This window comes from Bos taurus, chromosome 21 (genome assembly GCF_002263795.3).
Source record: "Bos taurus isolate L1 Dominette 01449 registration number 42190680 breed Hereford chromosome 21, ARS-UCD2.0, whole genome shotgun sequence".
Classification (NCBI taxonomy): Eukaryota; Metazoa; Chordata; class Mammalia; order Artiodactyla; family Bovidae; genus Bos; species Bos taurus.
Window position 1 is genome coordinate 68,223,135 of NC_037348.1, and position 247,413 is coordinate 68,470,547.

General features: G+C 51.4%; 5 protein-coding genes and 1 non-coding gene across 41 annotated transcripts; 2 read left to right on the plus strand and 4 right to left on the minus strand.

The window, feature by feature from the left end:
* Positions 1-20,514: 20,514 nt before the first annotated feature.
* On the plus strand, positions 20,515-87,297 carry KLC1 (kinesin light chain 1). Of its 16 annotated transcripts, XM_059879009.1 has the most exons (19): positions 20,515-20,800; positions 31,347-31,582; positions 38,327-38,463; positions 42,459-42,720; positions 44,983-45,213; positions 48,262-48,340; positions 48,682-48,907; positions 52,441-52,528; positions 53,135-53,236; positions 55,677-55,850; positions 55,990-56,089; positions 63,257-63,306; positions 63,392-63,459; positions 65,485-65,593; positions 71,204-71,365; positions 77,649-77,779; positions 81,527-81,593; positions 86,729-86,801; positions 87,013-87,297. In XM_059879009.1, exons 3-19 carry the CDS (start codon positions 38,363-38,365, stop codon positions 87,039-87,041), a joined length of 2,052 nt encoding a protein of 683 aa, XP_059734992.1. In that variant the 5' UTR covers positions 20,515-20,800; positions 31,347-31,582; positions 38,327-38,362; the 3' UTR covers positions 87,042-87,297.
* Positions 84,966-94,833, minus strand: XRCC3 (X-ray repair cross complementing 3). Of its 7 annotated transcripts, none has more exons than NM_001078117.1 (9): positions 94,744-94,754; positions 92,424-92,498; positions 92,032-92,189; positions 90,405-90,542; positions 90,025-90,237; positions 87,897-88,051; positions 86,120-86,332; positions 86,001-86,047; positions 84,966-85,918 (listed from the first exon to the last, which is right to left on the minus strand). In NM_001078117.1, the coding sequence occupies exons 3-9, from the start codon at positions 92,084-92,086 to the stop codon at positions 85,714-85,716; spliced, it is 1,026 nt and encodes a 341-aa protein (NP_001071585.1). In that variant the 5' UTR covers positions 92,087-92,189; positions 92,424-92,498; positions 94,744-94,754; the 3' UTR covers positions 84,966-85,713. The 7 variants fall into 7 exon arrangements, with proteins under 7 accessions (NP_001071585.1, XP_024837733.1, XP_024837732.1 ...); XM_024981965.2 differs by adding an exon at positions 93,719-93,781 and having other exon boundaries at positions 84,973-85,918; positions 92,032-92,498; positions 94,744-94,833; XM_024981964.2 differs by having other exon boundaries at positions 84,973-85,918; positions 92,424-93,781; positions 94,744-94,833.
* A 280-nt stretch (positions 94,834-95,113) lies between these two features.
* Positions 95,114-105,551, plus strand: ZFYVE21 (zinc finger FYVE-type containing 21). 6 transcript variants are annotated; one of them, NM_001079587.1, is made up of 8 exons: positions 95,141-95,318; positions 102,406-102,456; positions 102,580-102,748; positions 103,101-103,176; positions 103,258-103,361; positions 103,696-103,743; positions 104,756-104,898; positions 104,992-105,551. In NM_001079587.1, exons 1-8 carry the CDS (start codon positions 95,181-95,183, stop codon positions 105,025-105,027), a joined length of 765 nt encoding a protein of 254 aa, NP_001073055.1. In that variant the 5' UTR covers positions 95,141-95,180; the 3' UTR covers positions 105,028-105,551. The 6 variants fall into 6 exon arrangements, with proteins under 6 accessions (XP_024837486.1, NP_001073055.1, XP_024837487.1 ...); XM_024981719.2 differs by lacking the exon at positions 95,141-95,318 and adding an exon at positions 95,495-95,923; XM_059879020.1 differs by lacking the exon at positions 95,141-95,318 and adding an exon at positions 95,938-96,487.
* Positions 105,552-105,780: 229 nt separating this feature from the next.
* Positions 105,781-188,550, minus strand: PPP1R13B (protein phosphatase 1 regulatory subunit 13B). Of its 8 annotated transcripts, none has more exons than XM_059879381.1 (18): positions 188,491-188,550; positions 146,861-147,008; positions 141,914-142,033; positions 137,475-137,551; positions 125,848-125,949; positions 123,488-123,662; positions 122,201-122,397; positions 119,416-119,556; positions 116,011-116,191; positions 114,364-114,468; positions 112,479-112,648; positions 111,623-112,124; positions 109,872-110,623; positions 109,208-109,345; positions 108,999-109,132; positions 108,250-108,416; positions 107,163-107,362; positions 105,781-106,713 (listed from the first exon to the last, which is right to left on the minus strand). In XM_059879381.1, exons 1-18 carry the CDS (start codon positions 188,533-188,535, stop codon positions 106,672-106,674), a joined length of 3,396 nt encoding a protein of 1,131 aa, XP_059735364.1. In that variant the 5' UTR covers positions 188,536-188,550; the 3' UTR covers positions 105,781-106,671. The 8 variants fall into 8 exon arrangements, with proteins under 8 accessions (XP_059735364.1, XP_024837959.1, XP_059735365.1 ...); XM_024982191.2 differs by lacking the exon at positions 188,491-188,550 and adding an exon at positions 180,973-181,259; XM_059879382.1 differs by lacking the exon at positions 188,491-188,550 and adding an exon at positions 170,428-175,493.
* A 32,624-nt stretch (positions 188,551-221,174) lies between these two features.
* MIR2284K (microRNA mir-2284k) lies at positions 221,175-221,248 on the minus strand. Its single transcript, NR_030979.1, has one exon. It is a non-coding gene; the product is annotated as a microRNA mir-2284k (primary transcript).
* A 6,173-nt stretch (positions 221,249-227,421) lies between these two features.
* Positions 227,422-243,073, minus strand: ATP5MJ (ATP synthase membrane subunit j). Of its 3 annotated transcripts, XM_059879185.1 has the most exons (5): positions 239,265-239,355; positions 238,672-238,722; positions 238,548-238,571; positions 237,644-237,852; positions 227,422-227,929 (listed from the first exon to the last, which is right to left on the minus strand). In XM_059879185.1, the coding sequence occupies exons 4-5, from the start codon at positions 237,829-237,831 to the stop codon at positions 227,497-227,499; spliced, it is 621 nt and encodes a 206-aa protein (XP_059735168.1). In that variant the 5' UTR covers positions 237,832-237,852; positions 238,548-238,571; positions 238,672-238,722; positions 239,265-239,355; the 3' UTR covers positions 227,422-227,496. The 3 variants fall into 3 exon arrangements, with proteins under 3 accessions (XP_059735168.1, XP_059735169.1, NP_001106786.1); XM_059879186.1 differs by lacking the exons at positions 227,422-227,929; positions 238,672-238,722 and adding an exon at positions 242,569-243,073 and having other exon boundaries at positions 237,710-237,852; positions 239,265-239,388; NM_001113315.1 differs by lacking the exons at positions 227,422-227,929; positions 238,672-238,722 and adding an exon at positions 243,003-243,066 and having other exon boundaries at positions 237,710-237,852; positions 239,265-239,388.
* Between the last annotated feature and the right edge of the window lie 4,340 nt (positions 243,074-247,413).

Below are 247,413 nucleotides of genomic sequence, written 5' to 3' on the forward strand. Positions count from 1 at the left end.
CTGGCTGCGGTGTCACCGTGGCCTCCCCCTACCAGTGGGCCCTGGCGATTGGCCATCCCGGGTCCAAGCCCTGAAGACACGCAGCTGTCCAGGGAGTTGCACAGACCCCAGGGGCCCAAAGGGTTGCCTCGGAGTTTTTTCCGTTTACCCCGGTGAGGCAGAGCCTGTTCCCCAAGTTTTCCAGAGCAGATTGCTATGGGTCATGTCCCTCTCTTTCAATCCTTGTGAAAGCAATATTGTTTGAAGTAGGGTTATGTGGTTATAAAATGATGAGGCTCCCTCTGTGCTGAGTCCTGGAGCCGTGGTGGTGGGCGGGGAGACTGTCCTCAAGGACAGACAAGACATCTGGATTTTACCAAAAGGCAGAGGTTTTTGTTCCAAAATGAGGTGTGACAGTGGTTGACAGGCTAGTTTTCTTCTGTAGCTTACTAACTGCCACCCAAGATGATCTCCGAGGAGAAATTCTGGAGACCAGGGGAAGCACCCCCACCCCCACTCCAGGCTGCTAAGGGCCCTGCAGGTGGACGTGGGAATGCCGAGGTGCCGGGCAAGGCTGCGCAGTCCATCAGCTCCGTGGGCTGTTAACCCAGTGTCCACAGAGGCCCCCGCGGAGTGGAGCGCGTGCACCAAGCAGCCTGAAACACCAGGCCTCCCAAGAGTAACCCCGTCGCACTCACCACGCCACCGCGCAGCACAGCCCATCGCCAGCCCGGTGACACCACCGGTCTGCAGAGAGACAGCAGCAGGGTTGGGGGCCAGGCAGGGCCCTGGTTCCACGTGAGCGAGCCTGGAGGCGTGAACTGTTCTTCGGCTTTTTTTTTTTTTCATTCTCTGGCTTTTAATTCTTGCTCCCATCCAGTCAGACTCACTGACTGGCTTTCAGGTTATTTAAGTCTTAAATCGGAAAGATTGAAGACAGAAGGAGAAGAGGGCGATTGAAGACAGAAGGAGAAGAGGGCAACAGAGGATGAGATGGTTGGATGGCATCACCGATTCAACGGACAGGAACTTGGGCAAACTCTAGGGGATGGTGAGGGACAGGAAGCCTGGCGTGCTGCACTCCATGACGTTGAAAGAGTCAGACACGATTTGCCAACTGAACATCATCTCCCAGCAACTTCCAGTGGTATGGTTTCTAATTCCTTTGGCTCGACAATTTTTAGAGATTTTTGAGGGTGTCTTTTCACAGTAACCAGTTGCTGCTGCTGCTGCTGCTAAGTCACTTCAGTCATGTCCAACTCTGTGCGACCCCAGAGACGGCAGCCCACCAGGCTCCCCCGTCCCTGGGATTCTCCAGGCAAGAACACTGGAGTGGGTTGCCATTTCCTTCTCCAATGCATGAAAGTGAAAAGTGAAAGTGAAGCCGCTCAGTCGTGTCTGACTCTTAGCGACCCCGTGGACTGCAGCCTACCAGGCTCCTCCATCCATGGGATTTTCCAGGCAAGAGTACTGGAGTGGGGTGCCATTGCCTTCTCCGAGTAACCAGTTGCAAACAGTTAAAAGATCCCTCTTGTTATGCGTTACCATCTCTGTGAAGACTGAGGGAGAGCTTGAAAATGGTCACCTGTGGGCTGGTGAGTGGCCATGCAGACACGGGTGTATCCTGAGACACACTGAGATGCTGAGGTCCCGGCAGTTAGCCTGGACCTCCGGACAGCTGATTTATGGACTCACTGAGCAAATGCACTCTGGGCTTCACCTGGAGGCCTGGTGACGCACTCCCTGTGTTTGTCTTGTCCAAGAACGTCTTCCCTCCGCAGCTCTTCCTGCACGGGTCATAATCTGCCTCCTCAGGGCAGGCCTCCTGAGGTTCCAAGGGTCAGAACCTTAGGTAAGCTCTGGGCAAGGGTCAGGGGCAAGTAACAGGTAGGAGCCAGAGGTCTTCAGGAACGGGCCCCTTGGGCCTCCACACTGGAGAAAGCCCGACTGCCAGAGCCACTGTATCCCCAGGCTGGGGCCTCAGGGTGGCGGGGCGACGCAGGGCCGGGCAGAGACTGAGGCTCTGGTCCCGCCTGAGCCCCTGGGGGCTGGGGCCAGGAGATGCTGCTGCCCCCATGGTTCCCAGGATGTTTCAAGAGTGACTTTGTCACAGTGAGAGAAAAGCGCGTGCACTTCACCAGAGAAGCCTGCATCCCCAGCAGAGAGCCCACACACCGAAGCTGAGACCCACTGTCGCCAAATAAATAGTGGCTTCAGGGTGAGCCAAAGCATGTTCTGTATTCAGACAAAAAGCGTGCATGCTTCTTAGACTTTGTAATTAAAAATTGTGAAAGGCAAGTTTGCTTTGAGAAACATCTGAAGCAGCAGCGCCCACAGTGGCCGTGCCCTGGGCTGGGGGGTGGGGAGGGGACCACGGATGTCTCGACACCCCTGTGACAGGAGGCCAGCGGGGGGCGCGGTGCAGAGCACCCCCAGTCCTGGAGCCCAGAGTCCCGAGTGGGTCTCCAGGTGTTTGCACTTGACATAAATTACATGGCAGTTGGACGGTGGGGCCTCGAGAAGCGTCTTAGCAACATGGGTCTTAAGCGTGGTTGAAATGCAGTAACTGCATGTTGTCTTTTTGTAATAATTTAATGCCAAGTGGCTACTTGACTAATGGTGTACACTGTATTGCTAGGTTCTCAAATGCTGAGGGAATTAACAAGAAATGTCAGTGCTGCTTTCCTCTTTCTTCAGTTCTTAAACATTTAAAATTAAATGACTGTGTTAAATGTTACTTTAGGTCACAAATAAATGCAAATAAAATTTTTATTGAAGTCCAGTTGATTTCTAATGCTGTGTTAGTTTCAGGTATACAGCAAAGTGATTCGGTTATACATATATATATGCATACCTGTATTCTTTTATTATTTTCCAATATAGTCAGATCAGATCAGATCAGTCGCTCAGTCATGTCCGACTCGTTGCGACCCCATGAATTGCAACATACCAGGCCTCCCTGTCCATCACCAACTCCCGGAGTTCACTCAGACTCACGTCCATCAAGTCGGTGATGCCATCCAGCCATCTCATCCTCTGTCGTCCCCTTCTCCTCTTGCCCCCAATCCCTCCCAGCATCAGAGTCTTTTCCAATGAGTCAAGTCTTCGCATGAGGTGGCCAAAGTACTGGAGTTTCAGCTTCAGCATCATTCCTTCCAAAGAAATCCCAGGGCTGATCTCCTTCAGAATGGACTGGCTGGATCTCCTTGCAGTCCAAGGGACTCTCAAGAGTCTTCTCCAACACCACAGTTCAAAAGCATCAATTCTTCGGCACTCAGCCTTCTTCACAGTCCAACTCTCACATCCATACATGACCACAGGAAAAACCATAGCCTTGACTAGACGAACCTTTGTTGGCAAAGTAATGTCTCTGCTTTTGAATATGCTGTCTAGGTTGGTCATAACTTTCCTTCCAAGGAGTAAGCGTCTTAATCCTTGTTTATCAAGTAAATTTTAATTACGTTTATTTACATGTGGTGCTAGTGGTAAAGACTCCAGCTGCAATGCAGGAGGCCCCAGGTTCAATCCCTGGGTTGGGAAAATCCCCTGGAGGAGGAAATGGCAACCCACTCCAGTATTCTTGCCTGGAGAATCCCATGGACAGAGAAGCCTAAGGGCTACAGTTCAGGGGGTCACAAAGAGTCAGACATGACTGAGCACACACACAAATTTGGCTCTAAATTTGTATGCTCAGTTTAAAAAAATTAGGTTGTTTTAAGATGATTCTGTCAGCCACATTTAAATATTTTGATAGACTTTTAAATAATTACAGAATAAAAGTTATCTCAGTGATATATTTTATTCTGCTCTTCCCAGAAAACATCTCTGATAAGATTGAATGCTTCTGTTCTGATTTAAAAAGTAAAATAAAATTGTCTCTCCCCCTCTGTGTGTGGGCGCTGTTTGTTCAGTTCAGTTTAGTCACTTAGTCGTGTCCAACTCTTTGCGACCCCATGGACGGCAGCACACCAGGCCTCCCTGTCCATCACCAACTACTCCCGGAGCTTGCTCAAACTCGTGTCCATCAAGTTGGTGATGCCATCCAACCATCTCAACCTCTGTCTTCCCTTTCTCCTCCTGCCTTCAGTCTTTCCGAGCATCAGGGTCTTTTCCAGTGAGTCAGTTCTTTGCATCCGATGGCCAAAGTATTGGAGTTTCAGCTTCAGCATCAGTCCTTCCAATGAATATTGAGGACTGATTCCCTTTAGGATGGACTGGTTTGATCTCCTTGCAGTCCAAGGGACTCTCAAGAGTCTTCTCCAGCACCACAGTTCAAAAGCATCAGTTCTTCGGTGCTCAGCCTTCTTTATGGCCCAGCTCATCTGTACCTGACCACTGGATAAACCATAGCCTTGACTAGACAGACTTTTGTTGGTAAAGTAATGTCTCTGCTTTTTAATACGCTATCTAGGTTGGTCATCGGGTGCTGTTTATAGACTTTGGTTTTTTAATTGCTCATATTTGCTGCCCGCCAACCCTGGGCTGGAAGAAGCACAAGCTGGAATCAAGATTGCCGGGAGAAATATCAATAACCTCAGATATGCAGATGACACCACCCTTATGGCAGAAAGTGAAGAGGAATTAAAAAGCCTCTTGATGAAAGTGAAAGAGGAGAGTGAAAAAGTTGGCTTAAAGCTCAACATTCAGAAAACGAAGATCATGGCATCTGGTCCCATCACTTCATGGCAAATAGATGGGGAAACAGTGGAAACAGTATCAGACTTTGTTTTTTGGGGGCTCCAAAATCACTGCAGATGGTGATTGCAGCCATGAAATTAAAAGACACTTATCCTTGGAAGGAAAGTTATGACCAACCTAGACAGCATATTCAAAAGCAGAGACATTACTTTGCCAACCAAAGGTCCGTCTAGTCAAGGCTATGGTTTTTTCAGTGGTCATGTATGGATGTGAGAGTTGGACTATGAAGAAAGCTGAGCACCAAACAATTGATGCTTTTGAACTGTGGTGTTGGAGAACTCTCTTGAGAGTCACTTGGACTGCAAGGAGATCCAGCCAGTCCATTCTAAAGGAGATCAGTTCTGAGTGTTCATTGGAAGGACTGATGCTAAAGCTGAAACTCCAATACTTTGGCCACCTCATGCAAAGAGTTGACTCATTGGAAAAGACCCTGATGCTGGGAGGAATTGGGGGCAGGAGGAAAAGGGAACGACAGAGGATGAGATGGCTGGATGGCATCACCAACTCGACGGACATGAGTTTGAGTGAACTCCGGGAGTTGGTGATAGACAGGGAGGCCTGGTGTGCTGAGATTCATGGGGTCACAAAGAGTCGGACACGACTGAGCGACTGAACTGAACTGAACCCCACAAAGGAACCAGGATGATCGTCAGAAGTGCAGGGTACTCGACCCATCTGGCGAGGGTCGCTGACAGTGCACCTGAGTGAACCGTCTTCCCGTGATAACCCTCACCCACATACTGGACCGGCGGCCTCCGGAGGGCCTGCGGAGCGGCTGTGTGCCGGCCTGCACTGAGGAGCCTTCCGGGGAGACCAGCCCAGCCTCAGCCTCCTTGGCTGCAGTGACTCACCTGGCAGAGCCCCCGGGCATGTTGCAAGTGTGTTGGGGGGACAGTGCCTGGCACTGACCAGGCTGCTCACAAATGCAGAAGTTAGCGCCTAATAATGTCCGAAGGCCCAGTTCCTGAGCACCTCCTGCTTCCACGGGCGAGGGGGACAGGAAGCTGAGCCCCAGCACCAGCAGGAGTTTCAGCAGGAGGTAGGTGCCTGTAGGTAGCTGTCACGTACGGGGGTCTTCCAGGGTCGCCCCTCCTTGAATGAGCCCGCGCTTTGATCCCTGCCATCCCTCCCCTGAGGAGACCCACCTCCGTGACCGCTCTCGTTGGAAGCCTGACCGCTCTGCAGAGCGCTCCCCTCCCCTGGAGTGGACGAGCCTCATCTCAGAGCTCCGGCCACAGCTGCGGGCACTGGCTTGTGACAGCGTGGCCCATCTGCTGGGAAAAGCAGAAGGCAAACGACTTTTCAAAAGAAAGGAGCCTCCCAGTGTGTGCTGGGGCCTCCCCAGGCCTAGCCATAGTGGTCAGGTGCCAAGTGCAGCCCTGGCTGGGGGGCATCCCCTCACAGGACATCTGCCGAGCCACCTGCACAGACACAGCTCCCCCACCACGGCGGGGGCTCCCGTCAGCCAGAGCCCCGCTGCATCTGGGCCCAAAATCCAGAATCTGAGACATGGGCCCAGAGGCCACCAGGGGATGTGACTCCCCGTCCAGGGCAGGCGGCCTTCTTCCTTGTCGTGCCCAACCCCTGCCTGGCTTCCCATGCTGCCTGGCGCAGGGTCGGCCTCGGACACACAGATGTGCTAACGAGAGCAGTGTAGCCCCGGACCCCTTGACTGAGTAATGATAATAGCTGGTGTTACTTCCTGCCGGGCATGGCTCTTGGAGCTTCATTCAGATGGCTGCCTGGCATCCTCGGAGCAGCCCTCGGAGGGCCTCAGCGGCCCCTCAGGGCACAGGGTCCGGGCAGGCCCCTGCACCCAGGGTGCTCTGGAATCAGACCTGTTCTGATTGGCCAGCCAGGTCCCGGGCCTGGCCCCCGGCAGGGAGGATGGACACTGAGAGCCCAGGTTGGAGGCGTCCTGTTCAGTGCCTGGTGCACAGGGCTGCTCGGGGAGGGGGCCGTCCGTGAACAGAGCTGGCAGGAACCCTCGAGGGGCAGACACACATGCAGTAAGGTCAACAGATGCTCAGCGCTGGGAAAATAAGCAGGTACAGGTTTGGGAGGGAGCGGATGGCAAAGATGCCTGACCCAGATCTGGGCAGAAGTGACAGGTCCTGGGGCTGCAGGGGGCCCGGCAGAGCCAAGAGCAGCAGGTTGGCCAGCGTGGTGGGGCAACGGAAACCATGGGGGACAACGGTTTGGGGAGGTAGGCCAGGGCCTGGCAGGCCACCACACTGACCCTGGCCTTTCCCTTGAGTGTGGGGGGCAGCCACGGAGGGCTCTGAGCAAGGGAGGCCATGGCCTGATCACTGTGCTGATGGCCAGGGCTGAGACCCCGCTAAGCTCCCGCCAGGACTCGGGGTGGCAAGGAAGGTGGCGTGAAGTAGCCTGTCCAGTCCAGGAGCCACTACCTTTCGTGGCCTTTTGTGTTTGTGTTAGTTGCTCAGTCGTGTCCGACTCTGTGACCCCGTGGACTGTAGCCCACCGGGCTCCTCTGTCCGTGGAATTCTCCAGGCCAGAACACTGGAGTGGATTGCCATGTCCTTCTCCAGGGGATCTCCCTGACCCAGGGAGGGAACCCGCAGGCAGATTCTTTACCATTTGAGCCACAGGGAAGGCCTTTGATCTTATCCAAAAGGCGGAGAAGCGAGAAGCGTGGCTCTTTACATTTCAGTAAATATAAAGTGAAGTTAAAACTCAGTCCCTCAGTTGACCTTGTTCAGTCGCTCAGTCATGTCTGACTGCGAACTCCTGGACTGCAGCACACCAGGCTTCCCTGCCTTTCACTGCCTCCCAAAACTTGCTCAAACTCATGTCTGTTGAATCGGTGATCCAACCACGACCCAACCACCACATCCTCCGTCACCCCCTTCCCCTCCTTTCTTCAGTCTTTCCCAGCATCAGTCTTTGCCGGTGAGTCAGTTCTTCGCATCAGGGGCCAAAATACTGGAGCTTCAGGTAGTGCTCGGTTGCCCAGCCCTTGTCGGATGACCAACAGCCATGTGTGGCTCATGACTACTGTGTCGAGCATCACAGATTTGAAACATTTCCGTCATCATAGGAAGCCCTTAGTGCCAGGCCAGGAGGTGCGGTGAGCAGTGTTCTTCCTTCTCTGGTCCCGGGGGCTGGCGGTCAGAATGTGTGAGTGTGCACTCAGCAGTACGTGGGGTAGGAAGAGCTGAGAACTGAGGAGGGGATGCAGGAGGCTGTGTCCCTGGGAAGACAGGTGGGCTGCTCAGGGGAGTCAGTACCTGGCCGAGTGGGGCGGGGATCCAGGAGATGCTCCACATCCAGCCAGCCACAGCCACTCAGCTTTTCCCAGGATGTCTGTCTGGCAAGAAGCGCTGCAGCTGAGGCCACAGGGCCACGAGCATTGGAGATGTGGCCGGGCTGAGCTGAGCTGTGCTCTGAGCCTGCGCTGCACCCCAGACTCCAGACTTAGTGTGAGAAAAGGAACGCAAACCATCTCAAAGCTTTTTATCTGTCCAATAGATTATGTGCTGAAATGGTACTTAGATATATCGGGTTCAGTAAGATATATTTTTTGTTGTTAAGTCACTCAGTCGTGTCTGACTCTTTGTGACCCCGTGGACTGCAGCACACCAGGCTTCCCTGTCCTTCTTTATCTCCTGGAGTTTGCTCAGACTTACGGACTTAGGTCTGTTGACTCGGTCATGCCATCCAGCCATCTCATCCTCTGTCGTCCCCTTCTCCTCCTGCCCTCAATCTTTCCCAGCATCAGGGTCTTTTCCAATGAGCTGGCTCTTTGCATCAGGTGGCCAAAGTATTGGAGCTTCAGCTGCAGCATCAGTCCTTCCAGTTAGTATTCAGGGTTGATTTCCTTCAGGATTGACTGGTTTGATCTCCTTGCAGTCCAAGGGGCTATATCAAACAGCCTTAAAGGAAATTCTGGGACTTCCCTGGAGTTCCAGGGGCTAAGACTGTGCTTCCACTGCAGGGGGCCTGGGTTCGATCCCTGGTCAGAGAACTAAGATCCTACATGCTGCAATGAAGGTTGAAGATCCTGTGTGCAGCCAAATAAATTAATTAAAATTTAGAAAACAAGGAAATTCTGACAGAGGCTGTAACAGGGATAGACCTTGAGGACAGTGTATAAATTAACATACGCCAGACAGAAAAGGACACGTTCTGTGTGATTCCACTGACGTGAGGTGCGTGCAGTCTTCAAACTCCCAGAGACAGGAAGTAGAGCAGTGACTTCCAGGGGCTGCAGGAGGCGAGGTTATTGTTCAGTGGGTATAGAATTTCAACCCAGGAAGATGAAAAAGTTCCATGGCAATGGTCATACAATAATGTGAATGTACTTCATGTTCCTGAACTGTACACCTACGGTAGCTAACAGAAAATATTTTAGTATGTCTATTTTGCAAGGAGATCAAATCAGTCAATCCTGAAGGAAATCAACCCTGAATATTCATTAGAACCACTGATGCTGAAGCTGAAGCTCCAATGCTTTGGCCACTTGATGTGAAGAGCCGACTCATTGGAAAAAGACACTGATGCTGGGAAAGACTGAAGGCAAAAGGAGAAGGGGGCGACAAAGGATGAGATGGTTAAATAGCATCACCGACTCAATGGAGGTGAGTTTGAGCAAACTCCGGAGATAGTAGAAGACAGAGGCACCTGGCGTGCTGCAGCCCACGGAGTGTCGAAGAGTCAGACACAGCCGAGTCACTGAACAGCAACAACATGTTTTGCCCCAATTAAAAACAATAGTTTTTTTTCTGATAAAATTTGCTGAAGAAAGAACAATAATATATCTATCTGAGTAAGGTTAGTTTCCCCTGCTTCTTTTCACCTTTTTTTTTTTTTTTTACTGTTGCTACCAGACAATTTTAAAAAACAGTGTGGCTTGCTTGAGTTCCCTGGTTCTGTGAAGAGCCTGGCTGTCCCGGTGGCCCCCAAAAGGTGCATCCACATCCCAACCCTTCCTACCTGGGATGGACCTGATTTGGAAGCAGAGGCTTTGCAGAGGTCATTAAGATAAGGATATCAGGAAGAGATCATCCTGGATTTAAGGGTGTCTTTAGAAAGGGGAAGAAGAGCTTTCTTGGTGGCTCAGAGGTTAAAGCATCTGCCTGCAACGTGGGAGACCTGGGTTTGACCCCTGGACCAGGAAGATCCCCTGGAGAAGGAAATGGCAGCCCACTCCAGTATTCTTGCCTGGAGAATCACATGGATGGAGGAGCCTGGTAGGCTGCAGTCTACGGGGTCGCAAAGAGTCGGACACGACTGAGTGACTTAACGTAACTTAGAAAGGGGAGGGAGAGGAAACCAAGACGCACAGGGAAGGCTGTGAACAGACAGGCTCAGAAGCTGCAGTGATGCAGCGTCTTCAAGCAGGGGCCTCGGGAGCCGCCAGAAGCCGGGGAGAGGCCTGTGACAGAATGCTGAGGGAGGCAGCTGCCCCCGCACCTCAGTCCCGACCTCTGACCTCCAGAGAGCACATTTCTGTGTTTAAAGGCCCCCCGTTTGTGGCCTTTTGTTCTGGCCACCACAGAAAACACTCTGATGGGCTTATGGCAGACTTATGGTGAGTAAGGAGATGAGCAGGAGAACACACTGCATTTTAGATGAGATTCGGTCGATTTACAACCCTGAAAAAGGACAGGGAGATTTATGTCTGATGGATCAGCAGCTTCTAGAATGAATCAATAAATGAAAATTTCCAGAGGCCCTACTAAAAGCCTCTTCCTGAATCTAATCTTCAGAGGCAAAAACGTGGGCAGAGGCTTCAGTCTTTCTCGCTGCAGCAGCCACGTGGGCACTCGACTTGGGGTCCCGGGGCTAGACCTCAGCTGAGGCCTTACGGCCAGTTTCCGCTTTCGAGCCTCAGCTTCTCCATCTGTGAAGTGGGATCGTGCTTCCTGCCCTGGCTGGCTCTTGGGCAATGGGTGTGCCAGAACACGGGATGCGGTGGTCTGTGGCTTCTGAGCTTCTCTGCAGATGAGGTCACGGTGCTGGATGAAGTGAGAGGCCTTGGGTTCGGCTTAGAGGGGCCGGCACAGCCCAGCCCAGGTGAGCTCACCTCGGCTCTTCGGAAGGCCAGTGTGTTCCTTTGCAGCTCTTGCTGTGACGTGTCCCTTCGCACAGTTCCCTGTTCAGCGCCTGTCCCTCCCCTGCTCTGTCCTGCAGAGCTGCGTTGGGGAGGGTGCGGCGGGCACAGACAGAGGCCTGTCCCAGGACTGACAGTCCTCCCTGGGCGCAGCGGCTGGGTCTGCTGGCTCCAGTGTTTCTGCTGGCCTGGCCTTCCCCTCTGCACTCGGGCCAGCGTGGCGGCCATCCTGTGGAGGGGTGGGCGGTGCCGCTCCTCTAGGTCCACTCTGACTGGCCTCTGCCCCCCATGCCCCATGCCCTTCGTCCTGGGCATTTCTCAGGTCACGTGGTCCCAGCTGGGCCAACCTGCAGGTGACTCGAGTGGGACAGGATAACGGGCCCTCTTCTCCCAAAGGTGACAGTGAATCCACCTGGTCAAGTGAGAACCAAGAAACCCACGCAGAGAGAAAACCTTCGTCAACGGTGCCCGCAGTCGCACTTCATACAGTCAGGCGTGTCTGGCAGCCGGGTGTTTGGGGATGGAAGGACGGAAGCCAGTCTGGAGGCAGGGACATGGGGCCTGAGGGTTCAACAAACCTGACTGGCTGAGCCAGAGCAGAGGTCTGCTTGGAGGTCTGCTTGGTGGTTCCCCACCGCACCACACCCCTAGAGGGAAACGCCTGCGTGAGCTCAGAGAGCCCCCTGCACAGAGGACCTGCCCCCAGCCTCCATTCTGTCCCCTGTCCGGCGGCAGCAGGCTCCCATCGTCTCACTCTGCCTGCAATGCAGGAGACCTGGGTTCGATTGCTGGGTCAGGAAGATCCCCTGCAGGAGGGCATGGCAGCCCACTCCAGTATTCTTGCCTGGAGAATCCCATGGACAGAAGAGCCTGGTGGGATACAGTCCATGGGGTCGCAAAGAATCAGACACGACTGACACTTTCCCTTTCAAGTCGAGGTGTTCTCCCAGAGGTTGGTACCAGGGATCTGGGGACTTGGGAGGTGGCATCCTGCTGAAGCCCTGGGCTAGGCGTTACGGATGGATGAGGGGTGAGGGGCTCTCTCGCTGCCACTGGTCAGCGGTGCCCAGGGATCAGGGTGAAACACGGCACTGGCACTCTTGAGACCTCTCCCACCCATGGGCTCCTCCCGAGTTTCGCAGGGGCAGGTGGGCAGCCTGATTATTTCCACTTCACAGGCGCAGCCGGGTCCGGATCTCTGGACTCCAGCAGGAATCTCCTGATCACGGAGGCGGGTGGGCAGCTCAGGACTGCACGTGGCGCCTCCTCTTTCTCTCCCTCCCGCCCTCTGCTGTTAAGGCCCTGTGTCCACCAGGAGGACCTCACCTCAGCTGTGCACAGGGAGGGGCCTCGTAGGCAGTGCTGAGGGCCCTCAGGGTGGCAGGGGCTCCCAAAGGGCTGTGAGCACCGGAGGAACGCGGTCCATCTGGGGAATGAACCACCCCCAAACTCATCGGCACAACACAGTGCTCTGTGCTCACGGCCAGCCTGGTCAAGGGTCGGGGCTGGGCACGCACACCTAGGGTGGCTTGTCCACGCTCCTGAACGTCTCAGGGGCTGGGGCACACCAGGGCTGGGGGCCTGCACCGTCCGGAGGCCTCTGCACTCAAACGTCTGAAGGTGATGCTGGCTGTCAGCTGACCGTCTATGCAGGCTGCTCTGTGCGGTCTCACCTGGGGAGCACTCAGGCCTCCCAGCTGCATGGTGGCCAGGTGCTGAGAGTGAGCTTCCCAAGAGAGCCAGGCGGAGGCAGGATCAGCCCGTGAGAGCTGGCTTCTCAGAGTCACACGGCGTCACTTCCACTGTAGCGCAGTTCAGTTCAGTCACTCAGTCGTGTCCGACTCTTTGCGACCCCATGAACTGCAGCACGCCAGGCCTCCCTGTCCATCACCAACTCCCGGAGTTCATCCAAACCCACATCCATCGAGTTGGTGATGCCATCCAACCATCTCATCCTGTGTCGTCCCTTTTTCCTCCTGCCCCCAATCCCTCCCAGCATCAGAGTCTTTTCCTGTGAGTCAACTCTTCGTATCAGGTGGCCAAAGTACTGGAGTTTCAGCTTTAGCATCATTCCTTCCAAAGAAATCCCAGGGCTGATCTCCTTCAGAATGGACTGGTTGGATCTTGAGTCCAAGGGACTCTCAAGAGTCTTCTCCAACACCACAGTTCAAAAGCATCGATTCTTCAGCGCTCAGCCTTCTTCACAGTCCAACTCTCACATCCATACATGACCACTGGAAAAACCATAGCCTTGACTAGACGGACCTTTATTGGCAAAGTGATGTCTCTGCTTTGTAATATGCTGTCTAGGTTGGTCATAACTTTACTTCCAAGGAGTAAGCGTCTTTTAATATCATGGCTGTAATCACCATCTGCAGTGATTTTGGAGCCCAGAATAATAAAGTTAGCCACTGTTTCCACTGTTTCCCCATCTATTTGCCATGAAGTGATGGGACCAGATACCATGATCTTAGTTTTCTGAATGTTGAGCTTTAAGCCAACTTTTTCACTCTCCTCTTTCAGTTTCATCAAGAGGCTCTTTAGTTCTTCTTCACTTTGTGCCATAAGGGTGGTGTCATCTGCATATCTGAGGTTATTGATATTTCTCCCGGCAATCTTTTTCCAGCTTGTGCTTCCTCCAGCCCAGCGTTTCTCGTGATGTACTCCTGCATATAAGTTAAATAAGCAGGGTGACAATATACAGCCTTGACGTACTCTTTTTCCTATTTGGAACCAGTCTGTTGTTCCATGTCCGGTTCTAACTGTTGCTTCCTGACCTGAATACAGGTTTCTCAAGAGGCAGGTCAGGTGGTCTGGTATTTCCATCTCTTTCAGAATTTTCCAGTTTATTGTGATCCACACAGTCAAAGGCTTATTGCCAAACTCAGACTGAAATTGAAGAAAGTGGAGAAAACCACTAGACCATTCAGGTATGACCTAAATCAAATCCCTTATAATTATACAGTGGATGTGAGAAATAGATTTAAGGGACTAGATCTGATAGACAGAGTGCCTGATGAACTATGGATGGAGGTTCATGACATTGTACAGGAGACAGGAATCAAGGCCATCCCCAAGAAAAAGAAATGCGAAAAAGCAAAATGGCTGTCTGAGGAGGCCTTACAAATAGCTGTGAAAAGAAGGGAAGCGAAAAGCAAAGCAGCAAAGGAAAGATACACCCATTTGAATGCAGAGTTCCAAAGAATAGCAAGGAGAGATAAAGCCTTCCTCAGTGATCAGTGCAAAGACATAGAGGAAAACAACAGAATGGGGAAGACTAGAGATCTCTTCAAGAAAATTAGAGATACCAAGGGAACATTTCACGCAAAGATGGGGACAATAAAGGACAGAAATGGTAGGGACCTAACAGAAGCAGAAGATATTAAGAAAAGGTGGCAAGAATACACAGAAGAACTGAACAAAAAAACCAAGATCTTCACTGTAGCCCAGGATTCAAAGGGAGGGGACAGAGACACTATCTTCATTGGGAGGAAGGTCAAAGCCACTCGGTAAGAAGAATGTGGTGGTAGCGGCGGTGGGGTGCGGGTGGGGAGGGACTGAGGCTGCCGTCTTTGGGAACTGTAAGCTGGGCCCACAGCGGGGCCGGTCCTAAGACCACCCAGCTGCCACCCATCTTTTCCCCTGGGATGATGGCTCGTGCCCTCCTCACTCTGCACCACACCACACCTCCAGTTCCTGCAGCTTTGGAGCACATGTCCCAGTGTTTATAATCACTTAAAAAATATTTACTTATTTTTGGCTGCACAGGGTCTTAGTTGCAGTCCTGGGGATCTTTCAGTTGTGGCCTGTGGACTCCTGGTTGTAGCAGGATCTTGTTCCCTGACCATCAAACCCCAGTCCCCTGCACTGGGAGTCCGGAATCTTAGCCATTGAACCACCAGGGAAGTCCTTAATCATTGGTTTTTAACAGCAGAATCCGTGGCCTACAGGATGTCTCATGAAGGGATTTTGCACCTGGGGGCTGGCTGTCCCTGAGGAACTATGGCCCTGCCCGCAGGAGGCCTGAGGCCTCCCAGCAGCCATCTCTGCTTAGCCAGCATCACCCCATGTAATCCAGGTGTGGCGCCCCTGGGGATTCCTGCTGGGAGGTACGACTGCCCTCTGTTCCAAGCCATCTTTTCAAGGGTGCTAGACTAGCAGATTGCCACCTGTGGAATGCTCATACCCTGGGGTGTAAAATGGCCAGTCACAAAGGAAGAGGGTCTGGAAGTTTCTTACAAAAGTAAACACGCCCCTTGCTCTATAGCCCAGCAGTTCCAGTCCTAGGTATTCACCCGAGAAAGGAAAATGTATGTCCTCCATTTCTTTCCAACTGTGATGTTGGAGAAGACTCTTGAGAGTCCCTTGGAGTGCAAGGAGACCAAACCAGTCCATCCTAAAGGAATCAACCCTGAATATTCATTGGAAGGACTGGTGCTGAAGCTGAAGCTCCAATACTTTGCTCATGTGATGCAAAGAGCTGACTCACTGGAAAAAACCCCGATGCTGGGAAAGATTGAAGGCAGGAGGAGAAGGGGACGACAGAGGACGAGATGGTTGGATGGCAGCACCGACTCAATGGACATGAGTTTGAACAAGCTCTGGGAGATAGTGGAGGCCAGAGGAGCCTGGGGTTGCGAAGACTTGGACACGACTGGACAACAACATGTTCCCCAAAGACTTGCAGGAGAAAGGTTAGATCAGAGTCATTCACAGTAAACAAAGTGGAAGCGGCCCAAGTCCTGTCAACAGGAGGAAGGCACCCACAGGGGTGCACACTACTGGTTGCAGGAAAGGTGCCAGGCACACAGGCGGACACCCTGTGGTTCCCTTTCACGCAGAACGCTTGAGCACCCACAGCTCATCACAGTGAAACCAAAGGACACAGCAAAGCACAGTGTGGTGGGGCGATTGCCTGGGAAGTCCCGTGAGGGCATTCTGTGCTGTAATGGGAGGTTTCCGTTTTCTGATGGGGCTTTCAGTGGCGCCGCTGTGAGCATGTATCAGAACGCACCAAATGGTCTCCTTAAGACGTGCACGGGCACCTCCCTGGAGGTCCAGTGGCCAAGACTCCCCGCTCCCAGTGCCGGGGGCGAGGGTTTGAACCCTGGTCAGGGAACTAGGTCCCGTGTGCCTCAGGGAAGACCCCGCGTGCTGCAACTAAGACTGGGCACGCCAGAATACACAAAGAAAGTAAAATTTAAACAAAGGTGTGTGCATCCTACGTTGTGTAGGTTTTTCCTAAAAAAGGAAGAAATCGTGAACTGCACTCAGCATTCAGGAATGCTGGGGGTCCAGGGCCCTCCTGCGGGCTCGGACTTCTCCAGCAGAACCCAGGCTTCACATCAGAAAAAACAACAATGACAACGACGAAAACGAGAGGGCGGAGCTTCTCCCTGCAGCACCCCTTCCCTCCGAGCCCCCGCCCCACCCGGGTCCCTTCCCACCCGGTGCGCGCCGCTGTTTTCCCATTTGTCTGAGCCAGCCGTTCCCGAAGCTCAGTGAAGGCCGGCAGCGCCGGTTCTTTAAAGGAAAAGCCCCTGGAAATCTGATAAATGCCATTTTCAGAACCGAAGCCCGAGAGGGTGTGGCCTGCCGCGGTTAGCGAGGCCGGCCGCTCAGGGGTCGGCTCGGTGGGTCTGGATGCCAGGCTGCCCCTCCGCGCGGGTGCGCCGGCCGGGAGAAGGCCCGAGAATGCCCAGGCTGCTCCGGCCGGGCTGGCGGGCGGTGCCCAGGCTAGGGGCGCGCGCGGTGGGGCCGGCGAGGAATTGGGGGGTCCTGGCCGCACAGCCTGTATTTACCCTCCCCGCTCCCTGTCCCTCCGCGGGAGCAACGCCCGTGTGGCCTGGGCCGGGGTCGCCACCAAGTACCGCTTCCCGGCCCCTCCCGGGCAGGCCAACTTAACCCCTTCCTCCCTCCCTCCCTTCCTCCTTCTCAGGCCCTCACGGGAGTGGTGCCGCTGCCTCCTACCCCCACCTCTGAAGACCCCGCAGGATAAAAGGGAAACCCCTGATCCCGGTCTCCCCCAAAGGGCTGCCTCTGGACACAGACAACCACAGACATTTCAATAAAAAGATGGATGCTTTAAAACTATGGTAAAGGCAAGCCCCACTGTCCACTGGAGACAGAAGGCTGTGTGGTTTGTTGGGTACCATGCTTTTCTTCCTGCAGTTCCTCCACGGAGGCGATCCCAGTTGCCATGTGAATGCCTCTCTTGCAGGGGTCCCCTGATCCCTTGCTCACCTGGTCCACCCTCCTCGCCTAGCGTCCTGTCTCAGCTGCTGCAGGCCCTGGGCTCCCCAGTGCAGGGGCGTTCTCCCGTTGCCCAACCTTGCATCAGTGGTTCTCAATAAATCCTGGCTCTAGTAGTCGTGTATGGATGTGGGAGTTGAACCATACAGAAAGCTGAGGGCCGAAGAACTGATGCTTTTGAACTGTGGTATTGGAGAACACTCTTGAGAGTCCCTTGGACTGCAAGGAGATCCAACCAGTCAATCCTAAAGGAAATCAGTCCTGAATATTTATCGGAAGGACTGATGCTGAAGCTGAAGCTCCAATACTTTGGCCACCTGATTGAAAAGCTGACTCACTGGGAAAGACCCTGATGCTGGGAAAGACTGAAGGTAAGAGAACAGGATGACAGAGGATGAGATGGTTGGATGGCATCACTGATTCAATGGACATGAGTTTGAGTAAGCTTCGGGAGTTGGTAATCGACAGGGAGGTCTGGCGTGCTGCAGTCCATGGGGTCGCAAAGAGTTGGACACGACTGAGCGACTGAACTGAACAAAACCCTCCCAGCCTGTCTGTGATGCCTCAGTGATTCCAAATAGCAAGAGTTTAGCTTTTAGCGTGTTCCCCCCCCCGACCCCACTCTTCATTGACCAGGGACCTCAGTCACTGCTCCATCTGGGCCCTGGGGGCTGTACAGCAGGCGCAGCCGTATGGTCCAACTCCCAGCCTCTGTCTCGACCTACAGGCTGCCTGTTATGTCTCAGGTGTTAGAAGAGGGGCGTGGAAGGTGGAAAGGAGACAGAAACAGATGAGGGCAGAGGGCAGGGCAGGAGGATGGAGAGACAGAGACGGGCAGAGAGAATAAGGAGGCGGCCACGGCTGCCTTTCCAGAAAAGAAGATCACTTACCCAGGAGTGAGGAACCCCTAGTCCTGCCTACAGGGTGGGGTGCCCGCTGGCCCCCAGGCACAGCTCCACCCCTCCAGGACCCAGGCTGGTCCGGCAGGCTGTTGACTACAGGGATGTGCAAGCTTGTTGCCTGTCTCCAGGTTTATGGGAAGGACAGATGAAGGCTTCGCTGCCCCTGCAGAGGCTTCCCCACCACAAAGGCGTCAACTCCTGGCTCTGTGGGTGCCTGCACACGGAGACCCAGGGCCTGCCATTTGTTCCTAAAGCTGAATTAATGCCTCTTGCCTGGGAGGCAGCAAGCAGACCTCGGAACATGCAGGGCCTCAGCTGCAACATCTGTAAAATGGAGACAGCGGGACTTCTCTTGGGAGTCACTGTGAGAGTCAGAGGACTGAAGGAGATGGGATGCCCAGGATCCTCAGGGAGAACAGACAGATGGACAGACGCTTGCTTGCTGGTCTCAGTGGGAGACCCTGAGTGAGGATGGGCGCCCCGCCCCGCTGCCCGGAGGAGGGTGCCTCGCCGTGCTTCCAGGAGGGTCCCCAGGTATGGTGGGTGATTGCTTTTTTTTCCTCATCACTTCAGATTCATCCCCGCCTGAGGACCCTGGCCTGGAGTGGCCCCTGTGTCCCCAGCACTTTTGCAGTTGGCCCCTTCCTATTGTTTAGATCTCAGCCCACTTGCCTGCCTCAGAGTTCACTGCCTCTGCCAGTGGTAATCGTGTGTGCCTGAGTACTGAGTCACTCAGTCGTGTCTGACTCTTGCAACCACATGGGCTGTATAGCCCACCAGGCTCCCCTTGGTTGTGAGATTTCCCAGGCAAGAATACCGAATGGGTTGCCATTTCCTTCTCCAGGGGATCTTCCCGACTCAGGGATCGAACCCGCGTCTCCTGCTTGGCAGGCGGATTCTTCACCACTGAGCCACCAGGGCATCATTGAGCACTGCACAAGCAAGAGCAGGTATCTTCTGTGTCCTGTTTATCAATGCGTGTTGGCTCTTATGTTGACCACTGGCAGTTCAACAGGTATTTGTTGAGAGAATAAAAGAACTAGATAACAGGGCCTGAACAGCTTGGCAGCAGTGGGGATGCAGAGGGATATACTTGAGCAATCGTAAAGACATCCACTCTTGGCCACCTGTCAGAAAAGGGCATGAGCATCCCAGGTCCCTCACTTGCTTCCGTGATGCGTGAGTGGAAGGAACAGTCACTGAGCCTAGAGTCACAGACAGAGGAGGAAGCCTTGCTCAGCCTGCTCCTCCTTCTCTGCAGCACTTTGGTCACAGCTGCCCTCCATGCCCAGTCTAAGGCGGTTGTTGAGGAAGTCACATCCAAGCTGCAGTGTGGCTGATCCAGTAAGGGAATGTGGAGGGGTTGTTTGATTAACTGCTGGTCTCTCTCTGCCCAGTAATTGCTGTGTCACCTTGGGAGCATCCCCTCTTTCAGCTCAATTTCGCATTTATAAATGAAAGCAAAGGAGCTGGACCTTCCTGTGAAAATCCAGCAGCATTTACTTCCTCCTGGGTGACTCAGTAATTGCAGGGTTAAAATGGCTGCTGGTGCTGGGGTGGTAACATCTGAAAAGCTCAGCAGTTCAAAAGCAAGTGTGTGTGTGTGTGTGGGGGGGGGGTTGGGGGCCGTGGTGTGGGGATGGCACAGAAAGCCCTCCTGGTTAATCATGCCACTTGGGACCTCTGCAGGCACGGGGGTGGGGTAGGGAGGATGGGGTTCTCCCAGGCTGGTGGCAGGCAAGGAAAGCTGAGCCTTGCCCACTGAATCAGCACGTCCTCAGGTCTGGCTGCTGAGTCAGGCCCGCAGAGCCGCGATGCAGCAGAATGGGGCCCAGCAGCGCAGTCTGACCTGGAAGTACTGCCCTTCGGGCTGGGCTGGAGGTCGTGGCATCGCGCGGCCAGGGGTGTGCCCTGGCGATGGCTACCGGGTGGGGTCCGACAGCAGAGGTGGCATCTTTGCTTTTGCCAGGAAGTAGGGGTTAAGTAAGCAGCCCACCCGGCTCATGAGCCTGGGGTGCGGTTCCTGGCGAGGACCTGGAGGCCGCGGGGAGAGCCTGGACAGTGCCTTTGAGCTTGGCCCTCTAAGACCCGATGGCTCAGGGGCGAGGGAATGAGACCTTGGGCAGGGCATGGGGGCTTCGGAGCTAGGTCTCCACCGAAGACTGGATTTTCCTGGCCAGCGGCCTCCTGGCTTATCCCAGCGTCTCTGGACCCTTTCCTGTGGTGGGGCTGGCGAAAGCTCCCCCAGCTCACCCCGCCTCGAGGGTTCTGGAAAGATTTAAATGAGCACATAAAGCATGGGAATAAACATTATTCCTGCTACGTGAGAGCGTGAGCCGGCCGCGCCCGGGAGGGAAAGGCCCAGGCGTGGTGCTGACCGGCCGTGCTCGGCCAGCGCCTTCCTCGGGACCCCTTCTGCCCCGTGCCCCTGCGGGGCCGCCCCAGGAGGGCCCCCTCCCCGCCCCCCGGGCTGCCCACGGCGGCGGGCCGGGGATCGCATCTCCATCCCCGAAGTGCGCTGCGCCCGCCCCGCCCCGGGCTCCCGGGCCGCCCCGCCCCCCGGCGGCGGGGCAGGTGACGTCACGGCGGCGCGCGGCATGATGGGGCGGGAGCGCCGAGCCGGGGGAGGGACGCGGAGACGCCATTTTCGGCGGCGCGAGCGGCGGATCCGGAGCCGGCCGGCCGCGGAGCTGCAGCTGCGAGGAGCAGCCGCGGGAGACAGCGTGCGCAGGCGGCCGAGGATGCTGCGGGGTGGCCGCGCCAGCGCCCCTCGCTCGTGACCGCGGCGCCGCGCCTGAGGCGGCTGAGGCGGCGGCCCCCGGCGGCCCCGGCTCCGCGCACGCGCCCTCCCGGTGCTGACAGCGCGAGCGCGCGGCCCCGTGGGAGCAGCACGGTGAGTCGGCGGCCGGCCCGGGTTCCCCGGCCGCGCCCATGTCCCCCCTGCCGGCCGCGGTCCTCGGGCAGGCGCGTCCGCTTTCCCCCCGGTCCCGGCCGCCCCCCAGGGCTGCTGCTGCTGCTGCTCCCGCCGCGGCCCCTGCGGGTCTGGGCGCCCTCCGCCCGCCCACCTCGCCCCGGCCCCGCCCGGCAGCATCTCGGGCCCGGCCCTGCATCCCCGGCCCGGCCCCGCCGCGGGGACAGCTGGAGTCCCGGGAGCCGCCCCGGGAGGGGGCCGGGGCGCGCAGGGAGGGGGCGGCTGGCTTTGTCCGAGCCCGTCCCCTTCCTTCCGGCCTCCGCCCTCTCCCGAGGCACCGCCCTGGGTGGACGCGCCTGTCACGCTCCCGGGGGGGCGGCCGGCGGCTCGGAAGCGTGCGGGGACCCTCCGGAGAGGCCGGCTGGACCCTGCCCGCCCACGATCCCTTTCTTCCGGTGGCAGACCCTCAATGCCTCATCCACAGCGTTAGCCTTGGCTGGAGTTGCCCCTAGTTAACCTGCAGCATCCCTGCCCTGGAGTACGTGCTCTGGTCACATTTGCTGCACCTCTTTCTCTAAAAAATGAAAAGATTTGTAGAGCCAGGCAGTTTTGTATTAAAGATTATGTGTTGTTGCTGCCTTTTTTTTCCCTTAAGCAGCATATTCAGAATTTGCATATTAATCGTTTGATAAGGAGTTCTTGGAAAAATATGTTTTTCTAAAAGTGTGAGAGCAGAACATTTGTGATCCACCATTTAAATTGCTATGAGAAGGGGCAGTTGGTTCTTTGATTCTTTGCATGAGTTAAACTTTGTAGAGCATGACTAAGGCATTGATGAGAATACTTAGCTCAGTATACATACATTGTAATAATTCAGTGAATAGTTGATTAGAAATTGGAACAGCGTCCTTATATCTCATAATCTTATTTAGGATGACCCTCTTTCACGGACGGGCAGCAAGACTTGTTAAAGTGGGGAATTTGATCCACTGTTCTGTTTCCTAGGTACTCGAAGAGTACAGACATGCTAACTGCTAAAAATTCCAGATTGTGTGGGATTGTTTGTGGGGGGAGGACCCTTTCTTAGAGCCAGTTTCTCCGAGTCATCCAAGGATGCGGCCTCATGTTGCAGACGCGTCTGGCCACCCTGTGCTGTCCTGACGTGACAGTGGGTGGTCACCTCGCTGTCCTGGTTCGGGCACCTAGCTTGGCAGTGTCTTCTACGAGTACTGTCGACAGTGCGTAGTGAAGAAAGAGGTGCACGGGCATCACCAGCGAGGAGGAGGGAGGAGGTTGAGGAGAGGCACATGATGCCTTAAACATCATAGTGAGTAAAAGCTCAACTGCAGTGACTTAAAGTTTACATTTTTTGAAAAAATTATACCTTCTCAAGCATGTTTCGTAATGTTGAAAAATAAGTCAATGCATAGCTTCCCAGCTATAAACTATCTCAGACTAGAATTCTATAAAAAGAAAACTAGAAATAGAAAAATGAGAAGTTAAATAAATTGTAGGATTCATATCACCTGGAATGTAAGTGAAGTATGGTAAGAAAGCAGAATTTTATTAACAAATGATCAGTACAAAAATGCTGGGAAGTTTAGATGTCAGCTTTGTGGCCTGGGATAAACAGGATTAGTTTATTAAGATGTGAAGGCGCGGTCTTACACGTCCACTGAGAACCGGCTGAGTGGCACGTGCTCTGCCGAGGAGTCGCTGTTCTCAGGGGCAGCTCGAAGTCTGGACCATAGATGACCGTAAACGCGTGCTGAGTGCTCTGCGTGAGTGACTCTGGCTGTGAGACTTGAACAGTGGGGCGGGCCTGGGATTGGCGATGCTGCAGGTCGGGAAGGGGCGCGGTGGAGGGCGAGAGCAGCAAACGCAGCGTGTCCAGAGCGCCGGGGCTCCCGAGGACACAGCCTCGGGCAAGAGAAGCCGGGAGCCGGGAGCAGAGTTGGAGAGGGACTGACGGGGAGGGTGGACTCGGGGAGGCTGGGGCTCTCGAAGCGTTGTAGAAGCGCTGCAGCCTGTCTTTTCCCCTCATCTTCCCGTCTTGCCCTCATTCGGGTGCGTCCAGGCGCGTCCGGAGTCTGCTTTCCTGGGCATCAGCGTGTCCTCAGTTCCTCACGCGTTCCTTGGTACTTGTCACTATGTGCAGCACTACCTCATTTTACTTGTTATTTTTTTCTTTATTTTCTTTTGCCATACCGCTTGGCTTTGGGGATCTTAGTTCCTTGACCACGGATTGAACTGGGTCCTTGGCAGTGAGAGCATGGAGTCCTGACCACTGGACTGCCAGGAAATTCCCTACTTAATTAATTTCTTATTTAGTTTATTGTCTGTCTCCTCCGCTTACATTCAGTCTCCACGAGGGCACTGGTGTGTTCAGTGTCGGTCCTTGGCATGTAATGTGAAGGAATGCGTCGAGGATCACTTCCTTGTCTTTCACTTGGGTGACTCACTGGCAGGTGACGCCCACCACAGTGGGAAGAATGGGAGGAGGAGATGGTGAGCGTGAGTTTGGGTCGATTAAATCCACAGTGCTTATCGGTGGCCGAGCGGGTTGGTGGCCAGTTGGAGATCAGGTCTGGAACTCAAGACAAAGAGGCTGGAGATAAGGATTTGGGAGCATCTGACATTTGGTAGTGATTGCGGAGTACCCGAGGGTAGCGAAGCCCAGGGACACGAGGAGGAGGAGGGCAATATCCCATTGGCTAAGAGGCAAAGGAAGATTTGGACGGAAAAGTATTGGATTTGGTTCTGGAGGGCTGTTACTGACCTCTTAGAGTTTTCCTGAGACTATACTGCTTTCCAAGGCAGGAAGGCTATTTGAGAGATGATGTGCATTTTTTCTCCCAAGGTGTTCTTGTGCCATTCTGTCCTGTAGCTTGCTGGCTAATATACTCTTAGATCAAAAATGAACTATGATTTTGTATTTTATTTAGATTTAAGAATATTTTTAAAATTAATTTTTATTTTTGAGTGCTCCGGGTTCTCGTTGCTGTGCCTGGGCTTTCTTTGGCTGTCACGAGTCGGGGCTGCTCCTCGTTGCTGTGCCCGGGCTTTCTCTGGCTGTCACGAGTCGGGGCGCCTCCTCGTTGCTGTGCCCGGGCTTCTGATTCAGCGGCTTCTGTTGTTGCAGAGCTTCGGCTCTTTGGGTGCACGGGCTTAGTTGCCCCTAGGCATGTGGGATCCTCTCGGAACACGGATCGAACCTGTGTCCCCTGCATTGGCAGGCTGATTCTTAACCACTGGATCACCAGGGACGTCCTCTGATTTTACTTTTAACTGATTTTTGCAGGCAGACAAGAGCTTTTAAATATGCTTGTCGTGTTGTGTTGTTGGTAACTTAATAAAGCAGATGTAAGTGACTATCAAAAGAACAAACAGTTAAGCTAAGTGCATATATGAAGTAGAAGTTATTTCCTTGGTTCTAAAATATTTCAGCTAGCTCAACCTTGGATTGTCCCTTTGATGGCATGTTGTGGAAATTTATGCTCCGCCTCTGAAGTCACTATACTGCTACTGATGAGACCGGTGGAGGTGAATGTGTCGCTGCGCCAGGCGAGCACGGGGCAGGCGTCACCTCCGTCCTGTTGCTGGGGAGATTGAGAATTAGAGACATCTGATAAGGTTGCATCAACCAGAGGTGCCTAGCTGTGAAGTCGGGCTCCTAACTTTCTTTTTCTTGCATGTTTGAAGTTTTGAACCGTGGATCACAGCAGTACTAAGCACAGCCTTCCAGTTGCCTTCCCTGGGAAGCACCTGCCCCGTTTCTTCCATTTCAGAAGCCCAGTGGTGCCGAGGGGTCACGGTCACTCTTTGGAGTTGCTGTCTAAGGTGCTTCGGGCCACCACGCTGCTGTATTTGTGTTCTTCACAGAGGCTCATGCAGGCCGCATCGTCAGTGAGAGCTGATTGAGTCTTCATTCTTACGGTGATTATGGTGTTGTGTTTTCTCTTAAATTCACTTATTCTGTTTAAAAATGACTTGTGTTATTGGCCAAATGGGAAGACTATGTTGATTTCTATATTTTTCAGATTGTGATTTTAAAAAAACCCAATTTACCATTGTAATCATTTTTAAATAAGTTCAGTAGTCTTAAATATCGTCCAGTAAGCGTCTAGGGCTTTTCATCTTTTAAAACTAAAACTCTATATCCATTAAATAACTCCCTATTTCCCCCATCCCCTTAGCTCATGGCAACCACCATTCTCCTTCCTGTTTCTATAGCTTTATTTATCTTAGATACGTCATACAGCTGGAGTCATGCAGTTTTTGTCTTTTTGTGACTGGGTTGTTTCACTTGGCATAATGTCTTTAAGATTCTTCTATAGTTTCTATCCTTTTTAACTAAAACATAAAGTTCTAAAGCTTTTTTGTGTGTGAAATTTATATTAGTTCTCTATTTACCATATAATAAATTACTGCAAATTTCGTAGCTTAAAACGATAACCGTTGTTGTCTCAGAGTCTCTGGGTGAGGGGTCCGGGCGTGGCTTCTGCTCCGAGCTTGCGCTGCTGCAGCCCTGTGCCGGGCTTTGGCTCTCTCCCGGAGCTCAGGGGCTCTCGAAACCCTTTTGGTTGTGGCACAGTTCAGTCGTCGTGTTTGTAGGACTGGCGTCCTGGTTTTCTGCCGACTGGCTGTCTCTTGCTGAGGGCTTGGCTCTCCTAGCTCCTGGAGGTGGCCTGTACTCCCCTGCCAGCAACACTGATTTTCTTCTATAACTCCAGATTAGTTGTGTCTATTCTAAAATATCATCCACATGAGACTAAACAGTATGTACATTTTGCATCCAGCTTCTTTGGCAGCACAGCCATTTAAAGTTGAGCACTTGGAATGGCGTGTGTCAGGGGTTTGTCCCTTTCTGTTCCTGAGTAGTGTCCCTGTGTACAGACCTCCCGCGGCCTCGCCGGTTTCCTCCTGATCTGCGTCTGGGGCAGGGAGCACTCACTCTTGTAAGGACTGTGGATGTACATTTTCTATTTTTTTGGCCAGGTCATGTGGGGTCTTAGTTCCCTGAGACCCATGTCCTGCCGTGGAAGCTCTTAACCACTGGACTGCCAGGGAAGTCCCACATTTTCGTTTCTTTTGCATAAATATCGAGGAGTGGAATCGCTTATAGGATAGATGTAGGATTGACCTTGAAGATACTGCCAGCTCTCCAAAGCGGTTGTGCGTTTTACAGTCCTCTCCAGCTTTTGGTGTTGTCTGCCTCATCGTAGCAGCTGCTGGCTGGTGGCATCTTGTGCTGGGCTTAGGGCGCCTTTCCCAGATGACTAATGCTGGTGAGCGCTTGTTAACGTACTTGCCGTTTATATTTCTGCTGTTGTGAAGTGTCTGTTCAATTCTTTTGCCCATTTAAAAACAATTAAAAAAAAAATTGATTGTAGGAGTTCTCTAGGTATTTGGATTTGTGTCTTTTGCCACATGTTGCAAATATTTTTTCCAAATCTGGGGCTTAACTGTTTTTTCCTTGTGCCTTTAAAGAGTCTGCCTGCCACGCAGGAGACCCTGGATGGGTTGAACCCTGGTTCGATTCCTGGGTTGGGAAGATCCCCTACTCACTTCCGTGTTCTGGCCTGGAGAATCCCATGGACGGTACAGTCAGTGGGGTCGCAAAGAGTCGGACACGACTGAGCGACTGTCACTTTTTAATAATCAATAGTTTTAAATTTTGATGAAATCCACATTCTCAGGTTTTTTTCCTTCATGGTTCCTGCTTTCTGTTGTCTTTGTTTGAAAAGCATTAAAAATGTGTGCTCTTTAGGGAAAACTTAGGATACAGAAAGATGTAAAGGTGTAAGTGAGTTGTCTATTTCTCTTTTCCCATTTTCTTTCTCTCAAGAGAATTCAAAGATTTTTAAAAATTCTTTTTTTTAGTTAAGAAAGAAAATTATTCCATATGTGTGTTATTGATTAGCACTTAAGTACATAAACTTTTAGTCTTGCGGTATTATGCTAATAAGATGACATTTTTCATTTTGAAATAAAGATGCTTTTTTAAACCACAGAATGAATACTCTGTATTTATACTCCCTTGGCCCGTCACCAGTAACACCTTCTTATGTATTCTCTTAGTCACACTGTCTGGTAAAGTGGTTTTTCCTTTCCATTTGCTCAACCAAGGACTTGTAACAGAGACATCTGCATCATTTGAGTTCACTCATCCTTGTTTTAGGGAAACACGTGTTCTCCTATATTTTCATGTAGTACCTTTCCCTATAGTTTCTCATGCTTAAAATTTGCATCTAGGGAGAGGGGCCTGTGGTCCCACGTCACATTGAACAGCCTCGGTGCGCTCTCGGCCCTGGCCTGGAGCCCTGCGCGGGGAGGGGGAGGCGCGACACCCGCTGGTGAGGGACCCGGCGGCCTTGTGAAACCCTTTCTGCAGGTGGTGTGGTTGGTTATCAGAGTTACAGGGTCTCTGTACACAGAGGTGGCCGACTGCGCAACAGAACCCCACTCAGTCAGGTTCTGAGCAGGGCTATGGGGATAAGTACCCAGAGCTGTGATTCTACAGGGGCATTTATGGTAGACTCACCCAGGAGGAAAATACATGCTTTTGTAAGCTAGTGGCTTATAGCTTCTGGATGTAAACACGTTCAAATGAGATGCTGTAATTGTGGAGACTTTAATTTTAAAGCATTTCACTTTATAGGTTTTTCTGATTTTTAAGCCAGCAGGATTGATTCATTCAGTTCATCCTTGTGATTCAAGTTTAGCGGAGGAAATAAAAGGATTAGATAAAGTTAGATCAGAGGAGATGCTGTGGTTCTAGTAGAAAATGATGGAGTCAGTCAAGTCTCCATTCGGGAACACTTCAGACTCTGGACCCGTACCTGGCAGTTACCTGTGTCTTTCCCTGGCCCAGAGTTTGCTCATAGAGTACCTCCTCCCATGAGGAGATGACGGTGTTTCTTCATGGGTGAGGGGTAGGCCGCGTAGAGCTGGATGAAATATGTTATCATTATAATGTGGTGTTATATTTAGGAAACAAACTCACGATTGTAATACAGACCACGAAAGGGCATGACATTTGCATTTTTAGCCATAAATGTCATGGTGTGAAAAAGATTGAGACTCTGCAGGAGGGGTTTTTGAATTTTGCTTCAATGTGAACCTTAACTTTATTACATAAACTGAGAGTGACGCACCTCCTGCGTATCCTCCCTGCCCCCCCAGAGCAAAGCCAGCCATCCTGTGGAAAGTCTCGAATTGCTGTTCACTTTTTAAGTACGTTGTATTCTCCCTTTGACTCCACACTGTATAATTTTCATTTTGAAATTTCAGAACCAAAAAGTTTACGTACATTTTTACTTCTAACATTACTATTGATTACTTTGCTTTTCTAATAGCAGTAAGTAATGAATTGTGTACTAGAAATTTTAAAATACCTTGAAAAGGGCTTTAGATTTTTGTTGTTTATCAAAAGGGGGCAGAGGATAAAAAGATTGAGAATTGACGCTTTCTGCGACTCCCTGACAAAGCTAAAATAGATTAGGTAGGTCTCAGAGTGGGGTTTTGTGTTTTTGTTTTCTGTGCTTTGTATCATTTAATTAAAAAAAAATTCTGGTTGTCCTCCTCGCCCTCCAGCCTTTGGCCGTGACTCATCTACTTTCCAGCACCATGGACGTTTCATGTAATGGAGTCACGCAGCGTGAGGCCTGTGGCTGCTCCCTGCAGTTAGCACGGGTCGGCTGTGCTGTAACATGTATCCGTGTTTTGTTCCTTTTTATTGCCGAATAATATTCCAAAGGGTTATACCACACTTTGTTTATCCATTTGTTAGTTGAAGAACATTTGGGTCATTTCCACATTTTTACTGTTAGGATTAATGGCGAAATTTTTGTTTACAAGTTCTACATTGTCCAGAGTTTTATTCTTTGGACCATTCTGTGTAAGTTTTTACATACACATGTTTTCAGTTTTCTTGGGTGTATACCCAGGAGTGGAATTGATGGGTCATTCGTGTATTTAATTTTTAAATTTTATTGCTCTCTCGTGTTGCCTTAGTCTCTGCCGTGCACAGAGTGAAGCAACTGCGTGCATGGATGTATCTGCTCTTTGTCTGTATCTGACCTTCCCGGTTAGGCCACCACGGAGCTCTGCGGCAGGTTCTCATTAGTTATCTACTTTATATGTAGTGTCGAGAGTGTGTATGTGTCAATCCCAATCTCCCAGTTCATCTCCCCCGCTCTCCCCCTTTGGCATCCATACATTTGTTTTCTATCTCTCTGTATCTATTTCTGTTTTGCACATAAGTCATTTAATTTTTTAAGTTTTGACACTTGTATCATTTTACCCACAAAACACTGTAATCTTGGGTTCCAGGATACTGAATGTCTTAGTCGTTGTTATAACAGTTTGTTATAACTTTGTTATAACAGTTCAGGCTGTTATAACAAAATGTAATGAACTGGGTGGCTTATAAACAACAGGAATTTGTTTCTCATAATTCTGAGGACTGGCAGGTCCAAGGTCCTGGTGATTGGAGGTTAAGCACCTGGTGAGGGTCCATCTAGTCAAGGCTGTGGTCATGTATGGATGTGAGAGCTGGACTGTGAAGAAGACTGAGCACCGAAGAATCGATGCTTTTGAACTGTGGTGTTGGAGAAGACTCTTGAGAGTCCCTTGGACTGCAAGGAGATCCAACCAGTCCATTCTGAAGGAGATCAGCCCTGGGATTTCTTTGGAAGGAATGATGCTAAAGCTGAAACTCCAGTACTTTGGCCACCTCATGCAAAGAGTTGACTCATTGGAAAAGACTCTGATGCTGGGAGGGATTGGGGGCAAGAGGAGAAGGGGACGACAGAGGATGAGATGGCTGGATGGCATCACTGACTCGATGGACGTTGAGTCTGAGTGAACTCCGGGAGTTGGTGATGGACAGGGAGGCCTGGCGTGCTGTGGTTCAATGGGGTCACGAAGAGTCGGACACGACTGAGCGACGGAAAGCGACGGAAATGAACTGAACTGAGGGCCTGCTTTCAGAGGCCTGTTTCAGAGGAGCCTCCCCAGGGTCACTGGGGAGGGGTGAGGGGCGCCTCTAGGGTCTCTTCTGTGAGAGCGCTAGTCGTACTCGCGAGGGCTCTGCTCCACCCGCAGGGCCTCCTGAAGGCTGCCCGTCCGTGCCATCGTGGTCGGGGCTGGGTGTCAACGTAGAATTTGGGGGAGCATAAACGTTCTGATCATGGGACTGAACTTCCCCGAATACCACTTAGGTTGTTTCTTCAGACCCATTAGAGGCTCACCCCTGCTTCTGCTCGCTCCCCCACCCCGCCTCCTGTTCCTCAGGGCTTGTGTAGAGAGATGGGCCATGGATCTGGCTGGCTGCCGGTTTCTCACTGGGTCAGCTCTTGGAAAGACATCTTAAGTATGGTTTTCTGCTGTCAGTCTTTGCAAGGCAAAGACTTCCATGTTTCTCCTCCATCTTATTTTTATTTCTCTATGCTATCTTCTGCTGTGTTTATAGGAAGTCCATTTTGCACCCGAGAACTGTCAGAATAATTCACCTTTGTTGGCTGTCATTCACTCTGCATACAGACTTGTTGCTTCCCCTCGCCCCATTTCTTTTTTTAAAAGTTAAGATATCAGTTCATTGGAGAAGGAAATGGCAACCCACTCCAGTAATCTTGTCTGGAAAACACCATGGACAGAGGAGCCTGGCAGGCTACAGTCCGTGGGATCACAAGAGTCAGACACGACTTAGCGACTAAACCATCCACCACTACAAAGTGAATATATGCCTAAAGATAATATGTGAAAAGGATATTTGCCATATACTAGCTAGTTTTTTGGTGGGAGGGTGGGAGTCAAGGAAGACTTGGGGTTATTTTTTCATCAACTTCCATTTTATACTTATTTATAATGGTCATTATTTTTACTAATGCTGTAAAACTATGAAAATGAATAAAATACTAAAAGTTTCATATAAAAAAATTTTAAAAAGATATCAGTTCATAATAACATAAAATTAACCATTTTAAAGGGTATAATTCATGAATTTTTTAAAAAGTATATTCTCTATATACTTGGGTAAATGCTACCACCGCTAACCTAATTCTTCACATTCCTTTTGGAGTGCTTGGGTGTTTTTGTTTTATTTTTTAATTTTCTTTACCTTGAGCTTTTTAACTCCTTAGTGGAATTTCATGTCATAAAACCTTAGGAGGTACGGTGACCAAGGTGGTGCTCTTTCTATCTCTGGTCTTTGCTTTGTTTTTATTCATTTTTGAGAGGGGGGAGTTTGTGGTGAAAGTTGTCAGACTGTTGAAAATTGTATTGCCTGTTAATTGGTAGGGTATTTGATTGTGTGTGTATAATCTCATTGTCTGTGGTTCAGAGGAGTAGAGAGTGAATACATGATCAGGTGGTAGAGAGGAAACAGGATTGTCACATGAAAATGATCATCTGGTATGACAGAGCCTCCAGTCTGTGTGATCTAGGGTGGTCTTTAAAGAGTGGCTTTAGACTTTTGGGTCTTATGAAATATGCAGTGTGTTCACTGTTTCTGTTCTTGTCTCAGTGTTAGGTTGGCCTGTTTTTACTGTGGCAGAAGTGTCAAACCCTTTCTGTGTGAGGTCTTAAGAAGTTCCATTGCCTGCGGCTCCAGACTGTCCGGTCAGGCGTCACTGCTTCCTGAGTGGTGAGCGCAGCAGCACAGCAGCCTGGCGCTGGAGCGAAGGCGCATCTGAGCGGAGTGAGCAGGCTTGGATTCGGCTCCTGTCCGGATAGTGTGAGCTTAAGTCCATCTCCTCCGTGGTGAGTAGGAATTAGTGTCGGCCGACTCAACTACCTGCTGGCTGTGTACTGTTTTTGTTCTTTTAAAACAACACACAGATGAAAATGCTCGAAAACGAAGTTGCTTGATGTCAGTTCTTAATACACGTATTGCATATTTACTTTTTGGTTTTATTTTTCTCAAAGCTATACATGTACTTTTTTGTATACTTTGCATATTGATTTTAAAAAATAACTGTTTTACTTTAGAGTAGTTCTGGGTTCACAGGAAAGCAGCCGCGATGGTGCAGAGCCCTCCTGAGGTTGCAGGGGCCCCAGTGGGCCTGTGCCCTGCGCTCCCGGCGCTGACCTGCTGGTCTTCTGCCTTTGTGCCAACTGAGGAATCAGCAGTGGCACATAATTGCTCACCAAACTCCACGTTTTATTTGGGTTTTCCTAGTTTTCTTCTTTTTCTGTCCCAGAACCCCATCCAGGGCATCATATCACATTGAATTTAGCTATCGTTTTTCCTGGTCTTTGACAGGCTGCCTTAGTGCTGTCTGACTCTGCAGCACTATGGACTGGAGCCCTCCAAGCTCCTCTGTCCATGGGACTCTCCAGGCGGGAGTACTGGAGTGGGTTGCCATAGCCTCCTGCAGGGGACCTTCCTGACCCAGGGATCAAACCTGTGTCTCCTCTGTCTCCTGTGTTGGCATGTGGGTTCTTTACCACTAGCGCCACTTAGGAAGCCTTTTGAGCAGTACTGGTCAGTATTTTATAGAATACCCCTCAATTTGTATTTGTCTGGTGTATTTCTCATAGTTAGATTGCATTTATGGGTTTGAGGGGAAGACCACTGGGCCCAGGAGTGGTTTCTAAACCATTCTGTCAAACAAACCAAGATTCCCTGGACTAATGGCTGATTCTAAGGCTAGGGTAGGGAGAATACAAGACGGGCCTAGAACATCTTGTGGTGCCACAGAGTGCTCGAAAAACAAAATGATGGGCGTGTCAGGGGGCACAGAAGCAATGGAGAGCATTCCCATGGCCAGAGCTGGAACAGTTCGAGCAACACAATAGTGTGGTATCTTTAATGATTAGTATTCTTAGGGATAGCCTGTGTAAAATGCTCTTTCCTAGTGGCATAGCGCTAAAGAATCTGCCTGCAGTGCAGGCAGCTGGGTTGGGAAGGTCCCCCGGAGAAGGAAGTGGCAGCCCACTCCAGCGTTGTTGCCTGGAGGATCACACAGACAGAGGGCGCTACAGTCCATGGGGCCAAAAAGAGCCAGACGCGACTCAGCCGCCAAACAGTAACGAAGCGTAAAGCCAGCTCCCACGGTCGACGCTGGCGCCAGCGATAGATGGGTGAGGAAAGAGGCCCTCTCCCAGACAGGAGCGGCTCTCAAAGCTCAACACGGCCTCTGGAAGAGTCCTTAATGCTCCTGCCCACCCCTGGGCTGCACTGAGGGACTTGCTGGTGTGTGGGGAGGCGACCTGCAGTGGGGGGCCCGCACCCAGGGCCTCAGCAAGATGCTGAGACCGACATGGCTCAGGCGGGGCCCGGACTCCTGTGAGAGGCGACGAGAATGGTACGGTCTGCTTTCAGACAGTCTGAAAGTGTTGTCACATAGGGTTTTTGTCACTCTGTCCAGAAGTAACTGTTGTCATTTGTTCTGAGTGAAATGACGGCTTTTCTATGATGACCACCATTTCTAAGTAACATGCTGATATTGCTGTCTGATGGTTTCCAGTTTTGACTTCCCTCTGTAGATGTTTAGAGCTTGCCTGTTTTCTTGCCCCTCCTGACTACACAGGTGCGTCCTTTGCGTTGCCACAACCTCCCCATAGAATTGGACTTTCCCTTGCTTAGGTCAGTCTTTACCGTTTGTATCTTTATCACTGTGGATGTGCCATAGCTGAGTCATGCAATAAACTGCTGACTCTTCCCTCTCCAATCTCTTGTTTTGTTCGGAGTTGATACTTGTTTTTATCTCCTTCAGCAGTTCAGTTCAGTCGCTCAGTCGTGTCCGACTCTTTGCGACCCCATGAATCGCAGCACGCCAGGCCTGCCTGTCCATTACCAACTCCCGGAGTTCACCCAAACTCACGTCCAACGAGTTGATGATGCCATCCAGCCATCTCATCCTCTGTCATCCCCTTCTCCTCCTGCCCCCAATCCTTCCCAGCATCAGAGTCTTTTCCAATGAGTCAATTCTTTGCAGGAGGTGGCCAAAGTATTGGATTTCAGCTTTAGCATCAGTCCTTCCAATGAACACCCAGGACTGATCTCCTTCAGAATGGACTGGTTGGATCTCCTTACAGTCCAAGGGACTCTCAAGAGTCTTCTCCAACACCACAGTTCAAAAGCATCAATTCTTCGGTGCTCAGCTTTCTTCACAGTCCGACTCTCACATCCATACATGACCACTGAAAAAACCATAGCCTTGACTAGATGGACCTTTGTTGGCAAAGTAATATCTCTGCTTTTTTGTATGTTATCTAGATTGGTCATAACTTTCCTTTCAAGGAGTAAGCATCTTTTAATTTCATGGCTGTAATCACCATCTGCAGTGATTTTGGAGCCCCCAAAAATAAAGTCTGACACTGTTTCCACTGTTTCCCCATCTATTTGCCATGAAGTGATGGGACCAGATGCCATGATCTTCATTTTCTGAATGTTGAGCTTTAAGCCAACTTTTTCACTCTCCTCATTTACTTTCATCAAGAGGCTTTTTAGTTCTTCACTTTGTGCCATAAGGGTGGTGTCATCTGCATATCTGAGGTTATTGATATTTCTCCCGGCAATCTTGATTCCACCTTGTGTTTGTCCAGCGTTTCTCATGATGTACTCTGCATATAAGTTAAATAAGCAGGGTGACAATATACAGCCTTGACGTACTCTTTTTCCTATTTGGAACCAGTCTGTTGTTCCACGTCCAGTTCTAACTGTTGCTTCCTGACCTGCATACAGGTTTCTCAAGAGGCAGGTCAGGCGCCCTGGAGTCTTGAGTGCGGGTCCGTGTGTTGGGTGCAGGGATGTCTACCTGGTGCTCGCGCCTTCCCCGTGCGGAGCCCCCTCCTGTGCCGGAGCCCCCTCCCCGTGGGGAGCCCCCTCCCCGTGCAGAGCCCCGGTGTCCTCCTCTGCGCCATGTCGTCTGCTTTCTTGGCTTACCTTTGTTTTGGTTGAGTACGTCTTCAGTAGCCTGAGGAAGGCTGCATTGGGAGGTGACAATTTTTGAGACCTGTGACTGAAAATGTCATTCTTCTCACCGTTGACTGAGAGTCTGGCTGGCTGTAGAGTTCTAAATTGGAAGTAATTTCCTTTCAGAAGGTCGAAGGCATTTGTTTATTGCCTTTTGCTCCCAGGGTTGTTCTCGAGAAGTCTGAAGTCGCTCTGATTGTTTTGACTCTCTGCACGGCCTCTCCCTGCCCTGGTGTGTAGAATATTCCTTTGTCACCTCGATGTTTTCTTGAAAAAATAGTCCTTCGGTAAAGTCTGACTCCTAAGCCTAGAACAGTGTCTGGCGTAGAATTGGGGGCTCAATAAATGTTTATTGAGTGAAGGGCTGTTACTGTCTTTGGGTCGTTTGGCGGCGAGGGCCGGGCTGCCTGGTCTGGAGGCCTGGTGGAGGTTGGGGGGCTCCTCCAGCTTCTCTCTGGTGTGGCCGAGCTCAGTTCTCACATTCCCCTGCCAGGCTTCATTGGACCTGGTGGTCTTTCTCAGTTTAGAGCCCCAAGCTAATATTGTACCGGATTGTCCGCTCTAAATTGTCCCATTCCCGTCGTCCCTAGCAGGAGTTGGTTGTAACTCTGAAGAGTTCTCTTTTTACCCCTGGTGTGTTAGAGAAAGTAAAAACCACTCTTGTCATAAAGGACAAGTGATGTTAAAGAACAGGTTGAAAGGAAGAATGAGTTGCAGCATGAGGTGTGAGCTGTTTGCTGTTTTGCGTATCAGCTCTCGGATCACTTCAAAGCAGAGGTGAGGGAGCAGAGTGTGCACCTTAGCAGTCTTGTGCTCACAGCGTCTCTGTGTTAGTTACCGTTGCTGGTCCTCCCTTTCAGTCACTGTCGAGGCCCAGATCCTCGCCCTGCCCGAGTCACGTGAAGCACGTATGCCGCACACAGAAGGGAGGCGGTTGCTTGTCCATCTCGTTTCGAGCTTGAGTGTGCAGGGCTCAGTCCCTTCCTTCTTAGTGAAGGGCTCGTGTTTTGGTTTCCTGTGTTTCCCAGGGGCAGGGCAGCCTTTCAAAAGGAGAACCTGTGTTTTTGAAGTGGCATTTTAAAAAGAAGTAAGAATTATTTTTAGGTTACAGAATGCTCCAGGCAGGATTTAATTGTGGGTCTGAATGTGGAGATAAGCTAGATTCGTATTACTTCTCAATTCTGACCATAGTGTGGTCAGATGAGTAAATGATTGCAATAAATCCTTGGACATGAGACTGGTAGTGTGTGTGTGTGATTTACTGAAGTACAGTTGGTTTACAGATACACACACACACACTCTTCTCCACTGTGGTTTCTCATAGGACATTGAATGTAGCTCCCTGTGCTGTACGGTAGGGCCTTGTTTATCCATTCTGTGTATAATAGCTTGTATCTGCTAATCCTGAACTCCATTCCATGCCTCCTCAGCCCCCTGACAACCAGAAGTCTGTCCTGTACAGCTGTTGCGACTCCTGTATATTAAAAATGCCTATCAAAGCTGTTATACTGGAGCTTCCCTGGTGGTCTAGTGGTTAAGATTATGCTTTGCAATGCAGGGGGCCCAGGTTCGATCCTTGGTTGGGGAACTAAGTATTCCCTAACTCATGCCATGGGGCACCTAAGCCTGCAAACCACAACTCGAGAGTCAGTGTGCCACAAGGAAAGAGCTGCTGTGCCACAGCTAAGACCCGATGCAGCCAAACAAATAATATTAAAAAAAAACTGTTATATACACTATTGGATAAAAATTACAAAGACTGAATCAGTGTTTAAAGTAATGGAAACAAAAATAGTTCTAAAGTCAAATAAAACTTACGCTTTAGGATTATTTTTGTCTTCATTATTTTACTTAGCGACTGTTATCATTTGCAGTCAGAGTAGAGAATTTATTGGGGACTTGAATCCTGAGAGTTGGAAGTTAGTAATAATAGCTTTGCCTGTTGAACTGTGGATTTAAGAGATTTGATACGAAGAAGGACTTCTTGTGTTTTAGGAACTCAATTCAGATGTTAGATTTCTCAGGTTCTGCCTTGGATCATGCAGTTAAGTATCTAGTCCGTTGCCTTCCCAGAGGAATAACGGGGCTTGAAAGAGCTCTCTTTTTGGAAATAAAAGCACAGTAAACAATTTCACAGTGAGAGACTTTATTTTTTTGGGCTCCAAAATCACTGCAGATGGTGACTGCAGCCGTGAAATTAAAAGATGCTTGCTCCTTGGAAGAAAAGTTATGACCAACCTAGACAGCATTTTAAAAAGCAAAGACATTACTTTGCCAGCAAGGTCCAGCTAGTCAAAGGTATGGCTTTTCTAGTAGTCATGTGTGGATGTGAGAGTTGGACTATAAAGAAAGCTGGGCGCCAAAGAATTGATGCTTTTGAACTGTGGTGTTGGAGAAGACCCTTTGAGAGTCTCTTGGACTGCAAGGAGATCCAACCAGTCCATCCTAAAGGAAATCAGTCCTGAATATTCATTGGAAGAACTGATGCTGAAGCTGAAACTCCAATACTTTGGCCAGCTGATGCAAAGAACTGACTCACTGGAAAAGACCCGGATGCTGGGGAAGATTGAAGGCGGGAGAAGAAGGGGACAACAGAGGATGAGATGGCTGAATGGCATCACCGACTCAGTGGACATGAGTTTGAGCAAGCTTCTGGAGTTGATGATGTACAGGGAAGCCTGGCGTGCTGCAGTCCATGGGGTCGCAGAGTTGGACACGACTGAGTGACTGAACTGAAACAATTTCATGTGGTTAATTAGAGTAGCCTGAGGCCAGATGTTGTGTGTGTCACTGAGGGGAAGGAGAGGGGAGTATTTCTGAGCCCTTAACCTCGGTCCCAGGTCAAGTGTGTATCCGTGCCACTGGACATCGAAGTGAGATTGAGGCTCCAGTTCACAAGGCAGGTGAGCGAAAGGCAGGGTGTCTGATTGGACTTGGATGCGCCGCCCCTGAAGCGGCTTCCCTGGGTACCTGTGAGCTGTGCCGGGCCTGTGCCAGCCGAGTCCTCCTCCTGTGTAGTCTCCTCAGGGCACACTCCTCAGCAGGGCTGGAGGAGGGCTGACGAGCCCGGGTGTCTGAGGTCACCTGGAGGCCAGTGCTTTTTTCCTTTTAGACGTCACTGTGGCCTCTGCCTTAAATCTTTGAGCTCTTCACTGTGATGGTCTGCAAAATAGTGTTTCCCCAGAAAGGTGGTTTCCAGATCAGACTTCAGTGGCAGATTTTTATTTTTTGGCTGCGTCGTGTGTCTTGCAGGACCTTCATTCCCTGACCAGGCACCGGGCCCAGGCAGTAACAGCAAAGAGCTCTGACCACCTGGCCGCCAGGGGACCCCTCAGAGTGCCTTGGTTACACAGACTCTTACCAGTCTTTTCTTCTAGTTTTCTGCTATTTTATTCATAGAACGCTCTTTACCTTCACCTGTATGTGCATAGATCTTTGCCTAAATTTTATTCTGGTTTCTTGTGGGTTTTTTTTTTTTAAACCTTGAATTCTTTATTCAGTATGGAATTTATTTTAGTGTACAGTGAGGGTGGGAATGCTTCTTCTTTCCCCCTAAGTAGACAGTTGTCTCATGCTTTTTTTAGATACCCTACCTTTGGTTATAATGGCCTAGCTTGCAGATGAGAGAGACACTGAGCAGACTGAATCTAGGTGCCACTGTGTGCTCTCCTGTGATGAAGCAGCAGCAGTTGTGTCCGTGTGATGGTGATCCCAGTGGGAGGTAAGGAGGCTGTTGGGATAAAGGCGTGTGCCTGAGGAGTAGCGTGAGGTATGAGCTGGGGAGATGGACAGTTTGGAGAGTCTTGTTCTTGTAACACAGTATTTGAAACGTTATTTTGTGGATGAGGTAGTGAAGGTATTTTGTGTTTATTGTAGAGGGCAGAGGTTGGCTCAGTGGGTAGAAGTTACAAGGGGAGCTGGTATCAACGTAGCAGAAGGAGTCACTTCCTAACTGAACTCTGGAGCAGCCTACCACGGACTGTCCAGCAAAGTGCTGAGCTGTAGTCCTGTGTCTGCAGGCCTGGAGGGGTCATTTGTCAGGGGCGTTCCTGACACCTCCGCTCCCGGGAGGGGTATGCTGAGTCCTGTGTGGGTGCTCTGTGGCCACTGTTCTCAGTGCCTCGCCTGCACCCCCTCCATGCACCGGGGCCTGCAGGGGCCTGCACCCGCTCCATGCACCAGAGCCTGCAGGGGCGGTCTGCCACCCATAGCGCCCAGGAGGGTTGGGCCTTGCCGTGCTGTGGGGAAGGCTCATGGCAGAGCCAGGCCTCCGGCTACCCGCTGCACCGTGAGAACTGTGGGCCCAGGAACATTGGGATTCTATGCTTAATTTTCTTTTAAGAGTTTTTAAAAAACCTGCCTTAAGTGACTGTTTTTGGGGGGTGGGCTGTGTGCGTGCGCGCATGCGTGCATCCACATAACGTTTGTACTCGTTATTCTTGTGTGTGGTAAAACTGTTACAGGAGTGTGTGAGCACGCAGTGCCCTGTGGCTGGTGGTGTTACATATTCCTTAAAGAATTAAAGTTGGGTTTCTTTAAATGGATTTACTTACTTGAGGCATCTCCTTAATTAAAGTGGCCGTTCTTTTCATCTTGTCTCGCTTTTGTTCCTGTAGTAAAGTCTGCCTTGTGTGGTTTTCCTACTTTTATGTAAACACTCTGTTCCCCTTTCTCTTTTTCGTGAACAAGACGGTCCCCCCTTCCCTTTTCAGCTACTGCTACGACCTGAAGAGGTGTGACACTGCCCATCCTTAGAGCCCGACAGGGTTTGGTCTGTACAGACACGACCGAGCAGTTGCTGGCGCGGTGCGTGGCTGTCTGGGGAGAGGCGGGGCACCTGAGGCGGTCGTGGGCTGGAAAGTGAGTGCAGCGTGTCTGTGTGCCCCCAGTGTCCCCCCCGCCCACCCCTGCTCCTGCCGTTAGAGTGCAGGGGTCTCCGAGCCTCCCTCCCGAATCCTGGAACGCCTGTCTGTATTCCCGCCTCCACACTGCTCCCTGGGAATGAGGACTTTGCTTTCACTGTTGTGCCTGAGTCCAGTCCCTGCTTGGTGACTGAAAGTGAAAGTGAAGTCTCAGTCGTGTCCGACTCTGTGACCCCATGGACTGTAGCCTGCCAGGCTCCTCTGTCCATGGGATTTTCCAGGCAATAGTACTGGAGTGGATTGCCATTTCCTTCTCCAGGGGATCTTCCCAACCCAGGGATTGAACCTGGGTCTCCCGCATTGTAGATAGACGCTTTACTGTCTGAGCCACCAGGGAACTGAGATCCTGCCAAAAAGCCTGTTCCCTGTGCCCGGCGTCTGTCAGTCCATCCATTCACTGGATGGTCTGTGGGCACAGGAGCTGTCCTGGGTAGTGTGCATCCGGCGGGCCACAGGGTCGAGTCCTCCTGCCTTATAGATGGAGCTCACACCCACGGGGGTATAAGATACGAGAGAACAGAGGTTCTGGCGTCGCAGGTGCTCTGCGGGAGGTCACCCTGACACGATGATTCCGACTTCCATCCCTGTCACTCTCCTGAACAGGCTTTCCTGATGGTCACTGTTTATGGCCTTAAAACAAATGAATTGTGGGGTTTAAAGGCAGACACTGAAAGCTAAGAGATGATAGTAGAAAGAGCCGTTGCTTCGTTTCAGCTGTCGTCACCACTTTGCTGACGTCGTGTTATGCCGTGCCCTTCTTGTTTAATTGTTTACCTTCTCGGCTGTGCTGGGTCTTGGTTGCTGCCAGTTGCCAGGGACCAGCCCCGGCTGATCCAGGGTATTCGAAGGGGAGACAGCGTCGGCGACTATTTATGTATGTATTCATCAAAGATATAAAGAATAATAGAATGAGGATAGCTCAGTAGGAAAATTCAGTGGAGAAAAGAAGCTGAGTAGCTTGGTTTACGCGGAAAATCAATATAACCCGTGACACCAGGTTAGCTCTGACCACAGAGGCCGCAGGCGCCCTCTCGAATAGCGGAAGGTGCCCCACCTTAGACACCTCTAGTGGGTCTTAGAAGCCCAGGCAAATAAATGGTCGCAGAGGATATCTGCGCTCCAGATGGACACTCAGCTGGAAATTGAGGGGAAGAATGACATGGGGAGACCAAGCGTTGGTGAGCAAGGCCCGTAGCTTTATTTTCAACAGGGGCTTATATACCCTAAGTTACACATAGAGGATAATAGGGGATGCAAAGTCAGCAGTCTTTGATCCTTATCAAAAACCAGGATTTCTTTCCTGCAAATTTATCATATACAAATGGTTTAGGTGATTTACATCATTTTCTGGCCAGAAGGCTTATTGACATTTTATGACTCTTGACAACGACTTATCAACAAAGACTTATTTTCTCAGAGTAATTATTTTAAGGTTTGGCGCCATCTTCCGAAGATAAAATTGCATTCCTATAGGGCGGATGTGTAATGGGTTTACAACAAAGGAAAGAATTTATTACCTTAAGGGTCTAAAGTTACTAACACCAAGGCCACTACTTATTTTTTCTACATACCAACTATATTAATTAATACACATTCAAGGATACAATACAGGGAATGTGAAAACTTGGCAGAAAGCATTGGTTCATCAATGAAATCTTTTACTAGTTTTATTCTGACAGTTTCTAACTCTCTGAGAGGCTCTAAGCTATTTGAACATCTTAAGCTTCCCGTGCCTCTCGAGGCTGGGAGACTGTAAACAATCGTATGCATAGCTGTAGGAGTCCGGGTAAACTTGTCAGGCAAGTTAGAGAGCTATCTGAGGGGTTTGGATTTAAACACTCCTAATTGCCCAGGAACTTTATTAATTGGAGCTGTAAGTTAACTCTTTGTCAGAGAGAGCGAGATGGTGGTAGGGGACAGCCCCCAGTAAAGTCAGAGGTGAGAGCACAAAGCAATAAAGTAGGCAGACTCTGGTTTTTTGGGGGGTAGATGCTCGAGAATATCCAGGGGGACTCCTGAGGCTCGATCCTGCCTTTGCATATGCCGAGCCTCCTTCCTCATGACCTTTGTCACGAGTGGAATGTCTCTCGCCGGCTCCCGGCAGCCAGTGGGTTTTCTCTGGTCGCAGTGTGGGAGCTGTTCCTGCTGCGGCTCCCAGCTCTAGAGCGAGCGCTCAGTCGTGGCTCACGGGCTCAGTTCTGCAGCCTGCGGACGCCGTGTCCCCCACGTTGGCAGGCAGATGCTTCTCCACTAGACCACCAGAGACGTCCCCCCGGAGTCTTCCCAGCACTGGTCATGCCCCGTGTCACCAGGCTGCAGTCAGGCGCAGTCCTCTTGCCGCTCTGATTGCTCTGCATTCCTTTGCTGGTTTCTCTTTTTCTAGCTGTGACTCTTTCTCAAGGTTTTATCTGGCAAATATGTGATGGAATTTACTGACCCTTCTGCATTTCATTAAGGAGAAAACAGCTGGTAAACACTCAGAGGGAAGTTTGCTCACTGAGGCCGTGTGTCTTGGAAATGCCATGCGGATGTTCTGCTGCTTTTGATGCTTGTCGTTACTCTCATTCCTGTAAAAAAATTCAGACAGAAGCCAGAAAAGTAATTAATTTGGTCTGCGAAGGAGAAACAGAAACAGTGTAGTGTAGTATTTCAAGGGAACAAGTCATAATGTACTTACTTATTATTCACCTGTAAAAATGCTGATTTAAAAGTCTTCATGTGTGTACTTTACTAGAGGTGTAACGTAAATTAAGCCTGTAATGCGATGTCTGACTCTTTTCTTTTTGTGTTCTAGAATGTATGACAACATGTCCACAATGGTGTACATGAAGGAAGACAAGTTGGAGAAGCTCACGCAGGATGAAATTATTTCCAAGACAAAGCAAGTAATCCAGGGGCTGGAAGCTCTGAAGAATGAGCATAATTCCATTTTGCAGAGTTTACTGGAGACACTAAAGTGTTTGAAGAAAGATGACGAAAGTAATCTGGTGGAGGAGAAATCAAACATGATCCGAAAGTCACTGGAGATGTTGGAGCTTGGCCTGAGTGAGGCTCAGGTATGGCCTCATGACGTGACCATGAACTTGCCAATCTGGGAAAATGGAGACTTTGTTTGAAATCGAGGTTTAAACTAGAGGGTAGATACTTATAGAATAATCGAAATCAGCTTATATGTGGGTTATGTATGCTATGAAAATGATGATTGATTTGGGCATCCGATCAGATCAGATCAGATCAGATCAGTCGCTCAGTCATGTCCGACTCTTTGCGACCCCATGAATCGCAGCACGCCAGGCCTCCCTGTCCATCACCAACTCCCGGAGTTCACTCAGACTCAACGTCCATCGAGTCAGTGATGCCATCCAGCCATCTCATCCTCTGTCGTCCCCTTCTCCTCTTGCCCCCAATCCCTCCCAGCATCAGAGTCTTTTCCAATGAGTCAACTCTTTGCATGAGGTGGCCAAAGTACTGGAGTTTCAGCTTTAGCATCATTCCTTCCAAAGAACACCCAGGGCTGATCTCCTTCAGTATGGACTGGTTGGATCTCCTTGCAGTCCAAGGGACTCTCAAGAGTCTTCTCCAACACCACAGTTCAAAAGCATCGATTCTTCGGCGCTCAGCCTTCTTCACTGTCTAACTCTCACATCCATACATGACCATGCCTCAGTTTTAAAAAATAATGTGAAAACAGAGGTAACCCTTTGTGTCAGTTAGGGTTTGATTCGGTGCACAAGAAGCAAAAGCAGCGGCTCAAATGTCAGAGTCGGATGTAGACCACATAACCGTGTGGGCTGTCCCAGATGGCCCTGCTTCCCTTTCCAGGAGCGGGCGGAGATGCCCCTCAGCGACACGGGGGGACATGCAGACGGGCTGCACTCACTTCCAGCCCGCGACTGCCTCAGGTGCCCCGCCTCTCCCCAGAAAGCCATGCCCCACGCCAGCAACTGCTCGGTCGTGTCTGTACAGACCAGACCCCGTCCTAGCCCAGGCTCTAGAGCTGCATGGTTGTTGGGTCCCTGCCCCTGCTGCCCTGCACCCCGGCCCGCCTGTCTCGTGGAACAAGACAGTCCAGCTGCAGCCCCATGACCCAGTCCTGTGACTGTGAAGGGTGCAGGAAGGTCGTGCCTCCCTCTGCTTCCTTGAACTGTGCCTGGCACTCTGCTTACATTTCATTGATTCCACGGGCACATCTAGTTGTGAGGGACGCTGGAGGATGGAGCCTTTCCCCTTAAAGTTCCAGGTTCTTATGCCTAAGGAAGAAGGATGAAAGAGTGTTGGCCAGCAGCTCACTGTGAGTGTGAACCTCCTTTGTCAGGCTGGCAGATACTGGAGTTAAAAGGAAGAGGAGGAAAGAGCCCCCTATCCTAGACTTTGAGGTTTTAGACCTGGGAGGGTAATAAGAAGGCAGGGTAGGTGCACGGACTGCAGAGGACAGACTGACCGAAGCCAGCCTTCCTCCGCAGCCCGTGTCCTCCCAGGAGCTTGTCTCTGCCCCAGGCAGGCCCTTCCCTGAGGCCCATCAGTGCACCCCCGGCAGAGCCCAGTGGGCACCTCCGCCTGCGAGTGCATCAGGGCGTCACGGCTCTCACTGTTGGCCACAGAGCCTCCCTGCCTTCCCCTGCAGTGGCGAGGGCGACTTGCCCCGTAACCAGCCCGCTCTGCACATGTGTGTGTGTGTGTACGTGGCGTTTGCTCACGGCAGAGAGTCTCTGAGAAATTCTCTTGGCACCACCTAGATAGAAAATGAAAACACGGCTTCAGTAGAACAGTAGCCGCCTGTCCACTGCTAGTCCGTTAGAGGTGCTTTCAGGTAGAAAAAAACTAATTTTTTTATACATGTTCTGAGCATGTCAATATTCTTTTTTTTTTTTTCAAGAGAGAAGGAAGAGGCGTTTAATTTAGCTGTTGTCTCAGTCAGATCTGGCTGCTAGAACAGAATGCCGTCAGGTCAGGGCTTCAGCAGTGGGCATTTGTTTTCCACAGTTCTGGAGGCTGCAAGTTCGAGGTCAGGGTATCAGCATGGTTGGCTTCTGGTGGGAGCCCTCTTGGTTTCCCGAGGGATGCCTCCTTGCTGTATCTTCAGCAGGCTGGGGAGTGGGGTGGGCAGAGAGAGATGAGCGTGTAACATTCTTGATCATGCCCTGCATGTGGCTGGTGACTGAGGGTGGAAATAGTAAACAGCAGACTGCTTGTACGTTCTCCGGAGCACGCGTCTGCGAGGGTGAGCTGGAGCTGCAGCCCCAGGGCGCTTGCGGAGGCGGGAGGTAGCGTTTGTTAGGCTGAGCGCTGCGGTGCCATCAGCGTCTCTGTCGGTCCAGGTCATGATGGCGCTGTCAAACCACCTGAACGCCGTGGAGTCGGAGAAGCAGAAGCTGCGTGCGCAGGTGCGGCGTCTGTGCCAGGAGAACCAGTGGCTGCGGGATGAGCTGGCCAACACTCAGCAGAAGCTGCAGAAGAGCGAGCAGTCTGTGGCTCAGCTGGAGGAAGAGAAGAAGCATCTGGAATTCATGAATCAGCTGAAAAAGTACGATGACGACATCTCCCCTTCGGTGAGTGGTCCCGCAGGAGCACAGGGTTGGCGGTTGCGCCCTCCCGCGCCGCGGTTCTTTCCCCTCCAGAGCCTGCGTGTGACACGACCCGGGGCTAAGGGTCCTGAGGCTGAGTCCCTGGGAGAGTCGTACACGTTCTCTTTGGAGTACTTTTCTCGTACGTGTTTATTTTGAACAATCGTCAGAAAATGTAAAAGTGCTTGGTAAATACAAAATAAATGCAGAGAGGAGCCATGGCCTTCGGTGAGGGCTGTCCCGGCCTGAGATCTGCTGGGCGCCCCTGGCGCTTGCTGTTGGCTCCCCGCCCAGCCCGCCACTGGACGCGCCATCAACAGTGCCTGTCCAGCCCCCTGTCGTCCGGGCTCGGGATGCCTCTGTGGTTTGTGGGGGATCTTGGCTTTGTCTTTGACACGCCCCCAGTGCCCGTCCAGCCCCCACTGTCCGGGCTCGGGATGCCTCTCTGGTTTGTGGGGGATCTTGGCTTTGTCTTTGAGACGCCCCCACGCCCAGGACACCGCTTGGTCCTTCCGCTCACTCGCTCGTGCGACTGCCTTGGCCTGTCTTGGCGTTCCTGGAGTGTGAGGGTTCCCCAGGGTCTTGGTCCTTTTCTCCTTCTCTTGGTGCTCTCTGGATTTTCATCCCAGTCTCTGTTACTATTGTTTCTGATACAGTTAACTTTTTAGAAGAGTAACCTTTTTTATTTTGGAATGATTTTAGATTCACAGAAAAGTTGCAATGGTCCTGTGAAGAGAATCCCCATATACCCTTCACTCACTTTCCCTGGGTCGGGAAGGTCCCCTGGAGAGGAGATGGCAGCACTCCAGTGTTCTTGCCTGGAGAAACCCACGCACGGAGGAGCCTGGTGGGCTGCGGTCCACGGGCCACAGAGTCGGACGCGCCTGAGCATCTCCACTCTGAGTCTCCTCATGCTGCGCCTGGTATCTCCGCAGCACGTGTCTGAGCTGACTCAGGCCATGTCTGTCTCCAGAGAGCGACAGGCTGCACGGCTCAGACAGCAGATACTTGTTTCTCCTGCTTCTGGAAGCTGGAACTCCGAGACTGAGCAGGGTGACAGCTTTGTTGGAGCCTTGGCGAGGGCCTTCCTCCTGGTGTGTCGTCACATGGCCTCCTGGTTGCTTGTCTCCTCCTGTTGCTGTCACGGCACCGATGTCATCACGGGGCCCCCACCCTCAGGCCTGCCTCTGATCCGTGTTACCCCCAGATATCATCACATTGAGCTTTAGGGCTTCAGCATATCAATTGGGGGGCAGGGACAGACGTTCAGTGCGTAGCAGTGCGTGTGCCCGAAGTGAGAGCATGCCGTTGCCGATCACTGTGGACAGAACTACAGCCTTTGTTTGAGTTCCCCAGTGCTTCATTACGTCCCTTTTCCTCTCTAGGGTCCAGTCCAGGATTTCACACCGTGTTTGGAGATAAGATTTGTTTAACGTCTGTGTAGTTCTAGGCGTGATTACTACGTGATCTGTATACCGTTGAGAGTTGTGCGTTTGTGTCTCCAGTCTGAGCCCGCGTCCCATCTGTTAGAATAGTTTGTGCGTTGCACGAGCAGACCTGCACTTATTCTGTGTCTTAGCTTGGGCTGCGTGCAAAATACCGTGGGCTAGGTGGCTTAAACCACAGACCACGAGTTTGGTCATAGGTCTGGAAGCGGGGAGTCCAAGATGAGGGTGCCCCAGGGCTGGTTGCTGGGTAAGACTCTTCCCCGCTTTCAGACAGCTGCCCTCTGACTGTGCCCTCACACCGTGCGATGGACGCACGGGGCAGGGGAGCTCGCCTGGTGTTTCAGGGCCCAGCACCAGGGCCTCAGCCTCGTGGTGTTTCTAACCGGTTCCCTCCCAGAACCCCGTCTACATGCCGTCACATGGGGTTGCGGCTTCCCCATGATTTGGGCCATGGTTAGTCCAAAGCGCCCTGTTGCATTAGACTTGCTGTACTTCTCTCTTGCATCTCTAAGTCAGGAGCAGCTGATGTTTTGATTTTAAAGACACTCCTGGAGGCTGCTGTGCAAATAAGAATAGTTGATTCACCTGGAAAATGAGGTGACACTGAGCAGCGGAAAGCTGCTGTCTCAGATTCAGAGACATTTAAAACTTTCTAATACTTTCTAATTTGGAAACGTGTCTGGCTTGGAGAAGAGATGCGGTGAGCCAGCCCCGCCTCCCCTTTCAGGGCACGCCCGTGGTACCTTCTCTCCCCATCCCTGCTCCTCCTTGCGCTGCTGGTGCATCTCCCTGGCCTGAGGGCTCTCCTGTTGGGGCCAGGGCCACACCTGGGAGGCTGAGCAGGGTGCCACGCCTCGTCTCCTCTGCAGCCCAGAGTCCACTTTGCTCATGATCTCTGCAGAGTCCTTGGTGGCGTTTCCCACTCGTCCCAGGATCCCGCTCAGGAATGTTGGAAACGTGGTGTGTACCCCTCAGGGTGTCCCCTCCAGAGGAGCCTGGTGTCCTCCTGTGCCAGGGTGATGCCGAGTTCTTACCTGGTTGAACTGCTGTCCGTTCATCCCATCGTCTGATCACTGTCTCTACCTGAGGGTTCCTCTCTGGGCGACCCAGTCACAGGCTGTCACACTGCCCTTAGGGGTCCTGTGTGGTGCTGGGTGGGACCCAGTCACGGGCTGTCACACCGCCCTTAGGGGTCCTGTGTGGTGCTGGGTGTGGAGGGGTTGTCCATCCCACCAGTTCCGCAGTCTTCAGAGATTGGCCATTTTAATCACTTGCTTCCAAGTAAGATAAGAAAGCGCTCCCTGCTCTTTGCACTTCCTGGGGCCCGGTTGGCGACTCAGGCATAGAGGTGCCTTCGTGGTCTGTTTGTGGCTCCAGCCTACACAGGTACTTTGAGTTCAGGCCAGCAGACTTCCCATTGCTCTTTCCTAAACCGATAGATAAAGCAAATTGTGGCTAATCCTTGATTTGATCTGGAAAGAGAACTGTCTTTTTTATTTTTAATTAAAATGAAATTTATGTTAAAGATATCCAGTGCAGCTTTTATAATATTCGTGAAACTAACTGTCCAGGGTTGGTTTCATAGGAGGACAAAGACGCTGATTCCACCAAGGAACCTTTGGATGACCTCTTCCCAAATGATGACGATGACCCCGGTCAAGGAAGTGAGTTGGGAGTGGGGGCCGGTGGGCGGGAGGTGGCCTCTCCTCTTGGGGGTAATTGCTGTTATTAGTGGGCGCTTGCAGCCTGCCTTGCAAGAGCGCGAACATGCACACAGACTGCCTCACAGGTCGCGTGTTCAGCCGGCCCCTAGTAAAGGGGAGTGGGCCGCCATTTCCCCCGGGGTCTGGGTTCTCAGTGTGTGGAGGAGGGGGGTCCTCCTGGGGCCGCGGCAGCCTCGCTTTGCAGTGGGGGTGTGCAGCACCCCCGCCCGACAGGCTGCGAAGGAGGCTCTGGTTGGTGTCCCGTGCGGCCTCCCCGCGTCTGAACTGGCCTCTCTCCGCAGTCCAGCAGCAGCACAGCAGCGCAGCGGCAGCCGCGCAGCAGGGCGGCTACGAGATCCCCGCGCGGCTGCGCACCCTGCACAACCTGGTGATCCAGTACGCCTCGCAGGGCCGCTACGAGGTGGCCGTGCCCCTCTGCAAGCAGGCCCTGGAGGACCTGGAGAAGACCTCGGGCCACGACCACCCTGACGTGGCCACCATGCTCAACATCCTGGCCCTGGTGTACAGGCTAGTAGTCTCGTTTTTTCCTCTTCACTCCACCCAGACAGCGTTTCCAATGAACTTGCCCCGAGAATGTGTTTCTATAACCTGCTCTGAGCTGCTTCTCCAGCCTTACCATCCATTTGTCTTCAAAACAGTCAGGGGTTCAGTTCAGAACACAGAGCTGCTCCCTGGCAGGAACGTCACCCTGTAGAGCGGATGCTGCCTGGGACGCCTGGGCCAGCCTTCTTCCCTCAGGCCACTCTAGACTGCTGGTTATTTTTCCCCACAGTACTTGGTGTACCAGGCTGCCTTGGCCCAGAATAGCCCCCGACGACTCCTGCCTGTCCCCCGACCTCTCTTATCCCCGTCAGCCTTCCTGACTCCAGGGCTCTGTGCGCCCTGTCCCCCGACCTCTCTTATCCCCGTCAGCCTTCCTGACTCCAGGGCTCTGTGTGCCCTGTCCCCCCACCTCTCTGATCCCCGTCAGCCCTCTTTCCTGACTCCAGGGCTCTGTGTGCCCTGTCCCCCCACCTCTCCGATCCCCGTCAGCCCTCCTTCCTGACTCCAGGGCTCTGCACGCCCGTCCCCTGTTGGCCCCGTGACCCTCGGCCCCACCTCTCTCATAGCTCCTGCTCTGTGCTTGGCATCCTCATTTGAATTTTGTCATCTCTTCTCCTGGAATCCTGATTCCTTGACGTTAAGGACCAGGTTGTCTCGTTTCTGCCTTGAGTTACGTCCTTGAGCATGTTTCCTAACTCGGAAGCCCTTGGTGAACTCACTGAATGGAGTTCAGTCGTTTGCCTGTGGCCCCGGGCAGTGGTCCACCAGAGCCCTTTGCTGAGCTGAGCTGAAACGGAGCAGGTCGGGTGAGTTGCCCCTGTGGAGGGGGCAGTTACTCCCAGGGCAGGACTGGTTTGCGGTGGCTGCTCCAGCGTGGTGGATTTCAGGGAGCGGCACCTTGTTTCTTCATTAGTTTGATTGTTTACAGGTCAGCAGACATTTTTGAGACCCAAGTGTATGTAAAACTTCAGGCTGGTTCCTGTGAGACTGTACAGATGAATACGTAACACCTGTTCTCAAGGAGAAAGCAGGATACTGAATTGGAAGTCAGGAGAATTCAGTTTGTATCTCTGCTAAGTGGCCACTAGACTGAAGGCGTTGTCCGGAGCCCTTAGCTTTTCTGAGCCTCAGAAGGGTTGCAAGGGTTATGAAAGGTGATGTTACCTGGCAGTGTGAAATAGATAGCATCACCTAAGTGTTTCTAAAGGAGCTTAGAATCTTGTTTAGAGAATAGGCTGGTTACGTTCATGTAATTATAGAAGCAAGGAGACTGTCATCAATAGAATAGTGCAGGCGTCGGGGTTCCATGGCAGCCCAGGGTTTAGTTCTCGGTGCTTCCACTGCCAGGGCCCAAGTTCAGTCCCTGGTCGGGGAACCAAGATCTTGCAAGCCTTGCAGCATGGCCAATAAATAATAAAGTAAAACAACACAGAAGTGCTGATGCGGAGCTGCCTTCTAGTTGGGAGGATTACGGAGGCCTAGTGGAGGGGTGCGAGTGCTTTCTGGGGCCTTGCAGGGTGTGCTGGGGACTTACTCCTGCGTCCCACGGGGCAGAGCAGCGGGAGTGTGGTGGGAGTAGGCCATGGGGCTGCAGGGGAGTGCTTGAACGTGCCTGTGCCCAGCGGCTGGGTCTCAGAAGAGAGTTGTGGGAGAGGGGAGGACAGAGCGGGGTGGGGGCCGGGCCACAGGATCTGCTAGGGTTGGAGCTGGGCACTGAGTGGGGTGCAGACAGGAGCCGGAGGGTCTGTGAAGGGGAGTGAACCATCGAGAGCGAGGGAGTGTTTCCAGCTAATCCTAGATATTTTTATTGTGCGTGAGTTAGGTGAAAACCGCATGTAGAACGTGACTGGGACTGTGGTACGTAGAAGGCGTGGTCACGTAGACGCGCTAGGAATTTGATGGCCTCTCCTCTTTCTCCTTGGTCCTGTAGCGTGAGGGTTCACTCATGTCAGCAGCATGTTTGAAACCAGCAGCTGTGTCTGTGTTCACACTGTATTCAGTGCTGAGTCCCAGAGCTGAGCCATGACTCAGTATTTCAGCTTTCTTCTATTAAGGGACATTTAATTTTAAGCTCTTTGGGGGACGGGTATTAATATTATACTGATGAACATGTTTTGGGCAAAAGATTTTGAATTTTTTTCAGTGTCAATTCCTGAGTGGTAAGAGTCTTCACCTTACACGCTTCTTGATACAGATTGCCCAGCTGCTGAGGAAGGTGGTGCCAGCTCACAGTCCCCAACCCTCGCCAGCCTGGGGCGGGGCTGGTTATCGCCTGCTCTTTATTACGGAGACATACAGCTTTGTGTGTTAATCTGTGTTCTGTGATTCTGCATTTTTAGTTGTTTGGGCCTTCTGTGATCCCGCCCACTTCTGTATTGGGATTTATTTTAATGCTGGCAAGGTGTGCATTGGTTTTCATTTGAGTTTGAATGTTTGGATGGGCTTGTGGAATGCGTGCTGAGCCCCGCCCCCTGAATTTCTGACTCAGCGGGTCTGGGGAAGGGCCGGGTTTGTGACTGGTTCCGGCTGTGGTTTGCCGCGCTTGCTCTTGGCGTGACGCCCTTGAGGCTGAGTGACAGTCCCTGGCGTTTTGTGACGGGTCTGTCTTAGAGCAGCGCTCAGTGTGCCTGCTTGGTCTGAGCCATCGCACTCTCGGCACTGGGGGCTGGCTGTGGCTGTATTTAACTGGGTCTGTGTCATACCTGCTGACTTTCACAGAACGTTTGAGTCAGTTTAATATAAGATGTTAATAATATAACATAGTATAAGATGATAATGTAAGTTTAATATAATAGAAAACCTTTACTCCAGGGAGTCAGTGCCCTTTGAGGACCAGCAGCCTCAGCCCTCTCTCCGGGCGGTGCGGGCGGAGCCTTGCTGGGTGGCTGTCCTCGAGCGCTGGAGCGGTGTGCGCGCTCCGTGTCACACAGTGTCACACAGTGCGCGACTGCTTTGCAGCCCTTCGGTCGGTCGGTAGCACTTAAACGCAGGGGGCTGGGCTGGGCCCCAGCTGCTTCCGTCTCCCCACTGTCAGCAGGCCCCTCCGCCCCACCCTGAGCTGCTGCTTTGGCAAATCATTAGCCTCTTAGAGCGGCTCTGTGAGTTACGTCCTTCCTTTGCAGTGGGCTGGTTGAGGCGGCCACGTGGCGCGCCAGGCCGTGCGGCCGGCAGCTGGGTCCGCTCTGCGCCCGCCCTGTCTGCACGGCCACACTTGCCTGTGCGGGGCAGCGGGCACGTGCAGACCCCTCCGCACGCGGGGCGCTATTGTCCCAGCGGTCTAGCTTAGCAGGCCCGACTCCCAGCTCTCCTTGCCAACGTGTCTGTTGAGGAAGTCTTTTCTCTCCTACTGTTAGGGATGTTTTTAATAGTTTTAATAGCTAACTTTTAATTTTTTTTAGTAATTAAAACTTAATTTTTATTTCCTTAGTTCCAGAATTACATTTTAAAAGGTGTAGTGAGCTGTGTGTAAACATATAATTGTGTGTTTTTTAATTTAGAGACCAAAATAAATATAAAGACGCAGCTAACCTACTGAACGATGCCTTGGCCATCCGCGAGAAAACTCTGGGCAAAGATCATCCTGCGGTTTGTATACTGGTTCTTCATCCTTTTTCAAGTTTTACTGTCCCTAATACGTTTTTTTTTACCCAACTCATTTCACTGTTAAACTCAACAGGGAAGATTTAAGAGCTGCCCTCTCACTGGACGGCGCAGGTAGGACTTGCTCGCTCGGAAGCAGTGATGCGCCCTAGGGTGGGGGCTCACACTGAGCGGATCTCAGCGTGCACTCATGTTGTTGATCACCCCCCTCAAATGGATCACGTATGGTGTTTTTGATCCTGGATCAAATTGCATGTCCTTCTGTAAATTTTTTCCTAAAGATTTTGTATTGCCTTTTTATTAAAATCTGGTCACATTTGCATATAGATCTATTTTGGTTGGTTTTGTGGCTTCCAAGTGAAATTCAAAAAAAAAATAATCAAGATCATGTTGATGCTGATTTGTTAATGGTCTGGTGTTACTTTTGGCCCACTGTGGACAGTGATGTTGCTCTCTCACCTCTGAGTGGAGTCACGGTCCTTCATCGGCTGGAGAGCACTTCCGCCACGCACTGGGGGTCGTGTGTGTGTGACGTTTGACGTCCCCTCTGCCGTGGCATTTACCGTTCTTCCTGGTTCCCTCTGTTGGTAGGTGGCAGCAACTCTGAACAACCTCGCAGTGCTTTACGGCAAAAGAGGGAAGTACAAAGAAGCCGAGCCGCTGTGTAAGAGAGCTCTGGAGATCAGAGAGAAGGTGCGCCCAGGATGGTCCTTGTTCCCGAAACGCCGCACTTTATGCTTTTAAATAATTCACTCTACGTTTTGAGATAGGACCGTGGCGATACATCCTCACTGGCCAAGCACCTAAAATGCGCCCTTCAGTCCAGGCTGCAGACTGAGGCGCGGCCGGCGGGCCTGCCTGGGGGTCTGGGGCAGTCAGGGTGCAGAGGGTGGAGCCTTGAGTTCTAGGCTCTCCCAGCCTGAGGCCTAGAGTGGCCTGGAAGTGACTCGGCTGAAGAAGGAATTTCTGAGGCCTGTGAGTGCCAGGCATGGGGCATTTCATTTGCAGTGGGGCATGTGCCTGTCAAGAAGAAAAACATGAAAATTAAATGGTCACCAAATATGCTTATAAAACTTACTGCGATAGCTTTTCTTTTGAGAACCAGAAAATAATTCAGAGCATAGACTGAGTCACTGTCGTGGACGTTTAGTGTTGGTTAGTACAGTGCATAGTGATTAGGTGTTTTTAAAATGGGTCTTGTTCATTTCCACAGTACTCCATATAACTGTGTATTCAAATGTTGCAGACACTGGGCAGGTCCACGTCATCACGTTTTAATTTGTTTGTGTCATTGTTATCAAATGTTATATTATCGAATGTTATTTATCATTGATATTGAGAGATTAATCATTTAATTTTGAGTCATAATGGCAAGTACTTGGGAAAGGGAAAATGAAAAGAAGCTCATTATCAGGTTATACAGGTAAAGTTTCGTCTATGCTGTCATTTGCGTGATGGTTATAAAGAAATAAAGTTTTTATTTTATTTTTTATTTATCCACTCAGGTTTTGAGTGGGCTGGGGTTAAAATCAGGGAGAACCACACATGTATCCTGTTGTGGATTGTGAAGTCTAGATGATGGTCTGTAGGTTTTTTCGTGTTTATTTGCTCTCATTCACTCACTCATCTGGCAAACATTTATTGAGGACTTGGGAACCCTCACTTGGTTAGAGTTGATGATTTTGAATTAGCCACAGTCCCTTCCCTGGGAGCACGGTCCACCAGGCAGACGTTGGCTTCTGGCCGAGAGCTCAGGGAGAGTGTAGAGCAGCAGCTCCTTCAGGTCCAGGGCTGGGGCTGTGCTGACGTGGCCTCCCGCCGTCAGTTGGTCTGGAGCCGAGTCTTAGGGCTTCCCAGCCAGGGAGAAGAGGGCAGTGCAGAGGGAGGGAGAGGCCGAAGGCCTGTTCAGGTCCTGAGGAGGAGGTTCACTGTTTATTCATCCACCTGTGTGCCAGCACCTTTCTGCTGCTGCTGCTGCTAAGTCGCTTCAGTCGTGTCCGACTCTGTGCGACCCCATAGACGGAAGCCCACCAGGCTCCCCCGTCCCTAGGATTCTCCAGGCAAGAACACTGGAGTGGGTTGCCATTTCCTTCTCCAATGCATGAAAGTGAAAAGTGAAAGGGAAGTCGCTCAGTCGTGTCCGACTCTTAGCCAACCCCATGGACTGCAGCCTACCAGGCTCCTCCGTCCATGGGATTTTCCAGGTAAGAGTACTGGAGTGGGGTGCCTTTGCTTTTTCCGAGCACCTTTCTAGGTGCTGAGATAACATTACACCTAGACACGGAGACAAAGCACTCTGAGGCTTGCATTTTAATAGAGGAGAGTCAGGTGATAAAGAACTAAATTGATAAATAAGGTGGTTTTGAGTAGTGATACTAGCAAAGAAAGAAAAAAACCCAAGTGATGTACTTGTGAGTTAACTGGGTGGGGACGGACTCACGGGTCCCTTAAATTGGATATAAGCAGGTCCCTTCTGAGGGAACCTGAGACCTGCACGGTGAGTTGTTGGTGGGAGTGGGGAGCTGGGTGGGGCTGGGAGAAGAGTATTGGATGTCTGGGACAGCATGTTTGAGTTTGAAGAGCCTTGCAGTGAAGTTTGAAGTGTGAGGGACCTGGTTTGTGATCACAGAATCTGGTTTTAAAGAGAAGATGTGTAGGATGTTAGCTGAGGAGCTGGAAGTTCCCTTTGAGGCTGTTCTTCACAGGAATGAGTGTAATGCCGTTAGAGTCAGAAAGGGCTGGGTATGAGTCTGGGCATGTTTAGAGCTTGGCAGTCAGATGTAGATAGCCTTTATAACCAGATGTAGGTAGCCTTCATAAAACGCAGTTTCTTCATCTTCAGAGTGTCCATAGTATTACCTACCCTGTAGGATTATTGTAAGGATTCAAGACGCCAGAGCTTGGGAAGGAAATCAGCACAGTTTCCTCCCTCCCCCAAGAAGAAGACTCAACTAATGCTGGTTAAGTTATTTTTGTGCTGCATGTGTGGATGTTTAAGTATCACAGGCCTGGAAGCAAGGCACAGTCCTCTTGATGTTTAGGAAGAGCCTTCTCGTGGTAGGGTAGGGAGTGGGTTGGATGGTACCCTGTGAAAAAAATAACAAGTGTTTCTAATGCTGTTTTTTATTCCTAGGTTTTGGGAAAGGATCACCCAGATGTTGCCAAGCAGTTAAATAACTTGGCCCTACTATGCCAGAACCAGGGCAAGTATGAAGAAGTGGAATATTATTATCAGAGAGCCCTCGAGATCTACCAGACAAAACTGGGACCTGATGACCCCAATGTGGCCAAAACAAAAAATAACCTGGTATGTTGACAGGTCAGCCCTGTAGATAGTCAGATTCCTTGCTTCCTGAAGCCTCAGCGCTGTTTCATAGTTGAACCTGCAGATAAGAATGTGCTTCCCTGACGTGTGAAGAGTAGTAAGTGCTTTGTTTTATTTTAAGGCTTCCTGCTACCTGAAGCAAGGAAAGTTCAAGCAGGCAGAGACCCTGTACAAAGAGATCCTCACTCGCGCACACGAAAGGGAGTTCGGTTCTGTGGACGGTAAGAGATGCACTTTTGTTTCTAAGCAGGTTAGCTGTAGGATGTGTTAAACATAGGGATTTCCAGTTTAAAACTTGGTAATACCGAGGTCATCACAGCGTGATGGCCCACCTGCCTCGTGTTTCCAGGTTGCCCTCACCCAGAGTCTGCACTTGCTTTAGGCACAGCCTGGATGCAGTAACTCCAGAGAGCCTTCCTGGAGTCCTTAGCTGCTTTCTTGAATTGTTCAGTGGTCCAGTGGCTCTCAAAGTGCCGGCAGGCACGCAGCAGCTTCAGCACCACCTGGGACCTGTCAGGTTCTGCAGCCATCCCAGTCCTGCTGGGTTGTCTCATGGCCGTAAGGAGCTGAGGCCTGCCTCCTTTATAGTCCTTAAAGTATTGTAGGTGCTTAATACACAGTTTTGGAATAAACATTTTGTCAGACTTTTAACTGCTCAGTAAAACAGTATCTGATGACGTGAGGCATCTTCCCCCTTCGGTGGCCGTGACGAGAGGGGTTGACAATGTGGACAGTTGTTACCAGTGTGTTGGAAACCTTAGGATTCCTGGGGAAAAGAGGTTGTGGTTAATAAAATACTTCCTTTTATGGAGAATTTCTGGAAAGCATTTTTGAAAACCTTTTGAGAAGTGTATTAGTTTTTCTCTGTCAGCAAGTGGAGCAGTAAGTCTGTTTTACTGTCAGAAGATGGTAATGCCTCAGGCTTGTCATTCTGGAAATGGACTCTGTCTGCCCTGGCCCCTACCGGATCACAGCTCACCTCCCTGGACCTCACAGTCCACAGGGAGCTTCCGTGTCCTCTCACTGCAGAAGCCTTGCTGGGTGTCGGTTGTTGCAGGTCATCAGCTTAGTGCTGCTTCAAAAAAGTTCTCAGGGAAGTGATTTGCTAACTTTCCTTGTCATTTGCTGACTTCTCTCTACTAAAAATAGTAGCATGGAGTCCAGTTAATTGGGTTCTAGTTAGAAGTGGTTTCCTGTACTTGGATTTATCTTCCACACAAACGTTAGAACGTGGGACAGAAAGGTGCAGGTGTGCCCTGACTGGCTGTTGGGGCATGGCTCTCAGGCCACAGGCCTCTTTGCTGTGGTGCAGCATTGAAATGCATGACCTGGCGTGTTGTCCGGAAATCCATTTCTCCTGACTGAGGTGGATTCTTGTCGAACAGTAGGATTAGATCAGTACATACAGCTGAGACGTCAGTAAACAGCAGTGTCGGTTCCCTTCAGTTTCTCAGTCATGTCTGACTGTTTGCGACCCCATGAACTGCAGCACGCCAGGCCTCCCTGTCCATCACCATCTCCCGAACTTGTTCAGATTCATGGCCATTGAGTTGGTGATGCCATCCAACCATTTCATCCTCTGTCATCTCCTCCTCCTTTTTCCTTCAGTATTTCCTAGCATCAGGGTCTTTTCCAATGAGTCAGTTCTTTGCATCAGGTGGCCAAAGTATTGGAGCTTCGGCTTCAGCATCAGTCCTTCCAATGAATATTCAGGACTGATCTCCTTTAGGATGGACGGGTTGGATCTCCTTGCAGTCCAAGGGACTCTCAAGAGTGTTCTCCAACACCACAGTTCAAAAACATCAGTTCTTTGGCGCTCAGCTTCCTTTATGGTCCATGTCTCACGTCCGTACATGACTACTGGAAAACCATAGCTTTGACTAGATGGAACTTTATCGGCAAAGTAATATCTCTGCTTTTTAATATGCTGTCTAGATTGGTCATAGCTTTTCTTCCAAGGAGCAGGTGTCTTAATTTCATGGCTGCAGTCACCATCCACAGTGATTTTGGAGACTAGGAAAATAAAGTCTGTTACTGTTTCCATTGTTTCCCAGTCTGTTTGCCATGAAGTGTTGGGACTAGATTGCATGATCTTAGTTTTTTGAATGTTGAGTTTTTTCCTCTCCTCTTTCACTTTCATCAAGAGGCTCTTTAGTTCCTCTTCGCTTTCTGCCATAAGGGTGGTGTCATCTGTATATCTGAGGTTATTGATATTTCTCCTGGGAATCTTGATTCCAGCTTGTGTTTCATTCAGCCAGGCATTTCACATGATGTACTTGGCATATAAGTTAAATAAGCAGAGTGACAATATGCAGCCTTGATGTACTTACCTTTCCCAGTTTGGAACCAGTCCATTGTTCCATGTCTGGTTCTAACTGTTACTTCTTGACCTGCATACAGATTTCTCAGGAGGCAGGTCAGGTGGTCTGGTCTTCCCATCTCTTTCAGAATTTTCCACAATTTGTTGTGATCCACACAAAGGCTTTAGCATAGTCAGTAAAGCAGAAATATATGTTTTTCTGGATCTCTTGCTTTTTCGATGATCCAGTGGATGTTGGCAATTTGATCTCTGGTTCCTCTGCCTTTTCTAAATCCAATTTGAATATTTGGAAGTTCACGGTTCATGTACTGTTGAAGCCTGGCTTGGAGAATATTGAGCATTACTTTGCTAGTGTGTGAGATGAGTGCAATTGTGCGGTAGTTTGAACTTTCTTTGGCATTGGCCTTCTTTGGGTTTGGAATGAAACTGACCTTTTCCAGTCCTGTGGCCACTGCTGAGTTTTCCAAATTTGCTGGCATATTGAGTGCAGCACTTTGGTCTCCTTGTGATGATAACAGCATCATCTTTTAGGATTTGAAATAGCTCAGCTGGAATTCCATCACCTCCACTTGCTTTGTTTGTGGTGGTGCTTCCTAAGGCCCACTTGACTTCGCATTCCAGGATGTCTGGCTCTCGGTGAGTGGTCACATCATCATGGTTATCTGGGTCATTAAGACTTTTTTTGTACAGTTCTTCTATGTATTCTTGCCACTTCTTAGTAGCTTCTGTTAAGTCCATACCATTTCTAGCCTTTATTGTGCCCATCTTTGCATGAAATGTTTCCTTGGTGTCTCTGATTTTCTTGAAGAGATCTCTAGTCTTTCCCATCCTGCTATTTTCCTCTATTTCTTTGCTTATTCACTGAGGGAAGGCTTTCTTACTCTCCTTGCTATTCTTTGGAACTCTGCATTCAAATGGGTGTGTCTTTCCTTTTCTCCTTTGCCTTTCGCTTCTCTTCTTTTCTCAGCTATTTGTAAGACCTCCTCAGACAGCCATTTTGCCTTTTTGCATTTCTTCTTCTTGGGATGGTTTTGATCACCACCTTCTGTACAGTGTTATAAAGCTCCATCCATAGTTCTTTAGGCACTCTGTCTTATCAGATCTAATCCCTTGAATCTCTCTGTCACTTCCACTGTATAATCGTAAGGAATTTGATTTAGGTCATACATGAATGACCTAGTGGTTTTCCCTACTTTCTTCAGTTGAAGTCTGAATTTGGCAATAAGGAGTTCGTGATCTGAGCCACAGTCAGCTCCCGGTCTTGTTTTTGCCAACCATATAGAGCTTCTCCATCTTCGCTGCAAAGAATATAATCAATCTGATTTCAGGATTGACTATCTGGTGATGTCCATGTGTAAAGTTGTCTCTTGTGTTGTTGGAAGAGGGTTTTTGCCAGAACCAGTGCGTTCTCTTGGCACAGCTGTTAGCTTTTGCCCTGCTTCGTTTTGTATTCCAAGGCCAAACTTGACTGTTACTCCAGGTATCTCTTGACTTCCTACTTTTGCATTTCAGTCCCCTGTGATGAAAAGGACATCTTTTTTTGGTGTTAGTTCTAGAAGGTCTTGTAGGTCTTCATTGAATCGTTCAACTTCAAGTTTGGCATTAGTGGTTGGGGCATAGACTTGGATTACTGTGATACTGAATGGTTTTGCCTTGGAAACTAACAGAGATCATTCTGTTGTTTTTGAGACTGCACCCAGGTACTGCATTTTGGACTCCTTTGTTGACTGTGAGGGCTACTCTATTTCTTCTAAGGGATTCTTGGCCACAGTAGTAGATATAATGGTCATCTGAATTAAATTTACCCATCCCGGTCGATTTTAGTTTACTGAATCCTAAATTATCGATATTCACTCTCGCCATCCTGTTTGACGACTTCCAATTTACCTTGATTCATAGACCTAACATGCCAGGTTCCTATGCAGTATTGTTCTTTACAGCATCGGACTTTATTTCCATCACCAGTCACATCCACTCTGGGCGTTGTTTTCACTTTGGCGCCATCTCTTCATTCTTTCTGGAGTTATTTCTCCACTGATCTCCAGTAGTTTATTGGGCACCTACCGACGTGGGGAATTCATCTTTCAGTGTCATATCTTTTTGCCTTTTTACACTGTTCGTGGGGTTCTTAAGGCAAGAATACTACAGTGTGAGTAAGTTTTAAATACTGTTTAGTCTTTTTTTTTTTAAAAAAGATTGAGATTTAAAATATTTTTTCAGATTTTTAAACAGTTTTTGTGCCAGCACCCCTAACTGAATAATCCATCTGTTCCCACCACTAAGTCTTAAGGTCTTATTGGTCACATTCTAAATTCTTTATCAAGTCGGTGGTTTCATTGCTGTTGCTAATGGTGGGGGTGGTTTTTGTGTTGAACTGTTTCTTTCCACTGATGCAGATACTGATTCTGTGTCAGTTACACATCTTCTTGGCTGTTGTGGCTTGAAGTGAGGCAGGCGTGGGAGGGGTGAAGGTAGAACATGTGATGTGTAGAGGGCTCTCTCATTAATCTTCCTTTTCAGAATTTCCTTGGCTAGTCTCACTTTCTTTTTTTTTGCTTTATTTTTTAAATTGAAGTATAGATTTAAAATGTTAATTACTGCTTTACAACAAAATGATTCGGTTACGAATACATGTACATTCTTCTTAAAGTGTCCTTTGTGCTGTGGTTTATCACGGGACACTTACTGTCTGCGTGCTGCTCGGCAGGGCCCTGTGGTTTGCCCGTCCTCCACGTGATCGTTGAGCCTGCTGACCCGGCCTCCCTCTCCACTTCCCCCAGCCCGTCAGCAGCTCCCAGTCTGTTCTGTCCCTGAGTCTTGTTTCTGTGTCATAGGTAGGTTCCTTTGTGTCGTAATTTAGGTTCTGCATGTACGTGGTATCTTGTATTATTTGTCATTCTCTTTCGGACTTCACTTAGTATGATCCGCTCTAGTTGCATCCATGTTGCTGCAAATGGCATTATTTCACTCTATTTTTTTAATGACTGAGTAGTATTCCATTGTATATATGTTATCCGTCCATTTGTCAATGGATATTTGGTTTGTTTCCAGGTCTTGGCTACTGTAAAGGTGCTGCTCTAGACATAGGGATGCCTGTGTCTTTTTGTAGTAGCGTCTTCTCCGGGTGTGTGCCGCGGAATGGACCGGCAGGGTCATGTGGTGGCTCTATTTTCTGAGAAACCTCCAGGCTGTTTTCTGTAGCGGCTGCACCAACTTATATTCACACCAGTGGGGTAGGAGGGTTCCTTTTTCTCCTCACCCTCTCCAACACTTACTGTTTGTAAACTTTAATTATGGCCGTCCTGACAGGTGTGAGGTGGTGCCTCATTATAGCTCTGATTTGCACATCTCTGGTAATTAGTGATGTTGAGCATCGTCTCATGTGCCTGTTGCTGATCTGATCTGTATGTTGTCTTTGGAGAAACGTCTATTTAGGTCTTCTGACCATTTTTTGATTGGGTTGTTTGTTCTTTTTTGTGTTGCTGAATTGTGAGAGCTATTTGTATATTTTGGAGATTAATCCCTTATCAGTTGTATGCTTTGCAAATATTTTCTTCTGTTCTGTAGATTGTCTTTTAATTTTGTTTATGGTTTCCTTTGCTGTGTAAGCATTCACTCTTAAAACCAGTATTTAAAACTAGTTTTACTCTTCTCCTATGGCATACCAAATAATCATCATAATAATTAATAACCATATACAGTAGTCTTTCAATGAAAAAAGAAAACAGTTGAAATTTGTAATGTTACTTTTCTTAGCAGTTCTGTGAAGTGGGTCACACCTTACTCCATTTTAGGAGCGAGGACCCTGCAGCTCAGTGCTTTGCCCAGATCGGGAAGTTATGGGTGGTTGGATTGGGTGGGGACACAGGTCTTGTTCTCCGGAGCCTGAAATACGTCCTCATTGCGGGAAACCTCAAAAATAAGTGCAGAGATGTGAACAGGAGAGTCTCTGTCATTTCATTACCCAGATACGTCTTTCAGTGTTTTTAGTGTCTTTCCTTCCTTTTTTTCTTATTGATTTGTATAGTTGAAACGACACTTTACATATAATCACATCTACTGATTATTTTCCTTTATGCTAATAGCTTAAGCATTTTTCATGTCATAACCTTCACTTGTAATACAGCTTGCCTGCCGTGTTGTGGTACATTAGTTGTTTGAAAGTTTTGGGTGAACAGTTATGTGTGAGCATTCTCAAAAGTTAAGAAAAGTTTAAAGGAATGTTGATTTATAGTTTTTTCACTTTTTCTCTCAACATCTTACTACTTGGACTTTGTTTAATGTTGGGTTCCTCAAATTCTAAATGGTCCCAAGTGTTATGTGAAGATTCTGGCATTGAAAGTTTTCTTACAGGGTTTTTACCCAAGCTCCACTGGGGGACTGGGCTGCAAAGAAACAAGCCTTCTCTCTGCTGAAGACTGCGCCTTGGGAACCCGAGCAGAGGGGCTGTAAGCCCCGGATGCACTAGGCCAGGCTTGCTGCAGACACTCAGCTTGGCTTGTGTCCAGGGAAGTCGAGTAGCATCTGCGGCTCGCTAGGAGCACAGTTTTGGCCCTGCTGGGAAAGAGGCTAGAAAACAAAGCAGGCGCCGTCAGCTGGGCCACAGCAGGCAGTGCTGCTCTCACGCCTCACAGTCAGGTGCTGGAGGACTGAAGTCATTTCTTTTTTACCTGTGAAGCCCCAGCTCTCAGAAAATAGTAGGCGTTCAGTGAATGCTTGGAGAAACAAGTCAGTGAACAACAACGAAAAGTTTCCTTATAAAGACTCGCGCATTTGTCCGTGTTTTTGACAGTCACCTCCCTGTCTGGGTAGGCACCTTTGATTCTGCGTCTTCTGTTCACTGATTGGCGCGTACATGGTCATTTCCTCCTCGTTTCTTCGGTCTGGTTCTGCGTCAGAGTCCTTAGTCTCCAGTGTGAAGCCTAGTCTGTCCTAGTTGTGAAAAGTAATATCTCAGAAGGATCACATGGAAAACAAACAGAAGCCTTGCAAACGCTGGCACTGGACAACTTCTGCACAGTGGGCTCTGCTACGCCTCAGTTCATGGCATGTTATTTTTTCTTCATAGATGAAAATAAACCCATTTGGATGCATGCTGAGGAGAGAGAAGAATGCAAAGTAAGAACACATTATTTTGTGAAGTTTTCTAAACTGAATATATTGCTTGATAATTATCTACTTGAAATTCTTTGTTGCAATTCAGGGAAAGCAGAAGGATGGGACGTCCTTTGGAGAGTATGGTGGCTGGTACAAGGCCTGCAAAGTCGACAGGTGCGTCTGCTTGCCTGGGAGACAGGCCCTTAGCCGTGGGAGGCGCTGGCGCTTCAGGGGCAGCCCGTAAACCACCTCGTGTGTGTAAAGTTTCTCAGGGTGGTGTGGCTGCACAGGCCCTTATTTTCCCCAGATTCCAGTAAAACTCCATAACTTTGTAAGTGAGATAATTTATACAAAACCCACCTCAATATGATCCCATGGGCAAAAACATGGGCCCTGTTCATTAATGCTGTGTCTTAAGGCTAGCTCCCAGGTTGCAGGAGGAGAGATGGCTACGTGGAGACATAGCCTCTAAGGCCATAGGGCAGACTCGCAGGAACAGGCCTGCAGCCCGCGAAGCCCGCACTTTGCAGCTGTGTCCAGGCACACACCCCATCTCCTGCAGCCTCAGGGCCTCCAGTCTGCAGAGGGCAACGTGGCTCCTCTGCCAGCAGCCCTCCAGCCCGGCCCAGTGCTGCTTCCTCCTTTTACTGGAGCGCTTCTTGTCTGTGGTCTTTTCCTGTTTGAACTTGCACTTATCTTCTAAGACTCGCTTTACTGGTCTCCTATTCAGTCCAGTTCAGTTCAGTTCAGTCGCTCAGTCGTGTCCGACTCTTTGCGACCCCATGAATCACAGCACACCAGGCCTCCCTGTCCATCACCAACTCCCAGAGTTCACTCAGACTCACGTCCATCGAGTCGGTGATGCCATCCAGCCATCTCATCCTCTGTCATCCCCTTCTCCTCCTGCCCCCAATCCCTCCCAGCATCAGAGTCTTTTCCAGTGAGTCAACTCTTCGCATGAGGTGGCCAAAGTACTGGAGTTTCAGCTTTAGCATCATTCCTTCCAAAGAAATCCCAGGGCTGATCTCCTTCAGAATGGACTGGTTGGATCTCCTTGCAGTCCAGGGGACTCTCAAGAGTCTTCTCCAACACCACAGTTCAAAAGCTTCAATTCTTCAGCGCTCAGCCGTCTTCACAGCCCAACTGTCACATCCATACATGACCACAGGAAAAACCACAGCCTTGACTGGATGGTCTCTCATTACTATTTCAGGAGACTCTACTGCTCTGAACCCTGGTTTGGAATAAATGTCCCTCCTCTTACTCCCCATAGCACTTACCGTAATTTCTGAATTTCACATGCTTTCTCCCAGTACTGTGTAAACTGTCTCAAAACATGGAGTATAGCTGCTGTATTATTTATTTAAAACCATTTATTGTATCTTTTTTGCTGATTGGGTCTTAGTTGCAGCACACATGGAATCTTTTTTGTCCTGCAGTGTCTTTTTTTGGGGCACACAGATTCTCTAGTTGTGGCCCTCTGACCTAGTTGCAGTGCAGCATGTGGGATCTAGTTCCCTGACCAAGAATTGAACCCAGACCCCGTGCATTGGGAGTGCAGAGTCCTAGCCACAGATTGGACCACCAGAGAGTTCCCAGCTTACTTCTACAGCTCCTGTCATCAATAAGAGGAAAGCCTCCTGGAGTATATCTGTAGTAACATGAGCTGGATTTATTTCTCATTGTCAGCCAGACTGCTCTGTCAGCAGCACAGAAGCACACCATCTGTGTCCACACTGTGTGGTCCTCTTTTGCACACACAGCCGTCATTCTCTGCGTCGGGTCCCACTGGTGATGGTTTTGGTTCCACTCTGCTTCCCCTCCTTGAAGGGGAACGGAGAGGGTGGACGGCAGCACTTGAGCGCGTGTCCTCTGCGCTGCCTGGCACAGTCAGCTCTGCTTCCGGGGGAAGCTGATGGCCACCAGACACACCCAGCACAGACCTTCCTGCTGAGACGCCCAGTAGGCGGTGTGAGCGGAGACAGCACAGGGGTTTGTCCCACCAGCCGCAGGGCTCAGTGCCGTAGGCAGGGGATGCATGAGCTAGAAGAGCCTTTTAGGATTTTACAGCTAAAAAGTACTGTAGAAATTAAACTGTAGCAGACTTAAGTATGTTTGTCCTTTGGATTAGGTGCTGTTGAAGGTGGCTGCTCTGAAACTTTCATTGAGTCGGTTTGTGAATTATATGCTTTCTTACAGTCCAACTGTCACAACTACTTTAAAAAACCTTGGGGCGCTTTACAGACGTCAAGGCAAATTTGAAGCTGCAGAAACACTGGAAGAAGCAGCCATGAGGTCTCGTAAACAGGTCAGTCAGCGGCCTTCTGCTTGTGGGTTTGAGTTTGATTCTGTTTCATGAGACTTGTTGAAACACTGATTTAGAGAGAGAAAACATTTACTGATTTAGTTTGTACAAATAAAATCGGGTTGCTCAAATGCCGTGAATATGACACCACAGGCACAGGCTGCAGAAGCAGAAGCCAGTCAGAACCCCCAGAGTCAGAAACGCCTGTGCCTTCGGGGATGCTGTCAAGAAAACAGAAGGGCACCCACAGAGTGGGCGGACTGGTTTGCAGACCACGTCTCTGACGCCCTCTAACATCCAGAATGTATAAGAAGAAAAGGAGCAGCTCATGAAAAAATGAACACAGGCCCTAAATCGACGTTTCTCTGAAGGTGCTGCACAACTGCCAGCAGCTCGTGGAAGGACGCCGCAGGCGGTTAGTCACCCGGGGACGCAAGTGCACGCTCGGCGAGGCGCCCCTGCACGCCCTCTGGGCTGGCTGGAAGGAGAAACACAGCAGAAATAGCAAGTGTTGAGGAGGAGGCTGTGCACGGCTGGTGGCGGCGTGGACGGCCCAGCTGCCGGAGAGGGCAGTTGGGAGGGTGTTTCAGGAGCGAGGCCTGGAGCTCCTGCCTAGCCCTGCGCGCCCGCTGCTGGCGCCTGCCTGAGAGAGGGCAGCCAGGTGCTGGGCAGATGCCGCTGGTCCCCTTCCTCCACGCCGGGTTCTATGCAGCTGCTCTGAGCCCTTGTCCCCAGGAGGCACAGTCGGGTTCCTGCGAGTCTGGTCGCACTCAGTCACCAGGTCAGCACACAGCCTGTCCCCGCTGGGCTTCTGTTCAGACACCCTCTTTAGTGTATGTTGTTGACTCATTAATGCTGACGTCATGGCCAGCAGCACTGACTCCCGCCCGACGGGAGCTCAGTGTCTCCATGAGGCACGTCCAGAGGACACTTGAGCACCACTCAAGGGTCCACCGACCAAAATGCAGATGACACGGTTCTGAGTAACTGAGAGTGGGGGCAGGACCGTTTGCAGTATGAGATGAAGCAGGAACGCAGTGTTGCTTTGCTCCGTCTGAGTGCAGATGTGCGTGTCAACTGACTTGAGTTTTCCTCCACCCCGTGTGTGTCAGTGAATCCCCACGCAAGCACTGAGAGTGTTGATTTGGGATGAGTTTTCCCCCACCCCGTGTGTGTCAGTGAATCCCCACGCAGGCACTGAGAGTGTGGATTTGGGATGAGTTTTCCTCCACCCCGTGTGTGTCCGTGAATCCCCACGCAGGAACTGAGAGTGTTGATTTGGGATGAGTTTTCCCCCACCCCGTGTGTGTCAGTGAATCCCCACGCAGGCACTGAGAGTGTGGATTTGGGGTGACAGATCCACTTTGGCCAGCAGGTAAATTGGCAGGTATGGGCCCCGTGAGTGATGAGGAAATGTGTCCATGGCAGTGTTGGTTTCAGTAGGTTGAACGTCCAGACAGCTGCGCGTTCGTCGATAGGTGAGTGGATACACCATGTGGTCCATCCATGCGATGGAATGTTATCTGGAAATGAAAAGGACTGCTGAAGCGCTTTGCTTCACCGTCTGAGGTGTGTTAGTTAGGCTGAAACACGGTTTGTTAAAGCACATACAAGCGCTGCTTTTGTGCCCTTTAATTACCAGTTTTCAGAGTTAAGAGGTTAATACGTTACTATATATGTGTACGTGTATAAAGATGGCAGGTTTTGTTTTCTGTTTTTAGGACTGGAGGGGCTGATGTGGTTTTTTTCCCCAGAATGGTGTATGTGTAGGCTATCATGCAGTTGTTGGTTTATGGCGACTTTTGGGCTGGGGTAAAAGTTACCCGTCGAGATTCTGTGCAGAGGGATTAGAGGAGGCCCAGCAGAGGGCCTGTCCATGGTCTTCTCCCTGCCTGTGCCCCTGCAGGCGCCCCTTCCTGTCGCCCTCCCTGGGTCTCCGACTGAGGGGCTGCTGTTCCGGGGAGGGGGACTCTGAGCACGCGTCCTGGGTGTGTGCAGCGTGGGGTCCTGGCTCTCGGCCTGTGACGCCCCGCATCGTTGGGCCTTGCTGTGAACCAGCACTGCACAGTGTTACCAGCCAGCAGCGTCTCGAGCCCGGAGCTGAGCTGCAGACATTTGAGAAGGGGCTGCCAGTGCTTTGCTGAGGACGGCCTCTCCTGACGGAGGGCCAGGTCCGCTTCACTGTGGCAGAGACAGCAGCCTGCGTCCTGTCTGGGGTTGTGCCCCTCGAGGAGGAAACTGTGAGGGTCATCGAAGGGACTGTGTTTGCGTGCCGTCTGGGTGGAGGTCCATCCAGAGCGTCAGGCGGGCTGTGCCTGGTCATCGGGTGGCTCTGGAGCGCACGTGGGACCCTCGCTGCCCGGCGCTGGCGCGGGAGCTGCACTCAGGTGTGCGTGGGTGACCCCGAGGGTGAGGCGCCTGGCCTCTGCTTCCCGTCTCTCTCAGCAGCAGCAGAGTTTGCCCTGAAAATGCCTTTCATAAGCCAGGGGCTAATTGTACTGAGAACAGTGTAACCTGTGAGTCTTCACCGTGTACTTATTTTGGAGGTGCGGAACACCAAGCACTTGGTGTTAAAGTGTTAGAACCTGGGCGTTTCCCCAGCGTCTCTGATGAAACTTCCCAGACATTGTCCCGTGTGCTCGCCAGCTAGACTGAGTTGTGAGCGTCTCCCATGCGTCCTCAGTCCTTCTGCTCGGAGGCCTTCCACAGTTGTGTACCTCACTGCACTCCTTCTGAATACCTCAGCACGCACCTCATCACCTGAAGCTCAGTATTCATTCATAGTGTTTTAAAATTTGAGGTAAAAATCTATATATGGTGAAATGTGCAAGTCTGCATGTTAAGAATCACTGTTCTCACTTACCCTCCAACGTTTAAGAGCTTTTTTCCCCTGCTGTATGTTTAGTTATCTCAGAAATCCACAATAGACACTCAAAACTAGAGTCAGAAGGTCAGAGTCCCAGGATGTGTGGAGGACAGAGAAGGCCGGTGCAGCAATTCAGCAAGAGGAAGATCGCCTTCCCCCACACAGGTCTCTGAGGCTGGTGACCGTCTTCCCAGTGAACACACAGACAAAACCCATGGCACAGTGCTGGTAGGAGGAGGGGAGGTTGACAGAGACCAAGCCCTGAGCATTTGGAGTGGGAGCACTGACTCCAAGACCCTAGACCACCAGAGAACTAACCCTGGGGAGGATCAGGTAGTGAGACTCACACAAAGGAGAGGCCACTTGAACGCGTGACCTGGCATCGCCCGTCCACCAGTAGCGCCCTGTGCGGGACGCCTCATCTAAACAGCAGACAGGATTACCACGCCACTCGGCCTTGCCCAGCAGAGGAAAAACAAACAAACAACTCAGCACAAATCTCACCCTGTACGAAGCTTACACAAACCACGGGACCCACCATAGGAGGGCAGAAACAAAAGGGAAGAAAGAGTTCAGCCTTGAAGCCTGGGAAAAGGAGACGTCAAACACAGTGAGTTAAAAAAAAGTATGTAAAGGCAGAGGAGTACGACACGAAGGAACAAACTGGAGACACAGAGATCCAAATAAATGAAGAGGAAACAAGCAGGCTCCCTGAGAAAGAATTCAGAATAATGATAGTAAAGATAATCAAAAACCTTGAAGACAAAATGGAGGAAAATGCGAGAATCAGTTAACAAAGACCTCAAAGAATTAAAGAATAAATACACAGAAACAGACCACACAATTACTGAAATTAAAAATATTCTAGAAGGAATCAACAGTAGAATATCTGAAGCAGAAGAACAAATGAGTGAGCTGAAAGATAAAACGGTGGAAATAACTTCTGAAGAGCAGAATAAAGTAAAAAGAGTGAGAAGAACTGAGGATAGTTTCAGAGACCTCTGGGACAATACCCGAGCCACTAACATTTGAATTATAGGGGTCCCAGAAGAAGACGAGAAAAAAAAGGGTACAAGAAAATTTTTAAAAGAGATTATAGTTGAAAATTTCCCCAGCATGGAAAAGGAAATAGTCAATCAAGTCGTAAGAGGTGCAGAGAGTCCCATGTAGGATAAACCCAAGGAGAAACATACTAAGACACATACTAATCAAACTAACAAAGACTAAATTAAAAAAAAAAAAAACTGCAAGGGAAAAGCACCAAGTAACACATAAGGAAAACCCCACACATTTAACAGCTGATCTTTCAGCAGAAACTGTAGGCCAGAAGGGAATGGCAGGGTATATTTAACATACTGAAAGGGGAATATCTACAACCAAAATTACTGTACCTGGCAAGGATCTCATTCAAGATTGATGGAGAAATAAAAAGCTTTTCAGACGAGCAAAAGTTAAGAGAATTTAGTACCACCAAACCAGTTTTACAATAAATGTTAAAGGGACTTATACAGTCAAGAAATATAAGAGAAGAAAAAGATCTACAAAATCAACCGCAAACAATTAAGAAAATGGCAATAGGAATATATATATCAATAATTACTATAAATGTAAATTGATTAAATGCTCCAACCAAAAGACACAAAATGGCTGAATGGTTACAGAAACAAGACTCATATATACGCTGTCGACAAGAAACCCATTCTAGACGTTACGACACATAGAGACTGAAAGTGAGAGGCTGGAAAAATACACTCCATGCAAATGGGAAGCAAAGGAAGGCTGGAGTAGCAATCCTCGTATCAGACAAAGTGGCCTTAAAATAAAGAAGATGACGAGATAAGGAAGGATACTACGTAATGATCAAGGGATGCATCCAAGAGGAAGACGTAGCAGTTGTAAGTATCTGTGCACCAACATGGGTGCACTGTGCATAAGCCAAACACTGACAGACAGACAAGGAGAAGGTGACAGCAACACAGTCATAGTAGGGGACTCCAACAGCCCACTCACACCAGTGGGCAGGTCACCCAAACCAAATTAATGAGGAAACAGATCTTAAATGATACATGAGGTGAGATGGGTCTCATTGACACCTTTTGGACATTCCATCCAAATGCAGAAGAATATACCTTCTTCTCACATCCTCATGGAACATTCTCCAGGATAGACCACATCTTGGGTCACAAATTGAACCTCAGTAAATTAAAGAAAATTGTCATAGAAAGGAATGCATCTGAGTCGGTTTTAATGATGTGGATGAACCTAGAACCTATTATACAGAGTGAGGTAAGCAGAAAGAGAAAGATAAATACTGTATTCTAACTCATATACATGGAATCTAGAAAAATGGTACTGAAGAATTTATTTACAGGGCAGCAGTGGAGAAACAGAAAATAGACTTAGGAACCTGGGGAGAGGGGAGGAAGAGGGTGAGAGGCATGGAGCCAGTAACAGGGAAACTTACATCACTGTGTGTAAAATAGAGGCCTCGTGTAAAATAGCCTCGGGAGTCTGCTCTGTGGCTCGGGAAACTCAAACAGGGCTCTGAATCAACCTAGGGAGGTGGGATGGGGCGGGAGACTGGAGGGGAGGTACGTATACCTTTGGCTGATGCATGTTGAGGTTGACAGAAAACGAATTCTGTAAAGCAGTTATCCTTCAATAAAAAATTTTAAAAAGAGAAAGAAACCCATAGTAAAACTTCACCGCTAATGGATCAAACCCTTGTCCCCCTGCCTGGCTCGCAGGGTCTTGACAATGTTCACAAACAGAGAGTAGCCGAAGTGCTGAATGACCCTGAGAACACGGAGAAGCGGCGGAGCCGGGAGAGCCTGAGCGTGGACGTGGTCAAGTACGAGAGCGGCCCTGACGGAGGGGAGGAAGTGAGTATGAGCGTAGAGTGGAACGGGGTAAGTACAGTGCACAGCGCGCCCGCCCAGCCCTGCCCGGAGGCCGCGGCCCGGCGCCCCGGCGCACCTGAGGGCAGCCTCCTTTCCTCAAACTAAGTACCAATTAAGCCTTTTGTAAGTTCCAATCTTCTGCTAATACTGCAATCTGTTACTTGTTTGAAGAGATTGTCTTCTCTTTAGGAATCTGTGAGAGCGGTTGGCTTTCTTCTGAGCACGTAATGCTGATTGAGTGTCCTGGTTGCTTAAAGCATACTCCATCATCTGGTTTGGTTTTAATGTTAGGGTTAGTGCGGCAGAGAACTAACTCGCTTTTTTAACTTAACCCATTTTCATTGCTAACTTCAGTGCTCCTAATTTCACTGACGAGGCTGCCGTAGATTTTGTTAGAATTAATCAATCCTTCAAAGGAAGATGATGATCCAAGTAGAACTTGTCTGTAGAAGAGAACAGGACAGGGCCTCCCACAGGGCGCTGGTGGTGAAGAAGCCACCTGTCTCTGCAGGAGACGTAAGACATGCAGGTTCCGTCCCTGGGTTGGAAGATCCCCTGGAGGAGGGCCTGCCAGGGGCCTTTGGGTTGCAAGCTTGTGCCTGCATCGGATACTTGTCACCTCCCTGGCAGACTCTGCCTCTGTGGAGCGTCTTCCCATTGCTGTTCTCCAGGGTTGCCAGAGAGCACGTGGCCTTCTGCACGTTTCCCAGTGAGCTGTTGAAACACATTGAGCTGGTGTCTTTGAAATTTCACTTTTATGGGAGAGGGTTGAATGCAAGTTTACTTTTAATATAGTCAGGTGTACTGTTCATTTTTGTTTTTGGAAGTCATATAATGCAGTTTGATGCGGGTTTCCCAGGTTGCTCAGTGGTAAGAATCTACCTGCAATGCGGGAAACCTGGGTTCTATTCCTGGGTCGAGAAGAGTCCCTGGAGAAGGGAATGGCAACCCACTCCAGTATTAGTATTCTTGCTTGGCAAATTCCATGGACAGAGGAGCCTGGTGGGCTGTAGTCCATGGAGTTGCAAAGAGTTGGACTAAATAACAATAATAAAAAATACAATCTGACTAGTTATAACTGCAGATGTTTTGCCAAATAGTTGAGGGTCTTTCTTACAGTCTCCTTTTGAATCTATTCTTCGGGATTTTCTCTGGCTGTAGCAGTTGGGCAAGGGTCAGCATTCTAGGTTGACGTTTTACACAGAACATTACTGGCCAGACTTTCAGGGAGAGTGCCTTTTACTGTCTTTATCTGGCAGCTTCCTGGCTTTGGTTCTTCCTGTGCCAAGACAACCAATCAGCATGTGCTTTGACCACGCGCCCGTTGGGCAGTTGTCCGGGGCGAGCCGGCGGCGGCGCAGCCCTGCGGGTGTCCACGTCCAGCCCGCACTGTGTACTGTGCTCTCCCCGTGGCCGTGCTGGCTGCTGTCCGCGTGCTTTGTGTAGAGGGCCCGCCCTCCGCTAGTCCTCAGAAGCCAGGGGCAGGGTTTGATCCTTCAGAGTGAAGTTCTGGGGGGAGCTTTCTCTTGAGACAGTATTTCTAGGTCAATGTTTGAGTGACATCATGGGATAATAAAACCATTGACACTTCAGGGCTCTCTTAGAGTCTTCAAGACTGAGAGCCAGGGTGAGGAGAGCTGCTCTCATCCCTGTGGAGGGGGAGCCGTGGAGCCGTGGGTGCAGAGGCTGGAGGCTCCCACCTCCCCCAGTGCCTGCCTGCTCCCGCTTTGGTCTCCTGTTGCCTCTCGCTGGGACAGGCTGTCACTCAGGACGTGCGCACGGCGGGCACTGGCTACCTGTTTACTTAACTCCTGGACACCAGCATCTCTGTGTCTTTGACAAAATCCATTCCAAGGCACTTGGCGTGGCAGTGGGTTCATTGGCTGAAAAGAATCTAGGTTTTCGGTCATCCATTGCAGCACCTGAAATCACCTTGGGCAGCATAAGGACCACCTCCCCCCGAATGGGGTCTTCTGTGAAGCAGCGAGTAAGCAGAGAGCCCCTGGGGTTCACCGGGGAGGGACAGCGAGAGCCCACTGAGACCACCCCACTCCCGCGGGCCTTGCTCTCAGACTGGCTTCCCCTGGAAGCGCTGAGGTTCGGGGACCATGCTGCTTTCCCAGCAGTTGACTTGTTCTGTTTTCACTGCATATGTTTTAAGAAGAGGCAGAAAAGCCTTACGCACCCTTAGGTGTTCTTTAAATTCAGCTTTGCTGAATCAGAGGAGCCTGTTGTAAGCGCCCCTGGGTGTGGGCTCACACACGCTATCCCCACCTTCCCTGCCCAGGTGTGACGTTAAGTCCCTGACGCCATCTTGGCGTGAGTGCAGGCTTCCCTGGGGCTCCAAGGCAAACAGATGAAGAATTGTTGCTGTTTGCAGCCACTTTCCTGTGGGCATTAAGATTTTCTTAGTGTTATGCAGTCAGGATAAAAGAAATAAATTGAGAGTTGAGGCAGGCGCTTAGGGTGGACCTGTCTGTAACTTAACATTTCAGATCACAGGTTCTGCGAGCCTGCCGCCCTGTTCTTCACTATCATAAGGACTTGGTACACACTCACAATGAGAAAATGCTATTTAGGTTTTATTTTATATTGGGGTTCTATGTTAGATTTTAATTTTTTAAAAAAGGATTTCATGGGTAAAAGAATTTGTCCCCTGATAAATAAAGTAATGTGAGCCAAGTGGACAAAAACACAAAAGGGTTTCAGTGCTCCTTAAAAAGTTTGGAAGGTGGAGGGAAAGCGCTGAGTAGCCCTCACTTGGGCTTTCACAGGACCCCAGGCCCAGGCCTTCTCAGCACTCAGAAATAACCCTGACCATGAAGGGCAGTCGGAGACGACAGGTGGGTTATGATCACGACCCTGGCAGATGCTGCACGGCTGGGTCAGCACCCAGCTGAATCATATGCTATTAAAACACGAGAGCAGTAAGCCTGCTGGGCGTATTCTAATAATTCAGGTGAAGTTTCAGAATCAGATTCTCAACATGGTAGATAATTTGTTTAGAGAGGTACAGTTCTGTTCTTTTTTACTGTACCATGAAGACCGTAATTGAAGTACCTGAAAGTGTAACTCCATCAAGCGTTGTTTTTAGGTAGACTCTTCAGGTCTAACAGTCACTCTCAGGATAAGTCTCCATGGTCCTGCCTCTGAAGACAGACGCTGTGTGCACAGTAGCCCTTTCTGGGTGACACTGGCCTCGTGGGTCTCTTCGGACCACGTGTGTCAGTCCTGGACCTGGGTCCCCGCGGGCCGTGCGGAGCCGCAGGGCTGCTCTGTGACGAAGGAGTTGGATTGGCAGTGGTCCCCCCAGGCTTCCAGGAGATGCCGCACGCCTGCTGTTCTGGGTGGAGCATCAGCCTGGAGCGCCGGGGTCCTTGTGAAGGAGCCCCGCTTCTCGTCAGCATTCTTGTCAGGCTGCCCCCCATGTTAATGATTCTGAAAGCTTCTCACCCAGTAAGCTCTTCCCAGGATTACTGGGAATGACATATAGTGTTAATTACAAAGAGTTTAATATTTATTTTCAAAAAAAATGACATTAGGAAGACAACGAGAACATAGCAAAGGAAAAGAATTTAAAAGTACCAGTCCCCTGAGTCCGAGGCCAGTGCGCACTGCCGTGCCGCCCTGCACCCCTCCCTTGCGCTCTCAGTGTCTGTTCGGAAGCCCGCCCTTTGGTGCAGGGATTCTTCCGCGGCAGGATAGAGGTCTAGACTGTTTTCCAAGTTGAATGCAGGGCCACTTCCCACCCCTGAAGTGTGTGCTGAGTAGAAACGCACCCAGTCTGGGTGGGTTGGTGCTGTCCTGATGCTTCTCTGAGGGGAGGGTCCCAGGGGGTGGTCCCAGGGGCTGAGAGCAAGGAGGGCGGCACCGGTCCCCAGGTCTGCTCCACCCCCCGCCCCGCCCCGCCCCGCCTGCCCTGTGGGGGGCGGGGAGAGAGTGCATGTGTGCGTGTGTGGGAGAGAGAATTCTGGAACCCGAGTGAAGTGGCTCTCCCGTACTCTGAGTGTCTAGGACAGGAATATTATAAATGACACTCTATAGTGTAGCACTGAATTTTGAAGTGAACGGAACTTGAACGGAAGTTAAACTGTTTTCAGAGTTATATTAACATTTTAATAACGTTCTTTTTCTGAAGAGCAGCAGGAACTTGTGTTTTCTTGTCCTCCCAGCACTGATGGGGAGTTGGTAACAAGTTTTATTTTTCCATTTTAAAGATGAGAAAGACGAAGCTCGGGCTGGTTAAATGACTTGCTCAGCATCGCATGGTGAGTCAGCGCGGGTGGGCGGGGCGCAGGTCCCTGCGGGCGGGCTCCCCGCCAGCCAGGACCAGGATGCTCGCTGCCGCAGAGATCCGCTTCCATAGTTACTTTTACTTTGGATTATCAACTGCATGTTTAAAATGTGCTATAAACTTTGAAAGCCAGTGTTTCTTAAAATGTCTGAAATATCAGTGTATTTTAGAGGAAGTCCTGTCTGAGTTCAGGGGTCCCTGTGTAGCTCAGGGCTGCAGGATCTCTGGGTCAAGGCTGGCATGAGTGCACTCCTCGCCCACCGTGGGGTCTTCCTGTGGCCACTGTGCTTTTCGTTTCGGAATCTCCTTATGCACAGTAATTCCAAAGACATTTCACGGTTGTGTATTGAGGAGATTTCTGCCACGGTGCCAGTCCATGTTCTAAACTGTTGGATTTTATTCTGACAACGATTCGGCGTGATGAGTAGATGAAGTAAAGGTGGCGTACAGAAGGCCCAGGGCCTGTTTTATCTGGGGCTGGCGGGAGCAGGCAGCAGGCAATCCCAAAGACCCAAGCGGCTGAAACGCTGCCACGGAGCTGTGACCTAGAAATACTGTGGGCCGGGCGGCGCTGCGAGGGCGCCCTCCGCCCGCTCACCGGGCTCTCTCTCCGTTTCTGTCTGACAGGCCTAGCCGCCCTGTGCGACACCCGCTGTCTCCTGCATGACGGGCTCCTCCTCTCTCTCCAGTGCTGACCGCTGTCTAGCATCCCTAGGATTCTCTCTCTGACTGGCCACTCCTTCTGGTGCTGCTGTCCTGTCGGGGGTTCCTTATCTCTGTATACATGTAGCTTTGCCAGATATGTACTTAGTAATACAGACTGTATTAATACACCGTCTGCTGTGTGATACACGAGTTAGACGACCAAGCGCTACTTGCCGTCGTCCCCTTTGTGAGAGGTAGTTGGTAGTCCCCCATGTCCCTGCCGTGGCATGACGGTGCCCGTGACCCTCCTAGGCTCTCAGAGTAGGGCATGTGCTCTCCAGGGTGCCCGGCGGTCCTGGCGGGACCACCCTGGGCCCTGGGCGCTCCCCGTTGGATCGTGCTCAAGTAGAATCTGCTGTGTAGTCTCTGTGTGGAATTTTGGCAATTCTGCTTTTCTCTACTAATCTTTAAGTGTTCAGTGATTTGTGTATTTGTGTCTTTCTAACTTCTAATAAACTCACTCCAACTGACCTGTGTCTTGGTGTCTGTCTGCCTCATAGAACTTCTCACGCTTTCCATGGAATGCGGCCTTGCCAGAGCTTCTAGAGGGGGAGGGATGGGTCTCCTGTTCATCTAACCAGGTGGCTCCTTCTAAGAATAAAAGTTGCTCTGTACACGTTTTCCTCTTGAGTATTTGATTTTCATGTCCAGATTCTGCCGCGTGTTTCAGTTATTAATGTCTGAATCGAGAATGGGGAAGCTGGGTGCACTTTCTTGTTTCCTGCGAAAGTCTAAGGGTTTTTACTTATTGTATAGAATGAATGTTTTGTTTACTTTTCCCACCACTTTTATAATCAGCATGTAATAAAACAGTCCTCTAAACCCGAGTGAAGCAGCAGTGTGTCTGTCGCCGCAGGCAGAGCTGTCGAAAGGCCGCTGCCTGCGTCAGACCAGCTGCCCCGGGTCCTGCACCGCGAGTGGACCAGGGCCTCCATGTCACTAAACCTGGGGTTTGATTTTGGTGATACTTCTGGAAGCTGCCTTAATTTCCTTGAGACTTTCTGTGTATCTTTTCTTTTAAAACAGTAATGTAATTTTTCTTTTGGGGATTTTATTATTTTTGTTTGAATAAGCTTTTTCATGTTCAAAGGTTTTCATTTTCTTTTGGTTACCTTTAATGAAATTTAAAATGGGAAGACTTTGAAGTTTATTTGAAGCGTATTTACATACATGGTAAATTGGTAATTTCCGTAGGGATCATAAGCAGCAAGTCACAGGCCGGCAGGTCACCCTGATGTGGATTCCTGGGAGGAGAACCCCTTGCAGTTTCACATTTGTTCACGTCTCTTTCAGGATGGCACTGGATCTTTAAAACGCAGTGGCTCCTTTAGCAAACTCCGGGCTTCAATTAGACGCAGCAGTGAGAAGCTGGTTAGGAAGCTGAAGGGAGGAAGTGCCCGAGACAGTGAGCCGAGGAACCCCGGGTAACTATCTCCAGCCCCGCCCCGCCCCGCCCCCCGCGCCCTCCTCCCCCGCCGGCTCCCGCGCACCCACACTCCAGCCGCGCCCCACGTGGTGGCCATGCAGGGTTCAGTAGTCGCAGTCTAATTATTTGCCAGGACAAGTTGAGAAATAATTGTGAAATTTCCTGTTTAGAGGCTAAAAGAGCTGAAGGCTTTAAAAGAAATTTATGAAATTCTTTAGTTTTGTTACATGTTCAAAGAAAGCCTTAGCAATGAAAAATAAGAATTTAATATTAAAATACTGAGCATACTAACTTCTTTTCTCTTATCATGCACTATTCATTTTTAAGCTAGTTTTAATCTTTTGAAATCAACTGCCAGCTATGAGTATATTAAATCCCATCATACAGGTATTACTGTAGGAAGAAAATGGTTTGACAAGACTTTTTGTTAAAATGAATTTCTTTTGGAGATTTAAAAAACCTTCGCTTTTGCCATGTGTTTAGAAAAGGGTCTCAGTGATGAATCTTTTAGGGTCTTTTGAACAAAAGCTTTTGTCAGAGGAACTTGGTTCTAAGATACTCCTTGTCTTCTATGAGGATCATCAGGGAAGGGCTCTTTGTCCTCCTCTCGTGAGTGTCGACAGGTCGCCTGGTTTCTGGGTTACTTTCGTGGGGATGGCTTCCTCCTCCTGGATGCGTTTCTTCCAGAAGCACTGGGCTGTGGTGTTAGCTGGTCCGTGAAGCTCAGCCTCCCCAACACGGTACCTACTTTTTAAACGTTGATTCTTAGTATACTCAGTTTTAAAGCATTTCATGCTGAGTGCTGTAGTAATTCTGACCCGTTACTCCTTTGGGTGATGTGTGAGAATGTAAAGCTGGGTCCCTTTGCTATCGGGCATGTCCCGTCTTGCTCCTCTGTCCTCGGGGAGGGTCCGGGTCCCGAGACCCCTGGTGTCCCCCAGCCCCGCCCCCGGGCCCGAGCTCCACTGGTGGGGAGGGGGCCCGCCTCAGCTCTGCGCTCCCCCCCGCAGTTTGGCTGGTGGGGGACGTGCTTCCCAGTGGCTTTGGAGGCCAGAGGGACAGTTGGATTTCTGTATGCTGCCATCGCCCTGCTTCTCAGAAGCGTCCGCAGCTGCGTCCGCACAGGGAGCCGTGGGAGTCCCCCCGCCGTCCACTGTGAAGCCGCTGCAGGGTTTGGACGCAGGGCTTGTCGTGCCGATGGTGTCCTGCCTGGAGAAGACAAGTGCGGTTAGGGAAGGAGGTCCTGAGGGGCCCCCGTTGGACTTCCAGAGCTAACACGGCGGGGTGCTGCCTGCCCCTCTGATGTTTGGAAGATTGAACCTCTTGTTCCCAAGCTGGGAGGGCTGAGCCACTTGCTGGGCACCTGCCGAGTTTCCGCTCCTTCCGCAGCCGGTTCTGAGGTGTGCAGGGACCACACAGCACGCATTCGGTGTCTACAGGCCGCCCCCAGGGTGGTCACATGTTGGCGGGCCTGAGGGTCTGGGCGTCTTACGGCCTGTCGGCAGTGCAGAGCCCAGTCCCGAGTCCCGGGCTATGGCGGAGCTCATGGTTTATATCTGGTGCGGCTTGTTCCTGGCGCTTAGGGCCAAACAAACCCGAGCTGAGGCCTGATGAGGATGAAGCCCACGTCGGGACAGACTGACAGTGTTCATACATAGTATACTTGGGGTGGCATCTTACAGAACTTTTTGAAAAGTAAGTAATTTAGAAGGTTTAGTCCATCAAATGCATAAGACAAACTAATCTTTCCAGATAAAAGTAACACTCTTAGTTCACTGGGCAGGTGGCTCTCCAATCCGAGGGGGCCTCAGAATCTCCTGGGCCGGGGCCTGTCCCTGCATTTCTGATGGGCGGGGGGCACACGAGGGGGTCTTGCCCTTCCAGCAGTTTCCTGGGTCGTGCCAGTGCTGCTGGTTGGGCCACATTTGACAGGCACCGAGCTGGGGGTTGTAGGAGGGGGTCTGTGGCCTGCGGTGGGCACAGTCCAGGAGCCCCTGAACGCCTGGCAGTGCAGACCCTGAGGGTTTAAGTCAGGGTGAGGATGCGATTCAGAGGAGGTGTTGACAGGCATCAAGTTACTCTTTCATCTCATCTTGTAAAGAGAAGTTTGAGCACAAAGGTGGTGTATCTTTTCTTAGAAAACGTTAGCTGGCCAGTTACATCGGAGAATCGTGAAGCATGCCCAGATGTCCGTGCTTTGCTCCTGAGAGGTTCTGGACAGAGGAAAAGCCATGCAGGACTCCGGGTTCCTGGGGATGTTTCTGTCCTGTCCTGGGGGGGAGTTTGGGGAGCGAATTTTACTTGGGGATAAGTCAGTTAAGGCTTTGTTTTTGGTGCAGTTTGTTCGGTGAGACCCAGGATGTGCCTGCTGTGTGCCTGGCACTCTGCCTGCGGCACTGGTGGCCACTCGGCCAGTTCCTGGGCCTCTGGTGCCTGCCTGCACGGGTGTGCGTGTGCATGTCTGGTTGCACTCAGCCTTTACGCCTGTGCTTCAGCCTCACGGCCATGTGCTCAGCACAGCGGTCACTGTTGACGTCAACAGCTCAGAAGCAGAATCACTGATCCTGTCAAAACACTTAGAAGTCACCCTTCCTGTTGGTCCTTCTAGCTTTTAAAGCTAGGGTGACTTCTGCTTGAGGTCATCATAGCGGCAGTAAGCAATGCAGTATTTATCCATAATTTTAGATGGTAGGTGATTTGAGGCATATATTAAGTATTTTAAAGGTGTCAAATCAAAGATAAAAGTAAATATATGTACAAAGCTCTATGTTTTGTGTAAATCCAAACCCATGAAATTTGTTTGAAATTTTGGTTTCTAGGCAGAGAAACCCTAGCCTCAGAGTTTTACTAATAAAAGGTTACTTGTTTTTCCTTAGATTTAATATGGAAAAATCTCTGAGGTGCGTAGTACGTTCAGGCATGTGATCTCTGCAGTGAGCTCCGCGGGGCCCGCTTTGGCACAGTCGCTCAGGTCCGCGTTTGTGGGCCCGCGGGTGGCCCTGGCCGGGCCTCTTGGCTCCCAGAGGAGCTGGGCTTCAGAAAGGGAGGCTCTGAGGATGTTGAGGTTTAACCGAGACAGGCTTTTTGCCGAGGAAGACGCAGAGAAACTGCAGTTTTTATCTAACGGGTGCGGAATACCGAATATCTGGGGCATCCATGTTGGGACCTGGGCGAGCTGCAGACCTGCCCAGGTCAGGGACGGCCCAGGCCCCTCGGTGACAGGCCTGGAGGGGTGGGGTCCAGGCCCCCACGGTGACAGGCCTGCCCAGGTCAGGGACGGCCCGGGCCCCGCGGTGACAGGCCTGCCCAGGTCAGGGACGGCCCAGGCCCCTCGGTGACAGGCCTGGAGGGGTGGGGCCCAGGCCCCCACGGTGACAGGCCTGCCCAGGTCAGGGACGGCCCGGGCCCCGCGGTGGCAGGCCTGCCCAGGTCAGGGACGGCCCAGGCCCCTCGGTGACAGGCCTGGAGGGGCGGGGCCCAGGCCCCCACGGTGACAGGCCTGCCCAGGTCAGGGACGGCCCGGGCCCCGCGGTGGCAGGCCTGCCCAGGTCAGGGACGGCCCAGGCCCCTCGGTGACAGGCCTGGAGGGGCGGGGCCCAGGCCCCCACGGTGACAGGCCTGCCCAGGTCAGGGACGGCCCAGGCCCCGCGGTGGCAGGCCTGGAGGGGCAGCTTGGCTGCGCTCCCCACTCCTAGTGACTCACGTGCTGACACTTTGTCCTTGCATGTCCGCCGGGCCGGTACAGCATGAAGCGAGCCAGTTCTCTGAATGTCCTTAACGTGGGTGGCAAGGCGGCCGAAGACCATTTCCAAGCACGGAGCCCCACCCCGCTTTAGCATCCTCCGCCTTCTGGACCGTGCTGGCGGGGCCTTGGCTCCGCACCGCCGCAGTCCCAGCACAGCTGTCAGCGTTTAGCCTTCCCGATCCCAGACAAGTAGACAACACGATGATGTTCTCAGTCGGCACGGACCGAACTATCGAATGGTGGGAGCGCTCACTTTGGGAACGTTCTTAGCGTATAAATGGTCTTCAAAATGTTGATTGACAATTAAAAGCTAAATGATAAAGTAATGACAAAACTTGACCAGTTGTTGATGTGTATTATTAATTTATGATTTTAGTCTCCAGCAGGGCCGGAGTGTGTAACTAATGTGACGTGGCTAAGCTGCTCAGTGTTCTGAATTACCTGGAACTTCAGTGAGATGAACACAGTCACTCTCACCTGTCCAAGTCTCACGTGAACCAGCCATCTTTCCATTTGAGACTGTTGGCACCCCGTCTCCATCAGACGTGGCCTCTTTGTCTCCCGTGTGGGGCCCAGCCCCTGGCCCTTCTGTGACCTGGGGCGGGCAGCTGTCCCTGGACCAGGCATCCTGGGCACTGCACCCGGCTCCCAGTTGCCTCAGTCCCCCTGGTGACTGTGATGTCCTTAGGCGGTGGAGGGCCAGCTGGTGTGCTGACCCCCACTCCCCCCAGCACCTGGGGTGACGGTCCACAGGCCTCTGGTCGGGGGTGCCGACCCCCGCTCCCCCCAGCACCTGGGGTGACGGTCCACAGGCCTCTGGTCGGGGGTGCCGACCCCTGCTCCCCCCAGCACCTGGGGTGGCTGTGTACAGGCCTCTGGTCGGGGGTGCTGATCCCCGCTCCCCCCAGCACCCGGGGTGGCTATGTACAGGCCTCTGGTCAGGAGTGCCGACCCCCACTCCCTCTGGTCAGGGCCTGGAGGTTGCGTTCCTGGTGAGGACGTGAAGGAAAGCCCCTTTGTTTTTACAAGGTCGGGAGTCGATACAGTCCTCTCGCCTGATTCTTGCTTCTTGCACACGCATGTCTGAGCGGCAGGACTCCTGTGACCTGAGTCGGCGCCAAGACCGCGGAAGCCGGTGTCCATGAGGCGCTGCGGGGAGTGACCTCTCCCCTCTCTCTCATGCAGAAACGAAAGCGTTGTCTGGCAGGCTCAAGGGCTCCGAGTGCCAGGCCCCCAGGGGAGGCAGAGCTAAGTTAAGCCCCGAGGCTAACGCGCAGAGACCCTCAGAGCTTGGCCAGGGCCCTCCCCCTTCAGGGGCCGCCTCCTTTCCTGAGTTCCGTTGAGTTCTGCAGCCCTCATGCCCACGAGCTGCCGCAGCCGACAGTGAGGCCACTGCCCACCGACTCTGCCTAGCTCTGAAACCTGCTTTCAGCTGTGCCGTATTAAGGCTATTCACAGAGATGGGAACCTTAAACACGTCCTTGGAGAAAGGGAATGGGTGACTGGTGGCTGTGGGCAGGCCCTGCCCCGCTTTGCAGCCCCTTCGCAGCCCCTGTCGCTCCTGGGCCCTGTGCACACTGAGATGCGTGTTTTCCTTTTCAAAGCTCTTCTTCGGAGGGTTAAGTAACACAGGGTAGTTCTGACGGAAGCATTTTCAGATCAGCCCTGAGATTGCTCAGGGGAATCATGACGCGCCAGCTGGTTCGCTGAGGGCGACTCCAGGTGGTGCCCGCTGAGCTCGGGGCACGTGCACGCTGAGGTGGGTCTGGGGGTGGGCGTCCGGGTGCTGACAGATTCCAGGGGTAGTTCATTCTCCTGTTGATGAGGGGGGAGACGTCCCGGCAGAGGCTCGCCAGCCACCTTCCCTCACAAGCTGCTCTGGGTCGGGTGGTGTGCCTCCCGGGGCTCTCTTCAGGGACCGCTGGCTGCATGTGTCCTCCACCCCAGCAGGGAAGGGGGCGGCAGCAGCCCCCTGGGGTCTTCTCATGGCGAGGCGGGGCTTTAAACCTGGGAGTTTCTCTAATCGAGGAACGGGCCACCCCTGCACAGGGCCTGCTTGTGAGTGCCGCTGCGTCCCCGGAGGCTGGGGCTTCTGACCCCTCCCTGCGCTGCAGCCGCTCAGGGGTCGGGGTGTTCTTTCTGAGTGCTCCCTAGAGGTGCTGGAAAGGAGCGGGAGAGCAGGGCCGTGTCCCCTGCCACGTGGGCACTGCAGCCCTTTCGGGTGCCTGTCGCCTCACAGCCCAGCGGGGGCCGCGGCGCCGCCCCAGCTCCTGCCTCCACTGCGTCCACACTTTCTCCCAGAGCCACCCAGGTTGCCTTAGTGACCGTGGTCTCTGGGAAAACAAAGGGCGTTCAGAAAGAGTGAGCCTGGAGCTGAGGACAGAACGCTCCCAGCTGGTGGAGACAGACCTCCTCTGCAGGGCCCTGGGGTGACCCTGGCCTGGCGTGGAGCCCGCTGGCCCCTTTCCTGAGGGTGTGGTGGCCTCTGCAAGGCCGCGTGGAGACAGTGTTTGGGTGAGCGGGCGGGCTGCTAAGAGCCGGCCTGTTCAGTGGGGGCCGCTCTGTTCTGGTCTCTGAGGGAAGCCCGGTATAGTTCTCAGAGGGCAGCGGGGGCCCGCCCGCCTGCCGTCTTTTCCTGGTGAGGGGACCCTTGGGGGCCAGGACGCATTTCTACATTGTTTCTGACAAGTCAGACTCGCCCCAGCCAGAGGACCCAGGCTGTGGAGGATCTGAGCATCCGCAGGAATGTGAGGGCAGGCGTGTGTCAGGGCGAAGGTCGGGGGATCCAGGCCTTCTAGCCTCCTGCCCCTCCCCCGGGGGCTGCAGGGATTCGGCTGGTTATTTTCTGAAACTTAAAAGTATTCCTCTGTCTGTCGGGTCAGAAGACTGCTAGGGACAGCACGTCCCCAGTCGTCCCCACAGGGCAGCAGCCTCCCAAGGACTCGTGTACAGCGTGCAGCTCTCGCCTCGTTTATACGGGTTCCTGGGAAGGCCTGCTACGTCTGTGTGGGGCCAGCCTCTGATGGGTTTCTGTTTGCGCTTGTGTGTGAGCGATATAGTGGTCCTGGGGTTTCTGGAAGCTAAAGCGGCGCTCAGCGCCAGCCCGGGTGAGGTTCAGGTCAGCGCAGTCGCTGGGCAGACACGCCCTCCGTGGGATCCCAGACACAGACGCGCGGGCTGGTTTCACTGTTCTCACGGGTGTGGAGCCACCCCTCGGGGTTGCGGGCCTGCGAGGGCCGTCTGGCTATCCCTGGGTTGTGGGCGGCTGAGGGCTGGGGACAGGCGGGCGCCCTGGGACGCCCGTCAGCTGGGCGGGTGGATGTGGTCCCCGGGGCGCGTGTGGGCGTACATGCAGGTCCGCACCTCTGCGGCGTGGAGCGGCCGTCCGTGTTCTTTTCTCACTGTGGCTGTGACTTGCCTAGGAAATCATTTGCAACTGTTCATAGTTAATTACAAAAATAAACTTTTATTTTCTGTTGTAAAGTCCCTGTACTTTGCAGAAAGGCTCTTCTGTAAAACTCCAACCCTGAAAGAAGCTTTTCCTATTTAACACTAGCCACTCGGTCTTTTAGGGTCACAGGCTACTTTGAAAACGTGCTGAAAGCTGGAAATGGATCATCCTGTCCTAGAAAAACACACAACAGACAGCGTGCTGATGGCCGGGGCTGGCCGTGAGCCTGCAGGGCGGGCCGTGTCGGGGCGGGGTCGGCCTGCACCCTGCCAGCAGAGCAGCCGTGAGAGGGCGGGTGGGGGAGTCCCAGCAGAGCCGGTACTGCGGGAGGACCAGGGGCGCAGGCCCTTCACCCGGCGTGTGCGTCCACAGCTGCTGGGCAGAGGCGTGGCAACGGTGGGCGACGGTGACTCAGCCCTTCCGGAACTGGGCCAGCGTGTCCTCAGTGACTGCAGGGCCTCGTGCTTCCACACCGGATGGCCGTGGCTGGGCTAAGCAGAGGGCCCGTGTTCCATGCAGAAGCGCCGGCCGTGGGCGGGGGGAGCTGGGTCTGGGCAGGAGTTCCTGCCGGAGTGGACCCCCCGTCCCCAAGGCCAGGACTGAGGTCCCAGCCACTGCAGCACACTGGACCGGCTGCCCTCGTAGACATGGGTCCAGAGGGGTTTCCGCAGACGGGCCTAGCTGGCTCCTGCAGCAGGGGCAGCTCCCCACCCCAAGGGGGGCCTGGACCCTGCAGTCAGCTGCACGCAGTCCCAGGCATCCCCCGCACGCCCTCGGCGGCGATCGTGTAGGAGCAGGATGAGGCCGGCAGGTGGGGGGCGAAGACTACCCTGAGGGTGCGGCCAGGCGGGGTGAGAGGCGCCTCCTCAGGGCGCTGCCGGTCGGCCAGCAGCCTCACGAGTAGCTGGTTGGCCCAGGTTATCCCCAGGGCTGGGGACATCCTGAGACGGGAAACAGCATGTGTCACGTGGAACCAGCGCCTCCCACCCCCGCGGGGACCCCCGTCCTCAGGGCGCCACTCACCCTGGTGGCCCGGCCACCAAGTCCTGCTCCTCCACGGCCTCTGTCACCTGGAGGGTGCAGAGCGGTCAGTGATGCGACCCTGCTGGCCCGGCCCCGCGGGGGGCTGGGGGGAGGCCCACCTGGTTGACGCACAGCACGGGGCTCCGGAAGGCGCAGCTCAGCCGTCGCAGCTCAGCCCCCAGTGCCAGCAGACGCTGGGCCCTGAGGGCCAGGGCCGCCCCGTCGAACTCGCAGCGGAAGGGGGCTGCCACGGAGTCGATGACCACCAGGCGGGCCATGCCCCGTGCCAGCAGCACCGGCACCTTCTCCCTCACGCATTGCAGCAGGGTGTCCTGGGGGCCGGGAGGCCCGTCAGCACCTGCTCAGAGCCCCCCGTCCGCCCTGCCCTGCTGCTCTCCCCTCCCGGGGCCGTCACAGGCCAGGCCTGCCTCCCACCCACGGCCCCGAGCCAGGCACTGCTGCCTGCATCCAGCGGCACCACCAAGGCTGACCTGTCGCCACCCCGGCTGCCCACACCCAGCCAGGGGGCATGGCGCAGGGCCTGACCATCCTGCATCCAGCGTGCAGACCCCCGGGCTGGGCCCGGCGACGTGCCAGGACGCCCTGCGGGGCCCTTAGCACTGTGTCAGAAGCAGCCGTCCTCAGAGGCCAGCCCTGCTAGGACTCCCGGGAGCTGCCATGCCCGCATCCCCGCCCTGAGCGAGGTCCGCTCTGTGCTTCACCCGCAGGGCGCCGCCGGCAGAGCCCTTCTCTGTGGACAACGACAGCAGCAGCAGCGGCCTGGAAGACGCCAGCCTGAGCGTGAGTCCCGTCACCTGGGGCGGGGCGCGGGGTCGGGACTCCCCAGAGCAGCCGGGCGCGGAGACCCTGTCCCCCAGGAGGCGGAGGGGGCTGGGCCCAAGGCCGCTTGTGCAGGGGTGTCGACCCGGGCGGGCACAGGGCGGGGGCTCTCAGGTGCAGCCCTGTGGGCAGGGGCCCTGACCCTGGCCCTGACCCACCGCCCCCTCTGCAGTGAGGCGGCCGCAGAGGAGTCCGGCCTGAGCTGCTGTGCGCGCCCCGAGGGCCCGGTGACGCCGTGAAGGTCACGAGGCTGGAGGGCCTGGGGCAGCGCCCGCAGCGCTGACCGACACCCCTGTCCCAGCGCCCTGACCCCCCGTACGCCTCACACTGCGGGGCCCAGGACAGCCCGCGTGCCCGCGACCTGCCCGGCCCCGGTTGCTGCTCTGTCACTGCCCTGGGCTATGTGTGATCATGTACTTTACTGTAAATTTCTAAAAATTAAACTTTATATGTCTTACCCTTTACTTGACATGCTTTCTATAGCAACCCTTAAGCGGGGGAGGGCCCAGGTCGGGGCACACAGCTCTGCTCCCCACTGCCCGGCTCCCTTCTGAGCCCTCCGCCTCGTTACTCAGCTGCAGACGACGGCCCCAGCTAGCCGCCCGCCCCCTCCCCGGGCATGGCTTCCAGACGTGGTGGCGCCCTGGCAGCCCAGCCCGGCGGCCAGCAGTCTGAGGAGGCTTGTCTGGCTGGGGACCCGGGGCTGCAAGGGGGCCTTCCCCTCCTTCAGAGGTGTAGAACCCCACTCGACTCCGGCCAGGGCAGCAGGACCCATTCTGCGGGCAGTGGGCATCTCTGCGGCCAGGTGAATGGGAGCTGGCGGCACTTGCCGGGTGGGGACACGGGGGCTTGCCCGGGGCAGGAGGCGGTGTGTCTCCTCAGGGCCAGGGTTGGCAGAAACGCACAGGACGGCCAGTTCATCCCAAGTCCAGGCACCGAGTGACGCTGGCCTGAGTGGGACCCATGGTCCCCAGGCTGTGACCCCCTGCAGGCGGGCCTGACCGTGGTTCTGGGCTTCGTGTGCACGGCCCAGCCGACGTCCTCTCAGACACTCACCACGTCGGCTGCATGCTCGATGAAAATCTGGTGGCCGAACCTGATCTTGGAGATCACGTGCCCCGGGACGTCTGCCCGCAGGCGCTGCTGCTGGGCGATGAGCTGCTGCAGGCGGCGGCTGGGGAAGGCGTCCTCTGTGCACACGTACACCGCCCCTGGGAGGCCGTGGCGCGTCAGCGGCTGGCACACGGCCCCCTTCCCGCACCGCCCCGTGGCCTTCCCTCTGACCCAGGGCGGGGCTCGCCGGCGCCTGCCTCCCACCTTGCCAACAGGACGTCACCCTGGGGGCCTGCCCTTGGGCCGTCTCAGGTGGGAGTGGGTGGCGTTCTCAGGGGCCTGTGCTTTTGGAAACACCTCTTTCTGCGGACACGGGGGGCCTCTCCCAGGCCCTGTGGATCAGAGGTTCCCAGATCCCACTGTCAGGCTCCTCCCACAGTTCTAGGCTACGTGGAGGGAACGGTCTTTGCTGCGCCTGGAAAAGCCAGTCAACAAAACACCGGCGATACATCGCTGGGGCCTGAAGCCCCTCCAGAAGATCCAGCCCGAGTCCCGCAGCTGGAAGGAACCAGGGCCACGGGTGCTCCACAGAGGTCCCAGGATAGTTCAGTGGGAGACAGCAGTCTTTTTAAGAAATGGCAGTCGGACAGACATGCCCATGTACAAAAGGACGAAATCAGACTTGTGCCTCACACCACATAAGAAAACCGAATCACAGTGGGCCAGCTACGAGAGCCCAAAGCACAGCACCCTTAAGGGAAAACGCAGGCGTAAATCTCAGACCTCGGGTCAGGCAGTGGACCCTTATCCACGACGTGAAAAGCGCAGGTGAGAAAGACCAGGGAAGCTGGACACCGTCAAAGTGAGGGCAGCTTCAAAAGTCCATCGAGAAAATGAAGAGACAACTTCGAGAAAGAATACTGCGAGCTGTGTATCTGATGAGAGCCTAGTGTCCAGATGACACAAAGATCACTTAGGTCAGTTCCGTCACAGAAAGACAGATCACCCGAGGGTTCAAACGGGCAGAAGACGGAAGAGACGCTGCTCCAAAGACGCGCAGCTGAGCGGCAGCTCATGCTGGGCGCTCGGCACCACTGCTCTGGGGCCGCAGTGACGACGCTCCCACGTTGGGTCAGAGGGCCAAGGGCCAGCTCAGACACGGGGGCCGGGGGCTGCCTGCAGCCTTCCTGGGAAGGGAGACGGTGCAGCGGCTGCGGAGAACAGTCTTTGGCACCACGGAGCTACCACGAGACCCAGCATCACTCCTGGGCGTCCACCCGGAGCCACGTGCCAACAGAAGGCGTGAAGAAGCCACGTGACCGTCGCCGGATGGGAGGGCGGTGACTAAGTCGGGGTTCCCTGGTGCCGCGGTGGGTCAGAGCCCACCTGCCAACGCCGGGGACACGGGTGCAAGCCCTGGTCCAGGAAGACCCCACGTGCCCTGTGCTCTGGAGCCCCTGAGCTGCTGCTGCCGCCACGCCTGAGAACCACAGCTGAGGAAGCCCTGGGCCACAAGGGCTGAGCCCAGATGCCATGTGCCCAAAGCTGTGTGCTCACCACCCGCGCTCCGGCAAGATGCCGCCGCGGCCAGAGGCCCCCGTGCCGCAATGAAGACAGGCCCCTGGTCGCCGCAACTCGACAGAGTCTGCCCATCTGTGAGCGTGTGACCCGCTGTGACCTGGTCCTGCTCCCACAGAACTTCAGACGTGGGGGATGCGGAGCCAGGAGAACCGCCCTGAGTGGTCAGGGCTGCCCATGTGCCCTGCGCCCCAGATCGTCCTCGGCAGGCGGTCTGTGCGCCCCCCACGTGGCTGAGCCCCTGGTGCCTGTGTGGCGCCTGCACAGGTCCAGAGGGGCGTACCATGCCTTTCAAAATTAGGGCTTTCGGATCTGATTCGGGGAAGCTGCCTTCTCAGCAAGACGTCCAACGGACCCACGTTTAATGTGGTCACGGCGGCCACATGCCAGGCCCCTGCAGGGGACGCCCATTTACATGCAGCCCAGGCCAGTCTGTCCCTGTGGGCAGGCCCCGGGCTCTGCGCTCAGCTGGCAGGGGGTCCATCTGGGTGTGAAGAGATGGGAAACGGCCCCCCGGGGCCCGCAGGTCCGGACCCCCACCCCCGGCACTCACCGGCCCCAAGGCCTCCGTGGCGCGGCGGCAGCTGCACAGCCAGGCAGAGCTGCAGCGCCAGCTGGGTCTTCCCAGCCGAGCTGCGTCCAGCCAGCTCCGTGATGCCGTCCAGGGGCAGCCCGCCACGGAGCAGTGCGTCCAGGACGGGGCAACCCAGGCTCAGGCGCTGGTGCTGCTCAGGGAACGGCCCCTCCTGCCGGAGCAGGTGCAGCGCTGGGGGCGGCGGAGGGGGAAACAGGTGAGCCCAGGCCCCCCACGCCAGGGCCACAGCCCCGCGGGCACCCCGCCCAGGCCCCAGCCCCGCGGGCACCCCGCCCAGGGCCCCAGCCCCGCAGGCACCCCGCCCAGGCCCCCCACACCCCATGCCGGGGCCCCAGCACCTGTGCACACTCCGTGTCCCCGCAGGAGTGAGGCAGACGCTCTCAGCAGGAGCTGCACGTCGGGGCTGGAGAGGTGGGTCCGTCTCTGCAGATCTGGTCCAGAAAGATGCAGGACCTCCTTCACTGACCTCAGTTTGGCTGAAATCACAGAACCGGTCACAGGACGCGGTCAGATGCGGTGCCCGTGGCAACAGTGATGCAGGGACAGCAGGTGACTGCCAGCTCTGGGGACCCAGCGGGCAGTGGTTGGCCCAGCTGCTCCCTGAAGCTGCACAGACCCCTGGACGACAGGTCAGGGAGGAAGGGGCCTGTCCCCAGGGTGGGGAGCAGCGGCCCCCAGACACATCTGAGACAGGCCTGCATGTGCATCGCCAGGGAGGGGCCGCAGGAGGGGACTCAGACGAACGTCCACTGCGCCCGCCTGTGGACGGCCAGGGAGTAAAGAGGGAGAGTCAGCTCGCTGGTGGCACTGTCAGGGGGTTACGGGGTGAGGCCCGAGGGTGGGTGTTTGGGAGGAAAGGGAGTAATTCTGAGCTTAGATCAGTGTATTATTTTTAAACTAGTAGGAAAAAAAAAAGGCTAACAATCCATCCAATCGGTTCAGAGAAAGGCAAAAAAGAGCGCACACACACAGGACAAATGCAACAGCATCAGGGCGCAGAGCCGGCCTTCTTGAGCGTCCTCGAGTGCACATGCTGCTCTGCTCGCTGTGGATCAGAGCGAAAGACGGGGCCTCCGGAGTGAGGAGCAGCCCAGCCCTGTCCACCGTCCACCAGTGCAGAGCGCCTGACCCCACAGCATCCTCACAAGCACAGGGGGCAGAGATGGAGGGCATGCGACGGGGGGAGGGAGGGGGGATGGAGGGGGTGCGGGGACAGGATGGGGGGATGGAGGGCATGCCAGGACAGGGCGGGGGGATGGAGGGGGTGGGAGGATGGGATGGAGGCGGGGGTGCGGGGGCCAGCCGGGCAGTGGAGGAGTTGGTACAGCCTGCGGACGGATGTGCCCAGACGCCAGCAGACTGGGTGGGCCGGCCTGACGGACGCCCTTCGAGGTGTGGGAATGACTGGAAGGCACAGGAAACGCGCCCATGAGAAGGGAGACAAGCACTAACTTTGGGGAAAACCAAAGATGGTCAGGAAACAGTTGTGAGCCGAGGTTCTGTGACAGCCGTGATGTCCCGGTGACAACTCTGATGACTGATGTGGCCCAGGCTGCGTTCCCACTGGGGGGTGGGTGGACCAAGTCGGGGCAGAGGGGGTGCAAGGAAGCCAGCTCTCGCCCCGAAATGGAGGCCTGTGAGGAGCCGGAAGTCAGACCCAGCAAACACGGCAGCAGAAGCACAGCCCATCGCTGAGCGGCTCACAAGGACAGAGTCCCGTCTCACTGCGGACGCCGTACGTGCTGCTTCAGCGGAAATGACCTAAAAGAGCCTTTCACACAGCCTTTTTAGTTTAGTGTGAAACACACACCCACGCAGGCCAGCCTCGGGGCGCCGTCCGGGGCCAGGAGGCAGAGGGCTCCCAACGCTCAGACAGGCCACCCTGTAACTGCTCTCCATAACGTGCGCTCAAGTGCACGGCCACACATTCTCACGATCACGTCACAGAAACATCGGCAAACACACCTTTCTTAACTGCAGCGACGATTCTGGGATTCAGGTCCAGCCGATCCAAATCCATGTCTTCAGCAGGGACAACCAGAGACGGACGACTGCCCTGCGACACGACGTGCCGGCCGCCCCCTCGAGCGGCCCGGGAGGCGAGTGCAGCAGAGTCACCGAGCCTGGGGGCAGTGGCCGACTGTGGGGCCCAGGGCTTGGAGGCCCCCCAGTCCCAGGGACAGCGCTGAGATCAGCCCCAGGCTCTTCTCGCCAGGAACTCAGAAGCCTGGGCTCAGCCCACCCTGGCGTGTGTTTCAGGAATCCCCGAGCACCGCGCCCCCATGGTCAGCCTGCTTCATCCACTTTGGGAAGGTGAGAAGCGGGCTTGTGTCCCAGCCCTGGCCCCTCTGACCCACCTCTCTGGGGCGCGGGTGCCGGGCCCAGGCTGCACTCCGTGGCGTATGCTCCCCTGAGCACGTTTCCGTGGGGATCTGGAGAGAGTGGGAAGGCGAGTGGTGGATCCTGTGGGCGCCCAGGAGGTCGGAACCACCGTGACCACTGAGCCACTCCAACAAAGGACAGCGGACACCTTGCCCACCTGGCCTGCAGCTTGCCCTGGCCCCTGGCCCAGAGCAGCATGGGGGGCGGGGTGGCAGTGGGGCGGCCATGCCAGGCTGTGGCCACTCGGCTGAGGCTGGGCCCAGCAGCCAGCAGCAGCAGCAGGAAGGCCCGTGCCCCGGGGCTCCTGACACCGAGGGGGGCAGCATAGTGCGGACTCGGCCTTCCGCACGGACACCGCTGACCCTCGGTATGCAGTATGGGGTTGTCCCCGAAGCCTCGAGAGACAGGCCGCCCGCCCCCTCATCCAGTCTGGTCAGGAGCGAGGGCCTGGCTACCCAGCACCCATCAGCTGTCTTGGGGTGGCCCCAGGCCCTTAGAGGCAGTTCTGGGAGCAGGAAGTCCGGATTCTGAATGACCGTGGGAGGGAAGCCTGTGCGGGGACTCGGCCGGGAAGTGCCTGGATGTAAAACCCCATCCTGAGAGCAACTGGACACACACAGGAGAGCCAGCGGTGACCAACCATGGGGCCTCGAGCCCAAGTAGAGCACCTGCTGCTACCTGACACAGGCCCGGGAGCCCCACCGAGAGCCCCAGGAGGGGCCGGGGCGAAGCCACCAGGGACAAGTGTGTGCCCCGCAGCACCCAGCATGGGCACGGGCGGGCCTGGGCAGCCCCCGGGAGCATTGCGTGCAGGGGTCTCAGGGAAGAACAATTAACAGCAGGTGCTGCTGCTGAGCGAGCGTGAAGGCATGTGAACCCCTGGGCCAAACAGGAGACTCCTCCCCAGGTGGAATCACTCTCCTGTGTCTCTGGGGCTCTCAGGTGGCCCAAGGACTTCTGTGCCCCCAAACAGGCTGGTATGGGCCCACCCCCACTCTGGGGACAACAGTCAGGTTCCTGGCGGCTTTAATTGATTCACACTGAGGACTCAATGGGAGGAGGGAAGATCTTTCTGAACTGACGCACTAAGCGCCTCTCCCTCGGCCCAGCACCGGAGGGGGTTGGGTGCGGTGGGGGAACCCTGGGGGAGGCAGCTGGCCGAATCCCCACAAACTGAAACTGTTACTCCTCTGATTTCAGGCAAAGGATCAATACACACAGCTCCAGGCTGTTGCTCTAAAATCATGAAAGGTTGAGGGCTGACATTTACCAAACAATCCAACTGTGTGACAGGTACGAACATCACACCAGAAGTATTACAACCCTTGTATTGCTGGCAAGAAAACAGAAGCACAGAACGGTTAAGCAACAAGCTTCAGGTCACACAGTCAGCAAGTGGGTGGCCTGGTATGCAGGTCCAGGCCTGGGCTCTAAGCCCCTGACCCCGCGTTTGCACTGCCCATCTGTTAACAACTCCAAAGGAACTGTTTGGACCGCAGAACTCGGTCATCCAGAGGCTGACCCGCCTGAGGGTGTCCAGCTCCCTCAAGACGTTTCCTTTCTTTTCCTGCTCTCCTCCCAGAAAGGGCGCCAATGAGTACGCCTTCATCCCAGGGCTACTGTAGGGAGCTGTCACCGGACCCCGTGGGCGGCCACACAGGTCCTCCCCTGCCTAGGCCAGCACTGTGGTTTCTCCAGAGCCGGCCAGCCTGGACTTCTGGCCCCGCTCCCTCCGCAGGACCCTGTTGCTCCTCTGGGGACCTCTCCTCTTTTCAGCCCCTGCGGCTTTGAGCACTCATCCCCAGTCCCCCGGGCCTGCGTGTCCAGCAGGCCCCGGCCTGGGCCGTCCTGACAGACCAGGGGACGCTGCAGCCGCGCCCTGCCACCCACGCACACCTGCGCTTCCCACCTGGCACGCTCTGAGCCCGACCCCACCCTCCGCGCCCCACCCCGCGGCCCCGGCGCGGACGCACAGCCTGAGCAGGCTCTGCAGCTGCGCGGGCTCACCGCCCCGGGACCGAGGCCCTCCGTCCCAGCCCTGCCCGGCATCCGCCCGGCCCTCTCCCACCCCCGGGACTCGCGGGGGCCCTGGCTCCGCGGTCCCGCCTGCCCGTCCGCGGCTGCGCACCGCCGATCGGGGCTCTGGGGAGGCGCCGGCCGGCCCCCGCCGCGAATCCCAGCAGCAGGGCCGCGCGGGCGCCCAGCCGGGCCCTGCCCGCGCCCCAGCGGTCTCTACGCCCAAAGCCACCCGGGACTCCGGCCGCTCGGGACCGCAGTGGCCACCGGCGTCCTCACCTCGCCCGCGCTCCTCACGCTCCTTCGCGCCGCCCCACCCCTGCCTCCTCCTCCAATGAGCGCAGGGCGTCCCGCGCCGGATGCGCCAATCAGAAGAGAAGCGGAGCCCACGTCGCCGACTGACTGGCCAATCCGAAGTCTCAGTCGCCCCGACGGGGTGGGGCGTGCTTGGGAGGGTCCTCGCTGACCATTGGTGGCCGGCCGCAGGGGGGCGGGGGAGGCGATCTTGCGTCGATTGGAGCACGCGGCGGCGGGGCGGATCCCTGGCGCCGATTGGTCCGCGCTCTGGGCCTGGCGTGGCGACTGGACGCGAACGCTGTCAGCCATGCTGGCGGGGCGGGGCGGGGCTCCCGTGGGGCTCGGGCCGGGCGGCGGGCGGCGGGCGGCGGGCGGCGGGCGGCGGGCGGCGGGCGGCGGGCGAGCGCTCAGGCGGCGTCATGTCCTCCGAGGTGGCCGCGCGCCGCGACGCCAAGAAGCTGGTGCGCTCCCCCAGCGGCCTGCGCATGGTGCCTGAGCACCGCGCCTACGGCAGCCCCTTCGGCCTGGAGGAGCCGCCGTGGGTCCCGGACAAGGAGGTAGGTCGCGGCCGCCCGCCAGTCCCGGGACCCCGGCCGCTACCCCGGCCCTCCTGGCGTCCGCGCCGGCTCCCCGGGCCCGCCCGACCTCCCCGGGCGGGGCGCCCCGCCCTCGGCTCCCCGCGCCCCCGGCCCCGGCGGAGCTCCCTGGCGGATCCCCGGCTCCACCCCCGCCCGGGCGCTCCGCCTGGCCCTTTTCGCGGGTGCGCGGCCCCCCCACCCCGACATCCCTCCGTGATTCCGCCCGGGCCCTGCCCCCTGCGCCGTCGTCTGTGGACCGGCCGCCTCCCGCGGTCGAGCTGCTGGGCTGGAACTTTTCTGACAGTTGGCTCCCCCTCCCCGCGCGGGGACGTGGGGAGGGCAGCGTTTCTCTGCGATCGGCCCTCGGGCAGGGCCCTCGCCGTGGCCTGCGGTGCTGGGGGGTGCTGGGTGTGAGCGAGCGTCGCCAGGCGGGGCGTCTGCAGGGCGTCCTGCCTGGGGAGTCGCACCTGCTCCCGGCGGGGCGGGGCGGCACCTCTGTGCCCTTGTGTGCTGCGCTCAGGAGTTTGGACCGGATCCCGTAAGCCAGTGGCTCTCAGCTGTGCGAAGGCTGGCGGAGAAGCCTGGTGCGTTCCTGTCAATCTCGAGCGTCTAAGAGACGGGAAAAGACCACGCTTTGGAAACAAACTTTAAGTTACAGCCCCTCGTGTTCTAGCTGACCGCTTTTCCTCCCTGCCCCAGGAATCGCGGTGGCAAGTTTTCCGCTGGGAAGGGTGGGGAGGTACGGGAGGAATGCGATCGGGTGTTTTCCAGGCACCGGAGAGCTCAGAAGCTAGGGAGGGGCGGTTGGCCCGCTGGGAGGGGAGGGTTCATTCCCTCCGCCCCCTGGTCAGCGAGCCCAGCCCGCGGTGCTCCAAGAGGGCAGGGCGCTGGCGGGGGCCGCGGGGGTCACTGGGCTGGGCTGGCCCCGTCGGCCCCTCCTCTCGGGCCTCTTGTCGCCCCAGTTGTGCTCTTCCGTTTCTGCGTTTCTCCTCCGGGTGCTTGCGGTCTCTGAACTCGCGGAATGTACTTTTCCTCACACGGTGCCCTTGGTTAGTGCCGTTGAAAGGTGGTTAAAGAAAGAAAAAGGGAACATCACAGCTCTCATTCTCTAAGCCAGCACGTGTCCGGGAGCTCGTTTAACTGAATCGGTGAGGGAACCTGGCAGGTGTCATTACGGCTCAGAGGGAAGTCACAGCAGCACCGCCTGGCCTGGGAGGCAGGTGAAGGGGCTGAGGTCCAGCCGATCGAATCGTCTCCATCGTGGGGGGCGGAGCCAGGACGGGCCAGTCGCGGGGCCCACAGCACCTCCACCCCCTCAGCCCAGGCCAGCGTGTCAGCCTTTTCTGGTGTTGTCCCCAGGGCCATTTTAGACATTTCTTCCCCCGACTGATCCCCGTGAAATGCTCAGAGCAAGGACCGTGTGTGAGTGGAAGCCGCCTGGATGCCCTGCACTTTGGCTCTTCAGTTCGCTCTGGGGCCCCTCTGTCCGTCTTCGGGGCCCTTTGTTCTTTCCTGAAACGACCCCCTTGCTGCCTCGGGTGTCCTCTCTGAGCAGTGGGGCATGGGGGCCCGGACTGGGGTCTGCGGGCTCCCGGGAAAGGTGGAGGAGTCAGGCAGAGGTGCTGTCCCCCTCGGCGCTCCCTCCCCAGTGGAAGTTTCTCGTGCTTTCCAGAAACACACCCCAGTTTGCCGTCTCAGCAGCCAAAGAAGGCGGAGGGAGCTCTGAGGAGGGGAGGAGGCCTCCCAGTGGCCGTGACCCGAGTTTGAGGAAGTGCGTGTGGACATGTACCGGGCAGGGGGCGTTTGCAGTGACCGAGGGGAGTGTACTGGAGGAGAGCTGGCTGGGGTGGGGCAGCTCGGGCTGGGAGAGTCGGATGGAGGCTGGCTTCTATCTGACCTGGGGTGGCTTGGGGGAGGTGGGGGTTCCCCTGCTGCCCTCCCGGTTCAGCAGTGCCCAGCTCACCCTGTGCTTCTGGGGCCTTGATCCCAGTGTGTGTGTGGTTTGGAACAGGCAGGGAGAGGGTGTAGGGAGAGCATGGAGGGGACATGCTGTCCCCGCTTCACCCGCCTCCACTCGGCTGCGTGGGGACGAGTGTCTGGTCATGTATGGAACCGTCCGGCACCCATCGTTCCTTGGGGTCTGTCGACTGTTGACTTGGTGCTCGGCCCTGTGCCACCTTGGTACCTCGGGCCCATGGGGACATCCCTTACAGATGCTGGAGAACTTGGGGGTGTGCGTTATCTGTGACTCTTGGCTTCTCAGAGGGGTTCCTGCCCCCAGAAATAACGGACTCGCTTTTCTGTGTGCCTCCAAGAGCTTGTGAGGTTGGGGGGGCAGTGGGGGGACATGGGGGAGTGGCAGGAGGCCTGGGCCTAGCTCGAGCCTCGTGTGACTGTATCCACGTGTCCCCCAGCAAGGAGAGTGGGTGTGCAGCCGTCGGAGACTGCTGTGACCCGCGCGCACGCGCCCTTTCCTGCCGTCTTGGGTGTAACAACGGCGACGGTGGCTCTGTGCTATTGTTTTGATGTCAGTTCAGTTCAGTCGCTCAGTCGTGTCCAACTCTTTGTGACTCTGTGGACTGCAGCATGCCAGGCCTCCCTGTCCATCACCAACTCCCGGAGTTTGCTCAAACTCATGTCCATTGAATCAGTGATGCCATCCAACCATCTCATCCTCTGTCGTCCCCTTCTCTTCTTGCCTTCAATCCCTCCCAGCATCAGGGTCTTTTCAAATGAGTCAGCTCTTCGCATCAGGTGGCCACAGAATTGGAGTTTCAGCTTCAGCATCAGTCCTTCCAATGAATATTCAGGACTGATTTCCTTTAGGATGGACTGGTTGGATCTCCTTGCAGTCCAAGAGACTCTCAAGAGTCTTCTCCAACACCACAGTTCAAAAGCATCAATTCTTTGGTGCTCAGCTTTCTTCACAGTCCAACTCTCACATCCGTACATGACCACTGGAAAAACCATAGCCTTGACTAGACGGACCTTTATTGCCAAAGTAATGTCTCTGTTTTTTAATATGCTGTCTAGATTTGTCATAGCTTTTCTGCCAAGGAGCAAGCATCTTTTAATTTCATGGCTGCAGTCACCATCTGCAGTGATTTTGGAGCCCAGAAAATAAAGTCTGACACTGTTTCCTCATCTATTTGCCATGAAATGATGGGATCAGATGCCATGATCTTCGTTTTCTGAAGGTTGAACTTTAAGCCAACTTTTTCACTCTCCTCTTTCACTTTCATCAAGAGGCTCTTTAGTTCCTCTTCGCTTTCTGCCATTAGGGTGGTGTCGTCTGCATATCTGAGGCTATTGATAATTTCTCCTGGCAATCTGGATTCCAGCTTGTGCTTCATCCAACCTGGCATTTCGCATGATGTACTCTGCATGTAAGTTAAATAAGCAGGATGACAATATACAGCCTTGATGTACTCCTTTCCTGATTTGGAACCAGTCCATTGTTCCGTGTCCGGTTCTAACTGTTGCTTCTTGACCTGCATACCGATTTTTCAGGAGGCAGGTCAGATGGTCTGGAATTCCCATCTCTTTCAGAATTTTCCACAGTTCGTTGTGATCCACACAGTCAAAGGCTTTGGCATAGTCAATAAAGCAGAAATAGGTGTTTTTCTGGAACTCTCTTGCTTTTTCTATGATCCAGTGGATGTTGGCAATTTGATCCCTGGTTCCTCTGCCTTTTCTAAATCCATCGGGAACATCTGGAAGTTCACGTTCACGTGCTGTTGAAGCCTGGCTTGGAGGATTTTGAGCGTTGCTTTGCTAGCGTGTGAGACGAGTGCAGCTGTGCGGTGGTCTGAGCAGATAGTAGTAGTCTTGACATCAGATGCTCTGCAGGGGCAAATGGGGGCCACGGGGTATCAAACAAGAAGCAAAGTTGGACTTGGGTGGGGAGAGATTATGTTTCAGAGGGTCATTGTGGGGTGGTTCCAACCAAGGGATCCACAAGCTGCCCAGGGGCAGACAGCAGGGGCTTCTCCATGGGGGGCGCAGCCCAGGCTTTGGGGAGCAGGGTGGGAGGGGCAGGCAGGGGGCAGCTGGTGTGATCTGAGAGTAGTTCGGGCGCATCACCCCTGAACTGTCTCAGGCTAAGAGGTGGGTCAGAGTTCAAGAGCCTGAAGGAAGGAGAGATTAATGAACGTTGCATCAAGTGAGGTTCATGCGCACGTCGTTTCGGTCAGTGAGGGGACCAGCAGGTCCGTGGGTCCCGCCTGCAGCCCCTGTCTGGCTTGTGGAGGGTGGCTGGGGTTTCTGTGCGTCTCCTCCAGGGCACGTGAGGAGGGCGCTCTTTGCAGGACGCTTTCCGAGAACACTGCCTGAGGGGTCCCTGTCTCTGGCCTCTGGGATCCCAGGTGGATCCCTCATGGTGGGGGGGCCAGGCCCCACAGGCCTGCCCGCTCGCTCAGGAGCTGCCCACGGCTCCCGTGGCCGGTGGGGCGCTCCTTCGGGAGGCGTTGTCCGCGCCCAGGTTCTGCAGGAGAGGCGAGGCCCGTCCTGGGAGGTGGCAGTCCTGGGAGGCGCCCGTCCCTCCTCTCCTCAGCACCCCCCTTAAACCGTGTTGTCAGACTCACCTCGTCCCTGGGGCTGCTGTGGGTCTGCTCCTCAGATTTCCCTGTGAGCTTGTCTTTTTAATATTTCATTGCTTCCCTCAGTTAATTGAGTTAAATCTTTGACATGGATTTATTTTATATTTATAGGAGTTTTTTTACTCTTTAAAAATGGTTGCTTTTCAACAAAGATGTGTTAATATGTGTAACTTTGAAACTTACCTTTATGATTTACTTCTCGAGGAGTCTGAGAAGCTCTTACGTGGGAGCCTGGCGTCTGGGAGGACAGCGTGGGCGGCGGTCCCCTGTCGCTCTAGCCTCAGAGGGAGGGCGGGCGGCTGTCCTAAAGCTCCATCCTTTCTAGTCGCTTCTCTTGAAACATTCCTTTAATCTCTCCAGTCTGTCTTCTGTTGTACTTTGAAGGAGCCACCTGAGCACTCCCAGGGCTCCCAGGGCAGCTGGTCGGCAGAGACCGCTGTCTCCGAGCAGTCCTCCAGGGCCTCTGCGCTGGGCTGCCAAGGGGTGCCCCACAGTTTCCAAAGGCCTCCTTTGTTCCGGCCCGGCTTCCTGTGGACCTTTCTGGTTTCTTCCTTTATCATCCCTTGTCGCCTCACTTAACCCCCGGCATCGTCAGAAGTCTCCTGCATGTGCAGGGTGGGCGCCAGTCAGCTGCTGGCTCTCTGGAGCAGCGAGGGGTCGGGTCAGGGCTGCCTGGCTCTGACCCCTGACCGCCTCCCCCCGCTCCCCCCACCCCGTCCTCTCTTGGGCATCTGTGGAGACCCCTCGCCTTACCACCAGCTCCCTCCCCCGTCTGTGGGGTGAGAGCCCTGGGGGGCAGCACAGGGGCCCTGAAGGTGGCTGGCGGCTCGTTATTGACCTGGGGAAGGGGCAGCCCGGGAGGATCTGGCAGGGGCCGCACACCCGTGCACGTGTATCTGTGTGTGCACACCTGTATGTCTCCTCTGAGATCAGCCCCCGCCCGCCCCAGGGGTGCCATGGGGACAGGCCTGGTGTGTGTGGCCTCAGGGGCAGGCGTCTCCGGGGCCTTTGGCCTCGCGGGGGGCGGGGGGCAGGCTGCTGGTCCCTGGTTTCTGGACTGTCTCCCGGATGGCGGTCTCCTACCCCGGGGCCTCTCCTCTGGGTCCAGTCAGCTGCTCAGGGCACAGTGCCGGGCCCGGGCCTGGGCTGGCGTCTCCTTTCGGTGTAGCTGGTCTCAGACCAGGTATGAACTCTTGACTCTAACGTCTTCATCCGCTACTCTTATTTCTTTATTTAATTTTATTTTCATATCAAATCATTCTCTTCATAATTTTAAAAGCTTCTTTTCTCTTATATAATCCCTAGGAAAATTACCTTGTTTAAAAATCTGTTTTCTGAATAATCTCATTGGTTTATTTAGATTAATACAAAAAGTCTAGCTCACTAATATTTTTCAGGGATTGTATTTTACCTTCTGCTGTGGTCTTAGTTTAGAACTTGGTCTCTCAGTTGCTCAGATGTGAGCCTCCCGGCAAGGGGGGAGCTGGGTCAGCCTCCACGACTGCACCCTCATCCCGCAGACTCTGTGACAGATGTGTGAGGTCACAGAAGAGTGTGGCACACAGAGGCCCTGCCCCAGGTGGAGACCTGAGTGCCAAACACGGAAAGTTCCAGAAGTGACAGGGAGAGGCAGTGGTGGGGCTGGTGGGGGCAGCAGCCCTGGGATCCGCCAGCTCCTGCCCGAGGCGGGCAGACCCTGCGGGTGATTCTGGAGGGCCAGGCCCTGTGTCCCAGGGCGGGAAAGCCGCTGAAAAACAGAGAAAACAAGAAAACATCAGTCATGGATCACTTAAAGCTTAGATGGCTGTTCAGTGCAGTGCCATGGCGGTCTGCGGCAGGGGGCATCTGCAGACTGGCCTTGCCCACCACCCTCCCCTGGAGAAGGGCACTGGCCTCGGCTTTAGGCTGAGTTGGGCCTGCGGGGAGGGGGAGGGTGTCAAGGTCAAGGCCTGTCTTGGGAGCCAGAGCAGAGCCTGCCTGGGTTCTGGCTGCCCCGAGTGAAGCCGGCAGAGGACGCTCAGGGCAGGGCGGAGGGGTTGGCCCTGCTGGCCAGGACTGACAGGGGGCGGGCGGGTTAGGTGACAGTCACACGGTCAGGACGCCTGGCCCCCTGACCGGTGGCGGCATTTCACATCCCCCATCTTTGCAGTGAGCAGCTTTCCCACCGCGGAGGCCGGGCCTCGCCACGTGGGGACAGCGCGTCCCCACGGTCAGCTGACAGGTCTGGGCGCTCCTGTGGTTGTGGCTGGGTGGCGACGTGGCCGTCTCCAGGCTGGGCCCTGGCCGGTGCTGGGAGCACTGTCCCAGGCTCGCCCCCGGAGCCCCGGGCGGCCGGGCCTGGCCCCACCTCTGCCGGCTGACCGCTGCCCCAGCTGCGGTGTCTCCTGGCCGAGCCTGGGTGCTGGCGGCCGGGGGGGCTCCTGGAGGAGCAGGCCGCGCGGCCTGACCCCTGTCCCCTTGTCTCCTAGTGCCCGAGGTGCATGCAGTGTGACACCAAGTTTGACTTTCTCACCAGGAAGGTGAGCTGGGCGGGGCAGGAGGGCGGCCCAGGTGCGGTGTGGGGGCGGGGCCCCTCGAGGCATCGCGGTGGCCGCTGGTGCCTGCGGTCTGCGGGGTGCTCACGCCCGTGCCCGCGTCCCCAGCACCACTGCCGCCGGTGCGGGAAGTGCTTCTGCGACAAGTGCTGCGGCCAGAAGGTGGCGCTGCGGCGCATGTGCTTCGTGGACCCCGTGCGGCAGTGCGCCGGGTGTGCGCCGGTGTCGCGGCGCGAGGCCGACTTCTACGACCGGCAGCTCAAGCTGCTGCTGAGCGGTGAGCGCCGGGCGGGCGGGGTCGGTGGGTGGGACTCCGCCGGGTGTGGTCCCAGCCGCCCCGGGGCTCCGGGCGGGCGGAGCCCCCAGGACCTGGCAGCCCTCTCCCCAACCCCCGGCCCGCAGGCCGTCCTGGCCGGGCTGCTCTAGGGGTCCCCTGGGGGCAGGTCAGCGCCCTGCGATCCGGCCCGGGGGAGCCCCAGGCGACGCTTCTGGCCTCCGGCATTGCACCCCGACCCCGTCACGCCCTTCCCGCCGCCGCCTCGCCCCCTTCTGTCTTCTCTGCGTGTCCCTGGCCTGGAGGGGGCGGCGCGGGGGGGCTACCGCGTGCTCACGTCTGCTCCCCTCCGCAGGAGCCACCTTCCTCGTGACTTTCGAGAACTCCGAGAAGCCGGACACGATGGTCTGCCGTCTTTCCAGCAACCAGAGGTGAGGGCGGGTGCTTCTCCCCTGGCACTGGGCGCCCGGAGCCTCGGAGGGCCGTGGCACGGACGCCTCTGTCTGCCGCAGGTTCCTGCTTCTGGACGGGGACGGGGACGGGGACGGTCACCGCGAGGTGGAGGTGGCGCGCATCGCCGCCGTGCAGATGCTCACGGAGGGCCTCCCTCCCGGAGGTAGGCGCCGCGGGCCGGGGGGCTCCGGGGCTCCGGGGCTCCACTCGCGGGCGTGTGAGGCGGAGAGGAGGTTCCCTGGACGTGCACTCCGCACTCTTCCTTCCCGTCTCTCGGGCTGGCATCACCCGGTTCCCCAGAGCCTGCGGCGGGGCCCCCATCGCCGCCGCCCCCCAGGGTCTGCGGAGACGGCCGTCCTCGGGGAGCTCGACCCTCTCCCCTGAAGTCCCTCCTGGGCCTCGGGTCCGAGCGCGGAGGCTGACCCGAGCCCTCTCTCTGATTTCTGACCGGCCTTGCTGTCCTCTCCTGCCTGCCTGCCTGCCTGCCTGCCGTAAAGACACTCTCTCTCACACCAGCCTCCCCGCCAGCCGGCCCGCCGCCGAAGGTCAGCGTGTCTGCGGGGCGGGGAGGGGGGCTCCCTGTGAGACCTGAGGCGGCCAAACCGTGAAGCCGTCTGTCCCCTGGGCTCGGCTGTTCTCTCCTGAGGGGGAGCCCTGCTCCGGCTTGCGAGCTCCGCGCGGCCGCTTCGGGGGGCGGGTTTCCCCGGGGGGCGGGGCCGGGGGGCGGGGCCGGGGCTGCTGGCGCCGCGCCCCCTTGTGGCGGCTCCGGGAGCGCAGGGACCCCTGCTCTGCCCGGTTTCCTGGAACCATCAGTGCTCAGAACCGTGTTCTGGAGCGGAGGTGCGGGGGGCGGTGGAGGGCAGGGAGGGTCCCCGCGCCTGCGCTGTCCACAGCAGGGTTGCCCACTTTCTGTCGAGGGTCGGGATGAACGTCGGTTCAGCCCTGCCGGCCACAGGCTCTCAAAATGCAACAACAGTCACAGGAATCAGGAAAGACCCCTTCCAGGAGCAGGTGGTGGGCAGAACGCAGTGGGCTGCCCCAGAGCGGGGGTGTGGGTGGCGGGGTGGCGCCCCTTCAGAGAGCCCAGGCCGGGGTAAGCCGGCTGACACAGCTGGGACCGCGGCTTGTGAAAAACGCCTTGCAGGCTTGGCACTTCGGGCTGGGTTCTGAGCTGCAGGGACTGGCGCTAGGCGGTTGTCGCGCAGTCACCCCCCAAAGACAGCCTTCCAGGAGCTCGTGTCCTGCGGTGGCGTGGCTCCTCCGCTTTGACTCTGGTGCTCGGCGGTGGGGTGGGTGTGAGGCCAGCACGACAGGCGGGTGTAGCCTCGTGCAGGGTCTCATCCATGGGGCGCAAATGTTTGACCCGGGCCCCTGTCCACCCTGTGAGCTCAGGGTCGGCCACCAGGCAGCCACCGCCCTGACACAGGCCCCACCGAGAGGCCAGCTGTGAGGCCAGCACCAGAGTCAGGGAGAGGGCGCCCGGGCCACTGCTTTGGGGCAGCTGGCACCCTGGTGCTCAAGGCCACTTGGGGCATCCTTACCTTGTTCCCACTCCAGGAGGCAACGCGAGGGCCATAGGCATGACCCTGCAGTACACGACCCCGGGGGCGGAGGGGCTGACGCAGCTGACGCTGACAGCCGGCGAGGACGCCGACGGCAGCAGGAGGCAGGCGACGGCATGGCTGGCGGCCATGCATAAGGTACCTGCTGCTCCGCGCTCTCCCGCCCCCGCCCCGCCGAGGTGCCTCCGCCCGCCTCAGCCAGGCACACGCCTCTTTCTGGTCACCTTGCAGGCGGCCAAGCTCCTCTACGAGTCTCGGGACCAGTAACGCCACACGGGCTGGACGGTCCGCTTGGGGCAGCAGCACCTGCTCGTGGGCGCACAGGCACGACTAACCCTACAAGTGCTGGAGACGCAGCCAAGCCCTCGGAGCCTGCCTAGTGCGATATGCACACGATCGGTTAACGCTCCAGACCATTCGCGCTTTAGAACTTGTCTGACACTTGATACCTAACTGCGGGGGAGGGGGAGGCTGAGCTACACTACTGCTAATACTCTCTGCCTTGTTTTTATGAGTGCCCATGTTTACTAGAAGGTTCTGGTCCCCTGATGCTCACCGGTCCTTCCACAGCCGTGACCCGGGCAGTGGTCCCCTGGCCTGATGTGTACTGGTGTGCTTCCTGCACTGCCCGCTCGGCGTGCCACTAACCCAAGGCCACAAACCAACCCGGATACTTCACTGGGGAAGGAGCATGCTTTGTATTTTGTACTTTTCACTTACTATTTCACTTTACAATAACTGTACAACAATTTGTATATAAAGCTTACGATTAAAACTTATTTTGAAAGTAAGGGTCAGGCCTTGCCTCTGTGTGTCCAGACAACCCGAGCTTCCCACTCAGCTCAGCTCCGGCTCCAGAACAAAGACTCGAAGCCGCCCGTGGGAGACAGCGTTTATTGCGTGCGTACACGGCCTCAGCACAGGCTGCCCGCGGGTGCGCCTTGCTCGTGAGCACACTGTACAATCGGTGCTCCAAGATCTACACATGTCCATACGTAAATTACACACGAGACTCGTACATGGAAAATAAAGCTCAGGGCCTGGACTTTAATGAGAAAAAAAAAACGTTTCCAACATGGTTTTGATAGTTTCGAGTGGTTTAGTCAAAAAATACTTTTGGTATATAAAAGCCTGTACGTACAGTTCAAATCTCGGGAAAGCGCCTCACTGTAAGTCTGGAACCGGGGCAGAGGGACCGGGGAGTCTGGCCCCATCCACCCGCCCCCTGCCCGGGCCTTCACAGCGCCGGGAGGGGCACGGGCACTGGGGCAGCGGGAGGCCGCAGGAAGGCGGCGCCGTGTTGAACTTCTGACCCGGTGGTGTCACCTGGTCCTAAGGTTCCTTGTGCCTGTGGCCTGTTGGTGACCTAGACCGAGGCCTGGAATGGGAAAGGAGCCCACACCTCAGACACCCCGCTAGACAGACCTCCATACGGGCTCCTTTGGTGATGAGAGAAGAAACGCAGGCGAGGATGGCACCAGGCTTCTGACTTCCGGTGGACAGGAGGGCGGGGCTCCAGCGAGGGGCGCGCCTCACAGCTGGCAGGCTCTCTCGGGGGGCTGGGGCAATACTGGGGTGAGGGGGCCTTGGGGCCCACGTCCATAAGAGCATCGTCTTCATTGGCAACCAATCGGGGGTCAACGACAGGGCTTCTTATTGGCAACAAGGGTGGTGGTTTAGAAAGCTGGGTATTTATTTGGATTTACAGTAATTGGCAAAATTCAGTCTCCTTGGAGGTGAAGGCCTCTCTCTGAGCCGAGGGCAGACCCTCACCCGGGGGCCCTCACACCGCGGAAACGGTCTGCTGCGGGAGCCCCTGAAGCTGCGTCCAGCGTCCACTTCCGGGAGATGGCCAAGTCAGCCTGAGTGCTCCCCGCTGCCGGTGAGCCTGTGCGGTGCTGCAGGGGACGCTTAGGCCAGCGTCCGCTGTCGGGGTTTGATCCGTGGATACAACTGGGAGGCAATGGACAGGGCTTAGGACGAGGGGACAACCGCTGGGCAGGGGCCCTGTGCCAAGGCCAGGCTGACGCTCAGAGGCCACCCCCCTCTGGAGACACCCTACTAACGCCCAGAGGCCCTGTGCCTTTTTCTTTCAGGGCACTCGGGACCGGTGTCCAGTGACTGCAGGACGAGAGCAGCTGCCAGCCCACTGGGCGCGGAGCAGAGAGCAGAGGGAGGCCCAGGGCCTGAGGGGCCATCGGTGCAGAGGGCGCAGCCTGCGGGCCCCGGGAGCAGAACACGCTGTGAGCAGCCCTCATCGAGGGGCTCCAGCCTCCCCACAGGCCTCCCCCAGAGCAGATGCCCCCCGACCCGCCCCACTCCCCGCGGCTTCCAGGAAGCCTGGAGAAAGGCAGTCTTGCCCCCGGGGTCTGAGCAGTAGGAGGGCCCCAGCGCGGCCTTACCCCTAGCAGGTTCCTGGGCACGTAGCCCTCCCGGTCCCCGAGGCGAGCCCACCACCAGTCGGTCTCGACCTCGTCCTTGCGCCGCAGAATGGTGAGCGCATCCCCTTCGCGGAAGGTCAGCTCGTCGCTGTTCTGGGCCTCATAGGCCCACAGGGCATACACCACGCCTTTGTTCATCACGCCCAGCTTCTCCTGCACGCCTGGGACAGGAGAGCCGACAGTCAGGTCTGCAGGGCAGGCTGCTGAGGGCCCACACCAGGCTCGGAGACGCCGCTGGCCTCGGGCATCCCGCTGGGGCTGCAGCGGAGCGCTTAGAGGCTGGGCCGGCTGCGGGCCCCAGAGTAACGCCACCAGTCCCTTCCACGTCCCAGGAAGAGGCCCGCGGCAGAAGCTTCACGTCCAGAAGCAAAGGTGCGTTCATGCTAAGTTGCTTCAGTCGTGTCCGACTCTGCAACCCTAAGTAACTTGGCCCACCAGCCTCCTCTGTCCACGGGATTCTCCAGGCAAGAACACTGGAGTGGGTCACTGTGCTCTTCTCCAGGGAGAAAAAAAGGTGGTGTTTCTTAGGGTGAAACTTAGAACTCACAAGCCCATGACTGAAGACCTGTGTGCCGCTCGGGGGCGGGAAGCACGCTCCACCAGAGCGACAGGCTGCCGCCTCCCGGCACAGGCGTCCCCCGCCCCCCGCACAGCCTGTCCTGGGGGCTGGGCCTGGGGCACTGCCCTGTTGTGCGTCACTGTCCACGGAGTGGGGACTGAGACCACCCGGGACGCCACCCTCGAGGCCTCGCTCCGGGCTGCTGCGTGCCCAGGGCATCCTGGCCGCCCTGTCCCCCTCCTCTGCACAGAGAACATCTGGCAGAGAGGGGAAGACTTTGTTTTGAGCAACTCAACATGGAATCCTGACCATGAGAATGTGACAGGTCTTCAGGGATGAGCCCAAGGGCCGTAGTGACCTCTGTTCCCCGGAGACAGACTGGGCTTCCCCAAGGGTGAACTCAGGGCTTCTCTTGGCCCAGGCAGTGGCATGGTGCGTGCCCACCGCGGCCCAGGAACGGCACCCGAGGGCATGTGCCCACGCCCTTACCGTATAGAAACTGGGAGCACTGGATATAGCCCTCCTCCATCTCCTCGCACTTGTCCGCAGCCGTCTCGATGTCGCTGATGGTGGAGGCGAAGATGGCGGCGCCGCTCTCCACCAGCTGCTTGCAGAGGTGGACGCTGTTGCAAGAGGCGGCGCAGTGCAGGGGCGTCCTGGGGGGCACAGGGCAGCCTCACGTCCTGCCCGCGGCCCAGGTCCCGGGCGGCCTGCAGGGCACGCGCTCACCACCCAGCCAGCTGCTGCGTTGCTGCCTTTGCAGGGACCTGATTCTACGCCCACTTCTACAACGGACACACAGACTGTACACACACACACACTGCCCCCAACACACCACACCCACACCTCAAAAGGCTGGGTGGTGAGCGGACCGAGAAGCAACCTGTAAACTGCCTGTTCGTGGTGTGACGTGAACATGCCCTCACACCGTGGACATGGCCCTCACAGCAGCTGTGATGGTAACGGCTGTACGTTACCACAATATAAAGAAACATGTTCACAGGCGGCGGCACAGACTGCGGCCTGAGGCTCACAGTCAACGGCACGGGTCCCTCCACACAGGCTTTCTGGCCGCTTGAGAACAAATGGTTCCGTGGTCAGCCGTGTGACAGGCATGATCACAGCGGAGCCTTTGGCAAAACCAACGCGAGAACAGAGGTGTGGGGGAGGAGGCGCGGCCCGGGTGCGGCCGTCCTGTCTCTTTTCCTCCTCTGCCCCCACCCACCCCGGGGCCTCACCAGCCGTCGCTGTCGGCAGCGTTCACGTTGACCCCAAAGTCCAGCAGGAACCGCACGATGTGGTGGTGGCCGGCACAGACGGCGTTGTGCAGGGGGGTGATGCCCTCGTCGTTGGGCTTGCTGGGGTCCTCCACCTACGACAGGGGACATGACGCGTGAGCCCCGCCAGGCGCCGCCAGGGCCGCTGCCCCACACAGGCACGCACTCACCTCGTAGATGACCCTTTGCACCAGGTCGAACTCCCCCTCCAGAGACGCGTCCAGGAGCAGCGCCAGCGGGTTGAAGCGGACCCGCAAGCCGTGCCCCGTCCGCTCCGAGTTGGGCTTCTTCAGGTTGGTCCGCTTGCTCTATGGGGAGAAAGTGTGCTTTGGATTTCAAAGGGACCCCACACAAGCAGGCTGGGAGCGGAGCGGAGGAGGCAGGAGGGGTCCTAGAGCCCGAGGCGGAGCTCCACCCGCAGAGCCTCTGCCTGCAGCCCCAGCGAGCAAGAAGGGGGCACTGCAGACCAGCCTGCACCTGGCTCTCAGGGGCGGCTCTGCCTCGGGGGCCCGGCTGTCCCTGCAGGTGTCTGAGGGAGGCAGCGAGGGGAACCTCAGAGCTGAATTGCCCCTGCCCTGCCAAGGGGCTCAGGGCAAGAGGCTCCCACCTCCCTCTGCTACTCCGGCACCGCTCTGCCCCCAGCGCTCTGTTTAGTAGGGTCTCCTCCCCTAGCGGACTGCCCTGATCCCAGCGATGCCCCCCTTCCTCAGGAACCCTTGGGCCCCCGGGGCCAGGCTGGCTCCACTGTCCGGCACCACCCGACCCAGGTGTGTCCCTGACCAGCTCTGGCTGGCTGGCCAGGAAGCCGGTGCCCTGGTCTAGGGTGACACCCACCGTAGAGGCCACAGACAGCGGCAAGGCTGGGGGCGCCTGCTCCTCCCCTGGAGAGGGGGCCTCAGCCCCAGGGCTGGGGGCCTGCTCGGTGGACGGGGCCGTGGCCACGTTGTTGTTGTCATCCTCGGCCGGCTCAGCCGTCTGGTGGGTGTTTGGGGGACAGAGCAGGCCCTCGGGTTCAGGGGAAGGGAGCCGGTTGTCATTGGCGTCAGAGGCGGGGGCGGGCTCGGCGGGGAGTGGGGCGGGGAGCGGGGTGGGGCCAGCCTCGCCCAGGTTCCCGTTGGCAGTGGTGTTCCCATTGTCCACATCAGCCAAGGAGCCTAGGAAGTCCTGCGAGGGGCTGGGCTGGTAGAAGGGGGCACCCTCCATGCCGCCAGCCAGCGTGTTGAAGCGCTGGTACAGCAGCTTCTGGATGTTGGGCCCACCAGGGCCCTCGGGCTCTGTGATGGAGCTGCGCTTCTTCAGGGGCCGCGGCGCGTTGGCCAGCTTCCTGCGCAGGGCCTCCAGGTCGGCGTCGCTCTGGTAGCGCAGCGGCGAGTGCACGATGGGCGTCAGCTTGGTGGGGCTGAGCGGCCGCGGCAGGCTCTCCACGGCCCCGTCCCCGGGCGGCGCGGGGCTCTCGGGCTCTGGCTCCTTCTCGGCGCTCTCCCCAGGAGGCGGGGGCTGCGTGGCACCTGGGGCCAGCGAGCCGTGCAGGAAGGGCAGCGGGGACGGGGACGTGGAGCCAGACGGCAGAACCGGCTTCCCGTACACTGGGGAGACAAGCCCAGCGCTCAGCACCTGCCAGAGGCCGCAGGAAAGCCACGGGAACCGCGAACTCCTCCCTGGGGAGGGGGACTCTCTACTTGATTGTGTGTACGGAATCAGGGCTTTTTCAGATGCAAAAAAGAAAAAGGCTGCAAAGCCGCCTACCCACAGTAAAGAGGCACTCGCTGTTTGCTAGCCAAGGAGAGCCACGTGACCCTGGGGCTGCGCCACATGGCCAAGACCACAGGCCGCCTCAGGAAGGAAGGGCCCCTGGGGCCCTGGTGCTCCTCGCCCCCAAGGCCAGAGCCTGCCGCAGGTCAGGGCTGGCATTTCCACCTGGGCCCCCCTGGGGAGCCTGGAGATTCTCAAACTAGATTCTGGAACCTGCAGCCCACACGGGAGAACTCTGAGGAGACCCCAGACAGCGCTGAGGCCCAGATCCTGCCGCCCAGGAGGAACCACCATCAGCCTCCACACGCAGGAGCTCCGTTCTCACACCTGCCTCCCCAGGAGACTGGGGTGGACTTCCCTGCACCCAAACCAGGGCTCTATGTCCCTGTGGGCTCTGCGAGAGGACCCCAAAGCAGCAAAACCCTTCCCTCATATCACCCCCAGGGGCCTGGTTCGGCGACTGCTAGGCGGCCAGGGGATCAGGTCCAGGCAGACCCCCACGACACCAGCTCCCAGCTAAGTCCTGCACAAGTCACTACAAAGCAGGAGAAAAAAGGGCAAATTCTGAGATGTCAGCCTTCTATGGCCTGGATTTCCTGAGTAATGTGGGCAGGCGGGCGCTCAGATGGGAAGTCAGGGAGCGGGGGTCTACCGGCAGAACCGCTCTGTGTATGTCATCTTTATCCCCCGCTCACACAGACACCCACAGCCACATGTCACTAGGAATCAAGTCTAACCCTGAACAGCCTATGGCCCGGAACTCAGGGTACAGACCGGCATTTTCTGAAATAGGATTTCCCAGCCCCAGGAGAAGGAGTACACGCCCAGCATACCTGCTTTAACCGACTTATTCACGGTGCTGTGTGCTGCTGGCTGGTAATTCTTAGGTGGTGTGGCTTGCTGGAGGTACATGGAGTATATGGAACTGGAATTCACCGTCTGGGGTCCTTTCCTGGGGGACTGTGGCCTCGACCCTTTATCAGCCAGGAAGGGCCTAATGGCCACAGTCAGCGGGAGTTCAGGTTTGCCGTCTCCGGCTGGAAAGGCAGGCAGCCCTGCCGGCGGGTATGTGGGACTCGGGGGCACAGAAATCCTCTGCTGAATCTGCTGCGAGGAGCCTGGCTGGTGTGGGCCACCCGCAGGGGGCAGCGGGGCGGGCTTCTGCCGACTGGGAAGGCCTGCGCTGGGCCTGGGCAAGCTGCCCTCCTTCCTCCTCTCCAGGGAGTTGGTCGAGCCCGGGCCCACAGGGGCAGGACTTGGGTATGTCCCATAGCTCGGGGGCAGCGGCTTGCTGACACCAGGCAGGGGGGGTGGCACTTTGCCGATCTCCATGCCCTAAATCAAGACGTTAGAGAGGAACAGAGTCAGTTTCTGACAAGCTCAGCATGTTTCCACCCCCCGTCACAGGAGTACAAAGTAGGACTGTCCTCCCTCCAAGGGGCCCGTGAGCAGGTGTGGGCACGCCGCGGGGTCACACAGCAGGGGGACGATCCTGACCACTGGCCTCCCACGCACGCCCAGCCCACGTGCTCAGGGCCGTGAACTCCTTCGGACTTGGGTACGACATGGACACTAACAGGATTAATCTGCCTCACGACACCTCCTACCCCTTAGATGAAGACGAAGGCTGAAGAGGGGTGTGGTCAGCTACGGGCTTGTTTGTGTTCTGGACAAAGACGGATGGCCTACCAGCTTCTCCGGGGCACTCAGGGCTGACAGGGACACGGGCTGGCTAGAGACGGCCCCCTGCTTGAGCGGCCCCTCAGCACTCGCGTCCTTCCAGTCCACGCCGGCCATCTGCGGCGGTCTCACCGAAGAGCTAGAATTCTGTTTTAAGGTCGGCCAGTTTCCATCATTGGCTTGAAAAGAACATAGAATTTAAGTAAAAATTTTCTTGAAATCAGTTGAACCAATGTAAGAATAACCCTCTGCCAGAAGCAAAAAAATCACCTCTGAGACACTACAGTCTGATGGAGCCACGTGGGCAGCTGCCGAGGGCAGCCTCTGCCAAGGGGCCTTGCCAGCACCTACGCGGGCAGCTGCTGAGGGCAGCCTCTGCCGAGGGACTGCGCCAGCACCCACGCGGGCAGCTGCTGAGGGCACCCTCTGCCGAGGGGCCGCGCCAGCACCCACGTGGCTCTCACGTGTGCAGAGACTCATCGACCAAGCACACGGATGCGCCAACCCCGGCGAGGGGCCAGAGGGCTGGAGAAACATTCTCAGCTCCCATTGAAATACAGGTCAAACCCATTACATCCACACCAATGAGCAAAACAAGCGTTGGCACTGGGTTTTCAAACACTGTTTACAAATACAGTTACACACAGCAATAAAAAAGATTTATCTTTTGACTTCGTAATAGGTTTGACTTGTACTGCTTCTGGGATTAGAAGAAAAATTTGACTTTAGTCTGTTAGAAATTTCCATCCTCTGAAAATAATTCATGATCACAGGAGAGCGGTACAGTTCCCAGTGATCGGAGTAGCAGGCCGCAATCTGCTGCGGTGATGAGAAAGCCAGTGAACCCAGGTTCTTAGGAAAGCCACTGAGGAGGCACACTGTTTAACAGCGTTTTCCAAACTGAGAAAGGGTGCAGAAGCATCCCCCGGTGGGAGAGGCCGGCTCTCAGGGAGTGGCAGGGGCTGGACTGGAGGGGAAAAGGGACGCCTGGGGCACTGTCCAGACCCTCCTGCCACCTGCCAGCACAGCGGGGGTGGCTGAGGGGCTGCAGCTCGTACCGCGCCTGGTGAGGGGGAGGCACGGGCTCGCACGGCCTGGAGAGGGCCTGAGGGCGCCGGGCAGCGGCACCTCCGAGGCAGAGTCTGCCTGTGGCTGCAGCCCACTGCCTCCCTGCTCAGCCCAGCCCAGCTACCAGCCCTGGCGAGCTCTCCCAGGCCTCAGGCCAAGCCACCCCTTTGCTCGCTGCAGGTCAGGCCGCTCCCCGTCCACAGGTGTGCACGCTCTTGCGCCCCTGGGCGCTCTCAGGCTGGGCCATGTGGGCCACAGACATGCAGTCTAACAGGATGCGCTGAGGGCAAACCCCGGGCTATGGGGCGACAAGCAGAGCTGACTCGGGAGGGGCGGCTGGCCCACTAAGGTCACAGGAAACGCGGCTGCCAGCCGCTCCCGAGGCGCCAGGCCCACAGGAGAGTCCGTGGACATCAGGCACAGAGGCAGTGGCGAGGGACTAGAACTTCTCTTTCTTCAGCATGAGGCAGGAGGTGCAGAAGAAAGACCCATTTATTCTTGTTAGCAACGGTCAACCATCTCAAAGTGTGATGGGAGATTCCTGCATGAAGTGAAAACTAAAAGCCTCATGATGAACTCAGAAAATCACCTTCATTCTGTAAAAGCAAAACCAGAACAGCCCTTTGGCCGACACCTGCCAGGCCCCTCCTAAGGGGGTCTGGGTTCCGGCCCAGCCTGGACGCCACTCCTGCCCGGGAGGTGGGGACCAGCCCCGTGCAGCGGCCTCTGGTAGGGTCTGAGCAGGGAGCAGCCTTTGTCAGTTTGGAAGAACTGCGGATTTGGCAGCGTTACCAGAGCTCCCCAGAGGGCCTGCCGGCCAACATACGCTTTGCAAACGGGCTCGCGGGGCACTGCGATGGGCCGCGGCCAGGCCCGGCGTCGAGGTGTGACACTGTCCACAAGCGGGTCGCTCTGGGTTGACCACGGCCATCTGTGCGACACGGAACCAGAAGGACAGCCGAGGGCACATTAGTCTTCCAGGAGCCTTCTCACTGAGGCTCTCCACCCGGGCTGTGGGCTGGCATGGGGCCCCCGTGCCCACTCACCCTGCAGCACAGAGGGGGCAGGGCTGCGGCCGAACCCTGGGGACACGGCCTCCCGGCCCCGTGGGGGGCTCCTCCTGGTGGCTCCGGCCAGGCAGACCAGCACACGCCCATGAAGAGGAGGGAACTGCGAGCCACCGGCAGCTCAGGCGGGCTGGCAACGTTTAAGCTGAGCAGGACCTGGCTGTGCTAATTACCTGCCATCGGACCCGATGATCATCTACTCCCACCATCAGGTGGGTCAAATAATAAAAACAGCTTATCGATGAAAGTTGCACGTCAAGTTTCATGCAGATTACGTGTGCCATGTGGCTTCTGAGACACGGCCACGAAGGGACCTGTGCCAGAGCATGTGGCCCAGGAGGGCTGGGGACGCCTCATCCTGCCGGGGTCAGGGCAAGCCCCAGGTCCTCGAGTGGCGTGGCCACTCAGACCAGGTGCCAGGCAAGCGACCAGCAGTGCACAGACAAACCGACCGCCACCCGTGAAGCCCAGCCAGCGGTCCTGCCATCGCGAGTGGCAAGCGGCAGCTGCACCTGCGCTGAGACCCCCGTGACGGGCGGCCCCTGCCATGGCGTCTTACTGCCCGGCATCGGCACCGTATGTGTCAGGGTCACACGTGGCCTCTTGATGTGCTGTCTTCCTCTGAGAAAGGAGTGTGGACTCCCCATGAAGACCAAGGCTGTGCTCGGCTGGGAAGCCAGGGTGCTGCAGGGACCCCATGTCCTCAGGGAGGTTATGCACCACACGGAGCCAGAGACCTGAGTCCGGTCACACCGCCAACTCAGGGTGGTGAGGGCCAAAGGGATGGTTTGTGGACTTTTTGATGGACAGAGCCCGTGCTGGTGGAGAAGGCAGAGCAGCTACAGCAGTGATCCGCAACCTTGGCGGCACCAGGGACCGGTTTGTGGAAGACAATGTTTCCACGGACCAGGAGGCGAGGGATGACTTAGGGATGATTCACGTGCCTTATGCTGACTGTGCACTTGTTTCTAATCTCATGCCACCGCTGACCTGACAGGAAGTCCCGGCCCATGGCCCTGAGGTTGGGGACCCCTGAGCCACAGAGCTCTGCCCCTGGGGAGGCAGCTGGGTCAGGACGAGCAGCCCAGCTGCAGGGAGGCGCCCCTGCTGGCCACCAAGTGCCCTCAAGGGAAAGAAAACCTGTGGTGGGAGAGACCCAGGTCTTAACTAAGCTGTTTTCAGAAACCAGAGTAAGGATGGTGAGTCCAAAAAAGGGCCTGCTCTGGTCTCAGGACTGTCGTTACCGTGGTGGTGCGCAGCTCCCTGAAAGCTGCCCGAGACGGTGACGTGCCTTGGGGGACACTTCACCAGGGCTGGAGTGCGAGGTGGGCCCCTCTGAGACCTCTGCCCCCTGGTTCTCCTCCCTGCCTCCCTGCTCTCCCCAGAAGAGGGCCAGGGCCACTCACCGGATTTGGACCTTCCATGGGCAGCACTCGAGGCGACGGTGAGGGACTGGGGCTTCGCCGGGTCTCCGGGGGCAGGGCAGCTGCCGGTGCTGGGCACCTGGATGTACGGCCCTACCGCCGCCACCCTGCCAGGCGCGCTCAGGGGCGACTGAGGCGACGATGTGCCGTTCACACGGCTCAGCTGCAACATGGAGGAGAGAAAGAGTCAGGAGAACTGTCAGCCTAGTGTGACGGACGGCTCAGACCCGACCCACACGTCAACAGCCACACGTAGGAAGCTCCACCAGCCTGGGAGCCCAGTGCCTAGAAACGGTGAGACCTCCAGAAAGGGCCCTGGCCAAGTCCTGTATGGGTGATGCCTTGATAACACCGACCTGGGTGTGAGCGGTAAAAACTAGGAGCTGAGCGGAGACAGAGCAGCCCCTGGGGACCCCCTCACCTGGGCAGGCAGAGAGGCCCCGTCAAAGCCTGAGCTCTGGGCCTGGCCCCTCCCACTTAGTCACTGTGCTGCCATGGGCAAGTGACTGAGCGTTTCTGAGCCTCTGCAGCCCTGTCTGAAAAGCTGGGGAAAGGGCTGTCCCAAGGACTGAAAGAGACATGCAAGACACAGCAACAGGGTCTGGACGGGCAAGACTCTGAGCAGCTCCCTGAAGGCAGCTCTGCCCATCTCAGCAAGGACACTGGTCCTGTGACACTGCCCCGCCACAAGAGCATGCAGACCAGAGATCTGACAGGGAGACATGGACCCTCAGAGTTCCCCAGACAGGCTGGAAGTGAGACATGCATGCCTTTCCCCCAACTGTTTGCAAAAGTCTGCATGCGTGAGCATGTGTCACTCTGGAGAAACGGTCCATGATTTAAAAAAAAAAAGTAGTATTTATTTTCGTTGCTGCATGTGGGTCTTTACTTGTGGCATGCGGGATCTAGTTCCCTGACCAGGGATCAGACCCGGGCCCCCTGCACTGGGAGTGTGGAGTCCTAACCACTGGACCACCAGGGAAGTCCCAGGGTCCATGATTTTGACAGCTGCTCAAAGGTGCCAAAAACCTTTGGGTTGGAGACACATCTCTGCAGGAGCACCAGCCTCTTCAGGAAGATGCCCTGATGTATCAGGTTCAATAAGCAGTAATGTCTGTATAGCCATTTGGAATGGTTAATTTTACCCATCAACGTGGCGCAGCTGTGATGGTGTTTTTAACATTTAAATCAACAGACTGTGACTAAAGCAGATTGCCCTCCATAATGTGGTTGGGACACCCCATCAGTTGAAGGCCCTAGAGGAAAAGACTGCCTCCTTGGAGGCAGAGGGAGTTTTGTTGCAGACAGCCTCAGACCTAGGCTGCAACACCAGCAACTCCCTGGGTTCTTCAGGCCGTAGGCCAGCTGCGCAGAGCTGGGGTGTGCCAGCCTCCACGCCTGCCTCAACAGCTCCTGACAGTGAGGTGACTGACTGATCGAGCTCCACACAGGGTGCACAGGGGACTGCCCCACCATCACTGAGACCGAAGCGTGATCAGGGGTGGGGCGAGGGCACGCCTCCTCCCCATGGTCTCTGGGCGAGGGCACGCCTCCTCCCCATGGTCTCTGGGAGAAGGGAACCGTTACCTGCAACCAGGGCATTACACAGAGAACCACTGACCTCTAGGCACCCTGGTTAAAAGAAAACAGTGCAGATATGTAGCCAAGAGCCTCTTCAGCTGAGACCACTGCACACGAGGCCCCCGGCACCCGTCCTCCTCTGGGCCGCCTCCCCCACCCCACCCAGGGAGCCCTGGCGCCCAGCCCTCGCCTCCTGAGCTGCCCCGAGGATGCTGGTCCACCACCAGAGCAGCTCACAGTGAGGACGAGGGGCTCCTGGGGCACCATCCCAGCTGCCGGGCCGCCCACTCCCCTTCCACTGCTGAGGGGCGTGGCCGGTCAGCTCTGCACTGAGGCCCTGCTCCCCCGGAGCCCGCAGCACCACTGGGGGAACACAGAGCCAGCCAGACGCCACACACAGCGGTGGCCATCCTCCCATACGTTCCCTGTGATACACACACTCATGAAGTGCTGGGAGCAACAGCAAGACTCGGGGAGCTCTACTGACAACAGGGCTGGAAACGTGAACACGGGCCCTGGGATATAGAGAACCACCAGAAGTTATACAAGGAGTACAGTGCTGATCGGAAATACACCCGTGTTACAGTTAAACAGAAAAAGACTAGGCACAGAACAGTATAAATGATGTAAATGAAAGTGAAAGTGCCTCAGTCGTGTCCAACTCTGCGATTCCATGGACTATACCGTGCATGGAATTCTCCAGGCCGGAATACTGGAGTAGGTAGCCTTTGCCTTCTCCAGGGGGTCTTCCTGACCCAGGGATCGAACCCAGGTTTCCTACATTGCAGGCGGATTCTTTACCAGCTGAGCCACAAGGGAAGCCCAAGAACACTGGAGTGGGTAGCCTATCCCTTCTCCATGGGATCTTCCCAACCCAGGAATTGAACCAGGGTATCCTGCATTGCAGGCGGATTCTTTACCAACTGAGCTATGATGTAATTCCCACAATTCCATTTTCAATTAAAAATTGAATACTTTTCTGTCTATATTAAGCAAAAGACTGGCACCATTAACAAGTATCATCGCTGGAGAATGAGGAGGACAGCAGGATGCTGTCTCAGCTGTTCTGTTTAGGGGGCTTCCCAGGTGGCACCAGCAGTAAAGAACCCGCCTGCTAATGCAAGAGACGTAAGAGACACAGGTTCCTTCCCTGGGTTAGGAAGATTCCCTGGAGGAGGGCACGGCAACCCACTTCGGTATTCTTGCCTGGAGAATCCCACAGACAGATGAGCCTGGTGGGCTATAGTCCATAGGGCTGTAAAGAGTCAGACACGACTGAAGCGACTCAGCACATACTGTTTCAACTTTCTTCCAGTGAGTATTCATTACCTTTGAAAGTCAAAATACTAAATAAATAGTTTTTAAAAGCACTAACCCCTTATACAGCACTTTGCTCAAGAATTTACAAAGCCCTGCCACATGGGTTAGGAACCCTTACAGCAGCCCTCAGCTCACAGTAAGTGCATCAGGCACATAAAGTCAAGGACTCTATGCGCACAGCCTGAACCGTGACTCCAGGGCCCAAAGCTCCCCAGTGGAGGGAGACAGAGCCGCCTGGGGAGGGTGCATGGTGAGCAACAGCAGTCTGGGGTGCAGACAGGCTGGTTGATCCCACACTCCAGGAACAACTGTCTTTGGGAACAAGAACTTACTTCTACTGACATTTTTTATGGTTTACGGCCAGTTCGTGCTCTATCAGCTATGGCAGTGGGGGGCAGCAGGGCGGCCTTACAGCAAAGATGTACACTCTGAGGACGAACCATTTGCAGTGTTTTATCTCACAGAAATATTTTCTTTTGCACATGCCTGAGTTTTCTTCCCGTACAGACGCTCGCGCAGCTCGCTAATCCGCTTGTCCATCATGGCCACCTCCACGTTGCGTTTATTCAAGAGCTCCTTCTGCTGCTGCAGCTTTGAATTCTGTTCCTGGTTGAGCTGGTTACGAATCTGCAGAACAGAAAATACAATGTTTATGATCTGTATTCATTAAAAGGTCAAATTCTCATTGTTGGGGGGTTAAAAAAAGGAAGAAGAAAAAAGCAACATTTGGTTCTTACGTGTATTTACATACAGGCATCATCCCAGGTGCTAAATAGTTTACAGGTACAGCAGGGATGAAGCCGGAACCTAATTCTTATGGAACAATAAGAGAGCAGGTATCCGCAAATGTGTCTTCAGAGTGTACAGAGGACTAGTGGGAAACAAGCCTGTGGCCCTAGGGAGCTGGGGTGGGAGGCCATTCAGTGACCCTGTCCTGGACACGCCAAGGGACCTAGGGAGAGGCGTCTGGTTCTGCCCCACGCAGGAGACCCATGGACGGTCCGAACACCAAACTGAATGTTCTTATATCATTTTTAAAAATTGCTGCACACAAACTCTTAATTGTGGCATGTAGGATCTAGTTTTCTGACCAGGGATTGACCCAGGCCCTCTGCACTGGGAGCTTGGAGTCTCAGCCACTGGACCACCAAGGAAGTCCCTTTTATGATATTTTAATGGGTTAATCAGAACTTTAAAAATATGAAATAGAGAACAGAAAACATCACAGTGCACTGCGCACCGGAGGCTAATGAGCACTGTCGTGTCCAACTCTTTCAGATGCACACAGGTACCAGCACATATAAGAGGAACTAAAAAGCCTCTTGATGAAAGTGAAAGTGGAGAGTGAAAAAGTTGGCTTAAAGCTCAACATTCAGAAAATGAAGATCAGGGCATCTGGTCCCATCACTTCATGGGAAATAGACGGGGAAACAGTGGAAAGTGTCAGACTTTATTTTTCTGGGCTCCAAAATCACTACAGATGGTGACTGCAGCCATGAAATTAAAAGACGCTTACTCCTTGGAAGGAAAGTTATGTTCAACCTAGATAGCATATTCAAAAGCAGAGACATTACTTTGCCAACAAAGGTTCGTCTAGTCAAGGCTATGGTTTTTCCTGTGGTCATGTATGGATGTGAGAGTTGGACTGTGAAGACGGCTGAGCGCTGAAGAATTGATGCTTTTGAACTGTGTGGTGTTGGAGAAGACTCTTGAGAGTCCCTTGGACTGCAAGGAGATCCAACCAGTCCATTCTGAAGGAGATCAGCCCTGGGATTTCTTTGGAAGGCATGATGCTAAAGCTGAAACTCCAGTAGTTTGGCCACCTCATGCGAAGAGTTGACTCATGGAAAAGACTCTGATGCTGGGAGGGATTGGGGGCAGGAGGAGAAGGGGACGAAAGAGGATGAGATGGCTTGATGGCATCACCGACTCGATGGACGTGAGTCTGAGTGAACTCCGGGAGTTGGTGATGGACAGGGAGGCCTGGCGTGCTGCAATTCATGGGGTCGCAAAGAGTCGGACACAACTGAGCGACTGATCTGATCTTACCTGACCAGCACATACACACTGGTACCAGACAGGAGGTAACATGTACTTTTTAAGTTTGACTGCAGTCAAAAAGTTGGAAATGCATATAAATAAATATAATACATTCATCACATTTCACCAAAAGAATTCTTAAAAACTGCACTTTTTAACAATTGCTTAAAACCATAAAAAGTAATAAATTCTTATAACACTTTATTTCATGCCATTTTAATACCGTAATATTTATATTACAGAACTTAATGGCAGCCATGAGCCAGTTTATTCCCTGTGATTAAAAATCCCCATTTCGTAAAGTGATAGAATCCTTTTTCTAGCAAGTGCTAATAGAAGCACAAATCTTGCTTCTGGCTTGACAAACCACCTGCTGCACGCCTCCTGAGGGTTGCTGACGACTGTGTCCTCCCAAGATCCACCCTGGTCCCCAGTGTGACTGCACCAGTCAGGAGGCTGGGGCCTTCATGGTGGGGTTGTAAGAGGAGGGAGAGAAAGCAGAGCAGGTGAGGACACAGCAAGAAGGCGGCCAGGAAGGGACCCTCCCCGTGAGCTGAGTCTACCAGCACTCTGATCTGGGACTTCCAGCCTCCAGAACCGTTAAGACAGACCTGTCTGCAGTTTTAAGGCAGCCCAAGCTGACAAACACAAGGATTTAACAACAGGCATCAATCTTGTCAAAACACAGCTTACACAAAGGCCTTAGGTATCATCTGAAGCTTAGTTCTTTACCAGTTCATTATATTGCCAATTAAATTCATATCAAATTTCTGTACTAAAAGCATGCTCAGTGAGAGAAGTCACTCACAGAGAACTACAACTGCATGACTCCATTCATACGGAATTTCCAGAACAGGCAAATCCATAGAGACTGAAAGTAGAGTCACGGCTGCTTAGGGCTAGAGGGGTAGGGAGTTGTGGGGTGATGGTGAAGAGGCGTGGGATTTCTTTTGCAAGCGGTGAAGATAGTCTAAAATCGACTGTGGTGGTGGATACAGACTCTGTGTAGATACTGAAACCACTTACTTGTAAACTGTAAATTGGTGTATCATAAACTATGAATTATAGCTCAAAGCTGTTCAAAACATTCTTTTGTACTGAATACATTTGGTGCCTACTATTAAAGTAGAATTTATTCATTTTCAATTTCTGAGGTTTACAGCCTGCACCGGAAGGACGCCCAAAAGAAGGACGTTTTAACAGAATCATTCCTCAAACTCAGGGGAGTCACCTGGAGCTCCTGGTACAGTCTTTTCAGCTCCACTGCTGCCGGTCCTGTCAGCTTGCCACTGTAAGGCTGGAACCCGTTCAGTTTTCCCTTCTTTAAATCTTCTAATTGTTGACTGAGTTGATCAACTCTTAAAATTGCAGTCTGTACTTCCTGCTTCTTTTCCTGGAACATGGCACTGAATCTTTCTATTTCAGCAGCTGTAATTTCCCATCAGTAAAGAAAAAAACATAATTAGTGGACTTGTTTTTTCATGGTATTTTGCTTTTTTTTGGGTGACAGTTCTTCATTTCTATACCTTTAACTCAACTCTGGCATTATCCTTGGGGAGAAAACCATAAGGTGCATAATCCAGAACGTATTTCAACAAACATGTGACCACTTGGAAGACAGTCATTTGCACTAATTATTTAATGTTTTAATTTTGAAGAAATTACTTATTTCATTGGCTGTGCTGGGTCTTAACTGTGGCATGTGGGATCCAGTTCCTTGACTAGGGCTTGAACCCAGGCTGCCTGCATTGGGAGCGAGGAGTCTCAGCCACTGGACCACCAGGGAAGTGCCTGAATGTTTTTAAATTAGGGCAACTGTCCCAAAGCTACCTTGGTCAAGCCACTTAGGAAGCTCAATGCACCAAAGATACCACTCTGTGAGGGCAGGACCACCCAAATCTATCTTGCTTATTACTGTAACATAAAGCAGGTACTGGGCTTCCCTGGTAGCTCAGATGGTAAAGAATCTGCCTACAATGAAGGAGACTGAGGTTAAGTTCCTGGGGAGGGAAGATCCCCTGGAGAAGGGAATTGCTACCCCCTCCAGTATTCTCACCTGGAGAATCCCATGGAGTCGCAAAGAGTCCGACACGACTGAGCAACTAACGCTACTACCACCAAAGTGGGCACTAACTGAACAGTAAAGTGACGATCCACGCACACACACGGTGAGCATCTGTGTACTTCAGCTCAACACACAGATAGAACTGAGGCTGCTCGGTTAAAACAGAACCTCCCTCATGAACTGAGTCTTAAGAGGACCCGAGTCTTAATCCAACGGGTGGCTACAAGCGAGGTAACAGGAGGGTCTCCCTAATACCCTGCTAAGGCTGCAGAAGGTCTTCTAAGACCTCCTAGTCTCACCACGCATCCTGGCAGCTGCAGATGGCAGAGCAAAGCTCCAGCGCTTCCCTACAGCGAGCTCTGGCATCAGCTTATGACTGAGGCACTTGGAAGCCAGCCTGTCTCACTTGGTCTATGCCTAGGGAGCGTGGACGCCCTGGGCCGCAGCACGTACATAGATTGCCATTCATGATTTTGCTGTAGTCTACTTGTCCTCTCATGGCACGGATCTTCTTCAGCTTATTTTCCTGGGCTTCAACTCGTTCTTTCAATTTCTGAAGCTTTTCATTTTCAGAAATAGACTGCTGCTGACGGCGCTCCTGTTGCTTTAGAAAATGTAAACGCTGTTCCTATCGAGAGAGGAGAATAGCTAGCTTTGAAAATTGAAATGCACAGTCACTTCTGAACACTAAAAACAGTTTAAGTGGAACCCACAGGATCTCCTGTCTTCATGAATATTAGAGAAATGCTGGACACCCCCTCACTGCCATCCTGTGTGTGAAGCCCAGCAGCCCAAGCTTCCTGCTGCTGGTACCAGGTTTCCCGTGCCTACAAAGCAGCTTCCACGGGTCCCTTGCTTAACCTCCTAAAGGAAATGAGCACTGACCAGCAGATTTTATACTGAAAAGAGAGAAGGTGATTAGTAAGGAGATGAACCTCTAATTTGCTAAGTGGCAGGGACCCTGGAGGAAGTGCTTGTTTTCTTTAGGACTAGTTTCTTCAAAAGGAATCAAACATTTTATCATCAAACAAGAACAGGACAGCCCTACAGTAAAAGCACATGTAACACTCTTCAATAGTTTTTTTACCCCACTCATGTGAAGGCATACCTACAGGATAACAGCACTACTGTGGTCCTATCCGTATGCATGAATATACCTAAGGAGAGGTTTACATGTGACTGCAGGCATGACACGTGCAACCTAAGGAAGGGGATATGAGCTTAAACATGGAATAACCCGCATCAACTTGAGTTACACTGCTGAAAATATCAAAGATTCCTTTCAATAGCAGTACCCCTGAATCAATATTTGGAGAGAAAAAGAAAAGCAGAATTAGAAAAGCTTATGATGACATAATACCATGTACATTTCATCTTAGAAACATCATTAATGGAATGAATATATCTTCCAATTTACATAGCTTTTAATTGTTCTTTATCCTTGTATTACTAATAAATCCAATAAACTTTGCAAGACTACCTTCAAAAACAAGTCCAATTTAAACTGTTATTAACATGAATATGGACAGAGTCACATGGTCATTCAATAAATGAAAATAAGTTGAACTGGACATTTGGTTACTAAGCTCTCTCTACAGAGAAAGCAGTAAGAACCTGGGCAGTGATGTCTGCGTGTTCTCTGTGTAGCAGTGTCAGGACAGTTAAGATTATTAGGTCAGGAATCATGCTCAGCAGGCATGGGAGATAGGTCTGATGTTTCAGTCCAAGACTAAACCACTATTCAGAACAGTTGTGAAACCAAGCCATCAGTGTGGGGCCATCCCGGGTACAAAAGCCCTACTGTGTCCCCATTTCTGGTTTATAGGAAGAGGGCTTCAGACTCCTACCCCTTCCCTGAGTCCAAAAGGCAGACTCACACAGTCACTAACCAGGGCAGCGAGGGGATGCAGAGATAAAGCAGGAGCTGTCGGGAAACAGGGTCCTGGCCCCTCCGCCTGCCTCCCCGCTCCCCCGGGGACACACTGCACAACCTATCCTGAGCTCCTCTGCAGAAATTTAGGCCTCACCGGGTGGAGGCTGGTAACTCCAGGCTGAGCACAAGACTCCTAGACACCAGCCTGTTATCTCACCACCAACCTATCAGAACACAATTACACACTGCAGTCTTCACCCCAAATTTTGCCTATTAAAAAAAATACATTCCTGAGAACCATCAATGAGTTTGGATTTTTTGAGCATGAGCCAACTGTTCTCCTTGCCCGGCTCTGCAATAAAGCTTTCTCTTTTCCAAACTCCAACATTTCCATTTTGGTTTCTTTGGCTTCATTATGGGTGGGCAATAGTTTCAAATCCTGTGACAAAGTTTCAGTGACAAATCGAGTCCTCAGTGTATACAGTGAGTTCCTACCATGCCCCAAACAGAGTTCTTGCAGGGCAGGGTACGAGGAAGCCAGTATCTTCGGGGCCCATGACCAGCGTCTTATTGCGGACCGCTGGCTTCCTCTAGAACACTAATGCCAACCACGCCAGCTGAGAACACACCCAGAGGAGAAAGAAGGGGACAATGGACAGCATCTTTTCTTTCCAAATTTTATCTACAAGTGGGTTAAGTTCAACCGCTTCCTGTCCTGGGGGTCTGAGTGTGCAAGTCAAGGGTCAGATGCTCTTGCCCGATACTTCCCCAATGTCAAGAAGCCATAGTGTGCCCTTCTTATCACAGAAGCGATCATGAAGAGGGACAACGTTTACCACTGTGGGAGCACAGTTCTACTCACACGGATCAGCCATGGAATCTAAACTAACGCTGAAGAACACTCTTGCTGACCGTTCCCCACTGCCACTTAGTAACGTACCTTGGCAACCAGCATCTGCTGCTGGTTTTCAATCTGCTGTTGCTGCCGAGCTGCCATATCTTGGAGTTCTGAGAGGGTAAGTTCAACACGTGGATTCCCAACCTATAGAGAACAAAACACGCTCAGACTGGAATGGATGCTTGTCTGCGTCATCATTTTTCTCTAATGTCAGAATGCACACACATCAAGATTTTTAAATAGGTTCCCTAGAAGTTAGAGGAACATAAGTTAGTTTACTTTCTCCTAAGAACCTTTCCTCATTGTTGACTGCTTCTATTAAATTTATTTGAGTAAATGGGGATGTCAAATGTTTAAGAGTACACAAATTAAAAAATAAATGTGCAGGTGACACCTAAGGGCAAATGTCATTTCACTGCCACCTGGTCTCGAGAAGCGGAAATGCATCAAAGATTCTGAAATATAAATATCTCATTAAAAACACCATCAGTATGGCCTACACCAAAGACTGACCCACGATCGACAGAGCATTATCCACATCCGCAGGAGTGGCAACTGATGGAATCTGAAAGCATGTCCCCATCCTGTTACTGACAGGATGCATTTTTTTGTGCTCATCATGAGCTTTCAGTTCAGTTCAGTTAAGTCGCTCAGTCGTGTCCGACTCTTTGCGACCCCATGAATCACAGCATGCCAGGCCTCCCTGTCCATCACCAACTCCCAGAGTTCACTCAGACTCACGTCCATCGAGTCAGTGATGCCATCCAGACATCTCATCCTCTGTCGTCCCCTTCTCCTCCTGCCCCCAATCCCTCCCAGCATCAGAGTCTTTTCCAATGAGTCAACTCTTCGCATGAGGTGGCCAAAGTACTGGAGTTTCAGCTTCAGCATCATTCCTTCCAAAGAACACCCAGGGCTGATCTCCTTCAGGATGGACTGGTTGGATCTCCTTGCAGTCCAAGGGACTCTCAAGAGTCTTCTCCAACACCACAGCTCAAAAGCATCAATTCTTTGGCACTCAGCTTTCTTCCCAGTCCAACTCTCACATCCATACATGACTACTGGAAAAGCCATAGCCTTGACTAGATGGACCTTTATTGGCACAGTAATGTCTCTGCTTTTGAATATGCTATCTAGCTTGGTCATAACTTTCCCTCCAAGGAGTAAGCGTCTTTTAATTTCATGGCTGCAATCACCATCTGCAGTGATTTTGGAGCCCAGAAAAATAAAGTCTGACACTTTCCACTGTTTCCCCATCTATTTGCCATGAAGTGATGGGACCGATGCCATGATCTTCATTTTCTGAATGTTGAGCTTTAAGCCAACTTTTTCACTCTCCTCTTTCACTTTCATTGAGGCTTTTTTTAGTTCCTCTTCACTTTCTGCCATAAGGGTAGTGTCAGCTGCATATCTGAGGTTATTGATATTTCTCCCAGCAATCTTGATTCCAGCTTGTGTTTCTTCCAGTCCAGCGTTTCTCATGAGGTACTCTGCATATAAGTTAAATAAGCAGGGTGATAATATACAGCCTTGACATACTCCTGTTCCTATTTGGAACCAGTCTGTTGTTCCGTGTCCAGTTCTGACTGTTGCTTCCTGACCTGCATACAGGTTTCTCAAGAGGCAGGTCAGGTGGTCTGGTATTCCCATCTCTCTCAGACTTTTCCACAGTTTATTGTGATCCACACAGTCAAAGGCTTTGGCATAGTCAATAAAGCAGAAATAGATGTTTTTCTGGAACTCTCCTGCTTTTTCGATGATCCAGCGGATGTTGGCAATTTGATCTCTGGTTCCTCTGCCTTTTCTAAAACCAGCTTGAACATCTGGAAGTTCACGGTTCACGTATTGCTGAAGCCTGGAGAATTTTGAGCATTACTTTACTAGTGTGTGAGATGAGTGCAACTGTGTGGTAGTTTGAGCATTCTTTGGCATTGCCTTTCTTTGGGATTGGAATGAAAACTGACCTTTTCCAGTCTTGTGGCCACTGCTGAGTTTTCCAAATTTGCTGGCATATTGAGTGCAGCACTTTCACAGCATCATCTTCCAGGAAAGCTCAACTGGAATTCCATCACTTCCACTAGCTTTGTTCGTAGTGATGCTTCCTAAGGCCCACTTGACTACACATTCCAGGATGTCTGGCTCTAGGTGAGTGATCACATCATCGTGATTATCTTGGTCAAGAAGTACAGTTCTTCTGTCATGAACCTTGCTCTAAAGTAATTACTTCCCACTTATGAACTCATTTAAGCCTTAAAATGACACTCTCAGGCAGAGATCATTACAGCTCCATTCTACAGATGAGAAAATAAGCAGAGAGAAGTTCAAATAATATGCCCCAGGTCAGTTGCATGGACAGAGAAGGATGCAGAGGTTTGTTCCTGACCATCTCCTACAGCACCCCCTTCTAGACTGGACGTGTGACATGCACTGCATCACACAATCTTCACAACAGACCTGTGCAGGCAAATGAGCCCACACTGCAGAGGAATCCCGGGGGAAAGGCAGAGGGATATAGTTAAGGACACAGAGCTGGCAGAGGGCCAGAGCTCCGATTCCAGCCACGCCTGTCTTCCTTCAGCCTTCTCCAGCCCATGGGTCACACCACGCAGGTGCACAGCCCCTCCTTGGAGCTCCACGGTCCATCTCTGGGCTCCTCTGTACTCTGGGCCTCTTGTAACTTTTCACAAGGGTACCAAGCCCTGTTCCTCCGACTTCTGTCCTCCCCAAATCATATGGTGGTAAGCCCATTCTGGACTGTTAGAAAGTGGAATCAGGATTTAATTAACTGGAGCCCCCATTCTGTTTATCTAAAGTCCTGATAAAGCAATGTGGAGCAAGTTCCTTTTCTAAACCAGGTGCTGTAAACTGTCAAGTTACAGAAATTTCATTTGAGATTGGTTCATTCTACAAAAATGCCCCACCTGTCACAATGCACTCAAATTTCTGCTTTAATATTAAGAAAGTGTTCTAATTTCCATCTACTGAGATTTTTGCAGTCACCACCACAAGGAATTTTTAAATTACTTATTTTTGGCTGCGCTCGGTCTTTGCCGCTGCGCACGCTTTCTCTGGTTCCGGCGAGCAGGGGCCACCATTAATTACAACGCGTGGGGTTCTCGTTGCCGTGGCTTCTCTTGGTGCAGAGCACAGGCTCTCGGCGCGTGGGCTTTTGTAGTTGCGGCTTGCGAGTTTAGTTTGTCCCATGGCATGTGGAAGCTTCCCGAACCAGGGACTGAACCCATGTTCCCTGCACTGGCAGGTGGATTCTTCATCAGGGAAGTTCAACAAAAGGTATTTTTGAAACTTTCAGAAACATATTTTCGACTAGAGAAAAATGAAGTTCCTGTAACAAATCTTTCACTTTACATTAATTTCATAATTTTACAACTTGAAAAAACCCCAAAACTTAGCTCTTTGGTCTCCCCTCCCCACCAAGGGCTTAAAATAACAATGAAAAGACGACGGAGGAGAAACTGAACGGTTGCGTGTTCTGATATTTACACTTGTGAACAAGACACAGCTCTCTGTATGTGTTGTATTATGTGTGTCTCTAATTATAAACTAAGATATATTATATTGACATAAGTAATTCAGATATTGTATCTTAGGTATATACTAATATATATTGTACTTTAATAGAAATTTTCCCTGGTGGCTCAGATGGTAAAGGTCTGCCTACAGTGTGGGAGACCCAGGTTCAATCCCTGGGTCAGAAAGATCCTCTGGAGAAGGAAATGGCAACCCACTCCAGTTCTCTTGCCTGGAATATCCTATGGACAGAGGAGCGCGGTAGGCTACAGTCCATGAGGTCGCAAAGAGTTGGACATGACTGAGCCACTTCACTTTCAAAACATCTATATGTCACATGGGCTAGCCCAACACAAAGCTCTTAATCTGAAGTTGAATAGAAATTTTATTGATGTAGATATTACAAACATAAAACTGTATAAATCTGTGTTCAGCTCAGTGAATTATTTCAAAGTGAACACACCTGTGTAACTTAACTTTATTTTAAATGGGTTATAAAAACACAAGCCACCATAAACTTGTAAGTCAAAAGATAGGCAACATTTTATACTTTAGTACATATTCCCTAATTTGTTCAATGTGAAAATTTAGCAGCAAGCATCTTTTCAGGGTTTTTTTTTTTTAAAGAAAACAAAAACCTCTGATGCAAATTCGATCCTTTTATGACAGGCCTAACAGCATGTATTTCTCCATGTAAACTAAACCCCAGAGGAATAATTTTAAATTCTCCATATGAACTCAATTTATTCAGACAAACCTATGACCTAATTCCTCACTTATTTCTTTTCATTGCATCTAATAAGAAGAAATCAAATCCTGCTCCCTTGGGCACTTGAAGGTCCCTCATTATGGTAGTTATCTGATGAGATCAACTCCAGGTTACAGAGAGGACAAGTCACTTCCACGACCAGTAAAATGAGTGGGAAAGTTCTCTCGGGACAGCTCTGCAGGCCCATGCAAAGGACTCAGCTCCCCAGCCTTGACAGGGTGGAGGGGTCAGGAGAACTGGAGTTATTTTTTTGTTTGAGCACTATACATGTTTGAAATCATGGTAAGTCATTTACTCTTGATATGCCAGATATAATCCCAGACACTGTAAGTAATAAAAAAGTAAAATGCAGTTGGTCCCTGTTTCCAAAGAGCGAGCCTCTCTTCTGCTGAATGAGATAAGAATCCATCAAGTTCAACCATGAGGAATGGAACCTGAGCTCAGTTCTCTATTCTGATATTCTCACTGTGAAATAAAACGAGCATTCTCCCAGCGCAGCAGTGAGGACTTGCGCGTCATCGTGCACTCCTGTGAAAAGTGCACTGTGCGGCTGGCACCATCTTGGAAAGCCTGCGAGCAGCTCAGAAAAGCAGGACCACAGCCGGCTGACCTGGTCCACCTGAGACCTGCAGGTCTGAGAACACAAAGCGCCTCTTAAAGCCTCACACCCCAAAGAGCTACGAGTCCAAATGAGAAGCCGAGCCCTCCTTACATTACTGCTCCTGACTTTACAGAAATTCCGTGTAAAAACATTATCTCATGGGCTTGAAAACAGATCCTCCAGCCCAGTCAAGCTCTGGATGACTGTGATTCTGGCCAACACCTTGATTACAGTGTCACAAGAGACTCTGAATCCAAGTCACCCAGACAAGCCCTGACTTCCTGACCCCTAGAAACTACATAGATACTATAATGTGCTGTTTATTTCATAACACTGTTAATAAAAATCCCATGATTTTCTAATTTTTATGTTCCTAATTTAAGATCAGCAACTTAAAAAAATTGATAAGCATATATTCTAACCCGTTTCTTTTTTTTTTTTTTTTAGTTTTTTTCTTTCTAACCCATTTCTGACACAAAACTTCAAAAACATACATAATGGCAGTAAGTTAACAAAATGAAATGACAGGCTAGTATATTAAACACACAGTGAAATTTTTCACATTTACTTTAACTGAGGCATAATTTACAGACCATAAGCACACCATGTGAAGTATGCTGCTGCATTAGGTGACCACTGCACATCACCGTTTAACCACCACCCCAGTCAACACAATGCCGCCATCATCCCAGAAAGCTCCCCTCCGAGCTTCCCAGTCAATTCTACCCGTGGGGGTGGGGGCGGTTGCGCCACGATCACCAAGCCCTGTGTGCTCAAGAAGATCACTAGACAGGGTCACTTCCTTGGGTCTGGCTTCTTTCCTTCAGCACGGCGTTGTAGAAACTCGTCCACGCTGCTCCTTTCTGCTGTCGACAGCACTCACTTGTATAAGCACTTTTATTTTCCCGCTCATCTGCTCATGAGCATTCAGGTCATTTCCACTCCTTAGCTATGAGGGATAAAGCCATCTTGAACATTCATGCACCAGTATTTATGTGGACAAATGTTCTGGCTTATTTTGGGTAACTGATGTCAAGAAGTGAAGCTGGGGACTGAGCGCTGTGTGGTTAAGTGCTCGTTTCACTCACTCAAACTGACAAACTGCTCTCCAGCGTGAAGCATCATCCTACACTCTCCCAGCAACACACAAGAGTTCCAGCTTCACCTCATCCTCGCTGACATCATCCTACACTCTCCCAGCAACACACAAGAGTTCCAGCTTCACCTCATCCTCGCTGACATCATCCTACACTCTCCCAGCAACACACAAGAGTTCCAGCTTCACCTCATCCTCGCTGACATCATCCTACACTTTCCCAGCAACACACAAGAGTTCCAGCTTCACCTCATCCTCGCTGACATCATCCTACACTCTCCCAGCAACACACACGAGTTCCAGCTTCACCTCATCCTCGCTGACATTTGGCGTTGTCAGGGTTTATATTTTAATTATCCTCTTTTTAAAATAAAATGTTAACCTCTTGGTGAAGAAAGAATCTCATATAATGGTATTTTATTTTGATAAGAATGAAAAAGGTAAGCATAAAAATGTTATTAAGCTATCAACCCCAAATGCACTATAATCAGATTTTCAGTAAATAAGCTAGCTCAATTTGCTAAAAGTTAGACGTAAACGGGGACTTATTGGCTAATGTCTCATTTGTACTAATTATGTTGAATCACAACTAAGAAAGCCAACAAAATAAAGTATGCTTGACAAACAGGCTATCAGAACTAGATTTTTTAGATATTAACTACAACCCACTTGATAATTATGGTTAAAAGCTTTAGATCACAAGTCAGTTGATAACATGGCTTTAGTCAAATGTGTTTTCATCTCAAGTAATTTGTTTTATATATAATTTTGAAATTGGTTCTGCAATAATTCATTTATTAAAAACATATAATAAGGTTTCTTAACACAAACCATTGTAGACAATTACGCAATACACTTGTCTTCCATCTTAAGCCTCTAATTATGTTTTTATAGATATTTAGTTTTTCAAATATTAGTAAAAAGACTTAGCTTTATCTCCCATTTATTGTACTGTGAAAACATTCTGCCAACATGTGCTAAATGTATTTTTCCAATACGTGCCCCAAACTATCAAAGACCAAAAATTTGTCTGTGAAAACAAAAGGATTCATCACCGCACACAGTATCTGTTCAGTTAATGACCCCTCACTACCACAGTTCCTAGAAAATGACGCCATTTTCCAGACAACTTTCTTTGGTATAGTGACTCATCCAAAACACATTAGTAAGTGCTGTGTTGCTGTTCAGTCGCCAAGTGGTATCCGACTTTGCAGAGTAAGAAGTGACACTGTGACACCAGTTTCAAGCAAACAGTTGGTTTGAACGAAGCGTGTCCCGTGTGGCTCCGCGGGAGGGGACCCTCGGGAGCTGGGCAGCTTTCCCCAGATGCCACGCCCCCGTGCGCCGCCCCTTCCTTCGTGGCTCCTGTGCTGCATCCTCTGGTGGGGGGACCTCACAGCCATGACGACGGCCATGTGCTGAGTCCTGTGAGTCCTCCGAGCAAACTGCTGACACCGAGGGTAGTCCTGGGACCCCCGGATACAGGCACACGCATTAAGGATAAATCAGTTTGCCTTTACACCATAAAGTCAAACCAGATCTTCAGAATTCTATTGGACAAGTGAGCTCCGAATGCTTACGGCAGTGTGTACATATAACCTGGACGTTCCCAGACGGGCAGAGCAACAGTGTCACACGAGGGCCTTCAGGCCCACCTCACACTTACTGAATGAAAAGTTCTGCCAGTGGGGCCGGGGCCTTTGTTTCTTAGACAGCTGACTTTGTGCCCTGCACTGCGGGGAGAGCAGTTGCCTCAGCAGCTGCTGGCAGGCATGGGGCACACAGGTTCAGGTGCTGTTATTCTAGGTCCAGGGTACACGGCAAAAACATTTTTGGAGAAGGATATTTTTAACATCTTATTAACTTTAAAAAATGCACATAAAAGTGCTTTGTAGACAATCAAGTGCTTCACAAAGGTAACATATTATTAGGCTTAAAAGGCAGATGTGGTGCCATAAACACCGTAACCTCTTAGATGTCATGCTTCCAGCACAAGAGTCACGCCTCCTCACCAGCTCCCAACCTTCCTCTAATTATAAGCTCGCATGTAGGCTGCAAACACAGCTTTAATTTTGGTTTCAGGTTTCAGTTTTGTTGATCTTGACACGTAAACATCACCTCCATGTTTACAACAAACAACCTCATCCTGGAAAGATCAAGGACCCATTGCATCGAAACTCACCATACTGTTACTGATCTCCTTTCCTCCTGAGTCCCTTTGGTTTATTATATACACACACACACAGTCCCCGCCTATTTGATATACTTATTTCTCTTCCCTGAAGTTCAGGCCACAGGAAATCTTAGAACACAAAGGGATCTTCAAGATTCTGTTGGACAGCTAAGTTCTGAATGCTTTGGACAGTGGGTACATGCATCCTGGAGGTTCCCAAACCTGGCAGGGCAACAGTATTATATGAGTCTTCCAGGCCCATCCCAGCCTTACTGAATCAGAAGTTCTGCCTGTGGGGCCTGGGCCTTTATTCCTTCAGACTTTCTGAAGCACATACGCCTGCCAGAACCCCACAGAGGTTTCAGACTCAGAGTGCACCAGCAAGTCAGAAGGCAGGAATAGGAAAAGGATTTGTGGAATGATCTTTAGCAACTGGAGGGTAAGGAAGGAGAATCCTTAATCCTGACAGGAGGAACAGTTCTCCCTGAGTGGCACTCAAAAGGAGAAAACAATCCAGTACCCCACCTGGCCCTACAGTGGTTAGTATCTGAAAAATCTGAAACACCATTAAATGCTTTTCAACTTTATAACTAGTGTATAAAAAAGTACTCAGTTCAGTCGCTCAGTCGTGTCCAACTCTTTGCGACCCCATGAACTGCAGCACACAAGGCCTCCCTGTCCATCACCAACTCCCAGAGCCCACCCAAACCCACGTCCATCAAGTCGGTGATGCCATCCAGCCATCTCATCCTCTGCCGTCCCCTTCTCCTCCTGCCCTCAATCTTTCCCAACATCAGGGTCTTTTCAAATGAGTCAGCTCTTCACATCAGGTGGCCAAAGTATTGGAGTTTCAGCTTCAACATCAGTCCTTCCAATGAACACCCAGGACTGATCTCCTTTAGGATGGACTGGCTGGTCTCCAAGGGACTCTCAAGAGTCTTCTCCAACACCACAGTTCAAAAGCCTCAATTCTTCGGCAACGCACACATCCATACATGATCACTGGAAAAACCACAGCCTTGACTAGATGGACCTTTGTTAGCAAAGTAATGTCTCTGCTTTTCAATATGCTATCTAGCTTGGTCATGACTTTCCTTCCAAGGAGTAAGCGTCTTTTAATTTCATGGCTGCAATCACCATCTGCAGTGATTTTGGAGCCCAGAAAAATAAAGTCAGCCACTGTTTCCACTGTTTCCCCGTCTATTTGCCATGAAGTGATGGGACCGGATGCTATGATCTTAGTTTTCTGAATGTTGAGCTTTAAGCCAACTTTTTCACTCTCCTCTTTCACTTTCATCAAGAGGCTCTTTAGTTCTTCTTCACTTTCTGCCATAAGGGTGGTGTTGTCTGCATATCTGAGGTTATTGATATTTCTCCCGGCAATCTTGATTCCAGCTTGTGCTTCATCCAGTCCAGTGTTTCTCATGATGTACTCTGCGTATAAGTTAAATAAGCAGGGTGACAATATACAGCCTTGACGTACTCCTTTCCTATTTGGAACCAGTCTGTTGTTCCATGTCCAGGTCTAACTATTGCTTCCTGACCTGCGTACAGGTTTCTCAAGAGGCAGGTCAGGTGGTTTGGTATGCCCATCTCTTTCAGAATTTTCCAGTTTATTGTGATCCACACAAAGTCTTCGGTATAAACAAAGTATAAAAGTCTTTAATTATGCTCAGATAAAAGCACACAGATATTATCAGCACTGACAACACAGAAGCACAGCTGAAGAAGCTAGAAGGGAGGAGGGAGATGGAGAAAGGGGAGGGGTGCTGAGAGCCTCGTCTTACGAGAAGGGAGGTCCAGAGACATGGTTTCAAGGCGACTGTACAAATAAACAGAGATATATCATTTAAAGTCACGATGGTAATCGATAAAAGAAAGACAATTGAAAGCCAGTAACATGAAGCTGGAAAGTAGAGGGGCAAAGTGCCTTGCTCAAATTCAGCTAGTTAGAAAGTTCTGAAGCCAGTGTCTGAAGATGGGCCCTCTGCACTCCAGGCCCGTTTCTCTCACCCATGTGTGACCATGCCAAGCACTGTGCTAGGCAGTAACATGCCGAAGCTACACGTCCAGTGAGGGCAGAGCCAGAAAAAGAAATATTCTTCAGCCTGAAAACTATTTGGAAAAGTTACTATGAAAATTTCCAGAAAAGACCATGATTAAAATTTCTCTCATTCTTCATTCTCCTCTCATTCATTCATCGTCATTCATTCATTTCTGCTCTTTCAACACAAATTTCTTAAAAAGAATCCATCTGCTTGGACAAACTTCTTCCCCTATAACCAATGTTAGGCCTTTTCTCCAACTCTACATCAGATGACAAAGGAAGTCCTCTCTCCTGGAGACACCTATGATGACTTCAACCCATCAGCCATCTTGTCTTTTAAAACCTGATGGAGGATCAAGACATCAACACTGAAGACACAAAGCGAGTCTGCACGCCTGTCTCTCAGTCCAGAGACGAGCCCATCTGCCTCCGGGGGATGGAGCCCGCGGCTGCGGTTCCAGGACCTGCCGTGGCAGCAGCACGTAGAGGGCATTGGAGGGCACTGCTCTGCTGGAGACCACCCAGTGCATGGGCACAGTGAGGATGATGAGACCAAGACCGCTCAGGCTGCTGTGTCACACCTTCATAGAAATGAGCAAAATACTCGACAAAGATGACAACTTCCACTGTGAAAACACACAGGGAAACCCAAGGCAATGGGGCTGAGGGGCCACAGCGGGGCGCTCTCTCACACACAGCTCTAGACACCAGTGCAGATCCCAACCCAACAGGAAGAGGCGTACTGTGTGTCCCCAGAGGAAGAAACACCACTCATGGCCAACTGGCAGAAGAAGAACCACCTCCTCCTTGCCTGGCAACAATGCAGCTAAGGAAAGGCCACCAAACTTCAAACTCCCAGTTTCCTCCAAAAGACTTTTTCTTGATAACAGCCCCTCCCAATCTCCCCTTCTCCTCTATAAAAGTGTTTCCTCTTGTTTCAGAGGACTTGCATGTGGCTGTCCATAGCTGCATGTCCTGAATTACAGTTTTTTGCTGTTCCCAAATAAACTTGTTTTACTGGTAAATAATTGGTAGTTTTACTGTTTTAGGTTAGTACTACTCAAAAAATAATTCTTTAAAAATAAATTATACAGCTTCTCTGGTGGTCCAGTGGTTACGAATCTGCCTTGCAATGCAGGGGACACTGTTTCCATCCCTGGTCCGAGAAGAGTGCACAAGCCGTGCAGCAGCTAAGCCCGTGAGCCACAACTCTTGAGCCCCAGTTCTAGAGTCCATGTGCCCCAGAGCCCGCGTTCTGCAACGAGAAAAGCCACCTCCACGAGAAGCCTCCACACGGGAACAAGAGCAGCCCCCGACGACTGCAGCTAGAGAGAGCCTGCACACAGCAATGGAGATTTAGCACAGTTGAAATAAATATTAACAATTAAATTATAACCAAAATTCATTAGTACCTATAAAAAGCAAACTTGTTCAATAAAATTCACTATTACTTACCCCATTTTCAGTGCGTTTTTCTCCAGGTACATTTGTTACATTTCTCTGAGTTCTTTGCTCCTGGGTCTGACGGCCACCTAGAGAAATGAGAGTCCCAAACTTACTAAAAGACATCCTGCTGTGCTGCTGCTAAGTCGCTTCAGTCGTGTCTGACTCTGTGCGACCCCATAGACGGCAGCCCACCAGGCCCCCCTGTCCCTGGGATTCTCCAGGCAAGAACACTGGAGTGGGTTGCCATTTCCTTCTCCAATGCATGAAAGTGAAAAGTGAAAGCGAACTCGCTCAGTCGTGTCCGACTCTTAGCGACCCCATGGACTGCAGCCTACCAGGCTCGTCCGTCCACGGGATTTTCCAGGCAAGAGTACTGGAGTGCACTGCCACTGCCTTCTCTGATATCCTAGAAAAACCATATTTTATAATTTCTTCACTTATTCAAATATTTATTGAGCACAAATATAAAATACCAGGCTGGACAGCTCAAAAATTAGTACAGTTGAAAAAATGTTTTATAATCAACATAAAGTTGTTTAAATGAATTTTTTTCTATATTCTATTTCAGAATCTTGAAACTGATTTATCAAAAAGTGTCTAACACTTAAAAATGGTCAAGATGGTAAATTTCATGTTATTTGTATTTTATATATATTATCTATTTTTATTAAAAATTAAAGCTTTTGTTTTAGGAGAGACTAAAATAATGACCTTTATGAGAAAATAATCTAGAAAAAGAATGGATATATGTATACATATAACTAATTCACCTTACTGTAAATCTGAAACTACCATAGCATTGTAAATCAACTGTATTTTGATAAAAACTTTAAGAGAGACAAAAATAGAACTTACAATATCCAATAATTTAAAAACTGATGCACAAACTCATCTTCACTACTAGGGTTAAAACTGAGATGGGATACTATCTTCTGAATTCTCCTTTGTTCTATAAAAATATATATATTTTTTTAATTTTTAAGGGTTTCAAATTTAAACTGGCAAAATTCTCCTGCCATTACTTTTTTAAAAAAAGTGTGCTGCGGTTTTGTGCCAGGTGAGTCCACAGTCACAAACGGCTGTGCTGCGCTGGATGCCTGCTCCTCCTCTGCTCGTCTCTCACCTGATGCTGTTTTGAGAATTATCACACCCCAGAGCCTACTTTATTACTAAGAAAACATAACTTCAAAGGGTCATTAACCTGATGTTAAAATAAAGAGAAAAGAATAACATGTTTTCTTCTATTTCTTTCCTGCTACTTTGCAAGTTTTGAAGAAACATTATATTATGGAAAATACTGCCTCACCTTAAGCCATACATTCTCAGAGAGTGCTATCACCCCCAAGGAAGCAAAGACTGGCTCTTGGGAGATTAAAAAATCTTACTCTTTTTATGCATAAAGCCAAGCTACTGAGTACATAAGCAGACACAGAGCACATCTGATGGGGAAGCAGGGCAAGTAAGAATCCAATACCCAATGCAGGGCCCTTAGGGAGGCCATGAGTGAAAAACAAGGGTAAATAAATGGGAACGACGGAGCGTGCAACCAAACACAGTCACAGGACACGCAACAGGCGCTTCATAACAGCTGTTCTCTGTTAGCAGAAATTACATATACACACATTCTGGAGTATGGTATCTACCAGTTTACAGGATAAATTAAACTCTTTACTGAAAGTAATAGTACTTCTTTGAAATAAGGTGCTCGGGTTAATTTAATATTCTATAATTGCTGCTTCTTCCAAACAATAAACAATCAAATTAGAATACTATAAAACACAGAGAAATTATACCAAGGGTCGCTTAATCTTTGATGGTGAAGAAGAAACGTGATGATTTTGTACTCCAAAGTCAGAAAACAGTAAGAGCTGCCATTTAGTGAGCACCGCAGCAGGACACCTCACTAACTGCCACCGCAACCGTGCGCACCACACACAGCAGGAAGCGGAGGCACAGGGGTGTGACGCCAGGCGCCCCAGCCCACACCCAGCCAGCAGCAGGACTAGCGCTGGACCCAGGCGGCTCCGCTCCAAACTCCACTCCATCAGCTCTGCACTCTAGCCAACGCCCTGCACGTGACCTGCGTCGCGTTCCTTTACACACTAGGCTCCTGTTCCCCCAAGTGTGAAGGTGACGGGAGGTTACGGGAGTCCTCCGCGCTCCCCTCTAGCTTCCACAGAGAGAATTCAGTCCGACTCTTTGAAGTGCGGGATATCCTCCACTTCTGCCAACGCTGTTATTAAACATTCTAGCTTTGCTGACGTGATGAGTGAAATACAGTTATCTCGCTGTGTTCCCTGCACTGCTTTCTTTAGGAGTTTATGGATGGACGTCTTTCCATATATTCCCAGGCCATATGTATTTCCTCTTTGCTATGAACTGCATGTTTGTATATTTTGCCCATTAAAAAAAAAAAAAAAACTGGTTTTAAAAAACCTCACAAATAGGGACTTCCCTGGCAGTCCAGTGGTTAAGACTCCTTGCTTCCAAAGCAGAGGACCTAGGATAGATCCCTGGTTGGGGAACTAAGATCCCACATGCTCCATGGCACGGCCAAAAACAACACAAACAAAAAGAAGCCAACAGGGATAATGTGCAATAAAATAGTCTTCTTTTGACAAAAAGATGTCCTTCCAATTTTTTTTTAATATCAGAAGTAATCCACAATCACTGTTAAACAACAAGTTAAGGGATTTTTTCTTAACTGTACAGTGTATATGCTTTCCAAAAAAAAAAAAAAGATTCCCTTATTTAAATTTTAATTAAAAAATGAGTAATTTATGGGAGACTGGTATTGGTATATGCACACTCCTGTATATAAAATAGATAACTAATAAGAACCTACTGTGTAGCACAGGGTACTCTACTCAATGCTCTATAACAGCCTATATGAGAAACGAATCTTCAAAACGTGGATGTATGTACATGACAACCGCCTCACTCTGCTGCACACCTGAAACTAACACAACACTGCAATTCAACGATGCTCCAATAACAAGTTTTCAAAACAAGTAGTGTGTCCCCACTGTTCCAAATTCAAAAGGAGCAAGAAGGCATACTTGACCAGTTTCCCCTCTCTCCTTCCCCAGAGGCCAGCCATGTGACCAGGGTCTTGCTGATGGTTCCACAGATACTACACACACACACCAGCCAATGCAGGCCACGCCGCTCCTCTGTCATCTGTTACACAGAGGGCACCACGTGTGTACACGGTGCTTACTCAGGGAACGAGTGTAGGAGGTGGTTCAGGACAGGGCGCGGCACAGACACGCTCTCGTTTCTCCAGCCGACACCCCTGGAGGCACTAACGGCTGCCCCCGCCAGAGGCACCCCGTGAGTGACGCTGCAGAAGTGCCACTTGTATGTGTGCGGACACAGCCACGGGACAGACAATTCTCAAAAGCGAGGCTGCCGGGTGAAAAGTTTTATGCTTTTGTAAGTGTGGTAGATATTGCTAAATTAAATTGCCTTCTACAGAAGCTGCCAACAGTGTGGAAGACTGCCTGTTTCTCGGCGTCCGCCAACACTTGGTAAACGTTCTAATCTCTGCCATGTGACAGGTGAAACAGTGTCTCGGTGTTTGCCCTGCCTGTCTTTTTTAGGAGTACAGCTGGGCATCTGGCCATGTGTATTTCCTTTGCTATGAACTACATGTCTGCATATTTTGCACATTTTATTTTACTGGCTTTGTTATCATTTTATATAAAGGTAACTAACCCTTTGCAATATGAGCTATATATGCTATTTCCCAGTTTATAATCTGTCTTTTGACTTCGCTTTAGGGTGGTTACTGCCATGCAGGCTTTTGTTGTTGTTTTTTAAATAACTGTTTGTCTTTTCTATTATGGTTTAGCGTCACACTGAAGTCCTGTATGTATATACACCCACACACAAGACTATGTGTATATAATAATAATATACATATATTACATTTGTTTTGTCCTTGTACCACAAGGCTTGCAGGGGCTCAGTTCCCTGACCAGGGACTGAACCTGGGTCACAGCAGTAAAAGACTGGAATCCTAACCTAGGCCACTAGGGAACTCCCCACTTGGGTGGGGTTCTTTTTTTTTTTTATTTCTCTCTCTTCAAATACACATATATGTGTTTTTCAGAATTTTTATGATGTTTTCATGGTTTCATTTACTCTTAAAATCCAGAGATTTCAACCATGTGATATTTCTCAAAAACAGTCCCTTCTGGCAGCAGAGCCACGCCCGTGTTTCATGCATTATGTGACTGGCTCAGGATCCTGAGGAGGCAAGGGCTGGGAGCCTGAAAGTGTGAAGCATCATAAACGGCACTAACAGGGGTGAAACCTCACGAGACACCAACTCTCCCTCTCACCACCCGTGAGTTAACAGGGGAATAATTTAACGTTTATTCCTATTTTCCTTAAATTAACTTTCATGGCAAAAATTAGCAAATGGGGGGAAAGCACTTATCTACCTTGTTCACTGCTCTCTGTTGGGGAATCTTCATGTCGAAGGAAAAATTTCACTTCTTCCCTTCGTGGCCCCCACTTCTGAAGATGTTCATACATCATATAATCAAAGGGTATGGGACGCTCTAGGAAAAAACAAACAAAAAAATTCTTACTTTTCCCAGAGACAAACAAAATGAATCCTATCAAAAGTAAAAAATGAATAAAAATAAATTTAAATAAACGTACACACATATATATTAGAATTCAAGGATATAACAAGCACTACATTTTAACTTTAATGAAATAAAAGCAAGACTATAAACACAAAGAAGTAATCATAAAAGCAATTTTGCAACATTAAATAGGGAACATTGGGAAAAATGTCCTTTATTATATTTATCATGAAGCAGGGTACCTCCCACTCTTTCAAAGGAACACATTAACAAACTGCCCAAATTTTATTATTCACTAAAATGTTACAGGCAGCAATCAGATGTACAAAGACTTGACACACACTTCCGGCAGTGCAGCCAGCCCACAGCAACACTTGCACCAGAACGTTCACAGCAGCCAAACAGTGGAAACAAAGCAAACCTCCACTAACCGATGAAAGGATAAATGCAACGCTGCATATCATACAACGGGTAGTTTCAGCCAAACAGAGGAATTAGGTATTGATGAGTGCTACAACATGGATGACTCTTAAGCAAGCTAAGTGAAAGAAAGCCAGATCAGAGTCACAGACTCTATGATCCGATCTATATGGGGTACCTAGAAGAGTCAAACACAGAGCCAGACAGTAATAGAGCGGTCGCCAGGGGCTGGGGTGGGGCAAACGGGAGGCAGACAGTTCGGAGACGCTGAGAACGCCCTAACACCCATAAAGCTGCACCCAAATGGGGGGTTTTATGCTATGCTAATTTTATCTCAACTTAAAGGGAAAGAAAGGAAACCTTGAAATGTTCCCACTGCTGCTTGTGCTTGAAAGTGAGGACGGACACTGGCAGGTCTCGAGGCTGGGAGAAAACGGCCTGCCCTGGGAGGAGCGGGACGCAACTGAACTGCGCTTCTCCTCTCAACGCAGGAGCACGGCTGGGTGAGAGACCCCTGCCCAGATCAAGTCAGGAGAAAGAGCCGCGCGTGTGGCAGCCTCGTCATACACGCAAGATGTGATTTAATTTTCGGCCTGAGAGAAGGGCCAGACTTCCACAAGGAAGAAAACCCCGCCATTCACAGAAACACAACGCGCACTGTGCTGCTGCTGCCACTTCATCTTCCTACACGTGTAGGCAAGCTTTGTCTTGTTCAACAAACCTCGAAGGCAAGGACATAAATCGTTTCATCTTGGTTAATTCAACTCAGAACTGAGTATCTGTACAGCAAGAAGCAAGCACAAATTGAACACTGAAGAAGTATTCAATATTACCATTCCATATTTTGTGTTTTTTTTTAATTTGTTTAATTGAAGGATAATTGCTTTACAGAATTTTGTTGTTTTCTGTCAAACCGTAACGTCATTTACTTTTTGAAAGTAACAATTTTTGTGTTATAAAATTTTTTTTAAAAACATGTATATTCTAATGCTATAGCTGTGGAATTTAAGACTAATCATGTCTATCAGTTTAACATAAAATTTTATCTTAGGCCATATTTTTATTAGTATTGCTTTGGCTTACAGATTTGTTTCACATTAATTAAAATCAACTTATAACCTTCACTTGGGCTTCCCTTGTGGCTCAGCTGGTAAAGAATCCGCCTGCAATGAGGGAGACCTGGGTTGGAGACTTGGGTTTGATCCCTGGGTTGGGAAGATCCCCTGGGGAAAGGAAAGGCTACCCACTCCAGTAGTCTGGCCTGGAGAATTCCATGGACTATAATCCATGGGGTCCCAAAGAGTCGAACACGACTGAGTGACATTCACATAATCTTCACTTAAATCTGAGCATAACTTCACCAAGTCTGAGCATAACTTTATAAATATTAAATCTAACTTTTCCTTAAGCCAGTTATTTAAAAAAAATTGTTTCCCTTTATAAATAAAAACATTTTTAAGAAAAAATTAACTTTAAGAAAAGCAAACTAAGCTTCAGCAGCTTAAATAAAGGTTAACTAAAATGTTATTTCTGTTTTAAAGTGAAAACAAAACTACCCTGCACATATCATGTAATCAATACTATACCTCATCAACACTGTATGTACTGGAGAAATCTATAAGACAACTTTCAGGCATTCTCGGAAAAGGCAACAAAAAACACCAAGTAGGAGACTTCACAAGAAGAAAAGCTGAAGGTCCTGCCTGCCCGCCTGATTCACATTAAGCTGACGCCCGGTGTGAGGAAGGGGCCAGATGAGAGCAGGGTAATAAGCGGGCCAAATGAACAGGCTGTTATGGGCTGGGCTGTGTCCCCTCACACAGAAACCCACATGCCGAAGTCCTGAACCTAGTCCTCCATAAGAATAGGACCTTATTTGGAGACAGGATCTTTAAGAAGGCAGAAAGTAAAAATGAGGTCATTAGCATGGGCCCTAATCCAATGTGCCTGGTGTCCCTTTAAGAAGAGATTAGGACACACACACACAGAGGGAGGGCCACACGAGGACATGGGGAGGAGGCATGACCATCTACATGCCATGCGGAGAGGCCTCAGGAGAGACCAGCCCTGCTGACACCTTGAAGTCAGACCGCTAGCCTCTAGAACTGCGAAAAGATGGGTGAATTTCTGTTACTCAAGCCGCCCAATTTGTGGCACTTCATTACGGTTGCCTGAGCAGACCAATACTCAGATCCACACAGAAACACTCTCCTCTCAACAGGGGACTGAAAGGGGCTTCCCTGGTGGTTCAGTGGTTAAGAACTACCTTGCAATGCAGGAGACTCGAGTTCGATCCCTGGTGGGAGAACCAAGATCTCAAGTGTGGTGGAGCAACTAAGCCCTCGGGCCACAACTACTGAGCCTGCGCACTCTGTGCCACAGTGACGATCCCGCATGCTGCAAGTGAGACCCGACACGGCCAAATAAATATTAAAAATTTAAAAAAGCATTGACGATTATATTGGAGTATTCTATTTATGAACACTGATGACATGAGTATACCGTGAGTAACAGATGTGGTAATTTTATGCAAAGGGTTCTCCAAAATCTGAAAATCACTTGAATTGCTCCTCCAGGGTAAAAAGACTGAGAAAGGCCGTGCTTGCTCCCTTCCTTTGAACCTCATCCGCCACCATCTTGCCCAGACTTCGCTCTGCAGCTCCAATTTACTCAATGATGTGTTTACTCAGGGCCTGCTATGAGCACCAGGCTGGGCACTGCACGTATGACGGTAAACAAGTCCCCGCCTTCAGCGGTTTTAGTCCAGTGAGAGAGGAAGAGATGAAAGCCACTGTCCTGTTTTGATAAACACAATGACAGTACTGAAGCAAAGAGGAGAGACCTGTAACACCCTCTAAGACTCAAGGAGAGTGAAGGCTGGGGGCCAGGTGCTGGGGACTGCTCTAGACAACGGGAGCAGCAGGCTGTGACCGTCTGTTCTGCGGGGAGGCAGGCCTCATTCTCGATGAGGTAAAACCCCGGGTCATGGAGACGGCCATGGAGCCAGGGACAGCACCAACTCAAGACTCACATAAGAGACTAGCATCCTCCGGCAGCCGGGACCACGAGGGCTCTCCCAAGCTAATACAAGAGGCCGACCAGGAATTAGAAGTGATAACAAGCAACAAAGGCAAGAATGCTGAGGCGAGAGAAGAGCGCACAGTGACAGAGCGACCAGGCTCGAACATTCACCCTGAAACCACCGCTGCGTCATCCCTTCCTGTGTGTCAGGCTGATACCCGAGGACCTGGCCTCTTCTGCTACTTCGGTGATGGCCCACCATTTCTCAAAGTCAAGTTTCTCTCAATGTGTCCTTAAAGTTTTTACTCCAGATGTGAAGGATAACACAGAAAATATTTATAAATCATATACCTGATTAGGGACTTGTATCTAGGATACATGAAGAATTCTCACTGGGGATGTTGTGTACAGCACGGTGACCACAGTTAACATTGTAACTGCAGGTGTGAAGCTGCCAAGAGAGTAGACCTTAAAAGTTCTCATCACAAGAACACATATTCTGTAACTGTGTAGGGCAATCAATGGATGTGAACTAGACTTACTGTGGTGATCATTTCACAATACACACAAAAATCAAACCATTATGTGGTACATTTCAAACATCATGTTGTACGCCAATTACACCTCAGTTAAAAATTGTTTTTAAGAAGTGTTAAGAATTCACTGATTATCCCTGAGTGTCCTTAAACACATCCACCTGGACACCTGTCTCAAACGCAGCATGTCCAGCTAGCCACTCTTTTGCTCCCTGACTCGGAGTCGTGAGTGCACACTGCCCCTTCTTCCACTCGCTGCTGGAGTGGAGGCCTTGCCCATCTCAGCCCCCCCCTCAACGCTGTCTGAGGGGCACACCCTGTCCATTCTCTTCTCCAGTCCTTCCTTCACACTGCTTCTCTCACCCAGCATATCTCATCCCAGCTCAATTCAACCTCTCCGTTAGAGTCTATGTTATTTTGCAGAATTTTCTGCATTCAGTAATCATATTACCTGCACTGATCTTCTCTGACCAGCTAGCATGACAAATCCTTAAATGTAAGAGCCAGCCTTAACTCTTCTCAATTTAATAAATATTTATTAAGGGCTTACTATTAATATTTAAACATATGTCCCCTTCCTCTTAAACGTCCCTCCCAACTCACCCCTCTAGGTTGTCACAGAGCACTGGGTTGAGCTCCTTGCTATAACACACTTTTTTGAAAATAGCATTTATAACATCCTATCCCCATGTGATATAACGAGTTTTTAATTTCTCAATTCCTTATTACCTCAGGTAACAAAGAACCAGGAACAAAATTCTGCATTCAACAAACATCGGATTTCATGTACTTGGTCACTATTATAGAGCCTAATACATACCATTTCCCCTCCACACTTCAGCTAAATGGCAACTGCCTTCTCCAGGTTCTTTGCAGAATTCTACAACATCACGACATGTTGTTTCTGGTGTTATAGGAACTTCTGTTAAAATCTGTTCATTGTTGCTCAAGAACACGGTTAATATCATCTGTAAGAAAAAAGATTAAATTAAAGCTACAACTTAAGAGTCATTAAGCAATAAAAAGATTAACTTGCAAATTAAAAGTGATTTCCCCACCTTCCTACCACCACTCCATCCAGCCAAAATGCTTACAGGACAGGTTAGGCTCACTCTAAAGTTCATGTTGAAAAGTTAAAATGTAAGACAAGTCGGGAAAATGCCCAAAGAGGAGTATTAGAAGGGAACTAGCACTGCAGGGACGGGGGAGCCCGGGAGGCTGCCGTCTCTGGGGTCACAGAGTCGGACACGACTGAAGCGACTTGGCGGCGGCAGCAGCACCACTGGATGTTATAAAGCCTCGATACGGTAAGGCACCAGAACATGAAGGACCAGATCAGCGGACAGACCATGAAGTCCAGAAACAGAAAATGGCAAATGATGAAGGAGGCGCCTCAAAACCAACGAGGGACAAGCTATTCAGTGAATGATGCCTGAATAGTTAACATACCCAACTGGAAAGAAATGGGTTTATATTGCATATTATACACAAGCAGTAAGTTCCTAATCAAATATTTTAAAATAAATCACAGAATTATAAAAATTCTAAACTAAAACTGGGTAAATTTTTTTGTAACCTTGGAGTACAGAGCCCTTTCTAACTATGATTAAAAAACCATTATAAGATATATTCAAGTAATTAAATACAAGGATCTTTTACAAAGCAAAAAAGACAAACTGGGGGAAATATTTGCAACTAACATTACATATGAAAAGTCAGTCTCAACACTAAAGTGAAAGTGACAGTCGCTCAGGCGAGTCCGATTCTGCGACCCCGTGGACTATACCGTCCACAGGACTCTCCAGCCCAGGATACTGGAGTGAGTAGCCCTTCCCTTCTCTGGGGATCTTCCCAACCCAGGGATCAAACCCAGGTATCCCACATTGCAGGTGGATTCTTTACCAGTTGGGCCACAAGGGAAGCCCTCAAGATCTAAAGGGCTCCTAAAAATTGGTACTAGAAAGACCAAAAATCCAACTTATTTTTTTAAATTGAAGAAATAATATATCACAGTAAAAAAATGAAAATGGTTCTTAAATGAAAGCACATTATAATTTCAAAAAATAAAAACTGTCCAGTATTATTTTTTTTAATCTTAAAAAAAAAAAAAAAAAAAAACACACCAAAAACCTATCACTTTGACCTAAGAACTCAACAGATCCTGTGAGAAGGATTTTTAAAAACATTACTCCTAAAGTAAAATTTAAACCAAAGATTTTCTTTAATCAGACAATATCATAGAATATTTGTTTAATCTTTGATCAAAGTCAGAAACAAAATCTGTATTTGTCCCCAAATTCCCTTCTCAAAATCTCAGCTGTCAACTGAGTATCTTAGTATAGTTTATTGGTACAATATTTTTTTCTTAGAAGTGCCCTACATTCCCAACTTTTGAGATTTAAACATCTTTATACTGGTGGCCAGGTTTTATTTGACCAAAACCAGTCACAGTTACGAACTGCTCTCTGGGCCCCGTCTCCTCTCACCCCACCTGCCCCATGGCTGCCACCGGTTCCCTCTCTAAACGTGAACCAAGTGAAGTCACTTCCTGGCTTAAAACATTCAGGGGCCTCGTACCACCCAACAGCCACCCTTCCCCAAACATGTTTTCTGGTTTATAAACAGGAAACCGGGCTCTTTACGGAGCACTCAGAGGCGAGCATTGCCATGTTCATGTGGATCTCTAACTTTTCTCCCCCAGGGACTCTCACAGGGCCTGGATCGCCACGGAACACCCTTTGAGAGAGCCTGGACAGCAGGACAAGCTGCAGGCCCTGACCAAGGGGAACACTCCTCACCACCTCCCTGGCCTGCCAGGACTCGTGCCTTCCTGCGCTCAACCTCGCTGCCCCTCCCCAGCTCTCTCAGGCCACCGGCCCTCTGCCCCAGGGCCCCTCCTGTTTGCCTATAAACTCCTGTTCACCCTTCAAAACTCAGTTCAGATGCTACCGCCTTTGCAAAACCTCCTTTCACCACCTTCTCTCACCAGGGAGGCCACATGTTCCTTCCTCTGTGATCCAGTGACCCTTCACACACATCTTTATTACATCACAGCACCAGCCTGTTTACCTGCCTCACCAGGCTCCAGGCAATTCACTTTTGAATCTTTCATTCCACTTCCTGATCAGTATCTGATGCCTGCAAGGCTCCCTGAAATCTGGTCGACTCCACGAACGACACCAAAATGTAAAGTCTCCACCACGCCACAGAACTGGAGGAACACTACACATGCTCTAGGTGAGACACAGCCGATCCGTTCAGTAAACAAGCATTTTCATTCAGTTCTTCTGGAAATTATAAACACAGTTCTATTTTACAAGAAATAAAACAGTTCTTTCTGCTCACTGATCCAGACAAATTTTTAAATGTCGGGGGTCTTTTAAACACATAACTGGCTTGGAATCTAAATAATTTGGAATAAAACAGGTAAATCCTGGATCTAGTACAAACAAGTCCAGAACTTGAAGGGCCTTAATGCTATACCAGTTTCACCAGAACAATCAGAATAGATTTTTACTTTTATTTACACTTTTATTTTACAGTTCTAATGGTAATTCTGGAGTAGGAAATGGCAAACCACTGGAATATTCTTGCCTGGGAAATCCCATGGACAGAGGACTCTGGTGGGCTACAGTCCACAGGGTCACAGAGCTGGACACAACTGGGCATGAACCCACACATGGTAAATATTTTCCCATGTGATTTCACAGTCTATGCTTTTTAAGATCTAACAATAGGTTTTCCCAAACCACAGTTTATAAATCAAACTTTCAAGGCAGCGAAAATTTTTTTAAAAATTATCTTCTCTTTAAGTGCTGTAACTACAACTCACTGATGACCAGCAGAGGGTCCTGCTCCTCTCGGTTCTTCAGCCCTTTCAGCTTCCTCCTGCACCCCCACACCCACTACAGGGTCCATGGCTTGTTCTCCATACTCTGAGCTAATGAAGGTTTACATAACCACGTGCTGCGGGAAGCCGGGCCTCTGGCCAGAACTAGGCTCGCATGCTCACACCCACCACGGGCACACAGTGGCATCCATAAAGGCACGGACTGTGCTTCTCTGCTCAGAAAGGTTTCTTTAGGAACTTGTTGTCAGAATGAATGACAGTGTGACACTCTGGGGATACTTTCTGAATTACCAAGAGTTGTGAGTAAGTTCAACGTGATGGAAGAAGCAGAGGAGAAGCAGAATGGCAGAGTTGTGAGTCTGAACGTTAATTCTTAAAAGTTAAGAACTCCCAGATAACTGATCCAAAAGTCACTACACATTATTTCAGTTTTTAATTCTATTTTAAAGTCTTTACTAAACCCTATCTTTCCTAATCTTAGCAAAATCTCTAATTTCTCTAATCTCTACTACTCAGTCAAAGCTAATTTTATTACAATCATGAGATTTAAAAGCTTTTGAGATAAATTAAGCTGGCATTGACCTGGATGGTACATACTTCCTAAAGCATCTTCTAAAATTAGAGCTGAAAAGGCATGGGGCTGCTACCATTATTACAGTAAGGTTTCCCCAGATTAAAAGAAATGGAAGGATCTTCAACACAAGTAACATGTGCATTCACGCCAGATGCATTTTTTAAAGCATCTTTGAAATCACAATACAGCTTACAATTGACAGCATGTCACAATCTAAGGGGTAGTGCTGTGCTTTTCTTTAATAGTATGCATAGAGATGAAACCCAATAGAGTTAAGGGTTAAGAAGACAAAGGAAAAAAAAAGAATTACTGTTCATTCCTCCTCAAAGATTACTATATTGAAAATAAAAGATCTGGTCAACCACGGTTAGACACACGCAGACTTGCACCGTGTGCTGCAACACGCAGAGCGCACGACGGCAGACGCCTCACACGCCTTCTCACACCGCCCCCTCTGCCCAGACAAGCCAGGCTGCCAGGCCCTGCCGGCCCTGCCCCACCTTCCCCATCATCCGCAGTCATCCACCTCCTCTGGGGAGCACTTCCTGCCACACTGCCTCCCCATCCTGACCTGGTGAGAGTCAGAGCCTCCTCTTTTGCTCTCCTATAACAGACCGTGGCTATTTCTGGCACAACATTCTCGCACTAAATTATCAATGGTTTTCATGATTATATCCTCTACTGAAACAGAGTTTGTGACTCACAGGGGTGAGCTGTGACCCCCATTACCTGCTCTTAAAATTATCTAAGTGTGTCCCAAGTTGTACATATTTTCACTTTTAAAAGTTGTTAAAAACCCCAAAAAGCCGCAGGCCGCGGCGGGCAGCACTTGTGTTCTCTAACTCAGTGCCGGAGTGGACCACATTGGTAAGCGGTGCTCGGTAAGTGAAAGACCGAGGCAGCCTAGCAGGCAGCCACCAGCATAACCGAATCGAATCCCTCAAGAGGGCACTTCTCCTCACTCTCAAGGTCATCTGAGCCCCATAAAGCAAGTCGCCAGGATCAACCACTGATGTAAGGAACCGCCTGGGTGGAGCCTGTAAGGCCTTCGTGCGCCTGACCGGCCCGTCTGAAGCAGCCTCCCCATCTGCAGCCTCTCACCACTTTGTTTTCTTCGCGTTCACCACCACCTTACACACCTGTGTAAGCCGTGTATTTATTTGTTTCTCCTCTGTCCTTCCACTAGAACTTAAGCTCCTGAGGAGCGGGGATTTAGCTAGTTCACTGCTGTGTCACTACCGCCTGGAGTGGAGCCTGGCACATAGTGGGCACTCAATCAACTCCCCCAAGTACATAAAATAATTATTTTTAAAGTAGGTTGTGTCACAAAGGGTAGGTGTCTGCCTTCTTACACTATCTTCAAGGTCTCAAATAGGAAAAAAAGATCAATATTATACCCCTCTAGTCGCTGAGTTACTCCACATTAGAAGGAAAAGAATCTTTTAAAAATGCTAGTGTAAAAGTCAGAAGCCTGTACACACATATGTGATATTTGGCAGATTCCACTCAAACCTAGACATCACAGACATCCCTCGGTAAAGCCTTCCTGCTTTCCATAAGGTGGCACTGAAGGGTGCCAGGGGGTGAGTTCCACCTCTACCCCCACACATACACTCCTGCAAATTTTGGGGAAAAGAATTAACTCCAAAGAAGAACGAATAGTTTTGTAAGATCATATTAAGTTCAATTTCCATGACTAAAACGTCTAATTTTGGCAAAGAACTAGAACTAGCCTTTCAAGGATAATGAAAAAGTTTTTCTAAATAAGGGAGAAACATTTAACACTCTTGAGAGGACAGATACATTTAAATATTTGAGTTGCATCTACTCATAAGAAGAAACTAATACAGTTAAGTGACCTTTAAATTAGATCCTCAAAAACCATATCATTTATGTTTAGTTCAGGTCACTGTTTTTATTCACTTTAATAATTTATTGTTTTAAAAATATATATTCCATCATATGAAAACTTCCTCTCAATAGCTTGAACTGGTGAGATCTGGTTATACACTATTCCTGGGAATACAAAATATACATCTCAGCTTCCCTTCACCTAACTTATTTAGTCCCTCCAGGATTTAAAAGCATATGCATTTTGGGGGAACCTGTCTAGAACCTTATAGAAATGCAAAACTCACGAACCTTCTCATAAAAACTAGGTATGCCATAAGTCCATAGCATGTGTGGAGGTGAAGCAGCTGAGCAAATTTAATCTAGTCTCCAAAACTTAAAGAATCTCTGAATAGGAAAAGGGCAGTATCAACTCTTGACACCCCTACTCATCAATGTTGGGAATCACTGCCCAGAATGTCCGCTGCTTTACTGACTCTGTTCATGTGAACATTATGGAAACAGAACAAATACTAATTTTCAACCACAGGTTGTGACCTACTAACATGCTGTATAATCAGTTAGTGCCCTCGGGGCCAGTTTTGTTTTTAATGGAACAGAACAATATAAAACAGTATTATAATACACTGCAAATCAACTATACTTCAGTATAAAATAAAAACTAAAAAAAAAAAAACCCAAACACACACACACACAAATTATTAAGAAAATGAAAAGACCAGCCTGGGAGAAAATATTATAAAACACATAACTGATAAAGAACTTGTATCCTAAATATACACAACTGAAAACTCAGTAATAAGAAAACAAAGAACCCAATCAAAAAGTGGATAAAAGATCTACGCACCTCATCAAAGAAAGCACCACCCACCTAAGAGAATGTCCAAAATCCAGAACACTGGCGATCCGAAATGGCGGTGAAGCAGCGGAGCACAGGAAGGTGCCGGTGGAAGTGCGAAGCGGCACAGCCATTCTGGAAGACAGCCTCAGTTTCTTCCAAAACGCACTCTTACCGTGCGATCTAACAATTAAAGATTCTTGGTACTGATCCAAACGAGTTGAAAACTTATATCTAGACAAAAACCTACACATGAATGTTTATAGTAGCTTTATTCATAACTGTCAGAGCTTGGAAGTCACCAAGATATCCTTCAGTAGGTGAATGAATGGATAAACTGTGGCGCATCCAGACAAAGGACACCAAGCGGTGATAAAAACAGCTACCAAGTCACAAAAGACACAGCAAACAAACACACATGGCCAAGTGCAAGAAAGCAGTCTGAAAGGCCACATACTGTATGACGCCGATTAAACGATATTCTGAAAAATAAAAATCTGTGGAGATGGTAAAAAAAAAAAAAAATCAGTGGTTGCCAGGAGTTGAGGGCGGAAGGAAGGATGAGTAAATGAAGCACTAAGAATTTTTGAGGGCAGTGAAACTACTCAGTATGATACTATATTGGAAGATAAAAGACACTCGACATTTGTCAAAACCCACAGAACTGTACAACAGACACAGTGAACCCTCATGGAAACTATGGTCTTTAGTTAATGGATGAACATTAGTCTAGGCACTGCCATCTGCACTTCACACATTCTCAATTCTCACACCAACTCTATGAGACAAATACCACCTTCATTTTACAGATTAGGGAAAGGAAACTTGGAGAGGTTAAATAACTTGTCCAAGGTCACCGAGCTAATGAATGCCAGACCAGGATTTAACCCTGATCTGACTAACTTCAAAGCTACAGTCTGAATCACTACTCTAAACCACTCCAAAAGAAAAAAGAAAAACAGAAAAATTTTAATAAATACCTTCGTACTTAGAATATACCTGCCATTACTAAATAACTTCTCAATTAACCAAGTGTCATCTAGTGTCTACAGTTGAAAGAATCTGAAATGCACAAGTGAATCATATAAGGGAACCAGAATAAAGAATCATGCATTTTCTTCTAACTGTTCAAATATAAAGATGATCTCCTAATAGATGTTCTAATTACATTTTACTGACCTTACAAAAGTTTAAATTAGGTGTATTAACAATTCTCAGAATAAGGCTTCCTTTTTCTATTTATTTCTTTGTAAAATTCAAGAAAATATATTCCTATATGAATTTTTGAAAAACACTGATCTAATCCTAGGTATATACCCTAGAGAAGTATGTCTACACAAAAACTTGCACAAAAAAATTAGAGCATAACTATACAGTCATAACAGCAAAAAAGTAACAGTCAAAACCAATGAATGGATAAACAAAGGCTGTACATCTGTTATACAATGGGTATGGCTTGGCCATAAAGAGGAGTGAGGAGAATGCTACATTCCTGAGATAATGGATAGACCTTAGAAACGCGATGCCAAGTGAAAGAAGCCAGATACAGAAGGCCACATGCTGTTACGACCGCACTTACACGCGATGTCCAGAGCAGGCAAACCCACACAGAAGCAGATTAGTGGCTGCCAGGGGTGGGAGGGAAGGAGGGAAGTGACTGCTAACGGGCACCGGGGTTCTTCTTGGGGTGATGAAAACATTCTAAACTTAGCTAGTGGTGATGGTTACACAAACCTGTGGATATATTAAAACCACTAAACTGCAGACTTCAAAGGCATGAATGTGACAGTATGTGAATTCTATATCAATAAACTTATTTTTAACATATCTAGTTATACCAGTTATTCGACCTATTCAATCAGTAAAGTATTTTTCCCAATGGAAATAACTTTAAATAAATATTACATCATTTCTTTGTATTTATTTCTTTCTCTAGTAATAAAGATTTATAATTAGACAAATCCTATTTTTTCATGTCTGCTAATACCAAAAGTCAAGTACTAATCCTTTTGCCAGCAGGAAATAAAACTCAAAACAGAAATAATTAGTAAAGCAATGTCTCTGAAGAGCACTTTAATATAATCATGTGTATAGACAATACATGACCACAGGAAAAACCATAGCCTTGACTAGACGAACCTTTGTTGGTAAAGTAATGTCTCTGCTTTTGAATATGGTATCTAGGTTGGTCATAACTTTCCTTCCAAGGAGTAAGCATCTTTTAATTTCATGGCTGCAGTCACCATCTGTAGTGATTCTGGAGCCCAGAAAAATAAAGTCTGACACTGTTTCCACTGTTTCCCCATCTATTTCCCATGAAGTGATGGGATGGGATGGCATGACTCATTGGAAAAGACTCTGATGCTGGGAGGGATTGGGGGCAGGAGGAGAAGGGGACGACAGAGGATGAGATGGCTGGATGGCATCACTGACTCGATGGACGTGAGTCTGAGTGAACTCCAGGAGTTGGTGATGGACAGGGAGGCCTGGCGTGCTGCGATTCATGGGGTCACAAAGAGTCGGACACGACTGAGCGACTGATCTGATCTGATAAGACAATACTATCTATCTGTACAAAATGAGAACACAATTTACACAGAAAAGTAAGTCCAATAGCCCCCTCCTATCTTTTTACAGATGACTCTATTTTGTCCTTCAGGTTTGAGCCAGCTCTTTAAAACCATGATTCTACTCTGAATTTGCTTATGATGCTTTGAGTTACCATTCTCAAAATGTTTCTCCTCTTTAGAAAACTAAGCAAAACTCAAGTGTAGAAAACAGACGTCTCAGTGCCTGAAGATTATCTATGCCATTTACAAAGAAAAAAAACTTCCAAAGCTGTCTCTTGGGCTTCGTGGAATCTAAATGCAGGCACTGGTGACACGGAGCATGGTAAGACGTCCTAATGAAACAGGACAGAGCACGGCCGGCACAGCAGAGTGACACGGCGGGTACGGTCTCACCTAATGAGGTGTGGGCCACGGAAGGGGAAGTCTGATGCTAGCACTGTTCAATAACAACTGTAAGCAGGATCTGGAAATCACCATAAAAGGAAAACCAAACATTAAGTTACTAATTTCCACGCATAAAGACTTGCCTAAGTTTTGTCATTAATGTAAAAAAATCAAGATCTCAGGGTTTTTAAATAAGTTTTCATAATAAATACCTGTCTATATCTTATACTTATGAAAAGTGCTTGTTGGAAGTAGGAGACACACAGAGCTAGTGTTTGTTAATTCTGCTAGTACTGACATATCTTAGGTGCTTAAAATGAGAACTGAAGTTTATAACAAGATACTTCAAAGGACTTTTACAATTTGTTGATAGTAAAAACGGCTATTGTTTCAGTGTTTCCTATGTTCACAGACAGGCTGTTTGCCCGTATCACATCACTGAACTCTGCCAACAGTCCACGGAACTAGGCACTGGGATGATCGCCACGGCAGACAGAGTAAAGGACTGCCCAAGGTCACATGACTAAGAAGTGCCAGAGTGTCTGACCCAAGTGTCTGACTCCAAAGCTTAAGTTTCTACTTGAGTTTAGGAACAAAGCGGTGAACACCTAAAACAAGAAAAAGCACAGAAGCATTCAAGCTCTTCTTCCCTGTGAAGCTGTAGGAGACAATCTCCATTCAAAAGTTATGAGATAGTAACAAACCATTGTGTTTATAACTGAAGAACTCAAATCCATGACACACAGGCTTCCTTGAAAAGCAAAACATCGTAAGTAAGAACACAGAAGAGAAAATCAGTAGAGACTCATTACAGAACCCAAAGGTGAACCTATTCCACAGCCTGGATGGCCTCTGGGCAAAAAATCTTATTGCAAAATTCAGACTTAAACTGAAGAAAATGGGGAAAACCACAAGGGCATTCAGGTGTGACCTAAATCAAATCCCTTATGATTGTACAGTAGAAGTGACTCAAGGGATTAGATCTGATAGAGCTCCTGAAGAACTATGGACAGAGGTTCGTAGCACTGTACAGGAGGTGGTGACCAAAACCATCTCCCAAAAAAGAAATGGAAAAAGGCAAAATGGCTGTCTGAGGAGTCCTTACAAATAGCTGAGCAAAGAGAAGCAAAAGGCAAAGGATAAAGGAAAGATATACCCATCTGAATGCAGAGTTCCAAAGAACAGCAAAGAGAGATAAGAGAGTTTTCCCAAATGATTAATGCAAAGAAATAGAGGAAAACAGTAGAATGGAAAGGACCAGAGATCTCTTCAAGAAAAATCAGAGATACCAAAGGAACATTTCATGCAAAGATGGGCACAATAAAGGACATAAACAGTAAGGACCTAATAGAAGCAGAAGAGATTAAGAAGAGGTGGTAAGATTACACAGAAAGACTGTACGAAAAAGGTCCTAGTGACCCGGGTAACCATGATGATATGGTCACTCACCTAGAGCCAGACATCCGGGAATGTCAAGTCAAGCGGGCCTTAGGAAGCATTATTACAAACAAAGCGAGTGGACGTGATGGAATTCCAGCTGAGCTATTTCAAATCCTAAAAGATGATGCTGTGAAAGTGCTGCACTCAACATGCCAGCAAATTTGGAAAACTCAGCAGTGGCCACAGGACTGGAAAAGATCAGTTTTCATTCCAAACCCAAAGAAAGGCAATGCCAAAGAATGTTCAAACTACCACACAATTGCACTCATCTCACACATGAGCAAAGTAATGCTCAAAATTCTCCAAGCGAGGCTTCAACAGTACATGAACCGTGAACTTCCAAATGTTCAAGCTGGATTTAGAAAGGCAGAGGAACCAGAGATCAAATTGTCAACATCTGCTAGATCGTTGAAAAAGCAAGAGAGTTCCAGAAAAACATCTATTTCTGCTTCATTGACTATGCTAAAGCCTTTGACTCTGTGGATCACAACAAACTGTGGAAAATTCTTAAAAGAGATGGGAGTATCAGACCACCTTACCTGCCTCCTAAGAAACATGTATAGAGGTCAAGAAGCAATAGGTAGAACCTTGTATGGAACAACAGACTGGCTCAGGATTGAGAAAGGAGTATGACAAGACTGTTTATTGTCACCCTGTTTATTTACCTTATATGCAGAGCATATCATGAGAAATGCTGGGCTGGATGAGTTACAAGCTGCAATCAAGATTGCTGGGAGAAGTATCATCAACCTCAGATACGCAGATGACATCACTCTAATGGCAGAAAGTGAAGAGGAACTAAAGAACCTCTTCATGCAGGTGAAGGAGAGTGAAAAGGCCAGCTTCAAACTAAATGTTAAAAAAACTAAGATCATGACACATAGCCCCATAACTTCATGGCAAATAGAAGGGGACAAGGTGGAAGCAGTGACAGATTTTCTCTTCTTGGGCTCTAAAATCACTGTGGATAGTGGGATGGTGACTGCAGCCATGAAATTGAAAAGACAATTGCTTCTTGGCAGGAAAGCCGTGACAAACCTAGACAGTGTGCTAAAAAGCAAAGACATCACTTTGCTGACAAAGGTCCGTATAGTGAAGGCCATGGTCTTTCCAGTAGTCATGTATGGTTCTCAGAGCTGGATCATAAAGAAGGCACAGTGCCAAAGAGTTGATGCTTTTGAACTGCGGTGCTAGAGGAACTCTTCAGAGTCCCTTGGGCAGCAAGATCAAACTAGTCAATCTTAAAGGAAATCAACTCTGAATACCCATTGGAAGCACCGATGCTGAAGCTCCAACACTTAGGCCACCTGCTATGAAGAGCCGACTTGCTGAAAAAGACCCTGATGCTGAGAAAGACTGAAGGCAGGAGGAGAGGATGACATCAGATGAGATGGCTGGATGGCATCACTGTGCAATGGACACGAACCTGGGCAAACTCCAGGAGATGGCAGGAGGGAGACAGGGAGGCCTGGCGTGCTGCAGTCCATGAGGTCAAGAAGAGTCGGACACGACTTGGCAACTAAACGACAGTGAGAAGGTCTTGTAGGTCTTCACAGAACCATTCAACGTCAGCTCCTTCAGCATTAGAGGCTGGGGCACAGGCTTGCATCACTGTGACACTGAACGGTCTGCCTTGGAAACAAACTGAGATCATTCTGTCATTTTTGAGACTGTACCCAAGTACTGCATTTCGGACTCTTGTTGACTATGAGGTCTACTCCATTCTTTGTAAGGGATTCTTGTCCACAGTAGTAGACACAAAGGTCATCTGAATTAAGTTTGCCCATTGCTGTCCATTTTAGTTCAGATTCCTAGAATGTCGATGTTCACTCTTGCCATCTCCTGTTTGACCACTTCCAATTTACCTTGATTCATGGACCTAACACTCCAGGTTCCTATGCAGTACTGTTCTTTACAGCTTCAGACTTTACTTTCACCACAAGACACATCCACAACTGGGCATCGTTTCTGCTTTGGCCCATTCTCTTCATTCCTTCTACAGCTCTTTCTCTGTTCTTCGCCAGCAGCACACTGGACACCTACTGACCTGGGGGCTCATCTTCCAGTTTCTTATCTTTTTGCCTTTTCATATCGTTCTGGTCCCATCACTTCATGGGATGGGAAACAATGGAAAATGTGATAGACTTTATTTTCTAGGCTCCAAAATCACTGAGGACAATGACTGCAACCATGAAATTAAAAGACCCTTACTCCTTGAAAGAAAAGCTATGACAAACCTAGACAGTGTATTAAAAAGCAGAGACATTTCTTTGCTGATAAAGGTAGGTATAGGCAAAACTATGGTCTTTCCAATAGTCATGTACAATGAGACCTGGACAATAAAAAAGGCTGAGCGTTGAAGAATTAATGCCTTCAAACTGTGGTGCTGAAGAAGATTCCTGAGAGTCCCTTGGACTGCAAGGAGATCAAACCAGTCAATCCTAAAGGAAATCAACTCTGAATATTTATTGGAAGGACCAATGCTGAAGCTCCAATATTTCAGCCACTGGACTCGAACAGCAGACTCATTGGAAAAGACCCCAATGCTGGGAAAAGATTGAAGGCAGGAGGAGAAAGGGAAGACAGAGGACGAGATGGCTGGATGGCATCACCGACTCAACAGACGTGAGTTTGAGCAAACTGGGAGATGGTGATGGACAGGGAAGCCTGGTGTGCTGCAGTCCATGGGGTCACAAAGAGTTAGACACAACTGAGCAACTTATCATCAACAATACTGTTCACGGGGTTCTCAAGGCAAGAATGCTGCAGGGCTTTGCCATTCCCTTCTCCAGTAGTGCCCGTTTTGTCAGAACTCTCCACCGTGACCCGTCTGTCTTGGGTGGCCCTGCGCCGCATGGCTCACAGTCTCTGAGCTCCGCATGGCTGTGGTCCGTGGGGTCATTTTGGCTGGTTTTCTGTGATTGTGGTTTGCTCTAGAGGCCATGGGGCTGCAGCCCTTGCTTCTTCTGTGTCCTCTGATGGGCAGAAAGCTTGTGCAAGCCTCCTGATGGAAGGGACTGGCTACAGGCAAAACCAGGTCTCGCTCTGGTGTACAGGGCCATGCTCATGCTTTCACGCATGTGTGCTAAACTGCGTTAGTCCTGTCTGACTCTTTGCGACCCTACGGACTGTAGCACCAGGTTCTTCTGTCCATGGGATTCTCCAGACAAGAATACTGGAGTGGGCTGCCATTTCCTTCTAGGGAACTGAACCTGAGTCTCTCGTCTCTTGCACTGGCAGGCGGGTTCTCTACCACTAGAGGGCCATGCTCAGTACATCTTCAATCCAACTTCCTGCTGATGGGCGGGGGCTGGGACCCCTCCCTGTAGTTGGGCCCAAGGTGGCCCTGTCCTGCAGTCTGCAGTCCCATGGTAGCATTCCAGGCTCCATGGAAGGGCTAACGGCGACCTCCTCAAACAGGACTTACTCCAACATGCTGCGCCCCCCAGGGCTGCTGCTGCCAGCGCTCTGGCCACAGGGCAGGCCACCGGCGACCCACGCCTCCCCGGGAGAGTCCCAAACACGCATGGACAAGTCTGGCGCAGCCTCTTATGGGTCACTGCTCCTTTCCCTTGGGTTCTGGTGTGCACAGGGTTTTGTTTGTGCCCTCCAAGAGCCTCTTTCCCCTAAGCCTATGTAGCCAAATTCTGCTACTCCATACACTGCTACAAAACAGTTTTCTTCCCTCTCTGCTAGCAAAAAATAGTTACTATTGTTGGCTCAGTACTCAGTGTCTCACAAGAATCCATATTTTAACACAAAAATAAAATAATGTGTCCCCTAAGGTAATATTCACGCCAGTCCTATTAAATGCACACATTTTAAGCTGTGAATCTGAGAGGACGGTACACAGGTGCCCCATTTTCTTTTCAATAGTCACTAAAACTGTTTGGGGAAAAAGATAAAAAATGTTTTTTGGTAGTCTGAATTAGCATAAGTGACCATTTGGTTCTTAATCCATTTGTAAAGGCATTCAATGCAATTAAGAGAGATATACTGAGAATTTAAAATTTAAGCTATCAGAAAGATCAGTCATCAGATCCTGGAGCCAAAAAGCAGCCTTATCTATGATAACCACCCCTCTTTCCCCATTTACAGATGAGGAAGCAGAAACCCAGAGAAGGAAATAATTTGTCAAGACTAATAAATCTTATGAGTAACAAAACCAAGACTGAAATTAGGTCTCTTGATTCTGAGCCAGACAGGCTTCCTCTCCCTCAGCAGTTTATTTAGTTACACTGTTGACTTAATATTAAACCAGAAGGTCTGTGAACTGTCCAGCAAGAAGTCTGACATACAATATTCTCTCAAATCTAATTTCCTCCCCTTTTTATTTAAATACCTGACAACAGCTTTGGGCGCTGTGAAAACCAGAAAAACCCCAGAACTTTAAAAATTACAGAAATGAACTGAAATTAATTACAAAAGAGAATCATGAAACAAAACTGACACAGGAACACATTACCACATGCAAATGATAAAGGGCAGCTGATCACTAATCAGCCCGGTAATGAAATCTGAAAATGACTCCACGACCATCAACAGGGTCCTGAAAGAGAAAACTTGGTGACCCTATTCAGTTCAGTTCAGTTCAGCCGCTCAGTTGTGTCCCACTCTTCGAGTCCCCATGAATCACAGCACGCCAGGCCTCCCTGTCCATCACCAACTCCCGGAGTTCACTCAGACTCACGTCCATCGAGTCAGTGATGCCATCCAGCCATCTCATCCTCTGTCATCCCCTTCTCCTCCTGCCCCCAATCCTTCCCAGCATCAGAGTCTTTTCCAATGAGTCAACTCTTTGCATGAGGTGGTCAAAGTACTGGAGTTTCAGCTTTAGCATCATTCCTTCCAAAGAACATCCAGGACTGATCTCCTTCAGAATGGACTGGTTGGATCTCCTTGCAGTCCAAGGGACTCTCAAGAGTCCTCCAACACCACAGTTCAAAAGCATCAATTCTTCGGCGCTCAGCCTTCTTCACAGTCCAACTCTCACATCCATACATGACCACCGGAAAAACCATGACCCTATTAGTTAAAAATAATTAAGTACAAGGAATTCAACTGGAATACAACTGAGGTGACCATATAATTAAACACTTGGCCACTCTGAGTGAAAATAAAGGAGCTAATAAAACAAAGTGCCAGGACAACAAGCAACAACCCAAGACATTCTCTTGTACACCTGGATGTATGGGCATCAGTATAAATTGCACCTAGGGAACTACACTGTTTCATCGGCAACAAAACCCTCTGAAGGGAAGAGTTCCACAAAGCAGCAAGTATTTAAAAAATCAGGACTAAAGAGAAAACAAAAACTACAGAAACAGATATATATATATATTTTAGTGAAGATTCATTGCAACTATCTACTTCACCAGCAGATAAAAAGTAAGCCTTATAAGATGACTCATCAATCCTACCTCAAAAAAATTGGTATCCACCCTCACCCAACAGAAAGAAGGAAAAGAACCATTTATGCCATGTCAGTGAGAGCGGCAGGAGCTTCATCCCCATTCTACGGGAGGAGAAGCAGCGTCCAGAGAGGATTATATTGCTCAAGGTCAGAATCTAAACCCAGGGATGACATCGAAAGCCACAAGGCCCTTGAGGCTCCCAGGTCTCTTTCAGGGTAACGATCACAGCGTGGCAGGCCACCTTTCTCCTTCCTTTCAAGATGAGACAGGCACTGTTCTTATCCTCAAAAAAGAGAAAAAGGCATGGAGAGGGCTTCACGTGGGCTTAGCACACTTGACCCCTCTGAGGGTCCTCCTCTTTCAGGACAACAAGGACCCTCCTCCCCAGATCTGGGCCCCAGGGGACAATCAAGGACCCCCCCCCCACATGCAACCAAGATCCTACAATCAAGGAATCAACTAATCTTGGAAATTCAAACCACAGAACCTAGCTTCAACCTTCACGGGTTCTCTGTCCTCCTCCTTGGCTGCTACGTCCAGCAACCGTGGTGCCGACACCTGTTACTGACCGACACTCACCATGTGCTAGACTCACCTGAGCTTTCTCCAGCATAATACCGTTCAGTCCCGCCACATATCCTGGGGAAGAGGTTTTTCTTTTTGCTATTATTCTTATTCTTTAATTAACACAAATTAACACACACGTAATCTTCTTTAATCTAACAACAGATGTAATAAAAAGACGGTTCCCCCAAAGACTCACACCTTTAAACAGCTGGTATACACCCTTGCGGCTCAGACGGTAAAGGGCCTGCCTGCAGTGCGGGAGACCCAGGTTCGATTCCTGGGTCGGGAAGATCCCCTGGAGAAGGAAATGGCAACCCACTCCAGTATTCTTGCCTGGAAAATCGCACGGACAGAGAAGCCTGGTTGGCTACTGTCCACGGGGTCGCAAAGAGTCGGACACGACTGAGCAACTTCACTTCACTTCACTTCATATACCCTTGCAGACCTTTCTCTTCACGACAAAACTCTTCTCTTCTTTTTCCCAGTGAGACCACATTAAATAGAAAACCAGTTTTCCAGCCAACAATTCATTTGAGGCATTTTTCCACAAGAATTTACACAGTTCTGCCTCTTTTTTAAAAAGACTATATATTACTTCTCCCTATGGCCACAGCAGAACTGACTGAGGGAGAGGCACTGTTACTTTCAGATGAGCAGATAAGGCTCTGACAGGTATGTGACTTAAGGTCACACAGTAAGAGGCAGGGACAGGGCTAGACCCAGGCCTACCTGATTCCAGAGCCTGTGTTCGCAAACACTGGGTCCCACACGACACCTGTTTTGAATGTTTCTGTCAAGTAGACTACAACCCCTTTCAAGACGGTGAATTAGTGTCTTTCAGTCTCCAATGCCCAGCGCTGCACTGGCATATAATCAGTTAGTACACACTTGTATAAACGGCTGCTGCACATCGGTTTTCTGTGCCACGTTTCCCATCCCTCCCATGCCATTCTTACCTTTCACAGGGCCCTGGCGCATCACGGAGGCACGAACGTACCTGCTGCAAGTGCAGCTCTCCCGCCCAGAAGAGAGCTGCGTCCTGCTCTCGGCTGGGCCACTTGGCCCCTCTCCGTCTCAGAATTCAGATGCAACGCAAGCTCAGAGCCCACCTGCTTCTCGAGGAACTTCCCTGAGAGGGCTTCAAGCTGGCACTAGAAAGGCACTTAGCAGTTATTCATCCTGGACCCCTCCTCACTTCATAGTAATGGAGAGAGTAATCCACAGTTTTATGACAAACTAGTAAGGCTTCAACCTACAAGAAGTTGAAAATTTCAAAAGGAAAGGAAAGGCATTAAAGGAGAGTTTGCTACGTACCACTCAGGGAGGGAGAGGGCAAGATAAGAAGGCAGTGAAATTTAATACAAAAATCTAAATGTGTATTGGAGCCTCCAAAACATTACTCCTCCTAAGTTTACAGTCCTGACTCTTCAGTAGTGCAGACCTTGGCGACCTCTACTATCAGAGTTTCTCTGAATATTAGCCAACACCTCACTGACTGCTGCATCACTAACCATAAAGCTGCAGATTAAGAGGCTTTAATGACAGTTTTGCATAACAAAAAGCTGGCAAAACAAACACAAAAGATAACTTTCCATTAAATTTAGTCATGGAACTCAGCTATTTGACTTGACTACTGAAAGCATAAGTAGCTGCTATCACTAATATAAAAACAGCCCACCTTTCCTCTCAGTTTGAGCATTCTTTGGCATTGTCTTTCTTTGGGAATGCCAAAGAATGCTCAAACCACCACACAACTGCACTCATCTCACACGCTAGTAAAGTAATGCTCAAAATTCTCCAAGCCAGGCTTCAGCAATACGTGAACCGTGAACTTCCAGATGTTCAAGCTGGTTTTAGAAAAGGCAGAGGAACAAGAGATCAAATTGCCAACATCCGCTGGATCATCGAAAAAGCAAGAGAGTTCCAGAAAAACATCTATTTCTGCTTTATTGACTATGCCAAAGCCTTTGACTGTGTGGATCACAATAAACTGTGGAAAATTCTGAAAGAGACAGGAATACCAGACCACCTGACCTGCCTCTTGAGAAACCTGTATGCAGGTTAGGAAGCAACAGTTAGAACTGGACATAGAACAACAGACTGGTTCCAAATAGGAAAAGGAGTACGTCAAGGCTGTATATTCTCACCCTGCTTATTTAACATATGCAAAGTACATCATGAGAAACGCTGGGCTGGAGGGAGCACAAGCTGGAATCAAGACTGCCGGGAGAAATATCAATAACCTCAGATATGCAGATGACACCACCCTTATGGCAGAAAGTGAAGAACTAAAGAGCCTCTTGATGAAAGTGAAAGAGGAGAATGAAAAAGGTGGCTTAAAGCTCAACATTCAGAAAATGAAGATCATGGCATCTGGTCCCATCACTTCATGGGAAATAGATGGGGAAACAGTGGCTGACTTTATTTTTCTGGGCTCCAAAATCACTGCAGATGGTGACTGCAGCCATGAAATTAAAAGACGTTTACTCCCTGGAAGGAAAGTTATGACTAACCTAGACAGCATATTAAAAAGCAGAGACATAACTTTGTCAACAAAGGTCCGTCTAGTCAAGGCTATGGTTTTTCCTGTGGTCATGTACAGATGTGAGAGTTGGACTATAAAGAAAGCTGAGTGCAGAAGAATTGATGCTTTTGAACTGTGGTGTTGGAGAAGACTCTTGAGAGTCCCTTAGACTGCGAGGAGATCCAACCAGTCCATCCTAAAGGACATCAGTCCTGGGTGTTCATTGGAAGGACTGATGTTGAAGCTGAAACTCCAATACTTTGACCACCTGATGTGAAGAGCTCACTCATTTGAAAAGACCCTGATGCTGGGAAAGACTGAGGGCAGGAGGAGAAGGGGACGACAGAGGATGAGATGGCTGGATGGCATCACCGACTCAATGGACGTATGTTTGGGTGGACTCTGGGAGTTGGTGATGGACAAGGAGGCCTGGGTCATGGAGTTGCAAAGAGTCGGCCACGACTGAGCGACTGAACTGAGCTGAACTCCCTCTCAGTTACCTCGTATAAGCCTTCATATCTGATTATCAGCAATTCTGCAGGAGGACTCCTACCAGAAACCCACTGGACCATGAGGTATTCTCTGTTAACAATATTTGAGGATCTGTTCAATTCTAGAGGCAAATAACCATATAAGGAGATTAAAATTAAGACTCCCGAGTTTATGACAAGACACTGCAGTGTAAGAAGACACATAAAACAAAAACCGAGTGTAAAGCAAAGGCTGACAACGTAGATAACATAAATTGGACACACTTACAGGATCACTCATTCATTTATTTAGGAGTATTTCACTGAGACCAACAAGGCGCTGGGCACACCCTGTCAACACTGCCCCCTCACAGAACCTGGAGCTGAGACAGAGATACCAGGAAACTCCAGTGGGAAACTGCAGTGTGCCACGAGACCCACAGGAGGACTGCCTGATCTGGATGCCAGCTCAGGAAAGACCTGCCAAAGGGAGCAACGTGTAGGCTGAGACTGAAGGAGTTAGCCATGACAGGAGTGGGAATGCCTGTGGGAGGCAGGAGGCGGGCAGATTATTGGTTTTTTCCCCATTTTTTTAACTGGAGCACACACTCAGTTGCATCCGACTCTGTGACCTCAGGGACTGCAGCCCACCAGGCTCTCCTCTCCACGGGATTTTCCAGGCAGGAATACTGGAGTGGGCTGCCATCGCCCCCTCCAGCTTATTGAGGATAGTTGATTTACAATGCTGTGTTAGCTTCTGCTGCACAACAAAGTGAGTCAGTTGTACGTAAATATATAACCATCCTTTTTTGGATTCTATTTTCATGTAGGTCATTACAGAGTACTGAATAGAGTTCTCTGTGCTATTCAACAGGTTCTTATTAAAGATCTACTCTCTATATAGCAGTGTATATGTCAATTCCAATCTCCCAGTTTATCACTCCCATCACCTGCCACCCTCACCCCCGTAACCACGTTTGTTCTCTACATCTTGACTCAACTTTTGTTCTGTAAATTTGTAAACTTGTACCATTTCCTTCAACTCCACATATAAGCAGTATCATATGGTATTTGTCTTCACTCAGTATGACAACCTCTAGGTCCATCCATGTTGCAGAAAATGGCATTATTTTGTTCTTTTTTATGGCTGAGAAATATCCCATTGTATCTATGCACCACATCTTCCTTATCCACTCCTCTATGGATGGACATTGGGGTTGTTTCCAAGTCCTGGCTATTGTAAACAGTGCTGCAGTGAACACTGGGGTGTATGTATCCTTTCGAATTATGGTTTTTTCCAGATATATGCCCAGGAGTGGGACTGAAGGTTATGGTAGCTCTATTTTTAGTTTTCTAAGGAACCTCCACACTGTTCTCCATAGTGGCTGTACCAATGTACATTCCCATCAACGGTGTAGGAGGGTCCCTTCCTCCACGCCTTCTCCAGCACTTACTGTTTGTAGGTCTTTTGACGACGGCCTTTCTGACCAGTGTGAGCTGATACCTCATTACAGGTCTGATTTGCACTTCTCTAACAGTGAGTGATGTTGAGCATCTTTTCTCGTGCCTCTAGGCCATTTGGATGTCTTGTCTGGAGAAATATCTCTTCAGGTCTGGCCATTTAATTGTTTGTTTTTTTTATTTTGAGCATGAGCTGTCTGTGTATTTTAATCTCCTGTTGGTCACTTTGACTGCAAATATTTTCTCCCATTCTGTGGGTTTTCTTTTTGTTCTGTTGATGGTTTCCACAGTTATGCAAAAGCTCCTAAGTTTAATAAGGTCCCATTTGTTTGTACGTGTGTGCTAAGTCGCTCTGTCATGTCCAACTCTTAGCAACGCCACTGGCTGTGTAGCCCACCAGGCTCCCCCGTCCCTGGGATTTCCCAGGCAAGAATACTGGAGTGGGCTGCCATTGCCTTCTCCGGGGACCTTCCTGACCAGGGATGGAACCACATTTCTTGCACTGGCATTCTTTACCACTGTGCCACCTGGGAAGTCCACCCCATTTGCTTATTTTTTGTTTTATTTTCATTACTCTCAGAGGTAGATGAAAAAAGATCGTTCTGCGATTTATGTCAAGAGAGTGTTCCGCCTACGTTTTCTGCCAAGAGTTTTATAGTATCCGGTCTTACATTTAGGTCTTTAATCCATTTTGAGTTTATTTTTGTGTATGGAGATTATGTTCTAAGTAGAGAGTCTGCTTAACTGTTCCACAGACCGCCAATCAATGGCAGATGAAAATGGCCATGATTAAATCACCCCCATTAGGCACTTCTCTCTTCTGTGCCCAAAACCTGACATTTAAATAGCCACACCAGAATTTGGTTATGTTTCCAGTCATATTTCACTCTTAAAGGTGATAAAGGATGTCCTCTTAAACATCTCTGACATGCTAAACAGTGATCTTTTTATATTTTGGTTTTACGTTTGCTATTCTTTTCTATTTTATTTGCAAATAAAAGTAGAAGATGAAACTCTCAAAATAATTCAGTGCTGAATATACCAAAGGAAAAAAGTTAGAACTAGGTAGTCTTCTCAGACATAGTAGGGCTGATACAGTATTTCTGAGAGAGAGTAGTTTAATTATAACAGTGAAAGTGAAAGTGAAGTCACTCAGTCGTGTCCAACTCTTTGCGACCCCACGGACTGTAGCCTACCAGGCTCCTCCGTCCATGGGATTTTCCAGGCAAGAGTACTGGAGTGGGTTGCCATTGCCTTCTCCAGAGGATCTTCCCAACCCAGGGATCGAACCTGGGTCTCCTGCATTATAGGCAGACTCTTTACCATCTGAGTCCTCAGGAAGTCTAACAATACTAGTAATTAAATATTGATAAAATCATCCTTCAAATTTTCCTAATTTTATTCATAATCCTAAATCCTTTAATTATACTATTTCTGTGGTTGTTAGCACCCTCAATGTTGCAGCAAAGTTATTTACCTAAAGACATCAGTTAGAATGTATCCTCACAAAATTACAATTTAACCTGTTTTCATCTGTGAAAACACCTATCGAAGCAATCTCTAAAGCACAAATGTCTTTTAAGTCTACTGAATTAAGATCCTTTAATGTTTTGGAGATACCAAACGTGGGGGATAAAAGCACACATCCATAGTGCTTATTATACACCGGCCACTGTTACAGGTTCTTTACATACGAATAATTCATTTAATCTTGACAAAATCTAATAAGGTAGGTCCTTCTATGACCTCCATTTTACAGATGAGGACAATAAGACACAGAGAGATTAGGAAACTCACCCAAGATCACACAGGTAGGAAATCAAATAGCGGAGATTCAAACCCAGTCATTCCCAAATCCGTGCTCTTTAGCTACTGTGGTACACTGTGGCTCAACAGTTTTTCAAACATAAAAGCAAAAATCAGTTAATGAAAACCGCTACAATAAAACACCAGCAATGTATAATCCTCGAGGAATTAATTCTTATGAATGATAGCATTCTCTGAATAGCTGAGGCTCTAATCCCTTTGTCTGAGCCCTAAATCTGAAACTGTTCTATCCATTCGATGTGGCCACGAGCACACGTGGCTATCGAGAACTTGTAATGTGGCCAGTCCAAAATCAGATGTGCTATACAAATACAATATGTGCTGGAATTTGAGAGGCTTAGTATGAAAAAAGAGCATAAAACACCTCACTAATCACGTTTTTTTTTTTTTTGCTTTTTTTTACTTTTTAAATTTTATTTTATTTTTAAACTTTACAATATTGTGTTAGTTTTTGCCACAGCTCACTCAACTAATCATGTTTTAATATTAACTGCATGTTTAAATAATTTTTGGATATACTGAGTTAAATAAAATATATTATTAAAATTAGTTTCACTCATTTCTTTCCACTATTTTATGTGGCTACCGCAAGATTTTAAGCTGCATTTGTGACTCACCTTATGTTGCCACTGGACAGAGCTCATCTAAATGTGCCCAGCTGATGTCTACGTTACTGACGCTATTTACCCTTTCCTTGATGACTCAGTCATCATGAGGCCTCTAACCACCACCCTGTGCATAGTCTGTAATCTGTCATCATGCTATCTCTGGTGGTGACTGAGGTCAGGATGCCCACCCTCAGACCACAACCTTGGGGTTTCTTAAAGCTGTTTCTTTCTGTGGTTTCCAGCAGCCTGTCTGCTCATAGTTACACCCCTCCAGCAACCTTGACTATAGCCTCTATGAAGATTTAAAAGCCAGGTAAATTAAAACTATGCAACATGTTAGAGTCAAGGGTAAGTGAGGGCTGCAGAGGGCCTTCAATGCATGACTCTTTGACAACTGTTTTGACTGCTCAGAGACCTCTCCTGTCTCAACTATCCCAACAGACTCTTCTCATGGATTCCAGACACTCAACAACAACTTTCACTTAAACCGGAGCATCTACAACTCTGCTTAAAATCCTGCAACAGTTTCAGTTTGAGATGAAAAAATTCTGAAGATGGATGGTGGTGATGGCTGCTGAACAATGTGAATGTACTTAAATGTCACAGAACTGTATACTTTAAAATGGCTAAAATAGTTAAATTTTATGTATATTTTAACACAATTAATAAACAAACAAACTTCAACAGTTTCATGTTCCTCAGGATGAAGTTCAAACTCGTATGCAGGTCATACAAAGTCCTTGGAATCTGACCTCACCAACCTACCTCACCAGCCCCCCTGCTGCATTAGGCCTTACGCTCTAAGCAATTTCCCTCAACACACCACACCAACTCAGATCTCAGTGCCCTGAAAATGTGAAGTGAAAGTTGCTCAGTAGTGTCTTTGACTGTTTGCCACCCCATGGACTATACAGTCCATGGAATTCTCCAGGCCAGAATACTGGAGTGGGTAGCCTTTCCCTTCTCCAGGGGATCTACCCAACCCAGGGATCAAACCCAGGTCTCCTGCATTGCAGGTGGATTCTTTACTAGCTGAGCCACAAGAGAAGCCCACAAAAGTGGACCTCTATCTAAATCCCTTGCCCATCCCCTCTATCCCTTCTTCCTCATCCTTCTCAACTCCACTCAAACGCCACCTCCTCTGTGAAAACTCTCTGGACATCCCAAGGGCAGGAAGACTCCTTGCACTACTGCGCCCCGCCATAGCGTGCACTCTGCATCTCGTGCAATCTTTATCTTCCAGAATGGCACTTTCTGTTTATAGGACTGTTCCCCACTGTGAGCTCACTGAGAGCAGGGACTATGCCAGTCCTGGCACAGAGCCAGCATAAAGGGATGTTCCCTAAATGCCTGCTGAGGCCATTCAGTAAACAAGCATTTAATGACTGTCGACCAGAGACACTGGGGATACTGCTGTGAGAACAGAAAACGAAGCCCCCCTTTCACGGAGCCTCCACAAGTAACTGCCAGGTGGCCATAAGCACTATAAAGAGCAGTGCAGTGCAGTCAGGAAGGGCATTTTGTACAGGGTGCTTGGGAATGTGCCAAGGAGGTAGAGACCAGAAGGAAAGGGCTGGCTCTCCCACTCAGGGACAGAGCACTGAGTGAAGAGAACACCAGCTGGTTCTGAGCTGTGGTCTTGATGACACAGGGTACTGGAAGGCAAACTTTCATTTCTAAGAAATGCAAACTGCCCCTCTCTGACCTAGCAACTGGACAGATTTCACAGTCACCACTGAGTTCTCTCAGGAGGAAGAACACAGCCATTCTACCCAGGTGGGGTACAGTGCACGTAGGCTCCTCTGCCGTGAGGCCTTGCAGCTACTGGAGAAAACGTAAGAGGAACAGGTATGACTGAGTGCTATTTTACATTAACAGGATGCACTAAGCACCTGGCAATCCTCATAGCCGCCTCTGAAACACACTCCTACTAAACCCATTGTAAAGAGAAAAGTAAGGCACAGAGAGGTGAAATAATTTGTCTAAGGCCACCGAGTTGCTAAGTGGCGGAGACAGACTTTGAAACCAGTCTTGGCTCCAGAGTCTGAGCTGATAACCACTAGGCCCCCTGTTTCACATCTGTATTTCTATCACAAAACTCTCTGTTCCTATCGTTGGGCTTTTTTACTATTAACCCTAAAGCCATCAAATTTTACTTCATCTGTCTTCACATTTTGATCATTCAAGAGTTTAGTTGTTATTTACTGATATTATTTTCAAGACCGCCATTAGGTAGAAATATAAGCATGCAATGTACACAACAAGCAAAACATAAACCATCAATGCGGAGACACAGCTTACACCGCTATGACCAGTGTGCGTATAAACTCCATAAAGACAGCAGAGGCCCAGGCCAGCCGCTGCCCCGTGCAGGGGGTCTAGTGGGGGCTCAGGTGGGGCTGATCAGGCAAAACAACAACTACAAGGAATGCCACGCGCAAGCGGCGTGCCACAAATGCCCAGGAAGCAAATGCCAAACACGCAACAGTAGAAACCAGTGAATACACGAAAAACGGTTTTTTAACTTAACATATTTATTTTACTTTAAGAGTAACATCTTTCTGGATACAGCAGACATCTCAAGCTCAACACACTCCAAATAAACCTCACTCGTCCCCCTACAGCCCTCTAAACCTATTCCTTCTACGTGTTCTCCAGCTTAATCGCAGGAAAGACAAGCCCAGCTGCTGAAGCAATAAACCTGTTATCCTCAGCTCCAGCCACTGTACTTCCTTCCTCTTGGTCACACACACTCACATGTACACACACTCCACACACCCTCTCACTCCAGCAGATCTCTTTTACCTCCTACTGGATCTTTCCCTTCACCTTCCGGTCAAGTCTGACCTGTACCAACTGGTCTCCTAACTGTTTTTCCTGTTTCTTTTTAATTTGCCTTACGTCATGGTCCTCCCCGATAGCTCAATTGGTAAAGAATCTGCCTGCAATGCAGGAGACTCTGGTTCAATTCTTGGGTCGGGAAGATCCCCTGGAGAAGGGATAGGCTCCCCACTCCAATATTCTGGCCTGGAGAATTCTATGGACGAGTTCATGGGGTTGCAAAGAGTCGGACACAACTGAGTGACTTTCACTTCACTTCATGGTCCACTCCTCCAGTCTTGGTTTCAGAATTATCTCTCCACAATACAAATCTGACTGCATCACTCCACTTTTTAAAAACATTTGGTGGTTTCTGATCACCCACAGAATCAAGTGCAAACCCCATCAGAGCACACGCCCACCTCTTCACAAAGGGATCTGACACTACTTTCCACATCGTACCTTCTTTCATTCAACAAATGGTCACCAAGCACCAACTATGTGGCCAGTCACTGGGACAGGCACTGGTGAAACAGTAAAAAGCTCCTGCCACGATGACAATTACAGTCTACGACCAAAAAAGACATTAACCAGTCACACAAATGTTTAAGACTGCAACTACACGTACTGCAAAGGCAGACCAGGCAAAATGTTCTGAAAAGACAGTGGCAAAGGCTGTATTATATTACAATACAAAACAGGTAATACAAAGATTGTATTACAACACAATCTTGTAAACTTACAACTTCTAAATTGTACTTATCAAAAGGTGAATTTTATGGTATGTGAATTATATCTAAAAAAAAAAAAAAGGGCACACCAGGTTGAATGCCTCTACTGATGTATTTGGCTAAGGCAAAGATGAAAAAGCTTCCCAAAGGAAATTTAACTTATTACATATAACATTTGCTGAACCCTGACTACACAACAGGCCACTTTCACTGTAATAATCCACTGATCCTAACAACCCGAGGGTTACTATTATTATTATCCTCAGTTTAAAGACAGAGAATTGGTCGGAGAGTCAACTGGTGACGCCAGAATCCACACAGATGCCAGGGCCCGTACTCTTATCTGCTACAGCGAGGCCCCCGGCAATGACTACTGATTCAGAATGACTTATGATGCAATAAGTAAACCACTGTGTTTCATTTCTTCCAAAGGAAATTTCTCTCCGTGTCCTCTGCCCTTATAGTAACATACAAGGCCCTGTAAGATCCTTACCCATCCACTTGCCACCAACACCTTCCTGCTTCCTCTCCTCCAGTCTGCCCCTCACATGCTCAGCTCCAGCTACAGACCTCCCTGTTTCTCCAGTGTGCTGGGCCTGCTCCCGCCACAGGGCCTTTGCATTTGCTGGAGCTACAGTGATTACAATCACAGCACACGTTATAAAGCATGATTCAGTCAAGACCAGTTAACAGTGTCTCTGAACACACAATAGTGCTAGCAAGACCCTGTTCTGAATTGTACACTAACATTCAGAATGTCATTTATTAATTTTAATCAAGACTACCTCATTTTCTAGTCTTTATTGTTCTGTATGATATCACCTAGCAAAGATTTTTACTTTACAAAATATAGTAACAGCAGCTTTTGCTTACCAATTAGTATGAACAACAGTCATATGGCTATCTTGCAGTGAAATAAAACAGAGCAATTAAGCCAAGAAAGTGTCACAATAGAACCTGAATACCACCATTCTTCTGTGCAGCCCCAGGACCACAGTCTGTGAAATAACTATGGCAACAGCACTTGCAGACATCAAAATCCCACCGAAATTTTGCTGAGAAGTTACTGCCCATCTGTGCAAACACACAAAAAAGCACACTGACAACTGGTTACGTAATTTCCACACAGCAACCTGGTCATATTTTAAGTTTTTATCTTGCTAAAAATTCTGAGTAACTCTTAGGCATATACACTGACATAGACTTTTCAAAGTAGGATGCTGAGAAAGGAAAGATACATTTAACACGTCTGTGCATGCTCAGTCACTCAGTGACGTCCAGCTCTTTGTGACCGTGTGGACTGTAACCCTCCAGGCTCCTCTGTCTATGGATTTCCCAGGCAAAAACACTGGAATGGGTTGCCATTTCCTCCTCTAGGGGATGTTCTTAATCCAGGGATCGAATCTAAATCTCCTGCGCTGGCAGGCCAATTCTTTACCACTGAGCCACCTGGGAAGCCCCACATTTACGTTTAAAACAGAGTCGTCCCCAAACTCAAGATGGCGAAAACTATCGTCTTTTATCAGATAGGTTCACCATGCTGCTGCTGCTAAGTCGCTTCAGTCGTGTCGGACTCTGTGCGACCCCATAGACAGCAGCCCACCAGGCTCCCCCGTCCCTGGGATTCTCCAGGCAAGAACACTGGAGTGGGTTGCCATTTCCTTCTCCAATGCATGAAAGTGAAAAATGAAAGTGAAGTCGCTCAGTCGTGTCCGACCCTCAGCGACCCCATGGACTGCAGCCTTCCAGGCTCCTCCGTCCATGGGATTTTCCAGGCAAGAGTACTGGAGTGGGGTGCCATTGCCTTCTCCGAGGTTCACCATGAGATCCTTTAAAATATTAAGCTCCAACTGAGCTAAGCATCAGGTAAAAGTATTTAGCCTAATTCAATTTAAGTCCATGGGGTCGCTAAGAGTCAGACATGACTGAACAACTTCACTTTCACTTTTCCTTTCATGCATTGGAGAAGGAAAGGGCAACCCACTCCAGTATTCTTGCCTGGAGAATCCCAGGGACGGGGGAGCCTTGTGGGCTGCCGTCTATGGGGTCGCACAGAGTCGGACACGACTGAAGCGACTTAGCAGCAGCAGCAGCACCAGCACCACTAGCAAAATGCCTTGACTATAGCAAACTCCTGTGACTGGCACAAAGGCCAGGAGCAAAGACTTTTGAGTCATATAGTTTTGTTTTCAAACAGCACTCTACCACTTAGTAGCTGGGGGCTCTTACCCAAGTTCTCCATAAAAATGAAGACATCACCATAAAACCCATAGGATGCAACTGTTCTTGTTGTTTAGCCTGTCAGGATCCTCCATCCACGGGATTCCCCAGGAAGAATACTGGGGTGGGTTGCCATTTCCTCCTCCAGGGGATCTTCCTGACCCATGGACCGAACCTGCATCTCCTGACTGGCAGGTGGGTTCTTTACCAATGAGCCACCAGGGGAAGCCCATAGGACACAGTGTTTTAGCACATAATGACAAGCACCATTCATTGAGTGCTTATTACTACTAAATTAAATTGTTGAAGTTAAACAGCTGGAAAACTTTACTGCTGTACTTAATACTGTAGCCTTCAGAAGAGTTATTCCTAAAGACTATTTCTAAGTTCAATAAAACTGTAATAATAAACCTTTCATATTTGCATCTTTGTATGATCGAAGCTTTCCTTTTCCTTCTGTGAACTTTTTGGCACTCCAAAGGTTAGAAATAGTTTGATTATCTTAAATGGTAATATTATCTTTGAATTTTTGTCTCAAAGAAACCAGAATTTAAAAACAAACAAACAAACTTCTCCAGTCCTGAGTGCTTTGTTTACTGAGTTAGGCTATAAAATAAAACCAATCAAAATGACTTAACTGGGTTTCTCGGGTAGTGCTAGTGGTAAAGAACCCGCCTGCTAACGCAGGAGACACAAGAGACTAGGGTTTGATTCCTGGGTCAGGAAGATGCCCTGGAGAAGGAAATGGCAACCCTCTCCAGTATTCTTGCCTGGAGAATCCCATGGACAGAGAAGCCTGGAGCAGCCTGAAGGGCTACAGTTCAAGGAGTCACTAGAATTCTTAAAAAAAAATCTTCTCCAGTCCTTAGTGTTTTGTTTACGGAGTTAGGCTAGAAATTAAAGCCGATCAAATGACTTAATTATGAACAATAACAGCGAACATCCATTGAGCTTCTTCTATCAGTTCTATCATACCAAAATACTCAGGCAGTCAACGCGCTTACTAAAGACTGCCGAAACAAGCGGCAGGTTGTGTAAACCTCCGATGCAGCCAATGAAAATATTGTTGACCCTCACTACAGTATCTGTCACATATTAACTAATAGACCAAGCACAAATTCTTGGAAAAGACCAGGACCAACTCATTTTACAGGTAAGAAACGGAGGCTCAAAGAAATTTAAGTCCAAAGGTCACAGAGTTACTTACAAGTGGGGATTAGAACCTTAGCCTCTCTGCTTCCAGTTCACTGTTTTGTCAATTACATGAAAGCTGATGGTTTCCAAAGGAATCTATTTCAGAACCTCAAAATGTTTTCTACATCATCAAAAGTGAATACATGAAATAACAATGTTTGTTTAATGAGAGCTAAATATTGAGCACAAATTAATGTAACCCACAGCCCATAGTGAGTATGCTGAAAGAGCTCCTAGGACAGGAATAAGTGGAATCAACTAATCACACTGCATGGTGTCTACTAGAGGTAAGGAGTCCCACTGCTAACACGACCGAAACACTACCACCAGCGTGCCTTTCTTACAAATAATACACACTTCAGAGCCACAGAACTTCCTTTACCCAAGTCAACAGTCCTTCGAAAGAGAAAACAGCACCCTTAGCACCGTGCTCCAGATGCATTTCACATGTGCACAAAAAGCTCCACAGCTGCCAAGCGCTCATTCCGCAGGAAAGAATGACGCGCACGGGCGAGGCGCTTTTCAGCCTTTTCACGCTCCGAACCAGGCTACTTTTATTAAAATCCTTATTTCTATCAAAGTTGTTTAGGTATGGCCTAAATGATGTCAGGTCCAGAGGTTAGGGACCAGTCAACAAGTCATCTTTAAACTGTGATCCCTTTTCCCCCTGGGAAACTGTTTTAAAATGTCACCCATTGAAAAAAGGTGAATGACCACACATACTAGAATGCAATGATATTTTAATAACAGAAAATTCCAAAATATAACTTTGTTTAAAATTGACAGTCATGAAACTTGATGTAACAAGCAAATTGAAGACCTCTACAAAGACCTTATTGTGTCAGATGAGAACATGGCAAGATACTAATTTCCAACAGCTGAGAGGCTGGCTGCTGCAGTAAATCATCTAATCAATTAAAAGTTGTTACAGATACTACCCACTAATTGCCAATTCTCAAATAAGTAAAATACCATACACTCTAAACCTGTGTTATTCAAGACAGTAGCCACTAAGCTACATGTACTACTGAGCACTTGAAATGTCCTAGTCTGAACTGAGGTGTGCTATATACATAGAACTTCACTGGATTTACACTGGATTCACACTGATTTCAACATCTTAGTACCAAAAAAAAAAGTAAAGTATCACATGAGTAAATTTTTCATATTGATTATATGTTAGTTATAATATTTTTAATATATTGAGTTAATAAAATAAACTATTAAAAATAATACTGGTTACTAGACAAATTTGAATCTCATCTGTGTGGCTCATTACATTCTTAATGGGTAGTGCTACTCTATATAAACTCTGCAAAATATGATCTAAACCTCCTTCAATGATTCATGATGATGATGATGATGAATATAAAGAAAAATCTTATTTATATCTTGGGTGCACAGTTTAAGATAGTACCAAGTAAGAATGTCATGTCCTTAAAACTTCTATGAAATTTACAACCAACCCCAACTACATTTATAGAGGAAGGACTCAATCTTAAAAGTCGTACTTACGGAACAAGAAGGAAATACAAAAGTAAAGACCTTGAAAGTGGGACTAAGAGAAATACCATCTGTTTCTAGAAGGCATTTTAAAATAAAAGCAGTGTGTTTTAAATACTTAATAGGCCTGTTTTTTAAAAACAGTATTTGATTATTATGAGTATCACAAAGAAATCTCCCAACTGCCAGCTAAGCAAACTTCTGAAAAGGAAAACCTGGTAGACTAGAAATTCTAATTATGTGGAGCAGAGAAATAAAAAATCTGAATGTATCATATGGAAAATGTAAGCCAAATTCCTTAACAGAGTATTTAAAATGAAACATCATACAATAATGAAATCAGTCAAAACTTTATAGGTGTGCTTCAATATTACTACAGTATCAATTACAGGATTTAGCTAAAAGTGGTTTCAAAATTCCAAAACACCATAATGCCTTTTCCCAATCTAGCCAGTGAGAATTAGGGAGAGAACTGTTTCCAAATGCCTTATCTTGCAGAGGTTAAAATTAGAAATTGACAATTCAGAGCCATATTAACTATAAAAAATATCTGCATGGCATTCTGTTTAACAAGGACTTCTGGACACATCATCCTTGTTGATCCTCAGGACAGCCCTCAGATATTGGTCTGTTTTTATCCCTTCTTTGGAGGTAATTCCAGGCTTGGAGACCTTGACTTGTTCAAGGTCACATTGCTAAAAAGTAGTAGAACCAGTATTGGATTCTGGATCTTCTGATGCTGATCCAGTTCTTTCTTTACAAGACAATCATTCATTTAAAACCAAACATTTAGAAATATAACAAGCTCTGATGCCAAAGAAGGATCTAAGGATCAACTAGGTCAAATCTTAAGACTCTGCAAAGGCAATGCGTTGGAATCAGTTCAAAAAGGGCAGAAGAGATTACCAAGAGACAGGAAATGATTTGAAAGATCAGGGAGAAAAAAAATTCTAATCTAAGTGTCCTTGGGTGCAGCACGGTGGAATAATAGTATTCAAGCAGAAAATGCAGAGAAACTGTACTTTCCTTCTGAAATGGATTTTCAAATGTAGAAATTGTAGGCTAAATTGTTACTTTACTACAAATGCCTTTGAGAATTTTACTTAATATACAGGCACTCAGAAAACCAATACATCCTACTGAGTATCACCAGCCCTTCATTTTTTTCATAAATCAAGACACTTTACTTCACAAAAAGCCAGAATAGAAAAATTATAATTCAGCACCCACGGCTCTTTAGATGATAGGTAAAGGAAAAGCTCCGCTAGGAGCCTGGCAATCTAACAAGCTCTGTCTGCTAGTAGAACGCACCCTTGAGGGCAGGACAAGGCGGCACCGCACCACAAACGAACCTAGCTCAACCTTCAAAAAGGCGGCGACAGGCCAGATAACGCCAAATGTACAAATCTTGAAGGTACGGTAAAAGGGAATGCCTAAAATGGCTCTCAAAATCCAGTCCCCAAGTAAATTGCTAAATACAACAGGATTTCAGAAATCACTAAAAGGACTACGGAGAAATGTGGGTTTCCAGCGTGGGAACACCACACGGGGGTGCCCACACTGCCGACTCCAAATACGACACCAGCAAATTTCAGGCGGGGTGGGGTGGGGGTGGGGGGGGGACAGAGGCGCCTCGAGACCCTGAAACAGGGCGAGCGCTAAACGATCCCCGCCAGGACGGACGGGGTGGGGAGGGGGGAACTGACCGGCTCCAATCCCACCTCCGGCTTCCCCTCCCGGGCAGCCCGGCCGCGAAGGCTCGGCAGGAAAGGGCCGCGCTGGCGGCCGAGGGGGCGCCGGCCAGGGATCCCCCGCCCCCGGACCCCCGACCACGCCGGCCCCCGCTGCAACCCCCGGACCCCAGGTCCCCGGACCCCCGGCTCAGCCCGCGCTGACAGCCGGCGCCGCCCCACCTGCCCGCCCGCGGCGGGGGGGCGCCGAGACCGGGCGCGCCCGCCAGGCCACTTCCTTCCCCTCCCGCCCGGCCCGCCGAGCTTGCGAGGGCCCCCGGGGGCCGGGAGGCGCGGGAGGAAGGAGGTTTGGCCGGCTGCCCGCGGAGGAAGCCGCCGCCGCCGCCCGCACCCACCGGCATCATCGCGGCGCGGGTCCGCGGCGCCCTCGGCCGCCTGACAGGACGCTCGGCGCCGCGCCGTGCCCGCCGCTCCGGTCGCCCTCACAGGCCGCGCGCCCGCCGCCGCGCTCTCTGGCCTTCACGGGGAGGCGGCGGCTGCGGCGGGCTGCGGAGTCTGGCCGGTTCTGTCGCGGCCGCCGGCGCGCTGCGTCGCTGTCCCGGGACCGGCTGCCGCCGCCGCCGCTGCCTCCTCCGGCCGCCCGCCTCCCGCCGCCAGCCCGCGGACTCTCCTCAGCGCCCGCAGGCCCCGCCCCCAGCGCGTCGCCCCTCACGGGGCCCGCCGCCCCCTCCGATTGGTCCGCCCGCGCCGGGGGCGGGGCATTCCCGCCCCGCCCCGCCCCGCCTCGTTCCCGAGCGCGGCCAGGTACGAGCGCGTCCGCGCTCCCGCGGAAGGCGGAGGGGCGCGCGCGCTGCGGAAGCCGGGCCGCTGCCCCGCCCCGCTGGCCGGCTTGTGGGGCCCTGGCCGTGCGCTGCCGCTCCTCCGAGACCTAGGGCATGGGGGAAACTGAGGCCCAAGGGAGGGAGGACCTGGCCGGGGCACCGCAGCGCGTCTCGGCGGGGCCACGGCTCGAACCCGGGCTCCGGGAGGCCCGGCGCGGGCGGGGCGCATACCGCGGCCACGGCGCGCGCGTGCCCCTCTGACCGCGTCCTGACCCCGGCCTCCCGGCGCCCCGCGGGGCTGCAGGGCTCGGGCTGGAAGCGGGTGGGTGCGCCCCAGACCACGCGTGTGACCTGGCTCCGCATTGCTCAGCACGGACCCACGAGCCGGCGTGGCGTTCGGGCCCTGGGCACCTGTTCCCCGCCACCACCACCTGCTCGCGGCTTCTACGACCCTCCCGGGGCCCTTTCCCCACGGCCAGCCGACCTTCCCGGGCACGTGGCGGCTCTTCAGCCTTGGCATTTCCCGCAGGCGGTATCCCTGGCCTAGGACGCCTGCAGCACCTGTGCCAGCATCCTTCAGAGGCGCAGACGTCCCGGGCGGCACGCAGTCTTCCTCTCCAGGGTCCTCTTCTCTCCTTACGGCCCTGTCTCACCAGCTCCGCGGTCTAAGCGCTTGAGTAACAGAGACCAGGGCTGGGCTGGGGCTGAGCGGACCCTCACTGCCCAGTGAGCGCTCATCCTTTCTGTGCCCGCCACACTGTGCCATTCACTTGAACCCTGATGGGAGATGAGATGGTGACCTGTGCACTCCACAGGCAGCACTGAAACTTCTGGAGTATCTGGAGCGTAGGGGTCTGTTTATCGCCCCAAACCCACCTTGGGAGTGGACCATAGAGATGACAGCAGGTGATATCAGAGGGACGTCTCTAGGGACAGAGATGATCAGAGTCTGTCCCTAGCCTGTCTGCTCCTTTGAGGGGCCTGAGCCGCGGGGTGGGGCTGAGGGACAAAGAGGGGGAGCCACCACCATCCTCTTCTTGGCTTCTTCTTCAGAGGCCAAGGCTGTTGGTTAGTGGTTGAGAGTGTAGACTTCCCAGTCAAACAGACACTGCCTCAGCCACGCCCTCAAGTATGATCTTAGACAAGCTGCACCTTCTCTGTTTATCTCAATTTGCCCATCTCTATAATGGGAGATTACAGAAATAATAACACCTGCCTCCTGGGATTTAGGGAGATTCAGATGAGTATGAAAATCTCCCAACACAGTTTGTGACCCATGGGATCGGCTCTATAAATAATAGTTTCTGTAGTTCTGCTATCCTTGGCAAGCAGGCTTAGTATACAGAGGTGACCCAGGTAATGCCCTGGGAGAGGGACTATGCAGAGATTTTTAAATTTATACACACTGGGCATCAATGGCTAGTGACACATCTCTTCTGGGAGAGAAGAGAGAGCTCTAGGTAATAACAGGAGATCCCAGGTTGAAGGTCAGAGACCTGGTTCTAACTCCAGCCCTGCTTCTGACTCCCCATGTGGCCCCAAGCAGCTTGCATCTCCTCTCTGGGTCTCAGTTTTCCCACATCTAACTGGGGCAAGTCTAGAGTCCATGATTGCTGAGGGCCTTTCAGCTCTGACACGCTCCAGTCCTGAGTCGTGAAGGGGTGGGTACAGGCCAAGAACAGGCTTTGTCAGGGCACAGCAGAGAAGTGCCACCTGGGATGAGATGGTCAAAATGAGCTCACTCTCCCGAGAAGGGGAAGCTAGGCCACTGGGTCCCCACTCTTGCCTGCAGGACCTGTGGGCACCGACAGAGGCAGCTGCCCCACCCTCACACCGAGGTACCCTCTGTCCTCCAGGCAGGCACCCATGTGAAGCCAGGCTGCTTGGTGGCCAGCCACACTGACTCTGGCTAGTCCTCCTCCTCTCCATTCTGCTGCAGCCTCTAAGCACCAGGCCCCATCACCTGGTCCATCATCTGGTATCTAGACCAAGGGCGTGCAGAATTGGCCTCCCAGCTCTGACCTCCACACCCAAAGCATCCCACACGTGGACATAATTGGGTCAAGATAAACACCCTGCCAAGCCGTCTATGTTTCCACATCACCCAGATTAAAGTTCACAAGAAGCCCTTCAGGAGTCACTGTTGATGGTGGGTATGGTTCTTAGGGTGGTGGAAGAAGACGTCTGGGTTGTTCAAAGATGCACAATGGTTCAGCAAAAGAGAGAGTGAGTCAGGCAGGAGATCCTATCCAGCCTAAGCGCACTCGGCAAATCCTCGATAATTGTTGAATGTGGGTGATGGGTCCCTGGGATGTGCTTTTCTCTCTACTTTGTATGTTTGAACTATTTTATATTAAAAATGATTACATATTCTTTCAAGCATGTTAAAAAGCCCATTTGGGGAGAAAGTACAGAGTCAAATTTGCATAAAGGAATTCTTGAAGGACCAAGAACCCTAATAAGGGATTGCAGGCAGGATGCGAACTGTGTGGATTAGGTCAGAGATCAGACTGACCATTTTCACTGCTACTTAAAAAATAAACTTTGGAGCAGCTTTAGATGTACAGGGAAATTTCAAAGATAATACAAAGTTCCCATATTCCTTCCCGGACCCCACTCTGTTTCCCCTCCTTTTAACATCTTACATTTGTGGGTGTGTGCATTCTCAGGCATTTCAGTCAAGTCCAACTCTTTTCGATCCTGTGGACTGTAGCCCACCAGGCTCCTCTGTCCATGGGATTCTTTAGGCAACAATACTGGAGTGCCTTGCCTTGCCCTCCTCTAGGGGATCCCTGACCCAGGGATTGAACTCCCATCTCCTTCAACTCCTGCACTGCAGGCATATACTGTACTGCTGCACCACTGAGGAAGCCTGTTAGTGTGGTACATTCGTTTAAACTAATGAACCAAAACCGATACATTTTTTATTAACTGAAGTCCACGGCATCACTGATTCAATGGACATGAGTTTGAGCAAATTCAAGGAGATGGTGAAGGACAGGGAAGCCTGGAGTGCTGCAGTTCATGGAGTCGTAAAGAGTCAGACACAATTTAGCAACTGAACACAATACCTTATTTGGGCTTCCCAGCAGGTGCTAGTGGTAAAGAACTGCCTGCCGATGCAGAAGATGTAAGAGACTCAGGTGTGATCCCTGGGTCAGGAAGATCTCCTGGAGGTGGGCATGGCAACCCACTCCAGTATTCTTGTTTGGGAAATCCCATGGACGGGAACCTGGTGGGCTACAGTCCATGGCATTGCAGTCAGACATGACTGAAGCGACTTGGCACATACATTAGTTCTACCCAATGTCCTTTACTCCGGGATCCCACCCAGGACACATTACACTTAGTCATCATGTCACCGTCAGTTCCTCTTGGCTGTGACAGTTCCCTGAACCCTCCTTATTTTATATGACCTGACAATTTTGAAGAATACTGGTTAGGTATTTGATAGAATATTCATTGGAAGGACTGATGCTGAAGTTGAAACTCCAATACTTTGGCAACCTGATGTGAAGAACTGACTCATTGGAAAAGACCCTGATGCTGGCAAATATTGAAGGCAAGAGGAGAAGGGGATGACAGAGGATGAGATGGCGGGATGGCATCACTGACTTGATGGACTTGAGTTTCAACAGGCTCCAGGAGATGGTGATGAACAGGGAAGCCTGGGGTGCTGCAGTTCATGGGATGACAAAGAGTTGGACATGACTGAGCAACTGAACTGAATTGAATGAGAATATTTCTCAGTTGAGATCTGATATTTTCTTCATGATTCGCTTGAGTTTGTGGGATTTGGGGAGGAATATCCCAGGGATAAAAATGCCAAGATCATCACATACTATCAACATGCAGTTCCACTGGTTGATGCCGACCTGCTCATCTAGTCACTATGACTTTTTCTGTTTGATTTTTGAACCAGGTTAATAATATAGGATTTAAAGTTCGAAAATTTCAGTCTTAAGACCTATGTTAGTCTTAACAACAGAAATTTATTTTCTCACAGTTCTGGAGGCTGGAAGTCCCAGCTCAAGGTGTTGGCAAGTCTGGGTTCCTCTGAGGCTTCTCTCCTCAGCTTGCAGATGGCTGCCACCTTGCCAGCCCTCACATGACCTTTTCTCTTTGTGCGTGGTGTCTCTTTGTTCTTGGTGTCTCTCCCTCTTTTTATTTATTTTTAAAACATCTTTATTTATTTGGCTGTGCCAGATCTAGTTGCAGCCTGTGAGGTCTTCAGTCTTTGTTGTGGCATGAAGGATCATTAGTTACAGCATGGGAGAAGGCAATGGCACCCACTCCAGTACTCTTGCCTGGAAAATCCCATGGACGGAGGAGCCTGGAAGGCTGCAGTCCATGGGGTCGCTGAGGGTCGGACACGACTGAGCGACTTCACTTTCAATTTTCACTTTCATGCATTGGAGAAGGAAATGGCAACCCACTCCAGTGTTCTTGCCTGGAGAATCCCAGAGACGGGGCAGCCTGCTGGGCTGCCGGCTATGGGGTCGCACAGAGTTGGACACGACTGAAGTGACTCAGCAGCAGCAGCAGTTACAGCATGGGACCTAGTTCCCTGATCAGGGGTCAAACCTGGGTCCCCCACATTGGAAGCTCGGGGCCTTAGCCACTGGACCACCAGGGAAGTCCCTCTCCCTCTTTTTATAAGGTCATCAGTCTACTGGGGCTTCCCAGGTGGTGCTGGTGATAAAGAACCCATCTGCCAACGCAGGAGACACAAGTGACTCTGGTTCGATCCCTGGGTCAGGAAGATCTCCTGGAGGAGGGCATGGCAACCCACTCCAGTATTCTTGCCTGGAGAATCCCATGGATAGGTGCCCGGCAGGCTGCGAGTCCATGGGGTCACAAAGAGTCAGACACGACTGAAGCCACTTAGCATGCACGCTAGTCTGCTGGATCAGGGCCCACCATAGGATCTCTGTTTAATCTCGATTACGTTTTTAAAGGCCGTATCTTCAAAGACAGTCACATTCAGAGGTGTGTTAGGGGTTAGGAGTTCAACATATGAATCTTGTGGGGGACACAATTCAGTCCCTAACGAAACAGTTCATAGCCTGGCCCCAGTCGACCTTTTCAGGTTAATCCCCTAGCCCCCAGCACCCCACACCTGGTGTTTATTGTTGTTGTTTGGGCTTTTTGGCTGCTCAGCTTGTAGAATCTTAGTTTCTCCCATCAGAGGTTGAATCTGGGCCCCAGGAAGCAAAAGCTCTGAGTCCTAACCCCTGGGCCACCAGGGAATTCCCACATATCTGGGTCTTATATGTCAGCCATCCAGAGGCCGGGCCCTCCCCTCATCCAGGACCCTACTCCTGCAAAGGTGCTTCTGCCAATTTCCTCAAGAATTGTTACCTACTCTTGTCAAAAATCAAATCCTTCCTCTTCTTCAAGGTTTTTCCAGATTCCCCCCAGGAGGACTCAGCTCTGCAACCTTCTCCCAGACTGCTTAGACCTGGCTCACTCATCACAACCTGGAGACATATCTGTCTCCCCCAGGGGCCAGCAGGCTCGCTTGGGTAGTAAGTGTTCACTGGCCTTCTCCCGTGTGCCTAGCACTGGTCCAGGCCCCGGCAACATAACCTTGAGTAAGATAGACATGGTCCCTGTCCTCAGGGAACTTATATTCTGGTCTGGGAGAAAAGGAAAAATAAGAACACAAGTAAAGTACTCTTCAAATGCTGGTAAGCATATAAAGAAAATGAAATAAACCCAGATTCATGTAACAGAGATGGCTGCTTTTGCCAGGAGAAGGTGACATTTGAGATGGGGCTTGGATACTGAGCAGGCAGCCTTCTGGGGCTCCCGGGGAGGGGTGTGTGAAGGAGGAGGAGAGTGGGTGAGAAAGGAAGGCTCTAAGGGGAGCTCTGGGGGCAGCCTGGGGGTGCAGCGGGCAGAGCAGGGCAGAATGGAGGGAGGTGAGGTCAGGTTGGGGTTTGTGGGCCATGAGTCTGGCTCTTATTCTGGGTGGAGAGAAAGACCAGATTGGTGTTTTTCAATGCCCACTGGCCACCACGGGGAGGCTGGCTGGCATATGGCAGGAGGAGGGGGGAGGCCCCTTAAGGGGACTAAGGTGGAGATGCTGGGTGCAAGGAAGGGGTCCCCTTTGGAATGTGCTCTGAAGGGTGGGACTTGGGAAGGAGAGAAAGGGACCTGGGACAGCCCCGTGCTGGGGCGCGGAGTCAGACCAGGCCCTCTGGTACCCACAGAGCCCCCTGCAAGTAGGAGCCAGTAGATCCCGTGCAGACATCCTGCTTTGTCATGCCCACCGAAGGGCCACACACAAGGCAGGACTCCCCTTCCTCTGAGCAGGCTGAGTCCGCACCCCACTGGGCCCTTTCATTGACCCAGCACTGCAGGCAGTCAGGCACGGATGGGGCTTCTCCCCTTCTCGGCACCCCCGCCCCCACAACTGCTGCCCACCCCATCCCTTTTCTCCCCCTGCCCTACTCCCAGCTGGAAACATCCTCACCTCTCCTCTCCATTCAGACCCTTTTCCACTAAAGGGATTTTTCTAATGTGGAAATCATACCTGCCCACTGCCTCTCAGGGACCCCGCAGTGGCTCCCTCAGGGGGCAGAGACAGAAACATCACTTTGCTGACAAAGGTGTGCTAAGTCGCCTCAGTCGTGTCTGACTCCTTGCGACCCCATGCACTCTAGCCCACCAGGCTCCTCTCCATGGGATTCTCCAGGCAAGAATACTGGAGTGGGTGGCTCTTTCTTCCTCCAGAGGATCTTCCCGACCCAGGGATCAAAGCCCCCAGTCTCCTGTGTCTCCTATATCGGCAGGCAGGTTCTTTATCATTAGCGCCACCTGCGAAGCCCGAGGTGGCGGGGGAATAAGTTAAAGCTCTGGGGATTTAGACCTTCCGTGCCCAGGCCTACTCCCCTCTGCAGGACAGGCCCTCCCACCTCCACCCGCCCCAGGCCAACTCCTACCCCTCCCACTCCGCCCTCAGGCAGCCCTCCACCCGCACAATCCCTGCCTCTCCCCTCCCCCCTCCGCGAGTGTGTGGGAGGAACCGGGGGGAAGGAGGCTCTTGTTCCGCCCCCGCGGTTCCCGGGGAAACCGGTTTCCACAAACCTTGGCTGCGAACCAATCGTGGTTCCGTTCGCTCCTCTGGGGCATCAGAACAGTAATATTTTCGGTGATCAAGGTTAGAAAAGAACTTGATAGGAAGGCAGCCAGCAGTCTGTTTCTCCGTTTCGCTCTACTGGACGCGGCCCTGCGGGGGTGTGTCCGCCACGGGGTCCCCCGCCGCCCAGCACCGAGTGGCGCTCACCGCGCGCCCCAGCGCCGCCTCCATCTCGTGAGCACACGGCAGACCCCGCAGCTGCAGGCCGCCGAACCGCAGCGCGGGGGCAGCTGGGGGGCTGTGCCCATGCCCACACAGGCCCCTGTTGCTGCCACTGGGCCGAGGTGCTGGGTCACCGCCCCGGCGCGGGCGGGGGCGGGGAGCGTCGTTGGCTGAGGGGCGCCCCTGCCCAGGACGCGGCCAGCGCTATATACACCGAAGCCTCGGCTCATCCCTGCGGGCACCTCGTGAGGCCGGTGTCGTTTGAAGCCCAGAGAGGGTTCGTCACTCGTGAAGGGCCAGGGCGCGGGGACCTATAGTGCCCGGGGCTCGAACCTGGCAAAGCAGACGCCGGCCCCGCGGCCGCGGTGCCCCAGGCGCGTTCTGGGAGCCTCCGGGGCTCGCTGCGCCACCGCCTCCGCCTCGAGTGGGCGGGGCCTCCAGGTGGGCGGGGCTTCACCCCAGGTTGGGGGGTCCACACGGTACCTTGCCTTGACGGATAGACGCACACACATCACCCTACACCACACTAGATCACACACCCAACACACCCATCTCTCTCTCACACACACACACCCCTCGTCCTGGTGTGAGGCCTAAATAGCATTCTCCTCTCTTCCTGGGGTCCGCCTAGGGCCCCCGTGGGAAGAAGAGAAGACAGTGCTGGGCCTGGACACTATGGATTCATTCATTTCCGACCTCGACTGTTTCTTCCGTGCTGGCCTCAAGGCCCCAGGTTGCGGTTCGCTGCCTGCAGGAAGCTTGTTGGAGGTCGTGACCAGTGCAGGTTGCGCAATTCCGTCTCCAGGTTTCTGTTCATCCTCAAGCGTCCTGCCCTTGGCGTTCCCTCCTCCACTCCCGCAACATCCTGGCCTCCGTTCCCGCCCAGCCGCTGTGCAGTGGCCCCTGATCAGCCAGCCCTCCCCGCCCCCCACCCCTCTCTCCCACATTTCAGGTGCTTCCAGTTCCCCCATTATTCATGACGCTGTCACACCAGTCAGGGGCCTGTGGGAAAACAGATGGCTTCCGCGAATCAGGGAAATTCCAGGAGGATTATTTACAAAGGGGACTACTTACCAAATGGGCAGGGCCACGGGGGTTAAGGGAACCAGCTGAAGAGTCCAGCCCTCCAGGACCAGCGCAGGGGGTACAGTCACCAACCCCAGGGCTGGAGGGAAGCAGCAGGGGAGGTCCCCAGCAAATGAAAAAGAAGTCACCAAGGGGGCACCTGGCCCTGACCTTGAGAGCAATGACATTCGATCAGGTACCAGCCTGTCCAAGGCCCCCTGACCTCCCACTAGGGCACTTTACTGGGCCAGCCCACTGGGTTCTGAGTGCCAGGAGGCTGTGGATACAGGCCATGGAGATAGACTTCCTGCGGCAGGAGACAAGGTTCAAACATAGTTGTGATGCTAAATCCTGCACTCTATACACACCTTGCCTTATTTTATGAGCTTAGAATCCATTTCACAATTACTGCTTGGATATTTTGTAGCAAGAAGTTGACCAGATGAGCTTTCAGACAGGACCCGTGCTTGGACAGTGGAGCCCCATCACCTGCTACATATAGGTCTGGCTGTGTAATTTTGGGTAAGTTACGTAAACTTTCTGTGCCTCAGTTTGTTCCTCTGTAAAATGGGGTAACAGTGCCTTCCTCAGGGATTTCTGTCTGGATTACACATGTGATGAGTGTGGCACACAGTGAATGCCAAGCGGGCATTTGCTGTCACCCTGAACTGGGTAAGGTGCTGCTGCCAGATCAGGAGGGTCCCTGGCTTCAGAGCCACTGCCCCCATCCACAGTTCTGCAGCCTTGGGTGCCTAGGCATGCCAGGCTAACCCTAAAAAGCCCTCACCGGCTGAAGAGCGGAGCCTTCTCTTCTCGTTCTCTCTCCCCCCCGGCCCCCGCCTCAGCCTCCTCCGCACAGACACAACACAACACGAGCTGGAGCAGGGTGATCTGTCCTTTCTGCCAACCTCAGAGACGGCGGCTGCTGGCACTCGGCTCAGTACGTGGGGATAAAGTGACTGACTGCTACCACTTGTAGCCAGGTGCCCGAGACGATTCTGTACAAGTTCCGGAATTTCCTCCAAGTGAATAAGGACACCTGACATGCCTCCAAGTGACCCTGAAGGGTGATTGCCAGCCCTTAGCCTGCCTGGCTGAGCAAGGAGGGCGGTGCTGCTGAATGAGGGGTGAAGAGCCCGGCAAGGCCATGTGGGAGCCTTGCTGGAGAACATTGGTCTTGACAGATGGGCCCTGCTGGGCCAGAAGGGGGATGTACACGGCACGTGGGCACACCCACACCCACACAACACAACACGTGTAGGTCACAGCCCATCGCTTGCTTGTCACCTCCCCAATCAGCTTCTAAATCTCCCTACTTGTAACAAGTGATTACAGTCAGAAAGATCTGATTCAAATGCCAATTCAAAACCCCAATTTATATTATTATGAAAATCATCTGTGGACTTGAGTTCTCAAACATTGTATTTATCTGTTTAATTCCGGTTGCACTGGGTCTCTGTGCGGTGCGCTGGCCTCTCATTGTGGTGCCTTCTCTGGTGGCGCACAGGCTCTAGGGTGTGGGCTCTGTAACTATGGCACAGAGGCTCAGTTGCCCTGTGGCATGTGGAATCTTCCCGGACCAGGGATTGAACCCGTGTCCCCTGCATTGGCAGTCAGATTCTTATCCACTGTACCACCAGGGAAGTACTCTCTGGACTTGATTTTTCACCAGATTTTTAACTATTGCAAATAGAATGCCAGTACTTCTGATGGACGACTCACAGGCCCATCTCCGACTCACATGCCCCGGGGGAACCTCTTTCAATTATTTTGTGTGTGTGAGAGAGACCTTCATATTTATGAAAATTATGCTTATGTTGTTATTTCTTGAGTTTTCAGTTCGACGTATTATCAACTATCTCCCTACTATGACAAATGAGAATTTAGCAACCTTACTTGCCTCTCCCGAAACGTCTTTTCCCTTTTTAGTTCAGTTCAGTTGCTCAGTCGTGTCCGACTCTTTGCGACCCCATGAACCGCAGCACGCCAGGCCTCCCTGTCCATCACCAACTCCCGGAGTTCACTCAAACTCACGTCCATTGAGTCGGTGATGCCATCCAACCACCTCATCCTCTGTCGTCCCCTTCTCCTCCTGCCCTCAATCTTTCCCACCATCGGGGTCTTTTCAAATGAGTCAGCTCTCCACATCAGGTGGCCAAAGTATTCAACATCACTCCCTCCAGTGAACACCCAGGACTGATCTCCTTGAGGATGGACTGGTTGGATCTCCTTTCAGTCCAAGGGACTTTCAAGAGTCTTCTCCAACACCACAGTTCAAAAGCATCAATTCTTCAGGGCTCAGCTTTCTTTATAGTCCAACTCTCACATCCATACATGACTACTGGAAAAACCATAGCCTTGACTAGATGGACCTTTGCTGACCAAGTAATGTCTCTGCTTTTTAATATTCTGTCTAGGTTGGCCATAACTTTCCTTCCAAGGAGTAAGCGTCTTTTAATTTCATGGCTGCAATCACCATCTGCAGTGATTTTGGAGCCCAGAAAAATAAAGTCAGCCACTTTTTCCACTGTTTCCCCATCTATTTGCCATGAAGTGATGGGATCGGACGCCATGATCTTCGTTTTCTGAATGTTGAGCTTTAAGCCAACTTTTTCACTCTCTTCTTTCACTTTCAAGAGGCTCTTTAGTTCTTCTTCACTTTCTGTCATAAGGGTGGTGTCATCTGCGTATCTGAGGTTATTGATATTTCTCCCAGCAATCTTGATTCCAGCTTGTGCTTCATCTAGCCCAGCGTTTCCCTCTTCACAGCACAGTTATATCATATTTCCTGTTTAAGCAATATTCAGAATTTCATTATTTTACCTTTATACATACTGTTCATGGCTGAGCTAAGCTGTGTACGGACTGTTTTGCTAGGACACGTGTTTTGTTAATGCCTATTATTTCACTGGTGATTGGTGGGCAGGGCCATAACGTCAGCACAACTCGGGTCTCTCTCACACAATTTTCCCCAGTGTGTTAATATTTTCGAGGTCAGCAGAGACAAGAATTCCAACAATTAAAAGAGGTCCTTAAAAAAAAAAAAGGGGTCCTTAATAGTATATGAAGGCCTTAAAAAGTTAAAGTAAGCTGGAAAATCCCATAGGAAAGTCTTAGTGCAAGAAGAGTACTGTAGGGCCATTTCACTCCTCTCTCTGTTCAGTCTGGCTGGGGAAGCTGAGCGTGCCGATGAAGGAGCTGCAAAGACGTGCCCTTCTATTAAAACATTTCTTTTAAAAAAATTTATTTGGCTGCCTTGGGTCTTCGTTGCCTCAGGCAGGATCTTTCATCGTTGGGCACAGTCTCTTTAGTTGCGGTACTCCAGTTTAAGTTGCTCCAGGGCATGTGGGATCTTAGTTTCCTGACCAGGGATGGAACCTGCCTCTGGTTTCTTAATCACTGCACCACTAGGGACGCCTCAAAACGTTTTGTTTTGATAAACAGAGATACCTCCAGATTGTATCTTTTTTTAAAGGTTTCTTTATTTTTGGCTGTGCTGGTGTGTGGGGACTTCTCTTGTTGCAAAGCCCAGGGCTCTAGGGCTGGTGGGCTCAGTAGTTGTGACTCATGGGCTTAGTTGCTCCTGGGAGTGTTGGATCTTCCTGGACCAGGAATCAAACCTGTGTCCCCTGCATTGGCAGGCAAATTCTTAACCACTAGACCACCAGGGAAGTCCTCCAGACTGGATTTTTATTGTTGATTAAACTGGTCTCTTTTAGAGGCGAACGTCTTCAAGGGTCAACATCTCTGAGAAGGAAGCAGAAGCCTGAAGGCTGAGACTGCGTAGGGAGACAAGATGCTGATGGCAGAGGAGAAATGACTCTGCTAGTATCTTTATTAGTATCATTGTTGTGTGTGCTGGGGCTCAGGTTACAAAGTTGTGCAAAATATAATCTTAATAAAGGATGTGTATCCAGAGGACAGAAAGAATTCTTATGACTCAATAATAAGACAAACAACCCAATAAAAAATGAGCAAAAGATTTTGAAGAGACACTTCAGCAGAGATAGAGATGGCATATAAGCACATGAAAAGATCATCATTGCTCCTCATCATGAACTACCATCACACACCAGCTATAAAGACTAAAATGAATGAATGACAATATCAAGTGTTGACAAGGAAGTGGGGCACAGTGAACTCTCACACAGGGCTGCTGGGAATGCAAAATAGTTCAGCCCCTAGGGAAAAGTTGTGTATTTTATTATCTTTCTTTTTTTAAAAAAAGTTATTTCTTTTTTATCGAAGGATGATTGCTTTACAGAATTCTGTTGTTTTCTGTCAACCCTCAACATGAAACAGCCGTAGGTATACATATATCCCCTCCTGTTTGAACCTCCCTCCCATCTCCCGCCCATCCCACCTCTCTAGGTTGATTCAGAGCTCCTGTTTGAGTTTCCTGAGCCATACAGCAAATTCCCGTTGACTATCTATTTTACATATGGTAATATAAGTTTCCATGTTACTTTTTCCATGCATTTCACCTTCTGTATTTTATTTTCTTAAATTAACAAAGGTCCGTCTAGTCAAGGCTATGGTTTTTCCAGTGGTTATGTATGGATGTGAGAGTTGGACTGTGAAGAAAGCTGAACGCCGAAGAATTGATGCTTTTGAACTGTGGTGTTGGAGAAGACTCTTGAGAGTCCCTTGGACTGCAAGGAGATCCAACCAGTCCATTCTGAAGGAGATCAGTCCTGGATGTTCTTTGGAAGGAATGATGCTGAAGCTGAAACTCCAGTACTTTGGCCACCTCATGCGAAGAGTTGACTCACTGGAAAAGACTGATGCTGGGAGGGATTGGGGGCAGGAGGAGAAGGGGATGACAGAGGATGAGATGGCTGGATGGCATCACTGACTCAATGGACGTGAGTCTGTGTGAACTCCAGGAGTTGGTGATGGACAGGGAGGCCTGGCATGCTGCGATTCACGGGGTCACAAAGAGCTGGACATGACTGAGCGACTGAACTGAAATGACTAAACTAGACTTCCCTGTTGGTACGGTGGACAAGAATCTGCCTGCTAATGTCGGGGACATGGGTTTGATCCCTGGTCAGGGAAGATTCCACATGCCATGGAGCAACTAAGCCCATGTACCACACCTACTGAGCCCATTGTGGGCTCTAGAGTGCTAGAGCGCTAGGTAACAAGAGTAGGCCCTTCTCACTGCAACTAGAGAAAGCCCGAATGCAGCAATGAAGACTCAGTGCAGTAAAAAAGAAAATTAACTAGTTAAAACATTGAGGTATAGTGCATTTACTATATTGTTTTAGTTTCAAGTGTACAGAAAAGTGATTCATATATATATATATATACACACACATCTACTTTTTAGATTATTTTCCACTATAGGTTAATATATTATAGTTCCTTGTGCTATACAGCAAATCCTTCAGATCAGATCAGATGAGTCGCTCAGTCGTGTCCGACTCTGCGACCCCATGAATCCCAGCACGCCAGGCCTCCCTGTCCATCACCAACTCCCGGAGTTCACTCAGACATGTCCATCGAGTCAGTGATGCCATCCAGCCATCTCATCCTCTGTCGTCCCCTTCTCCTCCTGCCCCCAATCCCTCCCAGCATCAGAGTCTTTTCCAATGAGTCAACTCTTCGCATGAGGTGGCCAAAGTACTGGAGTTTCAGCTTCAGCATCATTCCTTCCAAAGAAATCCCAGGGCTGATCTCCTTCAGAATGGACTGGTTGGATCTCCTTGCAGTCCAAGGGACTCTCAAGAGTCTTCTCAACACCACACTTCAAAAGCATCAATTCTTCGGCGTTCAGCCTTCTTCACAGTCCAACTCTCACATCCATACATGACCACAGGAAAAACCATAGCCTTGACTAGACGAAACTTTGTTGGCAAAGTAATGTCTCTGCTTTTGAATATGCTACCTAGGTTGGACATAACTTTCCTTTCAAGGAGTAAGCGTCTTTTAATTTCATGGCTGCAGTCACCATCTGTAGGGATTTTGGAGCCCAGAAAAATAAAATCTGACAGTTTCCACTGTTTCCCCATCTATTTCCCATGAAGTGATGGGACCGGATGCCATGATCTTCGTTTTCTGAATGTTGAGCTTTAAGCCAACTTTTTCACTATCCACTTTCACTTTCATCAAGAGGCTTTTTAGTTCCTCTTCACTTTCTGCCATAAGGGTGGTGTCATCTGCATATCTGAGGTTATTGATATTTCTCCCGGCAATCTTGATTCCAGCTTGTGCTTCTTCCAGCCCAGCGTTTCTCATGAGGTACTCTGCGTATAAGTTAAATAAGCAGGGTGACAATATACAGCCTTGACGAACTCCTTTTCCTATTTGGAACCAGTCTGTTGTTCCATGTCCAGTTCTAACTGTTGCTTCCTGACCTGCATACAAATTTCTCAAGAGACAGATCAGGTGGTCTGGTATTCCCATCTGTTTCAGAATTTTCCACAGTTTATTGTGATCCACACAGTGAAAGGCTTTGGCATAGTCAATAAAGCAGAAATAGATGTTTTTTCTGGAACTCTATTGCTTTTTCCGTGATCCAGTGGATATTGGCAATTTGATCTCTGGTTCCTCTGCCTTTTCTAAAACCAGCTTGAACATCAGGAAGTTCACGGTTCACATACTGCTGAAGCCTGGCTTGGAGAATTTTGAGCATTACTTTACTAGCATGTGAGATGAGTGCAATTGTGCGGTAGTTTGAGCATTCTTTGGCATTGCCTTTCTTTGGGATTGGAGTGAAAACTGCCCTTTTCCAGTCCTGTGGCCACTGCTGAGTTTTCCAAATTTGCTGGCATATTGAGTGCAGCACTTTCACAGCATCATCTTTCAGGATTTGGAATAGCTCAACTGGAATTCCATCACCTCCACTAGCTTTGTTCATAGTGATGCTTTCTAAGGCCCACTTAACTTCACATTCCAGGATGTCTGGCTCTAGGTCAGTGATCACACCATCGTGATTATCTGGGTCCTGAAGATCTTTTTTGTATAATTCTCCTGTGTATTCTTGCCATCTCTTCTTAATATCTTCTGCTTCTGTTAGGTCCATACCATTTCTGTCCTTTATCGAGCCCATCTTTGCATGAAATGTTCCTTTGGTATCTCTGATTTTCTTGAAGAGATCCCTAGTCTCTCCCATTCTGTTGTTTTCCTCTATTTCTTTGCATTGATCGCTGAAGAAGGCTTTCTTATCTCTCCTTGCTATTCTTTGGAACTCTGCATTCAGATGTTTATATCTTTCCTTTTCTCCTTTGCTTTTCCCTTCTCTTCTTTTCACAGCTATTTGTAAGGCCTCCCCAGACAGCCATTTTGCTTTTCTGCATTTCTTCTCCATGGGGATGGTCTTGATCCCTGTCTCCTGTACAATGTCACGAAGTTCATTCCATAGTTCATCAGGCACTCTATCAGATCTAGGCCCTTAAATCTATTTGTCACTTCCACTGTATAATCATAAGGGATTTGATTTAGGTCATACCTGAATGGTCTAGTGGTTTTCCCTACTTTCTTCAATTTAAGTCTGAATTTGGCAATAAGGAGTTCATGGTCTGAGCCACAGTCAGCTCCTGTTTTTGTTTTTGCTGACTGTATAGAGCTTCTCCATCTTTGGCTGCAAAGAATATAATCAATCTGATTTCGGTGTTGACCATCTGGTGATGTCCATGTATAGAGTCTTCTCTTGTGTTGTTGGAAGAGGGTGTTTGCTATGACCAGTGCATTTTCTTGGCAAAACTCTATTAGTCTTTGCCCTGCTTCATTCCGTATTCCAAGGCCAAAGTTGCCTGTTACTCCAGGTGTTTCTTGACTTCCTACTTTTGCATTCCAGCAAATCCTTGTTGCTTATTTTTTTATGTGTATTATTTTGTAAGTGTTTATCTCATACTTCTAATTTATTCCTCCCTCTCCCTCTCCTCTTTGGTAAACTGTAAGGTGTTTTTTTTTTTTTTCCTATGTCTGGGAGTCTTGTTTCTGTTTTGTATATACATTCAGTTGTATTATTTTTTAGACTCCACATGTAAATGTTTGTCTCCTTCTGTCTGACTTACTTCAGTAAGTGTGATAATCTCTAGATCCACCCATGTTGCTGCAAATGTCAATATTTCAATCTTTTTAACAGCTGAGGAATACTCCATTGTCTACACACCACATCTTGGAACAATTGTCTGTTGATTGGACACTTGGGCTGCTTCCAGGTCTTGGCTACTGTAAATAGTGCTGCTATGAACACTGGGGTCCACGTATCTTTTTGAATTAGAGTTTTCATCTTTTCTGGGATATGCTTGGGAGTGGGATTGCTGGCTCATTTGATAAGTCTGTTTTTAGTTTTGTGGGGAAATTTCATACTGATCTGTTCTTACTGTTCTCGATGGTGGTTACATTCCCACTAACCGTGCAGGAGACTTTCTTTTTCCAGCGTGTATCATTTGTAGATTTTTTGATGACAGCCCTTCTGACTGGTGTGTGGTGACACCTCATTGTGGTTTTGAATCAGAATTCTCTGTTAGCGATGTTGAGCATCTTTTCATGTGTTTGTTGGCCATCTGTATGTCTTCTTTGGAGAAACATTTATTTAGGTCTTCTGCCCATTTTTTGATCAGGGTGTTTGTCTTTGACATTGAGTTTTACAAGCTGTTTATTTATTTTGAATATTAATCCTTATCAGTCACATCATTCACAAATATTCTCTCCTGTTCCCTAGGTCGTCTTTTTGTTTTGTTGATGGTTTTCTTTGTCATCCAAAAGCTTTTAAGTTTGATTAGGTCCCATTTATTGATTTTTGCTTTTATTTCTTTTGCCTTGGGAAAATGATCTAACAAAATATTGCTACGATTTGTATCCGAGAATGTTTTGCCTCCATTCTCTTCCAGGAACTTTAAGGTGTCGTGTCTTATATTTAGGTCTTTTAAGCATTTTGAGTTTATTTTTGTACATGGTGTGAGGGAGTGTTCTAATTTCGTTGAATTACATGTAGTTGTCCAGCTTTTCCAGCACCACTTGTTGAAGAGACTGTCTTTTCTCCATTGTATATTCTTGCCTCTTGTCACAGATTAACTGATCATAGATATGTGAGTTTATTTCTGCGGTCTCAGTTTGATGTCTGTGTCCGTGTTAGGGTGTGAAAAATGATGAGCAGTTCCACTTCTAGTCATTTACCCTTGAGAAATGAAGGTATAAGTTCACATGAAGACCTGTGGACAAAAACCTGCCTAAATGCAGCTTTGGTCATAATAACCCCAAACTGGGAACAATGTAGCTTCCACTCACATGGTTACTGTGGTGCCTCTATACAGTGAAACATGACTCCAGCAATGAGACTGGGACAAGCTCAGTTGTATACACGGCAGAATGGATGCATCTACAATAGCATTATGCTAAGTGAAGGGATTCAGACACAGAAGCTACCAACTGGATGCTTCTGTGACATTCTGTAGGCCATAGGCACTGAAGTAAGGACAGTCATCGGATCAGTAGTTCCCGAAGGATTCAGGGGAGGTGACTGCGGTGGGGTCTGAGGCAGCTTTTGGGGATAACAGAAACGTTCTATATCTTGATAGTGGTGGAGGTTACATGCTTAGTTACATGTTTAACAACTCATTGAATTGTACACTTTAAAAGATTTGATTGTGTACAGATTTTACCTCAACAAACTCAACTTCTTAAAACAGTTTTTATTTTTAAAAATATGTATTTTTGGTTGTGCTGGGTCGTTGCTGCGTGCAGGCCTTCTCTAGCTGCGGTGAGCAGGGGCTTGCGTTGCGGTGCCAGGCTTGTCCCGGCAGTGGCTCCCCTTGTTGCGGGGCACCGGCCCTCGACGCACAGGCTGTGGCTGTGGTAGTTGCAGCTGGCGGGCTCAAACGGGCGGGCTCGGTGGTTGTGGCGCACGGGCTTAGCTACTGTGCAGCTCGTGGGATCTTCCCGGACCGGGGATCAAACCTGTGTCCCCTGCGTTGGCAGGCGGATTCTTATCCACTGTACCACCCGGGAAGCCCTTTAAATAGGTTTCGTCTCTGTTTTGTTTTAATCTTTTGGCCATGCCACGTGGCATGCGGGATCTTAGTTCCCTGACCAGGATTGAACCTGTGTCCTCTGTAGTGGAAGTGGAGTCTTAACCACTGGCTCACCAGGGAAGTCCCTTCTGGAAGGTTTTCTTAAACATGTCTTTGATAATCTTCTTTCTTTTGTTTTCTCTTTCTTTCTCTGTGTGTGTCAGATTTTCCTGACATTTTGGATGCGAGACTCTCTGGTTTGGTCTTTTAATTTTCTCCTTAAATTTTCTCTCCTCATTTCTACCTCTGTCTTTTGGGAAATTTCTTCAGCTTGAGGAAATGATGATCCCGAGATGATCTTAATCAATTTCACGGCTTTAAATGCTGTTTACATGCTCATGACTCCCAGATTTGCGTCTCCAGCCGGGACCTCTCCCCTAAACTCCATATTCTTTTATACAACCAACTTCTCAGCATCTCTCGTTGCATATCTAATACGCATCTTGGCTTAATATATCCAAAGCGGAATGTCTAGTTTCTAACTGCCTGTACTATGCCGAATAATGGCCCCCCAAAGATAAACACATCCTAATCCCAGAAACTGGTGGATATTACCTTATATGGAAAAATGGACTTGCAGGTGGGATTCAGTTAAGGCTCTGGAGACGGGGAGATGAGATGAGTCCTAAATGCCATCACACGTGTCCTTATGAAAGGGAGGGGAGAAGGTCAGAGGAGGAAGTAGGAGATGGGACTGCAAAAGCACGTGGGTGGAGTGAAGTGAGGGAGGGCCCTCCAGAAGCTAGGAAAGAGAAGGACACAGCTTCTCAGAAGAAGTCAGCCCTGCTGACACCTTAGCTTTAGGCTAGTGAAGCTGGTGTCAAACTTCTGGCCTCCAGAACTATAAGAGAGGAAAAAAACCAGTGTCGTTTTAAACCACCGAGTTTGCAGTCATTTGTTATAGCAGCAATCAGAAACGGGTACATTTCGCACCTCACTTGCCTCATAGCCTTCCTCAGGTTGGCTGAGGGCACCCCCATCTTTCCAATAGCTCAGGAAAAAACTGCCAAGTGGTCCTTGGGTCCTCTTTGACCCATACCCTACATCCAGTCTACCAGAACACTCAGCTCTACCATGAAAGCATCTTTAGAATCTGGCCAGGTCTCACCCTCTCCATGCAACCCCCGGGCCAGGAAGGCCTCACCCTGTCCTTGGGTCACTGCCCTGGCCTCCAAAATGATCCCCTGTTTCTCTGCCTGTGCTTCCCACTGAACTACCCACCCTCCACCCTAGAGCCCATTCTCAACCTACCACCCAACATGATCCCTTTAAAATGAACCAGATCATTTCACTACTCTAAACCCTCACTTGCTCCATCTCACCCAGCCAGAGTCCCTGCAAGCCGACAGGGTGGGCACGAACGCCACGTGCCAGCCCCTTCGTCACCTCATGCCCAGCAGCTCTCCCCTTATCTAATCCAGCCACACGCCCGCCGTGCTCAGTTATGCCAGCCACACTCTGTCTCAGGGCCTTGGCACTTGCTCTTTCCTCTTCTGGGAAGTCCTCCCAGATTCCACAGGACCAGAGCTGCCTGTGTCATTTGTGGGGACCAGTGGGACTCCTCATTCAAAAAGCAAAAAAAAAAAAGGTATTATTAAATGGTCCAAGGTGTAAAATGTTTTCCTTTCTTCCAAGAGACAGTCTCTCTCTTGATCTGTCCTGCTCTTTTTAATTTGTCATTTAATGTTGTGCTCCCTGTAAGGACTGCTTCCGAACCTGCAGATCCTTACGAGACCCTTATGGGACTCCGGGTATACACACACATCACCAGCTGCTGAGTCTCCTCTGCTAGAAAGACAGTCTCCCCTTCCCATGGGCGACCCCCCAGGGGTTACCACCTCTGTTCAGGAACTATTCAGTACCTTGGCCCTGCCAAACCTCCTACAGAACATGCCTCGCAGCTGCCAGCCCGGGGCAGGGACTGCCACCTCCATGCCCAACCCTGGGACACCCTGGGATGTGCATGACCGTCCCTGAGCCTCCCTGAACTCCAGTTCCCACTGGGGGCAGGAGGTGTTAGCCACTGGGGTTGTGTGTGTGTATGTGTATGTAGCTCTGATGGGGTCCGGGGCGCCAGCCAGCGGAAAAGAGGGCAGCTGAGAGGCAGGGAAATGGTGGGCAGGAAGACTGAGCCTGGCTCCAACCCCGGGGCATCAGACTCCACTTGTAACACACATTCAAGGGCAGAGTGATCAAGACTCTCAGGACAGCGGGCAGAGCGTTGGCCCAGGGGTGGGACCCTGTGCTGGTCCACGAAGCGGGCCCTGGATGTGCTTTTCTCACTCAGTGTCATCAGGGAGGCCCCCCGAGCCCTCCCCCATGCCCGGCACGCCCTTTCCCTGCACTCCAGCTGGCACTGTACCCACCTCTGGAAGAGATGCTTGGTGGGGGCGGGGTGGGGGGCTCTCCCCGCACCTAGAACACCGCCCAGCGTGTGAGAGGTGCTCAGTGAATCGACTGAGTGCACAGCAGAGCGAGCGAGTGGATGAGTGGCCTGGCCATGCCGGCTCTTTTCCCACGGGCATGCCTCTGCAACCTCCTGGGCCTGCCAGCTCACCCCGCGCTCTCTGCGTTCAGAGCCGGGGCTGCGCTCTTGGCCCAGGTCCTGGCCTGTTGCTGCCTCCGCGGGCTTGCGGCCAGCCCCTCAGTGCTCCGGGCTTCTGGAGGGTGGCACCTGGGACCCGCCGCCCACTCGGCTGGTCTGACCAGCCCTGGCCTTTCTCAGTGCTGCCCCTCCTCTGAAATTCAGATTTTTCAGCCCTCAGGGCCAGGCTCCTTTGTAGGCACTTGCCAACTTGGTAAAACTATGACTCTCAGATAAAGATACCGTCAGCCCTCCCACTGTTCGGGTGGGTGAGCTGAGTGGGAGAGGCTGAGCAACGCGCCTGAGGCCGCACAGCTGTGAGTGTCTGGGCGGGACTGGAACCTGAGCCGCCAGCCTGCAGAGTCCCTGGCTCTAACTGCTCCCTTGCCCCCAGCCAGGCGCTCGTCCAGATTAGACAAGTTGGGTGGGGAGCGCCCGCCCTGGAAGAGCCTGTGTCCTCACTGGGATTAGACTCTGGGGCGACTGAGCTACGGGCCAAGCGCTTGGAGCCTGGCACTGGAACCTGCTGCTCTTCCCCGGGGCTTCCAGGGATGCCCACCACCCTCATCCTCAGAGGAAGCAGCCTGGGGTGCTTCCAAGCTAGGGGGGAGCTGCAGGGGGGTTCATGCCCGCCCCCCCTACAAGTGGCACAGGCCCTAGGTTAGGGGCTGTGCAGGTGACCTCATCCCCCAAGGGTGACAGGCCAGACCTGGCAAAGAGCAGCTCCAGCCTTTCAGTCCCAAAGGCCCAGGTCAGCGCAGAGAAGGGGCCAGGACCCACCACCCGGAGGAGCGGAGGAACCAGGGCCCATTCCGGAGGCGCAGGGAGCAGGGGTGCACTCCACGCTGTGGGGCCTCTGCGGGGGCCGGTGCTCCAGGAGCTGCCTGTGGGAAGCCTCCCAGCACCTCGGACTCGTCGGGTAACTCTGATAAGTTTTGTAGTGTGCTGGCTGTTTGAGTATGCCTCCTGTTAGCTCCCTGAGGGCGCTTTCACGTACACCGTCTTTTACCCTCACCTCTTCCCGCGCCTGGGAAGCGAGTGCCGCTACCACATACCCAGCTGACGGATGAGTAGACTGAGGGCAGAGAGCACAGGCAACCTGCCACCCGGGCTCGCACCCGCGGGAGGGGGCCTGGAGCCCACTGCCCACACCTGCGGGCAGCGGTGCCTGTGGTTCCAGCAGCAAAGGCCTCTGCCCGGGGCCCAGCTGAACACAGGTGCCAGGCAGTGCCCGGTGGGGTGGGGCCAGAGGGTGGAGTTGGACCTGGGCCCGAGGGCAGAAAAGGATCCATCTGCTGACACGCTGGACCCAGGCTTCTCATCACAGAAGGACTTTCATCTCGTCCACCAGCCCGCTGGGGCCCCTGGTCCCCTCGCCACCTGCACAGCCTCCTGGCCAGAGCCCACCGACCAGGCTGGGTCCCAGACAGGCCCAGTATACTGCCCTGGGGGCTGGCCTGGCTGGCAAACAGCAATGGTGTGTGGTCTGGAAGGGACTGATGCTGCCAGGCCGCCCTGGTGCCCCTCAGGGCTCACACAGAGGTCACCTGCCGCTGACATGGGGAGGGGGTGGGCAGGGCGTGTGCCAAGGGGGCCTGGCTCCCGATCCCCGGGGCCCCCACCCTTGCGCCTCTGGGGTGCGGCCCAGCCCCCTCCAGCCTGCCCTCATTCTCTCCCTCCCCTGCCTCCCCTGCCCCACCCCGTGCCTCTGCCCCCGCTGTGTTGGGACCCCAGCATCCCCCTGCTCCCATCTTCCCTGCTCGGAATCCTACTCGACAAAGCTGCCCCCAGCCCACCCCCTTCTCATCTTGTCTACCCGGGGCATCCGCCTAAGCGATGGCAGGCTTGACCTCAGGACATCCTCAGAGCACCAGACACAGCCTGCTGGGCGGGGCGGGCGTGTGCCTTAACTGAGGGCTGCTTCCTGTCCCGAAACTCAGGGCAGGCCAGAGGGAAGGGTGTGGGCCGGGCCCAGGCCTGCCAGGAGGGGTTCTCAGCCCCCCGTCCACTCAGGTCCGCGGCATTGCCCTCCTACCCCATCGAGGCTCAGGGCCACCCTACACGGCCACTCACCAACATGCACCCTGCGAACCCGCTGCGCCTGGTTCTCAACTAGAGGTAACCTAGACTTACCTAAGGCCCAGGTGTGCATGGCTGGAAGGTAGACGGACTTGCAGTGAGTCAGGCCTCTGTAACTCAATAGGCTTCTCGCCTATTGGTGGTGGCTGGTAGCTGCTACTAAGGCAGCTTATCTGTTCATCCTCCAGGCCTGTGGGCAAGAGCTGGGTGCTGGGTGCTGGATGCTGGGTGGGGAGGGAAGGGCGGGCCCTGCCTCACTGCAGCCTTCGGGAGCACTTGGACGTCCCACCCTGACTCCTCACCCTCCTTCTTCTCCACCGTCACTGTCACCCGCCTAGGACCTGTCTGTCCCTCCCTGACGCCCTCACCCTTCGAGGAACTGGCACCCAGCAGTGTGTGGGATGGGAGTGAGGGTGAGCGAGACATCTCGGGCCCCCTCTCATCTTACAGATGCGAAAGCCAAGGCCCAAGGGGGTCGGGGGGAGGCCCGAGGACACGGTGAAGTGGGTCAGTGTCGGGAGGCTGCAGGCCAAGCGAGGAACCAAAACCAGGTCTTTGGTTTGATCTCAGGGGGGATCAGGATTCCGGAAGCCTCCAGGAGCTGCAGTTACAGGTCAGATTCAGGCCAGCGAGCGTCCTGGGGACACTGCGGTGCTGTCCTGCACCTGCCCTGACAGCAACTTGGGTGTCCGAGTGTCCCCGCAGCCTGGGTGGCGGGGGTGGTGGTGGAGCAAGCCAGGCTCCACAGAGGGCTTCTGGAAGGCTGGGCCTCCAGGGAACAGGGCAGGGGCCCCAGAGACCCCTGGAGACATGTGCCATTCCCAGGCTTTCTGGAGAGCGTCAGAGGCCTTTTGGCTTTCCCCAGCCCCCATCCCCATGGCCGCAGTCCACTTGTCCCTGAGCCAAGGCCTCTCCGTCCCCTTGACAGCAGGGCCACTCACTATGCATCCTGTCCCCAAGCCCACCCTTCCCGAGGGCTCACACAGCAGCCTGCTGAAACCCACGTCTCACCAGGCCCCCTGACTCCTGCCTGCCTGGAGGATGAAATCTGACTTCCTGCACGTGGCATTCAGCTCCCCCATCTTTGCTTCCAGTGTCTGGACTGCCCTTGCTGCTAAGTCACTTCAGTCGTGTCCGACTCTGTGCAATCCCATAGATGGCAGCCCACCAGGCTCCCCCGTCCCTGGGATTCTCCAGGCAAGAACACTGGAGTGGGTTGCCATTTCCTTCTCCAATGCATGAAAGTGAAAAGTGAAAGTGAAGTCGCTCAGTCATGTCCGACTCTTAGCGACCCCATGGACTGCAGCCTACTAGGCTCCTCTGTCCATCGGATTTTCCAGGCAAGAGTACTCAAGTGGGGTGCCATGCCACCCCAGGCGGGAGGTGGTGGTGCTGGGCTTTGTCCAGATGTAGATGGACCACCCAGATGGCATGGAGCAGCTGGGCCTTTGTGCGTGTGAGAGAGGGTATCTGTGAGCGTGGCAGGGTGTGAGATGGCATGTCCAGTGGTGATGCCGGCCGCTGTAGGGTATTCCCGAGAGCTTTACTGCTGGGGACACATCCTGGGACCAGGTTCTGCTGCGCTGCTCTTCCCCGCACCCCCCCCTCCACAGCCACCCCCTCTCCGATCCCATGTCCTAGATGTGGTGACAGTGACAACGTGGACGATAAGAAGAGCTTTGTCCCCAGCCCCCGCCCTGGGAGGGTCCTCAGCAGACACCCTGCATGGCCACAAGACTGGGTCTCCAGGAGAAGGGGCGCACCACACACACCCCCAGCCCCGCAACCGGGAAGTCCTGGTTGGAGGGGCTCCAAAGCCCCAGGGCTTCACTGCTGTGCTGTCCTGGAGCTGGGGCAGGGGTGTCCCTGGAAACAGAGTGCCCCCTGAAGGAGCTATGAGCTGACCCCTGGGTGGTCAGGTTTGGTCTCCCCGCAGAGCAACCCCCTTTCTCCAGCTCTCTGCTGCTTTGACTCCGAGGCTGTTGATTTAAGTGTCTCCCTCTCTGGGTCCCTCAAGCAGAAACTCTCCACTGATGCTCCCAGGGCTGACCTCTACCCCGGCTCTCCTCAGCCCAGGTGGTTACTGCTGGCTTACAGCTGTGTCTGGTCCTCTCACTGGACTCTGAGGATAGAGCCCGAGGGGCTGGCTCTGAGGAGATGTCAGCAAGTCATGGGGGAAGCACGGAGGGACGGATACATGGATGGATATGTGAGTGGGTGGGTGGGTGGATGGCTGGGTGAGTGGGAGGGTAGGTGGGTGGATGGCTGGGTGAGTGGGTGGATGGATGGAAGGATGGATACATGGATGGATATGTGAGTGGGTGGACAGGTAGATGGATGGATAGATGGACAAACAGGTAGGGGATTGGGTTTGCAGGTGGGTGGATGGATGGGTGAGTAGTTGGCTGGAGAATGGGCAGATATCATGTTCCTTAGAAGAGGCCAGCAGACCACCCCTGCTTCCCTGCACACCCTGAGTGCCCCAGGGTGCCTGGCCAGGAAGGAATCATAGAGGCTGTTCATTAAACAGCTGAGGAGGTGGGTGAAGTTCAGCCTGCAGCAGACAAGCCTCGAGCGAGCAGGAGAGCTGCCTTTGAGGGTTTGCAGGGCTCTCCCCTGGGAAAAGGCAAGCGCACCCCCTCCTGAGCCCGTGGCTCTAGCAATGGTCCCAGGACTGGTGGGGAAGTGGGAGGGAGGCAGATGGTGTCTTGAGGCAAAGCCGAACGCTGGAGCCCGCCTCTCCTGCTGCGTTCCTGACAAATGGTAAACGGAACCCAGTTTTCCTGCTAACTTACATTTTCAGTTCCAAAATTTGTCTGTGACTCCAAACGTTCTAATTAACAAAGTATCTTTCTGTTGCAAGCAATACACTCAGTCCCAGATGAATGACACGGAGGTGCCCACGGTGCAAAGCCGCGTGGTACCCACCCACCTCCCCACCCCGGCCGCCCTCCCCGCGGCTGCTCCTCTCTCCCTGGGCTTAGCCTGGCCCCTGCAGCTCTACTCGCTCTGTCTCTGACTTTCCAAATTTCAGATACTGTGGTCTCCTCGATAGGAAAGGTGGAAATTCAACCATGTTACAGTTGACCCCCGAACAACGGAACAGGGGGACTGAGCCCCTTGCAGTCACAGCTCTGAATGTAACTTTATAGGTGGCCCTCCTATCCGAGGTTCCACATCGGAGGAGTCAACCGACCTCAGACTGGGTAGTGCTACGGTGGGCACTGGGCTTCCCAGGTGGCACTAGTGGTAAAAGAACCCATCTGCCATCGCAGGAGATTCAAGAGACGTGGATTTGGTCCCTGAGTTGGGAAGAGGCCCTGGAGAAGGGCATGGCCACCCACCCCAGTATTCTTGCCTGGAGAATCCCATGGACGGAGGAGCCTGGCGGGCTACAGGCCATAAGAGTCAGACAGGACTGAAGCGACTTAGCACAGCGCACTCATGGTGGGCACTGAGTGAAGAAAAAACCAACAACCTGAGTGTCAGTGAACTCGCAAAGTTCACACCCATGTTGTTCAAGAGTCTGCTTTACAAGACTCTCACGTAGTTCCTTTTATTCTTCTGGTGCTCTTTGGGTGACTTTATTTTTTTCCTTTTGAACTTTTTCTTTTGTATTGGGTGTAGCTGATTAACGACGTGATAGTTTCGGGTAATCAGGGAAGGGACTCCGCCGAACATACACATGTATTTATTCTCCCCTCAGACCCTCGCACGTCTGGGCTGCCACGTGACGTTTAGCAGAGCTCCATGTGCTAGACAACAGGGCCTTGTTGTTATCCATCCTTCCTTGGTGGCTCAACTGGTAAAGAGGCTGCCTGTGAAGCCGGAGGCCTGGGTTCAATCCCTGGGTCAGGAAGATCCCCTGGAGAAGGAAATGGCAATCCACTCTAGCATTCTTGCCTGGAGAATCCTATGGACAGAGGATCCTGGTGGTTATTCATTTTAAGTATAGCAGTGTGTACATGTCCATCCCAAACTCCTTAACTATCCCTTCCTGCTGCTGCTGCTGCTAAGTCACTTCAGTCGTGTCCAACTCTGTGCAATCCCATAGACGGCAGCCCACCAGGCTCCCCCGTCCCTGGGATTCTCCAGGCAAGAACACTGGAGTGGGTTGCCATTTCCTTCTCCAATGCATGAAAGTGAAAAGTGAAAGTGAAGTCGCTCAGTCGTGGCTGACTCTTCGTGACCCCATGGACTGCAGCCTACCAGGCTCCTCCGCCCATGGGATTTTCCAGGCAAGAACACTGAAGTGGGGTGCCATTTCCTTCCCCAGGGGAATCTTCCCCCCGCCCAGAGATCTCTTATGTCTCCTGCATTGGCAGACAGGTTCTTTTCCATTAGTGCCACCTGGGAAGCCTTCTTTCTACCATATAGCCTAGCAATTCCACTGCTACGTACATGCCTAAGAGAAATGGAAACACGTGTCCACATAAAAACCTGTACACGAATGTTCATAGCAGGATGACTCACGATTGTAAAAAAAGGGGAAAACAACTGAGATATCCAGCAGCTGATGAATGGGGAGACAAGTGCGGTTTGCTCACAGAGGGAATATTGTTGTTGCTTAGTCTCTAAGTCATGTCCGACTCGTTTATGACCCCACGGACTGTAGCTTGTCAGCCTCCTCTGTCCATGGGATTTCCCAGTCAAGAATACTGGAGTCTGTGGCCGTTTCCTTCGTGAGTTGGGACTAGACCCGCATCTCCTGCATTGGCAGGCGGATCCTTTACCACTGAGCCACCGGGGAAGCTCAGAAGGGAGTGTTATTCGACCACAGAAAGGAAGGTAGTATGGAGTCAGGTTCCGCCATTGAATGCACTATGCTTGGTGAAAGAAGCCGGACACACACAAAAACGTGTATTGTATGATTCCATTTATGTGGAATGTCCAGAACAGGCAAATCCGTAGAGAAAGAAGGCAGAGTCACGGACACTGGGCCTGGAGGGGAGGGAGGAACGGGTGAGATGGACTGCAGTGATGGTTACACAGCCTGTGACTGCGTGAAGACTCGTGGAATCGTATGTTTTAAAAGGGTGCGTTTTATGCTAGGCGCGTTATACATCAATAAAGCTGTTACATGTAAAGTATGTAAAAATAAGTATTCATTGGATGAAGGAGACGTGGTACATACGTACCACGGAACACTACTCGGTCAGGTAAAAGAACCAAATAACGCCGTCTGCAGCAACGTGGACGCGCCTGGAGACCATCATACTAAGCGAAGTAAGCAACACAGAGAAAGACGAATATCATACGAGATCACTTATACGTGGAATCTAAATATGGCACAAATGATCCCGTCTACGAAACAGGAAGAGACTCACAGACATAGAGGACAAACGTGTGCTTGTCGAGGGGGAGGGGGCTGAGGAAGGATTGGATGCAAGCTATTCTGTGTAGGGTGGGTAGACGAGGTCCTCCTGCAGAGCACAGGGAGCTGTGTTCAGTGTCCTGTGATAAACCGTGACGGGAAAGAATGTGACACGAAATGTGTGTGTGTATGCATTATATATATAAGGTGTATGTATATATAATATATACATGTTTATAGTCACTTATGAGCCCGCCTTCGGGAGGCAGGGTCACTGATGCCCTCTCCTCCACTCCCGCAAACCTCCTCAGTCAGCCCCAAACACTGAACCTGAACGCTGTCCGACATCAGTCTATGGACTCACGCTGACAGATGGAGGAAGGCTGAGGTAGGGAGAGGATCTTGCAAAGAGGCGAAACCCCGCTGTGACCGAACTGTGATTTAGCAGCAGTCGCTGCGTGTTGAACGCTCACCCAGTGCCAGGGGTGTTTCACATGCACCCTCTTATCAAGCCTCAGGATGACCTGAGGTCAGGCACCATGTCCCCATTTATGGAGGAGGAAACTGAGGCTCAGAGCCCTCACCTGACTGCTGGACTGTGGCAGAGCTGGGATCGAAGCCCGGGCCTCTCGGAGTGCCAGTCCGAAACTCTTCACCGCTTGGGAGAACAGCCCACATTTGCTTTCTGTCTCCGAGTGTGAGTTTTCTTATGCCAGAGCTCACGTAGGCCTATTCATTTTCTGTGGTTTAAACCCTTTGAAGGATGCAAGCCACATCCCCAAGAATGTCCCTCGGTGCAGAGGAAGGCAGTGGACGCGAGCCCCCCACCTTCCACCCCGCCATCTCACCCCCGTCCCACCCACCTGGTGCCAGGATGCTCCAACCTCCCTTGGCCTTCATCCTGACCTCAGGTGGGTGCAGCCTGGGCCTTGACTGTGACCTGCTTCCCAACAGACAATGGGAGGCCTGTTTGCTTGTCCGGGAGCTGGATTAGACAACATTTAGCTTTCCCCAGGTGGACAAGGGCTGCCCTTCCCCCGCGGGGCTGGTGCCAACCCCCCCCGCCCCCGACCCTCTCCCAACCCCCTCCCCCGCAGCAGAGCCTCTCCCTGCTGCTCTGCACCTCGGCACCCACTCCAGAGGCTTAATCATTAACGAGCACATTTGGCCTTTGGTTTCAGGTTGGAATTTGGGAGCTGTGCCCAGGAGCAATTATCTCTGACACTTTATTTTGTGTAAAATCACTCTTAGCTGCCATTAGCTGATAAAGCTGGCCTAAAGAGAGGTCCCTTAGCCACACTGGCCTCTTGGCATCTGGGCCTTTGTGGGAGGGGGCTGAGGGACCCGCCTTTTGGGGGCTGGGAAATGGTTTCTATTTCTTTTATTTTTAAAAAGCAATGTTTCCTTGGTTTGTATGTTTTAAAATTTTAATTGGCTGACTTTGGCCGCACGGAGTCTTCACTGCTGCTCGAGGGCTCTCTCTAGTTGCTGCGCATGGGCTCCCCATTGCCAGGGCCTTTCTTGTGGAGCACGGGTTTTAGGGCACGGACTCGGTAGCTGTGGCTCACACAGGCTTTGTTGCTCTGCAGTAGGTGGGATCTTCCTGGACCAGGGATCGAACCCGTGTCCCCTGCACTGGCAGCAGATGCTTCCGCCCACTGGACCAGCAGGGAAGCCCCAGAACATGGCCTGGTCCTGTGGCTGCGTGGTGGCACCCCCCCCCAGTGCCCCAACTCTGGGCAGGCCTCCCAGAAGCCAGGAAAGTCGGCGTCTGCAGCTTCAACCCCTTTGCTGTCGTTCCCCGAGTGAAAAGCCGTGGGGATTAACGGCTCCCCCATCCCCCCAGCCCAGGCAGGGGCCCAGACAGCAGCGCCTGCCTCTCACCCCTCCTGGGATTTGCGGACCCTGCAGGGTGAGGGAGTGAGCAGACTCCAGCTCATGGGGTCCACTCAGGGCTCCTCCGGACGCTGGTGCCGAAGCCCCGTCTCGTCCCTCTCCTCCTCCCCTGACACCTGACCCCTGACTCCCACCCAGACCCCATTCCCCCCTACCACCACGCTGAGAACAGCCGTGGGAGCCTAGGGGCCTCCCGGTGCAGCCCCCACGTGTTTCCGCTGCTCTGGCATTTAGGGAGCTGGGACTGGAGGGCACGGCTGGCCGAGAGGAGCCCGCTCGGGAGGAGGGTGGTGCTGTCCCTGTCTCCGGGGGGCCCTCCACCTCCCCGCTGGGATCCACTCTCCACTCCCTCCCAGCTAAGCCCCCATCATCACTGGAAATGCTGACTGCCCGTTGGTCGACACCTTCTGCCCTGAGAACCACCTCCCCGACCAGGACACGCCCCACCCCCAGAACCACTGGACACCCCCACTCCTGCACCTCTGCCCCTGGAGCCGCCCCCAGTGCTCCCCAGAAACGCAAGACTGAACCCTCAGAACCCCCGCCTGCCCTGCCCCACAGGTCCCCGGGGAGCTGGCCGTCCCCCTCCCTCTGCCACGGTGCCCATCTGGGGGACGAGGTGGTCTTGCTCGGGGTGACTCCGTGGCCCGCACTCGGCTGGGGACAACCTCCGACCCTCGGCCAGTGTGTCGGCAGCTCTCAGCCCCAGAGGTGCCATGGGAACCGGGGGCACCGAGAGCTGGGCCGGAGCCTGGGCCCAGCCGTGGCCACTGCCTGTTTCCCCAAGTGGCCTCGGGCCTCCCCTGGAGCTCTGCCCTGTGACCCTGGTCACTGGGCGTCATCTCCATGCTATCCGGTGAGGCTTCGGGGCCTCCCCCACCACCCGCTTCCAGTGGCCGGACACTCGCTGTGGCTCCAGCTGGCCATGCACGTGGTGCTGGAAAGGCCGCCTGGGGCTGCAGAGTGGGCATGCCGGGGGTGGCGGGGGGGCTTGTCCAGTGCCCCCAGGAGCCTCCCAGAAATCCAGAAAATTAAGAGCTTGGGCAGAACCCCCAGGGCCCTGCACCCAGCCTCCGTCTTGCTCTAGGATCTGGGCCCTGTGCTTGGTTCTGCCAGGGGAGCCAGACCCCCCCTGCCCCAGAGTGGGGTGCTCACGGGGAGGCCAGCGGGCACCTCACTGGGAGCAGACCTCCCACCCAAGACCCCTCCACGCCCACTCTCTCTTTGGCACCCCTGCTGCGCCAGGGCCCCCGGACCAGAGCACCGGCCACCTGGCCGGCTGCACTGCTTCTTGCATTTGAGTTGTTCACTCGTCTCTGTTGCTTTAGGAACAGATTGAAAATCTTAAAGAACTTGACTCGCCAAGAAGTGGCTGTAGAGATAGATCAGAGGGGGACAGGCTCTGGTGTCAGCAGGGTTTGCAGGAAGCTGGCAGGTTATTCAGTAGCTTCACTCACAGATACATCCCCGAGGGATGAAGGCACTGGATGTAAACGACAAGCTGGGCACGTTTGGAGGGAAGTCCACAAGCGTGGACCTGCCCAAGGAGGGGCGTCCTCGCCCAGGGCCAGATGTCCAGTGAAAACACCGCCACGCGCCCTTCTGCTGCTCCCCCCGCACAGGGTCAGGGACCCGAGTGTCCCCAAACCAGCAGCTTGTCATGGCTTGTTGTCTGGTGCCACACGGCTGAGGAGCCAATGTTTCCTGATGTTGGGGAGCCGCCTCCTGCTCCCGGCACTGCCCCAGCCTGGCTCCGAGGGCTGTTGTGTGCACCCCATAGCAGTGCGTGGGTCCCAGGGCCAGAGGGGACACTGGGAAGCCGCAGGCCTGGGTGGGGGCCCTCAGGCCCTGCTGACACCCACATATGGGCCTGGGAGGACCTGCAAGGACCAGTGTTGGGTGCTCCCCACTGGGCCAGGAGGCGACAGACCCGGCAAGGCCCACCCCAGTTCAGCGCCAAGTGGGATCGGCTGGGAGGCGGCCTGTGAGCGGGAGGCCTGGCAGGGGCACCATCAGCCCTTCCCTGCTTCCCTGATGCCCCCTCGATGGCTGGGATGAACCGCCCCCCTCCCCCGCCCCCAGCCCTGGAGCCTTTAAGAGGCCAGCAGGACGCAGGCTCTGTAGGAGCTGCTGAGACTGGATGATGCATCTGCAGAGGCACACAGCAGACCCACGAGTGCCTCAATCCCTTGAGCCTCAGTCTCTTCATCTGTAAAATGGGGGTGAGGGTGCTCAGGGAGGACGCAGGCGACATAATCCAGGCGCCTGGCATGAGGTCAGCGCTCAGGACGATGTCTGGGCACACGTCCAGGTGCAGAGGGGTGAGGGGCTCCCTGGTGGAGGAGGGCTTGTCATCTTCTCATCCTGTGTCTTCTCTGGATGAGCCAGACTGACCACGAGGACAGGGGCACCTCGGCAGAGGGCCCAGGACGCCTGGAAACTGGGACGGCCCAGGAGGTCTGTGTGCCCAGACGCTGGCTAGGGAGGCGGGGAGCTGGGGAACGAAGGGGGGCAGGGAAGGGCCAGGCCAGCTGGAGGCCAGTCCAAGGCCGAGCTTTCCTCCTGGGTGTCCCCTGCCCTCTGCTGCCTCTGGGCCGTGCAGACCAGCTGGCTGGGGACCTGAGCTAACATTTCGTTGAGAATTCCCATGTTGCCCCCAAAGGCCCGGGCAGTGCACACAGTGAGGGCTGGAAAACATTCCTGAGCATCTGTCCTGATCCTGGAGCTCGCCTGGCCCCTCCTGCCCCACTGCCCCTGCAATGCTGAGAGGTCTACTCCCTGAAGTTTCTCTACAAAAGAGGAAAACGAGGCTCAGAGAGGAAGGATCTCAGGGTCCCAGTGTTGGTCCGAGGCCAGGTTGGCTTTAAATCCCAGTCTGTTTTCACCACCAGGGCCAGAGGGGCCCAAAGAAGGCCACTGCGGCCAGAAAGGATGGCCCATCCTGTGCCGTGTCCCAAATTCCTTTGGCCCAGTGTCCTCCTCACCCCAGCGATCGGGGGCCCTCACTGTGGTGGTCCTTCCAGCAAACTCCAGAGGCTCAGGAGTATCCCTGAGGCTTCCCCCAGCCAAGGTCAGGGCTGGCAATGCTGACCTTGAAAGGGGTCCCGGCCACGGTGGTCTCCGCAGGGCCGCTCCGAGGCAGGAGATCCAAAGCCGGTGGGTGCAGCCTCCAGCCCCTCCCGCGGCCCCGCGGCCCCGGCACTCAGGAGCTGACAGCGCCCCCTGGCGAAGGTCCGTCTCTGAGCGCGGGAGGCAGGTCCGAGGAGGGTACGTGGTCCTGGACCCGCAGAGGGTAACGGCAGCCCCGGGGCTGCACCGAGCCGGCTCCTCACCGCGGGGCCTCCGGGCGGCCCGCTGCTCCAGGAAGGGCCTCGACACGGGCTGTCCTGAGTCTGGACCTGGTCGCCCTGCCCGCTGGCCTCGGTCGTTGGTCCTGACTCAAGCTGACCGGTCCGAATCTCCGCCCTGGAAACCTGGCTGCGGATGCGCCCACGGAGGGGCCACACCTGGAGGCCCGGCCCGGCCTCCTGCGTGAATGAATATTGAAAAGGACCTTTTATAGCTGTGTTGGGATAAGGATGAGTATGTTCATATCATACGTGGAAATATTTTCTTCAACCTAAAAGTTTATTTATTTATTTTTTCCTTCTGGCTTGAGAAGAAATAAATGCATCTCCGGGGGCACCGAGACAGCTGTGCTCCATGGAGGCCCCTGAGGTCAGCGGAGGGTCAAGCTCCGCCTTGACCTGGGAGACGCCTCAGCTCTCCGGTTGGGCTCCTTGCGGCCTGAGTTGCTCAGATCTGGCGTCTGAGCGCTGGCGGCCTAAGGACTCACACAGCCCTCCCGCCATGGCTGTGGGCCACCCGTGAGCCCTGCAACCGCGGGTCCCACTTCACAGGTGAGGACATGGGGGCCTGGAGAGGGAGCTGCCTTGCTGGGGCCCCCGCTGTAGGTCCCGAGCCAGGTTCGGAGAGCCCGCGTGCAGTTTGTTGTTTTTCGTTAGAAAGGTGAGCAGCGTCCTGCCCAGCCTGTCCTGCCCACGCGTTCCTTCCTCCCCGGTTCTTCCCACGTCTGCTCTGAGGTCAGGGGCATGGCCGATGGGGCTGGAAGGATGACACTGGGGGTGAGAGGAGGGCGTAGGTGGGACACCCCAGATGAGTGGGCAGCAGCCTCTCCAGACCCCCTTGAGTGCCCCCGCTCTGGGCACAAAGCCAGTTCCTGCAGCGTCCCCGAGTCTCCCAGCCTGCAAGGCCCTGGCCAGGAGGGGTGCCCCCAGGCCGCCCTGCAGGACAGAGTCCCTCTGGGGATGGGTCTGTCCGGAGAGCAGCACCAGGACAGGGACGCTGCCCAGCTACCTCCAGGCCCAGGGAGCGACCCCAGGCCCCCCTTCTTCTCTGTCAGCTTTTCCTGAGGACAAGAAAAGGAGCGGGAAGTGTGGATGTAAAAATAGAAGCTCCGGCCAGTCAGGACAGGCCTGGAGGTAGCTGGCCTCACATCTTCCTTCTTCTGCAGGCGGGGCTCCGGCACGCCTGGTGTGGGCAGGGTGTCCTCTGGGCCCCCCTCCCCTTGAGCTGTGCAGGCACCCCCAGGGCCCCCATACCGGGAGGCACACAGAAGGGGCCACGAGCCTTCCGGGCAGGCACTACGCTGGGGCTGCTGCGTGTTTTCCGTGCACTGGAGCCTCCAGCTGCTGGAAGGAGCTTCCTCCCAGGGCTCACTGAGGCTGGGGGAGCCACACTCATGGCATCCGGCTGGTGTGCCCCCATCCAGCTCGAGAGGTGGTGTGTGTGTGTGTGTGTGTACTCAGTCGTGTCGGACTCTTTGGGACCCTATGGACTGCGTCCCCCACCAGGGAATTCTCCAGGCAAGAACACTGGAGTGGGTTGCCATTTCCTACTCCAGGGAATCTTTCCAACCCAGGGATCGAACCCGGGTCTCTTGCATCTCCTGCACTGGCAGGCAGATGAATTCTTTTCCCCTGCGCCATCTGGGAAGCCCCCATCCAGTTAGAGAGGTGGAGCCTCCCTTACCTCTGCCCAAATCCCCACTCAGAGGGATGACCCCTCTGGAGCTGCCTCTGACCTCTAATCTTTCCCAGGTGGGTTAAACGGGAGGTCTGGGAGGAGGTGGGGTCAGGCGGATCTTCTGAAGATCTTTCCAAAGACCAGCAAGTGCTGTGCCCCCGACCCAGCCTATCCCCCCCGCCCCCCTTGGCCCTGGGCTTGGGGCTGAAGCCCCAGGGTGGACAGCTCCGGGTTCTGCACGATGCAGCAGGAAGGCACTGCCCGAGGTTGGCTGGCTGGCCATCCTGCCTTGTCGCTCTCTGGGAAGTCAAGGCCCCTCTGCAACCTGTTTCCCCATCAGCCAAAGGGACATTTAACCTCTGCCTCCTTATCAGAATTGGAGATGGTGTGTGTAGACTGCGGTGCGCACACACGGCTGCTGCATCTGTGGGAAGCAGGGCTCCTTTCTGAGACCGCAGCAGAGAAGCCCCTGAGCTCCTGCCGTCCCCCCGCAGCCGACGTCCCCCTCCTGCTCCTCGTCCCCACGGCGTCCGTCACCGGCCCCCCGATGTCCCCCTCCTGCTCCTCGTCCCCACGGCGTCCGTCATCGCCCCCCGATGTCCCCCTCCTGCTCCTCGTCCCCACAGCATCCGTCATCGCCCCCCGATGTCCCCCTCCTGCTCCTCGTCCCCACGGCGTCCATCACCGGCCCCCCCCACGTCCCCCTCCTGCTCCTCGTCCCCACGGCGTCCATCGTCTTCCGGCCTCGCTCAGCTGATGCTGAAGGTGAGTCAGGCGTGATGATGACCCGAGAGCAGGTGAATCACGGAGCACGAGGAGGAAGTGGGTGATTACCGGGACTGTCTCTCTGGGAGGCCGAGAGCAGGAGTGACCTCAGCCGCAGGAGGTCCCGGGCGGAGCTCCACCTGCTCGGTGCCTGCGGCCTTCGCTGGACCCTGGCTGAGAGAGCACAGGCCCAGGCTGAGTGCCCTGTCCAGGCTGCGTGGAGCCGGGGAGCGGGGCATGGTAGTTGGGGGCCCCACCCGCCCAGAGCCCACCTTTCCGAGGTCTGGACCATGAGCCTGTAGCACCTGCTCCAATGAGATCAAGTCAGAGGGTTCAGAGCCGGTGACAGGGGACACTCAGGGAAATGTAAACTTTAATCCGCATCGCAGTTTGTAAGTCGGGTTTCGCATTTAAAAATTTTACCCAAGGGAACTATACTCAGTAGTTTGTAACAACCTACAAAGGAAAAGAATCTGAAAAAGAATATATACATATACCAGATGAGTAACTGAATCACTTTGCTGTATACCTGAAACTAACACCACATTCTAAATAGACTCTACTTCAATTAATAAAATAAATAAATTTACCTAAATCCTCGGGCAGTATCATGGGCCCTTAGAGTGGGCACCCCTTCCACGGGGTGCCCTGGGCGCCTCATTCCCTAGTCCCAGCCCTGCAAGCTCTCCTATTTCTGCACACGTGGGTCTGGGACAGGAGTCCGGAGCTGGCTCAGTGCACGGACCTCGAGGACCGCCCGAGGGCCGCTGAGGGCAGCGCTGGGAGTGGGGTCTGTCTGTCCTTTCTGGCAGGAGGCAGCGCTTGTGCAGCCTCAGCTGGTGACAAAGGGGTAGAAACGCTCCTGGACGGAGGATGGAGGGCGGGGTGGGGGAGCTGACCTGTCCTGCCCCGTCCCAGGGTCAGACAGCTCGGGTGTGACGTCTGGATCCTGAATGGCCCGGAGCTCAGGAAGCCCCTCCCCACGTGGCCTCCCGGGGCTGCCCAGGCTGGCTGGGCTGGGGGATTATTGCCTCATTGTTTTTAAAGTGCCCTGTTGTTATTTTTGATTACCGAAGCGATACACACTCCTGATAAAGACCTGTGAGCACTGAGTGGGTGGCGTTATTAGCTTGGTTCACGATTCACAAATGGGGAGGTGACGCTGCCCATTGCAATTCATCAGATCAGCAGCAGGATGACAAAAAGGCTTTAGTCACTGTCCTCTGGGACACAGCTGGGGAAGGCTGCTTGCTGGCAGACAGACAAGGTCTGCACAGGGACCCTCCCAACCAAAAGCTGACCAAAGCGAGGGTATTTTCTTCACAACCCTGCGGAGGTGAGGCAGGGGGTCTCACAGCAGATGCTGGCCCGGTCCCCAGGCCGCTGGGGGCCCACGGGGTGACTGTCCATCTTGCTTCTCCAGCTGCTTCCTGCTGCCGGGTCTGGGGCTGGGGGAGGACGGGGCAGGGCTGCTCTGACACTTGGGTGCTTCCCGGGGGTTGGGGGGTCACTGGGAGCTGGTGGGCGTGGGCTGACCCCCTTCTGTCATATGTGGGCACCTGAAGACTTATCCTGGGCCGTGTGCGTGAGGCTTCTCTGGGGAGCCTGGAGGCAGGGGTCATGCGGAGGAGCCCTGAGCTGACTTTCTGTGGCCCCGATTTTAGGGAGAAGCCCTTCCCTCACCCCAGACCATCCCCTCCTGAGGCTCACAGGACGCCTCCGTTCATTCCCCGGCAGTCTCACCAGAGCTGCTGGTGGGAACAGCACAGCCCCATCTTACAGGCACGGAGGCGAGGCTTGGGGGATGATGCCCGCATGTCCAAAGCTCTCCTAGCTTCCCACCCACATTGGGCTCCCCAGGCCCTGACCCTGTGGACACGATGCTGCCGTCCATCTTCAGGAAGCAGGAGCTCCCAGAGCCCAGCAGTGACCAGGCAGCAGGTGTGACTTCCTGGGAGGCCAGCTCTGGAACTCGTTTTTCCTGGTGCCCTCCTGGGGACTGCATTCCACTGAATCTGACACACATTTTTTCAGGCCTAGCTGTGACCCTTCAGGCAAGGGTGGCCACATCTGGGGAACCTCCCGGAGCCCCTGGGCAACCTGGGAGGCTGGGCTTGTGTCTGGATGCTGTGCCCGCAGGACCCTGCAGAGCAGGTCTTCTGTGTTTGTCAACCATGCCCTGGGGACAGGTGGATCATGGGTACATTTGGTTTAGAGGTGCCTGGGCCTGGTTTGGGCTGAGAGGAGGGACTGGGAAAGGGTTTCGGAATGGGGTGGGGTGCCAAGATGGGGCTGGTGGTCAGTGGTGGGGTGGGGAAGGGCCAAGTGCGGAACGCTGGTGTGCGCTGCAGTCAATGCTGGTGCCCTCTGCTAGAACCGAATCTTCGGTGGCTCAGTGGTAAAGGATCTGCCAGCCCATCAGGAGACACAGGTTCGATCCCTGGGTGGGGAAGATTCCCTGGAGGAGGAAACGGCAGCCCACTCCAGTATTCTTGCCTGGGAATTCCCATGGACAGAGGAGCCTGGTGGGCTACAGACCATGGGGTTGCAAGAGTCAGACACGACTTAGCAACTAAACAGGAGAGAACAAGAAGAGTCTCAAGTTCAGAACACCTTGCAGGGGTGTCACAGGCACTTGACAGAGCTCTCCATGCCACCTGTGTCCTGTAACTTCACTGCTCTGGGTGCTGGGACACGACGGAGCACACACACATCCCATCCCTTACTAATATATTGAGTTGGCCAAAAACTTCTTTTGGGTTTTTCCAGAAAAAAACTTTAGTTTTGTTGTGTTTAACTGTTTGGCTAATCAATCTTGGTCTGACAAATTTTCTTTTTCTCTACTTTTTGGTCATGCTGAGAGGCACTCAGGGTCTTAGTTCCCTGACCAGGGATTGACCCCATTCCTCCTGCAGTGGAAGCTCGGTGTCTTAACCACTGGACTGCCAGGGAAGTCCCACAAATTGTCTCTTTGGAAGAAAATGTTTATTCATGGGTGTTTGGCATGAAAAATATTATTGCTGTTTTTTTTTTTTTTTGGCACCTCCAAAGATTTAGAAGACACATGTGGAAGCGAGGCTGGGCATCAAGTCCACCTGCCATGTCCCCTGGGGCTGGGAGACTCTCCATGCCACGCCAGGCCCACTTTGGAACCGCCTCTGACCCAGAGTCCAGGCCGAGGCAGCAGAGGAGGCAGCAGCACCAGCTTGTTGAGTGAATAAATGGCCTGGCTCCGGGCCGGTTGTTGGAACGCAGGTGCTGAGGAGGAGCAGGTTAGGAGGGCAGGGCTGTGCTAGGCTCTTAGGGTGTAATTCTCCCCACGCCTTTGCAAGAAGCGTGCAATTTACATTTTTATTTGAGATCACACAGTAATTCTTGAGCAGTGTCATAAAATTCAAGGTGTTACCAATAAAATCCAAGTCCATCTTGATCAAGCCCCTGACTCCCGGCATATTCGCTGCTTAGTTTCGGCGTCCACTTTGGCAGACGTGGCTTCCCAGGTGGCAAAGAATCCACTTGCCAGTGCAAGAAACGCGGCAGACTTGGGTTCGATCACTGGGTCGGGAAGATCCCCTGGAGGAGGAAATGGCAACCGACTCCAGTGTTCTTGCCAGGAACATACCACGGACAGAGGAGCCTGGGGGGATACAGTCCATGGGGTTGCAAACAGTTGGACATGACTGAGCAGCCACACGCATCTCATCCCTTACTTGTATGTTGAGGTGGCCAAAAAGTTCTTTTGGTTTTTTCATTAGATGTTGCAGAAAAACCCGACCGAACTTTTCTGGTCAACTTAACACAAGCTCGTGCTTATATAAATGCACAATCTGAGTGTTGTGCCTGTGGGCGTGCTGAAACTCAAACGGAGTCGCTCTGTATGTGCTATCCTGTGGCCTGCGTTTGCCTTGAGCAGACTAAATCCTGAAGAGCCGGTCCGTGTGCAGAGGTCTTCTTTACAACCTGCATCTGCTGCAGAGGGCCCCGGGCTGCAGCGATGGCCACCACAGGAGTTAGCGCCCCGTCTATGGAGGAGGAAGTTGAGGCTTCCTCCTGTGGAGGCTGTGTGACCTGCCCCGGGTCACGTCCAGCCGTGTGAGGGTCAGGGGCTGGGAGAGGGGCGGGCGGGACTGCTGAGTGTGGAGCACGAGGAAAGCGGCGGCAGCTGAGGGGAGCACCGGGGCCAGGGCCCAGGGCGGAACTCCGCGGGCCTCCGCGGGTCTCGGCGAGGCCAGGTGGAGCGCCGGAAGTTGGCCGCTAGTCCAGCGGGAGCGCCGGAAGTTGGCCTCCGCCCGGAAGCCCGGGGTCCCTCGCCCCGCCCCCCGCCCTCTTTCCCTGCGGCTCTGCTCCCCGCAGCCTCTCCTCCGCGGCCCTGACCGCCCGGGCCCTGCCTTCCAGGACACTCAGCCGGGCCAGTGGGTCCAGGTCTCCCCACGCCCTGTGACGCCAGCGCTGGGTGGCCTCTGTCGGGCCGGGGAAGGCCAGGCTCCCGGGTGTGGCCCGCAGCGCTTCCGCGAAGGCCCAGGTGCTAATTGGGGCGCGCTTCCCCTAAAGGCGGTAGGACGCGGGGAAGTGGCCTCCAGCCTCCGCCGGGCGCTGTGTCCTCCTGACTCACTGCTGGCCCGCCCGCCGGCCGCCGGGTCCCCAGACCTCCACTGAAGAACCTTGCCCTGTGCTCCCGGGATAGGCCTGCCCCGGCTGACCCACTTCCCAGGCGTTTGGCTGAAAGAGGCCGGGGCGATCCCCAGGGCTTGGGGCGGCGTGGGTGCGGCTGGGGTGTGTTCTCGGCACGGTTTCCCCACCTGACCACCTTGTGCCTATCTCCTGGGAGGCCACCGCCCTGGTCACAAGGCCACTTGTGCCCAGCGGCCCAGGGGCACCGCCGGCAGCAGGCTGTCGCTCGGGTCTTCCTGAAGGGGTCCCAGGGAGGAGCGTCCCACCCCACAGGACCTCGGCTTGGCCTGCAGGTTGGGTGCGCTCCAGGCCCTCCTCTGCTTGCTGTATGACTGACCAGCTGCATCTGGCCCTGCAGGCCTTCTGAGCTACAGCGGAGACTGATCTGTCTCACGGGCTGTTACCTGGATCTGACTGGAGTCTGTTGAGAAGGAACGGGGCAGGCTGGCGGCAGGCTGCTGCCCTGGGGGCACTAGCATGCTGGGTCCGTCTGCATCTCGAGCAAGCCGACTCAGTCCCGGTGAAGCCCATGGGGCTCACTTTTGGGGTTCTCAGTCCCGGTGAAGCCCACGGGGCTCACTTTCGGGGTTCTCAATCTGGCTGCAGAGGAAATCTCCTGGGAGAGCATTTAAATGTTTTTCCTTATGTGAAACATTGTTAATATTTTCCCTCAGGCTTGTTACAGAAGGAGACAGGATTTGTAATGAACATTCATATCCCCATATCAATGATCAACTCAATTCATGCCCATCTTGTTTTATTTATACTCTGCACAATTCTCCTTACATTGTTTTGAATCAGGCAAAGAAAGTGTTTTTTCTTTCCTTTTTTTTTTTTTTTCAGAGTACAAGTCCTAGACTGTCAGCCCTAGGAATTTAATTCAGTCATCCAGGCTGGGGCCCAGAAAAAGTGTATTTTATTTTATTTTTATTTTTATTTTTTTTTAAAAGTGTATTTTAGCAGCACTCCCTCTTGGGAGGTACAGAGATGCAGCTGGTGGGGGGCGGGGTTGCTCAGAGCTGGCAGATCTATGGTGCTGCCTCCAGGAGAGGCTAGGCGACACCGTGAGCCCCGAGAGGTGAGGCCCAAGTGGTGTGTCCGGGTTTGGATGGACCACTCAGAGGGTGCGTGGTCCAGATGAGGGGAGAGACTCACACATGGACAGGGATCCTGTCCAACTTGGACCTGAGGAGCCTTCAGGGGCTGCTGACAGCCCTATTGACCCTGTTCTTAGGGAGAGCAAAGACCGCAATGTGTAAACCCACTCAGAAAGGTTAGCTGGTCAGCCACAAGGCTGCATGTTCCCAGGGGACTGCGCCAGCCAGCTCCTATCTAAGGAGGTCCGGGCGCTGGCGGAGCTGGCCCACAAAGGATGCTTTGTTCCCTGTTAAAGTAAACACTTCCCCTGGATATTTACTCCTGGGACTTGAATGTAATATGGGGTGTAAGTTACTCTTTAACAGGAGACTTGATCCAGGCCACCAAGCTCTCCTGAACTAATTTCCTGGAAGAAAGGTAGCCCTCCGCCAGCCCAGGTGGTTATTAACCGCTCCCTGTGGTAGTCAGAGGAGCTGGCCGTGGCTGTCCCCGGGGCCTCAAGTTCCCCCAGAACCCTGGTCCTGCGTGGGCCACCCTCAGCCTTCCCTGAAGGAGAGCAGAAGTGAGCAGGGAGTCCTCACTATCTGGGCAGTGAAACCAGAGGCTTAGCAAACTTTTTTTCCTCTGGGAGGTGAGAAACCTGTCTGTTCAGTTCCCACTGGGAGTGAATGTGAGCTGACCTGGGCTCCTGGCCGGAGAAGGGGGCACTGCAGACGCCCAGGCTGGCTCCTGGCGCCAGCGCCCAGCCCACAGCCACAGCGGCTGCCCCCAAACATGCACTTCCAGGTCACAGGCCTGTTGACATATTTGACACATCCACTGGGGGATTTACAAGTCAAAATTTTCAAAGCCTCCTCAGTGATGGAGTGAGAGGTGATGGCCAGAGCTGTCGTGAAGGAAAGCCACTTCCAGTCTCTGCTTGACACCCGATGTGAAGGCAGGTCACGTGCAGGCTGGCTGTGCCTGGCGGCCTGGTACGGAAAGATGGGCTGGGCCAGTCGGATGTCCCCGCAGGTATCTGGGCCAGGAAGAGAGGGAGATGCCCCGCGGAGGAGGGCAATGCAGGAAGAGCGTCACATGGGCCCCTCGTGGCATCATGGCTGTGTCCTCAGGCCGAGAGGAGAGGAGTGGGCAGCTCAGGCACCAGGGGGAAGACGTGCTGTGAGGCCTGGGGGGATGCGGAGTTTCCAGCTCCCAGAGCCAGTTCTGGTTCCAGGAGGCCCTGGGCCCCCCCGTGCTTTCCTGGGGTTTCCAGGGACACCCTGTCCCTCCTGGGCCGACATGAGTGGACAGGCCCAGTGAGAGCGTTTGGGATGGACATCTGTGGACCCTAGCCCTGCTCTCCTTCCGGCCTGTCTGGGTTTACAGGAGGCGCAGGGGTGGAGCCGGGCTGGCCCCACACGGGAGGGCAGTTCTGGGCCGGTCCAGTGTGGGTCCAATGCCCACCTCCAGGGAAACACAGGTCAGGTCTCCCTGCTGCGATGCTGGCGCCTGGTGGTCAGTGTTGGGTGTTGGGTGTGGCCCACCTGTGAGAGTTCTGGCAAGCACAGAGACTGCGCGGGCGGGAGGGACCTCGGGAGGCTCTGGTCAGTAGCGACAGTAGCTCCATCTTTGTTATATGCATATTTGACCACAAACCGGGGACTGGAAGATAGTTGGTCTCCCAGAGGGGACGGAACCAGGCAGGACCTCTGACGCCCAGCTTCATGCTCAAATCAGGGCTGGGAGGCAGACGACAGCCCAGCCTACTGCCTGGACGCACTGGGGGCTGGAGTGCGGACGACACCGGGCCCAAGGCCACCAGAAATGGAGTCTAGGGCCACAAGACTGACTGTGGCCCCCGCACTGTGGGTGGGTGGTGGGGCTCCCGGCCTTGGCCAGGAATGGGGGGCAGGGGCGGGAAGGGGGACAAGTGCTCGGACCTGCAGCTGCTCCCCCGGGACATCTGGGTGCTGAGTGGAGGGGCCCCGCATTAGGAAAACCTAGTGTGCCCGCTGTGACTCACTGCCTGGGCAGAACTGCAGGTGGCTGATGGCCCTGCCACAGCCTCTGCTCCAGGCTTCCTTCAGAGGTGGGCTCTTTCAAGGCCTTGAAAATTCTGACTGTGATGAGAATCTCCTAAGACAGGGAAGCCTGGCACGTTGCAGTCTGTGGAGCTGCAAAGAGTCAAATATGACTTAGTGACTGAACAACAAAAACAACCCAAAAGCCCCAGAACCACCCGAGCTGCCCCAGGAAGAGGAGCAAAGCCGGAGGCGCAGCCTCCTCAGACGTCAGACAAGACTTCGTGCTGCAGCACCCAAAGCCGCACGGCTGCTGTTCAGTTGCTAAGTCGTGTCTGACTCTTTTGCGACCCCATGGGCTGTAGCCTCCTCTGTCCATGGGATTTCCTAGGCAAGAACACTGGAGTTGCCTTCCTTCTCCAGGGGATCTTCCCGACCCAGGGATTGAACCTACATCTCCTGCATTGGCAGGCAGATTCTTTACCCCTGAGCCACCTGGGGAGGCCAAACAGCATGGTACTGGCACGAAACCAGACGTACAGATCAGTGGGACAGAACAGACAGCTCAGAAGTAAATCCACTCACTACGGTCAGTTAATCTTTGATAAAGGAGGCAGGAATACACAATGTGGAAAAGAGTCTCTTCAGCAAGTGGTGCTGTGAAAGTTGGACAGTTGTATATAATCCAAGAAGTTAGAACATTCTCTCACACCATACAGAAAAATAAACTCAAAATAGTAAAGACTTAAATCTAAGACACCATAAAGAAGAGAACATATGCAAAACATTCTGTGACATAAATCATACCAATATTTCTTAGGTAAGTCTCCCAAGGCAACAGAAATAAAAGCAAGAAGAAATAAATGGGACCTAATCAAACTTACAAGCTTTTACATAGCGAAGGAAACCATAAATGAAACAGACAACCTACGGACTGGGAGAAAATATTTGCAAATGATGCAACTGACGAGGGCCTAATTTCCAAAATATACAAACAGCTCCTGTAATTCAATAACAAACAAAAACAAACAACAGAATGAAAAATGGATGGAAGACGGAAATAGACATTTCTCCAGAGAAGACATCAAGATGGCCAATAGGCAATGAAAAGATACTCATCATTGGTAATTATTAGAGAAATGCACACAAAAACTGCAATGCGGTGCCAACCTCGCATCAGTCAGAATGACCATCATCAGAGTCTATGGGGACTTCCCTGGTGGTGCAGTGGCTAAAACTCTGTGCTCCTAGAGTAGGAGGCCCGGGTTCAACCCCTGGTCAGGGAACTAGATCCCACACGCTGCAACTACCGGTTCGAATGCCACAAATTAAAGATCTATGAGCCACAGCTAAGACCTGGCGCAGCCAAATAAATATTAAAAAAAACAACCCATGGATGGACCTAGAGATCATCATACTAAGCTAAGTCACAAAGAGAAAGACAAGTACCATATGACATCACCTATACTGGAATTTACAATATGACACAGACGAACTTACGTATGAAACAGGAACAGGCTCACAGACACAGAACAGTCTTGTGTTTGTGGTGGTGGGGGAGGGGGGAAGGGAGGAGGAGGTTGGGATTAGCAGGTGCAAACTATCCCACAGGAAATGGATAAAGCAACAGGGCCTCCTGCAGAGCACAGGGAGCAGTGTTCAGCATCCCGTGATAAAACCACAGTGGAAGAAAATACGAAAAAGAATGCATACATAACAGGCACTTTGCTGTACAGCAGAAATTAGTAACACTTTAAATCAGCTATACTTCAATAAAACTTAAAAAAAAAAAAAAGATTGCAGGGCCAAAACCTGTCGGAGAAGAGATTTAGGCAGGACACCGGGCGATGCCTACCCGTGCTGCGGGAGGAAGGGCCTCTAGGTCCCACGCAGCTGGGACACCCTGGGTTAAGCTCCGCAGAGCTTTTCCCTTGGAGGACTCGGTCTTGAACTGGATCGTGGGCACTGTCACTGTCTCTCCAACAGAGGGCGCAATTCCCAGGGCTGCTTCCCCACCGGACCCCTGAGCGCTATGGTGATTGGAGCCCCTTTACATATGTGACTAGACTTTGCTGTGTGTATTCTGAGTACATTTTGCTTCCAAATCAACCCTAAGTGAATTGTTTTGAATTCAACCTGTGACTATAGTGAAACCTATCCACTGAAATGAAGAGAAAGGAAGTTTTAGTCATGAAAAGCTGATAAAATGTTTTAGGTTTATTGATAGCTCATTTACTTCTCAGCTTTGCCAGCGTTCGCCGTTTGCAAGTTCACACGTATCTTAAGTCTGCATCACTAGGCCAGCAGTCTGCAGCGTCCGTGCGGCTCTCCCACCTTGGCTTCGTCCGGCTCCTCCAGCACCTCACGCGGTACGTTCGCCCTCGGGTCCCTGGGGTCGGGTCACGTCTCGGGGGATCCGTGGATCGCCTCGGCCACGGGTTCACGGCAAACGTGTCCACCCACCTCCGAGAATGGCAGGGACCGGCCGGCTGGGGCCACGGTTCCCAGGAGTCGGCTGTGCCCAAAGGGGCATCGTTTGTTCGTTTTGCTCCTTTGGCACACACGTGGCTTCTCCCTTCTCTTTTCTGGGAAGATGGTGTTGTTTGAAGGGGGTGGGGGTGGGGGTTGCGGGGGCTGGGATGGGGCCCTTTATCCTCCTCTTCCTGCCGGAATGGGAGTCGGGGAGCTCTGGGGCTTGGCCTCCTTCAGTGGGAAAAAAAAAAAAAAAAAGTCTGCATCACTGGGTAAGGATTACATACAATCACCCCCTTATTTATTTTGTGAATGTGCACTTCTAAATGCACATGTATACTTAAATTTCAGGACCCCTCAAGTATTTTAATATTACTTTTGCATCTGAAAAACCCACATCATCTCCATCTGCTGGGACACGCTTTGCTCAAGTGAAGCTGAATGGAGGCTGAACTCATGGGATTTGGCATGCCAGCCTCTTTGGTTCATTCACTGAACCACATTTTTATTTTTTGAAGGGGTCTGACTAGAAATTTTAAAATCGTTCTTACAGCTTTGCACGCGCGCTCAGTCGTGTCGGACTCTTTGTGGCCCTATGGACTATAGCCCGACAGGCTCCCCTGTCCATGGAATTTTCCAGGCAAGAATACTGGAGTGGGTTACCATTTCCTCCTGCAGGGGTTCTTCTCACCTCAGGGATTGAACCCAAGTCTCCTGCGTCTCCTGCACTGGCAGGCAGAATCTTTACCACTGTGCCACCTGGGAAGCCCGTAACAGCTTTATTGAGATATAATTGATGTACAATAAACTTCATGTTTAAAATGTACAATTTATGAGTTTTGACATATGTATATACTCGTCAAACCATCACTATAATCAAGGAAATGAACTCCTCCGTCAGCTCCAGTCTCCGGCCCTTCGTGCTCCACCCTCCCACCGCAGGCAACCTCTGCTCTCCTTCATGTTGCTGCACATTCATGCATGTTTTCTGGAACGGATTGTAAGTGGAATCACACCGCATGTCTTCTTTCCTAGTTTTTTGGTCACTCAGCATAGTGGTCCAGAGACGGACCCATGTTGTGTGTATTGATAATGGATTTCATTGCTGAGGAATCATCCCTTGTATGGATATTCCAATTTATCACTCATTTGCTGATGGACATTTGATCTCCCCTCCTCCCAAGTTTTGGTTATTATTAAGGAAATTATTATGAACAATCATGTATATATACATTTTAGGATCTGCTGGGAAATTTCTAAAAAAGCCTCCTGGGGATTTGATTGAAATTGTCTTGAATTTATAGGTCACTTTGAAGATGCTTGACATCTTAACAAGACTGTCTTCTTATCTATGAGTGTGTGAAAGTGTTAGTTGCTTCTGTCGTGTCCAACTCTTTGCGACCCCATGGATTGTAGCCTACCAGTGAGAGTCATTTCCTAGGCAGGTTGATAGGGAGTCTAGGGGTCCCCAAGGAGAGAGGGGTCTGGAATTCTCAAGGAGGAAGAAAGGACAAACTTTTTTCTTTCTCCACATTCCTTAGGATTATATAACAATAATGTATCCTGCCTAAGGACAGTCTTTGGATTCAACCTTCTGTTACCTTAAAACGTTAATTATGGGAGTAGACCTGGTCTTTACAAGGATGTATCTTGCCTGAGGACAGTATTATCTTAAAATGTAAATTATGGGAGTAGGTCTGATGAGGTCTTTACAACCTCCAGATAGTCTTTGGATTATATAACTTCATTGTTAACACTAGCAAGCGGGTACTCTTTCTGCCCCCTTCTGATGCCTATGTCAGAAGCTTTCTCTATCTCTTTTATACTTTAATAAAACTTTATTACACAAAAGCTCTGAGCAATCAAGCCTCGTCTCTGGCCCCGAATTGAATTCTTCTCCTCTGGGGGCCAAGAATCCCGGTGTATTCGCTGATTCAACAACAACCTTTCACCAGGCTTCTCTGTCCATGGGATTCCCCAGGCAAGAATACTGGAGTGGGTTGCCATTCCCTACTCCATGGGATCTTCCTGACCCAGGGACTGAACTTGGGTCTTCCCAATTACAGGAAGATTCTTTACTGTCTGAAACAATCTGGGAAGCCAGGGAAGCCCTATCCATGACTACATCTCCTCATTTATTTGTCTTCATTTCTCTCAGTGATGTTTCACAGTTCTCACTTTCCAGGTCTTGCACATCTCTTATTCAAATGCACCCACACATATGGCCTTTCCCCAGAACAATATAAATGGCATTTAAAAATGCTTCATTTCCACTTGTTTCTTGCTCTGTTGTTCAGTTGCTGAGTCATATCTGACTCTGTGACCCCATGGACTACAGTATGCCAGGCTTCCATGTCCATCACCAACTCCCAGAGCTCGCTCAAATTCATGTCCAATGTTTCAGTGATGCCATCCAACCATCTCATCCTCTGTCATCCCCTTCTCCTCTTATCTTCGGTCTTTCCCAGCATCAGGGTCTTTTCCAATGAGTCAGCTCTTCGAATCAGGTGGCCAAAGTATTGGAGCTTCAGCTTCAGCATCAGTCCTTCCAGTGAATATTCAGGGTTGCTTTCCTTTAGGATTGACTGGCTTGATCTCCTTGCTGTCCAAGGACTCTCAAGAGTCTTCTCCAGCACCACAACTGGAAAGCATAAATTCTTTGGTGTTCAGCCTTTATGGTCCAACTCTCACATCTGTATGTGCCCACTGGAAAAACCACAGCTTTGACTAGACGGACCTCTGTCAGCAGTGATGTCTCTGCTTTTTAATACACTGTCCATGTTTGTCACAGCTTTCCTTCCAAGGAGCAAGTGTCTTTTAATTCCATGACTGCAGTCATCATCCGCAGTGATTCTGGAACCTGAGAAAATAAAATCTGTCACTGTTTTCACTGTTTGCCCAGCCATTTGCCATGAAGTGATGGGACCAGATGCCATGATCTTAATTTTTTGAATGTTAAGTTTTAAGCCAGCTTTTTCCCTCTCCTCTTTCACCCTCATCAAGAGGCTTTTTGGTTCCTCATTTTTTGCCATTAAAGTGGTATCATCTGCATATCTGAGATTGTTGATATTTCTCCCAGCAACCTTGATTACAGCTCGTAAGTCATCCAGACCAGCATTTTGCATGATGTACTCTGCATAGAAGTTAAATAAACAGGGTGACAATATACAGCCCTTGACATACTCGTTTCCCAATTTTGAACCAGACTCTTGTTCCATGTCTGGTTCTAACTGCTGCTTCTTGATCAGCATACAGGTTTCTCAGGAGGCAGGTAAGATGGTCTGGTATTCCCATCTCTTTCAGAATTTTCCACAGTTTGTTATGATCCACACAGTCAAAGGCTTTACTGTAGTCAATGAAGCTGATGCTTTTCTGGAATTCCCTTGCTTTCTGTACGATCCAGTGGATGCTGACAATTTGATCTCTGGTTCCTCGGCCTTTTCTAAACCCAACTTGTCTATCTGGAAGTTCTGGAAGTCCTTGGAAGCACTACTGAAGCCAAGCTTGAAGGGTTTTGAGCATTACCTTACTAGCATGTGAAATGAGCAGAATTGTATGGTAGTTTGAACATTCTTTGGCATTACCCTTCTTTGGGATTGGAATGAAGCTTTTCCAGTCCTATGGCCACTGTTGAGTTTTCCAAATTTGCTGGCATATTGAGTGCACCAGTCTAACAGCATCATCTTACAGGATTTGAAATGGTTCAGCTGGAATTCCGTCACCTCCACCAGCTTCGTTTGTAGTAACAATAATGTGGTTTTCTCTTCTTTTTTGTGAGGTGATACATCACATTGATCGATTTGGGTATGCGGAGTTATCCTTGTCACCCTGGGATGCGTTCAGCTTGGCCATGGTGTGTCTTTTATGTGGTGTTGGGTTCAGTTCACAGTATTACTTTTTGAGTGTGTTCAGCTTGGCCGTGGTGTGTCTTTTATGTGGTGCTGGGTTCAGCTCACAGTATTACTTTTTGAGTGTGTTCAGCTTGGCTGTGGTGTGTCTTTTGTGTGGTGTTGGGTTCAGCTCACAGTATTACTTTTTGTGTCTTTCTTTGGTATCAGATGTGATTTCTCCTCTTTCATTTCTTGTTTTGTTTACTTGGGTCTTCTCTCTTTTCTTCATGGTGAGCGTTGGCCTCACTAAGCTCTTTTGCATACACCCTTCTGGTGTCACCAAGCTCTTTTATTTTTTTTAAATTGAAGTATAATTAACTTACAATGTTGGGTTGGTTTCAAGAATATAGACAGTGATTCAGTCGTACATATACAGACATATTCTTTTTCAGATTCTTTTCCATTACCACTACACTCTTTAAATCATTACACATCTTTGTTGGTAGATGACAGGAATTTCTTGGAAGAATAATTGCAAGGACATTTCCCTTCCTGGCTGGAAGGGTCTGGGGAGGCCCAGATGAGGTGGAGCCTGTCACTACTGTTGCAGATCCCTGTCCACTCACGGCCCTGAGTGCCCTCCCGGCTTTGCCGCTCTACCCCAGGGCAGCCCACACAATGCTGCTTCTGGGGGCCGGTCCCAGGAGGGCCAGGAGTGCCGGGCCTGCATGACCCCCAGAGTGGCCACTCCGCCATGGCGGAGGGTTGGCTGCTTCCTCCTCCAGACTGTATGCCAGGCCTGCTCCTTTCCACCTCCCGGGCTCTCCTGGGACACTTCCTCAAGAAGCCAGCTGCACCTGCATCCCTACCCAGGGTCGGCCTCTGACAAGCTGGCCTGAGCCTCCTGACACCTTTCGGGAGAATGTGACAGGAATCTCAGGGGTGCCAAGGACAAGGCCCCGCACACAGGGACCTCGGCCTGGCCACCACGCTCTCCCCGACCTTCACAATACCTTCCTTCAAGTGATCTGACAGCCCAGCTCGTGAATTGGGGATATCATGACGACCTGCCAGCGTCCTCAAGCGTCCAGGAGCCTGGTGGAGGCCCGCAGAGGGGCTCCCGCCGGGACCTCGGGCGCAGAGAGGAGCGGCTTGGCCTCCGGCGACTTCTGCCTGCTGTGAACAATGCCGGACTCAGAGCAGACACTGCCATCAAAGTGCGGCCGTTCTGCCTTTTGAAAAGCGCAGAAACCCAGTGGTCTCGAAACCCAGTGACTTTTCCAGTGAAACCAGCACCGAGGCCTCCGGTGCTGCCCCCCGGGCAGCCGCAGCGGCTCCGAAGTCCACCCCGCGTGCCGAGGCGCCACTGGCCGTGGAGGTGGGGTCCTCCGTCGCTGGGCCTCCATGCCTAAAGACTCCGTTGCCACAGGCCGGCGGTGCCCTGAGCCCCCGGCACTGCCTCGAGGCCCCCACCCACCTTCAGGAAGGAAGGGGGGCCCTGCCCTCCCCCTGCAGACCCCTGCCCTCGAGCTCCGCACCGTGGAGCCCGTCGTCTAGGCGAGACGGCGCACTCGCACTGGACGGGGCTGCGGGTCCTTCCGAAGGCGAGCAGCTTTGGAGTGACCGCAAACGAGTCCTCTCCGCAATGGCTTCGGTCACAGCGGCAGCTCTCAGGATGGCGTCCTGGGGCTCCCGCAGTGGCGGCAGCGCCTGGGAACCGGAGGGAAATGCAGGTCCCCAGGCCCCGCCCCAGACCTGGCGCGTCACTCACCGGGGCGGGGCAGCGGCTGGGGCTTCGAGGAGCCTCCTAGCAGTGCGTGACTGCTGGGAAAATCGTAGCTTTCACCAGGTGGACCTTTGTCGGCAAAGTGATGTCTCTGCTTTTTAATGTGCTGTCTAGGTTTGTCAGAGAAACACAACTGATTTTTTATTTTGACATTTGATCCTGCAGACTTGCTAAACACTATTTCATAGGGCTGGCGGCTTTATGGAAGATGACTTAAGGTTTTCTCCGTATGATCATGCTGTCTGTGCAGTTTTACTGCATCCCATTCTCCAGGCATTTTCACGTCTTTATCTTGCTCTGCTGGAATGGCCTGTACTTCCAGCCCAACACTGAATAGGAGTGATGAGAGCAGATCACCCCATCTTCCCAATCGTAAAGGGAAAGCAGTCAGTCTTACCACTGAGGATGACCTTCGCTGGAAGTTTTTTACAGGCACACTTACATTGTGGACGTCACTTTCTATCCTTGCTTAGATGAGAAACTTTACATGGATGGACGCTTAGTTTTGTCTCTTTTGTCATCTCTTGAGATGACTGTAGTTTTTCCTTGTTATTGTAACATGACGACCTGTTTTTCCTTAGTTAAGCAAAGAACACCTTATTTCTGCTACACGTAACAGCATACCGCCCTAAGAAACAACTGCGATTTCAACTGATGTATAGTTGATTTACAATGCTAATTTCCATATGCATTCTTAACACATCTGCAAACCTCAACCTCCCATGCCATCCCTCCCCCACTACTAGTTTGGGCATTGTAACATGTATTAAAATAAATAGGTCAGCACGCCTATTAAAGAGCATGCCAGTGATTCCTACTCCCTGGAGAAAACCATGTTGGAGACAGACTAGCAGTCAGCTGAGGGCCGTGCTGTCTTTGTTCTTAAGATCAGTAGGTTCTCTGCTGTTTGCCAGATTCTTCTCTTGGGGGATCTGATCACATAACCTTAAGCCTAATCCTAGTCAAGGTTTCTCGGAACTTCCCAATCTAGGAATCAGATCAGGGTCTCCTGCATTGCAGGTAGATTCTTTACCAGCTGAGCTACCTGGGAATTCCTACGTCCCATTTAGTTTTGAATCTTAAACCTTTTTTAAACACTGGTCATGATTATTCTTTTTACTTTTGATGGGATTTAATTTGCTAAAATTTTGTTGAAGGCTTTGGCATCTATATTCAAGAAGGAATACTGGTCTATAATTTTTAATGTCACTCTCCTTTTCATTACTTGAGAGCAGCTGGTGCTGATCTCACAGAATGAGTTGGGCAGTGTTTCCCTGTTCTATTAAGGAAGAATTTGTGTACAATTGGTTATTACATTATTCTTCAAAATCTGGTGTGACTCACCAGGGAAGCCATCTGAGCCTGGAGTTTCTAGAGTTTTCAACTACAGATTGAACTTTTTTTAAGAGATACAGTGTTCTTCAGTTTTCCCGTTTCTTCGCGAGTGAGCGTTAGTGGTTTGCATCTCACAAGGAATGTGTCCGCCTCATACGCCCTGTAGAATCATACGCCCTGTAGAACTTTCTGGTCTTTTTGTGATATTCCCTTAGCCTATTTATTTATTGGCTGGGCTGGGTCTTCACTGCTGTGCGTGGGGTTTCTGTAGTTGTGGCCAAGTGGGGGCTACTTTTTGTCGGGATGCTTGGGCTTTTCACCGTGCTGGCTTCAGTAGGTGCGGCGTGTGGGCTCTAGAGCACAGGCTCCGTCGTGGCGTTGCAAGGGCTCAGCTGCCCTGTGGCACACAGGGTCTTCCTGGATTAGGTGTGGGACTGTGTCTCCTGCATTGGCAGGTGGACTCCTATCCAATGGACCACCAGGGAAGTCCTCCTTATCCTTTCAATAGCTTACAATCTATAGTAATGGCATCTCCCTCATTCTTGTTACTGTTTTTTCTCTTCACCAGTCCAGCTAAAGGGTTTGTCCATTTTATTTATCTTCTCAAAGTACAAGCTTTTGCTTACGCTGAATGCCTAATGCAAACATCTGGTCCTACATGAGATACCAAGTGGAAAGAGGTGAGTTAAGTGTCCTTCCCATAAATCTGGAATTTATGATCAGTCACCTTACAGCTGCTTTACAGCTCAACTGGGGTGCATGTACCCCTGAGATATACAACGACAAGTAAGAAACATGTGCCTCCTTCCAGAAGCTTCGAGGCTGAAACACATTGTTCAAAAGCAGCCTTTCAGATGCTGGAGCTGTGTTCTCCCCCACCTGCCTCAGGATCCCCCACGGTTCAGGGTGAAGAGCAGAGTACTAGACGAGGACGGGCAGCAGGTAGACTTCAGGATAAAGGGCCCCCTTGTGGCACCGTCTGAAAAAGAAACTGGCTGCTGTTGCTCGCAGCTGAGCTCGAGGCCCTCTCTGCTTCTGCAGAAGCCTCTCTGGTCAGCACCTCCTGAGAGCTGCTTTGAACACTCCCCGGGGGAGGGCCCCTCCTCGCCCCCAGCACCGCTCCAGGCCGTCCCAGCTTGGTGCTCAGCGCCCACAGGAAGCCGGGCTGGCAGGGAGCACCAGCTCCCCCTACAGGCTGCCTCGGGCCCAAACAGCAAGTGGGTTCTGAGCAGCAATAGAAGTGCTTCTTTCTACAACCTAACTCCACGTAGGAGGCAAGGACAATAACTCCCTGCGGGGACTTCCCTGCTGGTCCAACAGTTAAGACTGCACCTTCCAATGCAGGGTGTGAAGGTTCAATTCCTGGTCAGGGAGCTAAGATTCCAGCTGCCACATGACCAAAAAAACAAAACAAAAGGTAACACAAACAATACTGTGACAAACTCAATAAATAAATAAAAAGAAACCAGCTGGTTTATCTTCAGGGGTGGGTCCCTCCTCTGCGCATCATTCATGAGCCACAGGGCCCACTTCCACAGTCCCAACAGCCCCTCACCCCATTTTCCGCACAGGTTCTAGAGGAGTGGTAAGCATCTTTTACAGACTGTTTCCGCATGACTGTAACTACGGGAACCTGCACGCAGCAGAGGGGACCTGCTCTCAGGGTCCGCACACCAACGCCTCTGCTGACATCAGGGCCTGTTCCCAGGCCTCGCCTTCTTCTCCAGACAGAGCTCAGACTCTCGGAGTCCAAGTCCTGGTCCCAGCCCTGGCTAGCCAACCCTTGGCACATCACTGCCCCTCTCTCAGCCTCAGTCTCCTCTGTAATACGGGACTACAGCCCCACCTCGCTCGGTTCTCAGGACTGAACGTGCTGATGGGCAGCACGGTGGGGAGTGTGGCTGAACGCTGGTGGTGGGTGCGTTTTTTGTATGGATCAGCAAAAGTGTGGTCCTGGGAACCTGTGAGGAACACAAGTTCTCAGGCTGCTTCTTACACCGAAGGAAGCTGGACATGCTGGGCTTGCTCGTCCCTCCTGACAGCCCTCCAGGGCATGCCATCTCAAAACAGACGGCCCAGATGAGCAAATTTTAAAATGAGGTGCTTCTGAACTGCAGAGCTGACTCATCCTCTGGACGCAGTTATTGGACAAAATGCTATTCCTGCAAGAGAACGGAACCCTGCCCCCAGCTTCAACGCCAAGGCCCTCTGGGACTGTATGACACTTTCACGCCAGGTCCCTGTCGGAGCCAGCGAGGCTGAAAGTGGGTTTTATCCCCATTTTACAACAGACACCAAGGCTCAGAGACCCCATTCAGAAGTGGCAGCCATTTCTCAGGCACCATCCGTGGGCCTGGCTTGACACTAGTGCTGGAGAACAAAAAACGCAGGGACGGCCACTGCCCTTCAGGGAAGCGGAGGTGGCCAGAGACCAGCCCGGGACCGGGCCGCCACGTCTACTCCACAGGCAGACACCCCCACCTGCGCTTCCACCCTGAGCTGACTGCTTCAGGATCTACTTTTTGAACGCAATTCTAGGGGTTTTGGTAATTGTCTTAGATGGAGAAAAACATTATGCAGCATTCATTTGATATCAGTCAAGCTAAAAGAAGTATCAATCGATTTTTTTTTAAATTATTTATCTTGCCTTATAAGTGACTTCTGAAGAAAATCTTCTCCCAGAATCTCTCATTCTACCTAGTATGTGATTTAACACTGCCTTACCTCTAAAGCCTTTTACAGTTTGAGTAACACACGCTTTCCCACACCTCCTCTTCCTGAGCTCCACAGTAACCCTGTTAGAACTTCCCTGTTCATTTTCCAGATGAGAAACGGGAGGCTCAGAGAGGTCAGAGTACTAAGCAGCAGAATCATCTGTTTAGCAAAGTTACAGACCTTGGGAGCGTGAGTGCCTAGATGTGACCCCCAACTCCTGCACTAACTGGGGTGCGTACCCCTCAGCCCCTCAGGGCCACTGAGGATGGCTGCACAGACCTGCTCAGGGTGGGGCTGGCACAGGGCGGGCGAGGGGCGCAGGGAGGGACTCGGGTGCAGACAGCGTGGGTCTCACAGGTATGTTTATTCAGGCTCGAGGGCAGCGGCATCTCAACACGGGGTCCCACGTTCCCAGAGCACAGCCAGGCCGATGTCCCGTCCGCGGAAAGCTGGTTAATGATGACCATGAGCCGGAGCGGCGCTGGAAGCTTTCCGAAGAGAAGCACAACGCAGAGACAGTTTAGGAGGGAGGGAAGAGCAGACTGCAGTCATCACGCAAGCCCGCACTGACAAGCCGGAGGCAAGACCAGGAGGCAGAGAGAGGGCTATTTCTACGGCAATGTGCGTGGAGGGTCTGTGGAACCCACCTGGACACAAAGAGCGAGGGCAGGAAACGTCTCCTCCCAAGCTCACGGGCCAGCCCTGCGTTTGTCTGGGACTCAGGTGGCTAGAGTTTCACTGTCATGTGGATGTGAAGTGAGGAAATGTCTGCACCAGAGTCCAAGTGGCGTTCCCAGGGCAGCCCGCTTGCACAGGCAGCTCCTGCGTCCCCACTGGAGCCCCAGCCAGCTCTCATCAACTCACTGCACTCCTGGGAGCTACACTCGCACAGGCAGCTCCTGCGTCCCCACTGGAGGCCTAGCCAGCTCTCATCAACTCACTGCACTCCTGGGAGCTACACTCAGCCAGGGCTGAGCAACGGTTTTTAAGCTCGGTCTATAGGAAGCAGAACATCCGGCGCCTCTGCCTCAGCAGACCAGCGCTCTGCGTTCCGACACGTCCCCTCTGGGCCTGACCGCTCACTGAAGCAGCTGTCGGCTGCAATTCTCAATAAGGAGGCGCCTCGTCCTGAAAGGTGTGATGGTGTTTCTCATTCCCCACCCATTTTAAGCAGAAATCTTACCTTTCAAGGCTTTACTTCTTTTATCTAAAATAAATGGAAAGAGAAATTGGTCATACCAATTCTTTGCAAAAATGCCTTTAGCCAACTTATTGTCAAAATCATCATCTGGCTGAAAAGTTCATACCTTAGGTAATGCTGTTAAGTGAAGCTTTCAGAAAATAGTAATCCTGTAGTGCTTCAAAGCCACAAAGTGGAAAAAGTTTTACCACAGATGTTCTTTGAACAGGCCTCTTCACTCCCCACCACATCCCAAACTCCAGCCCTGCAGTTTAAAGTTCTCTCCTTTCTTCCCTCTCTCTTATTCGTACACAATTGGGCCTCATCTGTGCTCTACTGAGAACCAAGTGGATGCTTTGCCTCAAGCTTTATTATGAAAATATTCATTCAGATCAGTGGGAAAGGTACACAGAATACTGTTTACCAGGACACTCTACCCTAAGTGCTTTAACCTGCATCTCTCAAAACTAAGGACGTCGCCTATGCACTCTGAACACTGCCACACCTAGGGAAATTCACAATTCCCTGATGCCAAAGTCTTGCTCAAATCTCCCTTATTGCTGACACAGCTCTTATACTCCCCATGTTTGAATAAAGGACCACCAGGGTTTCTGGTGTGCCCTGCTGGTTAAGGGCCATAGTTTCTTTACAATATGAACTGTGATTCCTCTTGAAAGGATTTCCTTCCTGATCTCTAATGAATCAAACAAAGAAACTTACCAGCACTCCTGATTTTATAAACGATGTAGGCCATCAACCCCGTTCCTACCCAAATCTCCTGGTAAGCTTGGGTATAGTAGGGTTTCATGGGGATCCAAACTTTCTTAATAAGACTCTGAAGCATCTGAAAAGGAGCACAGTGGTTAAGTATTACCATGACTGCTGTTTCAATAAGCCTAACTGCTAAGAGGTTTCCCTTTATTAAGTTTGAACCTATTTCTCAAACTATTCAAGCCTCTATGCCAGGCCTGCTCCCCAAAGCCATTCCAACATCCACACGGGGGCTCCGCTCGCAACAGCTTTTCAAGCTCCACACACCGGCAATACCCCCCACCTTGGCCATCCGTGCACTCCGTCACTTCCCATTCCTCCAGGCCCAGAGCTCGCTCAGCCTGCACTGCCATCGCCAGCCCGCCTCTGAAGGCTACCCTCCACAGTGTCCCCAAATTATGCCAAAAATCACACACTTCTAAAACTTTAAAACTAGTACATTTGCATCACCGTGTTAAGAGTTGTCGGCATTCGATGCTGAAAAAGAGCGTGGTGAGTTCCCTGTGACGGCAACACCAGGCTCGGGCTCATGCTCATCCAGCGAGCCTCAGTCCTTCTGTTTGAGTTCAGCAGTGCTGAGACACACCCGACATATAAGCCATGTGGTGCTCATGGTGCGCGCCGCAGTGTGACCGACAGACGTGCGCCTTGTGGGTGGACTTCCCCCGTCCAGTTAGGTAACACACCCATCACCTCTTATTTTTTAAAGAGAACTTCCAGTTGTATTCTCTTAGCACACTTCAACTATGCAATTCAGTGTTATGACCTACAGAGTGCTGCATCATCCCAGTCTTGAGGTCTACTAACAGTAGAATTTAACAAATACAGAGAGCATGAGAGAACACCGTCACTTCCTAGGAGACGCAGTAATAACTTATTTAATCAATAAAATAATTACTGGATCTGATTAGGAAAAGCCATCACATTCTGAACTGACACAGCTCACCTTTATGTGCAGTTCTCAAAGTGGTGCTTTTGCTCATGTTTATAATTCACCAGATTCTAAAATCAGGTGCCCTCATTTTCATTTTAATAAGCTTTGCAACATCCAAGGTGATCTATTAAACTATCGCCACTCGAACCATCGTGAGGAACACCGACATCAAAGTACCTCTCATCTTACCAGGAAGCACTGCTCCAGCTTCAGTCAGCAAGGCCGCCCCAGTCCCAGCCCCAGGCTGACCGATGGTCACCCCGTTCCTTTCGCATGTCTACTTGGCTACACAAAATTTCACTTCAGTTTCCTCTGGTTTTCCGTGAGTGAAACCTGTATCGTGTGGCCATTATTCACTCAGCAGATGTGAAGTGTGCATGTAAGAGGTGGCAGGCACGGTTTCCGAAGCTGAGACACGGGCTCCTAAAGAGCCAGGAGCTCCTGGGGGAACAGTGTCGTCAGCAGAGGCAGCACATGGGCCGAGACCCTGCGGTCAGGACATGCCTGGAGTGGGAGAGCCCTCGGGAAGGCCACAGCGGCTGCGGGGGCTCGCACCTGGACCGTCCCTCTTGGCAGCTAACTTGAACTGTCCCGGTTTCCTCATCTCTAAAGCAGGGATAAACCGTCACCCCCCCCCGCCTCCGCCTGCCCCCCGAGGGCTGTCGTGAAGACAGAGGTGCTGCTCTGTGTCACAGTACTTGCTGTGCTACAGCAAGTGTTCATACATACGGAGTCGCAGCTGTACTTGGGGCGGTGGACGGCCAGAGCTCGGACAGCAGAGAACGCAGTTCTCACCCTAAGACTGTCACACAAACCTAGCACATGTGTGAAGCACTTTACACGCTTATCGCCTGCACCCCAGGAGGAAGCTGCCCGAGCTCACCCAGCTGGATCTGCGCTTCATGACTGAGGATCTGCTCTGAGGCCTGGCTCCCAGCTCTTCCCAGGAGAGCACAGACCCCGGCTGAGGCCTGGGCCTGGGGGCTGACACGGAGGTGCCCTCACACGCCCTGTCCCCAGGCAGTACTGGGACGCTCCCTCAGGACACACGGCTCCAGGAGGCCAACGGCGCCACCTCAAGAGGCACTGAGAGCGCGCCACAGGGCGCAGAGGCGCCTCTGGGGCCCCAGAGGGGAAGAGCTCAGAGGCACTGAGCGTGCTCCCCTCCTCCCTGCGCCCAGCACTGACTGGGAAGGAAGACCAGGGGGTTGGAAGCCTGTGAACCTTGGGTTCCTACATGAGTTCTGCCTGCTTTGCCCTCCACCTTGGCCAAGTCTGAAAGATGTCACTTCAGAGGTTTCCCTTTCTGTGAAGCACAGACAGCTCTACCTGCCCCGCTGGGCTCTCAATGGAATTTCAGGAGGAAACATAAAGGACCCTGGCCTGCCTGTGCAGTCGCTCAGTCATGTTCGACTCTTTGCGACCCCATGGACCGTAGCCTGCCAGGCTCCTCTGTCCATGGGGATTTTCCAGGCAATAATACTGGAGTGGGTTGCCATGCCCTCCTCCAGGGGATCTTCCCCACCCAGGGATTGAACCCAGGTCTCCAGCGTTGCAGGAGCATTCTTCGCCGTTTGAGCCCACCAGGGAAGCCCGGCCTACTGCCTGGTGAGGAATAAAAACTCAGTAAATGATCACAACAAGCTCAGAAGGAACCTCTGCAAAAGGCTAGCTGGCTGCAATAGTACTAAGCTCCTGGGGTTCTACAGAGGACTTAAGCTTAAGAAGATGAGGGCAAGGCCCAGGCCCATTAGAGGCCTTGGAGCAAGGCCAGATGAAGACCTAGAAGGAAAGAGCAAAGCAAACCAGGAAGGTCAAAGGCCCTAAGAACAGACCAAAATAACCTGTTTTCTGGATCTTTTGTTCAAGGCCCAGGCCCCTGGCGTTCTCTCCTCACCTAAAACGATCCGAGACTGCTACAGGGCAGGTACGCTGCAAACGCTCCCTCCCACCTGCCTTTGGCTCAAGGGTTCCACGCTTGGTCGGACGAGTGAGTGCCCCGGAGGCCCCATACTTCTGCCTGAGTCCACTCTGTCCAGCCACGTTTCCCAGCTCTGCGTGGGTTTTATTAACGCCCTTTCCTTCAAAGGCCCATCCTAGTCAAAGGCCAGATGGGAGTCCACTGTGCCCGGCTCAGTCTGCAGTTTCTGGCGCTACGTTAAGCAAACCGTCACCTGAACCTACACTGAAGACCGGAAACGTCTGACCCGTTGAGCCCGGACCAGGCTTCACAGGCTTAATGTCCGTGCAACTGCAGTCACCACCTCGGATCCCCTTCTGGTCCCCGCCTCGCCCCTCCCATGGCCTTGTCACACGTACAGGGTAGCTCCGGGAACAGTAAGCAGCGAGGAAACCTGAGGGGTAAGGCGAGAGGCCACTAGACGTGGCGCCGAAGTGCTCAGCTTGGATCCTGACTCCATCACTTACTAGCCCCGTAACCTCGGAGGAGGTGGCTGACTTTCATGGCCGAAGGAAAAGCCGTGGAGCGGCCTCGGCGTCACTCGCCAAGCACAGCGAACCCCGAGACGACCTCCCTTTACAGTGGGGGGCCCGCGGGGGAAAACGCGCGTGGGCAGCGGGAGCGGTTGGGCCCCAAGGTCAGCGGGGGTCGAGGTGCGGTTGTGGGCGGGCCGGGGAAGCTCCTGCCCGCGGCCGTGGGGGCCATACGGGGCCCCGGGTTTCCGCCGCCCGCGGTCCAGCCCTCACCATCCCGGTGGCCCTAAGCCAAGCGCAGGACTCGGCCACACACTCACCTCGGCCGAGGACCAGAGGCTCGGGAAGCCCCAACTCAGAACCGCCAACTCGGAAAGGTCACTCCGCGCGCAGGCGCCGCGCGGGGCCTGCCGGGAAGGTGGAAGGAGCGACGGTGCCCCTGGCCAGAGTGCCTACCTGACCGCGCCTGCGCACCACAGCGCCCCCAGCGGTTCGACCAGATGGAGGCCGACAGCACGAGCGGCGGGGGAGGGGACGTGGCCGGGTTTTGTGTCATAATAAGGTGACCAACAGTCCGGATTTGCCCGGGAGTAGGACTTCCTGTGTTGCAACAGGGAAGGTCTTGGACAAAGAGGACGAGTTGGTCTACCTGATAACGGGAGTCTCTGTTTGCTGTGTTAATGGCCGAGAAGCCGAGTCTCCCACCTCTGGGTTTCTTGCCATTTCTCTTTGTTATCAACATTCTTGGTCTGCATGTTTTTATGCATCAATTCCGTGCATAGTAATTCTACACAATAGACAATATAAATAAAGACTTCCACAGGGACTCCAGACACTGGAGTTTTAAAACGTAGGTTTTAAAAAGACCCACGATTAGTATGCACAAAGAAACACAAGGCTGAAAAATTAAGCAGAGAACTGGAAATTGTAAAAAAAAAAAAAAGAAGAAAGCCACTTAACTGACTGAAAAAGAGCCAAAAAGAAATTTGATTGATTTATAGCAACAGATTAGACAGTTGAAGAATCGCTGAATTGGAGGCTGGGTTAGAAAAAACCATTGAGGAACACAGACAAAAGAGGAACAGCAAGAAAGTTTACCATAATATAACCGCCAATCTAGAATTCTGTGCGTGAGGAAATTAGCATTCAATAAAGAAAGCGAAATGACATTTTGGACCAACTAAGACTGAGGGAATAATCAGCAGTAGATCTGCGGATTAAAAAAAAAAAGTGTTCATTATTCAGGCAAAAGAAAAGTGAGTTCAGATGGAAGAAGGGTAGGGAGGAGAAACAGCAATGAACCCGCTTCAAAGGGAAGAAAGTTTAGAATTAAATGAAGCTGTGCATCAAACTCGAAAAGCTTGTCATCTTACAGTATTGATGCTCAAAATGTGGTCTGGGGGTTTTCAAGACTCCTTAGGGGTCAAAACTTTTATCCATAATAATAGTAAGATGTTCTCTTTTTCATTAGAATCCTCTCACAAGTGTATGGTGGAGTTCTCCAGAGGCTGTATGACTTGTGATGTCACAACAGAATGAGAACCCAGCTGTCAGCCATTGAGGCAGGCATTGAGAGGTCTGTGGAAACGCAGACGTGTCGCTCTTCTCAAACACAGAAATTGGGGGGCAAACACAGTGACTTTTCTTAATTATTTGCTTTAACACAAAACAGTTTTATTAATATTATAAAATTAATTTAAAAATAAATAAAACCTTTCTCAGTTGTAACCCCTAAAAAAGTAGATAGAACCTGCACAAAAAGCTCTCTAGGGTCTTCAACAATTTTTAAGCGTGTAAAGGAATCTTGAGACAAAGAAAAAGTTTGAAAAACAGTCTTAGAAAAAGAATGTTTTAGACTTATAATGAGTTAGAAAACTGCAGAGGACAAAAAGCACTTAGGAAGAACCTTAAGGAGTTATTTCAAGACAAATCATTTCAACTTAAAACTCCACTTGGGATCAACAGAATTTTAATGTCCTTAGTCGCTAATCTATGGCACCCCACTCCAGTACTCTTGCCTGGAGAATCCCATGGACAGAGGAGCCTGGTAGGCTGCAGTCCATGGGGTCGCTAAGAGTCAGATACAACTGAGCGACTTCACTTTCACTTTTCACTCTCATGCATTGGAGAAAGAAATGGCAACCCACTCCAGTGTTCTTGCCTGGAGAATCCCAGGGACGGGGGAGCCTGGTGGGCTGCTGTCTATGGGGTAGCAAAGAGTCGGACACGACTGAAGGGACTTAGCAGTAGCAGTCGATAATCCAACATGGCCCGAAAGAAACATGGCCCATGTTCAAAGAAAACAATGTTTAAAGAATGGGCCATCCCAGAAGATTTATTCAAAGCACAAAGTGCTATATTTTGTGGCTGAGGAGGGTCAGTGAAGATAGGAAAGTCTTGGGCAAAGCTTCTCCTGCTCATGGCATCAACATCATTTGTAATCGTCTTCTGCTGTTTTCCCTTTGGGCCTGCAGCCCCACCAGCTCCGGGAATGCAAATATGGGAAACCTCCACCAAGGCCCACTCTGGGGCCTTCCCAGGTGCCCTGACCTAGGTGTCCACGTGCCTATGCAGAAATATCAAGCTGCCTCTTGTGAACTCTGGACTTTGGGCAGGAATGCTGGATGAGCTGGGCCAAGTGACTAAAGAGGCCAAGAACTACTAGTGAAAGTAAGGGGTCAAAGCAGGCCCTGGGGCAAGCCTGTGGCATCTCCAGACCTGTCATCACTTGTCTGTCATCCTCAAAGAAGGCTCACAACTGAAGCAGCAGATCCAATCCATCCAGCAGTCCATTGAAAGGCTCTTAGTCTAAACAGGTGACCTCGGCCACATGTCCTGCTGACTCCTCCCCCAGGGGTTATGTATCATATTGTCTGTTAGCATGCAGTATCTTCAGCTACCTTCTGTTGTTATAAAATACTGTAGTGCTTTAATCCCGTTTTTGGACTTCCGTGGTGTCTCAATGTTAAAGAACCTACCTGCCAATGCAGGAGACACAGTTTTGATCCCTGGGTCAGGAAGATCCCCTGGAGAAGGAAATGGCAACATGCTCCAGTTTTCTTGCCTCAGAAATCCCAAGGACAGAGAAGCCTGGAGACTTCTGGTCTCCAGTAAACTCCTGGAGTTTACTCAAACTCATGTCCATTGAGTCAGTGATGCCATTCAACCATCTCATCTTCTATTGTCCCCTTCTCCTCTCGCCTTCAATCTTTCCCAGCATCAGGGTCTTTTCAAATGCGTTAGTTCTTTGCATCAGGTGGCCAAAGTATTGGAGTTTCAGCTTCAACATCAGTCCTTCCAATGAACATTCAGGGCTGATTTCCTTGAGGATGGACTGGTTGGATCTCCTCGTACTGCTGCTGCTGCTAAATCACTTCAGTCACGTCTCACTCTGTGTGACCCCATAGACGGCAGCCCACCAGGCCCCCCTGTCCCTGGGATTCTCCAGGCAAGAACACTGGAGTGGATTGCCATTTCCTTCTCCAATGCATGAAAGTGAAAAGTGAAAGTGAAGTCGCTCAGTCGTGTCTGACTCCTAGCAACCCCATGGACTGCAGCCTACCAGGCTCCTCTGTCCATGGGATTTTCCAGGCAAGAGTACTGGAGTGGGGTGCCATTGCCTTCTCCGTCTCCTTATACTAGTAATGTACTAATAATGTACTAGGGAACACAAATGGGATTTGCAGTTATTGAAGTGGACGACAGAAGATGATGTGGTTGGATGGCATCACCTACTCAATGGACAGGAGTTTGAGCAAACTTTCGGAGACCGTGAAGGACAGGGAAGCCTGGTGTGCTGCAGTCCATGGGGTCACAAAGAGTTGCACATGACCGAGCAACTGAACAACAGCCTATCTTGCAAAATTAGAACATGTGTTAGCTTTCACCAAACTTGTAGTGTTTTTCAATCAATGCTGAATGACGTACAAAGAGTCTCAATGAGTTTATGATCACATTTTCTTGTCTTTCCCTTGCCCACAAATGTGTACATGTGAGGCGGTTCAGTATTTGGATCAGCCAAAACTCCAAGGCCCAGATCTCATATGTTGGTGGTGTGGCCAAGTTAGGACCTGGAACTGCTAGCTCAGTACCATGCTGGGTTCATTTTTTGTAAGAAACCAGTAGTTCAACCACGTCTAGTCTGACTTCTACCTGCACTGCTCTCAGGCTGACCTCTTAACTGCCACTCATTGCGTATTTCCCAGTCCTGAACTGATTGGCTCTCACACTGTTGATCAGTACATGTTCTTCATGCTGCTCAATTGGCTCTCACACTGTTGATCAGTACATGTTCTTCATGCTGCTCAGGCACTCTTTCACACTGCTCCTGGGAGCCCACATGGTGCCCGACACTGCACTGGGCGCTGATTATATTAAGGTGGGCAGGCAGTAACGTCAGTATCTTTGCTGGATTTGTCCTCTCTGCCTTTTCTTTCAGGCTGTTTCCTAGCTTCTGTCCATCTCCACTCACTCTGGCCTGGACCTTTTCAGCTGCTCTGAGGGTTTTAACCACCATCCATTTGTTGATAATCTCCAAAGGTGAACCTCTTACCACCTGTTTCTGTGCAGCTGTGGGGAGGACATTGCCTCCGAGAAATGGATTTAGGAAGGAAGACGAACTCAGTTCAGTTCAGTCGCTCAGTTGTGTCTGACTCTTTGCGACCCCATGAATCACAGCATGCCAGGCCTCCTTGTCCATCACCAACTCCCGGAGTTCACTCAGACTCACGT

Coding starts and splice junctions, on each gene's coding strand:
- XRCC3 (XM_024981964.2), bottom strand. CDS start 92,872: ATGAGGGGGCGGGCGGCCTGTCTCTCGAGGCTTCGGGGACAACCCCAT. Junction 92,190..92,423: donor GGCACCCGCGCCCCAGAGAG/GTGGGTCAGAGG, acceptor CACTGCCCCCAG/GCTCGGTGACTCTGCTGCAC. Junction 86,333..87,896: donor TCGAGCATGCAGCCGACGTG/GTGAGTGTCTGA, acceptor CCCGGCCCCCAG/GACACCCTGCTGCAATGCGT.
- PPP1R13B (XM_059879380.1), bottom strand. CDS start 147,164: ATGAACTTTAGAGTGAGCCTAACCTGTCCTGTAAGCATTTTGGCTGGA. Junction 147,009..147,098: donor GATGGAGTGGTGGTAGGAAG/GTGGGGAAATCA, acceptor TTTTTCTTACAG/ATGATATTAACCGTGTTCTT. Junction 110,624..111,622: donor GAATAAGTCGGTTAAAGCAG/GTATGCTGGGCG, acceptor TTGTCTCCCCAG/TGTACGGGAAGCCGGTTCTG.
- ZFYVE21 (NM_001079587.1), top strand. CDS start 95,181: ATGTCCTCCGAGGTGGCCGCGCGCCGCGACGCCAAGAAGCTGGTGCGC. Junction 102,749..103,100: donor GCTCAAGCTGCTGCTGAGCG/GTGAGCGCCGGG, acceptor TCCCCTCCGCAG/GAGCCACCTTCCTCGTGACT. Junction 103,362..103,695: donor GGAGGGCCTCCCTCCCGGAG/GTAGGCGCCGCG, acceptor CCTGCCGTAAAG/ACACTCTCTCTCACACCAGC.
- KLC1 (XM_059879009.1), top strand. CDS start 38,363: ATGAGAGAGACACTGAGCAGACTGAATCTAGGTGCCACTGTGTGCTCT. Junction 48,341..48,681: donor CGATGACCCCGGTCAAGGAA/GTGAGTTGGGAG, acceptor CTCTCTCCGCAG/TCCAGCAGCAGCACAGCAGC. Junction 77,780..81,526: donor AGTGAGCCGAGGAACCCCGG/GTAACTATCTCC, acceptor GGGCCGGTACAG/CATGAAGCGAGCCAGTTCTC.
- ATP5MJ (XM_059879185.1), bottom strand. CDS start 237,831: ATGGTCATCATTAACCAGCTTTCCGCGGACGGGACATCGGCCTGGCTG. Junction 227,930..237,643: donor GCCAGCCCCACCCTGAGCAG/GTCTGTGCAGCC, acceptor TTCCCACTGAAG/GAGGCCAAGCCCCAGAGCTC.